The sequence below is a fragment of the Rhipicephalus microplus genome, chromosome 5 (assembly GCF_043290135.1).
Source record: "Rhipicephalus microplus isolate Deutch F79 chromosome 5, USDA_Rmic, whole genome shotgun sequence".
Taxonomy (NCBI): domain Eukaryota; kingdom Metazoa; phylum Arthropoda; class Arachnida; order Ixodida; family Ixodidae; genus Rhipicephalus; species Rhipicephalus microplus.
The window spans coordinates 78,134,864-78,377,447 of record NC_134704.1 but is presented as its reverse complement, the minus strand read 5'-3'; the positions used below and the strand labels follow the sequence as shown (position 1 = coordinate 78,377,447).

General features: G+C 45.7%; 5 protein-coding genes across 13 annotated transcripts; 2 read left to right on the top strand and 3 right to left on the bottom strand.

The window, feature by feature from the left end:
- Positions 1-6,418: 6,418 nt before the first annotated feature.
- qin (tudor domain-containing protein qin) lies at positions 6,419-141,100 on the bottom strand. Of its 2 annotated transcripts, none has more exons than XM_075895705.1 (34): positions 140,887-141,100; positions 140,412-140,524; positions 140,157-140,257; positions 136,168-136,253; positions 131,264-131,349; positions 131,102-131,163; positions 121,427-121,565; positions 98,701-98,781; positions 97,158-97,258; positions 83,363-83,429; positions 83,219-83,267; positions 81,863-81,989; positions 81,588-81,659; positions 80,547-80,611; positions 77,009-77,116; positions 76,254-76,415; positions 75,249-75,423; positions 56,946-57,027; positions 56,311-56,382; positions 55,668-55,812; positions 44,520-44,638; positions 42,809-42,911; positions 41,299-41,531; positions 38,853-38,910; positions 38,631-38,751; positions 35,152-36,866; positions 30,237-30,409; positions 29,834-29,953; positions 29,138-29,224; positions 27,558-27,689; positions 18,304-18,547; positions 8,268-8,397; positions 7,983-8,139; positions 6,419-6,827 (listed from the first exon to the last, which is right to left on the bottom strand). In XM_075895705.1, the coding sequence occupies exons 1-34, from the start codon at positions 140,954-140,956 to the stop codon at positions 6,720-6,722; spliced, it is 5,463 nt and encodes a 1,820-aa protein (XP_075751820.1). In that variant the 5' UTR covers positions 140,957-141,100; the 3' UTR covers positions 6,419-6,719. The 2 variants fall into 2 exon arrangements, with proteins under 2 accessions (XP_075751820.1, XP_037281155.2); XM_037425258.2 differs by having other exon boundaries at positions 136,168-136,250.
- A 77-nt stretch (positions 141,101-141,177) lies between these two features.
- On the top strand, positions 141,178-150,933 carry Sap47 (Synapse-associated protein 47kD). Of its 2 annotated transcripts, XM_037425261.2 has the most exons (8): positions 141,178-141,869; positions 142,359-142,441; positions 142,563-142,697; positions 145,644-145,783; positions 146,534-146,631; positions 147,658-147,726; positions 148,167-148,307; positions 150,573-150,933. In XM_037425261.2, the coding sequence occupies exons 1-8, from the start codon at positions 141,530-141,532 to the stop codon at positions 150,707-150,709; spliced, it is 1,143 nt and encodes a 380-aa protein (XP_037281158.2). In that variant the 5' UTR covers positions 141,178-141,529; the 3' UTR covers positions 150,710-150,933. The 2 variants fall into 2 exon arrangements, with proteins under 2 accessions (XP_037281158.2, XP_075751821.1); XM_075895706.1 differs by lacking the exon at positions 142,359-142,441 and having other exon boundaries at positions 141,265-141,869.
- Positions 150,934-162,825: 11,892 nt separating this feature from the next.
- Positions 162,826-165,385, top strand: LOC119174380 (uncharacterized). Its single transcript, XM_037425255.2, has one exon. The coding sequence runs from the start codon at positions 163,483-163,485 to the stop codon at positions 165,358-165,360; it is 1,878 nt and encodes a 625-aa protein (XP_037281152.2). The 5' UTR covers positions 162,826-163,482; the 3' UTR covers positions 165,361-165,385.
- Positions 165,386-166,867: 1,482 nt separating this feature from the next.
- LOC119174383 (uncharacterized) lies at positions 166,868-200,388 on the bottom strand. Of its 4 annotated transcripts, none has more exons than XM_037425256.2 (8): positions 200,237-200,388; positions 198,090-198,221; positions 196,217-196,597; positions 194,016-194,136; positions 186,943-187,091; positions 185,917-186,151; positions 177,221-177,367; positions 166,868-167,213 (listed from the first exon to the last, which is right to left on the bottom strand). In XM_037425256.2, exons 2-8 carry the CDS (start codon positions 198,192-198,194, stop codon positions 167,206-167,208), a joined length of 1,146 nt encoding a protein of 381 aa, XP_037281153.2. In that variant the 5' UTR covers positions 198,195-198,221; positions 200,237-200,388; the 3' UTR covers positions 166,868-167,205. The 4 variants fall into 4 exon arrangements, with proteins under 4 accessions (XP_037281153.2, XP_075751818.1, XP_075751819.1 ...); XM_075895703.1 differs by having other exon boundaries at positions 200,158-200,298; XM_075895704.1 differs by having other exon boundaries at positions 198,090-198,291; positions 200,237-200,297.
- A 1,865-nt stretch (positions 200,389-202,253) lies between these two features.
- Positions 202,254-242,333, bottom strand: Zmynd8 (Zinc finger MYND-type containing 8). Of its 4 annotated transcripts, none has more exons than XM_075895699.1 (19): positions 242,125-242,333; positions 241,601-241,640; positions 241,211-241,287; positions 235,417-235,671; positions 233,426-233,518; positions 233,230-233,317; positions 231,772-231,902; positions 230,894-231,040; positions 229,007-229,066; positions 223,374-223,429; positions 220,765-221,011; positions 219,432-219,492; positions 217,937-218,376; positions 214,838-215,083; positions 211,316-211,673; positions 209,250-209,353; positions 206,194-206,305; positions 203,164-203,288; positions 202,254-202,541 (listed from the first exon to the last, which is right to left on the bottom strand). In XM_075895699.1, the coding sequence occupies exons 2-19, from the start codon at positions 241,629-241,631 to the stop codon at positions 202,269-202,271; spliced, it is 2,904 nt and encodes a 967-aa protein (XP_075751814.1). In that variant the 5' UTR covers positions 241,632-241,640; positions 242,125-242,333; the 3' UTR covers positions 202,254-202,268. The 4 variants fall into 4 exon arrangements, with proteins under 4 accessions (XP_075751814.1, XP_075751815.1, XP_075751817.1 ...); XM_075895700.1 differs by having other exon boundaries at positions 241,211-241,272; XM_075895702.1 differs by lacking the exon at positions 214,838-215,083.
- Positions 242,334-242,584: the final 251 nt, after the last annotated feature.

Here is a 242,584-nt window from a genome sequence, read left to right as displayed (position 1 = left end):
CCGGCAGTGCAAGTGAGTGCGCCTTCTAGTTTCGCTTCCACGAGCCACACCCAAATAAGATTATGAAGCACTCCGTTGTAGTCACGTGTTTCCGGTTTATATCGCCTCCAGTTTGACACAACCAGTTAAGACTTGTAGCAACGCAATCTTGAACAAATTTACACTTGACTTCGCGGTGCGAATGCGATTAATCAATGACGAGACACTGAAGGTCAAATTTTTAATTTTCGAATTTCGCGCCTTAACGGAGGTTGACAGGTAGTCGTGACGTCATGAATTTTAAAGTAACCTTTCGCGCTTAGGGCGTCGCGGCTGCGCCGAAGTTATCGAAACTTGCCAAGCTCAGTTTCAACTCCTCTTGAAGTACTATGCACCACTGCTGCTTTTTTTTTTTGATACAGTAGACTCCATCAAAAATGCGACCTCGCCACGCCCCTTTTCTTGTTGAGCATTCTTCTCACACACTTTTGCCTTAGAAGTACCTAACTTTGGCGACAAGAGTCCGCTTTCCATTTTAGAAAAAAATGACCTGCTGTTGCGCTAAAAGCGCTTTTTTTTCTTTTTTGCAATTTCTCCCACGTTGCGAAATGTGACCGCCACCGCAGCCAGTAATCGAGCTCGCAACGTAGACGCTCCATGGCAGGTGGTGTTGTGAGGTCATGTTGTTGTACATCATATACGAAAAAAAGGCCTTTAGGTCAGAAGATATATTGTCTCCCCGTCTTAACTTCAGACATTACTAAATAACGCAAAAAACAACTAACAAAGTGAAGACAACAGAAAGGACAGAGTGCATTATGCACTCCATCCTGTCTTCACTTTTTTTACTTTTTTGTTGCTGTTTCTAACTAATTAGCTATGTCCATAGGTCGACAAAAAAAAAAAAAACAAGTGAAATTACTCAGACTCGCTCAATAACTACATCTTGCACTTTTAATTTACTCAGACTCACCAAAATTTTCCAGAACCAGACTGACTTGCACTCACAGAAATTTCAACCAGACTCTCAGCTCGATCAGTAGACTCACGAGCGAGTTCACCAACCTACGGCCATGTCTGAAGCTAATATGCACCAACTGGCTTGACTCGCTTCTCTAATATTGTTTTTGTGGTTGTTGAACCATACATCAGTGTATCATATCGAGAACCAAACCTGAACTGGAGCATTGTTCTGCTCTTTGTCTTATTTCATTTCAACATATGCCGTAGTAGCACAAATACGACGGGACACAAGGACAAGAAGAAACACGACACTCCCTTTAAGTGTCCTTGTGTCCCATCGTATTTGCTCTACTACGCCATATATTAAATGATATATCACCAACTAGCCCAGCTCTCAACCCAATTTCTGTTTTGCTATAGCGAACAAAATAAAAGGACGATTTCACAGTCTTGGTTTGCCCCTTCACTTGGAGCATTTTACCAAGGCATCTCCTGCCACTGCATCGTAACCACGCTACTTTTACATGCAACTAAGTCATTACTGTGCATTTCACAGCGATAAACCGACAGAGGGTACTTTGGCCCAGTTTCTAGAACAGCTAAAATCTCTCTTTAGAGTAGCACAACAGCCTTTGGTAGCATTTAACTAACGCAAATATTTGTCGATAAGCTTTATCAGTTGTAGTACATGTTCACCAAAATCAATATATGCACAAACACATGCATCTATCTTCAATAAGAATACCCCGAAAGATGAAATTATGTTACTGCTTGCTGTTTTTCTGCACACATCCATAAGTTTATTCGGCGCAGTGACTTCAGGCCACCCAGCATTTTCCCAGAATTCCCCATATTTGTGAACAAGTATGACTTTCTTTGACACTTTCAGTTACAGTACTGGAAGCACAGTCTGTGACAAATTTTTATACACTCTGCTTACTATCTGGAAAGGCTATTCTGATGATGTTCATACTGCTAAATGTAAGCGGCCGAAATGCATATTGTCGACGCAAGTGTGCGCCCGACGAACAGGACAAAGATCGCTTGCTGCTCGAACTTGGTTCCGGACTGGCCAGCGCTGCAAACGCTCTTGCAAATGTATTTTGCGAATAGCCTGCAGTGCAAGTGACTCGTTACTCACGCAGCATATTTGGTGGAGGTGTAACATTCCCTGTCCTCATCAAGCAGCTCCGTAGTGGCCGCATCCTTCAGCTTCCCACCATGGCTTCCACTGACAACCTGCCCCCTTCTCCATCTGTGGCTTCTACGACAACCTTTGCCACGATCCCTCAGAGCAACCTATCAATACTATCAATTTTATCACAGCAACCCAGGTATTCTTTGCGTGGTGAAGTGCCTGCTTTTACAGCGAAAGCTATTATAAGATCACAACAAGGGTCGCGTGTGCCATTGTTGTCCGCTGCCGCTGCCAGTGTGAAACCCTCAACTTTTTCTTGAGCATGAATGAAGTCAGTCGAAAGGATCAAAAGCCACTGCCATTTATGCAGAACTCCTGACATTACATAGACTTCCGATTCCACCACGTGCCGCTCCGCAACAAACATGAAGCGCCCGCCGAATATGCACTGCATGCTTTAAGCATCGCGCACCATAAGCAATGTGTTCACACAAACAAAGTGCTCAACGTATGAAGCGCTGTTTCATGTTTTGGAAAACAAAACGAAAGGAATGCCAGTCACACAGCGAAGCGGCAGTGCCCCGGTCGTAGACCTAAATGTTCACATAGCCCACAGCCACCACAAAGCAACACTTGTTGCACGTATTGAAACACTCGTTTTGTGTTCCCTGATTATGCACAGACACAGAGCAGTCACCAATCACCACGTATGAAAACTGAGCCATGTGATGGTGAACTCGCCATGAACCACGCATAAAGCATCGATGTGCCTGTTAATGTCGTTTAAATCGATATGAATGCTCAGAAGCATGCATTACCAGCGCTCAACGCATTTTGTCACCACGAGTCTGCAAATCATGTAAGTTCCATGGCGCGCACTAGACAATGAGTCTACTCTCGCAACCCCCAACACCCAACGTACGAATGCGCGCCGTGCAGTGGTTTCCTTTAATGCAAAATGAAACGCAATGCAAATTTGCTTGTTTAAATAAATAAATAAGTTGCCAATGCCGACAAAAAGGGAGAGAGTTGCATTCATTCTGACTGCACACGGAACTGTAAAATGTCCTTCACAGAACTCCTGCGTTTCGCGGACACCAGTTTAAGAACCCATGCTCGAAATAAAATCATAAATGTAAAGAGATACTAGGCACGCTGCAGTAGTAGGATACAAAAATGTCATGATCGAACTTTATAAGGTGCCCCTTGTTGTTCTAGAAGTGCCAGTTACACAGGTCATCGTGGCACGAGTCTCCATTGAAATACGTTACATATCCAAAGGTGAGATCTCTCACCCGACATGTTAGAACTACCCAATTCCTTTTGTGTGCTTCATTGCCAAAATGTTAAAAGCCCCATGCCTGTGACAGCACAGTCACAGTGAAAGCTGGAAGAGCGGCACTTCTATAGCCACAAACCCTCTTGAAACTACGAATACAAGTACCTTTGCAAGATATCCAGTATATGCCAAAAATACATTTTTTAGAATTTGCCAAACACTTAGTACACTATTATTTGTCAACTAGTACACTATTGTCATTCTGCAAATGGCGAGGCACCCCCAACATACTTGCAAGGCATTATGGGCCCGTTGTTAATGCTCTGGCTAATGACAAAGAAGAATTATGGCTGAGCCTCTTGTAATGGGTTGAAAGCATTGTACGACCCACTCGTGACGCAACTGCGTCATTGTTATTTTACTCTTCTATCACCCTATATTACACATGTTAACGTCATTCCTTTCAGAGATGAAGCCTGTATAGGATCTCTTTGCAAAGAATATTGAAGCACCAGCCACAGACAGGGCCCAGGTTCTAACAACATCTTATCCTGAATATTTATTCCTATTTCGTTTCGTTTTTTTAATATCGTGCGATAACTGTTACACACACCAACAGACAACCATGGCATCAAAAACAGCTGTTATGATCTCACAACAGCTTTCGCTGTAAAATGTAATATGTAAAATGTAATATGTGGGAGCCAAATGAAAGACGAAAAGACTGGTCAACTTTGAGCACTAAGGTTCTTTGAACAATTATTTGCAGAAATCTAAACGTCCAGCTGTTATTTTATAACTGAATTTCGTTTCTGCTGGAATGTATGACACACGCACGATTACAGAATGACATAGTGGTGTTCCTGTACTTGATGTTTCAGATACCGTGCCAAGTGTGGTAGCTGTTGGTAGGAGAGATTTAAAAGTACATTTTGAAATCTGCTTTGTTTAATACAACTATATCACTAACATCCACCATACAGATTAAAATAAATCAGAATTTGTTGGGCAACCACAAGACAGCTGGCAGCTCCCTTATCGAGTCACCACACTTCTCTGCCCAAAATCTAACGTGCTTGCATTGTACCAATTGAAAATCGTTTACTTGAAATCTGCATGTTTAAAACTGAAATGTAAAACAGTTTTGCTATGCCCTACCATGGCTGAACTCAACCAATATTAGCTCAGACTGCTTGCGCAGCTAGCAAAAATAATGAAGTACTACAAACAGCCTACAATGTAACATCAGTTGCTACTTATTGCCTCACCGTCCAGACAGAATGTAAATTCTAGTGATTGTAACGTTCAGAGCCGAACACAAGCTGTTACACGTTGCACTTATCACTCTGCTGGCTGCCTTCGCTGTCGCCAGCTAGCATGTTCACGCAAGCACACGTATACATGACACGCATCATGGCCAATAAATGTGTGTAGCGAAGTGGGTGGATTAAGGTTACGAATAAATCTGCACATTTTTCGAGCCTGTTTCGCATAGACAACGCCAGCAGATAGGGGAGTGTACCAAGCCAACTTTTTCAAGACCTATCGACTTCTAAAAATTGCCGGAGTTGGGGGTTAGACCCCATCTCGTGACAACGCTGGCATTGTGAGCGACCAAAAGGCCTCGCCAACCGTGCTCAACAGTTTCATCTTGAATGAATGAACAGCGCGACAGGAACCAAAGACGAGAAGCGAGGACGAAAGACTGTAAAATGCAAGAAAATGGTTGCGGATTGTCAAACTGATGTAGCAAATATATATACATATATAAAATCCCATGTTCTTGCAATAATTCTTACATTGGGCAACCTAGACGCTGCGTAAATATTGGAATACAAGAGCACATGCAAAGTGTTAAAATTTAAATGGCACAGGATTTCATTTGGCCATTCACTAGTGCAAAAGTGCTTGCAACCCAAGTCTTCATGAAATGAAGATCTTTAACTGCCGCAGAAACCAACGCATACGGAAAACAATGAAGGCATTTTACATGTCACCGGACAGCCAATATTGTATCAGTCAGCCTTCGTTCGCATTATCAAATGCAGAAGTGTAAAATCTTGTGGAATGTTTGAATAATGTTTTTGTTTTATCAGCCACACGGCACTTTTTTTAATACTTTTTGTCACCTTGTGTATGCGTGATGGTTGTTTGTTCTCATATTTTTTTCCAGATGCTATTTATTCTGCTTCACCTTAAAATTAAATTTCAGTTGCAAGCCAGCGCTGTTTGCCTTTGCTCTTCTAGTATGTTTTCTGTCACAATGTTTATTCGTTCAAGATGGAAGCACACCAACTTGCCCCGGTTAACCATTCTGTTGCACTACAATTTTACTAGTTTCGTTAATGCATAGTGCTCCTCAAGCCTTGCTCAATCACAGAACTCACTGTAAGCACAGCTAAAACAAAAAATGCTGCATCCATATGGAGCTGGGTTGCTTTCAAGCAGCACTCTAGGAATTTAGGTCAGGAGCCATAGCACCACCTACTAAGCAGTAAAAGGCAGCAACATTATGACGTCATTCTCTCCCGCTTAAGGAACGACAACTTGAATGGCACAAGGGATACGTGAACCCTCCAGACATGATTTACTGTTAAATTAAGCACAATGTAGAAAATTCTGCACAATTTCTGTATAATTCAAGTTAACACATTGTATTCACCTTTAGAGTCCCCTCAAAAACGATTCATCAGTTGTGCGCGGCATTCGAAACTTTTGTCATGATAGAAGTAATTGATTTCACTTGCAGGTTAAGCAGAGAATTCTGCCATAGGTGACAAGACTTTCTATACAGGAATGCATAGGGCCAATCACGAATGAGTTACACACCAAAAATTAATAAGCTGTCCAGCCTTTAACACGAATTCCAGTGTTTAATTCATTCAAAACCACAACAAGAAGGCATTAGACATAGAACTTCCAGTATAGGAGCCGCAAATACGCTGCAAGCCTTCATTCGTGCAAGCACATGCACGCTCATGTGCTAGCGCACAACAGAATGGGAGAGAGATAAAGAATCATTCACTGGTGAAGGCATTTTTTAAACACACAAGCACAAGTGAAGCATGAAAATAAACCACCTTTAATTACATATCACAGCAATGGGAAATGAACAATGTCAAATGTACAGCCATGACATCAGCTGAAGAAAAAAAAACAAGCTATAAATGGGAAAAGAGACTCAAATTTTACAAGGGATGTCTTATCTCTTGCACGTGTGAAATTGTGCTGAAAGGAACATTCAATCACAAACCAGTGTCAAGCAAAAAGCTTCCCACTGTAATGTTGTTGCCTGAGCAGTGCAAAACAAGGCACCATCAATGAAGCTGACTTGCTTGGGACTCTGCCCTTCGGAATACTTCAAGTTTCTTTGTCGATTGTGATGCATCCGTCATCAGCCAGAGGTTGGTAGATGAGCTCCAGGGCATTATTCATGAGGTCTATTTCGATGGGGTCACTGTCCTTGTTCTGCGGCGAAACACAAAACACAACAGTGACGGAGCATAAACTGATGAACATGCACGTTTTGCAAGAATTGCCCAATCGGAGTTGCACCGAGGGGAGGTTGTAAACCCCACTCGAACAGTCGAGAAATGTGTTATTTGGTCTACTTGAGTTTCAGTGCTACATATATAGCTACAACTCGCTTAAAATCTAGAACAATGGCACCGTCGTGTGAAACACTTTATGGCCTACATATGTTCCTATTGTGAACACTTTGAAACTTGTTATTGAAAAATGTTAACTAAGGAGTTCAGCGAAAAACACTATACACTGTGGAACTTCCGGTAGGCAGCCAGTGTCATCCTATTGTCACAACATGCTTCATGCCTACACGTGCTACACAATCAACTTTGAGGCTCCTTTTCTTGAGCACACAGAATCATCTTTGCGGCATTGTCAGTAATAAATCTAGTGATGATATGTTAAGCTGTGACATCGTGTACGTGTTACGGGCTTTCCTTGTACAATTGACACCATGACGTATGTGTCTGACCCACTCCACGATGCTTTAAGAGTTGGAATGAGACTGCCAAGCATCGCATCTGTATAAACCTGGCTCCTAAATGCACAATCATGAATAGTGACTACGCCGTTTTGAAGGCCCACAGCAAAAACGAGTGTTTGTCACAGCTTTGACCCAGTCGCTATCGAGGCAATCATAGATAGTGGCAGCGCCATGCAAAGTCGAAAATGAAACAAGTCTGCCGCAGTTGCTGAAGCCTTGATCACTAACAGTATGATGGTGATAAAACTGTGGATGGCAACCACAATATCCTGAAGGCCCACAGTTGTTTCGGTTGCTTGAAAATGCAGTTTTCTCTCCTTTGCATACCACATTCGTGGCACCTCGTGCTTGACACACTCAAAATATCGTTTTAAGTAACTGGTCTGTGGCCAAATATGACTAAATTAAGGAAATAAAAGCTTTCAGAGACCATACAACACATTTGATTATCCTCTAAATAAACCGGGGTCATATGAACCAGCTTTCACTGTAAAGGCTGCTTTGCTAAAATGAGGCATGAAATATCAGCATGGCCTTTGTTAAGGCCGTTATCTTTGGATGACACTACTTAATTTTCTAGGAACATCAAGTAACGATGAAGAATTTACACTGACCTTTATTCTGGCAAGACACCCAACTTTCTCATCAAACAGAACGTCCGACATCATCAGCCTTGCCTTGCTTTTGTCACCAACAATGCGGACGCCGTGGAAGCGACAGGCCCTTGCTTGCATGGGAACCTCCAGAAACTTTGATGGCAGCACGCGCAAGCTGTAAAGAGGCAGCGGCAATGACAGGCACAAATTGAAAAGAGAACAGCAGGGGAATTAACGGCCGGCATTAGCCAACACTTCAATATGCAACGAGTAAACAACAATTAAGGCCAAAAGGAACCATACTTTTCTGTTGCGATGGATTCGCTGTTCCCATAGTCGACGTAGTAGACTGTCACCTTATTCTTTTTAACACCAGTCACAATGCCACGATACCACAGTTTGTCGTAGCCGTACTTGCCAATGCAGGCTGTGCCTAGAAGGAATATAAACAAAGGGAGGAGTCATGTGAATAACACAGACATGCACATACACACAAACACACACTTGACTGTAAAAAAAAAGTAATCACAGCATAGAACCCAAGCTGCAGTGAAACCACCTTTACAAGGAGGTTATACACGCTCAAGCGTCTTTAAATACCGAGCTCGCACGCTTACCCGAGCAAGCATCCTTCCCCTCTCACCGTTTTCACTCTTTTGAAACAGTGAATGCATGCATACTCAATAGAGCCCTTCATTAAAGCCATGGGTGTGCATTTTTGAAAAAAATTCTTAGTGTCTTCGTCCACCATAATAAATTTTCATCCAAACTGAGCAAGCCCCAACCCCCGCCTCCAAATTTTGTCAGATTTATCTTTTACCAAAGGAAATGCGGATTCACTCGTGATTTCACAATATACATATATTAATTCCTTTCGAACAATTCGAAATTTCGAATACGGTAATATTTATATGAAAAGGTCTTTTTTAATGAATACTCGAAGTGCCTGAATATTTTGCCCATCCCTAGTTTTTACACCGTTGGCCTTTCCTCATAAGGCCTTCTCACTCTGTACCAAGTTAATGCCCCAGACTTATCACTAATCTCTGATCATAAACACAAGGCCAGATGCGTTTTCTGAAACACAAACACCTTTTATTATTCTGCACAGCACTCATTCAAATAGTATTATATAATTGTTAGGGCTTAACGTCCCAAAACCACCACACTATAGTGGAGACCTCCAGAAATTTCTATTACCAGGGGTTCTTCAACCTGCACCTAAATGTAAGTACGCAGGCCTTGAGCATTTTCTCATCCATTGAAACTCATTTAAATAGCCACCAGCCCATTGACCCAGTTTCCACTTTCAATTACAGTCGACGACCGACTTTTCAGACCCTCAAGAGACCGCGAAAATGTTCGAAAAGTCAAGCAGTCCGAAAAAGCAAATGTGGCCCCAAAATGCTTGTGTGCGATAAAAGTGATTGATCGTCTTCTGGACTATGCTTCGCTTCTGTGTGAGCATGTCGGCCCGCATTTCGGCTAGAATGAGACATCTGAGGGAATCTTGACGCCCGCATGGCAAAGGTCGTTGATGAGCTCCTTGCTTCCGGACACCTGGTCGACCACGCCGTCCTCGTCCGATGCGGCCAACTTGCCATTGAACACAAATCCCGCATAGCGGAAACGATGGCGCAGCATTGTTGATGCCATCGACTTCCACGCATTGGCAAGCATGCTAAAGTGCTCCAAGCAAATCGACCGAGTACGCTTTTCCACTGTCGTGGCACACATCCTCCCGCGTAGGCATGTGACTGATAGTTCACTTTGAAAGTACGTATGACACCCTAGTCCATGGACTGTAGGACACTTGTCGTGTTTAATGGCAGGAACTCCACGCGCTTTCAAGTTGTGAATGTGCCCGTGTGCAATGCAGTTGTCCACAAATACCGTAGTTACTCGAATCTAACGCTCACCTTTTTTCCGGTTAAGCGAGTTCATAAATCACATGCACGTTAGAATCGAGTACGAAAGAAAAATGAACACGGTCAGTCTAGTGCCATCGACATTTTCAAAATGGCCACCCCCTACGTGCGTCGGCATGGCGCATCGGCCATTTCTGCCTATGTGTTTCTTATGTGCGGCACTTCGTACGTGTACTGAGGAGTTCGTCATCTTGTAGTGCATTAGCATCGACGGCATGGAAGGGCCGACACCAAAAACTCGAGTGCACCACGATGCCGCTTTTAAAAGAAAAAAGAAAAGTCATCGCGTGTGCAGAAACAGACTGAAATCATGCCACATCGCAGTCATTCGGAGTTCCTGAAACGTGCGTGCGGTACTGGCGGAAACAAAAGCAGAAGATTGTCGACAGCAAAGCTTCACGCAAAGGCTTCAGTGGATCACAGCAGGGTCGGTTTCAGCAAATTGAAGAACTGCTCGGCGAGTATGTGCTTGAGCAGCGAGCGGCACAGCGGCCCGTGACGACAGAACTGCTCCAAGTGCGGGCTATGCAATTAGCCTTAGAAAAAGGTCTAACGCGGAGCCAGTTTAAAGCGAGCAGGTGCTGGCTAACCAACTTTATGAAGCGGAAAGGCATTTCCCTCCGAAGGTGAACGGGCATATGCAAAAAGTTTTGCGGAGGAGTACGATGAAAAGCTTCACAGTTTTCAGAGGTTCGTCTTAAACTTGTGGCACAACAACGGCTACCAGCTTCGGCAAATCGGGAATGCCGATCAGACGCCTCTTTACTTCGACATGCTTGGCACCACAACCGTCGAGAAGAAGGGGGCGAAGCAAGTTTGCGTGCTGACATCGGTCCACGGTAAAACTACAGTGACGGCAATGTTCAGTTACACGTCAGATGGGCGCAAGCTTTCCCCGTACTTCCTATTTAAATGGAAGACGCTCCTGAAAGGAGTTGTTTTTTCGAGTGGTGTGATCATGCGGGCCAGCGAGAAAAATGGGTGCGCGTTACAATCGAGGGCGCGGTAGAATCGAGTAAATACGGTAACAAAATTTGTGGTCGTCTAAATCAAGTTTGCGATCTAGTCTTCTCCCTATGCTTAGCACCTTTGAAGCATATCAGCGCATTCGATTTGCCAGTATGAGCATCAGCAGTTCTTCCCTGCCGGACATATCGCTACCGATTAGTACAGTAACTGGCTCTTTACTGTGCTTGCCACCATGACAAAGGTCGCCAGCAAAGGCAAGAGTTTTTTTTGGCATCAGCTTGGAAAAAAGTCTGGTCTTGTCACAGCTAAAGGTGTTGTCTGGCAAGTACCCCAATAAAATGGACTGCAGCTTTTGAGAATTATAGTTCGCAGCAGCGCAAAGATTGACAGCTGCACTTTCACCGCACAGATTTTAAAACAGAGGTCGAAACGCGTTTTGAAGTTTCTTTCAGCTTTTTGCTTTTCATTTCAGCTTTTTGCTTTTTGTTTGAAGAGGCCCCCAGAGACTGGAATCTTGCTGGCCACTGTCGACTTCAGCCATATGAGAAAGGCCTCCAAGAGCTTTGCGCAGGTGCCTTGGCTTACATTTTTTTGGCGACATCCAGTAGACTTTTCCCCTGCCTCCAAAATCTTCTGCTTGTTTTTCATGTAGTCCAAAAAAGTCTTTTGGAATTATGAAACTTTTTCGCAACTTCTGCCTGCGATCGGCCACTTTCAACGAGCTTGACGATGGCAGTTTTCTTCGCCATTGACATGGTGACATACTTTTCTCACTTCATCGGAGCTCTCGAGGGTGCAGTGACATCGACGATCGCTTATCCATTATGAAGTGCATTTAGCTAGGCGACACATGTGGAACAAATGACACACACTGTTACGTTTGGCTCGGGTTCGTCTTAGCAGACGCCATTGTCCGTGAGCCGGTCTGCGAGAAGGCTTTCACCCCAATTTCGGCGCCCGGTCGGAAGCGAAAAGCACGACGCTGTCCTGCAGGTGGACCAGACAGTTAGCTGTGGCCGCGTTACGAGGAACTCGACAAAAGCTTTGCGAACTTCATTGAGTGGGGTCGAACAGCATGAGACGGCGTCACTGTTGCAGTTCTCATGAAGTCAACCTTTCCAGACAGCCATTGTCACCTACGCGAGGTCGTGACAAAGAATCAACAGTTCGGAAGCATGGGAAGGCGTCGCAGTTCTCAGTGATCCAGCACCTTGCCTGCTGAGTTCTGGAAACACCGTAGCAGAACACAACCATGGATCGCTGCCGACATTCGTGTGAGCGGCCATCTTCTGAACCCCAGAGTAGCTAGACTTCTCACCGGTCTCTACCCCCTCGCCCTGCGAAGTCTTCAAGGCGTGGGCCGGGTACATCACTGTGTGGTGCGCTCGTATTACATATTGGACATTTGCGTCCGTGTTCCTCATCAGCTGATTGGGCCAATATCAGCACCCCTTCTGGTGGATGGATCACTGAGACTTAACGTCACCTGATTCATGGCAACAGCGCCTTCTTCGGACTGTCATGCAAGGAATCGACGGGCTATAAAAGCCGAAGACATTTGTAAATAATTGCTGAATCTCTGCTGAATCACTGTACAGTTCTATCTTTCTCATTATGTAAATAAACCTTTGTTCAGTCTCTTAAAAACGTGTCTCCACACTGGTGAGCATCCGCTATGCGGACGATGGCAGGGAGCCAGCTACTGTAAAGAAACCTGTTGTACCTGCCATGGACCTCGTACCCCTTACAACTGGTGGCAGCGGTGGAAGGCCATTAACCCTCAATCCTTTACAACGCACAGGCAAACAGTCCATCGAGGTGGTTCGATACGTTTAACGGTCACAGCAGACAAGAAAAACTTCGCGACAGCAACGCTGATGTGGAAACAGCCTCGATCGAGCAGTTAGAGGTGTTCGAGGTAGCCACCCTAGCGGAGGAAAGCAGAGGTATAAGCCACGCACAAGGCCAGCACTGGTTCGAGGCTATTGGAAGAAAACGTAAACAAGACGGCGGCATGAAAAGCGGTGGTAGTCAGCTTGACTGACGCTTGGAAAGTTTGAAATATCGAACAGCCCGCCCTTAAGTGTCCAAAATATTGAGCTGTGAAATATATTGAATTTACAGGGTATGTACTGATGCTGGACAAAAGTCCAAATTATCAAGCATGTCCGAAAAATTGGGCGTCTAAAATATCGGTCGTCGACTCTATTATTTTTCTTCTCGTTTTTATTTATGCTCATTCACTGCAATAAACCTGCCTGGTTATTTGAGATATGCCTCGCCCATGTCATCCTTTTAAGATGCATTGCAAGGGCTCCAGTTATTTTTTACCTCAATATTTTTTTTCTGTGTTTATCCCCTGCTGCTAATACCATACAATACAGCATGTTTCATTGTATTCCTTTTTCTTTTTATGTGAATAAAGCGACATGAATCTGCATGTTATGTAACCCAGTCTTTCCTGCCATACTTGAGGAATCTGCAATAATAACTCACGGGATTGAACGTACCAAGATCACAACACTATTACCACATTTTTTCTCACATATAATTTTGATTGATTGATTGTGGGGTTTAACATCCCAAAACTACCATATGATTATGAGAGACACCATAGTGGAGGGCTCCGGAAATTTTGACCGCCTGAAGTTCTTTAACGTGCACCCAAATCTGAGCACACGGGCCTACATCATTTCCGCCTCCATCGGAATGCAGCCGCCGCAGCCGTGATTCGATCCCGCGACCTGCGGGTCAGCAGCCGAGTACTTTGGCCACTAGACCCCCGCAGCGGGGGGCTCGCATATAATTTAAAACTGCATATGAACTGCACCCCTAACTACAAACTGTATTAAAAAGAAATAGAAGATTAAAATCCCTACCCGCTGCCGCGAATCTGCCTCTCTGCATCACCATGAACCAGTGCCACATAGCCAACTTGCCAACCAAAATGTACTAACAACCCACACCCCAACCCCAGCTCAGCATTTTCAATCTTTGGGTGGATTACATACTAGAAAATATAGTATGATGCACGCTGTAGTGGCAGGTCAGACAATATGTCAAATAAGTAGGTAAGTAAATCAACGTACAAACAACAAGCAAACATGAAAACTTGAGGCGACAACGGTTGAACAGTACAGCTGAACCCCATTCATCGGAGAGCAATTTTTGTTTTTTATGTGAGGTGTCTCTTATAAGCAGAGTACCACATATGCGTTTTCTTAACACCTATTTTGGTGCGAGCACACAGCTGTCTTTTATACCCATTGGTCTCTTACATCAGTGTCTCTTATATAGGGGTTTGACTGCACTAGCTTTATTCCCTTCAGCGGTTGAGTGTAAACTGTACATATCAACTTTGAAGGTGCGTAACATAATGTGCATTTCTTTAAGTGGCTTGAAAGATGGTGTGCACATTCGCGAAGGCTTCCGAGCGGACAACTAGCAGTCACTGAACTTCATTGGGCTGCGTATTGGCGCAGAAGACCACTTTGCTGGAGACACTATCATGCCGAACAACTGTTCGACGTGCCGCATGCTATGACCAACACCAAGAATACATCTTTTCCTCTGCTTCAAACAACTAATAAAAAAAAACAACTGTGAATGCATTTGCGGTCTAATATGGTTCTTCTTATTCAGAAATTGAAGCTGACTGATTGCAGAATAATGACTGAGCGATAATGACGGAGAGGGCAGATGCTCTGGCCTTGAAAATGGGGCACACGAACTTCAGTTGCAGCAGTGACTGGTTTGACCGTTACAAAAAAGGAACAGTGTGGTGTCCAAGTCCGTGCACGGCGAGAGTGGCACTGTCGACGCAGCCACTGCAGACAATTGGCTGCAGCAGCCGGATCGCCGACTTGCAGGAGAGTTATGCTGACAGCGACATTTTCAACCTTGACGAGGCAGAACTTTCTTATAAAATGTTGCCGAGCCATACCTTCACCCCGAACAATGGAGCGTGTCCAGGAGTGAAACAACGAAGGGCAGGGTCACTGTCTTTTTTGGGGCAAATGCCACAGGTGAAGAGAAGCTGCCGTTACTCAAAATTAGCAAAGCTCTTAAAGGGCCACTCACCAGGCCCCATACAGAATTTTAGTTAGACAGTGGAAGTTGTTGGGTGTTCGATAACGAACGTTTTGCCACAAAAATTTCTCGAATCGGTTCATTACGAGCGGAGAAAACAGGTCTTTTGAAGCGGCGCGAAACGAGGGTGAGAGGAGACGAGTTCGAAACCCTTGCCGCTCCTCCGCGTAGCCTTCGCAAGCCAAACCTCTTCCCCACACTCTCTGGCATCCGACCAAGAGGTGACGTTCGCATGGCGTGCCCGAACAAGCTCAGCCCCGTGCACGCGAGCGGCGTTGCTTTGTTGACCATCGTTATTTTGTGGTCTTCTGCCTGTTTCTGCGGGATTGTTTGGAAACTCTGGCTTAGACGCGGTAGAGTAGATGAGCACAACGAGTGCGCGAACGCATAGGAGCGTTCCACGGCGGTCGTCTGCTCAATGCGCTTACCATGGGAACCCGAACACATGTGAAACGCTGGTACATTATCCCCGCATTTCGTAGTATTTCACGGGAAAAAAAATGTAAGAAAAACGTGCACAAATTTTTATTGCGTCTCATTATTTATTTCAAGTTTTACTCATCTCTTAAAGCAACTAATACATAAACTACGCATGTTGTGTAAAATCATTTTTGCCATGTGACGTGGTATACTGTTGACGTCAGAGCAGAGTCGTCTACGTAGAGGACCAACGTGACCGCAGTGCTGTGTACGTAGGGCCACTCCAACGCCCACGTCATGCCCTCATTCTCTACGCGTGCACAGGTAGAGGGGAGGGCGAGCAGCTTTCATCTTAAAATTTGACCCATTTCCGCGGCGCGTAGCATTGCAAATTTTGGCAGACGTGATCATGAACGCCTCGTCTACGCATTGCGCTTGTCAGCTCAAAATTGTCAAACCTAGTGAGTGGCCCTTTAAGCCTAGGTAATTTATAAATGCATGACTGCCAAATAGAGTTATTTATAGCACGAATAGAGAAGCGTGTATGACAGCTACAATTTTCGAAGAATATGTTCGTGCTATAGATAACAACATGGCCAAGTAAAACATAAACGTCCAGTTCATTGTCGACAACTGCCCAGGCCACAGCAAAATAGAGAGTTTGGAGGCAGTGACAGTTGAGTTTCCGCCTGCAAATACGATGTCTGTGCTGCAACCGATGAACCAAAGTATCATCAAAGGGGCCCCAAAAATCTACCGAAAGAGCTTTCTCCACAAAATTTTGTTGTCTTATGAAAACGGCGAAGGCTATAACATTGACCTGCGGGAGGCAGTACACCTTTTCAGCAGCGCTTGATAGCAAGTTCGCACAGCAGCTATCGCCAATGGCTTTGCACACGCTGGGTTTTCACATGCCACCAGTTAGCCAGAAGCAGAAATGGCAGAGACATAACTTCACAGAGTATGAGGAACTTTGTCAAGACACCGTCAAGCTTACAGGTAACGGTGCCGCCGAAAATGATGAGACATTTCTGGAGTAAGCGCTACAGTCGAACCTCGATATATCGAACGGCGCGGCGATCGCGAAATAGTTCTATATATCCAGAATTCGATACAAAAAAAATCACGAAAAAAATGCGTCAACAGCTTGCTGAAAACAATCAACGAACGTTCAAGCGTGGTGCAGTAGATACTCACTTGAACGTTCAAGCACATTGTGTTGGTTTAAAATATTGAAGAAGAGTAGCCTGCTTTTTGTTGGCCATGGCGTGTTTGACGACTGCGTCCTCAATACAGTCCGGGCGATCCATAAGTCATAGGCCGGTGCCTTCAATCGCGCCACAGTGGCGGCGCACAAGGGCCAAGGCAGCTACGACCTCAGCTGATGTCGGGAGCGGGGCACCATCAGAGCTTGCGGGATCCACCTCGGCAGAGTCTTCATTTGGCTGCTCAACAGTAGCTTCGGCGAAAATCTCCACATCCGTGACCTCCGCCGTTTGGAGTTAGGCCTGTCGCGCACCACAGCGCGCGACAGGCCTAACTCCGAACGCACGAACACTGCGAGCACAACGACTGATGCCTGCCGATGCTACGAGGGAGGAGCTTGCAACAAGTGCGCAGTGTGCCGTTGACACCATAGAGACTGCAACGACTGCAAGCTGCAAGGCTGCGACGCGAGTCCGGGTGTAAAGCGCGCACATGGCGCGCCCATGTCGGCTCGCCTGACTGCTTTCGCTTTCCCGGCGGCAGTGCGGGCCGCGTCCGATACAGTCGTCTGCGTCCTTTCCCTCCTATATTTTCTTCCTCAATCTTTACCTCCCACTCCCCCTTCCCCCGCGTGAAGCCGTGTCGGTGCCTTTGTATTGAAAGAAAATAACAGCTCCGCCCCTTTCTCTTCACTTTCCTCATTCAAGAATCTCTACCGCAAGGCTGCGGCGCGCATACGCCGCTACGTTAAAGTGGCGCTCTCGGCGCCATCGATCTGTGCAGCATTCGTAAACGCCCGCCGCTCTACCGCTACTTTCGAGAGTTGCAGGAAAGCTCGCCGCCTGTCAATGGAGCACGGGCGGTTTGGGGTGGCTGAGTTCGATACATCCATTATATGTCAAAATTTGTTCGAAATAAAAAATCAATAATGTATGCGATTTCCCGCGTGATATAGGAACCGTTCTATATAGGCAATAATTTGATATATCCGTGTTCCATATATTGAGGTTTGACTGTATGTGAGCAGGATGTGTTGGTGACAGGAGAAATGATGGACGCCGAAATCGTTCAAATGGCCACTGACGCAGGGGACGGCAGAGACGACAGCAATGACAGCAATGACGAACAGCTTCCAGATGGGCCGACATTTTCTGAGACGAGAAACTTCTGCGCTTGCTTCTAAATAAGGTCAAGTGCAGCGGCAGAGCAACTGATGCGATGTGTCAACAAGCCGGAGGACGCCTTCCGAAGCCCCAGTACGACCGCAAAGCAGACGAGCATTAGGCAGTTTTACGCTGTTAAATAAAATGGCAGTGCGGCAAAACCCAGCCAATCAGTCTCTTGTACATTAATTTTTTTTTTCTTTTAAGCCTGCACCAGAAAAACATTAGTAACTGCCACTGAAGAGCTGGTAAGTAGTAGTGATTTTCTTACAAAGGGCTCATTTTTCCCGGCAATTAGTGCGACTTTGCTTATCTTAAAAATCTATCAATCTCAACATTTTGCCTCGTTTTTATAACTTCGAGTTAACGTAGTATTACTGTATACTACTATCAATCTCGACATTTTGCCTCGTTTTTATAACTTCGAGTTAACGTAGTATTACTGTATACTACTATTAACATCAATACGATAGTGCTCTATCAAATCACCATAGCTTCAAATTTGATCTGAACCTAGAATTTACTATTCGCGCAAGCCTACCACTCACAATTTACTGCACTCACCCAAACTGGTGTCCAGCAAGTGGGGGCAGTCATCGGCCACTTTTTGCAAGGCCTCCGCCATGACATTGAAGGCATCAATGGATGCGTTGATGGCTGCTTGCTCGTCATTCGATGGATTGGCATACTTTGCAAGCTGTATACTGCCCAGGTCGGCATCGTCCAGGTTTGTCACTATGACGGGAAACACACCTTTCTCGGGAAATTTCAAGGCCTGATAGGGACAGGGGATGAGATCGTCGTCCGCCTGGGTTGAGAAATGCGAGAGAAAGGAGGAAGCCTTTACAACATGTTAAACGTATTATACATATACAAGGTACGTTATAAAAGTAATGCACAAACTTTTATTTTGAAGTTGCCATTCACGGCAACACAGTAAAACTGGTTGGACAATGCGCTGGAGAATCAATGCAGTAGTTGACCAGTGTCTTCAAAATAGTGTGGGTGGAAATATGTGCCTCCATGTAGAACTTTTTTAGCTTTGTAACACGGCGCAACAGAGCTTTCACTTTAATGGCAATACGCAATCAAGTTTTGGTGAAGCTTGGAAAGAATGCATCTGAAACATTCTAGGTGCTTCAAGAGAATCACTGCATTACAAGGTGACAGTCCGGCAGACGGTAAAAGGCTAAGAGAAAATGCTACTCGAAGACACTTTTTTTTTTAATATTCATCCTAGAGCAATGAAACTTGAGCTGTTTATGGAACTTTTTATGCGATTTCAAATATATAGTTAGCTTTCTTGCAAGTTGCTTACTTTTAGCTCTGCTGAATGACAAAGTGAAAACCTTAACTCTTTTGCCCCCCCCCCCCCTCTTTTCATCCCTAAAATTCCGCAATTTTTTACCATTCATAGCTCATAATGTTTCAAATAAAGTGTAGAATCAAAATCACTAATTAGAAAGCACATACAAAATACGTAACAGGCATGAAAAATAATAAATGTAAAAAAGTCCGTATTTCACCTACGTCAATAAAGGTTTACATACAACATTTTAGTATAAAATAAAATATTCAAATTTATAACTAGATAATTGTATTTGTCATACTTTAGGAAAGATTTGGGCAAAATTTCATGCAGATCCGAGCATTAGAAGTGCCCGAAAAAAAAATGGGCACCTTGAAAAAAAATGGCGAAATTTGAATTTTGAGAAAAACGAGTTTTAATGTTAAAATTGAGTTTTTATTTATGAAAGATGACTAAATATGCCATGAAATTTGCACATCAAAAAGAACAATCCTACTAGTAGTGGCCACTGCTGCTAAAATACGCCCGCACCATGACTTAGTCTTTATCGGCTTTTTTTTTTAGCCGACTCCTCATGGACAACAAGGCCATGAAACGCTTATCAAACTTCTTCCGCTCCATCTGGCAGAGCTTTGTGCCGACTGCAAGCTAGGAAGAAGTTCAACAGGACTGCGAAATCTAAACTAAGTCCAGTGTCAAGGGACACAAAACAGTGCCGATGCCATTTAGCGGCCACGTTTGTGCCACATCCAGTCGTACATAATGGCAATGCCATCCCCGCTAAGCTTCCTCACTGTGAGCTCCTTCGACCTTGCAAGATTGGCACTGACATCATCCATTGCCCCATCACGAATCTTCCGGCTTATGGGTGTTAATGACTTAAGATGCATTGGCTTTTGCAAGCCAACAACTGCCGCAAATCGGACCAGCTGCTCGTAGCCTATTCCTACAAAGCGCTGCGCCACAATGGCTTTCACACCCGAGCAATGGCTTTTTTCATTCATAACGGAGAAAAATACAAGTGAAAAGCATTGTTCAGCAGCGCTGCTCAACAAGACATGAACCTTGCAAGTAGGCTTCACTGCACATCCAGGCGCGCAGCGGCCAATGGGGGTCCCCGGTCCGTGCCACGCGATAAGCCAGTCGCGGCACTAGAAAACGCACAAAAGCATGCTTCTTTTTATTATTTCTTGCGCCGCATCAGCGAGGGAAACTGTCGTTATTTGAAGAATGAGGCTCGACTCTTCGCCTCATGCGGTCGACAATGGCGAGCGGCGGCGCATTATCGACGGCAAGATGCTCCAAGGCTGCACACTTTGGGCCTTTTAACAGGCACCTTGTGTTCTTTAGAAGCAATTTTAAAGCCTTTCCAGTTAAGTCCCGAAATGTATTTTATTTTTCAGAACAGTAGAGGTACAAATCTTATCAAAATAGGCGAAAATAAAAAAATCGGCAATTTTGAAGAAAACTAGTTTTTCGACCCGCATCTCCTAGGAGGAGGTTGCCGACAAACCCCTTTCTGGATACTCAACTATGACCCGAAACAATCAAAATGTGGATCGCGTGCCCGGAGTTTTGCTTCCCGAGCATTCAGCAAACTAGTTTTGTGCCGCAGAAAGAAACTGTCAATGCTGCCTTTTACTGGAGGTGGTCAAGAGATTGAAATGCTAGGTTGTGCTCATGATGGCTGACCTCAAAGACATGCTCAAACTCCGCCATAACAAAACCCACAGCCATAAGTCCTTCATCGTTACAAACTTTCTGACCTGGACCAACACCTCAGTGTTCCCCAATTCTGCTTATATTCCTGACTTGGCTTTGTGCGCAACTTTTTTTTCTTTCCCCGACTGATGAGGGAGCTGAAACGGAAGCATTCGTGAGAGCATGAAAACATCAAAAAGCATGTTACAATGTTCCCGAGAAGCATTCCCATTCATGACTTTCATGGCGCCTTTCAGACGTGGCAGACACATCTCCATAAGTCTACTGATGCAGGAGAACAGTATTTCGAAGAATTTTATTCAGTTGTACAGGTCCTATCAATAATCTATTTTAGATGCGAAGCAGCTTAGTGTCGATCTCAATCCGGTGTGCTGCGTGACCGCCCTTACTGAGCGTGTGTCTGCTCTTTGTTGGTCTGCTCCCCTTCTCTCTTTTCTCCTACACTCCTCCCTCTCTAGCCTCGCAACACTGACACAGGGAGCATGTGCTAGACTTTCCTGAGTGAAAAAACTGACTGCTCGAGCTGCACAACCGTTCACTCGCCACTCCGTATATATATATATATATATATATATATATATATATAGGCACTGCATCTTGACCTCCAAGGTAGTGCCAATGGGAGATTTCTCCTGTTCTTGTTGAAAAACAAACATTCGCAGTGTGTGCGTTAACTAAAAGCGGACTGTGGATCTCCGTGTCCAATCAGAATCTTCTGTCTCTTGTTGCCCACTAGCAGCAATTGGCGTAGAATTTTCTACTTTCTTAAAATTAACTACAGGGGAATCGGCGCTGCGATCGTTCAGCGACCATGAGAATGATGGGTATTACACAGATTTGCTTAGTCTTCGTGCTTGCGGGACTCGAACGCACTTGTCGCTTCGTTTACTGCTCTGTTTTGGTTTTGTATGAAAGAACGGACGGTTATAAACTTCGTTAACTGATTTGAAATGGAGGGCCTAAAAGGTTAAAGCAGTGAAGTGCAACTGCTGAACATTTGCCGACTGTCGTTTCATTAAGCAACTTTAAGCCATGCGAAGCAACCGGAGCCGAAAGTATGAAAATGACAAATCTGTGTACTACCCATCATTCCCATGCTCGCTGAAGTGCCATGCATTGCAGCCCCCATGGACACTAGCGCTAGAGTTCCCTCTCGTGCATTTATAGGAAACTCTATGCTGATTGGCATGTTCCAGTAGGAAACACCGGTCCATCACTGTGTGCTTTTGCACCTCCCCAGGTTTCTTTCCCGCACTACGTCGCGATGAACGCCAGCGTCAATGCTGCCGCCAGTGTAAGCACCAGCGCCCCCTGCTTCGCATCTGCACATGGTTCCCTTTAGCAGAAGATGGTGTAATTTTTTTCCCCAGAATATGCTTTTATAATGAATCCTGCATTAGTAAAAATATAATAGCATTATGCTTTTTACAACCTCTAACCACAACATGGCTATTTTGACTACTTGAGGTTCTTTAAGCTAAGTATAAACACATCAGCCCCTTGCATTTCTATCCAATGAAACGTAGCCGCAGCGGTAGGGTTTTGATCCCAAGACCTTCGGATCAGTAGTACCGCCTCATAAATACCCAGACCACCGAGGCAGGTACAAAAACTTTGAAGTACAGATTGAAGCAGATAGCTTTCGTGCCTTCACTGCTTGTTAGAAAAAACGAGGAAGGGAGGGGGCAACTATGGCAAATCGGCATGCAAAGTGAGAGACGAGTACAGACTAAATGCATTATGAAGTTATGAGTGAAAAAGGTAAGCTAGACTCAATGGCATGTTCATGAGAACAGAAGTATCCGACATCTTCATATGCAACATAACCCGTGCATAATGTGATAGAAGTAAATTTCTTATTAAACCAAATGAAAGAAAAGTACGATAAAAAAGATATCATAGTGCAGTCAGATACTGTATTGATCGAGCAATGCTTGTAAGCCATGCACGACCGTCAACGAAACTAATCTTAGATGATGACCACACGTGGTTATCAGCTGCATACTATATATACGCATTCCTTGTTTGAATAAACTTCTTTTGTTACTGGCTTCCACTCGTCACAGATCTGATACATGGTGTCAGAAGTGGGGTGCGTCGCTCCGCGGCGTAGATGAAATCGGCCCACAAGCTGCAAGCAGTAACCGGCCTATGCAATTAGAAGCCACGACGGCCCAGCAAAATTGAGCATTAGCAATGGAACTTCTCAAGGCACCAGAACCCTTGCTGCTATCCGGAAACACGGCAAAGAACTGGGAGAGATTCAAGCAGAAGTTTGAGCTGTTCTTGGAAGCGACATCACCAGCGAAGGAACCCAGGGCTCCAGCTGTCAAGACTGCACTCCTGCTGAGCTTTGCGGAAGATGAAGCACTCGATGTATTCAACAATTTCTATTTTTCTGAGAGTGAAAGCAAGCAAGTTTACGAGACGGTTGTGAAGAAGTTCGATGAATATTGCAAAGAGCAGCAAAATGAGGTTTTTGAGAGATATCTGTTCCGCATTAGGTCACAAGCAGAAGGTGAACCCTTTGAGCATTTTCTACATGACCTCAAGAGACAGGCACGCAGCTGCAACTTCGATTCCTCGACAGAATCTTTGATAAGGGACCAGATAGTCTTCGGCACAAACAACGCCAAGCTGCGCGAAAAAATGCTCAAGGAGAAGGACTTGACGCTCGACAAAGCAGGGCAAATATGTCGAGCTGCGGAAGTATCCGCCCAACAGAATGAAGCTTGGTCCCATGCATACAAGCAGATAGACGTGGTTAAAAAATCGCAACAGCACCTTTGTGCCAAATGCAGTCGCTCTCACACGCGTGCTAGGTGTCCAGCCTTTGGAAAAACTTGCTTCGTGTGTAAAGGAAGAAATCACTTCGCTAGGTGCTGCACGAAACGTCAAGTAGACGAGGTTAACAAAGAAAGCGATGACTTCAGCGTTTTGGATGTAAAAATTTGCAACGTCAACAGCAGGGAAGATTGGACAGTCAAAACGCAGGTTGCGGGTGAAAAGGTGGTGCTTAAGGTTGACACAGGCTCTCGGGCAAATCTAATGCCTTACTCTATCTGCCGAAGGTGCAAGGGGGACCTGAAGCTTTACCCAAGCTGAGCCGTACTTCGGTCCTACAGCGGAGGTGTTATCAAACATGTCGGCGTGGCAACACTGCAAGTTGAGAGGAATGATCGGTCCTGTAGCATCCCCTTTTTCGTTGTGAAAAAGAGAAGCCTCGCTATTCTGGGATTAGCCGCAAGTGAAACTCTGGGTCTGGTGTTGCGCAACGTAAACATGGTCAGAAAAAATGGCACCAGTGACATTGTCAAAGAATACCCGGATTTATTTCAGGGAACTGGCTGCTTGCATCAACAGTACCACATGGTTTTGAGCAAGGATTCAGCACCAGTAGTAATGCCAGCGCGGCACGTACCATTGGCACTGTGAGGACCACTACGAGATGAGCTCGACCGAATGGAAAGAGGCGGTATCATAGAGAAGGTCAATGCGCCAACAGACTGGGTGAGCCCTCTAGTAATCGTAAGAAAGAAAAACCGAAAGCTGCGTTTATGTATGGATCCTAGGAACATCAATGAGTGTCTAAAGCGAGAACATTATCAAATGCCAAAGCGAGAAGATATTAAGGCTGACTTAGCAGGGGCCAAATATTTCTCACGCCTTGATGCAAACTCCGGCTTTCACCAAATCCCTTTAGACAATGCAACGTCCAATATCTGCACGTTCAGCACCCCGTTCGGGCGCTACCGTTTTCTCAGGCTCCCATTCGGTACAGCTTCCGCTCCAGAAGTTTTCCAGAAGGCGATGAGCGAAATCTTCGACCGCGCAGCAGGAGTGCACGTGTATATTGACGATGTCCTAATATATGGAACTACTAAAGATGGACACGATGCGCGCCTCCGTCATGCTTTGCAATTAGCCAGACAGGCTGGTTTGACGTTCAATGCTGATAAATGCAAGTTCGGGCTGACTGAAATTCATTTCTTGGGTGACGTCATATCTAAAGAGGGAATAAAATCAAACCCTTTGTTGAGCGCATCACTGGGCGATTTACCTCACCCGGTCGACAAGGCAGCCGGATGCTAGGCGTGGCTAATTTGGCAACTTCATACCCAACCTGGCCGATAAGACGAACCTGCTGCGCAGCCTTTTAAAGAAACACACCATTTTTGAATGGACAAAGAACCATGCGCGTGAGTGGGCAGTTATTTGCGAGAATCTTATCAAACCACCACTGCTCGCCATCTTTGACGCGTCTAGAGAAACTGAAATATCTGCAGATGCTTCGAAATGCGGGCTAGGAGCAGCTCTTCTACAGCATTACGGTGACACTTGGCGGCCAGTTGCCTATGCATCTCGCGCTATGAGCGATGCAGAACAAAGATATTCTCAGATCGAAAAAGAGGCGATGGCAATTACCTATGGATGTGAAAAGTTTCACCAGTTTGTTTACGGACGCAAGATTGTGATTGAAACTGACCATCGTCCGTTGATTGCCATTGCTACAAAACCTATTGGTGACATGCCTCCACGACTTCAGCGTTTCTTTCTGCGTTTGTTCACCTATGACTTTGATCTTTACTTCGTGCCAGGCAAGCAGCTGCTCCTGGCGGACATGCTGTCCAGGGCGTCACCAAGTGCCGCAGGAGACGTTGGATTCAACGAGGACATGGAAGTCCACGCAACGAGAATCGTGTCCGAGTTGGTAAGCAAAAAGACCATGGATCGCCTAGCAAAGGAAACTGCAGTTGATCCCGAGTTTCGAGCTGTTATCGACTACTAAAAGCTGAGCACCATTTTTGCTAGATATGACATCCCAGTAGAAGTTTGCAGCGATAATGGTCCTCAGTTCTCATCCTATGAATTTACACGTTTTGCCTCCAGATACGACTTCCAGCGTGTGACATCTAGTCCCGGATTCCCTCAGTCCTACCGCCTCACTGAGAAAGGCGTTCAAATTGTCAAACGAATCATGAAGAAGACTGCAGAAACAAAACAGGACTTCTGGCTTGGGCTGTTGAGCTATCGTTCGTCACCCCTCGAAGATGGTCGTTCCCCTGGTGAACTCCTCCAAGGCAGACGGCTACGCACGAGACTTCCAGACTTCAGCCACCACTCAAGCATTCCCATGACTAAGCACAAACAGTCCGATGATCGGGGCAGATGCTTGCCAGCGCTCAAGAAAAGCGAAGTTGTACGCGTAAAAGACAAGGCATGGACCAGAAAGGGGCAAGTGCTAAAACGAGTCACACCGAGATCTTACGAGGTGGCCACGGAGGACGGCAGAAGGTTTCGATGTAACCGGCGCCACCTACTGAGGACAGGTGAGCAGTATCGGGAAGATTTTAAAAGTGAGTCCTCATCGAGCGATGAACGTGATGGCCTCGACGAGCCAGGACCTCGGCATGAGCACAGTGACGAACATCGAAGACCCGGTAACAGATCATCCGAGCAGCCGCCCGCACAAGTTTCAGTTTCTCAGCAAGGCGTACTTCCTCCCCTACGCAGGTCTGCTCGGGAGACACGACCACCGGATCGACTACGCTATGATAGTAACTTTAATCAAGTTACTTAAGTTGTTTTGTTTTCCCGCGGGAAGATGTATCGATCGAGCAATGCTTGTAAGCCATGCCCATGCATGCACCACCGTCAACGAAACTAATCTTAGATAATGACCACACGTGGTTATGGTTATCATGCTGCATACCATATATACGCATTCCTTGTTTGAATAAACTTCTTTTGTTACTGGCTTCCACCAGTCGCAGATTTGATACAGATGCAGCAATTAGTATGTCTCTGACAATAAACTGTGCAATTCTGCCACCCGAACGGCAGAAAAAAATTCCATTAGGTAAATCTCGTAGTTAATTTCAACTGTTTATCTCCTCAACTTCAATGGCAAACAGCGCACATAAGTCAAATCTCGTTTTTGAAGAGCGCACATCATAGGGTCACATTTTCCAATGACTTAATATGAATAGAATTGTTTGCCAGAACTTTTCTTTAATAATATGAAAAAATCACTATGCTACATTGCATCATTTATTTACTAAAAACAAAAGTGCTGTGTTTAGAATCGGAATGCATTAAACAATTATCAAACGAATTGCATGATAACTGCTCTACCTGATGCTTGCTACAGACATGCCACTTTCCCCTTGTTTTCATTTCGTGGCAAATACAACCAGATTAATTCTTACATGATAGCAACTCTAATATGTTTGTCACGGCAGGTTCGGAAAAACTTCAAATGCAGTTATATTATGCCCAATAAACTGACACTTCCAGGTTGTTAACAGAGTAATCATAAGTTAAAACGTACAATAGTGTTTGTACAAAGTTATGGGGGCCATTATCAAGACCACCATAACTCCACAGCTGGCTTGAAGTGGCTACCATACTCGCTGTGAGAACACACACCCAGTTTGTTCCCTGGCTTGTTCTGCCCGTCTTTGACCTCTTCATGTTACTCCTATTTTTCCTGGCACGCACACACATTCCTCACAAACATTTTTACGTGTTGTTAAACATGTAGCCTCAAGAAATGAGACATTCCTGTCCTGATCTATTCTGTTTCATCCCAATCATCATCACCCCCAATTCCCCTATCACAGTTATCAACCGTCGTAAGAAACCCTAGCAAACAAACCATATGGTCTTTCTGTCCCCCCATTTTAGAGTCACACTAGCAACGCATACGAGTAACCCCGGGCATGGGTACTCGCGGGAGTCTTTCACGGGAACCAAACCACATCTGAGCTCACTACTAAGCACTCGCCTCATCACTGTCGGGCAGGGGCTCTTCTACACTTTTGCAGGCCAATCCAGCCTCCAGCATAAACTCGTAGAGCGACACTCCATCGGGCAAGAAGAGGAGCACTTTGGCACGCGACTTCTTGGTAGGCCTCGTCTGAAATGAAAAGACGTAATTCTGTGACGAGATGGAAGACTGAAATGAAAGGGGCAGAATAAATGACAAATAATAATGTCGCACATCGTTTGCATTCAAAATAAATATGTCCGAACAGGGTAGCGCTAAGAAAATTCTGAAAAAGATAGACACTAATGTCCACTGAGGGGAAACACTGATTTTGCTGCTAGTGAAATACAACAACGCACAAGGACGCGAACACACCCATGTCAACGTGTTCTGGGTCTTTCTTGTGTCTATTGTCTTTACCAGCAGCAATATTTCATACAGTAAGCAGTAATATCTAGTACCATCTAGGCCTAGAAGCAGTTCTCAACTAAAGAGGGAGAAACTATTAGTTTGGAATAACAGAAATACAGTAGGACTTTTTTTGTCTTGTGCTGACCGATGAGTTAATAGAGAAAATTAAGTGAACGGCTGCAGTTTCTGGGTTTTGTGCTGGTGCTGGAAGCCCAGCACTTGTGCATCAGTGTAACACCCAAACATACAAATAATAATAATAATAATAATGATAATAATAATAATAATAATAATAATAATAATAATAATAATAATAATAATAAAATGATTGTGGCCAAGTAACACCTTTTGCAGCTCGCATAGCAGATTGAGGTTCACACACACAAAAAAAGACATAGGTTTGTAGCTTTGAGCTATGAACTGGTTGACAACAAATTTTGCCTTTGCTGAACTCAAGGTGGTGCTGCCATCAGTCAGTTTTTTTTTTTTTTGATCCTTCTTCTGGCATACAACACATTTTTATGTAGGCTGCTTGCTAGCTGCTTTCATTTCAGTTTCTATGAGGACTGCTTTTCAAGGCCACCTTTACTCGCATAGTAATCAACATTCAACTTAACAAAGCAAAGAATAAAAAAAATATGGGCTGCTGCCGCAAACACAAGTGACCTTCAGTAACACCCTTCGAGACTTGCCCCCACTTTCAGTTTTTACTTTTGTAAATTATTTAGGACAAATACAAATGAAAATATGAAACAAGAAAGCAAGAAATGAATAAAATAAGTATAGTGCCACGGCTTCAGAAATACTTGACAAATGCCGGATTGTTCATTGTTGTACCTTGAACCGACTATCGACTTAACTAAAATTTCATATTAGTACATTCTGGTGCTTTGCAATCTGCCCCCTACTGCCTTCACTAAGCAAACTGGTTTAGCACTTTTCATTGCACCTCTCCTGCTTGCACCTTTGTGCCAGCTGTACAAAATAAACGAAATGAAGAAAAAGAGTGATCGGTCACCCCCAACCCCACCCCCTTCTTTAGCTTTTGTATCACAGAGTTACAACAGTTCCCCACTACAATAACAGATCCCACATTTCCTTTCGCTTCCAGTCAGATATTTCCCTCAAGTGTCTCAGGCTCGACAAAGCCACTAAGTAGTCCCGACAGCAAGGAGACCAGGCCGCACCTTCACAACCATGGAACAGCTTTGTTCCACCATCATGTAGTGCACAGTGTCCAAAACTTTCAGTGGCCAGCCCCCGGTGGTAGAGAACTGCGAAGAAAAACATCATACAGCAGGACTCATTAGTAAACTCCTCCATAAATCATTCTTTGATTACCGAGCTTCCGATTTACCAAGTCCACGAGAGAAACTTGCTTGTTGGGTCTTATTCAACATGGAAACGTAAAAGACCAAACCACGAGTACAGGGGGCAACATCGACTTCTATGTGACAAAAATCGATGGTGCAAGGATGTTCTTTAATGTCACGTCAGGCAATGATCGTGAAAATTGCCTGCAGATGACAGATTTTATGTCAAATTATGTTGACTCATCTCATTAATCGTACAGAAACCAGATGCACATTTGCAGTAAGTACCAGAAACTTTGTTAAGTCAAAACTACACTTTGTTAAATAAAAAGAACACAGGTTTCAATGAAGCTAATGTTGGGAAATTAATGTAGCTCTTTAGGTCACAGATTCCTTCAAGTGAACCTCACTTTATCAAGATTTGACTGAACCAACAACAGCAATTGCCCCTCTGGTGGGATCAATCATATTACTGGATTAGACACACACACACATGCAAAAAAAAACAGAGAGAGAGGAAGAGAAAGAGAAAAAAGAAAACGATAAGAAGAAAGACTGCTTTAAACTCACCGGCCTCAACCCATAGAACTCCACTTCCAGACACAGCACAGGCACATCCTCAAACATCAGGTCAGTGAAAATGCAATCGGGGCTCACGTACTCAGATGTGCCGTAGTCAATGAACCGGACCTAAAAACAAATGTAGGTGACTAAAGAGAGCATGACATTTTTACATGACAGAGAGACCATAACAGTGACAACATGTGTGTCGGCTATAAATGCTAAAAACAAGCACATATACCACCATACATGGCTAGCATTTTATGAGTCACTTATCAATATTGTATACCGCATTTACTCCCTGATGAACGCACTCGCATAATAAATGCCCCCCCCCCCCCCCCAAATTCAGTTTCACACTTATTACTCAAACTCAATGACTAAAATGTCAGTGGTGAATAAGAGAACAAACCTCTATGCCTTTCTCCCCCGAATTCAGGATGACTGCCCGATAAAACAGCTTGTCCAGCGAGTAGCGTGCAATGCAGGCCTGCCCAATGCGCAGGGTGCGATGCAGTGGCTTCGGTCGATCGCAGTACGCCTCCTTCAGTTTCTCTTTTATAACCTTGTAGGTCTCAAGGTCTTCTGTAAATGGGGAAGGAGGGGCAGAGTAAACGCACAGGCATTTCATTGGTAGAAGAGGCCACGGTGCAAGAATACTTCAGGTGAGCGAACGCCGTGAAGAGAGCGCTTGACGAAGAGGGACCAATTATGTTCTCGTTTGCAGCATTCTGATAAGATGGCTCGCCAAACTGAGGACCGTGGCGGGCTGCAGGCGAATTACGCAAAGCACATCTGGAACGCGTGCGATGATTTCTAAATCTGAGAAAACTGGGTTATCACGCGATATCAACCGCGCGACATGCATTGGGCGATGCCGCGAAAGAGGGCGTGATGAGGGAGGAGGTTGCCGGCGCGGCAAGGGCGTTGTGGCAACGGTAAAAGAGCGCCGCTACTTTCCTACGTCACTGGGCTTTCCTACAACGATGAGGGGGAGGGAAGCCTGCACATAAACCAGGGCGAAGTTCGTAGCGCCATATCTCGGGCTTTTTGTAATGCAAAACATTATCAGACAGCGGATAGTCCCGGCGTTCACTCTCCTAAAGTATTCTTGCACCGTGGAAGAGGCCAACCCCTTCAGACGCCGTGTATATAATCGTACCATTCAATCTCGATGGTGCATCATACACAGTGTTACTTTAAATGACTCAAAACGCATTTTGCACATTCTTGAAGGCCTTCCGAGTGGACAACTAATGCTCGTTTAACGTAACCGTGCTGCACATTGCTGCAGAGAATTTCAGAACCCACGTCGAGAGCTTTTTTTTTTGCTAGAAACCGGTACAGTCAAAAAGCAAACTGATTTGTGGGGTTTAACGTCCCAAAACCACCATATGATTATGAGAGATGCCAAAAAGCAAACTGTGCATGCATTTTGGGCCTAATATTTGGTTCTTTTTATGCTACAACTGAAGCTTACAGACTACATAATTAAATGTTTAATTACATGCTAATTAACATTGATTACTGAAAGCCAGACAAAACAGCACATACCTTCATTTTCTTTCCATAAGTATAATACTGAGTGCCTTGGAATCGTGTCATGAGAATTGAACGCACTTCCACACAGTGCATCATTATTCGTGCCAGAAGAGGCTAAATATCAAAGTTGTGCACCAGAGGAGATTGGCCAAAAACAGCTTGTGGAAGAGCATAAGCTTGCAAGAAACAATTGATGGTATGTGCACTTAGGAGGAAAGGAAAATTGATTCAACTGAAGTTTTATGTTCAGTAACACTGAAAGTTGGAAAGTCGGCATAGGTTCACGATTAAAAAGGATGCAAGAACACCCAAGAACATCGTTGTATGTTCGTTTTGTCTCGTGTTCTTTCGTAGCTTTGAATCACTGGGAAGTGCCTTTAGGTTGATATTGGCCACATAATTTTCTTTGATGTGCCCCTTTGCATTTCGAGCATCAAAACTTAAACACTGTGGACAGATATCAAAACCATTCCCTCGTGCTTAGCAGCACAATACCATAATTGTTAAACCACATCAAGAGTGCTACACAAAATAGGCTTGACATCCAATATTTTGCATAAATAGACATAGCATATTTACAACTGTTGTAGGCTCGAAAAGAAAAGTCACAGTTTCACCGAGAAGGTGAAACAATGAATACGACAGCAACCAAATTAAATGTTATACAAGTAAATGTTAGAGGCTTGCTATTCTAGGAAATGGCGTCGCTGCAGCTAGCAAGGTAATCTGTCTATAGGGAAGACCCGCTCAAGTTTGCTTGCTGACGCCAGCGCTTGCCATTCCCCTGCTGTAAAAAGTGTACAATTGTGCAGCGTTACGACACCTCCACTTCCTTAGGTTCCCACGCATTTGTGAAGCTCGCGCTGCACGTGAAACACCTCTCCTTCCGTAATTTCACCTCGACAAAGGGGAGGAAATTACTGAGACATCTACAACGATAATAAAGGCCATGCAAACACGAAGGGGTCAACTCCATCAGTGCAATTCTGATGATTTCCCAACAGATTGTACGAAAAAAAGCTGAAATGAATCAAAGCAGTGCGCCAAAAAAAGTAAAACTTTCGATAAAAATGAACACGTTCATGAAGCATTGAACTACAGCTCCTTTAATCTATCAGGTTATAGGGACATATTAGCCTGTTTCTTAAAAGCACAATTTACCACAATACTTTTAGCTTCCATCTTTTGAGAACTGTTGAAAAATTGTGAAGAAACATGTTTATGGTGCTACTATTATTCGATACTATTGGGGACATAATGTTGAAGTTTTGTACACATGGGGTATTATGTGAGGTTATATATATTTTATATCCAGCACTGATGGAAGTGTGTGGTTGCCAAAAGCTTCAAGAATGGTATGTAGCACACATTTTGTGGGAAACTACAAAGATGACTCAAGCCAGCACCCATATTATTGATTCTTGAATTCACGCTCAGCAAAAATTTCGTTTCACGTATGCATAATTATCAAGTAAAGCAAGAATAGAAGGGTAGTAATCAAATTTGACACTTTCCCACCACCATATTTGAAAATATGTAGCACATAAAACTAGAAAAGCAAGAGATGCACTAGAAAAAACTAGGATAAAAACTAGAAAGATGCGCTGTTACATATGGTGAAATGAACCACTAGCCCAGCAAGCAACCGTCCTTCACGTGTTAAGGGTAAGATTGGAACATGTTTAGTAACAAGTACATTTGTCTATGTCTTCTTTTATTGCAGTGTGGTCGCAATTTTGGGTTGATACTGACTACTGAATTGAGACATGCATGCGTACAAACAAGCGCATTACTCTTTGGATACCTTTCATTGAAAGTAATATTGATTCAATCATCGAAGCACGCAAATAAATAACTTCTCATGCGTAGCTATCTCCGTGCAGTTCTTATATGAAATATTTATGAGGACACCAGATGGTCACAATTGCTAGTTTTTTTTTAAATGAGGCATTTGGCCATCGCACACTGACCTTTCACCAAATTGCTGCCACGAAAAAAATCTTAAGTTGCAGTGATCTTCTTGTACGCAGACCCAGAAGCGTATACATCCTAACGCGCGACGCGAAACCCTCAGTTATACAGAGGATTGTTTTTGCATCATTAAGACGTCTGAAGTTGAAAACTTCAGACAACACCTGAATTCCGTGCGCCCAGCCCTACAAATCACAACCAAGAGTGAAAGCGACCACTGCCTGCCCTTTCTCGACTTCCAGGTGGCAAGAAAGCGCAACGGCCTGGAGTTCTCCGTTCATAGGAAGCCAACGCACACTGGCCGCTACCTTTAATTCGATTCTTCCCACCCCGCCTGCCACAAGGCCTCGGTTGTGACCAGGCTACTCGAGAGAGCCAGGAACTTATGGTCTAATGACACAGAGCGAAAGAAAGAAGAGGCCTGCGTAATTGCTGACCTCAGAAAAAACGGATACCCAAGAAACTACATTCGAGCCGCCACCCGCCGCGCAGAGCAACAGAAGATACAGAAACCCCAATCAACCTTAATTGGCAGCCCCCCAAAACGCGTACCGGTTCCATACGTTCACGGAACCAGCGAGATGTTGGCGCGGATCTTCGAGAAGGAAGGGGTTCGCATCGCGCACGTGCCTTTGTGTACGCTGGGCTGCCTCCTCCCCCGCCCGAAAAACCGGCCAACAATGAACGGGAGCCCGGTGTCATTTACAAAATTCCATGCGCCGAGTGCCCCGCGTCGTGTATCGGCAAAACGAAATACCTACAGGAACGGCTGAAGCAACACGCCAACGATGGGCGGAAGTTCTACAAAGAGCGCAGCACAGTCGCCGAACATGCTGAGACATTAGACCACCAGATAAATTTCGAAGCGATGGCCATCCTCGAAAGCGAGCCGAACTGGAGGAGGAGGTTGTTACTCGAGTCGTAGCACATACAGAGAACAGCCCATAACATAAACCGCTCTCTCAGAACCCTTCCCCCAGTGTACACACACGGACTGCGCTCCACGGCAAAACAAGAGAGAGAAAGGAGAGAAAGGTCATTAGCCACCCCTCGAGTGCTTTGAAGACGCTGCTGCTATGTAGCCTACTCAGTCACCCCTTAGGAAGGAACCAAGGCGATTCCGAAACGTCGGGTTTCTTCAAATTTTTTGGTTGGAGTCTATATCATCTCCCAACCCTAAAACGTAGGCAGAACGCGTGCAGCCTGCAAGCAAAGTAACGCGTTTTTCAGCCAGTTGGAAGGAGACAGCGGAGAGGCGAACACTCGAGTAATGAGTTTTCACCTAACATTCACCAGCAGCGCCCGGAACTGCAGCGCCCTCCACGGTGTGGGTCTCCTCTATGGTTACAACAGTAGCTTGTAATCAGAGCACAACAGGTACAAAAGCATGGTTTGCCTGCCAATTCCTCCTTAAGGTACAGCGGCAGGTGTTCGCAGGCAACTATGCCTTATAGCACAAAGCACCCATTTCCTGCTGGGCTGCCGAGTGGCAGCGCTTTTCTCTTGCCAATTCTGATGTTTTGCAAGATACTAGGCTTGACAGTGACATCCGCTTCCTGAACAATTGCTTGCAAGATAAATGAAGGCTCATCACACCTACAGCTACCGCCTCTACCACTACTCATGCCCGTTACCCGACACACAGCGATAAGAAAAACACCATGTTGGGCACAAATGCACAAACAATATCCTAGTCCCAACTTTCAAATTTTGTGCAATGGTGTCCAGAACCTCCAAAACAACTCAAAGCTTTCTATATCACACACTTTACAAAAACAAGGTTTGTAATGCCTTTACAGATGCTATTTACATACCATTGTTGAGTATCTGCACATAGACCACTGCATCTTCGTCAATGTGGGATGGCATAACCATCAGCTGTTTTTCCTTGGGGAAGGATCTAGGCCGCCACTGGAACTGTGGCTGATCATCGTGGATCACCATAAAATCTGTTTCCTCCTGTGTATCGTCGGTTGTGCATGAAGATGGAGACGAATCTGTTACGCTTTTATCGTCTCCTGCATCCTTGCCCTTTTCAAGGGGTGCAGCCTCCACCGCTGCACCATCCAACTGCGTAGCAACTGCTTCAGTATTGCATGATGATGGAGAACTGACAGCCAATTCATCAGAGCTTTTCGAAGCTGCTGCATCCGACTGTTCATTGCTTTCTTCAACTGCCGAAGCTGGTTTAGTGGATTCCCCTTCAACATTTGTAGAGGCCTTAGTGGTATTCTTTTCAGCACTTGTACAGGCCTTAGTGGATTTCTCTTCAACATTTGTTGAGGCTTTGAGAGAAACGTCTTCAACTTTCGTAGGGGACGGGGTCGAATCAGACGCTTCGCTGCTCCCAGATGAAGCTTCAGAAACCGTCTCCCAGGAATGAGAAAGCTCATCAGGTATACTTTCCACATTTATGGGCTGCTGTTCCGAGTCTTTACTCTGTGTAGGCGTAATGTCTTCTGCGACAGTCTCAGACACCACAGGTTCTTTCTGTGCGTCAGCATGGCCATTTCCAGCGGTCTCCGCCTCATTTGAAGGAGCAGCCTTCATGTCACCGGCAGCCTTTAATTTGCTTGAAGGAGCGGCTCCTGCCGATTTTGCAGCCGGCTCTGTGTTCAAGCGACTTTTCTTTTTGGAAATCTCTTTAGATATGAAGCCATAGCCCATCTCTTTCAGTGCCTCCCTCACACTGTTGTACTCCTTGCGCATAGGCTCCAAGGCGCCAGCTTCGTGCACTTCCTCCATCATGATGTCGACAGGAAGAGAGCCGTCCAGCTCCTCCCCAAGCTTCACCATGAAGTTCCTGTTAGGCCTGGACAGGAGGCAGGCAAATGCCTCTTCCGCAGTCTTGGACCAAGTCTTGCTGCCTCCCGCTGGAATCATGTCCGCCAGGTGGCACACATGCGCAAACGGCGGTGGCTGAGCCAGAGCCTCAGGCAGCGAGAAGCCTTCGTCCCTCGGCACGACGACCTGCCTGCCGCTGTCGACGAGAAACACTCGCAGTTGCTCCTGCTCCACAACTAAGACCTTGGCACGCATCCAGTGTTGACCAGAGCCTTTAGTTGCACACCACTGGCCGACCTCCCAATCCTCCTTGATTTCTTTCTTGTCGTTGCAAGCACTATGAAGACTGGAAGAAAGAGCTTTGAAATCCTTCTCCTCCTCCGTAAGTCGCACGTAGAAGCGCTGTGGAGACTCTGGGTACGTGACGTGCACCGGCACGTAGTCCTTCTTCGGGCGTTCCCCAGCCGCGAGTTCCTTGGGAGGCTCGGCCATGTGCATCTCGAGAGCAGCCAGCAGAGCCATTGCTGGCCTTTGGGTCGTGGAACTGTGGGATGGCTGCCGTGGCTTGCGTGACCGAAGCCGAGGAAGCATGTCTATGGGTGGAGGGGCTTGGCCTGACATCGTGGGGGCAGTCCGCTTCTTTCGCCTGCCACCCACCTTTGACTCGTCGTAAGTCTGAACAATGGAATGCTTCGGCCGGGCGATCAAATGCGCTTTCATGGTTGGCACGTCTTCCACAAGAGACCTGCACAGAGATAGGGCGTCAGATGCACTGCTGACATTTGTAACAAAACAGCACTTGATAACATTTGTGGAAAAAAGAAGAAAGACAAAGGAGAAAAAGAACAATTATACAATAATGTGAAACAAAATGTTAAAAATACAGATGCTACACAACTTGTAAGGTGTTTATAATATGAACACACAAACAGCATTTGAGAGCACTGCTGCAAAGCACATCGGTGACATAAAGGCAGCTCAGCATAGATGCGAAGTAACAGAGTGCGTAATGAAAGGAGAAAAAACACAAAGGTTTGCTATTATGCACAGGTATTCATCTGTGTGCATGTGTTGTGGAGGTGGAGACGGAAACATCAAACATGAAGTTTCCTCCCATCTGCTTGACCCCCCAACTATTTCAAGCATAATGTGATACACGACCTGTGAAAATATGGCTTGTGCATAAGAATAAAAAAAACTTGGAATACACATCAGTGCACAGTTGGATGAACCTTAGGATGGCCGTAGTATAAGAAAAATACCAAATAATAAAAATAACAATTGTTGGAATATAACATCCCAAAACCACCACATGATCATGAGAGACACCGTTAGTAGGAGGATCCAAAAATTTCGACCACCTGGTTTTCTTTACCATGCATCTAAATCTAAGCACACAAGCTTCAAGCACTTCTGTCTCCTTCGGAAATGCGGCCGTCGACCAAATAAGCATCAAATCCTTGCCTACAACAGCACTTGCAAGTCCAACGCAGAACTACGCTTTGATGTTTTTCTTAAAATTAAGATGACAAAAAAAACTGAGGCAAAATGAACACGCAGCCCATTATAATCCACTACTTTCCTGAAAAATGGGTCCAAGGGAGCTAAAAAATGGGTCCAAGGGAGCTATTCATGAACGTGACCATGAACATGCGAATTTCATTTGTGGAAGCAATTCATTCCAGCTATCCACCGATACGGCTTTTTACTTTTCCTTGGCACTCTACCGTATTCAAAAAAACTTCAAGTGCCCTTGGAGTTAAAATTATCCAGGTATTAGTGTACACTCACACCTCATTATAGCAAAGTTGCATCTTACACGAAAATAAGTTCAATATAACTGACAATTCGTTAAAAAAAGTTAATTTCCACCACTATAGCTATTGCAAGACTATTTTTAATTTACTTCATTATAACTGTAGTGAAGAGGAATGCCCACTACTGCAGCGACATCGACACGTTGGCGCGAGGCACGAGCTAAGACTGCCTGGTTGCTGCTGCGACGCTGCCCGTACATCCGGCTAGCTCTTGCTGCTTTTGTACTGACGCTGATACCGCTTGTGACCTTGCAATTACATTATATTTTGGTGGAGGTGCTGCGGTCTTCCCCAGTTCTGGGACTGCGTAGCCGAAAGCTGCCGTCCGTCATGCCTGACGACACTGTCTTCACACCCCCACCGGCTTCGCCACGCAGGAGCTGTCCCGGTGCCCAGCTCTTGTGAGAACCCGACATCTTCAGCGGCACCGACGAGAAAGACGTTGAGGATTGGCTGGAATCTTATGAACGAGCCAGCGCTACTAACAAATGGGACGATCCCACAAAGCTTGGTACCGTGATGTTTTATTTAACGGATGTTGCCAAGCTGTGGTACAGAAACCATAATATTTCGTTATATCCAGTTTTATTACGTTGAGTTTTATTGTACTTGGGAATCGGCACAAGTCATCCGGTTCACCGTGCAACTACAAGCAACATTGAAAAAAAGATAACGTAAACAAAATTGCTTACAGCGGTCCCGTGCTAGCTGCAAGGTTTTCTTTGACTAGTACAGCATTCACACACACGTCTGTGTCATCCTTGCCCGGAATGTAAAGTGACACTTTTGTGCGCTGGAATCCTTCGCTGTTTGCTGAAAGAGTAGAGGCAAAAAAAAAAAAAAAAAAGCAATTGACGGATGGCTGCGCGACTGACTGCCAATCGCAAAGGATCAGGCGGAAGGGTGATGCTTACCGTGAACTTTCATCAGCAGATGTTTGCTCAAGGTCAGTTGTGACAGCCTTTTTGTGACCTTCAAGAAAAAACATTATTTAGAACTCGACTCTTCCAAGAGAACAGAATCTGAAGCGCTTCTCTATCAAGGTTTGTGTGCCCAAACATGTTCTACACTAAATAGTTTCTTAGATACAGCGCACTGCTTTCTTTTTTTCTGGAAGTTGCCCATGGTGTACTGCAGCAACTCTATCTCACCATGTTACGTGATTCATAATTTACTGTCACAAATTTATTATTGCCAACAACCAGCTTTGTTTTAACATACAACTGCTATTCTAACTGCGGAAAGAAGAATACATTGAACAAAAACACACAGGAAGGCAAAGTGAAAAGAGTGGTTGAATAATCGCATAAAGAACTGCAAAACAGTACTTCAAACATTATATATATATTGCATATCATTGACAGATTTTGTGAGAGAATTGCACAAAAGTGTAAATGGCTGCAATCAGCAAGCCAAATCATATGCAGAGCCAGAGACTGCATGTGAGCACTAGTTTAAAATAAACTGTTATAGAGCTTATAAGTAAGATTATGCAACACGATTACATGGTCCATAACCTCAATATTTGTGGTCTTGCTAACAATTAAGAAATTGCATTTCAGATTACTGTAGTACTCTTGCACTACCTTGACCTACCGTAGTTACTCGAATCTAACGCTCACCTTTTTTCCGGTTAAGCAAGTTCATAAATCACATGCACCTTAGAATCGAGTACGAAAGAAAAATGAATACGGTCAATCTAGTGCCATCAGCATTTTCAAAATGGCCGCCTCCTACGTGCGTCGGCCATTTCTGCCTATGTGTTTCCTATGTGCGGCACTTCGTACGTGTACTGAGGAGTTCGTCATCTTGTAGTGCATTAGCATCGACGGCATGGAAGGGCCGACTCCAAAAACTCGAGTGCGCCACGATGCCGCTTTTAAAAGAAAAGTCAGCGCGTGTGCAGAAACGGACGGAAATCGGGCCACATCGCAGTCGTTCGGAGTTCCCGAAACGTGCATGTAGGACTGGCGGAAACAAAAGCAGAAGATTGTCGACAGCAAAGCTTCACGCAAAAGCTTCAGTGGACCACAGCAGGGTCGTTTTCCGCAAATTGAAGAGCTGCTCGGCGAGTATGTGCTTGAGCAGCGAGCGGCACAGCAGCCCGTGACGACAGAACTGCTCCAAGTGCGGGCTCTGCAGTTAGCTTTAGAAAAAGGGCTGATGCGGAGCCAGTTTAAAGCGAGCAGGTGCTAGCTAACCAACTTTATGAAGACGAAATGCTTTTCCCTCAGAAGGTGAACGGGCATACGCGAAAAGTTTTGCGGAGGAGTACGATAAAAAGCTTCACAGTTTTCAGAGGTTCGTCCTAAACTTGTGGCACAACGGCTACCTGCTTGGGCAAATCGGGAATGCCGATCAGACGCCTCTTTACTTCGACATGCTTGGCACCACAACCGTCGAGAAGAAGGGGGCGAAGCAAGTTTGCGTGCTGACATCGGTCCACGGTAAAACTACAGTGACGGCAATGCTCTGTTACACGTCAGTTGAGCACAAGCTTACCCTGTACCTACCCCTATACCGTACCATATTTAAATGAAAGACGCTCCCGAAAGGAGTCGTTTTTCGAGTGGTGTGATCGTGCGGGCCAACGAGAAAAATGAGTGCGCGTTGCAATCGAGGGCGTGGTAGAATCGAGTAAATACGGTATTAAGACACAAAACTTCAAACACAATTTGGCTGTTAGGTAACACTAATTGAAACATAGAGGTGCCGACGGTACAATGCCAGCCCCAAACACAGCTAGCTTCTTGTGGAGATAAACAGAAATTATCTCTACCATCAGCGCATCACACAATCGGTGGCAATGCCGATGGGCAAAACCCTTTACTCGTTTAAGTTTAGCCATGTTATTGCAACGGAGGTGCGCAAAACCTGACTTTTAGCTCAATCCGCACTTGGTTGCCGGGGCGCTAGAAGTTGATTTTTATTTGTGCTGCTCTTGGCTTATTTATAACCAAGGTATTCTTGTTCTCCTTAATTATTGAGTTTACTCTGCCGAAGACAGCCACATGCAAAGATGCCGCGAGTTTGCCTGCACAGCTCGTCAATGCAAGAAAAGTACAGGCACATGTTTTACGAGTCCTGACTGCCGACTACATGCAATGTGCGCACTTCAGGGAATACCAAGCTCTGAAATACCATTGAAAACTATGTACCTCTGAGTTATACCGACACTAAAATATTGTTTCTGAATTCTTTTATAACTTTTTCTAGACATTTACACATTTCGTACACTCAAAAACTGTGATTAAGTAATTCGACTATCTGTGTAAGTTTTAGAAATACTCAACACTCAAAGGGTTGAGACACTGTAAAGGATGGTCCCCGTTTCCCAGAGTGGCGAAGTAAATGACGCACCTCGTCAGTCCAATCATTAGAGAGAGGGCCCACGTCAGCAAGTGTCACCGGAATTGCTTGGATGGGAAGGTACATGAACTTGTCGGGAATGCGGCGGACCCACATGATGGGCACCCGCTCCTGGTTCCCATAGTCGACAAACAACACCTCCACATCGGTCTTCCTCACAAGACTGATTATTTTGCCTCGATACCACAAATGGTCGTGAGGAAACTTTGCCAAGCAAACCATACCTGGACGTCGAAAGAAGGCAAGGGAACAGACAAAACGTGAGGACTCTTACAAGGCCACGTAAACTCGCGCAACAGATACAAGGCGCTAGCCGCTGATGAAACGTTTTGATGAATGCATGATGCCTTTACTACAGAAAACGAGTCAGCACATGGCCTGCGCTCCACTTTAGGCTGACTTCACAAGCAGGGGCTAAGGAAAAGTTTCGCTACTACAGTAGGTGAATGGCAGACAATATAATTAGTACAAATTTAGGTGTGCAAGGAGCGAAGATGACGGTAATGGCTGTTTTAGAGAGTGGGTGTGAAGGAGTTTGCAAATTTCATCTCGTAGATTTTATTAATTTACAGATATGAAGATGAAGAGTTTCAAAAATTCAAATCACATTTGCATTTTTTTCATTGCGGATGTAAGTTGAATGCACACTTCACTAAGCTAAAACCACAGTTAGCTCTTTATTTTTCATTTTGTCATGAGCTTTCAAAGCAGTGGGGATGGTTCGAGAATCAGTGTTGGCCTGCAACTATAAACAGTAGGTCATGGCCTCATTGGTGTAAATAAAGCTCAAATAGACGACAACAGCAGCAACTATAAACAGTAGGTCATGGCCTCATTGGTGTAAATAAAGCTCAAATAGACGACAACAGCAATGCAAAAAATCTGTCCCCATACTCTGCTCATATGCGCACCACCGTTGACTCTCATTAAACGGAACCTGAAGGGACATGTTTAACAGGAGTTCTGTTGGCTGAGAAAAGAAAGAGGGTGAAGAATGCGAAAACAAAACCAATCTTGTTGGAAGCACTTGTTCCATTTGCGCAGCAGTTCCATTTAACAGATTTTTTTATTTACTAGAGTCTACTCTATAATGAACCACTACGGCCATTAGCATGTCAATTGTAAATAGCACACAGAGCCATGTACTTCAAAGAATAATATGAACACAAAGCAACGGTACACAAACATACACACAGTTGTGGCTGCTTTGATAAAACCACTGCTAGTCAACAATTTACACAGTTCATTTCTTGACAGGCATAGCGCCTAAACGCATGTCTTTCATAAAAAACGCCAGCCACACGTAGCAACGAGGCTCAGGTAACCACAGGTAGCAAGCAACCAGCCTTGCCATGACAGCTCCGACACTGTACCCGACAACTGATGTACACCTCAAGGTCATACAAACACCATAGAGCTAAAACATGCGCAATGCAGTCTTTTGCACAAAGTCACCTACAATGAACCAATCAATAAGAGCAGAGAAATGCACAGCGCTCACCGACTTGAGGCTCAAACAGTATGTCTAGCTCGGTGCTTTCACTGTTGCAGTAGTGCTGCAACTCTCCAAGCATTGTCTGCATGCCTTCCACAGAAGAGCCCAACTGTGAGATACAAAAAGAAGGAAAGTGTTACTTTGATGTGTATGTATGTACACACATAAGAAAACATAAAGAGCATGAGGGGGGAGGGGATTTAAGGAGAAGAGAGGCTCCAGGATATCACAAAGTGCCCACCAATCCAGACCAACTCGGGATATCATAAACTAAATCTGATAACGCCCACCTTCCCGAGCCCCCCCTCGATTGCAGCAGAAATTTCTCGAACCACCAGGAACGAGTAAAGTTACAGAGACTTGTTGCACCCTTTAACCCTTCAAAGCGCCACCCATAAAAAACTGTAAATATGTCACATTAACACATTATTTCAAGGCACTCAGTATTTTGCTGCAAAAAAAGAACATATTATATGTCAATTTATGCATTTAAGTTGCAAATAAATGTCTATTATGAAGTCATTCACGCTCTATTTTGGCATAAATAAAACGTTATCTCAGAGTAAATATACAGTGCAAATTTATTTTTGGATATGTTCACTTCGAGAAAAAAGGAAGTATACTTTGCACATGGCTCGAAGGAAAGTGACACGTCGAACGTGGCAGTACCTTCAGCAAAGGGATCGTACGCCACAGAACACTACAACATGAAGTAAAATGAAGACAAACTTATCATGCAGGACGTTTAGTATATCGAAAGATTGATATATCTTGCTCTTTCTCAGGTGCTAGTTGATACAAATAACAAAATCAAGTGGTGTACATAGCACCTCGAAGGGTTAAGCACTTAACAACAAGAATGCTGGACACTAAGCAGGGAGGTATGCTATAAAAGAAATAAGCTACGTTAGCATGTGTCTCATGACTAGGCTTGGGGGAACATTCGGGCACTTCAAATATTTCAAATTCGCTTCAAAACGAATTGCTGAATTTCAATGTACTTGAAATGAACAAATACCCACACATAAACTGCATAAACATTCCTTCGGAGCTGTTTTCCCTGCAATAAAGGACTGTTACACCATGAATACACTTTTCCAGGGGCAATCCATGCTGCCGCAAAGCCCCACTTCAAAGTTAAATGAGCATATTACCCTCGCACCGAGCAGTAATTTTTTATTGCCATAGAAATTATATGGGCACACTCGTCTGATTTTTGTCATTGCCATCACCGCCATGACCCGAATATGTTTATTATGTATGTATATGTATAATATAAAAGGCAAAAAATAATAATAATAGAAATTGATTTATATCAGCGCTAATAGTCACTACAGGCTATGTGCTCTTTGACGTCAAAGACCAGATGCTGGTGGCATTGAAGAGAGGGGGCACAGGCCTCTGCGCAAACAAAAACCCAGAGAACAGAAACTTTGCGCTGTACTTATGAACTCTCCTTGCCACCAATTACAGCAACATTTGGCAGCGCCTTTCATAGCAGTGTCTGCTCTCTGAGAGATGTGTTTTTTTCACCAGGCAGAATAAGTGGTTTATGACCCGTTTAAAGAAGAAGAAGAAAAGCAAGTCACTTGCATCCGGCACTAACCTCATTCACTTGCGTTCAGCACTAACTTGCATCAGTCACTTCCTCAGGCACTAACTATGCAAATAGGCACTACAAGTACTCCCATTTACTTGGAAGGCAGAACGCACTTACCTCTTGGACAAACATCTTTTGTGGACTGAGTATGCAACTGACAACGACGTTGACAACCTGGCCAGCACAGAGATCAGTGGGCGAATAATACTGACGACGAGTGGCTGCTTGAGGTTTCTCTGAAATAAACATAATGCAATCCTCATTGAGATTGCAAAATGACGACTATGCAACGCAGGCGAACACTCGTTTCAGGTGTGTTGAAGAGACCCTGCCACACTTTCTCAAGGACTGCACGGAATGTGCTTGCTATTAAAGGCATTAATAGAGCCTTTCCCAGCAATCAAATCGAACCTCTGTGACACTTTAAACCTACTAACGGTTAAAACGCTGTTGCGACAAACCCCCAATTAAGTCTCATAGAGCCTAATGCCTTCGCTGACTGCTTCAGCCCTAGTGGTTTGTCCTATGTCTATCAGTTAGTACGCATCCTACGTATTACGGTAACATTTTGCGCCACGAACATTCACTGCACCACTGAACTTGCCACCACCTTAATGTGCCGCAAAAAGCCTTCAGTCTTTTTTCCGGAAGTGCAGAAATCAATCGATCAATCATTCTGACCTTCACGCAATTATGGCGACGTTATCGTGCCTCATCATGGGGAAAGAATGTCGGTGAGACGGCAACTGCTAACCAACACGCCAGGTATGACTTACTGCCCACAACACTGACACGAAAAATTCATTGAAGCTTGCACTGAGTCGTGCAAGGCTCGGTCACAGCAAAGCAGTGAGCACCTAGATGGCCCGAGCTTTGAACCTCTCACCTCAGATTCCCACCCCTTCCTATGCTGTACTGCAGATCGCTATGCTTGCTCTTTCTCTGTCTGTTTTTCTCATTCTCTGCCTATTCCTATCTTTGTCTTTCCACGTCTCTCTCTACTTTTTTTCTCCCTATCTGTTGCTCTTTCAATCTCTTCCTCAACACTCATTTTGCCTCCTCCTTTCCCTGCTCCCCCTCCCTTCTCCTTCCGACCCCTTGCTATGCTTCACTATACCGTCGAGCCCACATATAATGGCCCCATTTAAAAAAAACTTTCAATTAACACGAACAATATCCGCGTGACCGTGAAAATATACATTGGTTCGATGGCACAAAATCGCACTTACAACGAACATCTCCAACACCGCTGATCGGTTACAGCGAACGGAGTCAGCGGTCTGCTGACTTCCCGGGAAACCGATTTCGACCACCGATCAGGCATCGGCGAGGTGCCCATACATTCCTATTGTTAAACACCGACCCTCCCTCTGCAACCCTCTAGTTGCCGCTCTCCCCGACCCATGGAGGAACGAAAGCTGTTTCTCTCCTCCATGCCCCGACTGCTTTTTGTTACGCACCCCTCCATCCTTTGTCCCCCCACTACTCTAAGCACCCCGCATTGCTACACGAGGCCCGCGTCTTCACACTGCCATTGATCTTTCGAAGAATGGTCGGCCATCTGCCCTGTTTTTGATCGCTGGTACTGTTGTTGGCGTCGTCGACCTAGAGTGACCAGACCATTTGCCAACATCGTCGGCCACCGACTGCATACGATAGTCTGCGTCTAGTGCATGCACGTACGCTACCCCACTGACTCCAATAATTTGCGATTAATTTCGGGTTTAGGACCTGTTCTCGCTCACTTTGCATTCAACTCAGCATGCTTACCGCGCGCGTGCAGAAGCACGAAAACGGCTGTTAATTTGTGTGGAACGAATAGCAAAATATCGAAGTTCGTGAGGCCACGCAAACCTGCCAGCGCAACAAAACAATTTTTTTGACCACAGCCGCCGATTCTTCGAACACCGCCGCGCGCACCGATCTAGGTGGCCGTGCCTTGACCTCTGTGCACGCAGGAACTCTTTCAAGTTTTACTACATGCGAGTTTTGCGGACCTTCCAAGCAAGCTACCCAACCTGCCTCCTTCCCGTGTGTGTTGGTTTTCAAGGTCGCCCTCCCACCGCATCCTCTTCTGCTCTCCTCTCTTGATCACAACCCCTTTGCCAGTCTCCACCGCTCCGCAACGCCAGCCACGCTGACTTGAATTAGTTTCGTTTTCTGACTGGAAACAGACCCAGTACTATTCCACGTGTTCTGGCATGTGTGTCGCGTGAGCGCGTCTTGCTCGCTCTTGGTGTGCGTGTGTGGTCATGCTGGCAGACGGGAGGACTAGCATGCTTTTTCCTGCCGCTCAATGAAACGTCAAAAGCATGACCGCTTGGCTTGAGCGTAATCTGGGCTTTAGGCGCTTAATTGCGGAGTGCTTGCTCAAATCTATTGACCACCTGGCAGCGAACTTGCCCCTTCGGGGGTCTCGGTATTCAGCTGTGGAGATGGTGAATATTTCGTGGGCGGCGGTGACAGCTACATGCACGCGAAACTATTTTCGCGAGGCCGACTTTGTCAACGACAGGCCCGATGCAGAGCCTGAAGCTCCTGAACAGGACTACTGTGGCGGCGATTTGTGGCAGCGCGTTGTTGACTCTAACCTGGGATAGCGGGTGAAGCATCTGTTGCGATGGTTCAATTATGGCTGATGATGATGCTGACACTGCGGAACCGTGCACGGATTGGGGCATTGTGAAAGAAGTACATGGCGTGAGCAATTTGGAGGAATCGGATTGCGAGAACGACAAAACTTTGGAGCCAGTGCCTCATGCAGCTTATGACACGGGCCTCAGGGAAAGAGGCCCGTGGCATAAGCACCCTGCCGTTTTAAATGAACACATGAACTGGAGATCGCCCTTATCTTCTGCTCTTCGAAACATGTGCATCACGGACATTTTGGGGCAAAAAAAGTTTGTGTTTTCACTCTGAACTTTTTTTAAAAGCTGTTTTTCATTTACTACGAACTTCGGGATACAGCAAACGGATGCCGCGTCAGGCTCATGTTCGTTATAAGCGGGCTCGACTATACAAGGCTACAATAATGTGCTCTGATACTACAATAGTGTGCACAATAGTGTGCACCTGGATAGTAGCGTGCTTACGATGCTCGCCTTTGGATCCCGATGAGTACGCAGGTTCAAACATCGCCTTGCCAAAAATGTTTATTTCTTTTTTTTTTTTTTTTGCCAAGGATATCTGTATATCTAAACTTGTTCTCCCACCCATCAAGGCTATCTATCGTATCTCACGCTGGACCACCAGGTAGGTGCATGTATTATTGGAGCAAAGTGGAAGAGAAAGAAGAGGATGAATAGAGCGCGCACCAGTACATGGTAATTTTATACTTACAGCTCACAGCGAACCTCAAGAATAACAATTCTGCTTTAATAAGTACCGTATGTATTCGAATCAAGGCCGATATTTTTTTCTAATTTCATAGTATAAAACTCCAGGGTCGGCTTAAATTTGAGGATTTTGATTGATTGATTGATATGTGGGGTTTAACGTCCCAAAACCACTATATGATTATGAGAGACGCCGTAGTGGAGGGCTCCGGAAATTTAGACCACCTGGGGTTCTTTAACGTGCACCCAAATCTGAGCACACGGGTCAACAACATTTCCGCCTCCATCGGAAATGCAGCCGCCGCAGCCGGGATTCGAACCCGCGCCCTGCGGGTCAGCAGCCGAGTGCCTTAGCCACTAGACCACCGCGGCGGGGCAAATTTGAGGATTTTGAAAAAAATTTCATTTTTCATTGAGAAAAAGTAGTGCACAACTAGCGCCACCTCGACTGTACTGCAGACGTTAGTAGCCGAGCCAACACCTGGCTTAAAAGAAGCACACATGAGGGCGCCATTTTCATCTTTGCGGAGAGTGTTGCGGCAAGCCGTTCCTTAATTCAAGTTGCGCTGGTCTACGTGTGGTGTAGCTCAATGGCGCCAAACAGGCGGTGTCAGTATAGTGCCACTTATAAAAGAAAAGCTGTCCTAGCAGTGGAGTCGTCGTTCAATGTTCAAGCCGTGCGAGACTTGCGAGTGGACGAAAACAATGTGTGTCGCCGGAGAGGCGACAACCCGGGGACTGATTGTGCGCTCTTTTAAGAAGTACAGAATATCCAATGTACTTGATGGCACCGAGGATTGCGCACTGTTTGAAGACAGCAACAAAGAAGTCAGCGACGAGGGAAGCAGCGACAAGTACACACAGAACAGGACTAGTGGCTGGCTGCATGTTTCACGAGTTATTTGCATCATAAACCACCTGCTTTGTTTTTATCTTTATATTCAATAAATGTTATCCCCCTGTGAACGATGTTTCGTTCGGCCTACATTTAAGCTGGTTTTTTTTTTCTTTTTATTTTTTTCCTTCGGCTTTGTGCTTTTGGAGGGTTAGCGTAGAATCATGGTCGGCCTAAACTGGGGTAAAGACGGTACACCTTCAGCTGTCACTTTAGCCGACAGAAATAGGCAGCAAAGGATTAGTAAGTCCCATCTTTCCAAAAGTGGTACACGCCAAAGTACAGTTGCACGTTAATAGTGTTCACATGGCTTGCTTGCGTTTCCTCCCTGGGAGAGAGTGCGCTCGCATTCCCCAGTCAGCCATGCTATGGCCAGACGGTTGCTTACATGTCACTCATTACCTGGAAGCACCGAACGTGCCTCACTGTAGCAAGAAAAGGCACGCAAGGTAGGCGAAATATTATTGTTTAGTGACAGACACATGCCCAAAAGGGTGCAAATGTTACAGAGGTTAGCACTAACAAAAATGTTGATGCTCTTATCGAGGCACCGCAACACTTTCTTTCAAGCAATAATTGAATGGCTTCATTAGAAACGCTATTGCCTCGCGAATCGATAGCCACAAAAATTCTTGGAATCTGCGAAGTACAAGCAGAGTTGCAGGGATTTGTCATACGTTCCAAGACTTTCTCTCTCCTTTGGTGCCAGCGAGTGTACTGAAAGCTACACGGGAAAAAGGATGACAAGAGGATGGTTCCCTTCGCGCATCACGACCTCGAACATCTTTTCTTTGAACATGCGGCTTCCTTTCAGTGTCATCGCAAGCGTGCGCGCACACACCTGGTGGAATTTTGCACCTATCAGGCGACTGTGGAGGTCACAATGCTGAAATCATCATGCTTGGATGTATACAGTAAAAGCTCGTTGATTCAAACTGCAAGAGGAAGCCTCAGTTCGAATTAACGAAAGTTCAAACTAACGAAAAGTGAAGAACAACAATAGTACACTGCGAGTAGGGCATAACAATTTATTTTTGAAAAAATCTGTGATTGCGGTCTGCCTTCTTCCCTTGAAGGCGACAGCCAGCACTTTTTGCTCTAACGAGCGAACTTGGCGGAAGGCCTCTTCTCCGCCTTCTTCAAAACTTAAGAAAAGACGGGCGGCATTCAATCCGGCCATGACTTCCACAGCAGAGGGCCGCACTGGTGCTTTGTCCTCCTCCTCATCATTGTCACTGGCAGTGACAGGTTCTGCACTTCTCACCTGACTTATTATGTCGCCAACCGTGAGTGCACCACGCACCACTGCACTTGAGTCCACATTGACGTAGTCCGCAAAGTAGACGTCTTCCAAAACGTCCGCCATGGGGGCGATGACGCCATGTTCGAGCACTGGTGGCTCGTCAGCTTGCAGAGCTTCGGTGCTGAAGCCACAGTGGCGAAAGCCATTTGCTATCATAAGTGCTGTCACATGCTCTCAAGCACACACAAGCATGTGTAATGCACCTAGGAGCGTCACTTGGTATTTATTGCACAAAATAATTTGTTCAAACATATGACACCGATAAAATGATTTTAAATTTCTAATTATACCCTGGTCCATGGGCTGCAGTACCACTGTCGTGTTTGCTGGAAGGAAGACCAGCTCAATGGCCTTCGTCTAAACGTTGACTTTATGAGCAAAACAGTTGTCTACAAGAAGCAGGACTTTGTGGCCACAGCGTTCGAACTTCTTGTCAAGCTTCCCCAGCCACTGCACGAACGATTCCCCCTTCATCCAGGCCTTTTTGTTGGCCGCGTAGTCTGATGGGAGGGACCAGATGTTCTTGATGCAACGAGGACTTCTCGATTAGCCTATCACAAACAGAGGCAACTTCTCATGTTCGCAGCAACCATCACAGTTATCCGTTCTTTACCTTTCTTCCCTCTCGTGCACTTGTCGCCTTTTTATGTGATAGTTTCGACGGGCATCAATTTGAAAAATAAGGCAGGTTCACCCGCATTAAATATGTCCTGCGGAGAATACTCCATGTAGCCCTGAAGCATTTGGGAGCCCCAACCTTGACACGTTTCCATGTTGACGGCGTTCATTTCACCCGACACAGCACGGAAGACGAGGTCATAGCACTCGTGAAAACTGTGCAACCACCCGTCTGAAGCAGCGAAGTCGTCGCAATCTAGCTGCAGAGCGAAGTCCGCTGCCTTTGCCAGTTTTTTCTCGGACTGTCCGAGAGAAAAAAAAAAAGAAAAAAAAACTACGATGACGCCCGCAGGCTGCCACGCAAGCACACTGCGGCCGGATGAAAAAAGTCGGGAAACCGAGGAACCGAGTTCGTTCCTCCGCAAGTTCTAGCACACATCCGCGCTGCCACCACAGGGCCTCTTCATTTTTTCGACACGCTGTCGGCCATAGCTAGCCAGAGCCATCGTTGTCCAGAGCCAGCCGGAGCGCATTCGTTTTGCTTAGTCGCATTGCACGGCACACTTCCATTGAGACTTTTTTTTTTTTTTTTTCTGCCTTCTTTTGGGTGGTTTTCTAGTGACAGCTGTGAGCAGGTAACATGGCAGATAATTTCGAGCTCGCTTTCTAGTATGCGATAACTTTCACTAGATTTCGCGTGGTTGTACCGGACGTGTTGAACGGCGATTGTTGAGCCTAACTACGTTTGGGACAGCCGCGGGAACCGGAACTAGCTGCTGTCTAGCTACCAGAGGGCTGGGGAGTTTTAGCCCCTCGCGATTGGTCGAAGCTTGCGCAGACGTATGCGCTTGCAAAAATCGAATGGGCCCACTGCCTTGTTGCCTTTCAGCCATTCCTTCACATGTTTGCCTCATCGGTGGGTTGTGCGCCGCAGCTGCTGCGTCTACGTGCAAAATTTTCAGTATTCGGACATTGGTGTGCGAGGAAGCTTTCGAATTCTTGGTTGCGAGTGCTGCGTCTCGCAATGTCGCGGAACCTAAAACCGCTGACGCTTGGAGAAAAGCTTCGCATAATCGAGGAGGCGGAGAAGCGGAGCGGAGCAACAAAGGCCAGCATTGCCCGCGACCTGAACATTCCCGAGTCGTCGCTGAAAACGATCCTCGTAAAGGACAGCAACCTACTAAATGCGGCAAAGTTCAGCCTGAACAGGAAGGCCGCGAAAGATGGCAAGTATGCTGCCATGGAGACGGCCCTCGTTGAGTGGTTGCGCCAGGCCCGCAAGTTCAGGAATTGCCGTGGATGGCGCAACTTTGAAGGAGAAGGCGGAGACAGTTGCATTGCGTTGCGGCATTGATGACTTTAAAGCCTCCAATGGCTGGTTGGATAGCTTTAAAGAACGCAGTGGAGTTGTGTACAGCCGCTGCTGTGGAGAGAGCTCGTCAGTCAGCTTCGACACTGTCGAAAAGTGGACTGCATTGCTGCCGGAATTGATACGGCAATACAAGCCTTCCGACGTGTTCAATGCGGACGAAAGTGAATTATGTTATACAGTCGCCGACCGCTTATTCGGATGCCGAAAATTCGGACATGCCCGTTTATTCGGACATCTTCGTGGCACCGCCACTCGCCCCATTGAACCTAATGTAAACTCACGACCGAAAATTCGGACGCCCCGCTGTACGCCGTTGGATTATTCGGACTCCGTTTGACTGACCGGATGCGTCGCCATACGCCATGACACGCTGACAGGGACGTTAACAATACGTTTGCTAGGTTGCCAGCACTGATATGCTGCACTAGCTATGGATAGACGTCGGGCCAGTGTCAAAATGCACGCAGAAATCGCCATTGCCGATCTCGAAGGCTATGTTTGGCGACACGTTTTTTTCGGTTTTAGCCAGTCGAGCGGCCAAGCCAAGCCACTTACAGAGTCTGTTCGCTGTGGCGTTTGGCGTGGTTTGACGTTTGTGTCAGCGTGTCAGTGGTGTCAGTCAGTTGCTCCTGCGGGTAGGCCTGGTTCGTCTTGTTCTCTGTGTTCTCGCTCTCTCGTGTGTTCCGTGGCGTGCTGAAATGGCTCCGACGCCACCCGTTGCTGCGCCGTCGGGAGTGAAGAAACGCGGCCAAAGTGGGAGCTACAAGACGCTCACGATGGCGAAGAAAGCGGAGATAATTCGCCAGGTAGAAGGCGGCCGACCTCAGTCTGAAGTTGCTCGGGAATTTTCCATTTCCAAGCAAACTGTCTCGGACTACCTCAAGCAGAAGGCTAAGATCCTGGAGGCAGCTGAGAAAGCGTCTGCGGGTACGCAGAAAAATTTCCGGGACGGCAGCCACCCGCAGCTTGAAGAAGCGCTGCACATGTGGTTGAGTGCCACGGTGGCTAGGAAAATACCCGTGTCTGGCGATCTGCTGAGACAGAAAGCAGAGACGCTCGCCCTGCGCATGGGTATTACCGGCTGCAAGTTCAGTGACGGGTGGTTGCGCAACTTTAAGAAAAGGTACGACCTAGCCTTCAAGCGAATGTGCGGCCAGAGTGGTTCCGTCGAACAAACGCTCGTGACCAACTACCGCGCCGACAAGCTGTGCGCACTGCTGCGCCAGTATCCACCAGAAAACGTCTTTAATTGTGACGAGACTGGACTTTTCTATAAGATGCTTCCCGACAAGACGCTAGCTTTGTCTGGCGAACCCTGTCATGGGGGGAAGCATAGCAAGGAGCGACTGACAGTTGTTGTAGGAGGCAACATGACGGGGACGGAGAAACTTCCGCTCCTTGTGATAGGGAAATCGAAAAATCCAAGATGTTTTAAAGCCGTCAAATCACTCCCTGTGTGGTATGAAGCAAATTCGAAGGCGTGGATTACGCAAAACCTCTTCGAACAGTACCTTCGCAAGCTCAACCGCCGGTACGAACAGCAAAATCGCAAGGTGCTGATGTTCGTCGACAACTGCGGTGCCCATGGGCATATCGACAACTTGAAGGCTATGACAGTGGAGTTTTTGCCGCCTAACACGACAAGCGTGTTGCAGCCCATGGACCAGGGCGTGATCAAAAACTTGAAAGTTCATTACCAGTCGCGCCTCCTGAATCGTGTGCTGTTATGCGTCGACAGTAACAAAAACTACGTCGTGGATGTTCTGACGGCCATCAGCATGTTGTCCGATGCCTGGAAGTCAGTGACTCAGGAAACGATCCACAACTGCTTCCGCCACGCAGGATTTATTACGGGGATTGAGGAGGACAGTGCCACAGGCCAGAACCCCGCGGTTGAGAGTCCGCCTACCGCAGCAGCGGACATTTTGGACGACCTTCGTGCTAGCGGGGTCGATGTGGGGGCGGGTACGTTTGAAGAGTTCGCCAACTTCGACAGTGCCGTTTTGCCTTGCGCAGAGTTGGACGATGACGAGATCGTCCGTCAGGTCTGCGAGCCGGCGCTGGCGGACAGCGACTCCGACGATGACGCGCCGCCCGCACCACAGCCATCAAATGCGGACTTAGCGCAGGCCATATCGATGCTGTTGTCTGTCTACAGCGACGGCCAGACACTCGCAGAGGTACAGGCCGACGTGGTCGCGCGTAAGCGTGCGTGTGTGCAGACGCGCATAGACAGTTTTTTCGGGCGATCGGGCCAATAAAAGTGCTTTTTTTCGAGTGAATCCGTTTTTTCGGACTCCCGATTATTCGGACTTTTCGGCGGTTCCCGTCGAGTCCAAATAAACGGTCGAGGACTGTAATATGCAGCCAGAGCAGACATTGACATTCAAAGGAGAGAGCTGTCACGGGGGTAAGCGAAGCAAAAAGCGTCTTACTGTATTGCTTTGCACTAATGAAGACGGCTCAGAAAAGCTTCTTGCACTCGTGATCGGCAAGTTTGCGAAGCCGCGATGCTTCAAGAATTTGAAAAGGCTGCCGTGCCAGTACATGTTTAACCTGAAAGCCTGGATGACAGCTGCTATGTTTTCAACATATCTGCAGCAGCTGGACTCAAAAATGGGGGCTAAAAACAGAAAGATTCTTCTTCTGCTTGACAATGCGCCATGCCATCCATTAGATACGTCGCATTTGAGAAATGTGAAAGTTACATTTCTGCCCCCCAACTGCACTAGCCAGCTGCAGCCACTTGACGCCGGCGTCATCAAGTGCATGAAGCAGAAATATCTGAAGTTTCTGGTGCAGCGTCGGCTGGCGGGCATGGAACGCAAGCGGTTGGATAAGAAGCTTTCTGTGCTTAATGCAATGCACTACATTGCTAGGGCATGGGACGCATGCACGCCAGAAACCATTGTGAACTGCCTTAGGCACTGCGGCTTTAATAGAAGTGGTGCTTGTTCTACCAGTGAAGCTGCAGTGCCTGTTGACGACGAACTAGAGTTCGGCAACCTGGAGCTGCCTGGATCCTCTGCGGACTATGTTGGTGCCGACGAGGACGTTGCAGTGTGCAGTGCAGTGTCGCTGGATGACATTATCGAAACTGTGCGTTCTGACACTGCGGGAACTTCCGACGAGAAAGAGATGGATGACACTGCAGAGGCTAGTGCGTCCGTTCCGCCGTACGCGGACGTGTTGTGCTACGTCGACAACATTCGGCGACTTGCTTGCGCACGCGACGAGAACGACGACTTGCTGCCAGATGTCGCAGCTCACGAAAGAAAGCTGATGCATCGTGACTGGGCAAACTCGCAGAAAAAAATCATAGATTTTTTTTAAAAGGTGAGAATAAAGATTTGTTCATACCTCCGATAAAATGCGTGGTTGTCATTCTTTCAAGTAATTTAATCTACCTTCATCGGAGCAGCGTAGATTTGTGCCATGGACTTGCTTACGCATTATGTGACAACTGTTGTGGGGCAACAACGACCATCAGTGCCTATATTCTTGGTTTTTCGATTATACGACGCCCAAATTATATGACGATTTTGCGTATTCCCCTGAAAGTCGTATTATCGAAATTCCACTGTATAGTGAATTCCAGGTTGCGTGCTACACCATAATGCCTGTTTTCAGGAGCCTAGACAACGAATTGGCAGCATTTTCGAGTCATCCTGAAAAAAAGTGTTACAGGGCCCCTTTAACGTGAGGCAAGGTTGAAGGTCACTTATAGAGTGAAGAGTGTCACCTGGAACCCGGTTCTCGGGCAGATGGTAGGATGCAGCTTCCAAAAACACTAGTGCATCTGTGATGGAGGCACGGACTTCCCCACAGCCGCCTTCACCGTCATCCACCAGGTCCACAAGGAGGGTGTCGGCCTGCCGTTCCACCTCCTGCAAGGAGGCGTCACCAACATTCACAAGAACCCCAAAAATTGTGTTTTAGCATTTCAATGAGCCAAAGCTCATTGAAATGCTTTCCAAACACACTGAATCGCTTTCGAAACGCATTGTAGTAGAGAGACCTAGATGAGTGCACAAAATTTGTTAATACTGTAAAGTAGTATAGGCTGATTAAAGATTATTATTGAATTGGTGTGTTAACCAGGGTGCTGGAAGCTACATGATTAGGAGGACCTGTCAAAACTCCTTGCATTGTCAAAACTCAAGACCCTGTCAAAAGCCTAATTTGGTATCGATGCAGTGAAAGAAGGATAATGGATTAAAAGCTTATTTTCCTTGTTAGATGCAGCCTATTGAAACTGACAGTCAAAACTGACAAAGAGCGCTACAGTATTGCAAAACTTCATCGAACATGTTGGTGACTACTTTTTTCTTAAGCATACAGACACAAAGATGCAAAAAGATCTGCTGCAATATTAAGAAACGTACCCTGAGAATCAATTTCCTGTTTAGTGTAAGCTTCCCAAATAAAGCATTGTTTTCCTTTTTCCAGCGTACATCCTGAAAAAGAGGGGAAAAAATGTAAATGCAACAACCTAATAATTACCAAAAAGCATTCCTGTGACCCAGCGATGAACACGAACATTTTATCGCCCATGAAGATGTGCAGTCATTAGAAAACAAACTAACCAGGCAACATCAGAAAAAAAAAAAAAAAACGTGGCTGGCTCTCAGCTTCTGCATTGAATGAAAGCAACAAAGAATAACAAGGTTGGTTGCAAGGAAGAAAGGTGCTGCTCGCTTCGTTGACACTTGGGTTTATTTTAAGCCATGATAAATGGGTCCTTGCACTTTTCGGACATTGTCTCAGCTGTGACTTTTAAAAAGCGATATAGAAGTTACGGGCATGAAAGAACTTTCATTCAATGCAAATGCAATTGAAAAGTTTATTAAAATATACAGCACCTGCTTCAGATCTGCACCTCTGCCTTCGATTCCCAGAAATCCGAAGCCATCTTTTCCTTGCTCATTAATTATTTGTGAGCATAAAGTTTATAAAGAATTATGATGAGACAAGGGGTACTCTAAACGTCCTCCACAGCTTAGCAGAGTAGGATACTCACGGCTCTAGGCACTACGTTGTAGAGAGAGCACTTGATAGCCAAGTGGCCCAGCCTCTCAAAACGAGGGGACATGCGCCGTAGCCTGGAATGAATAATAGAATGTCGCAAGCAACGACAAAAGTTACAAATCAATAGTGGCAATACCATCAGTTGTTACCCCTTAATCATTGGTCTCCCTGCCCTAAATCTCTGCAAATGGCATGCCACATATGACAAAACGCAGCTCCCGTGCAATAATTCGAGAGTGGTGTTCACGTTCAGATTATTGCATTAAACTGGAAACTCCTTTGGAAATTTATTTTTTTCCTTTGAAATCTAGAATTGTACCATGGCAACACCCAAAAGCTGCCATGACAGTGTTTTTTTTTTCTGGCAACCAGTGCCTGCAGGTCCGAAAAGTAAGCCATGGCTTGTGGGAAAAAAATTGTGGGCATTACAGGCTGCGACAGGTGTCAACTACCATAAGTATACGCTCAAACCTAGATATAACGAATCCAGATATAAACAAATATCGGTTAGAACGAAGTAAATGAGGTGTACTTTTGCAATAGACAGATATACATTTATATTAATTTTCAGTTATTATAACAAACTTATTTTCGTGTAAAATGCAATTTCGTTTTAATGAGGTTTGAGTGTATGCTATGCGGCCACCTTCCTATCCACCACAATATGGCTGACATTGGCTTCACTGTTTCTTATGGGTAGGCATAAGCGGCTTCCACTGCAGAAATTTTTTATAACCTCCTTACCTATATCTTGTATTCAAACATAAAGAACAAGCACGAAGAGCCAACTGCAACCAAGACAAAGATCAGAGGTACCGCCACGCTCGCTTCTAGGTAACGAGCAAATTTTTTTTTTCTTTCTGGTTTTATGAATGCGACACGACGGCGACGAATTGCCCTTTGCGACAGCTAATTCTGTCATCGTTGCTGAAAAATTGCATTCAACTTGTTATTATTCTGTGTATTGGGGCCTTAAAGGGGCCCTAATACACTTTTTCAAGTAAAAATGAAATAATTTCGCTGGAAGAGCTTATTGCCTCACGAATTCAACGTCGCAAAAATTTGAAGAATCCGTCCAGTGCGAGCAGAGTTATAAAGGTTTGTTGCATGCTACAATTGCATTCTCTCTTCTCTCGTCTTGATGAAAGCGCTGGAAGTTAAGCAGGGAGAAATGGCAGGGCCACAGAAAAACGTCGCGCGCGTTTCGCGACCTTGAGCACTTTTTAAATTTTTTTTCTTCGAATGCACAACTTTTTCAGTGTGATCAGGCGCGCACACGTGGACAAGCAGCGGCCTCCCGCGGCTATCTCTGTAACGAGCGAGCACGCCATGTTCAAATCAGCCAATGGCTTATAGGTTGATTCTTGACGTGTGATTTTTGGATACATGACGTGATTTGTCAAGAGAAGAGAAAGCAATATTTAGCTGACCGACAACTTATTTTGAACTTCAGGGTGCGTGCTGTGCTATAATATTTGGCTTGCATGTTGTCGGGAGCCTCAACTACCAATCGGCAGCATTTTCTGACCACGCTCAAAAAGTGTTCCAGGGCCCCCTTTTAAAGTTTTGTTTTTGCAGGAAGCGACCGCTGGTTGGCGCAGGCAGTTTTGCGACCTTCTCTCGCTATGTGCTTGTGAGCCACAATGTCTTGCACTGCCGTCAATCGTGAATCCCACTGTGGCACAGGAATAATTAAAGACAATGAAACATGCTGCACACTGGTAGAAAGAAGAACAAAGAACAGGGCAGGGTGGCAGGCAAAGAGGAGAAGCAAGGAGCACACCGAGGGGGATCGTCATATTAAAGAAAGAGAACTCTAGCAACGAGCACGTAGGCGCCCTGTGTCGTCCGTGTCGGTTCGCAGGACTGCAACGGAAAAACCTAGGGGGTGCGTTTATAACATGGTGGGGATCAAATTTTGACGACTGGAGCTGGGAGCGCATTTATTATTGCGATAGGAATTATATGGACACTCTCGGCTAAATTTTGCCGCCGGCATTGGCGTTGACGTAGGCATCGATGTCATCCACCGTACATGTATTCGTATATATATATAATATGAAGTCTTGGTAGTCTTGGCTGCGACAGCGTTTAATTGAGGAAAGACCTCGCAAAACGAACGGGCAGAGCCAGTACACAGACGATGACGATGATGACCCAGAGTGGCAATGAGGACAAAGAGACAAGCGGATGATGGTGATTGTGATCATGCAGGGATGAGGACGATGTAAGTAACAAATGCCCACACTCATTCCCCCCACTTGGAAGCGGACACCCTGGCCGCAGTAAGTCAAAGTGACGGGGAACGTCGCGTGAAAGGTTTCATGCGACAAACGTGGACAATCTCTGTGCTGCGGTAGCGGCGGTCTGTTGGGGGCAACGAGTGGTGTCACGCGATAATTAACCGGCGAAGTCTGTTCTAAAACAATGTATGGCCCGATTAAGCGTGGTTGGAATTTGTCACAGAGACCAGGAGTGCGAATAGGTGTCAAAAGCAGCCTCTCGTCACCAGGTTGGAAAAACACAATGCGGTGGGATTCGTCATAGATGATCTTCCGCTCGTGCTGCCTCGCTTCAGTATTGATGCGAGCCTGATGGCGAGACTGGGCCAGGCGTGAAATGTATTCTTCGCTAGAATACTGACATGAATTCCCATGGCTGCTAAAGAAGCAGACGTCAAGAAAGGTAGTCGGGGTGCGTCCGTACACGAGGTAAAACGGTGAGTAGCAAGTTGTTCGCTGAACGGCGGTGTTGTAAGCGAATGTCAGGAATGGTAAAAGAGTATCCCAGTTTTTGTGGTCGGGTTGGACGTAAACGGCTATCATGTCTGCAAGGGTTCGGTGAAATCTTTCTGTGAGACCATTTGTCTGAGGGTGGTAGCTTGAAGCTGTCTTGTGAGTAGTTCCAGAAGCGCGCAGTACTTCATTTACCATTTGTGACAGGAACACTTTGCCGCGATCACTAAGCAGTACACGAGGAGCCCCATGATGCAGGATTATGGCGTGAAGAATAAAGTCTGCAACTTCCACAGCTGAGCCTGTAATAACAGAGGAAGTCTCAGCGTAGCGTGTCAGGTGGTCAACGGCGGTCACTATCCATCGTTTGCCAGCAGATGTGACGTGGAGAGGCCCGTAAAGGTCAACACCTACAACCTCGAAAGGCATTGAAGGGCACGGAAGTGGCTGTAGAGGTCCAGCAGGTGCAGACGTGGGGAGTTTACGACGCTGGCATGGGTAACAGAAACCGACGTACCGAGCTACACTAGAAGAAAGGCCAGGCCAGTAATAACGACATCGAATGCGGTCAAGAGTTTTTCTAAAACCAAGATGACCAGCAGTCAAGTCGTCGTGGAAGGCTTCGAGCACCTGAAGTCCAAGAGAGTGTGGCAGTACAGGAACCCAGCGCTGACCGTCAGGGTGGTAGACGTGGCGGTAGAGAACCCCATTGTCCAGCTTAAAGTGCAGGAATTGACGATGGAGTCGCGCGTTTGGTGGATGAGAAACTCCCGAAAGGTGGTCTATCATGCGTCTGCAGTATGAATCGGACCGCTGGTGGGAGATAAATGTTGGCTCGTCATCCGAAAAGGGTTGCGTTATTGATGCGAGCGTATGAACTTTGGTAGATGTGGCGGTTGAGTTCTCACCAACGCTCATATGTGTAGTTGGAAGCGGGCAACGAGATAAAGCATCGGCGTCTTGATGTTTTCTGCCTGACTTGTAAGTTATGTCAAAGTCGTACTCCTGCAAGCGTAGTATCCACCGACCCAAGCGTCCGGACAAGTTCTTCAGTGTAGAAAGCCAGCATAAGGCATGGTGGTCCGTAACAATTGTGAAGTGACGGCCGTGGAGATAGGGACGGAACTTCTGGACCGACCAAACCACAGCCAAGCACTCTTGCTCAGTTATAGTCTAGTTTTTTTCAGCAGGGGTGAGTACGCGACTGGCATATGCAACCACTTTCTCTAGAGAAGACTTGTCGCGTTGTAGAAGAACGGCTCCTATACCAAGGCCGCTAGCATCGGTATGAAGGATAGTCGGTGCTGCTTCGTCAAAGTGGCAGAGCAGAGGTTCAGACGTGAGTGCCCGCTTCAACAGCTCGAATGCCGTGTGACATTCTTGAGACCACAGAAAGGGGACGTTCGAAGCGAGTAGCTGGTGTAATGGAGCAGCAATAGAAGTTCTGAATAAACCGGCGAAAATACGAGGCGAGGCCAAGGAAACTGCGAAGCTCCTTTGGTTTTTCGGGACGCGGAAAGTGAAGGACTGCAGAAATCTTGTCAGGGTCGGGCCGGATGCCATCTTTGCTAACGACATGTCCTAAGACCTTGATATATTTGCTAGCAAAAGAGCACTTCTTAGTGTTTATTTGAAGCCCGGTGCCGGCAAGGCACGTCAGAACTTGATCCAGTCGTTCTAGGTGCTCAGGAAACGTTCACGAAAAGATAATGATGTCGTCCAGGTAGCAAAGGCAACTTTTCCATTTTAGGCCGCGCAGCATGGTATCTATCATGCGCTCAAAAGTCGCGGGTGCGTTGCAGAGCCCGAAAGGCATCACGTTGAATTCATATAGCCCATCGGGGGTGGCAAACGCCATTTTCTCCTTATCGTCTTCATGCATGGAGATCTGCCAGTACCCAGAACGCAAGTCGATGCTTGAAAAAAATTCCGCACCTTGTAGGGAATCAAGGGCGTCGTCAATGCGTGGCATAGGGTACACGTCCTTGCGTGTAATCGTATTGAGCGCCCGGTAGTCCACGCAAAAACGCACAGAGCCATCCTTTTTGCGGACCAAAACAATAGGAGACGACCAAGGGCTAGATGAGGGACGGATGATTTCCCGTTTAAGCATGTCCACAACGTTTCCTTCTATAATTTTTCTTTCAGCTAGAGACACGCGGTAGGGTCGGCGGTGTACGATAGATGTCCCAACAGTTTGAATTCGATGTGCTGTAGTATTAGTGCGGCCCAGCTTAGACGAGCAAAAATCGAAAGAATTTGCATGTTTCTGTAACAATGCGAGCAGCTGCTGCCTCTGTGAATATGTCAATTCGCTGCTGATAGCGGTGGTAGAGGCAGAGGAAGAAACATGCTCACCGAGGGAAGGTTCTTGGATGCGATGGCCTGAAGTGGCGTGACAAATACAGGCTCGAAGTCGGCAACACGGGCCACAGTAGTCCCTTGTGGCAGTAAGATCTTCTCCGGTGTAGAGTTGACGGCGGTGACAAGTGCAGAGCCATTGCAAAAACGAACGACACCGGACGGAAGAACTATACCTTTACGAACGCAAAGTGGTGACGGTGAGACCAATACATCACCGTGATAGATGTCATTGGACGTAATGCTGACAATTTGCTCTTGTAGTGGAGGCAGTTCGATGTCTTTCGCAGCGACCAGACGAAGTGGCTTGTGATTGTCATCGTCAAGCATGTAGTCGGTGTCAGCAAGGTGAACGACGCGTTGTCCACAACAAATCGCCGCGGAAGCGGATGATAGAAAATCCCACCCTAAAATTAGTTGGTGAGAGCAGCGGGACAGGACAGCAAACTGGACATGATGGCGGATGCCGTCGATGAAAACACGCACAGTAGAAAACGCGGAAGGGCGAATGACGTTCCCCGTGGGCAGCAACTAACGTGGGGCCATCGTAAGGCGTCATTACTTTCCTTAAATGTTCACACAAATCAGCACGCATCACAGACAATGTCGCACCTGTGTCCACCAAAGCATCGACTCGCACTCCTTCCACTTCCACAGAAAGCGTGTTACACGGGCCTGATAGAGGAATTAGTTCTAATTCCGAATGCAGTTTTTCCTCCACAAACTGCATCACTTAGTTTCCCGAATGAATATCAGATGAGAATGAGGCGGGACGAAGTGGAGAAGTGGAACGGGGGAGGGCGAAGGCGAGCGGCGTCTCGTGTTTCGGCTGTTTCGTGGTGCAGTCTGGCTGTTTCGTGGAGATGAATAACGCCAACCTTGATAAAACGCCCCAGTGTACGAATCCCATTCGCGCACGTCGTTCCGACGCTCATCTTGCTGGCGCTTTCGGCAGAAACGAGATATGTGGCCGCGATAGCCACAGTAGTAGCATACAGGGCGAGACGAGCGCCACTGTGGGGAATAGAAGGAATTCGGGGCAGCTGAAGATAGTGCGGTCAGGTGGGCTGGGGGGTCAGGGAGCACGGAATGGTAGTTTACCGGGGGAGCAGCAGCAACTGATGCGCGTGGGTGCAGCAGCAATCTCGCGTGGGTGTCGCTGGGAGGCACGGCAGCAACTTCAGGGTACGTGGGTATGGGGCGTGAAGCAGGTGGCTGTACGGGTGCAACGCCGGTCAGCGATGTAAGTTCCTCCCTGACGATGTCACGCAAGGGCACTCCCAAGACTGTGTAGGACGTGGTGCAGGAGGTGTGAAGCCCATAGACCGCAATTCTTCACGTATAATGTCCCAGATGAGGTCACGCAGGTGGCCGTGAGACGTAGAGTGGTGGTCGTCAATGTCCGGTTGGAGGCGAACAGAGTCCAGCATATCAAGGCGCTGGCATGTCGTCACGACATCAGTGATGGTAGCTGGGTTTTGCACAGCAAGTGCATTAAAGGCAATAGGCCCAATGCCTTTCAATATGTGGTGCACTTTGTCCGATTCCGGCATGGATTGATTGACACGCCGGCACAGTGCGAGGAAATCCTCGATGTATGAAGTGTATGATTTACCGGGATGTTGTCGGCGAGTGTCAAGTGTTTTCTTCGCGACGGCGGATCGAATGCCCGGGGTCCCAAAAACGTGTGGCAGCTGCTGCTGAAAGGTAGCCCAGTCGGGTAGGTCAATGACATGGTTAAAATACCATGTCTTTGCCACTCCGGTCAGATAAAAAGGGACGTAACGCAGTTTGGCGGCCTCGTCCCACCGATTGGTGACACTTACGCGGTCGTAGTCCTCGAGCCAGTCTTCTACGTCTTCTCCACGAAGACCAGCGAAGAGCGGGGGTTCCCGCTGAAGTCCATGTATGTAAATAGGAGGGGCAGCTTGCGTCGGTGCGTGGTTGATGACATCAGCTGCGGTAGGCTCAGTCTGGGACATGCTGGCTGACAGTGGGCGCAATCGGCAACCTGAACGAAGCTCCAGCGGGTAGAGCGGGCTGCGGGAGGTAAGAGGACCGAAAATCCACCTCCACCACGTATGAAATCTTGGTAGTCTTGGCTGCGACAGCGTTTAATTGAGGAAAGACCTCGCAAAATGAACGGGCAGAGCCAGTACACAGACGATGACGATGACCCAGAGTGGCAATGAGGACAAAGAGACGAGCAGATGATGGTTATTGTGATCATGCAGGGATGAGGACGATGTAACAAATGCCCACAATATATATATATATATATATATATATATATATATGAAAAGGCAAGAAACGAAAAATCCAGAAAGAAGACTTCGGGGCGTGGAATCGAACGTGGGACTTCCACGTTGTGAATGCGGGGCGTTAACCATTGAGCCCCCAAGCGGCACCTCCAACGTTCATACGGCAAGCTATTTATACCTACCACTTACTGCGGTTGGCGGGCATCTCATGAGGGGGGAGAGAACTATCAGCAAGATGGCGCAATGAGCACGTGGCGGCTCTCTCGCATGCCCTTATCTCCCGGTGGGGAAGATTATAAGTCTTGGCTTTGATTGATTGATATGTGGGGTTTAACGTCCGGAAACCACCATATGATTATGAGAGACGCCGTGGTAGAGGGCTCCGGAAATTTCAACGACCTGGGGTTCTTCAACGTACACCCAAATCTGAGCACACGGGCCTACAAGATTTCCGCCTCCATCTGAAATGCAGCCGCCGCAGCCGGGATTCGATCCCGCGACCTGCGGGTCAGCAGCCAAGTGCCTTAGCCACTAGACCACCACAGCGGGGCTATAAGTCTTGGCTGGCGTTGAACTTGTAATGGAACGATTCTTTTATAGTTACGGGGCGCACAAAGGTCACCGCTATCATTGCACAACCTCCGTTTGCGAGAAAGGCGCCCTCTTCAAACACAACAAAGGAACAAAAGAGGCTTATTCGCATTTATCTGTACCTGTGAGTATGTTGCGTGAGAAACGCGGGGCACGTTCCGATCTGCTTGCCATTCTGTGCGTGACCTTCCAATTTGTTGCTATCGCGTTCAATGCTTCGCCTTTGCGGCAAAGCCGTGACTTTTAACGCAAGTGTGTTCATTACACAAGTGATTACGGCATTCGGCCTTTTCAGTGCTCCAAGGTCGACGGTATTTGAAGCGCTTCACACAAGCCTACTTCTGTTGTCTTCTCTAACAATTTAATTATTAATGTGAAACTCTTGAAAGGACAGTAGGGTTTTCAAAAATACCTCAGAGCCTAACCTCAATTACCATATCTCACTAAAGCAAAGCATCCCAATTAATTTGTTTGTTAAATATTACCATGTTTGTTAGCCATAACAATGATGCTTTCACATATATATGAATGGAAACAAACCAGTCATATTGAGCTGACTGAAGCTGATCGTTCCAATTTTTATTTGCAAGGCACTCCGCATAATTTTACAGTAGCAAGGCAAACAAAAGCACCATACACTCGTACGTCTATATAACAAAAACGGATATAACTAAATATTTGTTATAAAAAAGTACCATATTTATTCCCTTAATCCTCACACTTTTTTCCCAGAAAAACCGTTAGAAAGTTGGGGGTGCGATACTTATGTGGGGATAATTTTCCACGAAAACGTACAGCGCAAGAAAAAAAAAAAGACGGCCACCAATCGCAGTTTTTCCGCCAGAAACTAAAAGCTTCAAGAAGTGGTGATACAAGGCTTACCTTTACAATGAAACTACATGTTCAACCCACATTAAGGTTTATCTTCAGACTAAATCCACTAGCTAATAAGTTTCTTGGGCGAACTACTCGGAGCCTGAGTCAAGACTGCCATCTACGTCACTCATTGCAGCGCCATCGGAGTTATCGCCAGCTTCAGCATGGTCTCCCTCGTCGTTTTCATGGACCACGTCATCTTCCGTTCCTTCCAAGGCATTGGAGATCCCAGTCTTCTTAAGCTGCGGGCGATAATTTCAAGCGAAATCATGAACCATGCCTTGATTACCAAGAACAAAGGAGCTCCACCGACGGCTTCTTTATCTTGCACCCGGGGGTCATGGCATGGTACCCTTCGGCCATCAATTCTGAATACAGCCTCTGAACATTATCCTTGAACAGCTTGTTCAAGGATACGTCTAGAGGCTGCAACATCGAAGTCAGACCGCCTGGAAAGACAGTGAGGTCAGTCCGCAGCCCCCTAAGCTTCGGCCGAACGAAGTCGACCAGGCAACTGCGGAAGCTGTCGACTACCAGCAGCGACGGGTAAAGAAGCGCTCCAGGGCGGCGTCCCCAAACAGTTTTTACCCAGTCGACCATAAGGTCAGCGGTCATCCACCCTTTTTCCTGCACACGTACGTACCTGTATTCCAGGGGGAAACTTGGCCTCCGGGAGGGTCTTCCGCTTAAAAAATAATAAATGGGGGCAGCTTCCGCCTGTCCTCTGTTACGGCGATAAGACGGTGCACCTCTGATTCTCGGCACCCATTGTAATATGCACACTCCGCACACCCTTCTGCTCCACAGTTGTGCTCTGCGGCATGTCAAAGTTGAGCGAAGTTTGATCCGCATTTCCGATTTGCAAGAGCAGGAAGTTCTTTTGCTCCCGCATCCTAATGACATATCAATGAAAATCGATGATCTTCTCTTCGTACACCGAAGGTAACCGTTGACACAGAGTCGTCCGTCTCCTGAGTAAGAGTTCACTTCGGTGCATGAACCGTGTGGCCCACCCGTTGCTCGCGCCGCAATCTCCCGCCGAGATGCCTTCCTTCAGGCATGCGCGTCTGATTTCTTAGCAGCTCGATCACAACGGCACACCCGTCCGCACGTAGACTTGATGTAGTCCAGTAGTGCCGCCTCAACTAGTGGGTATCTTCCAGTCTTAGGCCCACGGAAGGCGTTACGTGACTTGTTTGTGGCTTTGACCTGCTCGTGCTGCCGTCGCCAGTAGCGCACACAGAACTCATCCACGCTGAAGTGCCAGCCGGCAACCCTGTTGCCATGTTCCAGATCATGGTCGATAACCTTTACTTGAAAGCAGCTGTTGTGGGGAGCAGGTGCGCCCAGCCTCCCTTTCCCTTTTAGGGCAGCGCACGCGCCTGGTTGCGGGGACCCCTTCCCCCACGGCCGGCGCGTGCGATTCCCCCCCCTTTCCCGGCGCCAGGAACAGGTTCCCCTCTCCCTCAGCGAGGAAAGGTACCATTCTCGTCAGGGAGAGGGAAATCGGGTCGGGGAACAAAACGAGCGGGCAAACGGGCGCTCGCGCTCTGACACCAGCGACCATCCCAGGAGGACGAACCCGCAACCCCTCCTGCGAGCCGAGGACGTCCACGACCGAGGTGTAAGCGTCAACACCTTTGTTATCTGTAGTATCTCCCCGCGACAGTGACGCGCGATTGCTAACGCTTAGCAATAAAGTGTTTGTTGTTGATCTGGCCAGTTGCCTTATTCGCCCGAACCCGTAGTAGTAGCTGCAATGAGGCAAGCTACGGTTGGGGGACGTTAACCGTGCACGGAACGACTGTGTGCGGCTGAAACATTAGCTATAGGCTTCTGCGTCAGCCGTACATAGGACGGTCCCCCAACATCTGGCGCCCAACGTAACGAATTTGGCAACGCGGCTAGTTCTGTGGACGCGAGCAAGTGCCAGGGCGCTCTTCCACACGTAGGATAATAGGCATGTCGGAATTCCAAGATTTGTCAATGTTGTCGGATGTCGCGTCGCAGAGTGGCGATCCTTTGGCTAACGCGGGGGTACTGTTAGGACTTTCCGACAGCGTAGAGCTTGGTCGTTTCACGCGGGATGATCAGGAGGGTGCAGAGACCGCGTTAGCAGAGAGTAGGCCTACGACGGAGAGCGGCCCGCATGGCGCTCCGGCATCTCGCGACGCGAACAGAGAGGCGCCGCCACAAGTTACGACACGCGCCTCAACTATAGGCGAGTCTTCGGGCAACAGTTTGCCCTCGAGCGAGGTACTCTTACAGAATGCGCTGTCAGTTATGCAAAGCCTCGCGAGCGCCCTGCAGAACACAGCGCAGGCCCCCGTGCAAAATGTGCGACCACGTGTCAAGGTAGACGTTCCGACCTACACGGGTTACCACGACTGCAAGAGCGCCAACGAGTATCTCGACCGGTTGCTCCATTATCAGCAGGCGACGGGTCTTTCTGATGCCGAACTTCTCGAGCGCGTGGTCCCGGTGTCGCTCACGGAGCAAGCGGCTCGGTGGTTCCGACTAACCGGACATCGCGCCCGTACGGTAGAAGAGTTCCGCGAAAGCTTTCGCGGCGAATTCCTACCGGCTAATTATGAGTGGCGTTTGCGGAGGGAGTTGGAGCTGCGCACCCAGCATCCGGACGAATCCTTGCTGGAATACGTACGGGCGATGGACGAATTGTATCGTCTCGCGAACCCTCACGCCACCAACGCGGAAAAGGTCGAGCGTGTTACCCGACAGGCGCACCCGACTTTCGCGGCGCACTTCAGGGGATGCAGGTTCGCAGACCTCGAAGAGCTCGCCACCGAGGCGAAGCGCATACAAGGGGACATCCTCGCAGCGCGTTCGTATCGCCCCCCTCCGCCCGCCGCGCAGTCAATCGAGCCTCGCTGTGCATGGAACGGCGGCGCAGTGACTTCAGAAGCGTTTAGGGGTAACGCATCAGCATCGTACGCTGATGAGCACGTGTCACGCGGTTGGGAGCTGTCAAACCGCGCTTTAGACCCCTACGCTTACGCGCTCCGTACGGCACACGCCGCCCCTGCGCGTGACATTCCAAGGCAGGAGCACGTGGTTGACGCGAGGCCTAACGAGCGGCGCAATCCAGAGCGAGGACCACCTGATCGAGGCGAGTTACGAGCGAACCGGCGTGGTGTCCGCGGTCCTTGCTATCGGTGCGGCGCGCCAGGGCACATCGCTCGCGAGTGCGACCGCACGCCGGGTCAGGAGCAAACGCGCGGTTCGGGAAACGGACGGCGCCGCCGGTGATTCACATGGGACCCCGCGCGGCGATTAGTAATCCTACCGATGCGTTCGGATCACTTGCACCGTCGGTCTGTCGCGCAGGTGATGCCGTAGACTCGCCCGCGCCGCTAATCGAGTTAACGATAGCTCGGAAAAAGTTCGTAGCACTTTTGGATACTGGGGCAAGCGCTTCTTTATTCGGTGACGATGTGTTGCACCATCTCCGCGAGAACAACATCCGCTTGAGGCAAAGCAACACCATCTTCCGTCTAGCTACGGGCACAGCACAATCGAGCGGCGCGGCTAGGCTAGTGATCCGCTGGGACAGACGCGTGAGGCGACAACGTTTCGTGCATCTTCCAGGGCTGTCAATGTCTCTAATCCTGGGTCGAGACTTCCTCGCTAAGTCGGGTATTGTCATTGACATTGCAAACGGTGGTTACCGAGAGCGCGACGGAGACGCGCTGAAGCTTTTCTCGAAGGCCTCCGCATTGACAAAAGCATGCCAATCGCAGGGAGAGGCGCGAGTACGCGAGGAGGAAAGCGCGCCGAGAAAGCGAGTAAACGCCCCGCCGGAGCAATGTGCTGCGCTGCAGGAAAGGGCAGTGCACCCGCTTTTGGTACAGGCACAGAGCCTACTAGAGGGGGAACGAGCGCAGCTGTCGTCGCTGTTGTACGAATATGACGCGATGTTTACTGACTGTCCCGGCCGCACTACGCTGGTTAAGCATAGAATTGACACGGGTGATGCACGCCCTTGGAAATGCAATCCCCGACCAATCAGCTTAGCTAAGCGGAAAGCACTAGACGCCGCCTTGGACGAACTCATCGAAACAGGCGTAGTTGAGAGGTCAAACAGCCCATGGGGTTTCCCGGTAGTTCTAGTTCCAAAGAAAGATGATACGTATCGCCTTTGTGTAGACTACCGCAGGCTGAATGAAATTACGAAGAAGGACGCGTATCCTCTTCCCTCCATTTCATCGTTAGTATCCAATCTAGGCGGGGCGAAGTACTTCACAACGCTCGATGCTAGCCGCGGATATTTTCAGGTTGAGATGGACGAGCGGGATAAAGAGAAGTCAGCTTTCACGTGCCACAGAGGACTTTTCCAATTCAGGAGAATGTCGTTTGGCTTGGTGGGCGCTCCCGCTACGTATCAGAGGCTAATGGACCGTGTTTTGGGAGATGCAAAGTGGCAGCACGCACTCGCATATCTAGACGACATAGTGGTTTACTCGAAAACGTTCGAAGAGCACGTGCGCCACTTGAGAGACGTTCTAGAACGGCTGAGGTCTGCGGGCATCACTTTGAACCCAAACAAAGCTCAGATAGCGGCGACCCGAATAACATTATTGGGATTTACGCTTGACGAGGGTCGCATTTTGCCGGATAAGGGTAAGCTTGAAGCGATAGTGAGCTATCCATCGCCGAACAATGTCGGTGAGCTGAGGCGCTTTTTGGGGATGGTGAATTTTTATCGCCAATTCATTCCAGATTGCGCGGCAGTGCAGGCGCCTTTAACGAAGCTCTTGAGGAATGGTGAGCGTTGGGCTTGGAGCCAAGAGCAAGAGGCCGCACTGCGTCGCCTCACGAAGTTGCTGGCCAACACGGCTCAGCTGCAGCTACCCGATTTGAACAGGGAGTTTGTTATTCACACCGATGCAAGCGACCTGGGCTTAGGAGCAATTTTGCTTCAGGAGCATGGAGGTTCCCTCCGACCGATTGCGTTCGCGAGCCGTACGTTGACACCGGCGGAGAGGAACTACTCAGTAACCGAGAAAGAGTGTCTGGCGATAGTTTTTGCTCTCCGTAAGTTTGACTTTTACATAGACGGAGTTGCGTTTGTGATTGAAACGGACCACATGGCGCTCACGTGGTTGAGGCGTTTGAACGAACCAAGTGGCCGATTGGCGCGTTGGGCATTGTTGCTGCAGCGTTATGACTTCACCGTCCGCTACCGCAAGGGTAAGAACAATGCCGCGGCCGACGCACTATCGCGTGCTCCAGTTCGACACGAGGCAAGTCACGCGACTAATTCGGAACGAACTGAGAGCGAGACACTCGCGCTAACGCAAACAGCGGAGCAAACGTTAGTTCGAGCTAAGAGCGTGAACCACGTAGAGGCTGTCGTTAGCGCAGGGATTGTTTTCAGCAGAAGGGAGCTGTTAGAAGCTCAGCAGAAAGATCCATTTTGTCGAAAGGTGTTCGACGGGCTCCGGGAGCCGGGTGGTAGTGAGGCCACCGCGCACAAGGGGGCAGCTGGTATTGCTGTCGGTGCGGAGCGCTCGGCAACAGCTGGTAGTGCTGTGAGCGCGCTGGATTCATATCTGCTAGATTCTGACGGCGTCCTGCTGAGGTACATTCCATCCGACGATGACACAAGTGAGTCATTTAAAGTCGTGATACCGCGCGCGTTGAGAGGAGCGCTTCTTCGCTACTTTCATGACTCGTGCATTGGTGGGCATGCGAGCGGCCCTAAGACTTACGCTAAGTTGTGTCGCCTCGCTACCTGGCCAGGTATGAAGCGGGATGTGATTCGCTACGCCCGTTCATGTCGTGTGTGCCAAAGCGTCAAGCCGCGAGGAGGACGTCCGCCCGGCCTCATGCAACCGATTAACAGTCAGACTCCCTGGCAAATCGCAGCGTGTGACGTAATGGGCCCGTACCCCTCAACTCCTAGCAGAAATAAGTTCTTGCTGGTGATCACGGATCACTTCACTAAATGGGTAGAACTTTTTCCCCTTAGGAAGCTGACGGCTCGAGTGATTTTAGAGAAGTTGATGGAGGTTTTTACCAGGTTCGGGTTCCCCGAGCAGTTGATTACAGACAACGCGTCTTATTTCACTGCGAAGGTGTTTGTTGACACGTGCGCCGCGTTGGGCATTAAGCACAAGAAAACAACCACCTACCATGCTCAGTCGAACCCCACGGAGCGAGTCAATCGCAACATCAAGCACATGCTTGTCGCGTTCTCTGAAAGACATAAGGACTGGGATACCTATCTTCCAGAGATCGGTTTTGCATTACGATCGACCGTAAACCGATCGACTGGGTATGCGCCTTCTTCTCTGAACTTGGGGAGAGAACTGCCGAATCCGATGGAGACCGTACTCGCGGACCGCAGTGGAGTGCCAGTGGCGACATCAGCACGCGCTGAATACGCAACGCAGCTGCGCGAGAAGCTAGCGGAAGCTTTACATAAAGCTCGACATAATCTCAGCACTGCTAGGGCACAGCAGAAGGCGCAGTATGACCGCACGCGTAGGAACGTACACTACGAAGTGGGCGATCTGGTGATGCGGCGCCATCATGTTCTCAGTAATGCTAGCAAACAGTTTGCTGCCTCGCTGGCACCGAAATGGTCCGGGCCGTACCGAGTGCGAGAGAAAGTTTCTTCGCTCGTTTATCGACTCGCGAACATGAAAGGCAAACCGAGCGGCGGACCGGTGCATGTATGTGACTTGAAACGCTACATAGCACGGGAGGCGCATGAGGACTACGGTCAGTCCCCCTCCAAGCCGCGCGCGGCGGGTGAGATGGTTCGACACCGGGTCAGGAGCCCAGAACCGCGCTACTTCCTGCGTAACAGTCGGAGGCAACTATGCACGGTAGGCCGCGTTTGATATGTTCGACGCGGGGTGCAAGGGTTAGCGCGCAACACATGTGCGATTGTTAACCTGTCGTTCTTTATCTGTATCACTCTCACCGAACAGATGGAGCGCCATTGGGAACAGCACCGCCGGAACAGCAAGGAGAGGAGACCACCTCCTTACGGCCAGCCCCCACCCCCACCAACGTCCACATGGCAGCCCTACCCCACTGCGGCCCGGCCGCGAACGCCGAGGCAGAGCCACTCGAGCCGCCGCCACCGAGGGGGTCCGCGCGCGCTGCCGCCTGGTCACCAACTCTCGGCTTCGCCGTCACCATCACGACCCGCCGGTTCACAGGGAACGAGACCAGGGTCCCAACGCGGCGAGCCGACCGCATCGCCTCACGGCCGCAACCACCGAGACGTGGCAACCTGGACCAGCCAGGATGGAGGCGACCCTCCGGTGTCTTACGTCTCCTCGAGGCCCTGGCGCCGGCAGGAAAGGGCCCGAGTTGGGGTCGCCCCAGCGCACCTGTATCGCCCTTTTCAGGGGCGCACGGTAGAGGACGCGGACCGGAGGGCTAACGGGGCTTGCCTTCCAGTGCCCGCAGGGACGCGGTTCTGCGAGTGCGGCGCCGTGGTGATCCATAACTCCCACGAATTGGGGAAATTACACCGGCACCGCACCCAGGCTACCCAACCATCCAGCCGCGAATCATCCCAGGAGCGCTCCGGCGCCGCGGTTCGGGCCATGCTGGCGCGGGCGGCCCAGGAGGCGGACTTCGCGCAGTGGCTGCTGAGAGTTGCCTCAGGCCACGCGTCCAGCGAGAGTCCGCCTGCGCCGCTATCAATAACGGCTACCGTAGAGCGGGGGGCGGCGGGGCCGGGAGAGACATTGGTGGCGGCTGCATTGACACCGGAGGTGGCGTCAATGACCTTGGAGGCGGGTGAGAGAGCGGTGGGGGCTCCGGCGGTGCCCGCGGCAGACACCGAACGGTCCGAGGGCATGGACGTAGACCAGGCCCTTCTGGCCTATCTAGAGGACGAATAAAACGAATTATTCCCTCTTTGCAGTCTCTGTCGTTCGGGGGCCTTCTTAAGGGGGGAGGAGATGTGGGGAGCAGGTGCGCCCAGCCTCCCTTTCCCTTTTAGGGCAGCGCACGCGCCTGGTTGCGGGGACCCCTTCCCCCACGGCCGGCGCGTGCGATTCCCCCCCCTTTCCCGGCGCCAGGAACAGGTTCCCCTCTCCCTCAGCGAGGAAAGGTACCATTCTCGTCAGGGAGAGGGAAATCGGGTCGGGGAACAAAACGAGCGGGCAAACGGGCGCTCGCGCTCTGACACCAGCGACCATCCCAGGAGGACGAACCCGCAACCCCTCCTGCGAGCCGAGGACGTCCACGACCGAGGTGTAAGCGTCAACACCTTTGTTATCTGTAGTATCTCCCCGCGACAGTGACGCGCGATTGCTAACGCTTAGCAATAAAGTGTTTGTTGTTGATCTGGCCAGTTGCCTTATTCGCCCGAACCCGTAGTAGTAGCTGCAATGAGGCAAGCTACGGTTGGGGGACGTTAACCGTGCACGGAACGACTGTGTGCGGCTGAAACATTAGCTATAGGCTTCTGCGTCAGCCGTACATAGGACGGTCCCCCAACACTGTATAGCTCCTGTATCAGCTCATTACGCAGCCGCTGAAAGGACGATGCTACACACGGATCACTACAGCGCTACCACAGAACACTGAACTAGTAACACTAAAAACGCACGCCATGCCACAAGGGCTACTACGCAACTTGTGGCTTGGTTTGGATTGAATTAGGGCTCCGTTCTAGCAAGTTAGTAATTGTTCCTCTTCCCTTTTGACACAGGGCAGGCATTTCATGTGCCGCAGGAATAAAAATAAATAACAAATAAATAAATAATTGGTCTGTTTGTCTAATGGCCAGGCGTCAGAGTTTCCTCAATGCGCGTACACACACTAAAACATGCACACACACAAGCAACCGCTCAATAGTTTAGTGAAAGTCGAGCCGAGCCAAGGCAAGCCGTGTTCCGCACCTGCTCTTTGAAAGAAGTAATACCATGACCTGCTCCAGTCACGTGGTTTAAACTTGGATGTTTACATGTTGGGTCACTTTAGTTTGCCACCAACTCATCGGAACCGGGTGACGGGTTGCCGGTGTGCGGGGTTGAAAAGAGGAGGGTGTGTGGGGCGTTTCCCTGGCCGCTGTGTTTTCGGCCCCTCTGTTAAGCCGGTCCCAGCGTAGCAGGAGAGTCTTTGTGGAAATTACCCGGTCGCAATGGGTGTCATCAGCATGCATAATGCGTAAGAGGCGGCTCTAGGCTAATGGGTGCTATCATCATCATTGGCTAAAAGTAGCAGACGACATCTGCTGCTGCGATTTTTGTGATGCGATAATTACACAAGGGAAAAACGCATTTTTGTTGGCTAATGCTGGGGGTGCGAGAACCACGTGAATGCGAGAATTATGAGAGTAAATACAATAGATGAAAAACAGTTTTGCAACTGATACAATGCTACAAATAACCTTTATAACAAATATTTGGGTATAACGAACTTATTTTCTTGCAAAGATGCAACTTTGTTATAATGAGGTCTGAGTGTATATGTTTGAATTACCTAGTCATAGGCACCACCTCAGAGTTTCCATAGTCCACATAAAACACCTCCACGTTGGCGCAGCTCTGTCTGAAGCTCGTCCCGTCAACGACGCTGATGTCACTATAGGCCCTGCGCTGCACTCGGCAACGGTACCAGTTGTTGTCCATAAGGAATTGTGCCAAATACATGCCGCCTGCAAAGAGGCATGGCCCCGTAAGACAATGCACAAATTGCTGGCACACAATAAGATTTTTTCATATTATGATAAAGCAGGAACTGGAGAATTAAGACAATAACAGCATTATCTATAGTTAGATTGTAATCATTTTAACACCAAGCACAGTCTTCAGCAAGAAAGACACTCAACCAATCTGCGTGACCACATTGCAAAATTCACTCAGGAGCCATCTTTCCGATGGCACCGTCTTCATTTCGTGCATGTCATGAATCATTTGACGACTGGCTTAACACAAACTTTGTCAGAATAATTATGTTAAAAGAGCCTTCAGAACGATCAAGAAAGTCTATGGCTTCATTTAATTTTCTCCCTAATTTTACTTTGCTTTATGTGCAATTCAACCTTTTTTTTTCTTACTGCTATATGTTTTTACTTGACTGCAAGCAATCATTGCCAGCATTTTACACCACAGTACCCAAAAGTGTGCTGACATAAACCGTGTTACTCGAACGTGGCAAGCATTAGCAATGGTCTATAGTGAGCACCATCCAGTCACCACCTTGAACATGAGCTGTGCTGCCAAAACCAATGTGCTGCATTATGACTGCACAGCGTGCACTATACCATAAATAAAGCTTGCCGCTGTTTGGGTCTCATTCGACGCCAATAGTACTTACGTATCTTAGCTTATAACTCTACCTGTCATTGCATTCGTTTCATCATGTAACCCCTTTTAACACCATGCTCCAACCAGGAGCTTGTAAGTTCTGGCAAAATCAATGAGAAACCACCAAAAAGCGTTCACGAAGACCATGCATGAGTCCCCATGACAATGCGGTTCTCACCGACTTCGATCTCATCTTCTGACTGTAACTTAGAGTCTTGCGTCATGCAATAATTGTTGATTTCATTTTGCAATCGCTGCAGCTTGGTGGCAGAGGCACACAGCTGCACGTAGAAGTTGGCAGGATCACGAATGTGTGACACCATGACTCGCTTGTTGTCCACTGAAAAAAGAAGGTGGGGGGAGGAAAAGGGGGCAAAAAAAATTTAAACACGCGAGCTACCACTTTGTACATACAGAAGCCCTCACTCCGAACCGTTTACACCATCAAGCAGCTTTCAGCACAGTTTCCCATTTCATAAGCATGCATCTGCCATAAAAACAAGCCATCCATTGATAGGGCCTCGTCTCTGAAGCTGTAAAGAAGACATGATGCGAGCGTACTAGAAGGATATGCAACTTGCCCACAGTGCACCTTATTCGGTTACGCAAATATAACTTCTGCCACAACATGCAAAACAACAAAAGTTACAAGTTATCAGGCAGAGAGCAACACAGCCTAAACATCAAAACATGGGCAAGCCCAATACAGCTATAAATATTAAACGTGCCACGTAAGTACCGAGCTAAACATGAAATGTAACAAGTAGATAAGTGCTGCATTCAACATAACGACTTGAAATCCACTATTATGTTTAAAAAAGAGTTTGTGCCGGTCGCAAACTCCATTTCACATAATGAAGCCACGTCAGGCCGAATGACCTTTAGCTTTGCTTTGTTTTTCTGTAACTTTCCAGAAATAAAAAAAAAGCATACATGGTTCAGCTACAGGTCTTTTCTGAAGCAGCTCGTCACTGGAGGTGCTTGGTACTGGTGACTGCTCTTCCAAAGGCTGCCTCTCATTTGTGAATTCCGACTCAAGATCTGTTCATGATAGATCAAAATAAATTTGAGGACACAAGATACAGTTGAAAGCCGCAAATGACAAAATCGACAAGGAAAGCAAAAAAAAATCACTCGAGAGAATTTCGTAGGCATGAGAGTGTGACAGTAGAGACATGGAATCGACTAAAAACACATTTTACTGCCAAAAGTCAACCTGTTTACTTTGCCAAGCCTTTCCTGCTATTCTCAGAACCATGTGAACACCACTTTGTTCGTAAAAGTAGCAGTCGTCGCAGTTTGTTTCTTGCTCTCACACCGTTCTCAAGCACACCTAGATAATCATGAATAGCAAGCTGCACGCAATGCCGAATTTGTCGACTAGCCCATTTTTTTTTCTGCCCTTTCCCACGTCAGTGATAATAGCCATAGAGTTTCCTAAATATACACTAGAAGGAACTCTGATGCTAGTGTCTACGAGAGCTGCAACGCATGGCAATCCAGCGAGCAAGAGAATGATGGGTAGTACACGGATTTGTCTAATCTTTGTACTTCTGGCTGCGTGTGTTCGTGTGGCTTGGAGCAGTTTACTCACGAAACAAAAATCAACAAATGTTCAGCGGTTGTGCTTCACCACTTTATTCTTTTGGGCTTACATTTCCAAATCGGGTCACGAAGTTTAAAAGTGGTTCGTTCTTTCCTTCAAAACAAAACCTAAACACAGCAATAAACGAAGCCACAAGTGCAATTCGCCACCCCCAAGTACGAAACTAAGCAAATCCGTGTAGTACCCATCATTTCCATGGTCACTGAACGGTCGTGGCGCCAGAGTCCCCTCTAGTTAATTTCAGGAAACTATGACAATAGCAGCCCTTATCGACCAGTGTGATGAACTTTTACTATTCCGCTGGAGGCGGCACTTTGCGGGCAGACAAATCAGACTGTAATATTGCTACACGCAGTTCACGTAGCACCAAGCACACACAGCGACTTCTACCACTCCACGCACACGACCACATGAGGCAACAACAGGTACGAAAAGCCGACAAAGCCAGCAAACCGCAGCAAACGAAGCTCCATGTTGCTGTGGACCTGGCTACCTAGTCCTCGATTACGAGTCGGCACAGTTTCCCTGCCAGCCTATTAAATATTAAACATGCCCACTGCAAAGTCAGCTCTTGTGGTTTGTTTTTAAAGATGTAGTTACTGTTAACTAAATGAACTTTATGTTGGGACACAGCAGTCACATGTACCGATGAGAAAACCATCTTCATCGTTATGATGACCAGCATTTTCTTTTGTAAACAATGATGGTGGCAGCTGATCAAGTGCGCTGTGACAATGGTTTTGTGCAATTTAAGTGCACCACAAACGCACATGAGTAGTTTAATGTTCCGAGAATGAACTATTTACGCACTCTCGTTGCAAAAATTTTATTAAAAAGGACTGCGGTTAATTAAAATACGTTTTGTAGGTGCGAGTTACGAAATGCACCGACTCTTATGGGCATTCGCCGATGCTCCAAAAATATTTCGTTGTGGGCAGAATTTTGTTCCCTCGAAATTTCGTTATCGTAGGTTTAGACTGTACAGAAACCCAAGGAATGCACGTACCGATACACTTGACGTGCGGTGTATACAGGAGCAAACCAGATACACAGTATTTCAGTCACGAAGGACGCAACATATATACAAAAAGAATATTGACGAAGTCCCAACAATCGGGACGTGGTGTTTCAGACCAGCATTTCCAGTGCACATAAATGAAGAAATAATGTTGTCTTTGTTATACAATGCTAAGCATGTGCTAGTAATAAATTTTAGGTTTGAAGTGAACTCAAAGCGAATAGTGACTGGGTCAAATAGTAACTAAACTAAAATAGTATAAATCATGTCATGACCCAATTAACCCGCAGAATATTTTTTTAAGTGAAAACAAGGCAATGCGAATTTCTCCAAGATAGGTGTAGTCATGGTAGAGCACTCTTTCAATGCAGTTAAACAACCAACCTTTACAGAGGGGGTTACAAAGAGACAATATACACCGATTTGTCGACTTTGAATACTTCAAAATTTCCAATAATTTAAATTCAAACGCTGTAGTATTCATTCAAATATTTCGAATGCTAAAATATTTTCTAAAACATAGTGTATACTAGTTCGTATGGTAATGAGTTCATCTGCCTCATGTCTGCAACTGTCGTCTGTCAATAACAATGGTGAGATAAGCTTCCGCTCAATTTTTTGGCCTGGAACACTTGTTATGGGTGCCTACAGCGTCCACTTTGTAGATAATTAGTTAAAGAGACACTAAAGAGAAAAAAGATTTTTTGCTTATTAGCAAAGTAAAATTCCACAATACCGAAAACACCACTCTTTCCACGACAAGAGCTTAGTAAGCAGGAAAACACCTGAAAAGAAAATGCCAGTAGCAATGCCGCCTTAAGATTCCCGCACCAAAAACCGTGACGTAAGAAATTTTAAAGGCATCTACCGAGTTTGACAAAGCTTTCAATGAATAAAAATGGAGCAAATTGTAATCTGTGGGCGTCGTAGACAGCATATGAAGTTTCAGAAATTTTCATCGAGCCAATTCCACGAAAATGCCGAAATGCATTCTGTAGTTTCTTAAGTCAGGCGCGGGAAATTTTGGCGCGCGACGCTTAGTAAGCAGGAAAACACCTGAAAAGAAAATGCCAGTAGCAACGCCGCCTTAAGATTTCCGCACCAAAAATCGTGACGTAAGAAATTTTAAAGGCGTCTACCGAGTTTGACAAAGCTTTCAATGAATAAAAATGGAGCAAATTGTAATCTGTGGGTGTCGTAGACAGCATATGAAGTTTCAGAAATTTTCATCGAGCCAATTCCACGAAAATGCCGAAATGGATTCTGTAGTTTCTTAAGTCAGGCGCGGGAAATTTTGGCGCAAGATTTAAGGATGAAACTTATACCTCGATTTTCTCCCTAAGAATGAACTTATGACAGTGAAACATATGGCATTCTCAGAGTGCAGTTTGTTAATCTAAACGAAGTCATTGTTCCTGTTTAGTTCGTGTCCATCTTGTCTCTGTGTTGTCGTTTTGTTCTCGCGCTATAACTATCATCGTCCTGTTTAGTGTCCCTTTAAGCTGTGCGAGGCTGTCCGCAGGCCTGATAAGATGCACTGGCACAGAAACACCAGTAAGTATAGGAGACATGCTAAGAGGAGTTCCTTGATTCAGACAGGTCTTACATGAAAGAATGGCCCTGTGCTAGAACATTTTATTTGCATCTTAGATGTATAGTGTTAGATGTAAAAAAAAAGCCTTCCTTCGAGTCAACAACACACGGAAGCACAGATAAATAACCCCGCGAAAAGAGGAAGTGCCAGCGGAAACAGACACCAACAAGGAATGACACGCGCACACTCTCTTGTATTGACCGACAAACTATTGATTAAGAAATAACCACCCAACCCAAGAAATAACTATTACCTGTATCATCCAGATCATCCTCCTCGTACCCCTCAGGCAGGTCTTTCACTGTCAAAAGGGATAAACTGCAAAGCAAGGAAAAAAAAGATTAATCTGCAGGGCAAAGAACAAAAAGAATAATCCGCATAACAAAAATCACTTCACCCATATATGCCAAAATTCAGAGGGCTTAAAACGTTGCCTTTCCTGTGCCCTAATTGCCACAAAATCAGAAGCTGCTGCTGCTATTGGCACCATTACTGCAGTCACTCTTAGGATCAGAGGCATGTAAGACGACCAACCATGTTTGAATTGTCTGGTCAAAGCTATTTTCAGCATCAGAGCAGCCAAGCTTAGGTCCTATAGAAATGTACGGGTTGCTGCCTGTGACCATCGAGACAGATTTGACCGAAAAAGAGCATTAACCGAAGTAAAATGAATTCAAGACTATTGTACTGCAAATGTTATACTCTCAAGCCAATTCAAACTTTCGCATGAAGCTGCCACGGGACAAAAATATCTTCATTACTTTCATTACATTATATGCCTAAACACACTAATATTGACAAAAAGAAATCATGTGGCCTGCAAAATCAAAGTATGCTGCTTTAGACGAGCCAGTAAAGAGTAGTATCTATGAACCCTAGTGCTCAAATATTCCAGTGCTCAAAATAGGTAAATATTGCAGAACATTCAATGCTGCATATACAATGAGCTCAGGTATGAACATTGGTTTATCGAGCATTTCAAAACAACTTCTGTAACGGGAACATATCAGATGAACAAACTTGATCTGCACACCCAAGCTTACTTTTCAAAAATTGAGTTTCGCGCTCCGCAGCATGGGCACAACCAACGCGTGCCACCCCCAAATTGCCTCGCCCATTTTTCAGCAGCGGTGCAACACCGTTTTTGCATGCAAACCCGCCAAGGCTAAGCAGTTGTGCAGGAAAGAAACATTATATAGCAGCCAGTACAAGAAGGAGTAAAATCTAGGTTACATTGTAAGAAAGAAAGACAAAAAGTCTGCATGCACATCCAAAAAATCAAATGTCTACATACTTTTCTGTAGGCGTCAACTTCAAGTTGCCATGAGATTTCAACGACTCCTTCAGTGACGAACCGTAAGTGACCCTGGAAAAATTAAAGCGTGTGAATATTATCAAGAAACTCATTTGTGAATAGCGGCCTTTATTACACAGAAAGAGCTTTACCAGAGCACAACTTTGCAGTGATAAAATTTTTAAACGAACCCCCTACAATGGATGCCCGAAATTTAAAAAAAATACAGAGATGGCAAAATTCAAAGTATCACACTAAATGGCGAAAGAACTCACTCTATCTCAAGCTTGTGCTCTGGCAGATCGTCCAAGAGGAAGCAGGGAAAGTTGCTAAAGGAATCCAGCCGCTCTAGAAGGAGCATGCTGTGAGGATGCGTTTTGGTAGCTACTGCCGATGAAACTTCTGAAAGAGCAGAATGATTGAAGAAAACAACCTCAAATAAAATTGCAACTCGGGTCACATCAGGAAAAAAGAAAACTTTCTTGGGATTATGGGAGCTTCTGAACGACTAGCACAGTTTCAGAAACATGCTGAATATGTGTAAGGCTGAGAAGCTTCCCGCCACCTTTCCGCAAAAGTTCACAGATTAGTGAATGCACTACACTAACCTTAACTAAAAAAAAAAAAGACTTCGGCCACAGCTTTGTGGTCTTGTCTACAGCTGCAACACCGTACCATAGAAGAAGCCAAACCACGGAACTATAAAAAGCGCATTTGTGATTTGTTTGAACTTCAGTATTTCTTAATTTACCCATTAATAGTGACATGGTCACAGGCAGCTTCTCCTAGCAGTTTTGTGGTACCAGCACCCACAGCTTTGTTTTCTTATCTACAGCTGCAACTCCGTACCATAGAAGAAGCCAAACCACGGAACTATAAAAAGCACATTTGTGATTTATTTGAACTTCAGTATTTCTTAATTTACCCATTATTAGTGACGTGGTCACAGGCAGCTTCTCCTAGCAGTTTTGTGGTACCAGCGCTAATCGCGGTACTCACACAGACAAAGCTGCGACCATGCCAATGCAGTCAGAGTCGCCTGCCACAACAGTCACCGAGAAAATTCCCTGCGAAGCTGCCTCAAGCCACCAAACATCGACCACCACAAAGCTGCCCGCTCCCTCCACTAGAGAAAATTGAGACAGCTTCCCTTGCAATGTGGAAGCGCAGCCGAAGCCGTGGACAACCGCGACACAGTCACTGTCATCTTCCAAACTCATCATCAGCAAAGGTTCTAGCCAAGCTTCAGCGTCTACGACATAGCCAATGCCAGCTGCCAGAAACAACTTGGACATATTTCTAAATGGATTTTCCGCATGCCATGGCCAAGTCCGGCCACTCTCGAACAACCAGTGCCGTCTACCTAGAGGCATTGTCGACAGGCGCGCGCAATCATGGCCGAGTGTCATGAGGAAAAACTACAGCAGGGCTTAGGTGCGCGGCAAGCGGAAGCAAAGCAGAGGAAGACGAGGTAGAGAATAGAACAGCTTGCCCGACGAACAGGTGCTGTATCAGTCTCGCTCATGACAGTAGGCACGGTTTTGACAATGACAAACTTGTAGACACATGCATCAGCTTTCCAAATGAATAGTACAGGTGCTACTCCTGCAAAATGAGGTAGGGCTGCTAACCTTTCTGCAAAGCCTTGAATTCTTCCATTTTGGATCTCAGCTGCTTCAGCTGCAAGAGCAAATGAATGTCAAAATATGCTGCTCTTCCTGAAAACCTTTTTGATTATTTGTCTTACCGACCAATTAGTGTGGTCTTTCTCTCACCTGCTCTTGCACACCCTGCATGTGTTGTTCACTGGCCTTCTTGAGGTCCGCTAACAACTGGTTTGAGCTGCACAAAGGGTACAAAACAATTCTGAGCAAGACTGTTATCCAAAAGAAAATGAAGCAAGAAAACTGTCGCTCAGTTTCAGATTCATTGATGATTTCTCATAGAAAGCAAGAGTATACTAGTATTCTGCAGCGAAAGCAGAATGTCTTCCATTTTGATCTTTTTCAAATTCCCTGAATTTTCCAGGTTGTCCATGACGATTAAAAGCAAATTCCATGACTGTCACGTCTGCTTGGAAAACGCTGTGCACAGGAAACAAACCCTCAAGTTAAAAAAGTTGAAAACTAAGGCGCTCATATAGAATAAGTAAACATAATTACCGTACATGCTCAGAATGTTCAGAGTGTGTGCGGTACATATGAAAAAGTACATCTGGCCAAAATGAAACAACTGAGCCAGGCAGTGAGCAAGTTGGCTGTTCGATCTTCGGAAAAACCAGGAAGCAAACTCACGAGTTAAAATTAACCACCACTGAAAGTTTGAAGGAGCTCGTAATAGTCTGACAACGCAGCCAAAACTGCTACGAAACGTATAAATTGTGCCTTCTCACGGCATTCGTGTAAAAGAAGGATACGGGAGCCCAGCCGGTTCCGCCACTGGAGTATATTCTAGTTCAACATATTGGCTGCAGCCCAGGCCGCTCAGGATGTAGACTGGATTGGATTAGATTGACGTGGACTGCTGTATACACTATTGATATGCATTCCCACCTAATTTGCACACATAGAAAATATACTTTTCAGCCAAAAAAAAAAACAGCTACTAATGTATTCTGTACCCCTCGCCTTGACAACTAAAGACAATGTCGCAAAAACAAAGCTGTACTGCAAATTTTTTTTTTTCCCTCAACGGGCAAATGCGTGTTGGTGTTTTATTTCTCTGAACTTCGACGCTTGGAGCACAATGGAAGTTCTCAGATGCCTACAATGAAAACTGGGGGTAGCGCTTAAAGAGCTGACATTTGAAAAATATGACAGCAAGAAGAAATCTGTCAGGTCGGAACAGCCACCTTATTACATGGAGGAATCATGAATGCCAGTGTGTAACCTTAGTTTACATACTCTTATATGGACATGATGCTAAGAAATAAACATAGATTTAAAAAAAACACTTTCAAGAAACTGAAATGAGAAATATAGCTGAAAATGCCCAATGATACCCTTGAAACGCAAGCTACTAGTAATAGGAGTGTAGCTGAGGACGTTTGCCATTGCATCGCCACTCATAAAAAAAGTACCGTAATTACTCGAATCTAACGCGCACCTTTTTTCCGGTTAAGCGAGTTCATAAATCGCATGCGCGTTAGAATCGAGTACGAACGAAAAAATTACGGTAAATCTATTGCCATCGGCAAATCCAAAATGACCGCCCCCTACGTGCGTCGGCATGGCGCGTGGGCCATTTCTGCCTATGTGTTTCCCATGTGCGGCACTTCGTACGTGTGTTGAGGAGTTCGTCATCTAGTAGTGCATTAGCATCGACGGCGTAGAAGGGCCGACTCCAAAAACTCGAGTGCACCACGATGCCGCTTTTAAAAGAAACGTCATCGCGTATGCAGAAACGGATGGAAATCGGGCCGCATCGCGGTCGTTCGGAGTTCCCGAAACGTGCGTGCGGGACCGGCGGAAACAAAAGCAGAAGATTGTCGACAGCAAAGCTTCACGCAAAGGCTTCAGTGGACCACAGCAGGGTCGGTTTCCGCAAATTAAAGAGCTGCTCGGCGAGTATGTGCTTGAGCAGCGAGCGGCACAGCGGCCCGTGACGACAGAACTGCTCCAAGTGCGGGCTATGCAATTAGTCTTAGAAAAAGGTCTAATGCGGAGCCAGTTTAAGCGAGCAGGTGCTGGCTTTTCTGCTTTATGAACTAGCTTTATGAAGAGGAACGGCTTTTCCCTCCGAAGGGGAACATGCATATGCGAAAAGTTTTGCGGAGGAGTACGATCAAAAGCTTCACAGTTTTCAGAGGTTCGTCCTAAATTTGCGGCACAACAACGGCTACCTGCTTGGGCAAATCGGGAATGCCGATCAGACGCCTCTTTACTTCGACATGCCTGGCACCACAACCGTCGAGAAGGGGGCGAAGCAAGTTCGCGTGCTGACATCGGTCCACGGTAAAACTACAGTGACGGCAATGCTCTGTTACACGTCAGATGGGCACAAGCTTCGCCCGTACCTCATATTTAAATGGAAGACGCTCCCGAAAGGAGTCGTTTTTTCGAGTGGTGTGATCGTGCGGGCCAACGTGAAAAATGGGTGCGCGTTGCAATCGATGTCTTACTTTTTTTTTTTTTTCGCTGTGGAAATCGGGTGCGCGTTACAATCGAGGGCGCGGTAGAATCGAGTAAATACGGTAACAGACAGTTACAGTATACCAAGCTTAGCAGGATTGTGGGCTTGCTGTGATAGCGGAATTCAAGTGCACATTTGCAGATACGTACAGTAGCCGTATGTTAATCGTACGCACGCTATTTTTCAGATGCCCGCTCCGAAGTGATTTGAGCCTATTTGTCGAAATATTCTCTTCAATAGTAGCAAAGGACTGTTTAAAATAGCTTCGCTTGCTTTCAGTTCGCTTTCATGACCGAGTATTAAAGATAAGCTAGTAAAATTTTTGAGATAGCTTGTAGTGTACAGGTATCCCGAAGGATTACGGCCACTAGCGTGGGTTCGGTCCTAGCGAGCCGCAGGGCACGCGTTAACCGTCGCCATGGCGAGAACACAGTACTGCTCAAGGCCGCAACACTTTATTGCCTGCGGCAACACCAAAACACAGTACAGAGCCTGTTGCAAAGGCGCGGCGGGAAAGCAAATGGGCTTATCCACACCACGAGCGAGCAGTACTACACAGGGGTGCCGCGAGCACGTCTCCATGGTAAAAGTGATTCACGGAGACACCGGGACAGAGGCCCAGTTGCTCGAGCGAGGGCAAAGGCGCTCGCGTTGGCTTCGGAGAGATACGGGTCCGGCGCAGCCTGGCCACGCACTAGGACACCGCACCGCTTTTCAGCCTAGCGTTCGCAAGGGGCAATAAAAGGTGAGCGTTCGCCGTTGGCGAAGTCCGACGAGCCCCAAACAATAGGAGTCGACGGAGGGAAAAGAGAATGCGTGCTCACCGTCAGCTGTCCCGAGAGACTTTGCGCACGACATCATTGTCGACATCCGCTACCGGGTGAGAGGAGTTAAACGTCACTCTGCGCTCCCCCAGCACAGCAGACAACGGAGGAGGGGAGTCATGTCGGGACATGAGAACGGCAGAAAGAGATGGCAAAGCCCGCGCAAAGGCGGCGGGCTAGCCTCGATTCCCACAAGCTTCTTATTTCAAATGCTTCTAAGCCTAATTAGAAGATCGATGTAAACAAATCGGGGGCATAAATGTCTTTGCATTTGGTGTGCGGTTCATATTTTTTACTTTTATTATTACTAAAATAAACTTTTAACAAATGCTTTGCGCAGTGACACAGGCAAACATTGCCGTTTTCCTTTTCACTGTTCTTCAAGTTATCAATCCTCTGATAGATGGCACCACCATCCCAGCTGGGGCACGTAAAATGCAAAAACGCTATCCCGCTAAACTATAAGACGCCGTCCGCAACGTAACACCATTCCCTCAACCTCCGCTATCACACTAACTGTAAACTATACCTATCTAATAACAGTAATGGCACGACATACTTGGCAAGTTACTGCTAATGGGAGTTCTAGCCTAAACAGAAGGCCTTCAAGCTAACCTGAAATTGTGGCCAAAATAAACAAGCACAAATTTAGCTACCCGAGTAATGTTGAGGTTCGAAAGTCATATAAGCTGTGTGATGCAACAGATATCTAAATAGTTCATGTAGCAATATGGAAGCTAAGAAATGCTATAGTCAATGTGAAGGACGAGTTGCTGAGCCGAAATCTCCCCGGTCTTGTTTACGTCATAGGCTCCCGTGATTGTGACAATCAGTACAACAATGAAACCAGTGATATCGAGAAGAGTTAAACAACATGAACATGATATCACGAAGCTATGCTTGGCCTCGAATACCTTTGCTAAAGACGTGAAATCTAAAAGCCGTCAAATTGACTAGTCAAGCGCCCAGTCACGCACTGCACCACGTGGGTCTCTAGTGGTGAGTCAAATCGGCGCCACCGCCTTCGCATTCTTATGTTTGTTGTTATGTTAATTGATTGTAGTGGAATATTGGGTAAGGTTGTTTTAGCTTGTTGAGTGATGCATGTTAATTCGACTGAAGATGTCGTCGTTGCGAATGCAATTCAATAAATGTGTTGTTTGGATCGGTCCGACTGCATCTACTGTGTCTGTGCTCTCCGAGAGCGCATACTTCTTTCGAGATCCCTCAGAGGCAGGAGAAACAATGTAAAGCAAGGAAACAGGTCAGACCTATTGCATAGTGTTGAATTCAGAAGTAACTTATACGGTACTGTACTTGAATAGCGCAGCAATCCACAACATCCTGGATTTTCTGTCACGGTGTAGCTGAGATGAGCAGTTTTACAATTGAATTACAACCTCAGGACAACTGCTGATCTAAGTATGTGCCCCAAGAACGGCAACATGAAATGGTTTTCTTTATATGCAGCAGAATCTCTGTGGTATTGATCTCAAGGGGAAGCCCAAATATCACGCCCAAAATTTCTAATCATCCGAAAAAAACTAGCAAACATTTTTTTCAAAACATAATGTGTACAGAAACATTACACTCTACCTAAGGAACTCGTGTAAGTCTTTCTAAGACACACAAACGAACCCATAATGGATGACGCAGCTGGGTGCCGCAAACGTGAATGTCAGTCATAAGTTAACAACGGGAACACCAAAATGATTCATGCCTTTTACAACTTCATTGCCTTCTACCGCTGTATACCTTTGGAGCTACACAGGAACTATTAATGATCGCATAAATAGTGACAGCAGTTTCATGCATAGCAGCTATGGCAAACCATAGTCCAGTTTTCCATCCATATGCTGAACTGTGTGCTGAAAACAACATACAGTTGAGTCTCGATAATTCAAACGCGAAGGGGCCGGAAAATTTGTTCGAATTAAAAGAAGTTCAAATTAATGAAAGCTAAATAAATGAAGTGCTGTCTATGCAGTGGCGCATGTGCGTTGAGCTAACACACAAGGGGGAAGATTCAGAAGATTTACATTTATTCACAAATCACAGGACATTGGTTATTAATTGAAGTAATCCGTGATGCCCGCCTGCACACGTTTGCCGTGCAGCGAGTCAATCAATTTCACACACAGCTTGCAAAGCATTTCTACTTTGGCTTCAGCATTCTCCTGGCAAGAGAAGTTGCACGCGGAAACGTCCAGCGCCGACACTTTCTGAAGATGACAACGACGACTGCGTAGAAAAGCCTCCCGCTCTCCGCTACACAGCTGCAGCATGGCCAGCACGTGACGAGAAAGAAGGAGCGTCTCCGCGCGAAGAGAAGCAGATCGGCATTTGAGAGAAAAACAACACTCCATGGAAGCAATTTTTTTTTTTTGCTTTTTTTGCATGCGTTGGTGAAAGAAGAAGTGTTACGAAGCAAGGACGGAAAAAGAAGAAGCATAGCACCAACGCGTGAGAGACACTCCCCCCCCCCCCCCCCCCTCCAGGCGCAGAGCCGTGCTCTCGCAAGGGGCAAGGGCTGCAGAAGATAGTGCCTTTTTCCTTTCCTTCAACCACACATTCATTAAACACAGCGACAGCTTCTTTTTTTTCCCTCTCTCTCTTCGCGCACAGCGTTGAAAGGAGAAGGGTCTTTACATGGCAAGGACGGACAAGGGGAAGCATGACATGGGCCCGTCGCAGATCGGCATTTGAGAGAGAGCAAACATTCCACTGCAGCCTTTTCTTTCCTTTTCATTTCCATCGCGCGCAGCGTTCAGGTGTCGCAGGTGCCGCCGCGGGACTGGGCGGGGTGCTGAGAGCATTTTCGGAGCGCGGAATGTTCGAATTAACCGTCGCAAGTGCTTGTGTGTTCGAATTACTGGGCGTTTTCGCCCATTAGAATACACATAGCTTTGACGGGACCTCATCATGAGTTCGAATTAACCGTGTTCGAATTAAGGAGATTCGACTGTAGTTAGTTGTTATCGATAATCACATATGTCGCTGCTAAGCGGAAGTGCCGTGGCGAGAAGAATTATATGCAAATGTCACGTATGGAAAAGCAAGGCCCCAGTCAGAGTGCTTGGAAGAAACATACTTTGCAAGCGTGTCTATCAGAGTTCGATTCAGACGCTCCGTGAGTGAGCTTGTGCCTCGTTTCACATGACTGTAGGATATCGGCTATGACCTTTGATGTAAAGGTGCGGCCACGGTCTGTAAGGAGCTGGCGTAGAGCTCTATGTTGCAAAATCACGTCATGTAGGAGGAAGTCGGCGACATCTGTAGCACAGCTCGTTGAAAGTGCTATGATGGCGTAGGGCATGGCGTAGTTTGTGGCTACAGCTATCCAGCTGTTGCCAGAAGAAGACAAGTAAAAAGGACCCAGGAGGTCTAAGCCAATGCGGAAGAAAGGTTATGAAAGGTCAAGTGGTTGAAGATGTCCGGCAGGAAGTGTCGGTGGTGTTTTGCGGTGCTGACATTTATCACAAGCCACAACGTATCTTCTGACTCAGTGTGAAAGCCCTGGCCAAAAGAAGCGTCAGCGAATCTGGTCGTAAGTGATTGATACACCAAGGTGACCGGCAGTTGGAAGGTCATTAAGTTCGTAGAGAACTACCGAGCAAAGGTGTTTCGGAATGATGAGCAGCTGGGTTGGTCCATCTGGGTAGAAGTTCTGGTTGTACAGGACGCCATCATAAAGGACGAATGAGCGATGGGACCTGTCGGATAATGGTGATTCAAGACGTTCAATTATAACACGCAAGGATGCATCCCGGCGTAGCTGATCACCAATGCGGGTCAGTTGTGAAACGGAAAAGACACAAGTATTGGTGTCTGCGTTAGAGATGGTGCTCAATTCATCGACTGGGTAGCGGGACAGGCAGTCTGCGTCCTGATGTAGGCGTCTTGACTTGTACATGACTGTATAGGTATATTCTTGCATTCGCAGAGCCCAGCACCCAAGCCGACCAGTAGGATCCTTCAGTGACGAAAGCCAACAAAGTGCATGGTGGTCCGTTATTACAGAAAAATTCGTGCCATATAAATATAGGCGGAACTTTGTGACTGCCCAAAGAAAAGCAAGACATTCATGCTATGCAATTGAATAGTTGCGCTCGGCAGCTGTGAGAAGGTGGCTAGCGTAGGCGATAACTCGGTCGTGTCCTCACTGGCATTGGGCTAGGACGGCTTCAGTCTTGTGACCACTCGCATGGCTTTTGACTTCTGTCGGAGCAGACGGGTCAAAGTGGGCCAATATAGGTGGAGTCGTAGTCAATAGTCGTAGTCAATATAGGTGAGAAAAAGCGGCAGCTTAAGCGGAACCCCACATAAAAATTACATCTTTCTTCGGAAGGTCGGCGAGTGATCGAGAATTTGTTGCAAAATCTTTCACGAACTTTCTAAAATAGAAACGAAGTCCCACAAAACTCCCGACGTCCTTGACAGAATGGGGTACAGGAAAGCTCGTGATGGCGAGAATTTTCTCCTGGTCAGGCTGCACACCTGATGCGTCGACAAGGTGGCCCAACATCGTAATCTGCTGGCGGCCGAAGTGACATTGCGACGAGTTTAGTTGAATGCCAGCAGTGCGGAAGATCTCGAGAACCACTGACAAATGCTGAAGGTGTGTCTCAAACATAGGCGAATATACAAGGGCGTTATCCAGGTAGCAGACATGTTGACCACTTGAACCCTTGCAATAGCAAGTCCATTATATGCTCGAACGTGACTGGGGCGTCGCATAGCTCAAACGGCATCACCTTGAACTGGTATAGGCCGGCTGGAGTTACAAACGCAGCCTTTTCTTGGTCTTCCTTGTCCACCGCAATCTTCCTATAGCCAGAACGTAAGTCAATTGAAGAAAAGTATCGCGCACCGTGAAGACAATCGAGGGTGTCATCAATGCAAGGCAAAGCGTAAACATCCTTTCTCGTGATTCGACTAAGATGGCGGTAATCAACGCAGAAGCACCTTGTGTAATTTTTTCTTAATGAGCACAACAAGAGATGCCCAAGGGCTCGAGAAGGGTTCAATAATTGTTTGGCTAGCTTCTTCTTGACTTGTTCTTGAATTACCTTACGCTCCGTGGCAAACACCCGGTATGGTCGGGGATGAATGGGAGGAGAATCAGCTATATTAATGCGGAGCTGACAATCGGGAGACATGTCCGGTTAGAGGCCATGGTTACAACGGAGTGTGGTACAGTGATAATGCGTGCCAGGAGAGCATCAGGAATAGGCGTGCCGACATAATCACTGTCAATAACAGGGCAACTTGTATCCGATTCAATGAATTTGAGGGCTTTTGGTGGTATGCGACTGAAGTCTGTGGTACAGAGGCTTTTCGGCAGATCTGGGCGAGAATCTGGAAGAAGCAGCTTTAAACAGAGAGTGCTGGTGGAATAGTTGATCAGGGCAGAATGCATTGATAAGAAGTCCTTCCCGAAGAAGAGGTCATGAGGGCAATTGTCGAGCACGGTAAATAAAACAGGAACGTGGCAGCCGGCAAGGCTAATACAAGCGGTACATATTCTAATGACGGCCACAGTTCCCCCATCGGCGACAGGAAAGGCTTGTGTTGCGGCAGGCGTGAGTACTTTTTTTGAGGCAGCGACAGACGCAAGCACTCATTATAGACACCTGAGCTCCAGTGTCAAATAAAGACGTCAAAGAAAGACCATCCACATTGTAGTGTACGCGTATCCCGAAGGATTACGGCTACTAGCAAGAGTTCAGTGCTAGCGAGCTGCAGGGAACGCATTAACCATCGACGTGGCGAGAACACGGTACTGCTCAAGGTCGCAACACTTTATTCCCTGCAGCAACACCAAACTGCAGTAGAGAGCCCATCGCAACAGGGGCAGCAGGAAAGCAAATGGGCTTATCCATGCCCCGGGCAAGTACTACACAGGGTGCCGCAAGCACGTCTCTGTGGGCAAAGGTCCGAATGAGCCCCAAACAAAGGGAGCCAACGGACATAAAAGAAATGTCGTCTCGAAGAGGTTCTCTCTAACTCCCGACGCATGCATCCAAAACGTCCCGAGAGGCTTCGCGCACAGCGCCACAGTCGACATCCGCAACCAAGGGAGAGGGGTTAAACGGCACTCCTCGCTCTCCCAAGGCGACAGACCACAAAAGAGGGGAGTCTTGTCAAGACACGAGAGCGAAAAAAGAGGTGGCAAAGCCCACGCAAAGGCGGCAGGCTAGCCTAGATTCCCACAACATGCACTTCCAGCTAGTTATTAGTAGGGAGCGTCAACGGAGGATTTGGGTCAGTCGCACTTGATGCAGCACTACCTCCAGGAGCTGCATGATCTAGTTTTCTATCCGGGAGAATCCATAGTTAGTCGACGATGAATATCGGCGGGGTTGGGGCGACAGAACGGCGGCGTTGCAGTGACGGTGAACGAGCGGTAGAGCGGCTGTTAGGTGCGTCGGAAGCAGTATATTCACGGCTGGGCAAATACTAACGGGTGTCTATGTATGGGTGAGGAGAAGAAAATTGGCTCCAGAGGGGGGGGGGTCCAAGCGCTGCGGCAGTAGCAGAAGTCGCACACGAAGGCATTCTATGCAATCTCATGGTCAGTCCTTATGTGATAGCAATGACACCACGTCTGACTTTCCTTATGAGACGCTATTGGCAACGCAGTTTCGGTTTCAGTTGTGATAGCGATGACACTGCGTCTGACTTTTCTGATGGAAGGCTATTGGCAACGCAGTTTCAGTTTCAGTTTCACGCGCAATCAATTTTTTAACTCTGTTCTTCGGGAGAAAGATGCGAGTTGCATTCAATTTTTTAAAGTTGAAAATAAAGATTCGTCTGCACCTGCTTAAAGTAAGTAATGCTGCCATTGGCAAGCATAACTGAATCTACCTTTTTAGCAGAAGCACAAGGTCGTGACGTGGGCTTGTTCAGGCGGTCTGCACCAGTTCTATTGGGCAAGGCTGAATGACACGACCTCCTTAGTTTTTCGATTACGCGATGCTTAGATTATATAATTGTCTTATGTGGTGCCCTGAAGGTCCTATGATCGGGGTTCCACTATATACAAAATGGCCAGAAACACTGTCATGTGTGTCTAATTTAGCTGTAGAGCCAAGTTACCAGCTAAGAGCATACGGCAAGCTCATTTTCTTAAAAGTACTTCATTTCATTTCATTTTATTAGCTTAAAGACCCCATTGAAGGGGTATTACATAAGGGGTGGGTACACATATGAAAACATGAAAGCCATTTTTTTTTTTTACAATGCAAGGTAATTTGTTACGGTGTTCAAAAAGGTGGTAGGACAGGTTATGGCGGTGATTTCGTTAGAAAGGCCGTTCTAGTCCGTAGCTGCACGAAAAAAGAATGAGGACGAAAAAGTGACGGTGCGCGTACGCGGCCGCTCAACTTGTTGCGGGTGACCAGTGCGATGGGAGATGTGTGCCGGAGGAAGAATGTATGGTGGCCTGCCGAGCGAGCTGTAAAAAAATTTGTGAAAAAGGGAAAGACTAGAAATGCGGCGACGAGATGCAAGCAATGATAGGCCAGATTCTGTTTTCAGTGCTGATATGCTGACGTCGTAAGAGTACGTAGAATGAATAAATCGTGTGGCTCGATTTTGAAGTGACTCGAGTTGATTGATGAGATATGCTTGATGCGGGCTCCAAATGGCTGATGCGTATTCTATCTTCGTCCTTACGAGAGATTGATAAGCTAGTAATTTGACATTATTAGGAGCGTGACGCAAATGGCGTTTTAAGAACCCGAGTGTTTTGTTAGCAGATGCAATGATGTTCGTAATGTGCGTTGCCCAGGTTAAATCGCTACAAAGGGTTACTCCGAGATATTTATAGGAAGGAACTAATTCAAGGTTTGTGTCAGCAATTTGGTACGGGAATACTATCGGATTTCGACGGCGGTGAAAGTAAACAGTTTTACATTTGTTAGGGTTGAGTTCCATTAGCCAAAGGTTACACCATTCCTGTAAGCTTAGTAAGTCAGTTTGAAGAGACGTGTTATCCGAAATGTTGTTTATTTTACGATAAATAATGCAGTCATCTGCAAACATGCGTATGTTAGAAGATACATGTAATGGTAGGTCATTAATGTAAATCAAAAACAGAAGCGGGCCTAGGACAGACCCTTGAGGGACACCTGAGGTTACCGGGGTAGTGTTAGACATTTGATTGTTGACGGAAACTGATTGCGAACGATTAGTTAAGAATTCTTTAATCCTAATCACATTGAACGCGCACATCGCCTAGGATGCATGCAGGAGGCCATAATCGGCCACTCATTGTAAAATTCAATCAATTCAAAACTAAAGAATCTCTACTTTCTAATGGCCCCAAATTTAAGGGAAGCAATTTCAGTGTTGGTGAAGATTTCTCTCATCCCGTCAGAGTTGCTCGTAAAAAACTGATCGCCTTCGCTAAATCAAAATCTACTTCCTACTCGTTGCGGTTCAAAACATTGCACATTGATACCAAACGCTACGTGTATGACCACTCCACAAATTCTGTTCAGGAAATGTTGTAGCAATTGCCCCATCATCAAAATAGGCCTCACCGCCCTCGATCCGCCCCTTGATCCGCCCCTTGATCAAACTTATTGCTCTCTGCTATCTTTACTAACATACGCAGCTTTATTCCAAAAGGTGACATTATTTCTAATCTGGTGTTATCATCTGATAGCAACCTTCTGATACTAACGGAAACATGGCTTACTAGTGACGTGACTGACGGCGAGGTATTCGCTGACCTACCCAATTTTAGAGTGTTTCGAAACAATCGCAGCGGCATGAGAGGAGGAGGAGTACTCGTCGCTGTCAGTCACAACATATCCTGTTCGTCTATAAACATTGTGTCCGACCTTGAAATCTTGTGGCTTAAATGCCATGCCGCACCGCACTCAGTTTTACTAGGCGTTTGCTATAGGCCCCCTCACAGTACTCCCGATTTTTCTTCTAAGCTCAATAATATCCTAAGCGAAATAACGACCAAACACCCTAACATGCATGTAATTCTGTTTGGCGATTTTAATTTTCCTAATATCGATTGGGCAAGCCAGCCTGCACCAGCGGCTACGTCAAGGGAATCGAACGACTTCCTTGATGTATGCCTTAACTTTAACATATCTCAAGTTCTTACAGAACCAACCCGCGTTACCGATAACTGCCAAAACAATCTGGATCTTATATTAACCAGCCATCCCGAGTGCGTGTCCTCCATTGCATACCTGCCTGAAATCAGTGACCATAAAGTCATTCATGCTGACTTCGTGATTAAGCCCGCTTTAGCCCCTACCATAAAAAAAACTATCCGTTTGTATGATAAAGGAAATTACGAAGCAATTAACTCTGAACTAACGAATTTTTACTCCACTTTTGACACTGCCTTTTCTCATCATAATGTAACCGAAAACTGGTTGATTTTCAGAGATAAGCTAAACGAAATGGTTGATAAATACATTCCCCAAATTAACATCAATCCTAATGCCGCCCAACCCTGGTTCAATAAAGCACTGAAGTGATTAGAAAACAAGAAAAAATGCTCCTTCCGCGCAGCCAAGTCCCGTAACACCCCTGATGCATGGAACAAGTACAAAGCCGCCGAATCTGCTTATCTGCAAGCCATACGTCACGCCAAACACTCATTCTTCCATTCGGACGTACCGAACATGCTTAAGAACAACCCCCAAAAATTCTGGCAAGTCATAAACCCACAGGACACGTGCAATATTACACTATGTAATGAGTTAGGGGATGCCCTAAGTGACACGGAATGTGCACGCGTGTTTAACGCCGCCTTCGCATCCGTTTTCACCCAAGAAACTGAGTTGTCATTTGCCATCCCTCATGCGAACTTTGAATGTACCATGCCACCAATTACGTTTTTTTCCAGCGGTATTTCATCACTAATAGACAAAATCAAACTTTCCTCTTCAGCTGGTGTAGACAACATTACTTCCAAACTCCTGAAAAATACTAAACATATCTGTGCAGCGTATCTGTGTCTACTATTTTCACAATCAGTTTCAACAGGAATGCTGCCTCCAGATTGGAAGCACGGAAAGGTCGTTCCAGTCCACAAATCAGGTAACAAACAATCACCATTAAATTATCTTCCCATTTCATTAACCAGCGTACCCTGCAAACTCCTCGAGCATATCATCTACACACATATCATGGACTTCCTTGATTCCAATAATTTTTTTCATCCTGCGCAGCATGGCTTTAGGAAAGGGTATTCGTGTGAAACGCAGCTAGCTATGTTTGTTCACGACTTGCATGTTAACCTCGACTCTAACCTTCAGACTCACGCCATCTTCATCGATTTCGCAAAGGCATTTGACAAAGTTCCTCACGAGCGCCTACTACTAAAGCTTGTCGCGTTGAATTTAAATGATGACGTATTACTATGGATTAAAGTTAAGACTGCTCTTCACTAAGCGCTGGTTACATTTGTTTGCACAATCTAGGGGAGTGGTTGAAAAAAGTCTGGAGTCTCCAGGACGTTGTGAAAGGACAGGAAAACATGACAGACATCCACTTGAATAATTACATAACAGACATTTTCACAGCAGGAATTCACAAATGCATTGCAGGTTTGGTTATCGAATGAGACAGCTCAGCGTACCGAAGCTGCAGGAGGGAGTGCAAATGCTGAAATTCAGACTGAATGTTCTCCGCCAATTGGTTGTAGTGGTTGTCAGAGCTCCTGCAGATGGCCTCAAGTTTCTGCAAATAAATAAACACAGACATTTAAGATTGGCAAAAGCATATTGCAACAAACTCCACAGGGGTCTTGCATGTCTAAAGCAATTACGATTATCAAGGACATCATGACGACAATCTCAAGATTAATTCTGACTGCCTGCGATTTTTAAGCACGCAGCTAAATTTAAAGCATGCCACAGCCTTACTATATGCTCACCCTACCAAAAAAAAGTAAGGCTGCAAAAACAAAGAGCCAGTATGCAATTTTGACTCAAAAGGCTCTGCACAAAATTCTTGAACAGCAAAACCTCTACAAAGTCTGTGAAAGGTGACCATCAAAAAGCCAAGTTACAAGAAGTTTTGTTGAACAAGGCACACTGCTAAACATTTTCATTTATTCTGCATGCAATACCCGAGCAATTTCATGCAACTGTAAAAACAACAAAAAAGCATGAGTACAACTACACCATTAAGATAAAAATGTGCACCACATGCAAGAGACACAGCGGCACACCGCCTCAGAGCACCTATGGCTAGCCTGGCACAACATGTAATACGGTATAGACCACTTATAACAAATATGGCTGGAGTTGCGAATATCTGCACTATAACCAAAGAACCTTTTTGAAAGGCTACAAAACATGTTGCACCAGCAGCCGCGCTTGTTCAAGAATCGAGGCATGCAACACGGGCTGCTTACTACAATTTCAGTATTTGAATGTCCAAAAATTAGGATCCGAAGACCTACGTAGCCAACAAAATAAAAGAAGAAAACACATGCACACACATAAAAATTAAAAAAACTGACAAAAGAAAGTGCCATTATTTGAATGTCCAAAAATTAGGATCCGAAGACCTACGTAGCCAACAAAATAAAAGAAGAAAACACATGCACACACATAAAAATTTAAAAAACTGACAAAAGAAAGCGCCATCTAGGAAATTCACCAACTCAATTATAAGCATTGCACAGGAACTTTGTTGAATCGCGACCAAAATTCGGCATGCTGAATGGTACTTCTTGCTTTTTTTTTTTTTCCTCACGCCTTCAAATAGGCACCCATCGGCGCTGCCGGCAGTGTGTTTCGCTTGCCTCCATGCCGGCCTCTAAATGGCGGAAAAACACGAGCACGGCATCCACTGCCGCTCACGAGAACAACAAAAAGTGTGTGCATGCCTAAAACAACCACGAAGATATTTGTGTTATTAGTAAACAGAACTTTATGAAGCCTGCGAAAACCGCACGCAGTTTCATTTTTCGACTTTCACCGGCACCAACTAATGTTGTGGGCAAGGCTAGACACTTGACATGATACGCTTTTTATTGCGACACAAAACAGGAGAGCAATGAAGGACTGTAGAGAGTCCCTTTAATCTATGCTACTGTAAATACTGCTTGTAGTACTGTAAGTACTGCTTGAAAAACTACAACGAAACTCAATAAGTGAAACGACCTTGCATACCTTGACAGTTCTTCTGATGCCATTGTAAGGTCTCATAGCTTTGTCCAGGGCTGGTTGCAGCTGCAAGATGGATGTCTTGTTCTGGAAAAACAAACGGCACATTACAACTCTCAATAAATTATCAATATACAAGCAAACTTGAATAATCGTAAGAAAGCTGCTTTTGTTGTACCCCAATCGAAACGGCCACTGTTTAATTCTATGAAGGTATTGTTGGCAGCAACTAGAAACATTTACAGCTATTTTTAAACAACATTTTCAAAAAAGGCAATGCAAGACATTGTTGCGACATAAACCTGAATATTGTCACACCGTCGTGACATAGAGGAATGCAGCAGCAGACCTTCAAGGTGAAACTTTATTTGACCGAACTAGGGGCCATGTAACAGAAAGTCAAGTTACAGCTACCAATGCACACTGCACACTGATATCTGCGCAGAGTGAATCTGTCGCCGATAAATTATCCTCGTTGGAACACACCGTCCTTTACACGTCATATGTCGAACTTTCCAGCCTTATCACTTGTGGTCGCGCAAGCTCTGAAATAATCTTGAGTGTTCGCGTTTTGTGCACTACCTTAAAATGATCTACAGTCAAACTTCGCTACAGCCAATTCACAGGGATTGCGAAAAATTCCATTGTAGCAGAAATTTCTTTATCGTGGAAAAAGTAGTAAATAAAGGGAAAGAGATATGCACAACACTCAGGAAGCAGTTTACTTTCAAAACAAAAAAAAAAATCACTTATTTTTGACTGCTTGTGCTTTCACACGAGCAGCGGCAGAATGCGCTGCTCCCATTCTGTGAGGAGCTTCATGGCGACATCATCGTCATGGGCACCAAGGAAATGACGCAGGATGTCCAAGGAGTTCATGACCTGCGACGCGGTCACTGGTGTCGGCGCCGCAGAAACACCATGCGCAGCTTCGTCGTCGTCGAATGAAGTGGCGGTGGCGGTAGACGTGTGATTCCTCCCGAGGATCTTGGCATCACTCAGCTCCTCGCACAATCACATCGGCGTTGGCATTAACATAATCGCTCAGGGCAACACTCTTGACAATGCTGGCATCGTCGAGAGCTGCCCATGCTGCGGAAAACAGTTCTTAACATCACACTGTGCCAATATCCATGCGGTGGCCAACTTTTGCACAGCCACCAACAAGTAGATTTTCATGTTGCGGCCATACTCCGTGTTCAACAGATTTCATCGAAATAGCCTCGATCAGTATGGGTGCTTTAAGCTGTTGATGATGCCTTGATCTAAAGGCTGAATCAACAACGTGCAGTTTGGCAGAAGAAACTTTGCCGCAACGTTCGTCATTGCTGTCCAGGCAATGTGCTGAGCAATTATCCAGCAGCAAGCAAACACTGCAGTCTTGCTTTTTCATGTCATTGTCGAACGCAACGACCCAGTCAGTGAAAATGGCCCTCGTCATCCATGAACGGCCGTTGGCAACGTACTTCACTGGCAGGTTTTTCGTGCCCTTGAAGCATCGCGGTTTGGCGCTCTTGTCAATAAAGAGAAGGGGCCATTGGTCGGACCCGCCCACAAAGCATCACACAGGGGTGAAAGCGGCCTTCAGCCTTATGGAGCAGCTTTGGTTTGGTTTGGAAAAACTTTATTGACAAGTCCGAAGGCGTGCGCCCTAGCACACGGCGGGCCGCTCCCACGATGGGACAGTAAGGCCGAGCCCTAGCGCCGCATCGTGGGCCCTCTGGACAGCCCAAAGTTGCGATGTTATGTCTGGACTCCGGAGAGCGGAGTCCCACTTTCTGGACGATGCTGTATCGGTGATGGAGCAGCTTTGACAGCAGGAATAACATGGTTTTGGAGCAACTTTGGAGCAGTAAAAGGGGTGTTTCAGAGCAGCTCTTGAGCACCAAAAGGCATGTTTTGGAGCATCAAAATTGAGTTTTGGAGCAGATTTCTTGGGTCACACACCACTGTTAATTAGAATTTTCATTTTTTCCTTGCTTTCTCATCAAAAAAGAAAAAATTTGTAGTTTTTACTAACAAGCATTTAATGCTGATCAAGTGACCAGATTTACCCCAAATTGATATATATTTTAAACCTTACAACATTAAAGCTAAAAGCATAGGAACTAGAAAAAAAATAACATAAGCAGCACTCTGGACAGCTACTCAGAGGAATAAAAGAATTTATGTTAAAATGTTGCAATGCTCAAAATGTGATTCGAGTCGAACACCGCATCTAAGATGAACAGCAACTGAAGGCTAGAGATGAACTAATATAATAAAAGTTATTTTCATACTAAACCAATAGGGCTCTATAAAAATAAATGTAAAAAGCTTGTGTTGTGGTCATTGAAGTGCCACAGCCGGGAACAGCGAAGAAATTTAGACATGCAAGTAAACCTCTACTCCCCGACCACTCAGCGCATTCAAAACTAGTGAACACAGGGATTGCCAAGCTTTGCTCTAAGAGTGCCTTGAAGAAGTCGTGCCACCATATGGTACAATTCAATTTTTGCCAGCAACGAGGGAGGCTGCTGGATACACGGTTTCCTCAGCTTTTTGCTAGTTTCCGTAGCTGAATGTATCTTGAAGGACTGCAAAAATGAAGCCCTTCCTGTTGCAAGAACAATTGAGCAAGGGAATCGCACAAGGGTAATACCTTGCGTACACGTGGCTTCCCAGGGCCGTACCCAGGAATTTTTTTCGGGGGGGTTGCGTGTAGAACGGCTGCCATTTTTTAAGATTTATACTGGCTTATTTTCGTGAATAAAACAAGTACATCGTTTACTTGCAATAATTCGATGGTACTTTTCAATTCTTTGTACCCAAATAAAGAAATTTGTATGTCAACCTCAAATTCTGGTTAAAGCAAGAAATAAGTTTGGACAATAGCACCACCAAAGCCGGGGACACCGCGACAAACTGCTCCTGATGAAGTAACACAATGTAACCGCGGTACAAAAACAGTATGTATGTGTTACAAGCTGCCACTCTAGCATCGCCAGCGCGAAGTCGGCGACGAGAATGGTGTTATATTCAGTTTCGATTTTTACTTTGTGTTCTTTCACCCCCAGGGGTCGCGTCTGTCTTTTATGTATATATTCGATGTGTTGCGTACAATAAACGTCTTTATGTACGGTGGTGCTGCCGGTGCTTCTTACGTCTTTCGCAAACACCACATTGGCGACGAAGATGGGATAAACACGTCAAGCTACCTTCAGCATCGAGTGTCGTCCGGGTCAGCCCCGCCATGAGTTTCTCCGGCCTTGCTCCACCGCCGCCGTTCCTCCCGACGCCCGGCCGGCCGTCACTTCCATGGGAGGACTGGGAGCAGACCTTAACAGTCTACCTTCTAGCGTCCGGAGCAGCTGAGTTCCCACCAGCGCGACGCAAGGCCATTCTTCTGCATTGTTTGGGGGCGGAAGGGCAGCGTGTTTACCGGACTTTACCTGCAAGGTCAAATGCCGCAGCACCAGCAAGCGCCGCAGCACTGTAAGTAAGAGAGAAGCCTCCCGCGGCCGCTACCGACGAGTACGAGGCTGCACTCAGCACCTTACGGCAGCAGTTTTCCGCGTCGGGTAACGTCGTCGTCGAGCGTCATCGTTTCCACCGCCGCAGCCAAAACGCAGGCGAGTCCGTTCATGACTTTGTTGCGGCTTTACGAGAGCTCGTTTCGCATTGATCGTTCGTTTCACAAGATGATGCTCTGCGGGACCGATTTGTTGCCGGCGTTGTTTCCAACCGCGTACGTGAACGATTGCTGCTCGAGGGTTCCTCCCTTTCGCTCGAGAGCGCAGTGCGGATCGCTCTTCAGTTTGAGCAAGCAGCTGAAGAGCTGAAGAAATTTTCTGCTTCGGTCGAGCCTGTTTCTGTACGGCGTCGTTCCCAGAATTCGCATTCTTCGCGAAAATTCAATTTCCAGCCAAAAGCGCATTTTCAGCAAAACTCTCCAAGCGCTAGCGGTTCGCGTGCGCCGCAGGGGCCCCGCCCCCCTCGGCAAGACAGAGATAGCCGGTCCGTTTCACCACACTGTTTCCGATGCGGCTCGCGAAATCACTGCGCATCAGCGTCACAGTGCCCTGCGCAGGAAAAGGTGTTTGTTTTGCGGTATCAAGGGCCACTTTCAGAAAGTATGCAACCGCAAGCGTCAAATGCAAGGCAGGATTCGTGAAGTTGGCATCGATGACGATGCTTTGTCAGGGGGAAGTTCTGAGCAAGTTTTGACTGTGCAGCATCCCGCTCGCAGTGCAATTTACATACAAGTACGCGTAGCGGATGTCAAGTTGTCATTCCTTGTTGACTCAGGGTCGTCTGTTTCAATTCTATCAGAGCAAGAATTTCACCAACATTTTCAAAGCAGTTTGCTCCTCCCAGCCTCGCATGTCACTTTGTTTGACTATTCGAAGCGGCCAATTTCCGTGCTAGGCTGTTTCCAGGCAGACGTTCAGTTTAAAGGGCGCTCTGCACCACTTCTTTTCTACATCGTTCGCCAAGGAACTTGTCTGATAGGCCTTGACGGCATTAAGGCCCTAAATCTTCGAATACAGGGCTCCACTCTTGAGTGCCTGCACACGTCCGTTGCCCCGCCGCCGCGTGTTAATGACCCGACACCTTGTCACATTCCGATGCAGTCAATAGAGCAACCCAGGCAAGCAAACCTTCCGCCAGCCTTGGAACACGACTTCGGTTCACTTTTCAGTCCCGAGTTGGGTCTTGCTAAGCGGTTCACGCATCGTGTCAAGATTCGGCAAGGCGTGCAGCCGGTATCTTCGAAGCTGCGCCGTCTTCCATATTCACTTCAAGAACCAGTGTCAAATGAACTTCACAGGTTGCTGAGCCTTGACATCATCGAACGCATCGATGCTTCTGAATGGGTTTCGCCCATTGTTGTCGTTGACAAGAAAGACGGCACCATCAGAATTTGTGTTGACCTCCGGGAGCCTAACAAGGCTATTGTACCAGACAGCTTTCCGTTGCCTCATACAGAGGAACTCCTTCATGCCTTGGTAGGTGCGACACACTTCTCAAAACTTGACTTGGCTTCTGCCTACCATCAGGTTCTTTTGCACCCCGACAGCAGAGACCTGACAGCCTTCATCACGCATGAAGGACTTTTTCGGTTCAAGAAAGTTTGCTTTGGGTTAGCTTCTGCCCCAGCGGCTTTTCAGAAGATGATGGCCACAATTCTGGATGGCTGCCCTGGTGTGTTGTTCTACATTGATGACGTGATAGTCTTTGGGAAAAGTGCAGAAGGACATCTTTTGAACCTAACAAAGGTCTTGCAGAAAATCAAGTCCGCAGGCCTGAAATTGAACGACAAATGCCTCTTCGACGTTCCAGAACTTTCTTTCCTAGGGCATAAGGTCACTGCACAAGGTATCTCGCCGCTTCCAGAGAAAGTAGACTCGGTAGTTAACACTCCAGTGCCAACAGATGTTGCCCTCCGTTCATTTCTGGATCTTGTAGAATACTATTCCAAGTTTGTTCACCGCTTGGCCCAGGTGGTCGAGCCTATGCGCATTCTGCTTCGTAAGAATGAGCCATTCATCTGGTCAGCCGAAGCAGACAGCAGTTTCCGGAGGGTCAAGGGAATGCTTTCTTCAAGTACAGTTCTCCACATGTTCGATCCATCACTTCCAGTCATCGTGTCGACCGACGCTTCTGACTGTGGGCTGGGAGCCGTTCTGCAGCAGCAAAATGGCCATGAGCTCCGCACAGTGGCTTTCGCGTCTCGTACCTTGTCACCAGCGGAAAGAAAGTACTCGGTCGGCGACCGCGAAGCGTTGGCATACATTTGGGCGTGCGAACGATGGCACACTTACCTTTGGGGTCGCCATTTCAAGATTCGAACGGACCATCAGGCGTTGGTATCGTTGCTGTCTTCGCAAGGACGTGGCAGAAGGCCACTTCGAATTGCACACTGGAATGCGCGACTCCTATGCTACAATTTCACTGTGGAGTACTGCAAGGGGTCCACCAACACGGTGGCAGATGCTCTTTCTCGGCTGCCAGCTCCTGCCGCGCAGGCACAGCTGGCCAAGGATGAAGAAATTGTGTCGTTGGTCGAGTCGGCTTGCGTGACGAAGAAAGAATTCAAGCAAGCCGTCCTCAATGATGGTTGTCTGCAAACGGTCAAGTCGTTCGTGCTCAGTTCTTGGCCACCACAAAAGTCCATACCAGAGGAGGCAAAACCTTTCTACTCCGTGCGCGAAGAACTTTCTGTTGTTGATGACCTTCTACTGCGCGCAGAACGCCTCGTTGTTCCGTCCTCACTCACGGCTCAGTTCATCGCCGTTGCCCACGAGGCACATCCAGGCATCACGCGCACAAAGGCGCGACTTCGTGAGCTATTCTGGTGGCCACGGATGGACAAGCAAGCTGAATCTGCCGTGAAAAACTGTCACATCTGCCTGGAGGCAGATAAGTCTGCCAAAACATCGCCAGCGCCACGGCAGCCTATTGACTAGCCTGAAAGGCCATGACAGAAACTGGGCCTAGACATTGTTGGCCCATTGGAACATGCACCTCACAATAGCCAATTTGCTATAACACTGGTCGATTACCGTTCCAAATGGCCAGAGACATATTTCTGCAGCGAAGTGGCCACAAGCACCGTGAAAGACTTCTTAACCAGTGTTTTTGCCCGTGAAGGATACCCGGAAGAGATTGTTTGCGACAATGGGCCACAGTTCACTTTACGTGAATTTATAACCTTTCTTCAAAACCGAGCCATCAAGCTGTCTCATTCGTCTGTATATTACCCCCAGGCGAATGGGCAAGTCGAGAGGTTCAATCAAACTCTGAAGAACTTCATCCAGGTTTCACTCCTCGAAAGGAGACCTATCCGACAAGCAGTTACGGACTACCTCTCTATTTACCGCTGTACTCCACAGGCTACCACTGGAGTTGCCCCAGCAGTTCTGCTGCATGGGCGAATGCCCCGAACCAGATTGGATGTTGTGGGGTTTTCGGCACCAGCGTTTGCAAAAGACCCAGCAAAGGAACTGGCGCGACTGCGCCAGAGGGTCCGGCTTCAACAGCGAAGCAGTAAGGAGTACACGGACCGCAGGAGAGCTGCTAAGGAGCCAAAGATAACTGTGGGTGATTTCAATCGTATCAAGAAGCCATCCGTTCGCTTCAAGGGGGATCGCTTTTTTTCCTCGCCAACTGAGGTGTTGGGGAAAAGGGGACCTGCCTCTTTCCGACTTGCAGACGGCCGCACATGGAACGCCTCCAAGGTTTCCCGGGTTCCTGAGAGGGGCACGAGTCCACCATACCAACGTTCGGAGCTACCTGCGCCACAGCTTCCGGTTCAAGTGCCGCAGCCTGCCCTGCCACCGCCGCCTTCGCCCGGGTCGCAGCCGCTGCCTCCTGGCGTACTGCAGTCTGCCGTACCGCAGTCGCCTGCTCCTGATCTGCAGCTGCCTGTACCGGAGCCTGCCATGCTGCAGCCGCCTTCTCCTGGGCCGCAATCGCGGTCTCCTGGCGTACTACAGAGCTCTACAAGCTCATTACCATCTCCGGCCGTGCAGCATCCCCATCGGCCGTCCCGAGAGCGCCGGCCACCGGTCTGGATCAAGGACTATCAGACCCACTAGTTGCCTGTGTGTATAGCACAGTGTGTATGTAGTGTAAATATGTATGTGTATACAGCATGTAAAATGTACAGTGCATGCATAGGGGTTTCTTACTAACACTTACTAACAACTAATCACTACATATAAGGGAGGGAGTATATATTCAGTTTCGGTTTTTACTTTGTGTTCTTTCAACCCCAGGGGGCGCGTCTGTCTATGTATATATTCGAAGTGTTGCGTACAATAAACGTCTTTATGTACGGTGGTGCTGCCAGTGCTTCTTACGTCTTTCGCAAACACCACAAATGGCAGCAGGTTAGGTCGTTCCGTACGTAAGCAGAGACAGTGAAGAGATCAGAGACGTATGTGAGGAAAAACAAAACTCTAGTGATATTGCAGCACTGCAGAGGAATCTAGGAATATTGCAGAGGAATCTAGTACAACACTTAATACCAACTAACAAAATACATATAAAATCAATAAATCAGCTTACAAGAGAGAAGTATTACAAACTACACAAAACTAACCAACAATAAAACTATAGATGAGAAAGTCCGAAGGTATAAACAGGTGAAGGGATACCTGTGATGACCGGCAGCGTTGAGTTCACGACGATCGGATGCGAGAAGTCAGAGAGAGTTCTGGCACAATGCGATGTCGGCGGTGTTGCAGCGCTGGTGTTTCCGGGAGGCTAGTGCTTGAGCTTACTCGAGACTCAAGTACCGATGCCTACGTTACAGACGTTAATTTCGCTTCACAACTAGACGAATGGCTAAGTTTAGGTGGCCAGCCGACACGGAGCCACAACCACTTAAGAAATACTTCTTGATCTCCTTCTACACCATGTTGGTCAGCAACTAGACTGCTTAGCAAGGCGAAATCCTGCTCTTAAATTGACCTCCGTGTCCCCCGATTCTCGTCCTGGGGGAAAATTCTTATATCGGGGAACTCGTTTATAGAGGTTCATTATAAGCAGGTTTAACTGTATAACCCTTTATATTTATAGAAAATATAAATAAAATGGTGATACATCGGTATGCAGCGGGCTTGGTCTTGCATATTGAGGGTGCCGACCACCCACATCGGTGCTACGAGTGGTCTCTTTGTAACACTGCACAATGAGCTTGGCCGGACGGTCCTCAGTCGATACGTCAGATGCCCATCCACTGTTCCGAGGAGCCAGTGGGCGACATCATTCATTGCTTGCGACAAAGCACATTTCGGCTGCTTCCCTTCTGCATGTCCGCCAGCACAATGTTCTTGTCCACAAAGATCAGATTCGTCTTGTACATTGCAGCACCACGAGCAGAGTAGGCCTAGCCACACCTCCGAAAAGTAAGCTCGATCGCACTGTGCATGGCCACGGTGAGCCCATTTCAAAGTACGCACATCACGCTCTACCGAGAGTGCAAAGAGTCGTTTTGCAAGAGTCTTCCTCACGAAGTCCAAGGACGTGAGAAGCAGTACCACTAACCAAAAGTTGGTTGGAGACACATGTCGGCTACTTTCGCAACAAGCACAGCACGATGCCAGATTTAAAGCGTAATTATTTTCTAAATAATCATCAACCCCTGAACACAAAACAAGTGGGAATGCGTCCTTAAAGGGACCCTCTAACACTACTCGACCCTCTAACACTACTCAACCCCCCCTTTTTTTCACTCGTGGCTTGTGTAGGCTGAAATACAGAAAGATCAGCGCAGCGAAATGGCAGCAAGAGCTGTATGCAGTATAAAGTTATTAGATTTAGAATATAAAAAATGCAAGAAAAAAAAAGCCTACACAACTTGATTTCTGCAGGGTCAAATGTCTACATTTCACTGTAACAAACAGCGCCAAAAAGAGCATATATTACAAGAGATATTGGGGTTAAAAAGCATTGACACCATGGTTGAACAAGCTAACTCTAGACTAAAACACACGAGTCGATGAACTCTGACTCGCACAGACTTTGATCGAGCTGTGAATCTGAGCGTACTCAGGTGAGTAATATTCTCGTGAGTTGAGTCCAAGCGAGTCCAGTTGAAGAAAATTTTCACGTGTGTGAGTCTAAGAGTTTGGCTCAGAAAAATTCGGAGTGTTCGAGTCTGAGTGATTCGAAAACGCGAACTATATTTCACGAGCTGAGTGAGCTCCCCAATTTTTGACGACCTATACTAGGGATATGCAAAAGGAAAATTCGAGAGCTGAAGCAAATACTGATTTGAATAAATAATTTCGATTCCAATGGGAATAATAATACAGTATTTTTGTGCGTATCAACCGCACCAAGAACCCGATTATTTCAGTAGCCAAGTGAGGGTACGAATAATGCGAGGTTTTAGGGATCTTCTTAAAAGAAGATGCGGGTCTTAAAAGTGCAGTATTCCGAAGTTCAAACACTTTAATAATCTCCCGGCAAAATCTGAAAGCTGTGTTTAATCTAGAATTATTTTTTAAAAAACAGCGTCTTAAATGTCTAGGTGCAGGCGAAATGATGAAAAATTGGCTAATTATGTTTGAAGTTTGCACGCTCGCAACTTCTGAACGCGGCGACCAGGCGCCGCCATCTTGGTGTCATTTTGAAGCTGCTTTCTTTGTGCGTCTATTCCATATCTTCAAAATGGCGCCGGTGCAACGAGAGTGACTCTACCACTCCTTTCCCTAAGGTCACTTGCGCACACGTGATTGGTCAAAGCATGTGCTTGCCCTGCGCGCTGGCCCCCTATTGGTCTGCCGCATTTGTTTTGCTTTTTTTTTACAACCTTGCGTTGTGATTGCACACTCGCTCAGGTCGGGATTTCGGCTGCTCTGCGACATTCATGTTCGCAAATTTACTACCCCATTTGAACTACTGCGATTATTGAGCTGCTCAATGTCTGAAGACATTCGTCTGAGGTAAACTACACGCCACATATTCGGCAAGAAATGACGGCGACCATGGAATGCCCGACAAATTTAGGTGAGGCATATCCCGCAATAGCCGTTGGACGGATTGAACACGCAGCTGCATCCAGCATGGACGCCTCGAATGCCAGCACGGAACTCATCATAATTGCGGAATTGCCCACTGACACATCAAATACAGCGCCGCAGCCCACTAAATCGAGCGCGAGCGCCTCGAGTGCTGCCGCAGAACGCATCGGGGATCGTTGGTTGGCGGTTTGTGTACAAAAACGCAACTTAGCACGTGTAGTGTATATATTTTATCTGCCCAGGCCTCGAGTGTTATCAGAAAACGCGTCGATACCATTTTCTTATCGGCTGAAGAAAATAGCCGGCGTGCAGCAAGTGCGGCCGACGTGAAAAAGCACTTGGCGTCAAGTCGGAAACTGAACGAAAATTTAACTGCTCGGCGTCGACACGGAACAGGGGAACTTTAGTGACAGTAGAATGGAATTCTCAATCTTACATTTTAGCGTGTTTAATTACCTTCTCGGACTTGTGATTTGCGCCAACTGCGGCGACAGAGTCTAAGGAGCAAAGGTAAAAGGAGCTGTGCGAAACTCATGATTGTATGCTAAGCGCAGCATGCACGATGAGCGATTTTCTTCAGAGGGTGACTGGAGATTCATCAATAACGTCATAATCAAGACTATGCAGCCAGGAATGTCACGAAGAACAAGCTTATGAATAGGCACAAGCCAACAGTAAACACTGCCTACAGTCCTGGCCAGCTGTAAGTGTATATTCAAGCCCTTGTCATTGTGAGAATAAAATATTAATTTTTCCACTTTCTTTATTTATGTGACCCTGACCAAGGTGCAAATAGCGACAGCACAGACCACATAAGCATGTCATTTTTGGGCACAGTGTACACATACAAGCTCAAATACAACGGTGAAGTGTTTGGTAGCAGCTTTCTCGCACTATTTACAAAGAATATGCATGCTAATACAGCAAATTTTTCATGGTTCCTGTGATGTTGTAACATATATCATCATCATCATCATCATCAGCCTGACTACGTCGACTACAGGACAAAGGCCTCTCCCATGTTCCGCCAGTTAACCCGGTCCTGTGCTTGCTGCTGCCAATTTATATTCGCAAACTTCCTAATCTCATCTGCCCACCTAACCTTCTGTCTCCCCCTAACCCGCTTCCCTTCTCTGGGAATCCAGTTAGTTACCCTTAATGACCAGCGGTTATCCTGTCTACGTGCTACATGCCCGGCCCATGTTCATTTCCTCTTCTTGATTTCAACTGTGATATCCCTAACCCCCGTTTGTTCCCTAATCCACTCGGCTCTCTTATTGTCTCTTAAGGATACACCTACCATTTTTCTTTCCATTTCGCTGCGTCGTCCTCAATTTAAGCTGAACCCTCTTTGTAAGTCTCAAGGTTTCTGCTCGGTAGCTAAGTCTCATCATGGTCAATCTCATGGTTCGCCTCGGCGGTTATTACCTGCCCTAAGTAGGCATACTCGTTTACAACTTGAAGTGCACTATTACCTATCTCGAAGCGCTGCTTCTTTCCGGGGTTGTTGTACATTACTTTCGTTTTCTGCAGATTAATTTTGAGACCCACCTTTCTGCTCTCCTTGTCTAACTCCGTAATCACGAGTTGCAATTCGTCCCCTGAGTTACTCAGCAATGCAATGTCATCGGCGAAGCGCAAGTTACTAAGGTATTCTCCATTAACTCTTATCCCTAACTGTTCTCATTTTAGGCTTCTGAAAACCTCCTGTAAGCACGCGGTAAATAGCATTGGGGAGATTGTGCCCCCCTGCCTTACACCCTTCTTGATTGGTATTCTGTTGCTTTCTTTACGAAGCACTATGGTAGCAGTTGATCCCCTGTAGATTTCTTCCAGAATGTTTATATATACTTCATCTACGCCCTGATTCCGCAGTGTCTGCATGACGGCTGATATTTCTACTGAATCAAACGCCTTCTCGTAATCTATGAAGGCTATGTATAGTGGTTGGTTATACTCTGAGCATTTCTCTATTACCTGATTGATAGTATGAATGTGGTCAATTGTTGAGTAGCCTGTTCGAAATCGTGCTTGTTCCTTTGGTTGATTGAATTCTAATGTTTTCATTACTCCGCGATCAATTACCTTTGTAAATAGCTTGTATACTACAGAGAGCAAGCTGATCGGCCTGTAATTCTTCAAGTCCTTGTCATCTCCTTTCTTATGTATTAAGATTATGTTAGCGTTCTTCCAAGACTTTGGGACCCTTCCCGTCAGGAGACACCTCGTAAACAGGGTGGCTAGTTTTTCTAACACAATCTGTCCTCCATCATTCAGCAGGTCTGATGTAACCTGATCCTCACCAGCAGCTTTGCCTCTTTGCATGCTCTCCAAAGCTTTTCTGACTTCTATCATTACTGGTGGGGTGTCACCTGGGTTACTGCTAGTTCTAATAGTATTGATGCAACATATATGGAATTACCTTGTTCCTAAAAGGCAAAGCTACATCATGATGCTATTTATGCAGTTATGTTGCAATTCCTAACCAATCTGTGGAAAACGGAAATTTCAAATCTTAGTTTCATTATTTTAGATGTAACATGTAGCCTAACGGAGCATTCTGACATGTTTTTATTGACTCACAATAACATGTTTGATACCAAAGCATTCATATTGAATAGATCTAACCCGTGATGCTATTTATTTTTTAGAGGCGAAGCTCCTTATAGCGGCACCCGTTCGTCCCTCGTAGCCATTGTAGCCATTGTAGTGTGTAACAAGTACAACATTGTGACCTTCGAGGTGGTGTCGGTGAGAGATTTCTTCTGTGCGTTGTTGAACAATAAAAGATAGCGCTCAATGTACATGCCAATGGCTGCTAAGGGGGAATGAGAGACAGGAGCATTCGGCTTTTAGTTAACGCGCACGCAGCGATCCCCATTAGCAGCCATTGGCATGTACATTGAGCACTATCTGACAAGAAAGGGTTGCTACGTTATATTCGTTGGGTGTAACCTCCTTAGCTTTAGAAAGGTTTTGCGAGCGTTGAGCCGCAGTGGCATGAATACAATGAACTAGTATATACCATGAACTCGAGATGGTTAAAGGTGGGAAGTAGATACTAAGCGCAAGCCGTAAGAAAGTAAAAGCCGAATTCTCCTGTCTCTCATTTCCCATCAGCAGCCATTGGCATGTACATTGTGCACTATCTGACAGGAAAAGGTTGCTACGCTATACTCGCTGGGCATAACCTCCTTGGTTTTAGAAAGGTTTAGCGAGCATTGGGCCGCAGTGCCATGAATACAGTGAACTAGTATATACCATGAACTCAAGGTGGTTGAAGGTGGGAAGTAGAAGTGCAAGCCGTAAGAACGTGTGCGTGTGCCACCTCTCGTTTAGTCCTTGGAATGTCCGCTGGCTGGCGGTGCTTCTTTATGGGGAATATATGATGAAATGATGCGAGATGGTGGTACTTGGAGTGTGGAATAGATGGACGAACGGACACACAGATAGATGCATGGATGGATGCATGAACGGACGCAGGGGCAGATGCATGGACGAACGCAGGGATGGACGCACGAACAGACGCACGCACAGACGGCCGGATGGACGGTCACACAGACGGACGCATGGACGGACGGAAGCAAGAACGAATGAACGGACGAATGCTTCGCCCCACTTTCCATCATTCACTCCGTGGATATGCTGCCATTTTTTTTTCTATATGTTATTCCCCAAACTGTGATTCATGATTAATGTAAACAATATAAGAAAAATTTTTCACTCACGTTTGTATTCATTTACTTTACATTTTATTACGGGGCCAAAAAGCCCCGTAAGAAATATGTTAATTGTGTATTATAAAAATTTAGTATCTTCTGTTCTGATGCAACTATCGCAATTCTACATAGAGATTTGGAATGTGCAGAAGAAACTGAATAAGTGTATTTATGTATTTCAGTTTCATTCAATTCAGACGAATAATAAAAAAATAATTTTTCAAGACCCACGTCTCCCCTTAAGGCGTGGGTCTGTCCATCTTCCATTATCGTATGTAGCCACGGGTGGCACATACTTGCTCTAGAGCGGGTATGTGCCACAAGGGATGCGAGGTGGTGGTACTTGGAGTGTTTACTAGATGGACACAGGAAAGGACGTAGGAACAGAGAGACTAGCCGACCGCTGGATACGCGCAGAGCGGTATGTGCTACAGGGGATGCAAGATGCGAGATGGCTGCACTTGGAGTGTTCACTATATGGACGCACGGACGGACGGACTAATGGACGGATGCACGAACTATGTACAGATGGACGCATGAACGGACAAGAAGATGGATAGATGGACTCACAGATGGACGAAAGCAAGAACGGATGGACGAACGGACGGGGCTGATGTACGCCTCGCCCCACTTATCATCATTCGCTCCGTGGATATACTGAGATTTTTTTTTATTGTCAGCTTCACAGCAATGCTGTGTTCTGCCGTGAAGGCTCTTAACAGCGTAGCAAAGGCTAGAGCCGGTTCTCGCAAATACGTGTTGCACCGCAAGTAGTACGGCAGCTTGCGGCCAATTTTGGGTCTCCTTCTTTGCATCATTGAAGCGTTTGATTGTTCGTTGTAAACCTCACTGTCACATTATAAGTATGCTTTTGGACATTACCGGTTGCACAGTGACCCTCCCACCACCCTCCTAGTGCCCCTACGTCACTGACGCCATGTTTGTCTTGAAAAAGAGCTTGCGGAAAAGGTGGTGCTGGCTAAGAAATAGAAAGGAAAGGAAGGCATTTATTTTTGCAGAGTGAACAATACTTGTACTTGACCTACGACTTTTCACAACCGTTTGAGTTTGAAAATAAATAAAGCAGTATTTCAGCAAGGCAAACGAGATATTAGTAAATTTAGGTAATATTTTGGCGCGGTAGCACGCATGCATTTCGGTTCTGTTGCTTTCACAGTGCTGTCGAGAAAAGTTATAACCGAGTGTGAGCTCTTTTTATCTCGCTAATATCACTAGTTCTCCACATCTTGACCCGTTCGCCAAGCCCGCTCAATCTGTTCTGTCACCATGAGTAGCGTCAAACGGCAATCCTTCACCCCAAAGCAAAAGCTAAAAGGGCCAGTAAACAGCCCTGAGATCCCAAAATTCTTAAAAATATATATATATGTAGTTTGTCTATGCGAACATGCTGCCGCAATTTTGCGAATACGTGCTATATTAAGGAAGTTACAGGGGTTAGAACATCGGTCTAAGCTGCTTTCAAATTTTCGCGCAGCTTCGCCCCCCTTCTCCCCTTCATGAAGGGGAAGGCTTAGCCCATCGTCGTGACTCCGCCCACTTCGGCAACGTGAGGTCAGCGATTGACGTCATTGGCAAACTCGACAAGTCACCACGCACTTCCGCTTGCCGCGAAGCATGGTTGTTCGTTTACCGTTTGTCGCACCAGCCGCAGGTCAACCGTGCAAGTGTCAGTTGCGAAGTGTCGACCACAAACGATCAGGTCCCCGACGTGCGTCGCTGGATGGCTGATTCGCTTCAGCCATGCAGCGAGCGCGCAGGGCCCCATCGTGAGGCACCTAGTGCCGATGCTTCTCCGCTGCCTAGTCGTTCGATTTGCAGCCGACGACGTGAGCAACGCTTATTGTTTGTGTTGCTCATGTCAAGGTTGAAGTATGTTAATATGTGCGCACGGGCTCTGTAGTTGAGCGAGGAGTGTACACATGCCCGCGACAACTACGGGGCTGGTTATTTCCCCGCAGTGCCAAGAAACAAGGGGCACTTTCGTAGCTGTGTGTGGGAACAGGAACTGACGTTGCCTTCACTACTGTTTTTTCACACCCGATTTAGACCAATCAACTAGCTGCGTGCTACGTCACTGCACGTGCAAGGGGGTCACAGTCAGGCGTAGAAAAGATGTGCGGGAATTGTTTTTCGAAATAGAGGCTCTGCGCGGGGTGCAGCGCTGTAATATTCAGAAAACGTGATCGCTGTGGTCTATCATACAAATTGCCGAGCTTGTATGGAGGGTGTAAAAAAAAAGTCGCAATTTGTTTACTGGCTATTTAAGATCCTCGTCATCGCTGAGGAATTCGAGTATTGCGTGGGAAGGCGGCACGATAAGGAAGAAAGCCTACAAGCCGCACACCGTGACCGTAGGTCCTTCCGTGGCCCCAAGACCCCAAGCCGGAGGTTCAGCTAGGAAAGTTCATTGAAGATGTGAGAAGCAGGGGTCATGCCGTATTGACCGAGATGGCCCAAATGGAGGTGCGGCAATTGTCAAGGGAGCCAGGCCTACCTCACGGATTCCGGAGCTGCGGATGGCTGCACCACTTTGTGAAGTGACAAGGGCTCTCCACTGCTTGAGCAGTAGATTTTGTACAGCCTTTTCTGTATATCAAATGTGCAAGCAATACGCGAGGATTTTATTTTTTTTTTTTCTCGCCGAGCGGGAAGTGTGGGTGCGGATTATATGCAGGGGCAGGTGGTATGCGAGAAAATACAGTAATATGTAGAGCTTTACGTCCCAAAACGACATATCAAATACAGTCGACTCCTCTTAAACTGAACTTGAAGGGGATCCATAAAACTGTTCCATTTATCAGAAGTTTCATTTAAGGGGGGACGCGGCACTTCGGGAGCGAAAATCAGCCAAAAAATCGAGTTTTCGCGGACCTTCTTTTCGCGTTCCCGACATCATTGCGCACCTATTTACAAAATTTCATAGCCGAATACCATCAACTTTTATCGTTATTCAACTTTAAAAAACCGAAAACGGGCGTTCTGCCCTTTAAATTGAGGGCGAATAGCGCAGGTTTCGGCTCTACAATACGCGGGAACTACGCGCTCGATCGGCGCCATTTTGGTCTTGTTTGAAAGAACGCGTTTTCAGCTGTTTTTTTTTATTCAGTAAGCAACATTGAGCGTTTCCCCGGCTCGAAAAACGGGGCCTCAAAGACGAAGAGCCGCGCTCACTGCCATTGGCTAAACGGCGCACGTGACTGAAATGGCGCTTTCCGGTTGGCTGGAAGCTCGTGGCTTGCGCCTGCATACGCGACCCGACGCCATTTTGAAAGGGTTACCGCTGTGACGTTTCGAAATCGGCAGAGCACTCTGAAGCTTCTGATCGTATCGCCATGCCTGGAAACGCAAAAAAGTATCGGACCGTGCACGCATTTGGTCGCAGGAAACGCAAAGGTCGTGGGAGAAAGTCTACGAAGTCATCAGAGCCCTTGGTTGACTCCGACGAACGATGTGTCGACGCTCCGCGGCCGTTCAGCGATGGTGCGACCGAGCGCGTTGCCTCCGACGACGATGACGGTGAAGCGAACTCCGGACGACTACGAATCGACGCCAAGGTGGTGACAAACGCCGAAGTTGAAGAAAATCATGCCCGGGAGAAAGCGACGCTCGACCGGCTTTCATCGGCGCCAGCAACTGCACGGAAAATTGACTTTTTCACCGCGAGTTGTAGCGAGGCAACCGCACAGGACTCGGACCACGCTGCTCCTTATCTGCTTATGCATCTAGATATCCTAAACGCGATAATGGGTGCCTTGTGTTGCAAAGCCTGCCACGGACCGGCTACGATCGTCAGAGGGGATCGGGACTACGGACTTGCCGTGAAAGTGCTAGTGCAGTGTGAAAGGTGCGGCGAGATCGCGAATGAATGGACTTCGCCCCGCGCGAACGGCACGAAAACGTGCAATCCGTTTGAAGTAAATCTTCTCGCTTCGAGGGCGATGGTGGCTACCGGCAACGGCCAAACGAAAATGAACGATATTTTCGCAACAATGGGCATCTCACACCGCGGTAAGCACCACAAGACGTTTCAGCGGCATTTGAAGAACACGCTGGCACCCGCTGCAACGCGAGCGGCTGAGTCCGCTATGAGCGAATGTGCGGAAAAGGTTAGAACAATTTATGATGACTTGTGCTTCGGCCACCGGGGCAATATTGCCGTTAGCTACGACGGCACGTGGAAGACGCGAGGCCATTCTTCCCACATCGGCGTGGGCACAGTTATCGAATTATTTAGTGGCTACGTGTTGGACTACGTCGTTCTTTCCAACTTTTGCCTAGGCTGCGAGGTGGGCCCAAAGCCTAGTAGTGAGGGCTATCAAGAATGGAAGGCTAACCACAAATGCCAAAAAAATACGAACAGCAAAGCGGGGCAAATGGAAGTGGAGGCGGCTCTAATTCTATTTCAGAGGTCGCTTGAACGCCATGGCCTGCGCTACACAACTATGCTGTCTGATGGAGACTCTAGGACATTTTGCGCCATACAAGACGCCAAGGTGTATGGTTACATTGACGTGCAGAAGGAAGACTGTATTAATCATGTACAGAAACGGATGGGCACCGCATTGAGAAACCTGGTGCAGAAACAAAAGTGCGATGGGAAAAGAGGCCTTGGTGGGAAAGGCAGGCTCACAGGTGAGCTGATCACCAGGCTGAGCACATATTATCGCCGGGCTCTGAAATCGCATGAAGGTGACGTGGGCGAGATGCAAAAGGCTGTGATGGCCACATACCGCCACGTCACCTCCACTGATGAATGCTCGGACCACAGTCTGTGCCCAGCTGGTGAAACTTCATGGTGTCGGCACAATGCCGCAAAAGCAAAGGGTGAGCCCGACCCCAGGCATGCCTACAATCTACCGAAAGACGTGGCAGAGGCATTACTACCGGTTTATACCCGGCTTTCGGAAAGAGCCCTGCTTCAGAGGTGCGAACGCGGCAAAACGCAGAACTCCAACGAGAGCCTACATTCTGTAATCTGGAGTTTGGCCCCCAAGGAGCACCATGCGTCCCTGTTCGCTGTTGAAGCAGCTGTTGCAGAAGCAGTGCTGCGCTTCAACACGGGCAATTTGAATTCTGCAACGGCAATCTTAGGTGAAATGGACATGAATGCGACAAGTACTGGTGCCAGGAGAGCGAGAGAAAAAGACCACCGTCGCAGCATTGTCTCCAACAAGAAAAGAACAGCCTCATTGGAACTCCGGAAGCTAGTGAAGAGGAGGCATGAGCACAGAATGCATTCAGACTATGCTTCTGGTGCGTTTTGAGGTTGTCTTGTTGCATCTTCTGCAATAAAAATGTGTGCCCACGTTTTTTCTCGATTTCTCAAAACGACAATTTTCATGTGCTTCCCATTATGCCGGAGCAATATCTCTTGTTCTATCTGGGTTATCATTAGGATTTCTTTTTTGTTTCGAAGATAAATGCAGGGGATGTGTCGTAAAGTAAGTTTTATTGTAATAATTTTTGAAGAAAATTCTCTAAATGGATCTTTTGTTTCAAGTGTAGATGGGGAAATTTTTCATGTCATATTCAACATCCCACAACTTCGCTTCGAAATAGCCCAGAACAATGATTTATACTTTATTGCACACTGTGAACATACCGAATTGGTTCTATAGGTTGCACATCAATATCCAAGTTACAGTTAATTAGCTAATTAGAGCTTAATTAAAAAATTCGCAGTTCATTATATCTTTAAAACTAATTGTCAGAGCTAAAAAAGAATTAGATTTTTGAAATCAGCAGTAAAATCTACATAGGCTCTCCAAATTTGACGGAGGTACTCGCAAAAATAAAAGAGTTTTTGGAAGGTGTAGCATCCCCCCTTAAGCAAAGTACACTTATTTAGTGAACGAAGACTTTCATTTAAATTACACAAACCTCACCTTACTCATGAGGATGAGTAGGAGAAAAAAAGGAGTGAAGAGTGGTTTGTTTGGGAAGCTTGAGTTGTTTTTTCACAAGGTACGCACCCATGCCTGACAAACTAGCCAGAAATTCTGGACAAGCCTCATGCTCAAAATAGCGCTGCAAAAGTTCAACAACCTCTTTAGCTGATCGGTCTGGTGGCACCATTGCACTGGCAGTATTGTCATCACATTCATCGCTGAAGGGTTGATCCTCATCGTGCACTTGAGCAATCATTTCCTCAACAGCCTTTTCATGACAGGTACGAACATTTTCATCAATTGATTCAAAGTCCTGCAGCATGAAAGGGGCAGAGGGTACGACCTGACTGAATACTGTCCCAATGTCAGCATTGGCAGGGCTTTCTTCTTCAAGTACTGCTTTCTTTCACTTAAGAGCCAGCATGGTGAAAGCATCCGTGTATTGTTGTTGCCTTAACTTGATCCCAGACACAAGCCAAAACATTGATGGCTGTCAATAAATATATGCTGTAGCATTTCCCGCTGCGTGCTCTACGCATTTGATGGAGCAATTGTCTGCAGTAACTAACTTTAATGTTCTGAATAACCCCTTGATCCACTAGCAGATCACTGCTGTTGCATTGGCTGGCAAGAACTGCAGTGTGATGGCTTGGAGTACTTGAACCTGACTGTAGGCTGGGCAATTATCCAGTATGAAGACAACCTTCCTGCTTTGCCTCGTAAATCTTGCATCTTTCTCTCGAAGCCAGTTTTCGAAAATGGCCATGGTCATCCACGCTTTTCCGTTTCCATGGTACGCAACAGGAAGATGTCGAACGCCTTTGAAACAACGTGGGCGCCTTGATTTTCCTGTTACCGACAGCTTCAATTTCTCATTCCCTGCCATGTTTGCACCCACCAGCACAGTGATGCGATCTTTACTGCGTTTTCCTCCACTACAGGCTTCGCCTTTGAAGGTAAGAGTCTGATGGAAGCGCTTTATAACAAAGACCCATCTTGTCGACAGTGAAGACGTCTCGTGGCTCAAAGCACATCCAGATTTCCTTAAACCGCCCCTGTTGCCAGTCGGTGCAAATGTCCCTGTTGACTGCACCACTCTCACCTGAGATTGCTTTGAAGACTAGGCCATGGCGTGTTTTGAAGCGGCTGAGCCATCCGTCACTTAGGACGAAGTTTTTAACACCCATTTGCATGGCGATCTCTCGAGCTTTCTGCTCGAGAATTGGTCCGCTTATGGGCAAATTGGAACTCCGTGCACGCTTGAACCACAGAAAAGAACTTTTGTAGTTGTTTATAAGGCATCGTCTACATCCGCATCCGTTTAGATGTAAAGGTCCCGTTCTTAACAGTGCCTTCATTCTTTTCTCCGTCTTTCCAGATCCGCGACAGCGTGGATTTCGGGCTGTATTTTTCCGCCACCTCCATCTTGGGCAGGCCGCTTCCATCGAGCTCCTGAAGAATTTTCAGCTTTTTTTCAAGCGAGAGTGTATGGTGCGGCCGCTTCCTTTCCATCAGGCTGAAATAACATCGTGATCCACTGCACTTTGCCGTACAAATAGGCCTAACGCACAACTGACTCGCCTACTTCGCTCCCACAGCCACAAGCGAGAATGGCTACTGGATTGGCTTGTCTCGATCTCAAGGTGTTGCCATGGTTGTGAGACTACCTTTGGCATGAGCGAGTCTATGCTGTGTTTAGAGTTTGTGCCATTTAACCTTGGTGACCAATAAGCACTGTATCGATTAACCGATGAATTTTACTGCGCAACACATATAAATCCAGCCATATGAGCCCGTTTAGTTCCATTAATGAGGCATTTTCGTTTAAGCGAGTTTTGTTTATTGGGAGCCCACTGTATTTCAAATGGCATATGTCACATTGTAAAAAGAACTTATGACCCATTAGCGTCTTAAAATGGGCTGGTTGGTACATACTGACAAAAAAAGGAGTAACAGCACTGGAACAGGATGGAGATGAGAAGACACAAACACGGCGCTCATGACCCAACTAACCAGCACAATATATTTTTTGATTGCAGCAACACATGTACAAATGTCATTCTTTTTTGTTCAAGTGAAGTGGAAGCAGCTGTGAAATAGTAACAGGATTTGAATTTTAGTAATATGCAAGTGATAACTGGTGAAATATATTATGCTTTAAAAATTACTAAAGTTGCAGCATATAGACCTGAATGACATGCTGTTAAACCTCAAACATGATTTATGAATATGATGGTAAGTTTGTTTAATCGATTTCCAAATAGGACTTCTTGAAAGTGCCAATTTTGCCTGGATACATGTTTTCATAGCATAGCACCTCTACAATGCAGTGAAACCATCTTTACTAAATGAACTACAGGTGGTTTAACGTGTTCATATCCATTCATTCTGAAAACATTGAAATTGTAATAATTTAAATTTGTGTCGAAGCAAATTTTAATCCAGCAACATTTATTGGAGCATCTGAACGGCTCAAACATTTGCGCATGCATAGATGCTTTTTCTGTACACTCTTTTTTTCTCTTGCAATTGCAATGACTGCTCCTTCGCGCTATTTTTTGAAATCAAGTCAAACAGAGAAAAAGCTCACTTGCTCTGCTGCAGGTATTGCATCATGGTTCTTGTGCTCGCCCACGACAACACAGAAGGTGCAGATGAACTCACCATCAACGGTGCAATAAAATTCCCGCAGGCGCTTGTGCACACCACACAGGGCATACTCCATAGCACTAGAGGATACGAGAGGTTCAAAACAATGACAATGTTAAGCCCCCTTTTTTTTACAATGGTACTGCTATCAAATTAGCCCAAACAACTCTTAAGAGGGGACATGGTTCTTAGGGCTCTCTCATTTATTTTTGAACCAAGTGTGACAAAAGTTGGCATGCTTACTTAGTTTGTACTCCGGATTCTAAAAATGTAGTTATTTTTTCTGTAGCTTCATTAGTTAATTAAATAATCATGATAACAATTTCTATTGTTCTTACCATAATAGAAAAATAACCACCTGTCAAAAATTTATAAATAACATAGAGGTTGACAGTAGAAAGGATAAGACATGCAAAATATGAAGCACTTTTTTGAATGGGTCATTATTTCTTACTTTACAGTACACTAAACTTCACAGCCCTGAATGTGGCCATTGTGTGGTCACACAGACTAGTTTGAAAAACTTGCATAAAGAGAAATCAAAATCTGCTTCCTATGTTGTGTGCTCCAAACATATAGCTTCATGCTGCAAAATAAAATATTCTGCTATCTGTAATACTTTCAGATATATTGCAGTAATTTTCATGCAGGGTGTACAAAATTGCCATTTTGAGAAAATGAAGAAAACAAAGAATTTTAACATTTTTAACTGTAAAAATGTATGCACTTATAATTACATAGCCATTCACATATAAATGAATGCTAGAAAGCCTAAGGAGTGCAATGCTGCAAGCTGATCGAAAATTGAACGAGTACTTCTCAAATTACAGCACAGTAAAGTTCACTGCATGTGACCAAATATAGAAATTTTTATAATAAAATAAAAAAATGAAGCTGCCCAATAAGAATAGGCTCCCAGCATTGTTTTTTGCGCACATTTAGCTACATTGTGCAAAAACAATTACAGCTCTGGCTGCCCTAGGTCCACTTTTACCGAACAAGCAAAAGAAAGTGGTCAAAATCTGTGCTTCGAGAATAATGCTGTTAAAACTCAATTTCGCCGTTCCGAGGAAAAAATATCATGGCACACATACTTTTAGTCAGTTAATATGCACCGGGGATGTAATAGGACTGATTGTTTGTACGAGCGTGTCATTTCTTGTAGTCCTGTGGCAAGTTGTCGCTGTGTGCTCATCTGCCGGGAGGCCGCTTATCAGTTCGGTGACTGTACTGACGGCGATGTGCGACAAATGTGTGTGCGTCATCCACGATCCGTCGATTAACGCGGCGATGTTTTCCGGCTTGTCCAGAATACGTTACCCATAAGTGTCGCGAACCGAAGTTGCTCCCTTGCACATCAATTTTGAGGCTACATGAGTGCCGAGGTGTTAGTTTCCTTTTCACGTAAGACTGCCGCATTTTCGAGCGGAGATCGCGACAACGTTGCGAACATATCGTTAAAAGCAGTCTACCTGTTGCCAGTAGCCTCCATTGCGAGGGCCGCGAGCATATTCACTGCGAACGGATTGACTTTCTGTTGTTGGTCGACGCGCGGCGTACTCCACTCTGACGACCCGTCGCGCAGTTCAAGGTCCTTTCGTCAGGCGGGGGGAACCACAACATCAGCGGGTTTAGCGATAAGACTGCACTTCCGTTCCGTCACTACAAAAATTGATATCTCTGGTAGCTTCACTTCTGCTTTTTACTTGCCGTTCTCCAACTGATGAGGCTGCAAAACACAGCCGTTCTCAGTAACGTTGTCGGCAACCAACGGGCTCGTACGTGAGTTAGGCCTATACCGGTGACTCGGCGACCGCCCTTGACCGCATCGAGTTCGTTATCTTCGTTGTCCTGAGCCATAGCGGGGATCTTTCTGAACTTCACAGCGAACGAACCACCGCCACACCCGCTTCACAAATTACTGTAGCACGGAACTTCTTTACTGGGCGCATGTCTGTATGAGGCTGCAAAACACAGCCGTTCTCAGTAACATTGTCGGCAACCAATGGGCTCGTACGTGAGTTAGGCCTATACCGGTGACTCGGCGACCGCCCTTGACCGCATCGAGTTCGTTATCCTCGTTGTCCTGAGCCATAGCGGGGATCTTTCTGAACTTCACAGCGAACGAATCACCGCCACACCCGCTTCACAAATTACTGTAGCACGGAACTTCTTTACTGAGCGCATGTCTGTGCGCGTCACGATGGTGAAGCAGACGCCAAAAGGATTCCTAAATTTGGAATCCGAAAGGATTCCTAAATCGGATTCCTAAATTTGGTCACGTGCCCCAAGCAGCCAATTGAATCGCGCGCTAGTGCTTCTCGATGACGCATTTTTGCTAAAAAACCAATGAGCAAGGTGAGCCAGCCGTAGCGAGAAATTGAAGATTAAGAACGACCCTTCCAAACGAGACCAAGATGAACACGATAGCTCGTCTGTAACGGCAACAGCTTGGCGCGAAAAAAGCGCAATTTTAGCGTCGATTTGCGCTCACATTCATCACACAGGAATGTTATAATTTGATTTTGCGCCAGACATAATGACGCGAGAAGCTAGAAACTTCTTAGATAAGTGCAAAAATAGGCGCAGATTTCAAAAATGTCAGCTTCAAAAAGTCGATATTTTTGCGATTTTTGGCCTTCTAAGACCCGTGTCCCCGCTTAATTATTTTGCTGTGGTGGCTTCAGCAGTTTTGTTCTCTCTTTTATATCAGCTTAATCGACTAAAATCTGTACACAATGTTAGCTGACATGATGCATCAGGGATATGAACGCGTAGGAACTAAGAGCCAAATTACATGCATACAAGTTTTCCAATTTTGTGCCTTTTTACTACACCTACTTTAACACCTAAATTGCAACCATTTGAAAATGTCAAGCTATGTTTGAAAATACACATTCAATGCATGACTAGCATACAATGTTGAAGCCAGATATTCCAATGTTCTTGAAACCAATGAAGTCCAAATAGTAGGTGTACAGTGCAGACCACTCGAAACGTAACCGCTTTTTGCGCGAGACCGGTTATAAGGTAAGTTTTTTTGACCACCGATATGTCGCCCATAGAACTCAATGTATAGGCCGACCGTTTATTGCGTAGGCGCACGAAGGAGAATACCGGTTATAGCGCGGAGTTTTTAGGCGCGCGACCATAAAATCGGCGAACGGAGACGGTCGGCACGGTTTCCCGGCAGCGTTCCCGGCGCGCCGGAAAATTGGGAGTGTGAGACCGCCGCGAAAAGTCAAACATTGCGGAGGAGAAGAGAGGGCGCAGTAGGGAGGGAGTCGGGGAGACCTTGGAAGGAGGGAGAGTGTTTTCGTCACCGTGGCGACCGTGGCAGCGTCCAATCCGGGTGCACGCTGCGCAGAGTGGGGGAGAGAAGCGGTAGCACGCTTTTTTTTTTTTTTCTCAACCTCCTCCTTTTGCCTCTTTCGATTTGCTGTGTGCGCTTCGCCGTGTCGTTGCCGTCTAAGAGCCCAGAGCACGTGTGTTGCGTTGCTCCTGTCGCCATGGTGTCGGCGGCGTCTTCAAGCAGTGTGAAAATACGCCGTGCCTTATCGCTGGAGATTAAGGAATGCGTCATAAGGGACATTGAGAGTGGCCTGAAGAAGGCGTCGGTGGCGGCGAAATACAATGTTTCTGACACGACCGTGTCAACCATCAACAAAAACAAAGACAAACTGCGGCAGCAACTGCAGCAAGATTCGTCTTCGCTGTCACGGAAGAGAGTACGTACGTCGAAATACGAAGACGTGGACGCAGCGCTGTTCAGGTGGTTCCAACACTACAGCAAAAAGTCAACCTCTCGACCAGGGTGTCATCGCAACCGTAAAGGCGCTGTACAAAAAGCGCATTTGTGAGAGAGTTTTGCTGAGCATGCAGCAGCAGCAGCCTCTTAAAGTGAACTTAAGAGGCGCAATTGACATGGTGGTCACTTCATGGTGGCAGGTAAAGGCCGATACCATAAGCGTTTCAAGAGGGTAGGCTTCGTGCGCAATGCAGAGGCTCTGGAAGACGATGAGCAGAGCGACACGTCGCTCGCCGATGAGACCCTCAACACCGACTACGTGTGGTCCTGCCTCGTTAACAGCAACATTGTAACCGCCACCGACACTTTCCAAGAATTTGTCGATGCCGGGGAGTAGGAGCTTTCCGTCTGCGAGGAAGCGAGCACAGATGACGCGATCGTCGCAGCGGTGCGCGGTAGTGCGGAGGTTGCAACGGACGACGAGTCGGACGGCGAAGACGATGTCAACCCGCCGCCAGAACCAGATTTCCCGTGCAAAGACGCATTGGAATACCTCGCTAAAGTGAAAACATACTGCGCGAAAAACAGTTTGAGCGAGAAATCGCTTCAATGCTTAAGCTTTGTGGAGGACGAAATTGTTCGCAGCGCTGTTCGCAAGCATCGCCGGACGAAAATAACGGCGTTCTTCCGCTGATGCCGGACTTGAAAACTTTGTTTCTGTGCGGTGTTGTGATTGTGTTGAATGTGTCTGCGAGTGAAAAGTATAGTAAATTGCTTTTGAAAGGTGGGTTGCCCTTTTGACATAGGCAAAGGCCGAAAAAATCATGCTTTGGTTATAACGCAGTACCGCTTACAGCGCGGATTTTTACAACTCCCGTGACTTACATTATAAGCGGTCTACACTGTATATACACATCTAACAATACACTCCGTAGGCTGAATAATTAAGATGTAAACCCTGTACTGTGTTTCAGCTTAGCTCTGTCACATGTTTGGCACTGTTACATAGAAATCGCAGTCGTTTCCAAGGCACATTCAAGCCTGGACAGCTACAATGCTGATCATGTCCAATTGAAGAAATTGTCTTGTGACGACATTTCACACCCCCACATGCCAAGCAAATTGAATAATTAAAATGACACACCACCGAAAACAAGTGGTTATTAATCTAGCTGTATAACAGAGGTATACCTATGCAGTGGCTGTGAGAATACACAGAAACCTGTAGCAACACAGTATGCGACGCCTTATTGCAGATGCACAAAGGTTAACTTTCAATGCAACCTGCCAAGTCGTAAATATTAAGATTTGGGAGTGTTCCCTAACAGGGAAAAGGGATGCAGGGGTAAAGGCAACGCATACATACTTTTTTTTTAATATGTGCTCAAAGCACATGCCTGTTAAGCGTCGCGAACAAACTTATATTGATTACAACCTGACACGCAGCTCACACATAGCAGGAAAACCTTAAAGGGCAGGGAATGCCAGCCCCACTGTGTTCTTTTTAAGCTACACTGATGTCCTTAACGACATGCGTCAGGAGGAAAGTTTCAAAATAAACGTCTGAGTCCCCTGCAACTTCGCTCAACAACGCCGCAAAGCAAGCATTCACAAATGATCATTTTGATCTAATCAACTGCTTTGGCTCATTCGCACACTGCATACCTGCCAAGTTCAAGGATACTGAAATCGTAAGATTTCCGCAACAGAATGGAGAGAGGGGTTGTTTGACACACTCGATTATTTCCCCAGTGTTTTGGCACGAAAAAAACAAACAAGAACAAAAGACATTGAGCAACAACAAGAGACAAGAGGAAGGGGGGAGTCCAATTGAAAATGCCAACATCGGCGTTGCGATCTTATAATGACTCGGAGTGCTGAACACACGAACTAGGTTTCCCACTAAGGTGAGAGTCTCAAAGGGGAGCACAAAATACTCCCAAATTTCGCGTCAACGATGCTGGGGTTCCGTCATAACCTTTCCACGCAGGACGTTATGCTTCAACTCAAGCACGATATCGTAGACAATCCCACACGATCCACCAAAGCGATACTCGGGCTCGGCCTCAAAAAGGCGTTCGACAACGTTAGCCATGCTGCGATACTTGAAAGTATACGAGCGTTGGGACTGGGCGAGAGAACGTACCACTACGTACGAGATTTTCTTACGGGCCGCCGGGCCCGATTAGCGATCAGCGGTTTAGAATCGCAGGACATATACATGGGTTGTACGGGCACACCGCAGGGCTCTGTAATCTCGCCCATGCTCTTTAACCTCGTGCTTGTCGGATTACCACGAAAACTCGCTAAGAAGGCCTCCACCATAGCTTGTACGCCGATGATATCACCCTCTGGGTTGCCGAGGGAAATGACGGCCACGTAGAGCAAACGCTGCAGGAAGCCGTCGACGTGGTGCAGGACTACCTTCGCGACACTGGCCTCGAATGTTCCGCCGCTAAATCGGAGCTCCTGCTCTATAGACCATCGCGCAGGGGCCGTAAACCCAAGAACGCCGATTACGCATTCGAGTGCGCATATAGAGAAATTAATGTACGCACATCAGACAGCGCTGTCATCCCACAAGTTAACACCATTAGGGTACTGGGCTTGCGCCTGTCCGCCAACGGCCACAACGACGAAACCGTTCGCAGACTAGAGGGCGCGGTCAATGAAACAATCCGGTTGCTGAAACGAATAACAAATCGGCATAGCGGAATGAAGGAAAGCAATACCATTCGCCTGGTACATGCTTTCGCTATGAACCATATAACGTACGTCGCCTCCTACCTCAAGTGGCAGGTGACTGAACGCACCAAACTAGATTGTCTCATCCGCAAGGCGTACAAACGCGCAATCGGATTACCGGCCAATACCAGCTCGGAAAAATTTCTCGAGCTGGGGTTGCACAATACTCTAGATGAGATAATCGAAGCACACAACATCGCCCAGTACGAACGTCTGGCGAAGACCAGAACTGGTCGACACATCCTCGAGACACTGGGTATCAACTACCATACGCAGCGCGGCGAAAAGGTCGGGATACCCAGACGTATTCGCGAGCGCATCGTCGTTATGCCGTTGCCTAAGAACATGCACCCGACACATCACATCGGTCGGCGCAACAGGCGCGCCCAAGACCTTGAAAAGAAATTCGGCAATAGCAAAGACACAGTTTACGTGGACGCGGCCCGTTACGACTGCCACCGCGGCTTCGCGGTCGCGATCACGGATCATGTAGGAACTTGCGTCACGAGTGCGACGATAGGCACGGAAGAGACGGAGGCGGCCCAAGAAGCTGCCATAGCCCTCGCGATAGCCACCACGGACGCCGAGGTGATAATAGGCGACTCGCAGGCGGCGATACGCAACTACGCCAGCGGCCGGATCTCCCGCGAAGCGACCCGCATTCTCCAAATTCACGAACGCAACATCTGCCGCAAGAACGACAGTTTCCTCGTATGGACCCCCGCCCACACGGACCCTCCGCTTGCGGGCAACGCGACTGCCCATGCCGCGGCTCGAGGACTTACACGCCGAGCTGCGACGCCTACCGATAGTCCCGATGTCTCGCACACTTCGACAGCGATGCGGGAATGGACGTGGGGGGATCGCATGACCACTTTCAGAGACATCACGCAACACTACAGACTCAACAGATGCAAATATCCACCACCCCACGCCAAACTAAACAAGAAACAGCAGGTTGTCTGGAGAACACTACAGACACACACGTACCCGAATCCGGTGATCCTTCGCCTCTGCTACCCAGGCATTTATACGTCCGACGCGTGTAAGGCGTGCGGAGCCAAGGCAACGCTGCAGCACATGCTGTGGAAGTGTAGCGGTAACGCGCAGCAGTCCCCTACGAACCCGGTAGACATGGCAGTCTCGAACCGCGAGGCGCGATGGGATGCGGCTCTGCTCAGCCACGACCTTGCCGATCAACTGTGGGCCGTCCGGCAAGCCCAGGATGCCGCCCGGGACCAAGGACTCGAGGCTGTCACCTAGGCCGGGGTGCTTGTAGCCCCACCCCGCTCAATGACACCGGACATGTTCAATAAAGTTTTTACTCACTCACTCACTCAAAACAACTAGCAAAATCTATTTCCGTCAAAGCAACTCACGTATGTTTTTCTGGGAGACAAGGACGGACAGGACGGCGTAGCTGGCTGCCGTGAAAGCGCGGCTCAAAGCTCTGGCTTTGCTCGCTTTTATATTCTTTGGACAGGAACGCCCAAACGATTCTAGCCTTTTTTTTTTACGTCTTTACTGCATTTAATCTACTTCTGCATTAGCCCCTTGCCCTCGGAGCCCGTAGATCCCTATCGCGTCGCCGCAAACGCGGTGTTGAGCGAAGAGGTTGCAGCAAACTGTAGTTCCAATATCAATCCGCGTGTGTTGGCAGTGCAAGCGCCTTCAAAACTAAGTTGTTTTATGCTATGATCACATCTGCCGCGGTCTTGTCTACAGAGTTTGCGGAAAGCAGCATTGCTTTGACTAGTCGAGCGTTGAACGCCCACACACTTTCAGAGAACTGTCAGTAACGACGTCGCCATACATGATCGTGTCAAGAACGATCGCGGTGGCAACCACACACACTGTCGAAGACGGTGAGGAGTGCACTGGTCCCACGCGTACTTCTGAAGCTTCGAGCACACGCTGCTCTCGATCGGCCTTTGTTCAATGGTTTCGGTACTAAAGTCCATATCACACGCCGCGATTTAGAAAAGTGTTGGGAAAATTCGAATTGTGGCCCAATGAACACAGTGGAATTCGGCTGGGTAATTTCACGAATTCGTATCACTGAGACTACTGTGCGTTTAGATGAACACTCCCTAAATTCGTTTATAATAAAATGAGGTGAGTCCGCTAAAAGCCTGGAGCGGACTGACCTGCATTTCTGTCAATGCGGCCAGATCACGCACGAAAAATTTCGATTTCCGGGAGATTTTCCACAACAACCGTACAAATGGAAGAAACGGTGAAAATACGGGTGTCTCCAGGACTATCAGAGAGACATGGCAGGTATGCGCTGCTCAATTTTCCACTTGTTCAAATGCAGTCAAGCTTCTGAACCAATCAGATGTGCAGGAACGAGATGAAGTGTAAAGAGACACAAAATTCAGTGCTACGATGGGCATTGATCGCACACGCAGGTATGAACACTGGCGACCCCCGAATCCCTTTTCGGTCACCAGTCACAAACGATCGTGGGACAAGTGCTAGTAGCAAGTGTGAATAAGCTTTAAGCTTTCTCGCAGCAAGTACACTCCTCCTGCACAGGACACTTTCTGCTGACACAAAACACTTTCTGCTGACACAAGACACTTTCTGCTGACACAAGACACTTTCTGCTGACACAAGACAATAATGCAGGTAGTAATTCTTTTTTTTTTTCTCGTTTTTTTTTTTAATATGTGGGGTTTTACGTGTCAAAACCACGATACGATTATGAGCGAGACGCTGGAGTGGAGGGCTCTGAAAGTTCTGACCATCTGGTGTTCTTTAACTTGCACTAACATTGCACAGTACACAGCCCTCTACCACTTCGCCTGCATCGAAATGCAGCCGGGATGGAACCTGCGTCCTTCGGGTCATCAGCTGAGCACCCGAGCCACTAATCCACCGAGGCAGACGTAATGCCGCTAGCAACATCGCAATTTCTTTCTCATATGCTTTTTCTTTTTCGCTATATCTCGTAATGCCCTACCTCTCAAAGCTCTTAGTATTACCGCAAACAAAATTTACATTGCATAAGCCTTAATTCAACACTTGCAAAAGCACAGTTGGCCCAAATTTATAAAAATTTTCAAAGGAAATCTGGATTAGATTGACTGATAGGCTTTGAATTGAGAAAACTGCACTCACATTGATGGTGCACTCAAGCTTCTGGGCTGATGCTTGCGCATTGTTTTTGCAATTCTGTGGAGCTGCAAAAGAAATGCAAAACCATATTTGCATGATCAGCAAAGATATTTCAAAGAAAAAATTTTGTGGAGAGCTCATGTGCTTTTTTTGTTTCGCCCTTACCTGGTCAAAGCAGGGCTTGCAGAAGTTTGAAGGACACGTGTCGCATCTGCAGGTGGCTGGACTGCTACCACATTCATCGCAGATAACTGCAGTAGACAAGCAAAACATAAGCACAACTCCATGTCTCGTATAAAAATGCTTAAAGCCTATCGATCTCCTACAGTACATGTGCAGTAACAAAATACCACTCTCACTGTGCAGTCAGCTCCCTTAGGGAGAGACACGGGTCTCAAGTGTTTTTTTTAATAGTTGGGCAAACAAAAAGAAATAGTTTTTCTGCCGATTCTAAACCTGAGCTGTCCCCTCCCTTCCGCACCTCGTTCCCCAGCTAGCGCGAGTACTTGCCCCGGGGTCGTGCACCAGGAACCAGCCGTTGATTGATTGATTGATTTGTGGGGTTTAACGTCCCAAAACCACCATTTGATTATGAGAGACGCCGTAGTGGAGGGCTCCGGAAATTTTGACCACCTGGGGTTCTTTAACGTGCACCCAAATCAGGAACCAGCCGTTAATCGGAAACATGGCGCTTCACACACACGCACACACACAAACACATATATGCAGCAAGAGTGCCAGAAAAGTGGTGTAGCAGATCAGGATATTCAATTGCTTGCATTGTTGTTTGGAAAATTATAATTCTTGATAATTATACAGTCTATGAAGCGAATTTTTTTTATCCATATCTGCATCAGCTTACTTTGCATTCAAAATTTAACAAAATTAAATTAGCATCATCGAGGTATTAGCATCATGCTAATACATCATCGAGGTATTAGCATCATTGAGGTATTATAAATAAATAAATCGGATAGACCAGCTCTGGCAGTCTTGCTGCACACACCGTTTTCGTGTTTGACAAAGCAGAGCTGCCAAAAGCACCATAAGAAATACACTCTCGGAACTTGCAGATATTTCAGTCTAAGGCAGGTCATAAAAATTTACTTGAAGATTTTGAATCCGCAGAAAGAAACTGCAGAAGTTTGTTGAACATCAACAAAACCCAACTAATAAAGAAAGTCTCAAGACATGTTTCCCCTAAAGCCAAACTGCCTTATATTTCTACCATATATACAGGTGATTGTGCTTTTTGGATGCTTCCCTTCATTAGAACTTTGCAATATTTGTGCTACAACTCCCTGGAAAGAAATTGGCTCCGTATGTGCATGTTACACTGCAAATGTCGTCGAAAGACGATAGTCTTGCATCTGGAGAGAGTGAACAAAACATCCATTCGATGTTCTGCGCAAGAAAATCGGTGACTGGTATTCTGGAGGTGCTGCGTTAGGGTGCCTCGAGTGTGCAGTGGAGGCGAACGAGCGCAAGTCATGTCACACGCGAGACATGAGCGCTATCTGGCAGTTATCCTGGAAAACGAAGCGCGCAGCGTGTGCGCCCGTCTCTGAGCTGATGAGGTGTAGAACGCAAGGCGACGGGTAGGTGCCACCACAGTGTCGTCTTAGCAAAGCGTCTGAAACACTTGTCTTTAGTGCAAGCGTTGCATGGTCAGCGCAGCGTGATAAACGCTACGGTCCTTAGAATGACTCAAGTATGCCTTTTCTAGTAAAAAATACACATACATAATATTGAGTTGTTATGGTGCTTCAGATATGTGCAATAATTGCTTTTTAATTGACAATCACACAAGTATGAACGCTGAACCTTTAGCAATATCAGTGGGCGCTGTGGATCGGGTCGGCCGTTTGGAGTATCGTTTGGCCACTTTGGTGCCGTGATTAGTTACCGTTAAGGGCGGAAAAACAGACAAATGTGCACACCGACTGACCAAAATTTTTGCGTCAAAGGTCCCCAAGAAAGACTATTGTCTTTAAAATTTATGTAGTTTCAACAGCATGAGATCTTGTGCTTGCCAGAGAGATAAAAGCATTCCAACCTCTAGCAAGTGCGCAGTGGGGATAGACGCTAAATCCTATGGCACATGCTAAGAGGTAATCAACACACATCTCTTCAGGGGCATCTCTCGAGGCCTATTGGGGGAAATGGCTTATTTTAACAGCTACAGAACACTAATTGATTGATGTGTGGGGTTTAATGCCCCAAAACCACCATATGATTATGAGAGACGCCTTAGTGGAGGGCTCCAGAAATTTCGACCACCTGGGGTTCTTTAACATGCACTCAAATCTGAGTACACGGGCCTACAACATTTCCGCCTCCATTAGAAATGCAGCCGGGATTCGATCCCGCGACATGCGGGTCAGCAACAGAGTACCTTAGCCACTAGACCACCGCGGCGGGGCGCTACAGAAGACTGCCTATGCTGATCTGACCTTGGTATAATATAAAACTGGGCTAGTGCCAATAGTGATTAGAGGTTTGAAGCTAATAGTGATTTTGGCTGAATAAGTTCTAATCTAATTCGAATACTATATCTCACATATTTAAAGAACAATGGGCATATTTGTCATGACCTAACAAATCTACGCAATATTTTTTTTAATTGAAACAAAGCCGGTGCAATTTTCTTCTCGAAGAAAGTGGAAACAACTTTGAATAGTAGCAGGATTTGACTTTTGGGAGAATGCAAGTGATAGCCTGTAAAATATGTTACATTTTAAAATGTACTATACTTTGAGCATATAAGCCTGTATAACAACCTTTTGAACTTGAAAAATGATGAAACCATGTGAGGGTAGCACGTTCTTTAATCTTACAGTGGGGCTTCGCAGCAGCCGAATTTCTCCTGGGTATGTGCTGGCGCTTTCATGGCTTAGCACACCTCCACAACCTTTGCAGGGACTATATATTGGCTAATATACATCTATTTATTGATCTCAAATACTTCAAAATTTTCAATAACTCAAGTCAGAATCAAAGCGAATTCGAATACTGAACTAGTTCAAATATTTGTAGCATTGCAATATTGACCCAAGCCTATTTAAAACTAATGAGTAGCCAAATTTACTGCTTATCTGCCGCCATCATGACCGGAAACATTTTAATACTGGCAAATTATCATGAAAAGTGATCAGCCAGAGCATTATGTTTTGCAATCGCAGTAATCTATGGGAGCTTTTGCAGATGATGAGTTCACCGATAACCTATAAATTGTGAAGTGGTTCATGGCGCTGAGGCAGAAACAATGGCATAAAGAATGCCTCGTCTCTCTACCGCCGAAGACAGGATTAAAAATCTGGTGCACCCATGAACATTCCGTGCACTTCATACACGTCAAATTACAGCGTAATGGTTTGGACCCAGGCCCATAACCCAATAAAGGTGCAAGGCATGTGGAACTTATTAACAACCACTTCTGGATGTCTAGCTGCACACGCAAGTCAATGTGAGGCAAAAGTTGCCTACAAAAGGCCCGTAAACAACCTTGCGACCCCAAATTTATGAGGGCGAGATAAGTGCGCACTTGTAGGATGTCAACACGCTGAAGCGAGAATTTCGTAAATAAGTGCTGCAATAAAGAATTTAGAGGGCACAGGACAACCAGCTTCCACTGGTTTCTTGCTCGGCTTTCCCACCCTTCTTGGCAGCCCAGAGGGGTAGGCATAGCCCCTTTTTGCAACTACACCCACTTCAGCAGTGTAACAAGACGTCGGCAATTACGTCATCGGCGAGCAGTAAAGACTCAGCAAGGTTTCCCTCCGCGTGCTAACACAGCAGGACGGAAAGGAAGCATGGAATGAGGATGCAAGTGGGAGGTGAGCCAAGCATATGCCACAGCATAAGTGCCCCCTCCTTGATGGTGAAGCCAAGAGTCTTGATCTCAGAGGCCCTCATTCTTGTGACATCGCTTGTGCCAGTAAGTCTCCGCTTTAACAAAACAGCACAGGAAAATGAAGATGCGGACAGTGTGGGCAAAACTGCAGGACAACAGGGCCCTGGCACTATCTCGTAACGCAAAGGAGCAATCGATGACATCAGTACTACATAACACTGCCCATTGGCAAGATTACGTTACCGAGCGTGTGAAAAGGATTGTGGCGCAGGCAGGGGCTCGGGAACTTTTTGCTGAAAGAGAACATTAGCGCAACAAGCAGCATCGCAGTATTTGCAAAATATGTTCTCCGTGATGCCTTCTGCACAAACTAGCGGACATAAAGAACAATTTTCATCCCCTTCTTGAACCATTGGCTAAAAAGGTGTGCTTCATTTGACCACAAAATAACGTCGAGTCACACACAAAAGCTGACGAAGAACACTGTCAGGTGTGTCATATTAACCCTTTAATGCCTGAATCGGGAACAAAATAAAAATTGTTATTTTCCAAAAAAGCTACCGCTAAATGATTCTGCAGTTAAATTACCTCAAATGCAACTTTAACACTTACTTTTATGTACGCCGCGAATTCTCCATATGCCACAGAAGCGAGGACCTTGCCACGAACAACAGACTTCAGAACTATGTAATAAGCTGTGTGCCACCTCCTGGCTGCTTACACACTAAACAAAAGAAAATGATTGAAGATTGAACTTGCATCACCCAGGTGAGAAAGAACGAAGTGAGAGCTCTAGCTTGTAAAACTAGAAACATGAAAAAGAGGGGAGGAAAGAGACAGATTGGCACCTGTCTTTTCCTTCCAGTCCCTAGTACAGCACCAGTTACGAAACGTTCAGCAAACTAAGGCACCAACACGCCCAAAAGCAAGTTTTCAACATTGAGAGCTGCTGCACGCTCTTCGCACTCTCCGCCATCAGCGACAAAACATTTGGTTCAATCATAAGATACCCTAGACGAGATGGCGCTAATTTTTCTTGCGGAAAGCTACATGCCCCATGAGTACTTGAGAGCCGGCATTAACGGTGGCACGCATTTCGCGGCTTGCTTGCTCAAAGTTTTTCGGTATGTCACGAATTTGCGACACTTGGCATTAAAGGGTTAAATGAATCCCTGAGCCAGTAATCAGTAAACAATCAATGTTGCGGTGATCTTACCAGTAGGGCCCTTTGCAGCTGCCTCCTCTTTCTGAATGGTACTCTTCATTGTTAGATTAAATAATTCCATGTTTGGTCCTAGTCTGCTATGAAGGAAAATAAAAAAGAGTCAATGACTCTTTTATCAGTTTCTAGCAGGACGAGTCAAAACTTTTATTCAACAAAGGACCCACAAATGTCTGCAGCTTATTACAAAATACTGGAAAGTTCTTTTTCATGACAGTGAATGCATACACAGAAAACAGCACATAGTGCTAGGCTTGCGTCAATTCACAGCCCATCTCGTCTATATCTGTGACAGTTGCATTTACAGCCATTTCTTCTGTCAAGGTAGAATAATCAAGGTAGAACGATTGTTCTCACGTTTCAACAGATTACAGGACATAGATAAAGACTAGTAAAAATATACAAATATTAGAAAATTTTGAATAACGAATCAAATAATGCTATTTGAATTGGTACAAGAATCAAATAGGGCATATCCGGAATACCGAAGACTCTTACTATTGCGCACTGATGGGTAAATACCAAAGGAACGAAACGTTGATACAGCGAGGGGATCTATAATCTCTTTTCGAGGATTGTGCTTGGCATCAGTCCATTCTTATCTTTACTTTGTAATAACTGAGGAAAGGCAGCACACCTGTACTATGCTTCATAAGCGCAATTTCTGCACACGTGTACATGATTAGCAACGGAGGAAAGTTTGGAATCTGTGAAAATTGTTCCTGCATGTGCAATATTCTGCACTGGTGGTTAGATGCTTTTGGCAAAAAGCACATGCCGTGATGAATGGGTTATCCCTCCCATTACATATTCAACTACATTTGAGGTGCCAGTTCAAAATTTTATTTTCATCTCTCAGTTTTGTTCAAAAGAAGTTGTAGGTGAAATAGCACTATTCGTAGCACAATACATGCTTATCTCTGTTTTCATAACTGTGGTATATTTTATTGATCAAAAGTAGTCGTAATGTTCCTTTGTTAAAGTTATGAATGGTTATTCAAGATATGAAATTGTGAGGCTCTTTTAGAATGGTTGATCAATATTTGAAAACTATTCGAATAGTACTCAAGTAGTATACCATTTGGTGTCACTGTCGCTCGATTCGTTTTGAAAATTCAGTATTCATACAATTCTAGAGAATAGCACTACGAGTGAGTGAGTGAGGGAAGAAGACTTTATTTGGTGATCCGGCGGACGACGAGTATCCCATACTGGGTCTGAGCTCAACATTCAAATAAGTCGAACCACTATCGTGAAGCTTTCCAAATGAATCACTTTCTCGCAACTTGCCTAAATATCCTTACTCTGTCGATTTGTTTCAGGTTTCTCTAAGACTACACGACAAATTACATCCACCTATAAAATCTGGAGGATTGACTGCAGGGACAATTATTCTAAAAAATTGTTAGAATTACAGAAGTACCGCGTGAGTACACCAATAAATGCACAGTGCAAAGTAGCTCGAGGCAAGAAATCACGTTATACAAAGCTTTTCCAAGTAATTGTTTAATGGCTTTATTCATAGTTTTTAACTTCACAAATAGACTAGTACAAAAACATTTCGAATGAGAGAATATTTAGAGTTAGAGGTACTTTTTTTTTTCTCCCACACTTCAAGTGCTTTTTCTCTTCTTTCATATGTGCTGAAACCTGTACAGGGAGGAGGATGACAAGGAGGCAGGAAGATGTACCCCTTTGTAACCATGTCTTATGACCTTGATCTTTTGCCACCTTCATGCATGTGTGTGTGTGTGTGTGTGTATATACATACACACACACACACACGCACGCACAGGGAAGGATGCGCTAGTTTCCTCTTTCTGTGGAACAAACATCGCCTTTCCGGCCAGGGTCGTCTGCCCACGCACTCATCTTGTGAGCGAACGGGGGGGGGGGGGGGGGGGGGGCTTATGGTGGCGATGCTATCCCTGCAATTATCAGCGTGCGGCTCTTGCCACCACAGCAGGTGGGAGCTTATACGGGTGCACTCTCAACACGAAAAAAACGGTGCCAAAAGTGTACTTGGAGCAGCCGTCCACATATAGATGCGCTCTACACATAAGCTGCCACCAGCGGCGACATATGACGCATAGCCCTAAGTACCAGCATTCGCTGCCCCCGGGAGGCGCTCCTCATCAATGCCGTCACTACACACGAACCTTGTTGGGGTCATCTACTGCGCCCGTGTCGCAGAAAACTTGGTTACTCAGCAAGCGCATGTTTAATACAACTAATATTGCTCCTAAAAATGCTAGCCTTAATTTGTAAAACATTCAAATATGTTGCTACCGCATTCCTTGCTTCATGCATTTGGCGAAACTGACTTTTTTTTTTCAAACGTGTGGCTTACTTCCAATTTGAACGCAAGCAGGTGTGCGAGCATGTGGCAGATTTCAGGGTGCCGCGGTACCTACCACATACCTACAAAGTTCAAGTATTCTAAATCCGGGACATTTCCAAAACAGGGGGGGGGCCCTCAGGGGGAGGAGAATTTTTTTTCATCTCAATCTATATTGATAAACATTTTTGCCTTTCACCCTTATGAGAAGAATGTGACAAGCACCGAGTTTAAAGGGACAGATGATACGTGGGGTTTCCAAAACCAACGTCCCAAAACTAACTTATGATTATGAGAGACGTTGTAGTGGAGAGATCCGGAAATTTCAACCCCCTAGGGCTCTTTAATGTGCACCCAAATCTAAGCACACAGGCCTACAATGCAGCCGCCGCAGCTGGATTTGATCCCGCGACCTGCTGGTCAACAGCCGAGTACCTTAGCGACTAGAGCACCACGGCAGGGTGAGTTTAAAGGGACACTAAAGTCAAATAACAATTTACATCAGAGTGAAAGCTCAATGTATAACATCTAAAATGACAATATTATCAATAGCAATGCCCTACTTACCGAGAAATTAAGGTAAACGCACAAAAATACATGCACCACAGCAGGACATTCTCAAAATGATCCCGATGACGTCAGACGAACTGCTTACAATTAATCACTAGTAATCCATTGAGCTGCCCTACATGAAGCTTTCGTGCATCAGAAAACACAATAAAATGCTGCTTGTTAGTTTCCGTTTGATTCATGAAAAAACAATGCCAGACTTTACTATGTAGAATGGCACGAATGGTTCAAAAATTCAATTTTCGTGCGGTTAAACTGGACAGGTTGTGCCATCTAGCGGAGCGCAGTTTAACCAAAACACGTCTACCATCTCGAAGCGAATGGCAGGAAATTGATCAATGGCAGTTAATGCTGCTGTGGCTCCCGCTGCTTTCGTTCTGTCTACTAGTGTCGGCAACTGCACAGTAAAGCCGGGCAACTTTGCGCACGGCAACAGTGACACAAGCCGGTCCGTTTCTTGCGGCTGGAAATCTGAAGTGCGCTAACCAGATGCGGGCCACTAAAACACGATTTTACTTCATAATAAGCCCTTTGCTGGCACAAAAGTAACACTACGAGGCTTCTGGACCGCTATTTCAACAATCAACGTTGACTTAATAGTTGCCTTTAGTGTCTCTGAGACAGTAGAAGTTGAAAACTGGATGTACATTTCTTGCAATCAAGCTGTTTGCACGTTGAACTGCTGCTACTTTGATTATAAGAGAGGCATCTTTCTAGAAAACAAACTTAAATACTTAAATCGAGAAACAACAGACAGACTGGCCAGCTTTAACCATATAAACCAAAAGATCACAGGCACGTTTGGACACTAGCACACAATTAGATTTTCCCCTAGTTGCTCTGTCTACATATTCAAATTGTCATGTATCAAACTTTAGTTGCAACTTAGTATTTGTCTGTATTTTTTTGTTGATGTTGTTCAAGTGTCATCCCTATGAAGTTCTGGGGTAAAAGCAATAAATTATCAACTAGCTAGGACACCTTGTGCAGTTACTGCTAATTGTGCTCTATTACAACCCGGGCATCCTTGGCAGCTCGCAACACAACTATAGTGAAAAGGAAGCTCTTAGCTTACGGCATTTGCTGCTGCCGGCTGCAAGCATACCCAACGCCCAGAACATATGAATCGAGCAGCAGCTTTTGGATGCTGCTGGTGCTTGCAAAACTTTGTTGGTCCTGAAAAAGAAAAAAAACGATAAATTATAGCAAAAAAGTGCACGAACAACGTTAGCACATCAGTGCAACGCAGCTCGCGCCCCCCTTTGATACCACACACACACACACAAAAACTTTACTTTTCTGAACTTTATGAAAGCATTAAGCAACCAACCTTGCAAACAGGGCACTCGCACACGTGGCTCGCTGACGCACGGCTTCTTATACAAGCTTCGCAGCACGTGTGACCACACTTTAAAATTCGGGGTAGCCGAGTTCCTCGCTGCTCTGAAAACGAACACAATGAGCTCGTGTCAGTACACAGCTCGGAATACCATCAGCTTGTACCACATGTAGCAACCAGTTTTCACTCCTCCTCCATAATTTACCATTAAAGCTCACTTCTCAACGAAGAAGCACAAGTACTGTTCGCCAACCACGTTTTTTGAAGCCGGACACATCTTTTTTGCACGGACGCCAGATACAATGGAGCCAATGAGCAACAACCCCGAGAAAGCACGAACGCTTCAGTGAATATAGCGAAAACTTTTTTTTTTTCACAACGCATTATCGTGCACGAGCGAGAGTCGCGGCAATTTGCGCGTGCTTAGCACGCGAAACCACGAAAAGACACGTGCGCGGTATTTTACCTTTTGTCGTGTAGGGCAAAGCGCACGACGGGCACTTGAAAGAAGAAAGAAAAGTTCCCATTTGAGCCATGGCGAGCAGCGTTATGAATTATGTCAGTTAGATCAAGCTTAGCATGACAGAACAAGAACGCGGTTAAGCATGACACCTTCCTGCGCGCTAAAACATCTCGATTTCCTATATAACGACAGAACTTCCTTCGACGAGAGCAGCGTGACACCAGCGGCAACGGTCGGTTTTAGCTTGATCACGTGAACTTTTTATTTCAAAAACAGTGTGGCCAACCGGAAGTCTTGTGTTTCTGTCGGTTTCTGTCGTGGTTTCTGTTTAGCAAGAATCCTTACGTCTATTTCAGCAATTCTGTAGCTAAGGGCCGACTTTCTGAGATGGTAACGTTTACTTGAGTCTGCAGTTAGTGCGTGGTCACGATAACGCCTCCGCCGCCTCCGCTTCAGACTTTTTTTTGTTCCGAATAACTGTTTATTTACAGCGCAGCGGAAGTGTCAACTGTGTCGTCAAGCTGCGGCAAGATATCTCTCTCTTGTAGGCTCGTATTGCGTTGGTGACTGCCTCTACTGCAGTCCTGCGGACGGCAGTTCGAGCGATTCCTCACGCTCCTTTCAAGGCTGGGGCTCAACAGGAGACATGGATTTCATTTCTAACATCTGGAAGAACACGACGAAAGGAGCCGAACCGCAAGCGAAGGCTCCGGAGTCGACCGAGGCTGGCGATGCGCCCGACAGCAAACCCACCAACGAAGCTGCTTCTAATGAGCCGCAAGCACCGTCCAAGGAAAGCGGTGGTGGGGGAAGCGACTCGGGCTCGACATCGGGGCCCGACACAGACGCTCCTCCGACGCCAGAAACACCGAAACCAGCGGCCAATGCTGCGCCTTCGAACGACAAGGGATCCCTGGGTGCGGGCATCTCTATTCCGCTCGAAAATGTGTCACAAAAGGCGATGGAGTCGGCGAAGTCGTTCGGAAGTGAGTACGCGGCGTTCACAGCGTTTCATTTCTCTAAAATATTCCGATTATAAGCTTTGATCTAGCTACGCATCTAGCGATGCGAAAAAAGCTGTCGATGCCCACTAAATAGCTGCTGCGTTGCCGTGTAGCGACGTGTTGCTGGTGTGTTTACCGTGCATAGCTCGTGCGTATGCGAGCTTGAGCAGCTGCGATTCATTTCTTTCTTTGTTCGCGTCGCGCTGAGTTCTCAGCGTCAGGAGCCGTAGTTTTCTCACTTCATTGCCGACCCGAACGTCGTAAGGATCGAATTCCTGCCGCGGCGCCCGGATCTTTCGTAGGACGCCAAAATGCTTTTGGCGTCCTTAGATAAATGCTTAGATAAATGTGCACGTTGAAGAACCCTTAATGATCAATCTCCACAGCTTTTCCGCTATGGCCTCTCTCAATTAGTCATACCTTCTCATTTGGACGTCAAACCCCAACAATTGGATCTCTCGCTTCCTTTAGGTTTCCTCTATTCCGTGGCGAACAAGGCTGGAAAAACTGTGCAGGAGACGGCCAAGCAAATCAAAACAACAGTCGAGGAAAATGTGAGAACTTCTTTGCCTCCGAATCGTGCGCGCATTGATGCATTCTTTATTCTTGTGCATGCATACATACTGCACTTACTAAGACATGCCATTTATTCTTCTTTCGTTGTTTTGCTTTCAGAGCATTCTTGCAGATTTTAACCGTGAACAGGAGACCTTTGTTAAGGGCAAGCAGAGGTGCGACGCCGGGATCTTACCCTGGGTTGGATGCGAAGACGAAGAAAATGTGAAGCAGCAAATACTGTCCCTCTCGGCTGTAAGCTTCACACCATGTCAACAAAATTTTCATTGCGTTCCTTGCAAGTGGCCTTGTAGATATTTTTTGCTTGTACAAGCGAGCACCTGTGGCTTTTCTTATATCTTTGAAAGAGCTTGTACAACAGAATACATTCAACACAATCATTTGCTGCATTAAAGCAATCATAAGGATGCTAGGCAAATGCATTAGACACTTCCAAAAAGTCATTTTGCTTGTATGTCCAACACTTTATGATAGCCCCTGATCATCATCATTAGCCTGGCTACGTCCACTGCAGGACAAAGGCCTCTCCTATGTTCCATCATTCAACTCGGTCGTGTGCTTGCTGCTGCAACTTCAACCCGCAAACATAGTTCCCTGATATGCTAAATCCTTTTCCTTAAAAGTACCGTGCAATGGAGGTATCATTGGGCACACCGCTCTGCAATTTAAACACACTCCTCTGAGTGTAGTTTTGCCAGTGCTTATTGCACACTACGAAAACTGATCCAAGCATTGTGGCATATAACATAAGCAGGAGCCTTTTTGATAGTGGCTACGGTGTGGTACTGCAAAGCATAAGGCCAGGCGTTTTACTCCCAGCAATAGTGGGCACATTTTCATGGGTATTAAATGCAAAAAATGCCAGTGTACATTGATTCAAACGCACCTAAACTACTCAAAATGAACTGAGGCAATATAAAGCCTCCCACTGGATTGTTCCTCATAATTGTTTGAGATCCTGGCATCAAAAACCTTTTATTTATTTATTTTTTAAGTTTCTATGATGGTGTGTGACTTATCTTGCAGCATTTTCCAATGGTGCAAATGACCATGACCTCCCACTATGTTTGATTATCGCATCAAATGTCACACCATACATGTTTATGTCTGTACACACTAAAAAATGCTGACAGGTAAATTTAAGTATGGTTGTCCATTCTTTTAAGGGTAGCAAACTTTCATAATTCTGTCAAGGCACTGCAACACGATAGCCTCGCTAATTCACCGTAATATCTTGCAATTTGTTTTTATCCTTTGTATTTTCTGAGTGATTAGTGCTAGATTAAGTTGAATCTAAAAAAATATTATCAGTGTGCCTGCTGTTACTATGATTAAACCACTCATTGCTTTCAGTTCTATGTGTTTAGGCATTTGATGTGCTAAAATGTAATTTCAAAAATTTTTCAATGGTATGTGAGAGCCAGTCATTGAGCGATAAAATCTTTTAGAGGATCAGCTGACTATGTGAACTAGTTTCTGAGTAATTGCTAAAGTCTATGTAGTAAATGCCAATTCTTTGTAGAGCTAGTATGTCTTGGGATTTTTAAGAGAACCTAGTTAGGACGTCCTTCTTAATAAGACAAAGCATTTTTGCTTTGTTAAAAAATATGTGATCAGCATAGTTCTTCCTAGAAAGGTCTAAAGAAATGGAAAAGAAGCAGACTACTGATCTGCAAACACGGTTTCTACCAGACACAAAGTTTGCTCGAGTAAATTTGAATGTTCACTGCATGTAATTAGTACGACAAGTGTGCCGTGGTAAGCATGTAGTTGTATTGCGTTTTCAACATAGCGGGATTTCTGTACAGTGAACATTTATTTGTTTTCATTAGAATGAAGGAAACAACCTCCTCTCCGGTAAAGGACGGACAGGCACAGCACAAAATGGCAAGCCGTCTTGCAAGGCTTTCGACAAATATATTTACTAGCAAATTTTTGTGCCGTGCTCAAATACGTGCTCAGTCCTTTATTTGCCTCTAGAATACCTGCCAACTCTCCCGAATAGTCCAGGAGGCTTCAGAAGTTTGACCTCATCTTTCTATTATACAAATGCTATTTAGAATCTCCCGAAAACTGGCCGCCGTAGCTGATGCGCTTTGTTTTTATAATCACGTGTGTACGTCAGCCTTTACAGCTGCGACAGTTGCGGTGCTGCGGAAGAGCACTCTTCAACACACTCGTATGGTTTATTGCCGTTTGTAACCATATCGTAAATTGTAGGCACTGTATAGTGCTGCGCACCTGGGCGAAGGCCCGCAGCCGCGAGATGCGCTCATAACCCGTGCCGAAGGGGATAAGGTACTGCAACTCTTGCATCTGTGTCTCTGCCCCGACATTCCACATGCTAGGCCTACGCCACTTGCCTAGGCATCAGTTGTGTTTGTTACGTGGTTGGGGGGGTTGCATGTTTCCCCCCTGGAAGGTGGATGGCGGCGCCAAAAGAAAGGAAGTATTTACAACTGTTTCTGGACTCGTACACAGCGGAGTTTTCGTGTTTCGTGACTTCGCGGGCCATGTGCGCCTGTAATGCAAGCATTTTGCAAGGCGGCAAGGCTGAGATATTAAAAGTGCACATCGCTTCACAGAAGCATCAGAACTATGTTAGTGCTATGAAAGGGCAGCGTAACATGGGGAGCTTCTTTAAAGGGATCTGCGAAAACGGCGTGATTCGTGCAGAATGCCTATATATTAATGGGATTTCTCGGGGAGCATAACTTGCTGCTAAGCGTCAATCCGTGAGCATGCAGGACCGTTGTTTTGGAAAATGTTCCCGAAGTGAGAGGACGCGAAGAGGTGCTGGTGCGGGCGTACGAGAGCAACTGCCATCATCGGGAAAATGGCTGCAGATGCCGAAAACACAAAATGATGGAGGCTCTGAAACATTGTGGAAACCGTGAAACATTTCCAGCGCTGTGGATGAAACCGACAACAGGGGATTGCAAATGTCTGTCTCAATAATAAACTTTTCCCCTCCTCCCTCCCCCTACTCTGCAGTCTCCTGAATTTTCATGCTATTAGGTTGGCACGTATGAACTTGCCTCTTGACGCTTTGTCTTTTTCTCAGCAAAAGTATTTGCTACAGTGCACGAACTACACCGAGTGCGTGTGTTTCATATCTTTAAATCCATGTTATGTGTAGCTTTCACATTTTTATTTGTCCTTTTTATTTAACAACTGTAGGACAAAAGAAACTTTGTTCGAAGTCCACCAGTTGGAATTATGTTTGAGTTTGACATGGACACCATGTCGCCCGTAGCCATGGCCTTGCTTCAAGAGGACAGCGACCTTGAGAAAATGAGATTCGAGCTTGTCCCAAAATGGTGAGTCAACTTCGGCCCACTTTTGTAATGCAGCGGCCTTTTGATCGAGCTTGGAATAGTATTCATACGAAAAGAGATGGCCAGTAAATTGAGCGAGAGGCTCCAACATACGATTTTAGTGCTTCATTTTCTTGCCCGTCCTGTCACACATTCTTTTTGCGTTATGCAGCTCTTACCAACTGATACCAACAGTAATGCTGATTCACTAGCATGTCTGCAAATGATGAAGAGTGATGATAAAAAATCAAATGGATTGATACAAAGTATGGCAACATTTGCGTGACTGTAATTAAATGGCTTTGGGGTTTAGCGACATAATTTCTTCATACTAATGTGCAAATATATGTCGTATTACATCGTTAACGAGCGGCCGTTGTTTAGAGGACCAACATTGTGCCTGCATTTGTTGCATGAAACAATGAAACCACCAGGCAAGGTTTCTTGGATGCATTACAGGATCCCGTTTATCATGCATCTAAATCTATAAATGACAAGAATCTTTGTCATAACTCGTAACTGGGCTGTGACACCAGCGGTTAATCCTATGACCATGCCCGACAGCAAAATGCCACAGCCTAAACCACCGAGAGAGTCAGCAGCCTCCCAATATGTGTGTCCAGTATTTTGACTTCACAATTTGTGCATGAACTAATTTTTAATCTCTCATAACATTTGCCCATTTTTGTTTGACGTAGTGCATAAAGTTTGTTCCACACTGAAAGTCCGGCCTTCTCTTTGCTTTCACATCAGGATTCCTGAAACTGACTTTTGGAGGAACTATTTTTACCGTGTCTCACTCATCAAGCAGTCGACGCAGCTAAGTGCACTCGGTCACGGCAAAGGTGCTGGTACGTTGCACTTCCATAATTTCACCTCCAAGAATATAGGCTGTGGCATGTAACAAATATTCGGTATTTTTGGTTACAGTTTTAAAGATTAACGCTGCCAAAGCTGATCTTAAGTGAAATGTGTTAATAAAAATCATTCATGGATTTTCAGATCTACCCAGTACTGCTGGCACGTCTTCAATATTGCTGACTGCAAAATAGTAGTTGAAACGGTAATAAAGCAAGGGAATATGCAGAAGGAGCAATTTATTGAGCTTGCATCGCTTAATATATATTATACTTCTTTGCAATATTTCAATCTACGTTTGCCTGTGCACGTCTGTTTGCTGTCACAAAAGCTCGCATCCTGTATAGCTTGCTTGAAACTTCTTTAGTGTTGTTGTGTTGGAGAATACCATTAACCTGGGGACAGCTTAGTTGTAATGAGTTATTTTGAACCAGCCTGTCTATGGACGTAGCTGTATTGCTAAAGGCTGCCAGTTTGACAAAAATGGCAACCATCTGGTCGAGCACCAAGTACATTCTTTGCCACATGCAGTTGGTGTTGAAAAAGGCCAGTAGTTGTCTTAGTTGCAAATTCCGTTTCATTTAGGATGAAACCAAAATGCCAGATGCCTTATGCAATACATTCAAAGCTATTCCTTATCTTGTTCCTGCATTTTTTTTTTTTGCATTTAGGAAAGCAGCACAGTACTGATTTTCATAGTTAGGTCATTAGCTCATGTACTTCTTTATTCCTTCATTTTTAGCAGATATGTAGCTACATTTAGAGCCCTGCTGCCTGGCAGCTTGTTGAAATGTTGCCTTATTAGTGTTTCCATCCACAAGTATTTGCTTCGCGCTTTTGTCCCACAGTAAGAAATTATAATGGTGTATTTTACACTAATGGAAGATACCACTTTTAAATGACAGCTTTAACATTGAAGGAGATGCTAACAGCACAATAGACTGACATCTTTTCCTGTCATAGTTGAGAATACGTACTGTAGATATATTTACCTACGTGTTGAATACCTCATTTTACAGGGAGCAGCAGCAGTGGCGACACCTCGTCAGTCTCTTCACAGCAGAGTCCATCAGATGAAAGCAACAAACGTACGTCAACATTGGTTCCAGCACTGCCACAGTCCACTGCAGACACCCGTGCACTTGCTTTTTTTATGAATTTTAAGGCGTGCCTCAAGCACTTTCCAGCACAAAAAGTTGGCTCTCGCTTCCATTTCACTACCAATATGTCTTTGTTATACATACTGACTAGCACCAATGTGTGCTTATGCTCGATAGTACTCGCTGAAGTGTCCACTAGCACCCAATCGTACAAGCACCAGTTGATGGCACCAGTTGATGACCACTTACATACATACCCACATCTACTGATGCACACAATCATAGATTTTCGTACTCTCAACACAAAATGCACCTTGTGTGGGGAGTTGATGCGCGCAGCTCAAGCACTATGGCCTTAAGCACTTTGTGTTTAGCTTGTGGGAAATACACATGTGGTTGGTACAGTTGCTGTGTCTGTGCTTATCCAGAGAATTTGGCGGCCGGAGACGATGACGAAGCGCTGGACAGCCCAACCCATGAATTTGTGTCTGACACCTTCCAAGGCACAAAGATTTCTGAGGAGGAAGTTAAGCTGGGCATGAAACAACTTGGCATGGGAGACAAAGCAGGTAACGTCGCAGTGATTGCCCCCTGCTTTACCTTCTGGTTGAAATGCAGTCTAGAACGTTGCAGTACTGGGCTACTTGTGAAAAGCAGAGTGTTTAATTGGTTGTGGAAACTGCAGTTTATTCCTATTGTGTGGGTTCAGTATATGGAATATAAGCACATAACATCTTTTTGTCGTGTACTTTCCATAATTGTTGTGCACACACAAAATATAAGCTGTACTTTGCATTTGGCTTACTTGCATTGTGTATTCTATTGCTACCTGTCAACCAAGGCAAGCCCTTAGCCAGACTACTCTCCTGTATGCAAATAGTGGAGCACATGTTAGAAAAAAAATAAATAAAAGCTCTCAAAGCCACTAAAACTCTTACTCGTACCAGGTAAACTTATGGCGAATTCCACTCGTCGAGCTGGAGCAAGTTTTTTTGCTCCAAAGCTGACAATCCACGTTTCGCTGGTAGATTTGGAGCAAGTTCGCATTTCCCACTGGTAAATTCGGAGCGATCCACTCCGCGAAGGATCGTTCCGCCTGCTCCATCTTGCAAAGACGGATTTCGCCGTAACTCCGAGAATGCGTTGCTGTCATTTCCGGTACAGTCGGGCAGCTGGGTTGCCCCCAGGGTTTTTTGAGGTGGTCTAGTAACCCTGTGCTCTTGTTTACATTCCTAAAATTGGAAAGCAGTAGCCCTGCTTTCTGCGAGACTGCATGGTCGAAGTGCGTGCTTCGCAGTGGCGACACAGTTGTCATTGAAACGTCGAGGCAGAAAAGAAAATCGTTTCCAGTACCGGTTTAGTAACGTATGCGTAAAAAAACTTCCGGAGAGACCTCACGCGGGGCATTCACGTGTTCCACTCGCAGATCACGTTTGTCACTCTCCGAGTGCTCGCTCCAAGATTTTGGCGGCCACTCCGAATCTAGCTGTGGCATTCATCATTAGCGGGTCATTATTACAACAGGCGACATAGAAGTGATTATCCAAATTGTCACTTGGAAGCTCTGAGCACTTGAGACGTGCAAGCTGAAGGATTGTGGAAATGAAATAAAACCAGTTGGGCAGTGAAAGTATCGACAGTGTCGTCAAAGTTGTTGGACCATGTGATGCTGCTTATGGTATACTTTAACTCAAGAGGCATCACTGTGTACTACATGAAGTGGTGGTCTTTAAAGCAGTTTCAGGACATACTAAATGCGCCATGCACTCATGTTAACAACCCACACTGTAGAAAGGTTGCACGGTGAATGCAGTTCTGTAGTAAAATTGGCAGTATGCTTTGTTACAGCATCCTATATGTTATAAACGTAACCTCAAAGAACTGCGAAAATGTGTTCTGGTCAACATTTTTGTTTGCTGAGAGTGACATGCATTGGAGTGCAGTACAATCTGTCATAGAGCATCTCAATTATGTTAATCATGTTAGGTACACAAGAAGCGAGTGCACAAGTGCCTAGCATGTCCTGTTTTCTTAAGCACTTTATCCAGTTTGGTGTGTCAGTTAATTTGTTGTGCTGTGTAGACATGGATAAGGCCTATTAGACAGACTAGGTTTTGCTAGCTTTTGTCTCGGTGAAGTGCCGGTGACGTATCTGAAAAATGTCTCATGAAGGTCCAATCAATGGTTGAGTAGCACGCACTTGTGCGTAGACATTCTTTGTTACAGTTCATATAACTGTTTATTAGAGATTGATGAAGAGACAGATTACAGAAAAACAATTCAGATGGTTCCCCTTCTAGAAAGAAATTTTTTTAAGGGTTCGCTTCTGCGGTTACATTTGCAGGGTTGTGAGAACTTTGTTTTCTACCAGTGAAGTTTTCTTTTAGTAATATTATCAAAGTATAACACTAAGAATTTCAAAGACTGCTGTTTTATATTTAAGTGATTCATTTATTGAGATTCTAAAATGCAATTTTATTATACATTGAAATTGAACTTTTCGTACAAGGTATAAATGCCAATAAATTATATTTTACTTGGTAGGGGCTGCAAAAAGTGTCTGAATAATAGTGCACTCCACGAAAAAAAAGAAAAAGTTTATCACCTCTGTGTTCTTTCACGGCAGTTGTGAAAATTCGTTGTACTGAAGGTTGTGGGAAATCCACTTCACTACATTGAGGCTAAAAATACAAGCACGATAGTGTTGTTTAGATGTTACTATACTTTGTTATGTAAAGAATTTTGTTGGGTTGTGTATTATCATAGTTGTTGCAGTTAACTGAAGTAGTTGATAGACTTGCTGCAAGCCTTATAAACCGTATTGTTTCCATCAGCGGCAGAGGACGACTGGGAGAAGGAGCTTCAGCAAGAGCTGCAGGACTTCGAAGTGGTGGCAACCAATTCGGCCGCACAGGGCGATGATCCTGAGTGGGAGAACGAAATACAGGAGATGCTGGCGGCCCACAAATAGAGTCGCCGGATGCTGCCTTCTTCCTCCAACCACATTTTATCCGGGAAACACATTCTGGGCCACAGCCGCTACGGCCCCTCCACCAAACGGCACAAGGGCGGGTAATTCAGGGTGCCCCAACTGTCTGCTGCTACGCTAGTCTCATTTATGTTGTGCGCGCATCTTTTAAGCTTGTGAGTGTGTGTGTATGTGTGTCTGCAGAGCTGCACTGCTTCATTTGGACCTAGGACACATTGCTGCTGCTTAAGCGGCAACCACTTGAATGCACTCCCGATGTATTGTCGGGCCAGTGTTGAGTCATTGGGATATTGACGTGTGACAACAGAACTGTTGTGCCAGCAGCAGTGTACATTAAGCTGGCTAAAAATAATAACCCGTGGCATGCAGTACAATCTTGATAACCGAGCGGTTATCTCACAACGTGCAGTAGCCATCCTGACCCAAACGCACGTCGCATCGTAGAAGCGCCTGGAACATGCTTTGTGCAGTCGCCGTTTTACGTTTGCAATTATCGGAGAGACTTGGTAATTAGTCACAAGCGTGCTACGTTCTCTGTAGCCTCGTCTTTTGCCGTGAGGTGGCTCAGATATTGGAACTTCACGTGAATGTATTTGTCAGCGTGGTTGCCACGGTACCTTGCACTGAAGAATACCACAAGATTTTAAGACCTTGGTATGGCCTGGTGCCATGAAGGGGGGTACCACCTCTTGAGTGTGAACTAGGTTCTAAATTTCTGGCAGTCGCACTCTTCTTTCTTGCCTTCTCTCCGTGAACTGTGTTGTGGGCACAAAACACGAAGACTGTCTTCCAGTCGATCATTAAGAAAAATAAAACAATGTCTTTAGGAGCAAAGCTTTAGCAGAGAGTTTAGAGAGAACAGCAAAGCAGCTTGTCGTAGAAGCTCGTGTAGTGAATGGAGAGGTTCTGTGTCTAGAGACTTTGGTTCATATGGAAGCAACTATGTTTATGCTGCTGTGAACTTGAGCTTGATTGGAATAATTTGTTGTCTTTTGTGTGTTGTTTGATCCTTTATGCTATGTACCCAGAGCTTTTGTCATGTCCATTTACCTGGAGAAAGAACTATATAAAGCGCCTGTGATGCACAGATGTGAGTGTATGTATGTTAGAGTTGTTAATGGATTCCTCAGTGGTTATTTCCTGTTTTTTATTATATATTATATATAAATATATCACAAATTTCTTTAATCAAGACAGCCTTCATTTTGACACCGTCTGTTCAGTGTCGTTTTCATCCTATGTCACATAGTCAGCTGAATAAAGCTTTCTTTTTTTTTTATCACGTATGGCACATGTTATAATCCAGCACTACCAAGGGCCTAGCCGCATAGCTTGCAGGAAACTAACACTGAAGCACACCTGAATCGATTTTGCTGCATATCGCATCTGTTGAGCTTGAAAGCACCCACAAGTGAAACTATTTTGGGGAACTCTGGTTTCTTAGCGATGCAACAGGCTTTATACATCTTGGAAACTGAACTGTAAAGATTCTTATTTGGTTCGTTTTTTTTTTTTTTTTTCACTTATGTCCTAAAGAAACCCTGTTAAGATAAACGTGTGGAATGTGTCTGGTGTTAAAGAAAATCACCCAGCATATGTTTTTCTGGCTAGAGTGTTCAGCTGTCAAACGCTACTCGTAGCATACCTTCATAACCTTCCCCCTTCTCGGTGTTGCAAGATTGGAAGCTGTGCCAATCTAGAGCGATTCTCCAGCCAACGTAGCTGTCAAAATTGCTTTCAAGATTGTATGTCGTAACGTCCTATCTCGGAGATTATAGTTTAACCATGGCCAAATGATCATGGGGTGCTTGTTTTGGATGCTGGCCGGAGGCACTGCCCAGTTTTGAAGTCTCAAGAAATCTGACCTCAGCCATAGCATTTGTTGCTGTGTTAGTGCAAACACAGAAAGTAGTAAGGGTGAGAGAGAGTGCATTTTCAGAACTGTTTAGGCGGCACACTTATAGTGCAGGGGTTTAACTTGGCTAAAGTGCTAAATTCGTTTGTTTAATACGTTTGTTAATACGTTTGTTCAAAGGTTAAAGAAAGCTTTTCTTTCTCTGTGCATATAGCATGTTTGTACGGTACCAAATTGATGTCAATTTTCTTACAGCTTGTGGAAAGCTTAACACGAGATGCTCTGCTCAGGACAGCTAATTTTTGTTAATATAATGTATTAACACTTGCAGCCGACTACACTAGCATTTTTCGTATTAGTGTTTGGCATGCTAAATCACTAGGCATGTAAGCCGCTGGTGAAGGAGAAATCAATCAATGCATTAGCAAAAAGGACAGGTTTGTAGGCAAGGGGTCAATGGTATGTGATGACAGAGTGGTTTTTATCATTCCATCTTCTACTGCGCCACAAAGCTTTAATGGATGTCGATATCTGCGCAGGTTGGTGTGTTGTGCTAACCTGACAGGCTCATTTTTGTCGCAATTGTAGTAATTGAATTTCTGTACCCGTATGAAGTTAGATGCATCTACTGCAGTGGCCTACCTGCACAAATGTTTCAGTGCTTGTATTGGCCTTCATTGTACAGAAAGCTGTGTTTGAAATGACTTGGCTAAAAGAGGTAGCCAGGCCAGCTTCTGCCTAAAATGACTGAGGAGAATAGACGTGGAAAGATCTGTTGAAACGTAAACGGGTGCACCTTTCTTCTTTTTTTCGTGTCACGTTACAGCGACATTTGTGTCGAGAGGAGACTCTTTGCAGTGTGAGAACGTGGTTGTGGTATTATCAGCCATCCTGCAGTGCAGGTTACTCGTTTTTCTGTCTAGAGGACATACAGATTGTTGTTGATTGTTGTCTGCACGGCGTGAGAGGAGGAGACTGCCAAGTTTAAAAGGTCTGGCTTTGGGCCATGATATAAATAACGCACCTGTGTGAAGGGTTGATCAATGCAGCTTTTGCTTCATAATTTGCAGAAAAGCGGGGCTCATGGTGTGACAGTTTGTGCATGAACTTAAATATTTGCTGATGGCAGTGTATGTCTCTTCAAGGTATACTTGTTCAAAATGACTACATGGTACCTTCCATCGGATGTTAAATGCTTAGTGTCGATCTGCAAGCGCTAATGCCTTGAAACGTGGCACCTTCTCTTAGCATTCATGTATATTGCCTGTACATTTAAATGTTCTAAACAGATATCAAGTTGAAGCCTGTATACTGCGGAAAACCTAGGCTTGGCTTGTTTTTGCTTCGCTTAGTCGGTTAATCCTCGTAGTGTCTGTGGGATCTTTCTTCATTTGTAACATTTGCTTGGCCACAAAATATTTTACTTTGGCGTACATTTAAAGAGTTGATAACGCACCATGTAAATATATATGCTGCGAGATTCGCAAAACTACTGTTTTTTTTTCTTCCCAATTCAAAGAAGCTGCAAAATCTTCAAGCATGAATTTCATCATAGGAATCCAGTGAAGCGTAGAACTATATGTAATACAATCCAAGAATAAAAAACAGTTCTGGGGGTATTCGCTTGAGGCTGCTCGCCATGGCTATGCCTCAAGAAGCAACAATTTCTATGAGTATTGGCCAAACGCCAACATAGCTTGAATAGCTGTGAAATATCAGCAAGCATCACATGACAATTAATCTCTAACAAAAAGGTTAACTGCCTACCTTTAATGCATCTGCTCTATACTGGTAGGAAAATTGTGTTTAAACATTCCTGCTTGATTTGTAGGTTTGTAACGTTTGACTGGATGTGTATATGCTGCTGTTAGACATTGTGCAATGAATGTAACAATGTTTATAAATGGGATTATTACAGGTGGCCCTATAAAAGAGTGTCCCTGTTTGCCTGTCTGCCGATTCTTGCATGCCTCACGCTTCGCAGGTGTGGGACGTGAGGCAATGAACCACATTACATGCATGTCGAAAACCTATTCGCTTTTGAAACATACTGAAGCCAGTTTGGCTGTCGTGGACGTAATTTGCCAGAGGTGCTGGATTTCCTTCTTTGCACACCTGGTGGCTACAAATAGATGCAGTGACTTTGCACGACCTTTGTACATAAACAAAAGTTTATGAGTTATTGTTTATGTAAGGATTTAAAATAAAATGGGCAATAAGTTGCCATTGTTGTGAGTTAGGCTATTACCTATTGAAGAAAGTCCAGCACGTTAATATGGTGTTTTGTGTTATCATTCAATGATGTCGAACCATAGTTCACTTTGAAGACATTTTGTTGGCCTTTCCATACCAATTCTTCTTTCTCTGGGAGCACTGGAATGGTGCTTGAAGTTATGTCACTCGACACAAATGTGACGGTCACTGCTCATGCCTTTTACAGCGAAAACTGTTACGAGATCACAATAACGGTCGCGAGCTCCATAGTTGCCCGCCGCCGGTGTTTGTATCCATTTTGGTGCGAAATAAGAAAATAACTTGGAGACGATCGGATTCAAGCCCATGTCTCCTGCGTTTCAGCCCAGTATTCCACTGCTGAGTCACGCTGGTGCTTGGAAATCCGTTGCAAACTGGGCTTGGGCAGGATTTATGTCGGGAAAAGAATCTCATTTATATGAGTAATGTAGCATCTTAGAACAAAAAAAGAACATTCAGGTGACGCACAATGCGTATTGAGTACTGAGTGGGTCGTCAAATCTCCAACCCATTACAAAAGCTTCAGGCATAATTCTTTGTCGCCAGCCACAGCATCCAAAAATTGTACGAATTTGCTTGCTAGTGTGTTGCGAATACCACGTTTTCTGAATGCCGAAAGATGGCATAGTGAATGCCTCCCTACTAGACAAAAATTGTGATTAATAGAGTAGTGGGTTCCCTGCAAGTGATCTCATAGCAGTTACCCAGATAGTGTTTCAAAAACGCCCTGAAATGCCGCTCTTCCAGCTTTCGCTGTCACTATTCTGCACGTTCTGCGCAGTCCTGGCGGTCTTCTTTACAATGTGTTGACCTCCATTTCGTTTCGTGCTGAGCGCTCTAGATACCTCAATTTCAGTTATATCCATGTAAAAGTATTGCCAAAACTGTAACACCAAGTAACAGCTTGTGTTCCTTCAAGTTCACCACCCTCCCCTTCCCCAATTTGTCACAAGTATTCACAGTTTCACAAGAATTCATCTGAAAAGGCATACTCTGAGCTTAGATGCACATACTATGCAATAGGCCCACGAATTGAAAACTGAACATTCGGTATGAGTGAGTGAAGCAACTTTATTGTTGTTCCGGCATGAAGGGGAAGAGTGTGCTCAAACATCCCGGAGCAGCGACCTACTCGTGTCAAACCCATGGGGGTGCCGCAGCAGTCACACTTTGAATAGACACTAATGTCAAATAACAATTTACATTAAAATGAAAGCTCAATGTATGACAACATCTAAAATGACAATATTATCAACAACAGTGCCCTATTTACTGAAAAATTAAGGTAAATGCACAAGAACACCAGTGCCACAGTAGGGCATTTTCAAAATGATCCCAATGACATCAGACGGACCGCCCACAATTATTCACTAGTGATCGATCTAACTGCACTAAATAATGAACCTTCGGTGCATCAAGGGACACAATAAAATGCTGCTTGTTCGTTTCTGCTTGGTTCATTGTAAATTAAGGTAAATGCACAAGAACACCAGTGCCACAGTAGGACATTTTCAAAATGATCCCAATGACATCAGACGGACCGCCTACAATTATTCACTAGTAATCGATTTAACTGCACTAAATAATGAACCTTCGGTGCATAAAGAGACGCAATAAAATGCTGCTTGTTCGTTTTTGTTTGATTCATTGAAAAAAGAACCGCTGGACGTTACTGTGGGGAATGGCGCGAGTGGTTCAAAAATTTCATTTTCGCGTAGTTACACTGCACAGGTGGGGCCATCTAGCGGGGACCAGTTGAAACAAAAGCGTCTGCAATCTCGAAGCCAATGGCGGGAAATCGATCGATGGCCGTTGTTTTGCTGTGGCTCCCGCTGCTTTCGGGCTGCCGCTACAAGCACAGTAAAGCCGGGCAACGTTGTGCATGGCAACAGTGTGCCACGTGATTTGGTCCGCTTCTTGAGACGGGTAGTTTGAAGTGCGCTAACCCGATGCGGAGCACTAAAACGTGATTTTATTTCAAAATAGGACCCTCTTTGGTACAAAAGTTACACTAAAAGGTTTCTGGACCGCTATTTCAACAATCAACTTCGACCTAATAGTTGACTTTAGTGTCCCTTTAAGTAGTCACACTAAGCAGCCGCACTATGGCAGTTGCTAGTATATTCGGTATGAAATGTGTGCTGTAGCCCTCGACGTGAAAGCTGTATGACGCGCGGAGTAGTGATTCGCTTGCGCTTTCGGCGACGCTGGCGTTTGCAAACGTACAGCCTGCTCGGCGTACGTGGCTGTGAATTAAACCTTAATTTTTTATGTGTCCGTTCGTGCGTCCGTGCTTCCGTCTGTCCTTAGTTGCTTTTGTCCATCCGTGCGTCAGTCGATCCGTCCTTCCGCGCTTCTGTTCGTGCTTCCGTCCGGCGGACGGATGCACAGAAGGATGGACACACGGACGAATGGAAGCTTCGCCTCACTCACCATCATTCACTCCGTGGATATGCTGCGATTTTTTAGATGCGAAGCATCTCTTTTGCCTAGCCCGTGTAGCGCTATCCGTCCGTGTCTCCGTGCCAACGCGCACGAAACAATGCCGAGTATTACTTAAGTCATGTCGTAGCTGCGCGTTGGCGTCACTCTCACCCGCAGCAGCTGCCTGGAGGAGCAACACCTAAGTGGTGTGGTGGTACTGGTTAGAAGATGAGAAAAGGCACCTAATTTCTGCAACCCGGTCGGGAGCACGGCGCAGTGCCTAGGTGGTGTTGCTCCTCCACCCGCTCGCAACACACTTCTCTATTGCTTCACCCTCTCCAACGCCTGACCACACGTCGAGTGGAAACATTCTTTCGGCTCGTTTATCTGCGATGAAACTTACACGAAACCCAACCCGCCTCCCGTGTCTTTGCGTTTTAAAGAAACGTTTGCTCGAGTAAAGGCTACACCGAGTTTCGCTTCAAACCGTTCTTCCAGCACCCGCGTTGACGCTCGTTTCAGCCGGGTCAACGGCGTGCGCACCGCTGCTGCTTCGCATCCCATCAGGGTTCCCTTCTTCTTCTTCTTTTTCTCCTATTCTCATGGCAGGGGATTGGCCGAGTGTTAGGTGAATTTGTGTGCGTGTGTGTTTCTTCGCATTACTACTCGTATATGCTAGGGATAGGTACCACAACAAATAATTACTGAACATTAATATTTAAATGTTTAAAAGGGTGAAAAATTAAGCTCGATATTAGTTTAGTCTGACTTATAAATTCCTCTATGGCGTAGTAAACATCCCTGTGACTGTAGCCTAGAGTAGAGGCGCCAAATGATAGAACAACTAATTCGGGTATTTCAGACCCAAGTTTCGAAAAGGTGGTGCTATGAATCTTCTCCTCAATGTTGTATACCGGCGACAGGACAGAAAGTAATGACTGATTGTTTCCTCCTCTTTACACAAGAAACACGGAGGAGACAACGCTTGACTTACTCTATGCAGGTAAAAGTTGAGGGAGGTAACCCGGCAGCGTAGCTTGGTTATGGCCACTTCCATTATTCTCGACCGCGATAACTCACTTCCAGGGAAACAATAGGTGCCTATAATCTGGAGAAGCTGTCAAGACAGCGTCTGATAAGTATTCTGTGAAAGTTAGGGTGCGGAATCGTGCAATTGTAATGTATGTTGTCAGTGGGAAAACCGCGAATGATTGGCATCAAAAGCGCCGCCTTTGCTATAGAATCAGCGTCCCTTGTATCCTGGTACCCAAATTAAGTGGAGACATTGTAGGTGCGTGGGAACTAGTATTTTGAAAAGCTTTAGAAGAGGTGTTTCACCAGATGCAGATAGAGAACACACATTGCTACTACTGTATTTAAACTGGGTACCTTTTGGAGAGCTAATATTATGGCCATAAATTCAGCTATAAAAACTGGGATAAAATCCGGCAGTCGTAAAGAAAAATACCAGTCAAGTTGGGGGCAGAAAATTTTTATGCCAGCTTTTTCCTCCGTTTGCGATGCGCCTGTTGCAATAACCACGATCGTTGGCAGATTATCTAGATGCTCTTGTAATAGTCCATTTAAAATTCCATGAGGTAATAATTTCGCGTGGTTCGGAAAAATATCGTCGTAGACAATGTCTGTGAATTTAGGTTGCATGGTCAAAAAACGCACATAACGAATTCGTACATTCAGGAATCGAGTAATTTTTGTACAAATATGATTTGTAGCTTGCGGAATCTAGACCAGTGCTCGGAGAAAAATATATCGGGACTGTAGATGAAAATTTTTTGAGTATGGTTAGACAGTGTTTTGTGCAACCGTAAGAAAGTCGGCACCGTAAGTAGGTTAAATCGGCTTAACTGGGGCGATGTTCTCGATCGCTTCCAGGTATAATACACGTACTGCATTCGCCACGTATTTTAGAAGGCCTAAGCACAGCCCTAATTAAAGCCTCTCGCTCTAATACGACTAGTGCCCGAAGCTGGTATGCTGGCACACCGAAAAAAATAACACAGCCGAATTCCAATACCGGTCGTACGTACATTTTGTAGACCATCAAAAGTGCTTTTCTTCTCATACCCGATCTGCGGCTGCCTGCGCAATACACATTGCCCATGCTCCTTTTGTTGCGATATATTAAACATGAGCTTGTCAGTTTAGTTGTTCGTTATATATGACTCCGAGCATAGGCGCATCATCCCGGGAGGGGGGGGGGGGGGTGGCAAGAGGGGCGCGAGCCCCCCACTGAGAAAAGTTAAGAGGCTGAGCCCCCCCCCCCCCCCCCCCTTCTTTTGATAGTGGTCACTGTTGCTGTACGCTGGGGAAATCAACAAACATGGTGAAGTTTTCTGTCACAACAGTAATCACTCAATCATGTTCTTATGGGAGCATTAAGATGTTACGAGGCAATGTTACAACAGAGTGAAATTTTGCCAACATTCCCTCTGTGATGATTTTCCTAGTCGGCTCTTTGTGGTGCGGGTCACCTATGCGACGCCTTTGCGTCTTGTGCAACAGTATTGAAGAGCAGGCAAGCGCTGAGCAGGGAACCTATAATATTACATCACTTGTTCATGCTTTCGTACTGCTGTAACTTAATGATGAAGTTAGGAATGAGAACGAGCAAACTTTTCAAAGACAGGTCAAAGCACTTGCTGCTTCCGAAAATAATTTGCTTCAAAAAGGATATATCGTCATCGACGCTCTGTCGAAACTGTTGCGAGCCGATGAGTGTGACGAATAGTTTGGACGCGGAAATCGGGCTGAAGGCACCATTCTTCCGTCTGTTTCCGGCAGACGAGTGAGATAGGTTTGCCCCCCCCCCCCCCCTCACTCGCGAAAAAGTCGGTATACGTGCCACTGACTTCGAGGTATTTCAATGATTTCACTTGCGGGATCATCCTGCAGCTTGTAAGTTGTATTCTCACCGGATCGTTAACCGGAAAAACCAGAATAGCACAAGACTTAACTGCAGTCCATCTAGCCATGCACTTATCGAGTTCACTCAAGTACGACTGTAAAGTTTCGTGTGGGCGATGCATGTGAAAAGCAGTGTCGTCCGCATAAACACAAGTCTGCACCCCTGATAGAATAGGAATAGTACAGATGAAGATGGTGAATAATGCTGGTGAAAGTACTGATCCCTGGGACGCACGCCTCGCGTCTGCTTGTGCTTGCAGGAAGAAAAAGCATCTTCAACGCAGTAAAACTCTCTTTTAAAATTCTGTCATCCATGCTACGATATAAGAAGGGAGTCCATGGCACCGTGAACGATTCATTAATACAGACTGTTCGACACTATCGTATGCTTTACTGATGGCTATGAGACGTCCCTCGCTACGCCACCGATTACCAAAGAGAGGGAAGACCACTCCACCCCTTGTCTATCCGGTTCTCTCTTGGCTATGTCTCAATCACTTCTCACATACAGGGATTCGTGGTGGGGCCGGGAAGTGAGAGACGCTACGACCTGTTTCTGTTTACTGATTATTACCAACTGCAAACATCGTATACCCACGTACATCAAACTACACAAAATTATAACACATGATTTACACACTCGCGACGTGCGACGCAGGATACATAAGGGAAATAGCCTTGACAATATAATGGTGCGACGATACAAAGTAAACGCAGGACGACACAAATGATAAAGTCATTAATTAATAAAACCGCGCAATGTCTCAATATGCCGCATCCCTTCCCGCAAAGCTCGTTTAAGTAAAGGAGGTGAAGTTCGTCTCACAGAATGTCCATGTAGTCGGGGCCTCGGAGTTGGCTGCTCGAATCGGGGCCGAAGGTTGGTTCTTGGCGTCGAGGTCTGATCTGTCCAATTCGTCGGCGTCTTCATCGTCTTCGTCATCGCCTACGTCGTACCTCTCAATGATTTCCATCTTAGCCCTCTTTCGTAAAGCTCCATTCACTCGCCTCCTATCCCTAACTTTCATTCCTCATCGTACCGTCCTTGCCCCAGTCATCATCTCATCGCCTCTCATCGCTATCTCTTCGCACCGTTATCTTCCTTTTCCATTCGGTCTCTCTACCATCTCGAGCTCATCGCATCGTATTTCTGGCTCTCCGTGCAGAGTCTCGTAGTCCCTTTTCGTAGGACCCGACTCCGCCCCTCCGTGGCACCTAACCAATTGCCACTGTTGACACGACACATTTCTCTGTCAGTCGGTGTGTGTGTCATCTTCGACGGCCGTCCCCGCGGCCCGCACCAGTGGAAAACCCTCTCCCAAGCAAAGCCGAGCAAGTAACTATGTACAAACTCAAGCCTCAGAGAGAGATAGGCGAGTTGTCCGAGGACACGTGAACTACGGGCGAACAATAGTCTCAATGCTCCCGACAAAGTACGTCGTCTGTAATGGCCAACGTCCGGAGTTTGCAGTGTTGTGCCAAAATGCTTTCGGCCGAACCAATTACACCTGTTTCTGGTACTTGATGAGCCGATGTCCAGAACGAGTCTCGACGTCTCCATGCAGCTCGGTGTCTCCCGCGAAATTCTCCGAAGCCGCCACTTCCTCGTCATTCAACGCCGCGGGTGGTCATCCGCGCAGAACGCAGTAATGAGCCCTGGAGCCACGGAGGCTGACGGAAAGTCAGGCCGGACCCGGCACAAGCGCTGCGGCAGGGTCGCATTCCCCGAACCAACAAAAGGTGCTCTGCTGCTCCCCCATGCCACAAATCTCAAGGGTGCGCGCGGATTATTTCCACCGTACACTGTCACACTGTCTGTAGACAACAAGGCGCCGCCCGGTCCTCGTGTTTGCACGGGGGGGGGGGGGAGGGGGGGGGGCGTGAGAACGGTAGAAATAATTCTTCCAGGTACTCCACTGCGGAATGCCCATTCGTTACATCGAAGGTTTTCTTTTCCCTTTTCTTTTGTTGTTTTAAAAAACGAGCGAAAACATCTTGAAAAAACCGGGGTTCAGTCCGTGTTTGCGGGGACGTCACAGCTATAAGGTAACTAACGCAGCGTACTGTTTTTTTTTTTTTTTAGTGCTGAGCAATGTGAGCCCGGCTTTCGAGGTCTACGTGTGCATTCGAGATTGAATGTCCAGATTTAAAGCCAATTTGGCTGGGGCTCAACAGCTGTTGGTCATTTACAAATGTTATAGTCCATGAAGGCCGGGTATACCCTTTCAAAAAGTTTCATTACATGATGTTAATGCTATTGGTCTTATATTGTCGATATTATATCCAGCCCCCAGTTTGTTAAGCAGTGGTATGATTTCAGCAATCTTGCATAATTTTTCGTCTTCGTTCATTGTCTGTTACACCGACGCCGCTCACAGCAGGAACGGGTGCAGCCAGGCTCCAAAACACGAACTGCAAGGCGTAAACAGGCAACTTCACAGCTAAGAAAAAGCGCCCAGCTGCAGAGCACTCGTAACTGGAAAATGCTATAAATGGAGAGACGACTGACAAGGCAGCTTCACGTTAGGAGTGCCAAAATCCTGCAGTACCTGAAGGTAAGTGCAGAAGTGGGCAGCCATCTTTGCTTATTTTCGGTTTTCCTTTTCTCTTTACTTTTATTTATCTCATTCATTCTCAATTTCTGAACCTGTTCCATTTTCCCCTTTCGCTCTTGCTTTCTCCTATTTTCGATTTCTATAAGCGGATCAGCCTGCGTTACGCCAAGCGCGCTCGAAGAACAGGAGAAATTCCTCTCCTTGGCGCGAGCGCGCGCAACGACAGCATGCTACAGCCCAGCCCCTTAAATTGCTGCGCTCTTAAAACTCCGATTGATTGATATGTGGGGTTTAACGTACCAAAACCCCCATACGATTACGAGAGACGCCGTAGTGGAGGGCTCCAGAAATTTCGACCACCTGGGGCACTTAAAAATATATCTGCAAGTCATGAACAGGCGGCTTCACTCCGAAGCCTGAGTGATCTGAGGCGGAGTACTCACAGCCGAAGTTTTCGTTTTAACAGCGAAGCAGTTTGACTTGAATAAAGCTTAATAAGAAGGGCACCAATTATTTACTTCGGTCGCTAGTTGATCTACTGAAAGACTGATAATAAAGCAACAATAAGAAAAAAGGCCGTTAACGTAGAATGTTTGACTCACGCGCCTAAAACGATTAGTTTAAGCGCGGCTGTATTCGCTGCGCCGGAGCCTTGTCTGTGTGTCAAAGCGGCATGGTCGTTACACAACGGTACACCGAGTTGCCTTATTAACGTCGGCGGAACGTTTCGCGCAGATTGGGAAATGGGGCATCCACAACAGTGCGCAGAGGTGATGCTGCTAAATAACGTGCACTGCTCTACTTTCCGCAGACCGACGGCATGTGCCACTGCGCGACGTTATAAGGCAGGCAAGAAGCTTCTGACCTACGAACACTCGCATAAAAAGATGTATACGCGCAACCTACACCGCGCCTCGTTGGCAGGCGGTCTGCGACGCCGGACGAGTGGCGTGCGCAGATCGCGCATACCGCGGCACAAAATAACGTTTCCTAGGCAACCGCGCAACGGCCGGGCAACAACAGACAGCACGCACGAGCGAGGCCGCCGCACGCACGTGTATATTATGTGGATGGTAGCTGCGAAGCATAAGAAGTGCGCGGGCCCGATCGACTCCTACGACAGCCTCAATGACGAGCACCTCCGGCCCCACTTCCACAAGAGCCTGGTCAGGCAACGATTGGCCCGCGTCGGCTTGGTGCGGCGCCTCCGACACGACGGTAACCCTAACGTCGACGATCCCGATTCGCGTTGTTGCACCTGCTCCCTCTCCGGCTCACGGGTAAGCCCGGACACCACGAGTACTAGTTCCGGGGACAGTGGAGTCGTCGTAAGCGCGAGAAATGCGGACCTCACCTGCGCGGCCTGCCGAGGTGGGTCCTCGACTTCTGTTGCTCCTCCTCCTAAGGCACTTATCAGCGAGCCCGTGTCGCCTTACCTGCTTCCCGTGAACCCTTCGTCAAAGCGCAAGCTCGTGATGCCGCGACCTAGCCAGCCGGCAGCGGGTTCTCGAAGCACACTCCGGAGGGCGAGCATAACACCATCGACGCCGACCAGTTTGAGAGAAGAGTTGGGGATCACAAAAAACCACTTTCCCAAGAAGTCAGACTGCAGGGTCTCGCTTCTGTTCCGAGGGTCTGGGTCGAGGATCGCCGAAGCGCGCCAGTCGGTGATCAGGGTAACTCAGCAGCACTGTGGAGGCACGTCTTTAACCGTCTTCGCCGGTCAGGTGACTCCGGGCGAGACGTTCACGTTCGCGTCCCGGAGGCACTGCGGCTACCCGTTCAGCATTGTCATCTTCCTCAACGACATCAGAGACGTCCAGCTCAGCAGCTGTTGCGAGTACAGGTACAACGTGGGCACGAGACTGGGAGGCTCCCAAGGTCGCTTCTCGCTTGCAAAGCTTGAAGGCGGAAACCCCTGCTACCGGTGCATGCTTGAGAAGAGGCTTAAAGAACTGCCGACGGAGGAACACACACCATTTCCTGGAAGTACGCCAAAGGAATCAAGTGGCCTCAGCAGCCCCATTACTAGTAGTTCTGAAACTGTGGACGGATTTGAACAAAGTGTAGATGACGGTGGTACGAACTCCGTTGTATCTAGCGAAGAAGAGCACAGCATCAGTGATGACGAAAGGCGCAGCCCAAGTCGAGAATCTAGCGAACCTACGCAAGACGAGATTGCGGATGCTGCCGAAAAAGAACTTTATTCGAATGAGACAAATTATAGCTCGGAAACATTTGATGCACAATCTCAACTTCCTACTTCAGAGTCGGAATATGTTGGCGAACAAATAGAAGGCGACGCTGCTTCCAGTAGTCATGACTCGACGCAAGTAAGCAACGAAAGGCACGAGAGTGGCACCATTTCTAACAGCTTTGAATCTTATAGTAGCACAGATAACTCTGGCGACAAATCTGCACACAGCGAAACAGGGTCACATGTCGCGGATGAAGTTGATTACAACATACGTCACAATGCCGCTCAACCATCAGTCTATTTCGTGCAAGACAAAAAGAAGCAGTGGGGTTCCGACGAATGTCGTGGTGAAAGCTTTTCCTCGGATGATGACGCTCAGACCGTTACACTCACTGTTAAAGCAGAAGTGCACTCTACCCAATAAATATACCTCAGGTTGTGTTTATGTATCAATTGTGAAAGGGTCTTCTCTGCATTGTTTACTATGCATGTTTTTAATGGGCACCAACTAGGTTTGAGCATTCCGAAATGTGGTGAGGGGCACCAAACAAGGCGAGGCTGTTTGGAGTGCCGCAACATTAGAAGTTGGGATATTTCTAATTTGCAACGCTACATTTGGAAGTGTTCTATAAAGTAAAATAGTAAAACACAAGAAAACACCTTGTTTATTACCCCTGAAAGTGTTTGCCAACTCCTTTAGTTCATGCATTACGTACACCTTGTGCTTCTGTTTGATCACTGCGAATCTTCCCGGAATATGAGGGGGCCAGGTTGCCCCTGCTCCATGCAGTGGAAGGACAGCTTCTTGGCGCTGGTGTGGACGAGGACAATAGGACGAGACGCTAGGCACATGGGCACTATTCGCTATTGTGGCGAGTAGCACCGATGTGTCCAGTGCCTCTATTTGTCCTTTTCCACACCAGCGTTAAAAAACTACCTTTCAATCATGCACCAACAAGCCCACATCACTACACTCGTAGACTATATTGATCAGTGTAGTTTTTCTGCCTGGTCATACTCATAATTTTGTTGCAGAATCAATTCAATTTAATTTAAAGGCGAGGCTCGTCGCAAAAATGCACGGCTTATATGTAATCGACTGTGGTACACATGAGAAAGGAAAGAACAAGACTTGCGGAGGCAAACATGGTTGTTTTTGTTGGCAGTGAAGCCTTCCTCCAAGCAGTAAATTCTCTAATGAGAGCAAATTTCAGACATTCTTAAAGTGGCCCCACAACAATTTTCGAGCATGGTCAGAAAACGCTGCCAATCGGTAGTCAAGCCTCTTGAGAACACGCGACCTTAATATTATAGCACAGCACGCAGCCAGAAATTCACAATCAATTCTCAAATTCAGCTAAAAATTGCTTTCTCTCCTCTTGACGAATGATGCTACCAGCTAAAAAGTCACTTATCACCGCCATTGTGTCAGCTGATTTGAGCATCGCTCGCTTGGTCCTTATTCGAGCCGTAGCAAAAGGCTGTGCTTGTCCACACACACGTACGGGATTGCACTGAAAAGCTGCGTATTTGAAGCAAATAAAAAAAAATGCTCAAAGTCAAGAGGTGCAAGTGACATTTTTTTCTTTCTCCATCCATCCCTCACTGCTTAACTTCCAGCACTTTTGTCGGGATGAGAGAAGCGTGCGACAAATCTTTGTATTTTCATTTGTACTGGGCAAATTTTAAAAATGTTTGTGCTGGTGAATTCGTGAGGCAATAAGCTCCTTTAGTGAATCCATTTGATGGGTACTTAAAAAAGTGTTGCAGGGCCCCTCTACGTAAAACTATGCAGTAGATATCAGGTGCATTACAACTTGCAGTGCCCAACCAGTAGTATGTGCAATGAGACCTGTTCAGGGGTTCTCTCGTTCCACCTTGAGAATTGGAGGCTCGATGAAAAACATTGCTCTAGCATTACTACAAAAGGATTCAATGCAGTAATGTTTATTTATCATACACGTGTAACAAGGACAAATACATTACATCAAGAACAGAGAATCAAGTCGCTACAAACGTATGGAATGCACGAACCTCACAGTTATCTCTTCAGACTTTATAACTTAAGCTTCACGGGATCATCTTTCACCAAAACATCACTGGCATGTCTTAAACAATATGTACAAAAAGCTCAACAGTTCAACTGTACAATGCTTTTCCGCAAGATGCGCACCACCAGTGACAAGAAGCGGGGCACTGTAATTTGTGCGAACGCCCTGGATGTCTACTGTCTTCTGGCAATGAATACTTGAGGTGGGATCGTTACTGGTCACACATCTGTTAAAAGAAACAGGAAAGAAAAACATCAATAACTATATTCCACACAGCATAATGAGAATCAAGCGATCCCTATAGTATTAATACAGATTTTGCCATTTTGTCTCACATTTGGAGTGTCACGGACAATGCTGGATTTCAAAAGTAACTCTCGCGTTTTACAGATGCAGTGAGCTTCTCTCAAGACATAAATAAGACGGTCATTGAACAAGTGGTACTTACACCTTCTGCCTTATGTTTGCTCAGCATGTTTCAGGAGAAACAGGAAAATGACAAGAATGTTACAAGAGTTGAAAATGTAGCACAACATGCAGCACTGATACAGACAGCAATACTGTTTTGCGGTGGCATGAGCGAAGGCTGCCCAGCTGAGGCAGTAAATCCAAACTTCATGAACAGGTAACAGAATGCTGGGTATACATTAGCTTCCTCAGATCACCAAAGCAAAGAGTGCATCTATTCTTCAGAAATGATATTTGTATCTTCAAAGTTAATCAACGTGTTGCACATGCTAAGTCACTTTTGGCTGGTTATATACTGAAGCAGGGGCTGGCAACCTTTTGGGGTGGTGGCCTGAGTAGTATGAAACTGACATGGTGGTAGTGGGGGGTGGGGGGCAGACAACAAATTTGAGGGGGTGGGGCTTGCAGACAAAGAGAAAAAAAAAATTGGTGAATCAATAATAATGCACACTAGAATATAAATCATGTTTTTATTTTCAGCACGCATGTCACAGGGGTGCAATTTAAGAAGAGGCTTTACCAATACAGTTTGTTGCCAACGCCTGAGCTAGGGAAACCAAGGAGTGGACATTACAGCTTATTTTTTTTCCATACTCCTTCTCCGAACTTCACTATGTATACAACAACTATTGAAATTCTGACTTCAGTTTTTTGCTTTCCCTCCGCCTCCTTCAGAGGAATAATGATCAAGTTCGCAGTTTCATTATTAATCAACAGGCTTTTTTGTAGGCTTTGCCCTGTTTGTACTGGAACACTAAGAGTGTGATGAGCATGACAGCGAAAGATCTAAAAACAAAAGAAACGGTATGATGGTGTTAGAAGCCACTACGGGACTCTTTTATATAAAATAAGGCAGGTGATTATTCATGGGTAATGCTGAGACAAATATTCATACTTGTAGGAAGTAAATATGCCCATCACGTGCAAATAAAAGGTAATACCCGTGCCACACGGGCAGAAAAAATGGCATTTACCCCCGAATGCCTTCAGATTTATTGCCATTCGCGCGGTGCCACACGGGCGAACAAAATGGCATTCATCCGAATGCCATTCGAATGCCATTCGCCGCCAACTGCCTTCGCCAAAACTCAGTTGACTGAGAAATGCCTACTCTCGACGACACAGCTCGCGAAGTGCAATTTACCTGAAACTATATAAAACAAATCATATTGAGCCAAAAATGAAATTTCCCGTCTTTTATTTGCACTAAAGTCTTAAAAAGATGCTTTGAACGTTATACGAAGAAAATAAAGTATTGATAATGAAACGCTTGTCAATTTTAGTGTCTATTTACGCTGTGGATGTGACTAGTGTTGGCTTAGGTTGCTACGGTCGGCTGCAACGTTGTAAAACAAAGCAAGAAACTAAAACTTAGGACAGCGTAATACGCTTATTTCTTCATTTGATGATTATCTGATGTGTATGAAGCTTGTAAATGCTTCTTAATTTTTTTATTGCTATTCACTCAATGCTCACTTGGAAGGTGCTGTGATCGACATCATCAAGTCAAATGTCATTCGCTTTGGACGTGTAGCAGCGCCGGCGAAACGAATGTCATTCGGGAACTGAAGGCCTTCGCCACCAAATGTCATTTTCTATGCCCGTGTGGCACGGGTATAACAGAAATAATAAAGATTTCAAAACGTCAAACACTATAATCACGTTGAATAGAGTCTCAATAGACCAGGAAAATGTGTTGAATTTAGCAAAAGTTTTGGCTACAGTGTAAGATGTGCAGCAGTGTAGCACTGCGTGTCACACAATCTTGACGTTTTTAGAATGGGCTACTTGGTGAAAAGTAAATCCTGAAATGGAAAGGAACGAAAAAACATTATTTCAGTCCTGCAGGACGCGCTTAGCAGGCGTCTCCCACGTAGGGACCTACAGGGAGTATCTGGCGGCCGCTTTGTGGGCCTGCTGGATGGCCCATTGCTGGTCGGCAAGAAGTGAGCTCCTGAGGGACCTCCCCCACTTGTTTGAAGTAGAGTCTGGAGGAGTTGTTCTACACTCCCAGAGCATGTGTGCGAGTGTCGCCGTGTGTCCACATGATGGGCATGTCTCGCTGGGGCATGCATGAGGATAATAAACGTGAAGTGCGGCAAGGTTTGGGTACGTGTGTGTCTGCAATAGTCGTAGGGGTAATGCCTGTGGTCTGTTAAGTTTCGGATGTAGGGGTGGAAAAATGCGGCGTTCAAGGTAAAAGTGCTTTGTTATGTCATTGTACGTAATGGGTGGATCCCGATTGGTCACTCAGCAAGATGGGGTTGGTGACTGAAAATACGTTATTCACTCTTTGCAAGTGTTTTTGTAAGCATGGTGCTCCGTCGTAAGAAAGAAGCATGGAGATTCTTTTCTCAAATTTGTTCTTTCCATGAAAGAAATGATCTAGTTTGTACAACAAAATAGTGCTTCTCGAGGAGCATCAACAACGCCAGCGGTCCATTCACAGATAGATGCATAGATTTTGATTGCAATTGATAAATGTTTTTTTTTACAATGCCAGTTGTCTATTACAGACAGATGCATAAATTTTGATTGTAATTGATAAAGGTTCTTTTTCTCTTGCATTTACCAAATACAAAACAAACTAACTTAGGGACTGTGCTTTATTGAAATTACAATTATGCACATTATTTTACATTTGCCCAGATGCTATTACACTTAAATTTGACACTAAAAATGTCTCAATATCAGGCTTGGCATCATCAACATTATCGAAATGCTATGGACAAGTCACATTTTCTGACATTGTGCAACTATTAGGAAGGTGGTACATAAAAAAAAAAGAACGAATGCACAGCCCACGCTTCTGACTAAAGCCTGTGTGCGAACGATCACAGTGACTACAAAAATGGATGAAATGCATGACATTCCCCCTAATAAACAAAACTGAGAGTGTTTTGTAGAAACAGGTGCATCATACATAATAAATTATTCAGGTACTCAAGCAATAACCAGTATTCCTTCTTGAAGATTCGAGTGAGTGGACTTGCACTGAACACTAAAATGTTTTCCTATAAATACAAGTGCAGCCAAAGACTGCTTACTAAAACTTTACTCTGACTTGTTGCCCCAGAAAATTATGTAGTGGCCCTCAAAAATCAATACTGAGCTGGCGTATAAAGTATTACACTATGGAAGTGTAAGACTTGAACAATCGCTAAAGCAACCCTGAAGTTGTTTTTTCTGGGGGCTAATACACAACACTGCTAAGTGCAACTAGCAGCTGCATATTCAGAAGTCAACATTTACCATCACAAACTGCGTGATAGACAGATAAATACCATTGAAATCGATATGCATTACAAGTGCCATCATTGTGCAACACCCCTACTCTAATAGGTACCTGGTAATTGTACGCACGTCCTAGCTCACTTTCAAGATTTCTAAAATCTGACCGGAGTATTGTGAAAACAATTATAAATGTACATTTGTGCCTTGTAACACATACAATTTTTTTTTCTTTCTTTTGGCAATGCAGCACACTGCTATGGCAACAGAGGCCCGGTCCAAGCTTCGAAACAAAGTTGTAAAACTGCCTTCAGGTACAAGATTCAACTTAAGATTGAGCCACTGTACCAATTAATTGAAACTACTGTAAATCATTCACAAATCAGCCAGAATACTAACACTAGCTACCAAGGCAAGCTTCAAGAAGTACTAATAAATTGACTTCAGGTACAAAAACTTAATCTATTCCAAAATGTTATGTGCAAACTGCTGAGTCAATTTATTAGTGTAAGTCATAGCCAGAGTCAACCAGTATTTAAAGAGCGACAGCTGGCTAGCAACTGTGCCGGGTGACATGACGGGAAGCACTGCTCAAAACTCTGCAACCGTATCTTGCGTTAGTGACAAAATTAACACACAGATGCCAACAATGAACATGTGTATACAGATCACGTGTTTTGTTGCATGAACACTAACATCCAGACTGCCTTGAACATGGGCATTGGTAAAAGGGCCAGTAACCAGTTTCAGACTTCTTTTTTTTTCTTTTGCACCTCTCAGACAAGCTTGCCAATTCTTGCAGAATGCCGCGGTGATTACGTTTTGTGAATACATATTCCAGTGCTGCAGCCCGGCAAGCAGGCTCCCATTTCAAGAACTCCCGTGCCCCACTCCTGTGCCTGACCAAGTCCTTTTCACCCACACAGTGATGTAACCTTGCCCATAGACAACATTACCTAGCTCTGACTTTGCAGATTGGTCCTCTGCACTTTGAAATGGCCCTTTGGCCCTGCATTGAGGCAGTTTTAAGATGTGCAGGCTGCATTTTTCTGTGCTGCCCTCTGCCATTTTGGTAGACCAAGGACCACTGATTGATTGATTGATATGTGGGGTTTAACGTCCCAAAACCACCATATGATTATGAGAGACGCCGTAGTGGAGGGCTCCGGAAATTTCGACCACCTGGGGTTCTTTAATGTGCACCCAAATCTGAGCACACTGTCTTACAGCATTTTCGTCTCCATCAAAACGCAGCCGCCACAGCCTGGATTCGGTCCCGCGTCCTCTGGGTCAGCAGCCGAGCACCTTAGCCATTAGACCACTGCGGTGGGGCGACTAAAGACCACTGGAACAAGTGGTATCGCCAGAACGGAAGCCTTCAAGATCAAGAGGCATCTTGTAACATTACCACTAGGGGAAGGGAATATATGCTGTGGCATGTCGTTTGCCCAGGCAGCACTTCGCATCCGTCGTCCTGCACTGCCTCACTGTGCCGCTCTGACATGAGTAACAGGTACAGGAAGCCGCGCTCAGACCTTGGCTACGCTCCAATGACATAATCCCTGACAACATGTTACATCGTGGAATAATAATATTTGGGGTTTTACGTCCCAAAACCACAATATGATTACGAGACGCCAGAGTGAAGGGCTTCGTATATTTCGACCATCTGGCGTTCTTTAACGTGCACTGACGTCGCACAGTACACGAACCTCTACCATTTTTCCTCAACCTAAACGCCGTGGCTGGTATCGAACCTGCTACCTTCAGGTTGCAGCCAAACACCATAAACACTGCTCCACCGAAGTGGACGTTACGTCATTGAGGTAGGCTTAGTCACGACAAAGAGCCTTCACAACAGCAGACAAAGAGCGGTTGAAGCCTACCACTTTTTGCTGCCAATAAAAATGGGAAGGTGGTGCAAAGAACTAAAATGAGCCGATGCAGGTTTTTCTGCACCCCGGAGCTGCCTTATCATAGCACTTACCTTGTAAATTCTTACGGCCACATGTTCATATTATACTGTGCGCAGTTATCTTTCAATCAAAAATTTTGGACCGCGAGGTTGTTTACTGGCCCTAGAGGGTCAATGAACGTTTCTGCAGTCCAAAATTTGTGATGAAGCAATTTTAGATAGAGCAACTTGTGCAATATGAATATGCTGCCACAAGAATTTTGACAATAAGTGGTGTGGTAACAAAGTTACAGGGGTTAAAGTAACCATTTCATTTGGTCAGGTTACTCGCAGCACTGAGGGTAGGTGCAGCTCGTCGTCGTAACTACACTCCCATCGGCAACGTAACACGACATTAGCAATCATGTCATAGGAACGAAGCAAACGGCCGAGCAAGGCTTCTTCCATGTGCCGCTTGTCTCAAGTCACTTGCAGGTGGCATGGCGAGGAAGTGCAATGTGAGGCAATGATGCGGCAAACAGACACACACAACACACGAGACAGCTGTGTGGCCAAAGCCACATCACCGCGGGGCCAGGGCGCATTCTGATAAACGGGAAGAGCCCATCGACGGGGTCGGTACTACTGAACAGTGCCCGTGGGCAACATCAAATCTCTCGGGTGGGCAAAGAAGATTAATCAGGCATGGGAGAAAGGTGCGACAATTTTTTCTTTTGAAATACAGCTTCTACATGGTTAAAAAGTGCTGTGATATCTACAAAACGCAATTGCTGCGGCACTTTTTGCAAATGAAAGAGCGTTGTGGAAGGTGCATAAAAATAAAGTATGGGCCAGTTCACTGGCCCTTTAGGATTGATGCCCTGATAACCTGAATAGTTCATTGACCTTTATAAACAACAATTTTTATGAGAAACGAAAAGCATGTGCAATGAGCAAACATGTAATTTAATGAAAACAACGTCCTGAATGCGAAATATGCCTTAACACTGGTGTGGACATTGTAAGGGCCTGGGTAAACTTGTGCTTTCGAGCTCCTTCTATTACTATAAATATTCTCAAAAATGAGTACTCTTTGTGCGCACAGCAAACACAAACATGCCCTAGAAGAACACAACTCTAGCTAATGTGCCGGTTTCTACTGAATTGTCTTCCCAGCAAAACTTATTTACACACATCGGGCAACGCAACTACTTGGACCTCGAAATAAATTCAAAGATCCATCAAAATCGCAGTCACTTGCTATGTACAAAGAAACAACGTTACCCTGCAAGTCTACATTTATATAAGCGGCTACTACTCTAGTTCGACATTCACAACAATGTGGGGCTTGATAGAGATTGCTGTAAGGACAGGTTTGCACCGTTGCCTGCAACTGCTAATATGGCACAACCGAGTAGCATGAGGATGGTGGGAAGTACAAGCTTCATTATGAAGGCCGTTCCGAATGTACATGTGTCGTACCGTATTTACTCAAATCAGACGTTCATCTAATTTTCATGGGTTCAAAATAAAAGTGCACCTGAAAGCATCGCTAGCACATTTTTAAACTAGGACATAGCACAACGTTGCCAACCACAAATAAATAGAAGATTGAGGCAGGCCGAAGCACATTGTGCCTTCATAGAATGAAAAATTTATTCCCTTTATAATTTTTTTTTTAGGGTCTAGTTTTTCTTTGATATTAATTCTTGGTATGTCTCGATCGTGAGCAACTAATCTACTTTGACAAGCTAGTTTAACACAAAGTTAACATACAAGTTGCTCTTCGAGGTCCAGATAATTTTCTAATTTTCAGCCCATAGCAACATCTCCTGGTCAACATGCAGATCTTCCTCTGTTTATGCCACTATCGTACACAGGCCTCACTCAGGGCACACAGGGAACACTCACCACCGCCATCTTCAGTGTGAAAAATCAATTTTGTTTGACGTGAGCTTTCAATAAAGAAAGCAAAACATCACCCCTCGCACTTCACAGGAAACAGATAGGATGCGCAAAGGCTGCAGTCAAGCATTAAATGAACCTACGCGAACCTAGAACGATATATGCCCAGTCACCATTTTGCGACACCGACAATGCTACATCCGACCCCCGTACCTCCCAAACTGGGAGGCTGCTACTAGCACCACAAATGTGGAGCAAGTTTTTTACTTTATTGCAATGCATGGGAAATTTTCGAACTTGTTTTGGTAGAAAGATGATGCATGTTGAAATCGAGTAAATAGAGTGAAACCTCGTTATAATGAAGTGAACTATAACAAACTAATAGATATAACAAAGCAATTGTAATTCCCCTTGAAATTCCCATAGACGCAGATGTACTTAAAACCTCATTTTAACGAAGCAAAAATTTTCTCACAATAGATATAATGAACCATTCTTTGTTCGCAATGAGCATTTACTGATCATTTTGGTATACGTCAATTCGATATCTTATAACATGGGACGGTTTACGTCTCATGACGGCAACGGTAATTCAAAACTCGCGCCTTGCGCTCCCCGGGTGTCGCCTGCCAACACGCATGTTGTCTCCTTTTGTCTCTCTGCCTTCCCTTTCTAACCCTGTGCAGCAACTCGCACGAACGTGCACGTCAGCCGGCCTTTCGTCTCCTGCAGAAATGGTTGACTATCCCGCGCATCTGACCTCCTTCTCTCCTTCAAATCTGCGCCGGGGCTTCGCGCCCTGCCGGGGCAGCGGAGAGTGTGGCTTTGTTCCTTGTCGTTCGCCGTGGAAGAGCAACACTACCTCTATCAGTTCTTGCCGCTAGACACGAGATGGACAACAGCAGCGGCAAACGTAAGCGCAAAACTATTACATTCGAGCAGAAGTCGATAATGTTGAAAGCCGTTGAGTCTGGCTAAAGAAAAAAAGTGGCCGAAGATTACGGCGGTGTCACTAGTGGGTACCGTAAGCGGCCAGGCCCAGACGCCGTGGGACGCTCTCCTCGATACCGGCATTGTGCCTGACTGCAACACATTCTGCATGTACGTCGGTGCCAATGCTGACGCGGTGAAAACCGAAGATTTACAGAAATTGCGCCCGCGGTGACGGGCGTGCATGACGACAGTGACGAATGTCTCGACACCCCGGAGCTTAATGTTCGCGAACCCGACATACCGACTCCTGCGCAAGCGCTGAATGCAACAGACTTGCTGTGCCGCTTCTTTGGTGCTCACGATGATGGCGAGGACGGACTCTAAATAGCTGTTGAAGCTGAAAAATCATTCACCCACATGAGGAAAAGTCGGCTAACATCTATTAAGGGCTATTTTTCTTAGAAATGATCTGCCAGCTGGTGTGCTGAATTTGGTGAAAAAAAAAATGCATTGTTCTTTGTTATTTTGCTATTTTTTGCCTTCCAATGGCAGTCTTTCTCTGCGTGGCGGGCTGCTGTGATATTCGTTGGTGTGCACGTTCTCTCTTGCTGGCTATTGTCGGTAGAAATGAATATTGGCTATAGCGAACTAATGATTATAATGAAGTAATTACAACTCCCCCTTCAACTTCGTTATAACGAGGTTTGACTGCATTGTTATAGCTTAGTTTGACCTCCATCCTTTCAAATTCTTCGAAGGACCTCAAACATAGCAGGTAGCTTTAAGAGACATACAAAAAGTTTATATTTGAATAAGCACCTCAAACATAGCAGGTAGCTTTAAGAGGCATACAAAAAGTTTATATTCGATTAAGCAACAACAATGTAATGAGATATAGTATACTCGTGATGATTCAAACTATAATTCAGATTTTCCCTTAATTCAAACAAAATTCAATTTTTTTGGTTGGCCCTATATTTCTTAAATGTGTTTAATTGAATTTAATTAAAGGCCTTTTAAGCAACTGGTTAATTCATACTTTTTGCCATTCCATACCAGAAAAACTGGCTGCTTTCCTGCTACTATTTGAAAATTTGCATGCTTATATAAACCTAAATGCCTAAAGATGAAAAATAAGTGCCTCAGGCCTTTAAGGAAAAAAGGCTTTGGTAGTAAACAAATGTTTGAGACGAAACACATGCATGATAAACTGTGGTACTTCTCAAAGTATAGAGAGCTTTGTGCTGAAGGCACATACCTATAGCAAAGAAACAGTTGGCAATTAATGATTTCTTTTAAAGGTCTGATCAGCAGTAAATAACCAATAAACTTGTGGACCTTATACCTCTGCCTTCTGTTCATTGCATGCAGTTAAAGTTCAAAAACGCTTAAAAACTTTTAAATGTGATAAAATCAATGCCTAATCATAATGTCTAGTATCACCTAGCCTAGATTCATATATCTGAACTTCTGATAATTCAAACAAAATTCAGAGGCCCCTTCGAGTTTGAATTAATGAGAGTCAACTTAAACAAAAAGACAAACGTGACTTCTGTCCGGTTCATTAGAGCCCATGCAGTTCCTGCACATCTCACAGTCAAGTGGCTGCAGTGATTACTAAACTCCACTGAAACGTGCATGAACTCAACTCAACTACTGCAGTAAAAGTACGTCCGTCTAAGGTGTTCTCCACTGCGTCACACTCGAGCAGGGCCTTGTAGCTCATCACGCGCGCTGAAGATGCATGTGGCAATAGCAGCGCTGATCGGGCGACAGATTCAGGTACCGCAGACCCCAGTTACCTGACGAGGGTGCTTTGGGCATCTCGCAAAGCTCGCAGGCCTCCAGGGCCGGGTGATTGAGAAAAGTGCACTTCGAGCACTTCCACCGGTTGTCCTCTTGGTTCTCCTCGTCCTCCGAGAGAATGCTGTTCGTTCGCGGCGACGGTGCTGCAAGGGGCGGAAGGGAGTGCATGACAGCATAAGACAACGAAATGCAGATGAAGCAGAAGACAAAACACCTTAAAAAAGCCACAAAAGAGAAATGCAATTTTAGTTGTACAGTGAAACCTCGTTAATAAGTGCCTGCCCGGGATGCCAGTATAACTACGCAATAACCACCAGCTTCAAGTTCGCATCTCCTGTAACCACCAGCTTCAAGTTCGCATCTCCTGACGTGCACCATCGTCGCCAATGAAGAAATAACTACTGTACCAAATCAGATATTGCCCAAGTTCCCACCACAAAGTCATTTCTCCTTTCCAATGTGCAGAAAAGAGTGTCACTTTCGCACAACCGTCTGATAGCACACGGCAGCGACGACAAGGTGCATTTTTAAACTACATGCGGGGTCCGGAATACGCAGCGTGGCATTCCGACACAACGGACATAACCCGCTGTCCGTGACACGTGTTCCGTGGTCTGCTTTTAAGTGAAAAATGGCACAGAGACAAATCCTCTACTGGCTAGCTGCATGCAGCGCTTAACCTTCTCACTGCACGCCGTGACTGCCGATCTACTTGCTGTAGAATATGCACACTCCACTTCAGACCGTGCACAGGTGCGGCAAGTAGCCTGTTCTTTTAAGGGGGCAGACTGGTCAGTCATTTTTTGTTTATTTCTTCAGTGATCTCGATCAAACAGCACAGCATTATGCAGTTTTTCTGCTGATTTGGAATATTTAATTAGTTTTCCTGTAACTCATCTTGTTCCTGAAATAACTTAAGTTCACTCCCAGGATTATACAGTTTTTCTGCTGATTTCAAATATTTAATTAGTTTTCCTGTAACTCATCTTGTTCCTGAGATAACTTAAGTTCACCCCCTACTGTTACCCTGACACTTTATACACGCATGGTTACCCTAACACGTTATAAAACAGCACTTATGGTCCATTCTAGTATTAACACCAACTATCCAGTTTGCCCATCACATTTCTCATGTTCTAGTTATGAAAGCCACAATGAAATACAGTCGCCGACCGATTTTTCGGACCTGGCGGGGACCGAAAAAAAGAACGAAAAATCGAACAGTCCGAAAAATTCGTTTTCGCCAAAAATCTGAAGTTTATTGCATCAGGCAGGTTTAAAAAAAGTCCTTGATGCTGCCTAGCCCCAAACTACGCTTGGAGGCAATTTGGTTTGCCCGTATTTGCGCCAAGGTGAAATCGTCGCCGTAAACGCTCGACAAAATTGTCACCGCGTTGGCGATCTCCGCCGCCGACGGCTGCGGGCGGTCGTCGTTGTCGTCATCCGAGCCGCTCTCCGGCTCCGGGACAACCCGGCGAAGAATTTTGTCGTCAGTGGCCTCCGCGCACGAAACAATGTCGTCGTCCGCACGAGTGAAGTGGTGGTGGTAGTGGTTAGAATGAAGAGGAAAAAGGCACCTAATTTCTGTCTGCCTTCAGGCGACACGGCGCAGTGCCTTATAGGGGTGGGGGGAAGGAGGGATAAAAAGAATAGAAGGAAAATAGACGGAGAAGAAGACAGCCAAGCGAGAGAAAAAGAAGGAGATAGGAAAGTGGGGATCCGGTTGAAGCAGTCCAAGGGCGGGGTGCCACAATGCGAGAGCTGCACGGCGTCAGGAGACCGCGGAGGGCGAACCAGTCGGCGGGAGCTACGCTGATGTCGGAGATCGCGAGGGCACAACCGTCCAGCTTGAAATCCTGCGAGCGAATCCGAGTGAAGTCTTTAAATGTCATTGTGGCAGGTAGAGAATCCTTCTTTCGCCTCCTCCCCGTGCGATGTGATGACGATAGTGCTGACCGAAGACGAAAAAACGCCATCACCGCGTCTTTTAAAAAGCAAACACGGCCTCCGAAACTTAAAATATGGCGTGCGCATTCCAACCTCGGAGGCAGGAAAGGCATCTGAAGACCAAGCTTAGCCAAGCCGACGAAAAATCCAACATGGCGGCGTTCACAATGGCTTGAGGCGTGGCACAAAACGAGCGATTTAGTCCGAAAAATCGAACTTTCAGGGGCAAATTCGCCCAAAAAATCGGTCGAAACAATGCATTAGCTCTATGGGATCCCTGACGGTGCATTTATGAAGTCCGGAATATCCAACAAGTCCAAATTTTTGGAGTCCGGAAAATCGGTCGGCGACTGTAAAAGGAAGCGATCTCACACAGCAAATATAGTAACAGAAAACTTACAGCTAATGGAGTATTCTTACACAAGAAATAAAACAGAACAAGAATTTCCCTCTTGAACTGAAAAAAATATTTAATAAAGGGGCTCTGCGACACTTTTTGAGCATGGTCAGAAAACGCTGCCAATCGGTAGTAGAGGCTCCCAACAACACGCGAGCCAGATATAATAGTGCAGCATGTGGCCTAGAATTCACAATAAATTATCAAAGTCAGCTAAAAATCGCTTTCTCTTCTCCCGACAAATGACAGAAGACGCTAAAAAACCACACGTAGCAAGCCCATCTATCAGCCATTGGCTGATTTGAACATGGCGCGTTTGGTCATTACAAAGATTGCCGCAAAAGGCCGCGACTTGTCCACGCGTGCGCGCGGGACACTGCAAAAGCTGCGCATTCGAAAAAAAAAAAAAGAAAAAAAAGAAAAAGTGCTCAAGGCCGCGAAGCGCGCGTGACGTTTTTTGTGGCCCTGCCATCCCTGCCTGCTTAACTTCCAGCACTTCTGTCGGGACGAAAGAAGAAAGAATGCAATTGCAGCATGCAACAAATCTTTGTAACTCTACTCGTACTGAACAAATTCTTAAAATTTTTGCAGCGTTGAATTCGTAAGGCAATAAGTTCTTCCAGTAAATTCATTCGATGGTTATTTGAAAAAGTGTTTCAGGGTCCCTTTAATGTTTCAATGCTAGAAAAAGCCCTACTAAATTCATTTATAAATAAAGTTATGTTGCATGCTATTACAAATAATCTTTTTGTCTTCACACAGTATTGTTATGTTTCTTAGTCACATACATCACGATTCAATTTCATCATGTCCCAATGTCATCAATTTTTTTTCTTATGTTCATTTATCACTTTGTCGTTTGATATGCACTTCTCAAGCGATGTCTTACACATCTGTTTCTTTTCCCTTTTTTGTTTTCCTGCCCGTATCTGTGATCATTCACCAAGCTTTGTAAATATGCCATGTTATAATCAGTTTTCTGTGTGTTATAACTTTAGTAAAATATTTGTGTTTGTACTCAATTTTTTGTTGGCAAATGACATGCCTTTTTCAAGATAATTTTTTGAATGAATCCCAACTAGCCCTTGGCTAGAGATTCAGATGAATTTCTGACACTGTTGTATTCTGTAAACTATTCTTACGTCAATAAAAATTCAATACAATTCAATTGCTTGCTGTACCGTGCGCTTGTTAGCGTCAATACCGGAAGGTTTCTGGGTGCCCGCGACCCAGTATGCTTAACTCCGCGACAGTGAGCTGCTTGCGTTTCTGCAAAGTGGTGCGCGGTTGAACACGATCCCGCACAATGAGGCGGCAGGGAATACATCGGCCCAGCGTGTTCAGGTCGCCTAGCTCAAAGTGGTGCTATGAGAGATGCGTGCCTGAGCAAATAGCTGGTATGATAAGGATTGTCGTCGGCAACAAGTCATAGCGGCACATTTGTCGGTGGGTGCCATCCTGCCTTCACTTTTTACCATGATAATCCGCAAAGGCATCCCCACGCGGAGCTCTTGACTTCTTAAACGGCCGATCTTTCCACGTATCAAAATGACGGAAAACCGTTTGCAACATATTGTGGTGTCTGCAAGTGCAGCGGCGCAGTAAACATTTACAGCGTGAAATTTTATCACAATACGCCGTTGGTAAGCGCTAACCGATAAGCGTAACAAGAACTACTACGACTTAAGCGGTTGGCGAATGCATTAGTCTTGATGAGACACGGTCGGTGATTCGTCGCAACTACGTTTTAACCGTTATTAGGTTTAAAGGGGGTACATACTAACGAGGTTTGACTGTATGAGTATTCCACGCTTTACTACAGTTGGACCCCTTTTCAAGAGGCACTAATGCAACAGACAATTGGTTCTGTGTGCCCACATCGACACAGGGGCTAATCAGAAAAATAAGAGCCTGGTACCCTGCTTACCGAAGATGTCACATACAATGAACAAAAACTGCTCCTCGGTGCGTACCTATAACAAAGGGGTTCAACCGTAGCAGCCGCCCTGAATTGCACTCCTGAATTACAGAACTGAAATTTGATTTTTTTTTTCTTCCTTTCTTCCCTCACAACGATCACACACAACCAAAGCTTACCATCCCTACAGCGGTGGCTCTAGCCGCTGCTGTGAAATCACATGTTCATAGCCTTGCGAGGTGGCATAGCAGCACAATGGCACCTTTCTTTGCACTATTGTGCCATGAACGGAGTATGAAAGCATGTTGCTGAAGGCAAGTGAGCATGTGCTCGAGCATGGCACTGTCCCCAACATCGTTCTAATGGTGAACTTAGTTCGAGTAAATTTTTACAAGACAGAGTTGAAGAGCTCGATTCGCAGAAACTCCGGCGTCAGTGTCAGTGTCGATTGCGAGCGAAAAAGCATCATCTTATGCATGACCGACAAATTGAAAATGATGCAAATAAGATAAATAACTGATGAAAAATCCTGGAGCAGAGTGGGAACCGAACCAGTGTTGTTGGGAGTCTGCATGAGGATCGAACCCGGGTCGTTTGCATGGCAAGCGGATGTTCTACCACACGGCCACGCCTCTGCTTGTGAAAACAGTGAAAAGAACTTCCTTTGCTTGGAAATTCAGTGAAAGTAGCTTTCATGCTTCACAAACACACGCGTCCTATATACATGCTTCACAATGCAACATGAAGTATTGCAGTAATAATGCATGGTACAAGCGTCCATTGCAAACGAGGTCAAAATATATCATTATCACAATGGCTCCGTGGTTGAAAGCCGGTACCCCGCTACAAATGGCACACTCGCTACTGCGCGTATTCCCTTAAGGTCACATAGTGGGTGCATAGCAAATTCAAAAGGTTTAACCGTTTGATGCCCAAAATTTTGTTTCAATGAACAATACCAAGAAAACTCTGGTATGCATAAGGAAATTATGAAATATGCCAATATTGTTTTCAGAAAAAATTATGATTATTTATAGGTGAGTAGTGAGTTGTTGCTCCTGAGCAACATTGGGCACCTATGGTACTACTTCTCATGTAATGCCTTCCAGCACTAGCGACCTGGAATAAGGTGTACAGATGCACGTTGCATCATCCAAGATTGAGATTTAAATGTACACATCCTTAAGTTTTGGTTTACACCTGCCCTGGGGGACTGGGCTTAAATCGGGTAGCCTTGAAAAAACATTACAAAGCTAGAAAACAGAAAATATAGTGTCGTTTTATACAATGAAAACGATCTTTTTAGATTTATCGTGTAAATAAAAGGGCCACCGCACCATGCAGACATTTTTGTAGAAATAAAGTTCCTTCCTTATCATATGCTGGACTGATCGGGACACTTGTACTGGGAGTGACGCAGACGAGGAAGAAAAGGATGAAAGGAGCACTAACCGGTTTTTAATGATGATAGATTTATTTCTCTCCAACACTTAAAACGTTGAATTCAACAGCTTCGCCCATGGAAAATATTACAATCACGTCTACCCATTTTTGCTTGTACACTCGAAGGTCCTTACAACGAAACTGATGGGACGCATAAAAAATTTCGTTGAAGCGGTTATTTCGTTGTGGCGCAATCTGCCCCAATACACTGCTACATTTGACTACACCCTTCACAAACATTGTTTATTTTCAGAAAAAGACTGTTACCTTCGTTTGCCGCCTTCCTTTGCACATCAGCGCAACGGTTCAACACTCGCACATGATCAGCAAGTGCATCGCGAGGTCGTAAATGCAGGCGCCAGTGAAAGTGCGAATGATATCGAATGCGTTCAGTCCATTACCTTCAATGAATACATCGCCGTTGAGGCAGACATTATCGCTCATGATGAGCTAACTGACTGAAGGTGGCACCGATGTGTGTTGTGCATCACTTTCATGTCCGACGACGCGGTGTTATGGCGAACCTGTAATGCGTAGTCAGTTAGCTCATGATGAGCGATAACGTATGCGTCAACTGCAATGTAATTGTTCGTGCTCACGTCTGTGTGAACCTTTACCGTGCCCAGACCGCCGTAGCGCGCACGAGTGCACAAGCACAAATAAAAGGTTTCGGCGCTTTAAAAGATGCTTTAGTGCTTTTGTTGCGCTGAAATGCTGCGAACACGCAATCTAGACTGAATGCGGATTGGCTCTTGTGGCTCCACCATAGCAAAGCGAGCCTGCTCCTTGGCGCATTGCCATCACCACCGAACAACGGTGCTCTCCTATGAGCGAGCAATGGGCGCATAATTTTGTGGAAACAAGGCGCAGTTTATGTTAGAAAAGTTTCGTGGTTGACGACACGCTCAAATTATCGTAAGACAAATTTTCAAGTCAAGCTCCAGTGAGCGAAAATTTCTTTGAAGCGAAAACAAGCCCGAAAAACGGTTCGTTGTGGCGAGAACTTTGACGCATTGACTTCTATGGCAAGCTGATGGGGAATAAAAAAGTCTTCGTTGAAGCAAAAAGTTGGTTGAAGCTAACCTTTGTTGTAGCGTAGTCTGACTGTACTTCCCTATGAAAATACAATGCCCATATGGCAGTGTACATACTACGAACACTGTCCTTGTTGCTCATGATGCCGATCTTGTAGTTTCTTTATTGTTGCACCTTTGAGTTTTTCAATTCGTGGCAGTGGTGTTGCCAATATCCGTAGCCCAGTTCCCAAGCATTTCGCAACATGATTAGTGCACTCTTCTTTGTGAACGTGTGTGTCACAATACACATTTGCTTCGCAGAATGCAGTGAAGGCCTTGTCGTCACCATCACTTAGGAAGCTGGGGAATGGCAGTGCAGTTTCATGAGACGAGGTCCTCTGCCATATATTTACAGATGCTGCAGGTTCCATTTTTTTTTTTTTGCAAACTGGAAGATGGAAAGCTCGCCATACCTCTTCATCCTCCCCAAGGTCCCTGTGGATACTGCAAGCATGGCAGTAGTTCGAAAGAACTTCAAAATCAAGGCAGAGCCCAAGGACATGACTGTGCTTACTCCATTGCAGCTTTTATGACCTCTTTTCTGCCAGGTGCCATCAAACATGACTGGCCCATCTCTACCGCTGACTGCACCCTTCGTGATGTTTCTTGCCTAGTCCAAGTTTTTGCTCACTGTCGTCATCGCCACACAATGTAGGTTCTTGTAAATGCCGTTGAATGTTCTGTAATGCATTGGGTTTGGAAGACCGAGAATCGCACAAAATCATGAAAGTTGGTCATGGCCTGCGCCTATAGTGTGTGCAGCCAGAACTGCCTTCATGTTTACAGCATAGATGTCACGTGAGCTGTCGCTGTCGAAACGAGCGCTCATCGCGTGATTCCCGGATGAAGTAGTACGCCACGACGTGTGCGTGAACGAAAGTGCAGATTCAGGGCAATTGAGATTTTCACAGCACAGCTGGAGGAATGCCGAAAGCCCTTTGAACTTTCCAGCTGCCTCTCGGACGCCAAGCTTCCGTTCGCGGCAGCTTGGGCAATGCACACCCGCCACAAGTGCCGTCAGCGCATCAATTTCGCAAAGCAGCGTGTTGGCAGTAGCAGCAACTAATGGTCTATTTCACTTTTGAATAATCCAATCTTCCTTTGGGATGCACTGATGATTCTACCGCAGCGGCTATTTCACAATTACTGTCGCGGTCTTCGGTGTTAGGCCTATCCGAAGTAGGAGCCTCAGGGCGTTGGTCGGGGGGTGACATCGTCGTTTGCTGTTGCTTTAGGAAGCGTCAGACACCGTTTCCCTAAATACTTGTGGAGAGTTCTGAACTTTCAATTATCTAGACTGCACTTATTGGGGCTTGCCATGACACAAAAATGTAGAGAAACACAGAACAACTCTACCGCGACGTGCGAGGCTTCACTCTTTTGCCGGAGAGATAGGAGGGGGACGGTGTGGAGTGCACCGACGTCCAATGGCGGCCTCGTGCTGTTTGTCGCGATATGACGTACACATTGTTTTTCTTGTTTTTCAGTTTATTCTGCGTGAAGCTACGAGACTGGCTACTAATGGATTGTGAACGGGACAGCTTTCGCAGCATGCGTGCACGATTGCAAATGGCGGCCAACGCGTTGTATTTGAGACAGGACGACACGAACTATGCCATTTTTGGCGACTTTCCGGCATTTCTCACGTCACCACTGCCCACTTAGAAGCATTATTAGACAATCACACAAATTTCAGCTTGATATTTTTGGAAGTAAAAAGTTATAATCCAAGGATGCCAATACAACCTAGAAAAAAAAAAAAGCAAGAACTTCCTGCAAAACCGCGACCTTCAAACCCACGTCTTCCCTTAAATGAACACAGTAACTGTACCTGCTGTGCCTGAGCCTAAAAAAAGAGTCAGGACTAAGAGCTGCTGCATATCACAAGTGACATCCTGTACGGCGACTTACTGTTAGACTGGAACACTCGGGGTGGCGACAGGATAGGTCTATAAGAAGGAGGTGGCACTGGGTGATGCACCGTCTGGGGCACTGTCTGGCCTGGGTTCAGCCTCTGGTAGAAGTGATCGTCCGTGGCCCCCACGGGCACCTCCCCACGTGCGTACAGGTCCACTTCACTCAGTAGACAATGGCACTCGACGTTTAACGCCCGGTTCCGCCTCTGCAGAGTCTTTAGTTCTTCCAGCTAAAAAAGGCCAAGAAGAGTGTTAACTCTTAGCGTTATTTTGCAGTCTGGTATGCAGCCTCTAACTCTGAACTCATGCAGTGTTTACCACTGCACAAAACTAACACTACAAGGTTTTTGGAATGCTATTTGAACAATCAACGTCGACTTAATATTTGCCTTTAGTGTCTCCCTAAGCACCAGATATTGTCTCAAGACAAATCGCTATATAGGTCAAATGTAGCAGAGCTTAAATGTAACATGGAGTAGACTAGCAGCAGTAGTATTCTTTAGTAAAACAAGTGGCACTGTACATAAAACCATTTCTATCATTTTATCTTAGAGTCAAAGTGTGCACTTCACATTGAGTGGGTAAGACAAAAAAGCATCAAGGCGAAACTAGAGTGCATCTACACAATGGCACACTAATGCATTAGCAGGAAAATAACAGTTACAGTGAAGTTAATAAGTTTCCCGTTCACCTCACTCATTCCTCTGCCACGACACTGCATTGCTTTACTCTCTCCCTTCCTCCTCCCAACTCTGCTATCCTCCTTTCCCTCCCAACTCTGCTATTATGGCCTTTCACTCTCACCTATGCTTGGCTTATGCTATGCTTTCCCCCTGAGCGCGCACTAGCCCTCTTTCCTGGATTGGCTATGCTGCGAATGACATCACTGCGGATGGACGTAGCTTTGACTCTGACAGCTCCACTGCAAAGTCATCAAGCCTCACTGATCCCGCTTGAAAAAGACAGAAGAGCAGCAAGTGAGTGTGCACTGCACTAAACAGAGGAAGTGACCCAGACTTACCTGCGATGGGGTGACGTCAGCCAGCCGCTTGCTCATCAGACTGACCTCTTTGGATTCCACTTGTGTTCGAAGCTGTTGGAGCAGCTGCATTTGCTGGGCGTACATTCGCTGCAGCAGCTCGAACCTTTGGCGCTGGTGGGTGAGGAGAGCTGCACCACAGCAAGGGGGGTTCAGGAGCTTCTACCATCCCCCTTGCCCCATAATTCGTTAACACGGGGGCAAGGCAATTTGGTAAGCGTTAAGTAGCGTGCCAGTACAGTCCAACCCCTTTATAACAGACACATTCACATTTTACACTTTACAAGAGACAAATGTGTATAAGAAATACCAACGTTGATGAAAATAGGGGTTGATGAGAAAACACACGTGGTACCTTGCTTACAAGAGACACCCGATATAAAAGACAAGAATCTCTCACTGGTGCTAGTCTCTTGTAAAGGGCTTCAAATGCACGTGGGGAGCAGGGATGCACGAATGCTAGCAATGCTTCACCTTTAGCCATGAAAAACGATTTCGGGAGAGGAATATGTCGGCTTGTGGTAGCATGAGTAAATGGCATGGTGGCATTACAGACGGACGAGAAGTAAAAGCAGAGTAGGTCCCTTTATGACAGACCACAAATTTTGTGTGCACATTATTCACATGCTCTGCTATGAATGCAAGAACAAAAAATTACGATACTATCCTTTTTTTTTATCTGATAATGTCAGGAAATGGCAGTGGTGTACATTTTAGCAGCAGTAATTACTGAGTATTTGTACCACAAATGCTCATAATTTCAGAAAATCGAATAACTCGGAATGTATTCTTTGGTCCCACCAAGCATATGCATTGTTTGTCGTAGGCTTGTGCGAATTGTGAATTTTAGGTTTGAAGCGAATAGTTTACATGCGGACTAATATATAAACTTATTCGTTCATAGCAAATACTTTGAAATTTTAAGTAACTTAATTCGAACTGAAGCCAACTCAAATACTCCACTATTCATTGTGGGGTGTTGTTGTGGAGAGCACCGCTCTTGGAGTGAACGGACGCAGTAGACACGGTCGGAACAAACCAAACAACACAAATTTTTTAACTATTTTAGAACGACGATATCGTCAGCCAAATTAATATACACCAATTGCAATCAACATGCTAAAACAACCTTACACAAAATTACACAGCACCTAACAACACAACAAACGCAAGGGCACACAAAAGGCGGCGGCGCCAACGCTTGACTCGCCACGTGGACCCACCGCTGGAGGCAACTGTTCGCGGCAATTGCCACCTGCAACAAAGACTCACTTCTTTCTTCTGCGCCGCCACCCAGGCTTGCCACCAGGCATTACCACCAGCGCTGCCAATCTAACAACTATGATGATGATGATAGTGGCGATGATAACTGTAAGGGTGCTTACATCGCCTGTAAAGTTGTTTGCGCCGCATGGCGCACGTGTCTTGCCGAAAAGCCGCAATTCGAGTTACAACCACCGGGCAATAGATGGCCCGGTTGTGTTCACGTTGAGCCCCACTATCATCATCAGTGATAGCGCCAGCGGTGACCCCTGGCGAAAAACAAGCCTTGGTGGCAGGCGAGAGTTGAGCAAGTCTCTTCTGCGCGTGGCAGTTGACGCGAACGGTTATCTCTAGCGTAGGTCCCCCATACGTGGCACCGCGGGCTGCGCGCCGGGGGGTCTTCGTATTAAGTCAAGCGTTGGCGCCGCCACCTTGGGCGTGTTATTGTGTTTTTCATGGCGTGTGTGGTAATATTGTGTGCGGATGTCCTAGTGTATTCATTACAATTGATGTATCGATTCGGCAGACGATATCGTCGTTCAAAAGTAGTTAAGGGGAGATGCTACTCGAAAAACGATTTTCTTTAATAAGAGCCTGAATTTAACACAAATTGGCATGCTAATAGAGTTTTTTCTCCTCTTTTCAAATATGTCATTTATTTTCATGTAGATTGCTTGGTTTTTTTTCTGAAGGTCAGATACTGCAAAATTATGGCCATTGTTATGCAACAATTCTGACCTATAAAAATTTTAGATAAAGCATGCAGATATAGCTGACTATGATCCTTTGGAACTGTAGAGTGCAAAAAAACTATATAAATTTTGTGTGTAAAAAGGTGAAATACAATAATAATATAGAAAAATTTACTATGGCTCAAGTTGCCAAGGGCTTTCAATGTTATGTAACTTTTGAAAAACATAATCAAGCAGCACTGACAATCTGAATAGATAATTGCACTCTATGGGCCTTCATCATGCTATGTGCAAAATTTCATAGAGGTATGACAATTCTAAGTATACGAACTAGTGTGTATAAGAAGCACAGATCACACAAAACTGCAAAAGGAGAAAAACGCATTTGAAAGTTTGAAACCTTTTTTTTTTTATCACAGAGTTGTTAGAAATGCATAATCTTTGGCCATAATGTTCAACAGAACTTTGAAAAGCACTGCCAGTTACTAGAACTGTCCTGCAGCATAGGTTGTGCCCTCACGGTCCTTGCGAGCACTCTCTTCTAGCCGGGCCCTTTTCACTCCACGACGACGGTGGGCCCTTGCTTCTGCTGTCAGACGCTCGGACATTCTCTTGATGCGCCTCGCGTCGCAGGAATCACTGAAAGTAACTAGATCTCTAGATGGCAGTATGTTGAGCTCTTCCAGGATGTGCTCGAAAGTAGCATGGCCCTTGTTGAACCACAGGATTGCTATAGCTGCGGCAGTCTCGACAACCGTTCGGGAGACAAACTTAGTCTTGGGGCAAAGTAGCCAAATTTTGCTGTTCAGGGATTCCGATGCGTTCTGGGTTTTCCCTTTGATGCATCGAGCAAGGAGCTTCTCATCCGTTAGCCGCTTATAAATGGGCAAAACAGCCAATCCCTGTGCTTTTGTCAGGAGAGGTGTGTGGCGTGGTGCAGGTTCACCAAGTGCTTCAGCGCGTTGATGTTCCTGCAGGGCAAAACTTGTGGCTGCCAGCATTGTCAGTAGAGCATGAGTGGAAGTACGAAGCCCATACTGCAGTGTACATATCCCGTACACTCCCCCTGTTGCTTGTTATGGCAATCTGATAGTATGTTTGGAGCTTCTGAATGGCTGGCTCTTTCATTTTCTGCCCTCGTGGTAATGGCACATGCAGCTTCCGTAGCGCGGTGCCAAGTCTCTTGGCCACATGATTAGTGCAGTCTTCTTTTTCTATATTGACAGCACCATAGACTTTTGACTCTGCAACTGCACTATATGCTTTGCTGTCACTGTCACTCAAGAATGTCATGAAATGCAGTGGGGTGTCATAAGTCAATGTTCTCTACCAAATGCGCATTGCAGCCTCCGTTTCCATGGCATGGGAGGAACAGTCTGCATTTTTTTCACAGACTGGGCCATGGAATGCCTGCCACACTTCCTCGTCTGGGCCCATATCCTTGTGCCTACTGCATGTCAGGCAGTAATTTGATATGACCTCGAAGTCTAAGCAGAGGCCAGTATCTAAGGAGATAACTGCGCCATCTCGTTGTGGCTTTTGTGGCCCCTCTTCTGCCAAGTGCCGTCGAACATAACAGCCACATCAGTTTCGCCTGCTACTTCTTTCGTCAACTCTCTGGATCGGCGCAAGTTTTCACTCACAACTGCCATGGCAGCGGTGTGCACCTTCTTTGCTATCGAAAAAAATCCTCGGTGGTGCATTGACTTTGGGAGTCCAATAATGGAGCAAAATCTCGACAATTGCTCATGCCCAATGCCGACAGCGCGTGCAGCCACCACCGCCTTCACATTTACAGCGAAACTATCTCGGGAGCTCCCACTGTCGTACCGTTGGCTCACTCGGCTGCTGCCGTCCGCCGTAACACGCAGTGACGTATAGAAGCACGAAAGAACAGTCGCTGAGCATTCGCTGTTTTCGCAATGAAGTTCGAGGAGCGACGAAAGTCCCTTGCGCTTTTCTGCCGGCTCCCGAACGGCAAGTTTTCGAATACCGCAAGCAGGGCATGCCGCACCTGCCACAAGTGCCGTCAGCAAGAGGTTGTTGCACAAAACTGTCGTTGCACAAACCTCATCGCGCTGTCTTTCGTCTTTTTCGAAGAAGCCGAGCTTCTTTTCCGAAGCACTGACGAAAGAAAGCGCAGCGTCAATCCCTTCATCGCAGCCACTGTCGCTCGCGCACTCGTCGATGCCGCCGTCAGGCCTAGCACACCGTAGACGCATTCTCGTTCGTCGCCGTCGTTCGGGGCGCTTTACGCCGCCTTCCCTTGAACTTGTGCTTCGTTCAAACTTCTGCGGTCTCAAGTTGCACTTTTTCGGGCTTGTCATCGCGAAAATATGCGTAGACGCGCAGAAAAGCAGACGGACCAAATGCCGATGGCCGCCACCAACACAGCTGACAATGACTCGGTAGCCAATGGCGATGCGGCTTAGGGTGCCGCGCGTTTCAAGCCACTCAAACCACGTGATAAAAAGGCCTCGTTTTTTTTTTTTTTTTTGCCCACGTACGAAACTGGCGGGCGTCGGAGCTGTACGAAGAAGGCCGGACGCAACTTTCCCAACCGATCGCGATGGCGGGCGGCACTGCGACGGGGAGCAGCGCGCAGTCAAAGATGGCCAATATCGGCGCAAATTCACGAAATTTTGAGCCACCACGATGCCTTCGTACACATTTTTTTGCATTTTGCGGTTCGAATTTAGTTTTGAAATTTTCACAGATGAAAGAAGAAGGTTTGAAGATTGCAATGCAATAAAAATCGGAAATACGAGAAATTTCGCTAAAAACGCGATTTTTCGACTCGCATCTCCCCTTAAATAAATATGTGTGTATTTTTTGGTTTGTACCAACCGTGTCAACTGTGTCCGTTCTCTCCAAGAGCGTGGCGCTCTCTCACCTCTGCGAGATCCCATAACAAATGCTCGCGAGCACAACGCCACCTACTGCTCGGTAGTTGCGAGCCCGAAATGCGGCTTATGCGCGAAACACGTGCGCCACGCGGCGCAAACATTTTCACAGGGGGTGTCAGCACCGCCACATCGTTCAAATGTTCGAAGCATTCAAATATTCGCACAACCCTAGTTTAATGACATCAAACTCCAGTTGATTTGATTGTATTTCGCCTTGTTAATTCGGAAAATCCTCAGAGTGCTGAGCGCAGCCTCAAAATTGATGTGCAAATGAACGGAAATGCCTTTTGTAGACAGCCGAAAAGGCTGCGGGCTTTCCCGAAGGCATGGTCGCTAAGCACAATTGCACAAACAATACAATTCACATAATTAATTATCTCAGGAAATATTTGACCTCAGTAGAATATATTTCAATACTTTAAATAAACTGCATAAACTTGACAAAGCTCTCCAGCTTAATCTCACTTGTTCAAAAAATAATTAGCATTATTTTTAAAAACCATGTCCTCTTTAATAAGGTGTGGGTTCAGAGCACGTTTCGGATTAAGGCACGAGGATCTTGAGCCATGTTCACATCAAGAATGAAGTTGCAAATGACGAAATATGCGGCTTTTGCACTGCTTTTATGCAAAATAATTACTGGATTCATGTAAAGTCAAATCTAGATAATTCGAACTCGAAGGGGCCCAAAAATTTGTTCGAATTAAAAGTTATAATTAATGAAAGCTAAATAAATGGAGGGCTCTCCATGCAGTGGCACATGTGCATTGAGCTAACACACGCAGGGGAAGTCTAAGAAGACTTACATTTATTCACAAATCACAGGACATCCGTTATTAATTGAAGTAATCGGTTATGTGCGTCTGCCCCCGTTTGCCTTGCTGTGAGTCAATCAATTTCGCACGCAGCTCGCAAAGCATTTCTACTTCGGCTTCAACATTCTCCTGGCAAGAGAGTTGCGCGCAAAAATGTCCAGCGCCGACACTTTCTAAAGACGACGACGACTGCTGCGCAGCAGAGCTTCCCGCTCTCCGCCACGCAGCCGCAGCATGGCCAGCACGTGACAAGAAAGGAGGAGCATCTCCACGCGGAGAGAAGCAGATTGGTATTTGAGAAAAAACCAACACTCCACGGCAGCTTTTAAAGAAATTTTTTTTTGCTCTGTTCGCGTGCGTCGTCGAATGGAGAAGGCTTACGTGGCAGGGAAGGGAAAGGGGAAGCCTGGCACCGGTGAATGGGAGATCCCCCCCCCTCAAGGCTCCTGCCATGAGGGGGGGGGGTCTCCTGCGTGCTCCTGCAAGGGGCAAGGGCTACGAAAATAGTGCCTTTATCCTTTCCTTCAACCACACAATCATTAAACTTAGCGATGGCTTTCTTTTTTTTCCCTCTCTTTGTGCGCAGCATTGGAAGGAGGAGGGTCTATACGTTACAGGGACAGATAAGGGAGAAGTGTGACATGAGCGCACCGCAGATCGGCATTTGAGATGGAGCAAAGATTCCACCACAGCCTTTTCTTTCCTTTTCAATTCTTTCGCGGGCAGCGTTGAAGTGTCGCAGGTAACGCGGCGGAATTGGGCGGGGCGCTGAGAACATTTTTGGAACGCCGTATGCTCGAATTAACCATTGGAAGTGCTTGGGCGTTCGAATTACCGGGCGTTTTTGCCCATTGGAATACACATAGCTTTGACAGGACCTCATCGTGAGTTCGAATTAAGCATGTTCGAAATAATGAGATTCGACTGTATTTCTAAAAAAATGAAATTGCAATGTGATACACATTTCTTTATTTTGTTGTTTTTTTATACTTTATATAATTCAGCATTTGGTTAATTTGGACCGTTTTTCTGGTCTTGTGAAATCTGAATTTACAAGCTTTTACTGTAGTAAAACAACACCAGCAGAAGCGAGGAACCACACGACGAGGAACGACAGCTACACAGGGCGCACAATAAGCTCTGTTGAAACAGCCATTCTTTTCGTTGGAGCCAATTTACTGCAAGCATAAACTAATTAGTGCAAAAGATGAATTTCGACTGAATAACATTGAAGTGGTGAGCATCTGCACAGTGTAAATGCCTCGCAAAATATTTTTGCTCCATGCCTCTGCCGCAACCAGTGGATTACCCACGAGGAGAACTAAAGGTACAATTCACACACATTTGTCTTTCTATTCTTCAGCCCCTAGTGGCCTCACCTTGGATCATGTCATCAAGAACAGGAGGAGAGTGGTGGAGTCGGTTCATAGGGGAGTCAATAGCACCTGGCTGTGGCCAGGCGGGTCCATATAGAGATGTTGCAGACATACCTGCGGGAAACTGAAGGCCAAACATAATTTAGGAGAGGGTACAGTATAAAAAATGAGAGAGAGAGTGAGAGAATGTAATGCAAGCCCGGCCTCTCTTTTTCTGTTCTACAGAAAAAGAGGCAAACAACCAAAATACCGTCAAATGCCTTTACCAACAAAGTGCCCGGGATGTTCAAGATGCTTTGTTATACAGTGCAACTTATTGTGAATGTAGCACACTATGAGGCTACCAATATAGCCCTTATTTCAAAAAATCCTTCGTCACAAAATCATTTGCTTGTAAGTTTTTCTTCACAGAAGAGGCATATGACTGACCTGTAGATAACTTCGAAAGCTTTGTTGTGACTGCCTATTCTCAGCCTGCAAACAGTGAACCCGTCACCATTTATAATCTGTTTCTGGTCTGTCGACATCCAGCGACATAAATACCGTGTTTGCTCTCATAATAGGAGCGCCGCAAGTACAGTCACGAGAATAGGCGCACCTCGAACTTGGCCGTGATCAGTAGTTCTGTACCGTAACTGCGCAATTGCAATTAGAGGCCCTCTTACGTTAACTGAAGCGAGGAAAATAATAATAAAAAAAGACTATGGCATAGCTACGCCAGCTGCGCGGGCTCGCCGACTAAGGATGAGCGGCGGTTGCCTGGGTATCAGAGCGGCCAGAGTAACCTTTGCGCCAGCGTGGCACAGGCCAAGCGTTGTCGTTATGGCGTTTGCTACCTCGTCCACAAATTTAAGAGCTTTTCAAATTTCAAACGCGACCTTTCGCGTTTGCTACCACTACGCGAACTTGCACAAGCTCGGCGGACTTTTGTCTCAGTTAATTTCCCGGCCGCAAACCTAAACATTGTACAACGTGCACTGCTTCTAGATTAGTGCTTAAGTGTGACACTTTCGGCGATCTATCTTCATGTTGTCTTACTTCGCACAACAACACGCCGAATTGTAATCTAGACCGAATTGGCGTTGATTGCTTCTTGATGGTGGTCACACATGATCAAAGTTGCAGTTTTGTACACAATCAACAAACTTTTTGTCGTGGCTCTACTTGAAGGAAATGGGGAATGGGTAGCGCTTGTAACACTCAAATGGTGTTTCGCGGTTTGATTGCAATGTCTTCTGATATTGGCGCGAGCCCGTGAAATCGAACGATCGGTACCAATCAGCGCACAAAATTTCCGTGAAGGCTTGATACGCAAACAGTGCATTTCCGCAATAGTACTTTCTCTTCTTAGTTTTTTTTCTATTCGCATTCATTTTTGTCAACGCAGATATTTCGATGTTAATTTTTGGAAATTGGAATGCTTGTAAGCACACCGCGTTGCATGCCTTCATTCTCGGAGGCGCGAGACTGCGTGCTCAACACCTTTTGCGCTAGTGCAGACTACGAAGAAGGTCGTTTCGGCTGTGGTGCAGTTATTCCCGACTTCAGTTATTAGCGGTCCATGCAGCAGTCGGAAATTTCAACCCGCGCAATAGGGACACCCTAAACTTTGCACCGAATTTTCTGGGAAAAAATTGCACCTATTATGTGAGTAAGTACCGTACGGTGTGTATGGCATGAAACACATTCCTAAGAAAACTAAATGTATGACAAGGCACCTGTAAATCACTAATGCATGCCGTTCGCCTCACTATACCACGCCTCGAAACCACACCTAGCCGCTTTACTGTTCTTCAGCAGTGAAGAGCATCTAGATATGATTATTAGTAGCAGTGGTTGCTCTGAAACAAAGTAAAGGCAACAGAATGACCACTATGCAAATCTAATAAGAGATTATAAATTGAACTCTGGGGTTTAAAGAGTATGGATTGTGTAACACACCACATTGTGGAACATTGAAATCGTCATTGAAACCCCACTTTGAGTTCTTTAGCATGATTCTTATTCAAAATACAAACAGGGTTCGTACTTTGAAACCATTAAATTACCTCAAGTTAAGCAATGCAACACTACCGCCACTAAGCTGCCCAACAGGAGAATACAAATGCTAGTCCCACATTTCACTTGTGTTGCTTCCACGCAGTACGAACTAGACTTGCCACATGACCAGAATGGGCAGCACGCACTAAGTACAAGACGCGCACCTGCGACCTGTAGTCCATGCGTGCTGGAGGCTGACCCGGTCGCGGAGGTGGGAAGTATGGCGGTGTCTGCTGGGTTGCCTGAGGAGAACGATGGTGCTGCTGCAGACTGGGTGATGGCGAGTGCGGCGTGCGCAGCGAATGGGGCGAGTGAGGTGAGGTTGGTGTAGTAGGCGTGACAGGTGTCAGAACGCCGGGGTACGGAGGTGGCAGGTCCCGATCCACAGGGAATGGAGGCTCGAGGAGCTCGAACACTCGCGAGGCCGGCAAACGCGCTCCCTCCCGATTTATGGAGAGCTCCTCCTCCGGGTCAAACTGGCTGTAAAGCTGGTCCTGGCTGGCTCGAGTGAGGTGTTCAATGCACTCTGCTCTGTTACGGGGATACTGAATAAAATAGAGTAGACAATGGATGCTTATTTCATAAACCATACATATCATGAGGAGTGCCACAAAAAAGCTGCTTTTAGGCAGCTTGACAGGGCTCTCACACCATGCACTTTAAACATGGGCTCGCATTTACCAACAAGTCTACTATCACCACTAAACATCAATACAGTTCATACATGCAAAAACTGAAAGCCATGAAAGAAATGCACGCAAATAAAGAACAGAAATCTTTAAATATTATGAGTTTTGTTTTCATTTGGCAAGCACTGCGGCTGAAGCTACTAAAGTAGTCTGTCTGTCACTAGAACTGAATTACTATGCATGTTTCGTGAGTAATGAGTGTACTACAACAATTGTCTTCTCCGTGTGGGTGTGCAACATGTTCATGCTGTGTGCATGAAATGCCTTTACTACAAACCAACCGAGAGGAAAGCCTATTATTACAGCTGATCTGATGCATCATATAGTATCATCATATAAATTGGCAGCAGCAGTTAACTGGCTGAACGTGGGAGAGGCCTTTGTCCTGCAGTGGACGTAGCCAGGCTGATGATGATGATGATAGTATCTGAACATCAGGAATACTAGAAGCACAAAACTATTTCGTAATTAATGAGTGGGTCACGATGGTTAAGTAAGGTCATGAAAATGTGCTTTACACAGAAAGAGACAAAAAAACCATAAAACAGTAGAGATAACTTTAGACAGCTCTAACTCTCGTCTCAAAATTTGCTATATATAACACAAATATGAGGATACAAAGAGCGAGTTAGAGAATGATAGACAGCATGAAATCCAATTAAACAATGGGTGAATTATTTAGCCTTCTGACGAAAAGAATGTTTGCTTGAAAGCTAAATAAGATAACCAGTCAATGATCTCTCATTAAGCTGTAAAATAATGCTTTACTGATAACTTTGCAATGGTCTAGAGCATTCGTTAATTAACAAGATGGTTGTTATACAATTATGCTCTTTTTTACAATAAGCGGCTCTGAAAAGTTTCTTTCCTATACCCATAATCTGGCCGACCTTTACCAAAGTTAACATTAACACAGTTATCGCTAAACACAAATAGCGCACTTACACGTCACACCAAAAGGAGGTGAGAATGGTAACAATTAACCTTTAAGCAAGCCAGGTAACCTCTTTTTAGAGCATTTGATTTCATGAAATATGGAGAGCAGACGCTACTTACTTTCCGCATTTTTTCACAGAACTCTACCATATGTGTTCGAGAGTGCACCAACTAGCCAAAACAAGAGCTTTACTGCTAGCCTTTGTAACTTTGGCAGGATGTGGTAGGCATTAACTGCAGTTGCAACAGTCAAACCACTGTGTAATGTTAACTGTGAACCAGCTGTAACGCAGGTGTGAAACGGGATGTGTGTGACATTTTGTGCTTGCCTTCGCACACCTTGCGAAGGTTATTATTTCCGAGAACTGAGTACAGAGCAACTGATGAGATACGAAGAGGAGTGGCTACTTACAAGCTGGACATACGACTGAATCACAGTATCCGGCAGTTCCGGAAACTGTGCCCTCATGTCGTTGTAGAGGTCCTGATGCACAGGCGGCACCGAACACATCGCCATGCTGGTAGCGTTGACCTAGCACAGCGTCTGCATCCCATTTGTAACGAACATGGCTGTCAGACAGCACACATCACCACAGAATGATGGCTTGTCCTTTCTGGCACGTTACCAACAAAAAAGCAAGTAACCGTGTTACAATCAGAGTTTTACAGCCAATCCAGTAATGACTGTTTCCCGATACTATCACTGCCTTTCCGTGAGACATATAAATTATATTTATCAACCTCTACATTTTTTTTTCTTCCGTTGATTAAACGTCATTGTTTGTTATAAGGAAGCATACCAAGAGAAATTAAATATTGCTGCTATTACTATGCAAAAAAGTAATGAGCTACAGTTAGAAGTTACTTAAAAAAAAACCTGTTTACCTGGGCCACATTACTAGTTAGTTACTGCCCAGGTCTGCTTCTGTGTATTTCTTCAATAGAGTACAATGTAAGAACAGTGTTCAGTAGATATTTTTTCTGGTTGCCTTCATTTAGGTTGTTGTGAGTGGTACTAGCGCTAATAAAAGAATTAGTATACACATTCGCTTCCACAATGGTGGCTGAATAACAGGAAGGCAGCATTTAGTATAAATGCACTGTTGCCAACTCCTGTGTTGCGCTTGAGGTCAAATCACCACTGAGGGTGTGCTGTGTTGTGTAGCATGCAATTCAGAAAGCAAAGCATTACACTTTCAAATGTTGAGGCATTGCCTTTGTTTGCACTGTAAGAAAATGAAAGGCCCGGTGACAAATATGCTTAAGGAGGTGTCGTCTTAGAAGAGCGGTTTTGTAAAGGCTAGCAGCTGTGAAAAAAAAAAAGAACAATGTGCTGTCCAGAGCCTTGCCAAGACTACCAAGCTTGTAGTTGTAATAGTCAGTCGGTGACACTTATAACTGATGGAAATAACAGTAACGAATTTTGTCACGAGAGTTCCAGACCTGTTCAAAACAAACCTTTTCAATACGCGGTGTTCACTATACACGACTTGACCTTCATGCTGCTAGCAATGAGGTTTCCCAATAGCGTGAACTTGAAGCATGTGGGTGCTAGAGCATACAGAATGTGATTTAAGCGCTTAATAACACTTTTAAAGCTTGTACGAGTGTACAGCCCGACGGTGTCACCTGCTAGGTGCTTTGTAGTTTTAACACTCTAGCTCCATAGTCAAGTTCGCGACACAGAAAACTAAAAAAAAAAAAAAAAAAAAGGCGCGAGAGATGTGTCGTCGCACGTCGTCCGCGCAAGAGAAAAAGACTCAAAAGAAAACAAGGAGCAGGTGTTCAAAGCGCGGTTTGAGCACCGCTCTAACTTCTAAACAAGCACCACTGACTCGGAAGCCGCTGTTTAACCGGTTTCACCGTGAATGAGCCCGCGTTACTTAACGCTGTAGGCACAAATATGGATCTTCATTAACGAGCGGCTTCGTCAACACGAGCCATTCATTGTTCAAATACAATGAGGCGGCCCCATGATGTCGAATTGCACGGTATGCGGAAACAAATCAGCAACCACCCAATCTCGGAGAAATATTTGAAAGCGGATCACAAACGCCGGATCAAAATAACGCGTTTCTAAATGACTTCCACAACACGACAACCACCTAACATGACCCCGCATTTGCCGACGACTTCGTTGCGACAGACTGACCACAATGATCTGCAGGAAAACGGGGAAGGACACTGCACACAGCAAACATGACAACAGTCGGCGCGGCAAGAGCGGGTTTAGGTTGCAACGGCATTCAAAATAGTTTCCGTCACGACGTCTAATCAAAGCTTTCCGGCCACACTTCCAGCAACAAACATCACTAACTAGCTTTCAGACCCAAAGATAACTCCTAGATAACTCCTCGTTGAAAACAAATATTAAATTGGTCCTTCGAAACCCGACTCCTATAGGCCTAAACGATAAAATATCAGCACGGTGCGAACCACAGCACTGGAAGACATGACAAGCGAATATAATGTATCCGCACATTGACGGCCATCACCAGTGTTGACTCCTTCACTTGTGAGAAAGCATAACGAGTTCAAAACACGTAAATGAGCTCTCACCATCTCAGCATTTTGCTGCAGAAAATTACGTCACATCAGCGCGTCCTGACTTCGGCAATCACCTGTTTACATTGCTTTGTTGCCAGCACCAATTGTTCGGCCCGACTGTTGCCGCCGTCGAAACAAGACGGAACCAAAATTTCTAAAAGCACTACTCTAAATTGAAGTAAAAGTGCTACCAGCTCTTTGAAATGGAAGAGAGGGTGTATAAAGTATCCGTTCTAATTGACAAATGATCATGAATTAGAGCGGGGGCTTTAACCGTCCCTTATGTTCACTGTTTACATTTCATTTCATGTCAGTCTGTTCACTTTCGTTTGATACAGTATACCTTTTAATTCGGCGGTTACGGTTAATTTCGTTATAAAAAAAGCTGTCCCTGCGCGCCGCCATAATTCCGCCCGTGTTGTGGTGAATACACGTGGCATACACGTGTTGAACGAAAAATGTAATTCTTTCATAGGTATTGGTGCAGTTAGTTCTAAATCCCACGCTAAATCCTGCGCTAATGACGTTATTGTGCAGGCCCAAGTGTAGTTCTAAGAAGTGTGGCAGCTTGGGCTAGTTGGTATGGCATGACGATAGTTAAAGCGCGAGAACAAAACGACGACACAGAGACAAGAAGAACACGTGTCGTGTCCTTCTTGTCTCTGTGTCGTCGTTTTGTTCTCGCGATATAACTATCATTGCAGTTCTAAATCCTGCGCTCCACTGACGTGCGGAGCGTGGGCAACCAAGCAATTCAACTTACAATCACGCGCTTGCAGAGGTGGTGACGCCCTCTGTTGCACAGCACGGGTAATAGCCGAGAATTTAGGTATTGTTTCTCGCTAGTTTAAGCAAACTACTGCAATTAATTTATGATTATATCTCTAGCTTAAATTATTTCAGAACTTGTAAGTTTAATTGGGCTTGTTCGGAGCACTGCAAGCCGCGTTTTAGGCATGTATTGAGCACAGCGTAACCAACAGGTTCTGTTTCTCGCTAGTTTAGGTAAACTATTGCAATTAATTCACGATTGTATCTGTAGCCTGTATTATTTTAGGCCTTGTCAGATTATTTTCAGTTGGTTTGGAGCACTGTCAGCCGTGTTTCAGGCCTGTATGTTTAGGCATGTTTAGGCCTGACCACAGTGTGACCAACAGGTTCTATGAACACTGGGCTTGACCACGCGACATACGACAACAGATGGACTACAAGCCGGGCCCCTAAACTGCTTTGCACCTGAAATGCACTGCCGAGGCTGCTATGTCAGTTTTCGCGCTCCCTTGCAGCAGTCCAGAAAGGAGGCACACCCTTTCAGTTTAAAAGGCCTATAGTTACTTTATGTGTGTTTTATTCGGTGGCACTTTTACCTTGTCACTTAATTCTCAATCATTAGCTGCACACCACGTTACAATGAGGAAAAGCCCGAAATTCAGTCACTGAAATGTAACATGAAGATCAACAGAGAGAGAAAAAAAAAAACAATTCTGCAGGTGCAGAATACTTGGTTGATAAGAATTTCCAAGACAATCCAAGGTGTTTTCAGCAAGTTAAGTTAAAAGCAATAAAATTTTAATGCAAGTGAAAGCAGTTCAGTCTATCCTATTGCCGTAGCTACTGCTTACAGTGGGAGAACTCAAGTACAGCATTGTGATAGTAGAATAAAAATAAAATAAATGAATTTTATAAATGGTTAAGGATCAAAGGGTTCCCACCAATCTAATTTATTTACTATGCATCTGTGCGTCACCACTGCAATCACCCACGAACTGCCGCCATAAACATGAACTCACTAACAAGTATTCTTGCACTCGCCGAATGTATACTCGGTCCAGCTCGCTCATCTTAGAGCCTAGGTTTGCCAACCCATACAACCATCCAATGAATTAAGTTGTTCCAAACACTAAACAATGTCTTTTGGCAAGTCCCATAAGTTCTGTCACTGACGTTTGACATAAAATTACCAGAGACCAACGAAAAGCATGCTACAGTGTTCTATAAGGCATTAATGTCAAGAATGACAAACAGAGTGTACCGAAAAAGACGTTTATTCAACGGGGTCAAACGGAAGGCCTCCCATAGTATGGGTAGAGGCAGGGAAGCCGCCCGCAGGCATCAATATGGAAGTGGTTCCTTTGGCGGCAGCGAGAGTGACCTCTCCGGGGGCAGGACCATTGTTCACGACAGTTTGCTGATTTGCACTACTGGCCTGGGTACAGCTTGATATGTGCTTCGGCCAGTGAGCTTGCTGGCAGGGGTAGTCGCAATAGCAGGTGTTCCAACAACAGTACAACACGGCTTCTTTCCAGCAGTTGGCACACTGAGGGGAAGGGGGGTGGGGGTGGAAAGCAATTGAGAACTACACTAAGTTTCCAGCACAGGTTTTATATTAATCCCCCAGATTTCAGCATGCTATAACTCATTTATGGCAATACAGAGGCACAGTCCACATTGGTGTTGTAACACCAACTTGCTGCCCCCAATAAAGTGCAGGCCAAATTTTTGTAACATATCCCCGATTTCAGCCGTTGCTTTTTCTCGGGCGCACAGTTGATCTTGGAAAATACATCACGTTATGTCTTACGCATGTCAACAGCACCCATGACTGGCTCAATTTCGACCATTACAGGTTACCTTACTGTAGAACTTACTGCTTCTTGCCACATTTTAAGTCATATTCTTAAAATGTGGCGAGCCAGAAATGATGTCCATTGTGCACAAGGCGGAGAACGCTGATTTCTTTAGGAATTCAAGGAGTGCATCTATATTCAAAGTGTATCAGAGGTCTTTGAACTCCTCATATTCCAGGGTTATCAGCAATTTTATGGCGCTGTGCAAACCCTGTTATGAACATTATTGACAGTGGCAAGAGAGAGAGAGATAAAAGCATGCTTGCCAAGAATAATTTGCATTGTCAATGTCAAGAAAAAAGTTTTCCTTACCCACTGTTTTCGCTTTGTCTCTGCTATAGCAGCAGCCATGTCTACTGTATGTTTCTCAGTAAGAGATGCCCTTGTTTTCTTATGCTCGAGATCCAAGCATATTCTCATTTCCTTTAAGGTCAGTGCTAGAAAAAAAGTAAAGAAGTGGTTTTTAATTACCGAGAGCAAAATGACGTGCTCTCTTCTGCAGCTTATAGAAGAGCCGAAATCAGTGCCACAGGGAATGAGGAAATGAATGTATAGGAGAGGAGAATAATGATGTTGACGCAATGTGCCATTATCTGTGACCTCTGTTGACCAAGTGACAAAAGAAGATAGAAGCACTACTACAGGTGTGATACCTCTTGCAGGGAGCTAGGCAGAACTGAAACCGATAAACTCGCCTCCCCCCCCCCCCCCCCCCGAGAAGAAAATCTGCCACGTCTTCTCTTTCTCAGATTTAACTGCGCCAATTTCTGAAACAGTTAAATTCGAGAAACTGCCAAAAAAGAAACTTGAACCGACCGAGAAAATAACCAAGAACTGTGAGTGAGAGTACGAACTCTTGAAACAAAAAGAGCCATGTCATCTCTTTCTCAGATTTAACTGCGTCAATACCTGAAACAGCTGCCCATTTTGGATTATAATTGTCCTCTAAGAATCTGGCTGTGAGCAAGAAACTTATGGAACAATAAGAACATATTAAGAGATGAAAAGAAAAAAATGGCAGCAGCTTCATTTGAGACATGGAAACGGTAGTGAGGGTTAGGGAGTATAAGGGTGTGGGCAATATTCCATTCGACATTAAAGGGACACTAAAGAGCAAAACGATTTTTCACGTATAAGTAAAGCGCGATTTCACAATTCCGAAAACACCACTCTTACAGCAACACGACGTTTGGTAAGCGAGAAAACGAGCAAAAAAAAGTGGGTGGAGACGTTATCTTGAGATTCCCACACGAAGCACAGTGATGTCACAGATTTTGAAGACGTCTACTGGGCCCTAAGTAGCTTCGAATCAATAAAAATCAGGTACGTTGTCATCTCTGCTTGCCATAGACCTAACACACAGAGTTTCACACAATTTCATCGAGTTGATGTCACAAAAATAGCGAAAATACATTTTGAAATTTCTGACCTTGTGTGTGAAGATTTCGGTGCGAAACTTGAAAATGCAACTGCAATATTGGTTTTCAGCGTTGATAATGAACTTATAATAGTGAAACATATGGCATTAGAGTTCTCAGAGTGTAGTTTGTCATTCCAAAGTAAATCATTGTTTCTCTTTAGCGCCCCTTTAGGAACTGTAGCTAGGCAGATGATGCAATGTCTAGGGCTGGTGGTCTGTCGAGTTGCAGCACGCTGCCAAAAGAAAGTAAGAGCATTTGAGAACGGCAGAAGAGAAGGTATAATGAAAATGGGAGATTTGCATTAACTTGAAATGAGCTAGCACAAGACAAGGACAACTAGGTGTTGCTGGGAGGAGGCCTTTGTCCTGTTAGCATAAGAATAGGCTCCAGCTGCTGGTGGCACAGATGAAAACACAACAAGCACACGTAAAACCTTAGTGTTTGAAATAAATACTCCAAAACCCTGAGCAAGCACCCCCCCCCCCCTTATTTTTCAGAAAATGTGAAATATGCCCCACCCCCCCCCTCTCCTTCTTCCGCCTTACCACATTTTCAGTGTTAGATTCACTGTTTGTCTCTGTCTTCAAAGCTGACAAAAAGATAGTAAGTGGCAAGGAAGCAATCCAGTTTTTTTTTCCCACTTTTAACTATACTCTTGTTTCTGCTATAAATGGTCCCCCTAGGCCAGCATGACACTAAATTTCCATGTTTTTCCACTGCATATGTAAGAACTAACGATAAAGATGTGCAATGCAAATGAAGTATGTTTATCACCTATCTATTCCATGTCGCATTTGCGATCGTGTGTCTGCTATTTTCTATGTTAAACATATACCCTAATCTAGCCCAGCTTAGAGATCACAAGACGTACACAGGCTGTCAGGCACTTGTAGCGCGAGAAAAAAAAAGTGAATTTAATTCCTGAAGAAAACTTAGTGACAAGAGTCCTCTACTAAACTAGCAAACACCAATCTGCCAAATTAGAGAATTCTGTCATAGCTTTGCCAACACTACTATATTTGAAACAATAAAACAGTGTTTTAAAGGGACAGTAAAGAAAGAATGATTTTTTTCAGATGAGCAAATTACTCTTTCGCAATACGAAACACACCTCCTTTGGCCTGAGAAGACGCTTGGTAATCTACAAAACATGAAAAAAAAAAAAAAAGCGGGTGGTGCCACTGCCTTGAAGTTCCTGCACTTATTGGCTGTGACGTCTGGATTTTGATGGCATCTGCTAGGGCTCATGTAACCACTCATGTGTAAAAAATGTAGTACATTATCTTCTGAGGGAGCCACAGACTTGACACAGAAAGTTTTAGAAAATTTAGTGAGCTGTTGTGGCCAAAATATGGTGAAAAAAAAATAATAATGCATTTTGAAATCTGTGACGTCACACTGAGAGATCTCGGTAGAAAACTTAAAAGTGAAACTTGCAACTTTAATTTCTTATCTATTAATAAAACTATGGTGGTTTTAACAACACTAATGTTTTTAGGCTAAGATGTGTCAGCCTAAAGTAACTTACTGTTTCCCTTTAGTGCACCTTCCATTTTGCACTGCTTCGACAGCTCCCATAACTCTGCGCCTAAGTAAGGCATGAAAAGATTAAAGGTACTGGGGCCACTTTTGATACTCTGCAGTGCCAGGGACAGTATACAAAAAATTGCTCCAATGCCAACACAGATATGGTTACGAGAGTTATAAGCTAAATTTTTTATATGGTAGTGTCACAGTATAAAGCGAACGGTTCCTGCTGGTAGGAAGCACTTGCTTTTGTGAATGCTACAAATGCTACTTGACACGGCGAACTCATTTTCTTCAGTAACTGCTGTAACCTTGCCTATATATAGCTGCATAAAATCAGTAGTGCAAACTCAGCAGTGTCGTTGGGCCACGGCTAATGGCATTTCTCCCTTACCAAGAATGTGGTGGTATTCCTTCATCTCTTTCTCGCATTCTTCTCTAATGCGCCTAATGTTTTCGGCAGTTTTCTGTACAATGTCGGATGCCTGCTCTGTACACGACTCCCCCTGAAAATGACACAGACAATGGCATCCATTTAGTATTACAAAAAAAAGAAGCAAACCGCCTTTCAATCACTATTTACTAAGTGCTGCTTCGGGCTCCAAACAAGCATCCCCACAGGCCAATCTGTGGTGGACAGTCAAAACGACGTGCCAGCAGGTTAGTGGCAGAGTGAAACGTACAAAGCACTTTTTAATCTCTTTATGTGTCTTCTGACTCATACTTTTACATCTCAACAGTGACTGCTTTTAAATTGTCTTTCGCATGCTCACAGTAACAGACTTTTTGTTCACTCAAAGTGCATGAGAAACCTCATAAACAAAAATTGCTCCAAAAGAATGTAACATAGGTGTGTAATTACTCAAAATCAGCAAAAGCCTCTGTACTGTGGACAAGAGAGAATTTTCCAATTGTAAATCAAGGCTTTCTGCGATGCAGTTAGCCCAACTAGTAGCGGCTAGTCGCTTGAAGAAACGGCGTGCTTAAGCGCAATTTGCTTGTGCTATGACGCGGGAAGGGCAGACTCGGCTCCGTTTATACAGACAAGCAAAAATGAACAAGCCCGATAACATGTAACCATTGACCTCACTGTCACTTGAAGCACGACATGTGCCGCCATTAGTTGGGAGAATAAGCAGCACCTGGAAGCACACTTGTGGGTTATGAAAAGGGTCTATTTTGCATGAAAAGCATCATATGAAACGGAGGATATATGACAGAATATGTGAAAAGTTCGGCAGGAACTTTTTGGGAGATGTAGCCACTCTGCCACCAAGGCCTCTTGCAAAGAAGGTTTTAGAGTAGCCCAGAACTTTTTCCTTCATTTTTTTTCATGCCATAGAATACACACATAGACATGTTTGTTCGTTCCTTAGAACACATGCAGTTTGCGTTACTACTGGCCTTCACTTGAAAACTATAGCGCTAAACTTTGATAGAAACGCGACACCCTGCATCGATTACAATAATGGGGCACTAAAGGCAAATATTAAGTCGATGTTGATCGCGGAAATAGTGGTCCAGAAACCTCCTACTGCCACTTTTGTGCCAAGAAAGTGGTCATTTTTAAATAAAGTCACGTTTTAGTGGTGCGCATCGCTTTAGCGCACTTCAAAGTACCGGCCTCAAAGTGGACACTTTCATGTCACAGTTGCCATGCACAACGTCGCCCTGCTTTATTGCGCGGTGGCCGACACTAGTAGCAGCAGAGCGAAAGTAGCGGGAGCCACAGCAGCAACAACGGTCATCAAACAATTTTCTGCCATGGCCTCCAAAATGGCAGGCACGCTTGGTTCAACCGGGCCCTGCCAAATGGCACGACCTGTCCAGTTTGACCAGGCGAAAATGGAGCTTTTGAGTCACTCCTGCCATTCCCCATAGTAACGTCCCATGGTTCTTTTTTTTTTTTTAAATCTAACAAAAATGGACAAGCAGCATTTTATGACATCTCTTGCCACATGGACAGTTCTTTTATTGCAGCTAGTTTGATTACTAGTGATCAATTGTAGTTGGTCTCTCTCACCACATCAAGATAATTTCCAAACTATACCACTCATGGGGCCTGTCATGTGGTATATTCTACTTGATTTCTTGTTAAGTAGGGCACTGCTAGTGATAATACAGTAAAAGCTCGTTAATTTGAATTCCACGGGAATGCTGAGCAATTTCGAATTAAACAAAATTCGAAATAATGAAAGTGAGCAAAAATGGGTGGATATCGGGGGTGGGGGCACAAAAAATATTTATTGGCCAAAAAAGTCGGTGATGACCATCTACTTCTTTTCTCTGAATGCCACAGCTGCGGCTCCCTGTTCCAGCGCGCGGACGCGGCGCAGGGAATCCTCTTCACCCTCTTCAAAGATGAAGAAGAGACGCGCCACATTAAGTGCCTCCATCACCGCAGAAGCTGACGGGCGCAAAGGCGCTTCGTCATTTTCGTCTTCCTCACCTTCTGGCTCTTCAGCATCAGGCTGCGCACCGGCTACTTGAGCGATAATGTCCTCATCAGTCAGGGCACCACACACCGATGCACCGGTGTCAACTTCAACATAATCGGCAAAACGTACGCCCCGAAGAGAGTCGCGCAATGCCACTGGCATGAGCTCCTCAGCCCCATCCACGTCGACGTCACAACTATCCTGCGCACTTCCAGCTGCAAATCCATTGTGGCGGAAACAGATTGCAATTGTGGTCGCGGTCACCTGTTCCCATGCGCGCACCAACATGTGCATGACAGTGAGCAGCGTAATGCCGAAGTCCTTCCTGCCGCCCGTGCACAAAATCATTCGTGAACGAACAACGTGCTTGAGGAACAAAGTGACGCTGCCGGGAGCGGCCTAGGACTGCTAGGACTACTCCGCCGACTCCTTAGCGTCCCGTGGGTCCCGCGTACAAGTGGCGCCAGGCGCTGAGATAGCGGGAGGGCTACGAAAAAAAATAAAAAAATAAAAAATGCTCTCTGGATTTTGGAGGCCATACTTTGCTCGCCCTTTGCTCGGAGGCCACTTGAAGCTCGAAAAAACTAGTCGTGCCACCTATCGTTCGACCGTAAAAGCTTCCACTAGTGTTTGACGATGATGACGCTCGGCGGCGCGCGCTTCGAATTATCCATAGAGGCAGCAATTTCTGTTCGAATTAACGAATCGTTTTACACATGGTCTCCTATGCACTGCGGACCGGACTGCGGCGACCATTTCGAATTATCCAAAATTTCGAATTAATGAGGTGTGAATAAGCGAGCTTTCACTGTATTGCCGTTCTAGACGTCATACATTGCGCTTTCACTCTGACATGACTTGTTATTTGCCTTTCGTGTCCCTTTAAACAAGCCTACAAGAACTCTGCAGATAAGCACTAAACTTTGAAACTTTCATGCTGCGGTTTTTGACAGGAACCCAATACCCTGTGCCGCTTATGTTAAACAAGACAGCAAGGACTTTGTATACGTACGGTTGGCGTGGTAGTTCCACTTGAAGGGGGCTGTGATGACGGAGTGTCTATGTCACTTCGTTTGGTAGTGAATTTCATCTTGGCACGTCCTATCGTTTTCGACGCTGCCAAATGAATGCGAGAAAGACTGTCAGCCAAGAAAGGAAACAGTCCAAAAGCCATTTGTGCAAGCATGCTCAGGTACGCTACAAGATGCTTGAATTCAACCCAAGCAAAAGGTTTAGAAACTTGCACCATAGTAGTAGTAGTAGCAGTAAAATATTAATTCTTGACTATACTATCAGAAAGTTTAAACTGGCACAATACATAATTTCATTATCAGGTTTTCAAGTGAAAAATTCAAGGACTTTTCAAGGACCTTTCAAAAAATTTAAGAAGCATGATTGTAGTTCGTGGTAAACTTTATTGCACAAAACAAAGGATGTTCAATTTGCTTATTGCACAGTTTCACTAGACTACAAGTTCTGAAGCACAAGGCAGGTCTTTCATGAAGTCTTTTGCGTCTTCATGCTATCAAGTTCATCAATCTTGACCATCACTGTCTTTCACAGGCTGTTGGACGGTGCCATGAAGGCTCGTGGCTAAGGCTAGTGAGTGTGATGTATCGTTTTGTTTTAGCAGTTTCCTGAAAGATACCACTAAAAGCGAAGCCAAAAGAAGACATTTCAAACATTAGTAGTAGTTTACTGCAATAAGTGCATTCGCACAACTTTTCTTCCATAGGGCTCAAAATTTACGTTTTTGAAACTTTGCAGTACTGCACGTTAGTACTAGTATTGTACGTGGTCGTTTCATATTCATATCAATTCATTCAAGTATTACTTACTGCTGAACGTTATAACTACACTCAGTGGGGGATGCCTTTCTGGTTTAAAATCTTTCAAAAAGATGACAGATTTGTTACTATATTTTGTTTATTGCTCCCTGGTACACGACTATGCCTGTTTCCATGCAGGTGCTGACCGACAAAAATGATGCCGCCGTGAATACATTTCCTCTTTTGGAGATTCCATTTCATTGGCGATAGCATGAATGATTATTATATGTTTTGGGCTTGCTTTTGCTTTCCAGACATGCTCACGACTACGCAACTTTTTTTTGGTGTGCTCACCTGCGCAGTTTGCATGGGCTGTGGATGTGCACACTGGCTGCAAAAGTGAGTCTAGCGGTGATTCCTCCGAATAACTGCATGACTGGCGAACCCGAACCTGATTCAGCAAATGTCAGCCCGCCATACAATGCGTTACTCACGAGTCAAGATTCAGATGATGATGAGTGAGTGACACCTCAAAAGCGCGTGCTGTGAGATTAGGCCTACTGGATGAAAAGGGGCTTTTCTCCCTCCGTATTTCCACTTGACGGCACTTCGTATACCTATTTTCGCACATCTGTGAACTACACAGACGTTTATTGCAACGCATAATTTTGTACCGAACGCATAGCTTTTTTTTTTAGTAAATTTATATTGCCGTTAGTCGTGAAAAAAGCAAAAACAAAGTGCACGTAACAACACAAAAGATTTGTTTGTCACTTTCCGGTCACCAAAAAAAATTTAGACAATTTTTTGCTTAAATTGATCCGCCTGAAGAATATTTCAGCAATAAAATAAAAATAAAAACACATTGTTGTGATGCATTTAGCAAAAAACATCGACCCTAGAGGGGTAAGGTTGTCCGCAATTAACACACAGCTGGTAGGCAAAAAATTTTTACATGCAGTAATACAGTTTTTATTATACCGTATATTGCTTGATTTCATTAGCTGATCTTAATGAGTAATTTACCTAGGTAAGAACAGAATTATGCCAGGTCTACCTTTTTGTTTGAAATCAAGCCTACAATAATGCTAAGTCTAATCACGTACAAGTCTGCATTTTTAGATGCCATGAACGGTTACCAAAACTAAAGAAATTTCCACGTATATATGTAGCATCTAAAATATACTGCAGAAAATGTGGCACTGACCTTAAAATCAAAAGCCCCATCCCTCCATACTCCGTAACTAGCTGAATTACATGCCACACATAGCTATCGCTCCTGATAAAGAGTTGTATTCCCCTACAGTACCTTTCACAGTCTCCTCTTCCTTGTCTACAGTGTCCGCGGATGGAACAAGTTTTTCTGACTGCTTCGCAAGGCTCGATTTTTCTTCCGCAGTAGCGGCTGCTTTCAGCGGCTTCAGCGGCGACTTTCTGCCTTCGGGCTCGGCTACGCCCTTCTCTGCCTGCTGAGGTTCTTGCGGAGAAGAGTTGTCAGGGCTTTTCTCCTTGGTTTGCCTGGTGTCCACTGCCTTTTCTTCCGCCGCTGCTCCTTCCTCCTCTTCGTCTTCCTCGTCATCTGCCTCCTCATCCACTTCATCCTCCTCTTCTTCCATATCTTCGTCCTCATCAGCTGGCTCCTCTAGTAGTGTGGTGGCGCCTCCAACCTGAAACCCACAGTGTCTTACAAGAATGCCATGCTTGACCAGCTAATAGGCAAGATAAAAATCGGTTCACAGACAATGTTCCATTGCTCGTTTCTCGTTAATTCGCCTCAGTTGAAGTATGAATATTTTTTCAACTACGTAAGAAAGATACAGAAAGAGAAAAAAAAAAAAGGAATAAATGATCTGCCAGCTCAAGAAAAAGTTTTCAGTCCATGATGTAAAATGCACTCAGTAGGCAGCTGTACCAGGGTATCTGTGCTGTGGTTCCAAAGGTGATCAGAAAAACATCTCCATGCATGGCTACTACAGGTTTTCCATTCGAATCCTGCAATGTGATTAAACCATAATTACCATGACTTCAACCTCTCGCAAATCACTACCAACACACACTTCATTTTTTTGAAAATTGAAGTGGCCAGCGAATTTGGCAGCAATGGTGCATCTCACCATGTCACATCAAGATGCCGCATCAAGGCATTCACAATCGCGCGTAAAATGCCCGCTGCATGGTCATCTCCAACGCCTGCTCAAGCACGAAGCCAACTATCTAAGTTCCTTAGTTGCATGCCATCACCCCTCTGGCACTGGCTCAACGCTCAACAAAGGTCATAGACATCCTCCATCCTTGTGAGCCATTTAATCAGTGCTTACAGCAGAACAAGTGCTTTACTATTTAAAGCATGACTGTGCTTTCCTTTTTTCATAACTATATATATTACTGCTTGGCAAAATACACGCCTCCATGTGTTGAAACCTTTAGGAATTTTCTAGGTCAGGGGTTGGATCATGCGACCTCTGGCACAGTGTCAAAAACCCAACCCCTTAACTAACCTATGAATGTCTCCAGATTAAGTGATGAATCTATGACTTTCTGCATCTGTCAGTGAGAAACCTTGATGCAGATGTTTGTTTGTAAGTTGGCTAAGAATATGTCCAGCATTAAATGAATTTGAGAGTCGCATTGAGAGTTTCTTTTTTTTTTTTGTTGCATTTAACCTAAGTTTGTAAACTTCAACCTTGTGACGAGCATGCTGAAAATAAGTACGATTTACATTCCAGTTTTGTATATTATGACTGTCAATTCACCAAAATTTCCTCTATGCAATGGCTCCCCCCTCTCCCGGAATGGGTGCATACCAATGATTACTATGCAATGTACACTGACACATATACTATTAGACAGCTGATAGGATTGACCCATAATTCAAGATACAGTGATCGATTACTGCACTTTGCCTTTAAAATGGCATTTGAGTGTTGCTTACATTGTCCAGCTTCACCAAACAGTGATTTCAATCCTTATGTAACACTCTGAATGTTTTCTTAATTGGATATAAATTCTAATTTAGATGCTAGTTTCTAGTTCCTGTTGTATAATTAGACTTTCCGTGACACTCCTTGGGAAAGGATTGTACGTTTAAACTGCTTGGGGTCATGTATGCTTTATAGAAAGGACTTCAACTGCTAGGTAATCGTGAAACACAAAGTTGCAACAGAAGGTTTAAGTTCAACACTATGCGGAAGCACCCACTTCTGAAGCAAGGGCTATTGAAAAATTTTGGCCTCTCTTTCGATGACTAGAACCAACTCCTTCCTAAATACTTTACACTCGACATCCTTATAAAAAAATATCTCACCACGCCAATTCCTGTTTTCAGCTACCGAGGGGGCAATTTGGCTATACCACGTTCCATGTTTAAAGAGACTATTCTCCACTTCTGCATCAATTCACAACATTCGTAACTCATGTGTGCCATTGTGTTCAATGCATTCACCTACATCAACCTTGTATTAGCATATAACTCGATGGTTACGTCAGTGCCAACTTGGCTGCGACTTAAGCTCTGGCACTTATGTCTCTTACAAATGTCGCATGGATAGCCTTCCATCATTAATGATAGCAGAGCGGGGCTTTTATAGTCATTCTGAAGAAAATATTCTGGCGTGAACTTTTTTTCGTTAACACTCTTCAGCACTTCGCTCACATTTCTTGAGCTCACATTTCTCGACATGCATGCATGCATGCATGTCGAGATTCTCGCTACTAGACTTGTTAACTGCCAATGCTCCTGCCTAGCCTTGCTCACAATACTTCAACACCGGGCTATGTAGCTAAGTAATGTCAATAGATCATTTTTTTATCTGAGCTCCTTACTCGTGATAACTTTTGCCACCGCCGTACTCTAGTTTGCCCAGCATACCTGCTCTGTTTAATAAAATCCACTTGAGACTATTACTTTAATGACAACACTAATAACACAGCTATTGTTTGATTAACTGGCATTTTACAATATGTTATATATGGGACAGAAACTAACAATATAATAAGGAAGTTTGAGAAGAAGACACTAAGGACAAGAACTATATAAATAACAACACAAATATGAGTAGCTGATAGTTCAGTGTGGATCAAGATAAGAAATAGAAACAGGCCCCTCATGCAATAATATGTACAGTGAAGTCTTGAGCAGTACGAAAGACAACGCTGAAATTACCTTCAAAAGGCCACAGTGGCTAAACGCCTTTCAAAGGCACAAGAGTGTTCATGATGCTTGCACACAAATTCGGTCGATCCTTATGCACTCCTCATGTGTAGTCGTTGCTTAAGCACAAATTCAGTGCTGACTTTCATATTGCCCACAACTGTACACAAAACTGTTGCTCTATTTGAGCTTCAGGCTATGTACCAACAGAAGAAAAATGCAGTGGAGGGTGACAGAATATCAAGCAGTATGATGAAATTACAAGACCTGCAGGCATGGGACAGAGCCAGACAAAGCAAGACAACGGTGAATGGTAGCTTCCGATAGAGGTTTTCATTCGCAGTGGACAGTAATTACACCGATGTCAGTCTTAAACTCAACTACGTTGAAACAAAGCCCTAAAGCGTTTCATACCACAATGTGTTCCACGCAGTTTTAAAGAAAGCTTTGTTAAGCTCAGTGCTATCAATAAGCTGCAAAGTTCAAGAAGTTCTGTACATTGCTCTTGCATTAAAAAGAAAAGAAAAGATTATAACTTGAAATATGTCACTTATGCACACTGGATGTTAAGGAATTTCGCGGACTAGCACTATGAAGCTGCCAAAAAGCACATGCCTTCAATGGCAAACGTGTGGAACGAAGGAAGCACGGCTCCGATTAATAGCCAGAGGAGTCACCCACCTTCTCCTTGATAGAAAGGATGGTCTTTTTAAGCTTCTCTTGGAAATCATCAGCCGGAGCTAAAGGATGCTCTTCGGCGGAGGGCACCTCTTTCGCGGCAAACTGGCTGGACGGCACCTCACCCTGGTCTGTCGTGACGGTCGTGCTCGAGACCTCGCACGACGACGGGCTCTGACCGCTCTTTGGGATGCCGCCGGTTGCCGAAGCCACGATTCGATCGGCACCGCTCTTCTCGTTTTCGGCAACCTTCGAACAATAAATGAAGCCCGAGCTTCAAGCTCTGCGGTAAAACAAGCATGCCCTGAACGTGGAATCACTAAACGCAATGCTAGGCAATGCTTTGAATATAAAATAACGGTCCTGGGGTTATTCAATGTAAAACAAATTTGCATATCACAGGTGTATTCTAATAGAGTATGCCAAATCACACACCTCCATGAACGTTAACACGGTACAAACTGTATTTGCTGAAGGCACTGACTGTTATTGCGATAGTATGAAAAATAGCAAGTGCGCTAGAGCAGAATGTATTGCTCTGACAGGTGCACCATGGCAGCAGTGCTGCATATGACACTTACTAATGCATTGGTTCAGGCACAATATTTTATTCCAATTGTATTTGCTGAGTGATGTGTTCGCTTACTTATGTCACTGCTTGTGATGTGCAGTTACCAACGTATATAAACCTAACCTCATTAAGTATATGTCGACGAGACCTGAAAGTACTAAGGAAAACAGTTTACTGTGGCTTTCTTCAAAGCCTACGTAATGGAGCCAGAATGAAGTATACTTTAGAAGATTCACATTTCAAGCTGTAATCCAACTATAAAGGTTAATTCAAAATTATGGTGTACAAAGTCATATGTCCTACCTACTTTGGAGTTACCAGTGAGCTCATGACCAGCTAAGGATTCTTAAGGCTTGACGGCCAAGATGCTTTTTGCCAAAACATTAGAGTAGGGCGACGAAAACTGATGCTTTCAACACTAAGTCAGCACTACAGTGTGCTTCACGAAAAAAAAAAAAAAGAAAACAACTTCAGGAGAAAAAAAAAAGAAGAAGAAGAAAACAACTTCACGTTGGTGATGGTCTGGCATGAGTGCTGAATGCAACAGATAGAAAAGTGCAAATTTTAAGAAAGATTTCTTTGTTCTAAACATGCTCAATGAAAAGTCTGAAAATTTCAATGATGCGTTCCTTCACCTTTGTTGAGGAAGATTGTGATAAGAATCAATTTACCTGGTAGTGCAATATAGTCATACCTGTTGGAGGTGATATACTTTCGTCACGCTTATGACATGATAAAGAGTAGCCAAGTGAAGCAAAAGGCTTGATAATGAGTGACAACAATAAGAAAGATTAAGGCAGTCCAGAGCATAAATGTGATCATAAATGCAGCGATAGTGATGGAGTATGTCCACTGCCAGATTTTAAAGTACAGATATGAGAGGGCCCCTGACCGAGTGTACTCGCACGAACACTAAGAGCTGAGAATGTTCAACTGCATTATTCAGACACATGTGGTAGCCACAAACACATACACCTGCATCAATGCTAAGTCCGTACAGATCTCGATTACTTACACACAATGTGCATTCACGACCGTGTTGTTTCTCCCAGCATAGACAAAAGCTTCTCATTGACTGAGCCCCTTGTATGAATTGAGTGGCTTCAATATGCTGCGAAAACACAGTCAACCAAATGAGACTAGAATGTTTACTTGAATGAGTGATGTAGCCCGTCACCATACCGAACCAGGAGTTTGGCATATAAAACACCGAGGCGTGTAAGTATGCCACAACCACTCTTGAACAGTTTGGTTGAAGCAGAGACAGGAGCGAGCGAAACTTTGCAAGTGATTTCGCAAGACGATGGGCTACCCTTCCAGAAGGTTTCCTCTCATTATGATGGTTTCCTCTCATTGGTGGTAATGGTTTCCTCTCATTACGTCGACGAGTGCCTAGACTTGAACCTGCTTCCCTCCGCGGGGTAAAGGTCTCCTCCATCGTCGTCTATGACGCTGTCTCACCGTTAATTAAGGACAGACTCAACATCTGGTCGTGGGAAGCGAGACTCTTCGAACCGAACCTGGGAAGCCAAGTGACGACCCTTGACTAGGCCTGGCAAGCTGCAATAGCCAGTGAAGCACTGGACAATGGGCTCCCCTTAAAGTAACCAAGATGCCTTACCTTATCAACGTTGTTTCTCTCTGAATCTTATATGCCACTCTATTTTCTGGCTATTTGGTGTATTTATTTTCAGTAACATTCCTTTCTTGCACTCTGCAATTCACTAGAATGTCACAGTTGTTTACGTTGCTGCAGGCTATTTCTGCATTGCGTGCAACTGTGCTTCAAAGGCGGCAGCTAGAACAACCATCTCTTCTGACTGGGAGGGCTGCTCCTAAAGGGGTGCACATAATTTCCCTCTGACAGCAGACACCGACTGTTGCCACTCTAGATATCTATGTGCAACACTTAACGCTTTAAAAAGCCTGGATTTGGTAAGAGGTCCCATTAACTAAACTTTCATGGTCATTAGTTATAACCATTGTTATAAGGATTGATTGATTGATATGTGGGGTTTAACGTTCCAAAACCACTATATGATTATGAGAGACGCCGTAGTGGAGGGCTCCGGAAATTTAGACCACCTGGGGTTCTTTAACGTGCACCCAAATCCGAGCACACGGGCCTACAACATTTCCGCCTCCATCGGAAATGCAGCCGCCGCAGCCGGGATACGAACCCGCGCTCTCATTGTTATAAGGAAGCAAGCAGACTTGTATGCCCGTAAATCTAAGTCATGAAGAAAATTACTGATACTGAATGTTTTTTGAAGCAAGGAAACCGAAACCAGAACTTTCTTATTTCAATAAGGTCAAATTGGATGGTGGTTCACCAAAATGAAAATTAAAGCCAGCCAAAGTGGGACACAACAAAGAAATAGGTGCTCAATGTGGTCCTTCTTTGGGCCAAAGAACTTGTATTCCATAGGTTGGACTGACGTTCTCGTAAGTGTGGTGCTAAACAGGTGTAGCTATCAACAACTTTCGAATGATCTCTGCAACAAGGAGGACAATCGGCGGCACTCACTCACCGGCGTGGAACCACTGCCATCTGTGCTGATGGAGCGCTCGATCTTCTTCACTGCACTGTTCAAGATTTCGAACTTGCGATTGAGCTTCTTTGGAATGTCCTCCATGTCCTCTTTGGAGACTTTCATCTGCAGCTCTCCGGGCAGCTCGGAACTGACCTCGAAGATTCCCTGCGGTGCACCATCAGGAAGCGGCGGTAGTGCCCCCTTCTCCTTTTTCGACCCCTCCTTCTTGCTCGTTAGCAGCGGCGTTATGAGCTCGCTCTCCTTCCTGAATTCTACCCTCGAAGGAGTTGAACTCGCTGAACTGGTCACGGACTTGTACCTCGACGAGTTTGGCGTGCTGCTCAGAGAGTCCTTCGCCGGACTAGCGGCGGACTTGTCTTTCAATGAGCTGTTCGTGTCGCTTTGCAAGTCCTTCTCAGGAGGATCCAATGATGGAGCTGAGGGAAACAAATATCTGTTTTGTTTACATTCCGAGGTCTGATGACAGCTCTCCAAATAAATGGACACAGTGTGCACCGTAGGGTAACAAACACATGGACATTTATTCACAGCAATTCGATAACCATGGGCCTGTCAGCTGAATCTTACATATAACTAGTTCAGTAATGCCCGATAACTCAATAGAATGCCGATACAGCCCCCACAAACCACCTAACACACAGAATGTACCACACATGCGCCATCACGAACGTTCGACACACCACAAGTCTGTGAGACTGAACTGCATAACAGTTCCCGCGGATTTCCCGCTTCAGATGACCGCTTATGACCGTGCCAAGTTTCTAAAAAAGAGTTGTCTCCATTCCCCATGTGTGTGCCTAACCTCAGGGACAGGGCAACATTACTGCAGGAGCAGCACCGTACCTTGCATGGCGGTGGGTACGCTAGCTACACCAACTCGCGAGATGCACGTGTGCCATAAGGAAAAAATGACATTAAAGGCAGGGATAGTACCCTCACAATATCAAGAAGAAGGAGCTTTTTTTACGAAACTATGCTCTTTTTTTTTTTCTTTTAATATAGTCTTATATTCCTGTTTCAAAACTTTGTCTAAATATAACACTGGCCTGAGCCCATCATTAGGCCAAAACAAAAACGTCTGGAACAACCTAATCCTGTCCCGTGAAATGGGGAGGCTATGAAATCTTCACTCAATCAGGGATTCTTTGACGATGTGTAATACAGAAACATGAACAGAGCTCCATGACAGGCCTTCTACAACTTTAATGGTCATCTGCTTCTCTATGACTATTTCTCAAGTTGCTCTGCGACTTCTGTCATCATGTTTTGCAGGGACATTACGCTTCCCAACAACAGCACCACACAGTGCCTTGGAGGGCTGGAACCAACAGTAAGATGATGCAAAACACAAGCTGCTTTAAAAAAACACACTAGGTACAGCAGTTCTAAAATGATAAAATAACATAAGTACCAAAGGGCAAAAGTCACTGATACACAGTTCTAACAAGCATAGCACAAGCAACACGCTCACCTGAACTAAGCTCACTGTCCTCTGCCATTTTCGGAGACTTGCTTGATGTTTCACTCTCCTTCTAGAATGATAGTAATAATAATAATAGAAAACCAAATGTCAGTACAGCCCTCACTATACCCTGATCAACAAAGTGACGAAACGCCAAGGCTTGGCATGATACCACCGGGAACCTACAAAAAAAAGGTCAAGCAAAAAAGATTGCAAAGCTAACGGCTCCCCCTTTTCCTAATTTAAGCTGTGTTAGCGCATAGATATCCCTCATTAGGGGCATATAATTATGCGAATTATGGATAAGTGCGAACTGGCAAGCGCTTCAAGTGTATACCGTAAAATGCCCAGCAAGCGCCCCCTCGGCAGAGAAGGATAACCCGACCAGATTTGGGAGTGGCGTGCATTCTCAGTCCCGGACCGGTCATTGACACTCCCGAAAAGGGGAGGGGGGCGCTTGCTCCAGTGGGTGCGCTTGCTCGATATTTTACGGAACACACAAATTCTTGCTCACAAAATAGTCACGATGTTGAGCAATGCTTTTCAGAAAATTGAGCGAGATGCTAAATTTATCACAGATTGCATCATGCATGACATAAGAATGAGTCATCTATGCATACTAAGCATACAGTGATAGTGTACCAAAAGTGCAAGGCTAATGTGGCTGCCAACATTTATGAAATAATAGTATTATATGTTATTACAGGTGGTTTTAGCAACCAACCCTCTCTGCAAACTGAAGTGAAAGTTGTCTCACATTATCAGAGATAAAAAAACCCTGTTTGACATTTTTGCATCTTGAACATAATATGCATATAAGAGAACTGGGTGTAAGGCTATTGCATAACTCATCTTAGTAAAGTAATCAAAGTGCACTTCAGTTCACTGCGGAGCTTGCAAAAAAGGACTAAACACGAATAAGAAACACCATTACCATTTGGCCCAGCTTACCGTGCTTCTGCACAATTTGGCACAAACACAATTATGTGTGTGCATGCAAGCAAGAAAGCAAGCATGCACACATGCACACACACACGCATGCCCACACACTACCATGGCAATGGAAAGGCCTGTAAGTCTTTTGATTGGTTGTGTGAGTACCAGATCACACTCAAATTACTTAGTAGAACATGATAGCCAAGTTTCAAATTGCCAAAAACACGATGCGTCCAGCCAACTTCAAGCAATGCGTGTAAGCTTTGCTATGGCACCGATACATTATAGCCAAGTTTCAAATTGCCAAAAGCACGATGCGTCCAGCCAACTTCAAGCAATGCGTGTAAGCTTTGCTATGGCACCGATACATTAAACACGTTGAAAAGCAGCGACAGTGAGTACATGCCTCCTTCTGTTGATCCTGTTGCTGCTGCTGTTTCATTGGCGGGGGTGATGCCTGAGAGCATTGAAAGTCTTCAGCCGTCAGTGGTGTTCGGGGCGCGCTGTAGCGATACTCGCCAAACTTCTCGCGATACTTCCGAATGTAGATTTCCAGCTCCTCAACGGCATTGTGGAGGCCCTTCTTTCGATTCTTGATGTCCGTCGGGGACTCCTTGGAGAGCAGAAAGCACTGGGCCATGGGGACCCATGCCCTGTAAGCGGCAAAGGTGTCTTCTTTATGATACATGCTTGTGTAGACAGTGGCCTACGAATAGCACCATGTTCATTCTTAGCCCCGCCAGCATGTCTAAAACTGTCTTGACGAAAATGCAGCAGGGCTAGGGCTAGAAAACGAAATTAAAAGGACATGACAACTTCGACAACCCGGTGCTGTGACGGCACAACGCTCCTGCCATGTGCTTCTTTCCCTCTCCACTGCAGCACCCTCAGTGCATTAGTTTACTATGCGGAATAAACACGGTTTCATTATTCATTCATGCTGTCCTTCAGTTTGATTTTGTCTGCTTTGCCAACTAAGACGAAATAGTTTGGCCTGAGTTTAGGTTTTAGTGCTGCCAGAATTTGAAAAATTGGGTCTAAATTATTGAAATCGCCAAGCATTTTAGTTAAAATGTTGAAAAAACAAGGGTGCCTTTAAAGGCTCTTGCACAAGAGTAAACTGAATAGCACGGCTGGACAAGTGGATGAAAGCGGATAGCAGCAGCTGAAGCCAACAACAGTGCCACTGTTCGCTTTTGCGTGCTGCTGGTCTTTCAATCACTATCAGGAAGCTTCCAAAGAAACATTGGAGAGTGCAGAGCGAAACCTTTTTGTAAATAGAATTTGTTTCCCATGAAACTTAAGACAACATTCGCGAGAGTAGGAGAGTTAACAGGTATGTATTAGACCACTGCATGTGTAGGCCTAGTTTCTCTGCACAGCAACTATTGGCAGTATTCAGCATGCCATATCTGTTTTATTTCACCCTCCTTAATGCATGCCACAATGTACAACTTCCACATTCATCTGAAAAAAAAAAAAAAAAAACCCAGCCAAAGAAACATCCCCTGAGGAAAGGTGCAGACTGCCAACAAAGCTTTCATTATGCATGCACAAATGTATAGCTTAGGCAGAGGGGGGAGGGGTTGTAAAGGAAGATAGTGCAGCTGCATGCCATACCGATGATAAAAGCAGAAGGATGAATCGTTACGATAGCTGTAGGAAACTGTATTCCTCGTCTGAAAAGAGGAGTGATAGGGCACTGACACACATCAAGTCCCTGCGCATCATTGTGAGTGCAATTATCCTTGTACTTTTGCACTGTCCTTGTTCGTGTTTGAATTAGCACCATTCTTTCAGATGGATCTGTACCAATAATATCGATCCATTCACTTCTAAGTCCACTCATCTTTTCTTGCATCATCACTGCAAAACTTCTTCACAGCCACTCTAAAAAATCTTGAAATACTTACTCATGAAGTCACGGGCTATGACCTTTTTTCTCACTGCAGTGTTGACAGCCCTGGGAGCTACGCCAAGCATGAGGACACTTAAAACTCCATCACTAATACATAAAATTAACTACATCTTCCTGAAAGAAACCCTGATGGGACATGAAACAGCAGCGTTGCGCACAAACGCGATCGGCAGTTTTGACTCACGCCTCGTCGGTGCCATTGGTCTTCCGCTGCCGACGGTTGTGTTCGGCTTCTCTAACTCGCGCCTAGGCGGTGTTGCAGGCGCGACTTCGCTAATCGTGAACACAATTGGCTCTGCTAACCCTCGCAACGTCGGCGAACGGCTGGGTTGGGCCAAATTGCTTTGGCGCATGTTTCGGCACGCGAAGGAGCTTCACTTTTCGGCATCCTCTCCATCACAGATAAGCGAGCCGAAAGAGTGTTCACTGGATGTGCCCTCGAACGTTGCTAGCGGTAGAAAGGGTGAAGCGAGAGAAATGTGACACACGGCGAGCGCGCGACAGGCGAGGGAGAGTGATGTTACCGCGCACTGCGAGGGAAGGTGTGACCTACTTGGCACCGGCCCAAAACCTGCGGCAAAGGAAGCGCGGTGCGGGGTGTTGACCCGGAGACACGGACAAACAGCGTTACACAGGCTAGTCAAAGAGCTGGTTCGCATCTAATAACAAACATAATAGCCTACAACTCGTCACACAAAATCATGCAAGTTTCAAGGAAATGTATTTTAATGCGGGACTTCCAATAAATGAAGGACTTTGTGAGTTGACAGGCTCTGCAGCGAGTTTACACATAGAGTCACATAAGTACTCTACACAATACATAATATCTACACATAAAGAGTCTTGAAATGTGTCAAAAAATGCTACCTAAATCAAATGCAGTGAATTAAATAGCAGCCTAAAAGTATTCATGTCTTTGATAACACTGACACGTATCCACTACAGCCAATTATCAAACCCAAAAACTGGGGATTAACACAGCTTCTGAATCGGGGTGTTACTGAAGTATATATATATTGGCTGTAAAAGCAGCCTTGCTTCTCTCAAAGTTCTCACAGAACTCTAGCAGGTATCAAAGAGTGAGAGTGAGTACTCACCTATCATGGGCACCAAAAAACCTTGCATCAACATTACCATCTTGAAGGCGCATTACCTGAAATTAATACACTGACAATTTATATACAAGGATAGTTAACATGGTACAAGGCTAGCAAAACTATCGGCACTTAAAAAACTTCATTTAAACATGGTTATAACAAAAACAGAATATAAAAACAGAAGGAAAAGAAGTTCCCTTTGAAGCTTCAAACATAAAACTGTCTAGTCAATAAAAGTATAACTTGAATTCGCCTGTTAGAATATATATATATATATATTGTTGAGACGTTTATTGGCGGACGGTTGTCGACGATGCTTGACAGTGACAGTCAATGCGGGTACCGACTCTCTGCACGAGCTGCTCTTCTTCTTGCTAAAAAGGGCAACCCACTAGAAGGCGCTGGAGAGTACGACCCACTGTTCGAAGGCTTCACCACAACTACCCCGGGTACGAAGAGGGAGCCGCCTGGCGACCTAGCAGCTGGTTACTATGAGCGGGTCGTGGTAGGCTTTGAGGCGCTCCACGTTGACAATGTCGCGCCCTCGACGGCGCATGTCCGAAGATGGTTCGATGGGTTCGATCAAGTAATTTACAGGGGAAGTGCGTTCGACGACACGGTAGGGGCCTTCGTATTTGGGCAATAGTTTTGAATATAGGCCAGTTGAAGTGGTAGGGATCGAGAGCCAGACGAGCGCTCCAGGGAGGAACATGGGCGCAGTTGTGCTGGTGTCAGCGCGAATGCCTTTTTGCCGCTCTTGATCATGCGCTGTAAAGGTCCTTGCGAGCTCTCGACACTCTTCAGCAAGCTTGGCTGTAGCAGAAATAGGCGCCCACTCTGACGGATCTGGCTTGTACGGAAGTATAGTGTCGATGGTGTGCGACGGGTGCCTTCCATATAATAAAAAGAAAGGTGAAAAGCCAGTAGTGCTCTGAGGGGCGGTGTTATATGCGTAGGTGACGAAGGGTAGAATGGAATCCCAATTTGTGTGATCGGCGGCGACGTACTTGGAGAGCATGTCGCCGAGCGTACGGTTGAAGCGTTCAGTAAGGCCATTCGTCTGCGGGTGGTAAGCAGCAGTTTTGCGGTGAACAACGTTGCACTCTTTGAGAATGGCTTCGACGACTTCAGACAGGAAGACGCAGCCTCGATCACTGAGCAGTTCCTGAGGTGGACCGTGTCGCAGCATGAATCGTTGGAGCAGGAAGGAGGCCACATCGCTCGCTGTAGCCGCGGGGAGAGCGGCAGTTTCGGCGTATCGCGTGAGCTGGTCCACAGCAACAATGGCCCAGCGGTTACCGGCCGACGTTAGTGGAAGTGGCCCATACAAATCAATGCCAACGCGCCCAAACGGCCTGGCAGGGCAGGGTAGAGGTTGCAGACCTACCGGCGACAGGTGCGTTGAAGTTTTGCGGCGCTGACATTCTATGCAGGAGCGAACGAATTTCTGCACATAGCGGTACATGCCGCGCCAAAAGTACCGTTGGCGAATGCGCTGGTAAGTCTTCGATACGCCGGAGTGCGCACATTGCGGATCAGTATGAAAGAATTCGCATATGTCAGAGCGCAGACTGCGGGGTACGACTAGTAGCCACTGGCGGCCGTCACCGCTGTAATTGCGTCGGTGGAGAAGGTCATCGCGAACGGCGAAATGGTGGGCTTGACGACGCAACGCGCGAGTGGATGGAGTGGATGGATCAGTCAGCAAGTCTATCAGTGAGGCAATCCATTGATCTTTGCGCTGTTCAGTAGCAACGGCATGAATGCTGATGGAAGAAACGGCAAGGTGAGACGCTGAGTCGTGGGCATTGTCGTCAGGCAAGGGAGAGCGCGACAGGGCGTCGGCGTCAGCATGTTGCCTTCCGTTGCGGTACAGCACGCGGATGTCGTAGTCTTGCAGGCGAAGTGCCCACCGGGCGAGACGGCCTGAGGGATCTTTCAATGAGGACAACCAGCATAGTGCGTGATGGTCGGTGACTACATCAAATGGGCGACCATATAAATAAGGTCGGAACTTGGTAAGGGCCCACACGATTGCCAGACATTCTTTCTCAGTGACGGTGTAATTAGTCTCGGCTTTTGTAAGCGTACGGCTTGCATACGCCACGACATATTCCGGGAACCCTGGTTTGCGCTGCGCAAGAACAGCGCCGAGACCTACACCACTGGCGTCCGTGTGTACCTCTGTAGGGGCAGTAGGGTCGTAGTGGCGGAGTATGGGAGGCGACGTCAGTAAACGACGGAGCGTTGTGAATGCGTCGTCACACTGTGATGACCACGAATGGAGAGGCCCGTTACTACCGAGGAGTTTTGTCAGCGGCGATGCGATAGACGCGAAGTTTCGGATGAAGCGCCGAAAGTAGGAACACAGTCCTAAGAAACTGCGCAGTTCCTTGATGGATGTCGGCTTGGGGAACTCGGTCACGGCCCGAAGCTTGGCTGGATCGGGGAGAATTCCGTCCTTGGACACGACGTAGCCGAGTATTGTCAACTGCCGAGCTGCAAATCGGCACTTCTTCAGGTTCAGTTGCAGACTGGCGTCACTCAGGCGCGTTAAAACATGCCGCAGGCGTTGAAGGTGCGTTGAGAAGTCCGGAGCGAAAACGACGACGTCATCGAGGTAGCACAGGCACGTGTGCCATTTCAGGTCACGCAGGACGGTATCCATCATGCGCTCAAAGGTGGCAGGCGCATTGCACAGCCCAAACGGCATGACGTTAAATTCGTACAAACCGTCGGGAGTGACGAAAGCGGTCTTCGGTCGAGCGTCCTCAGCCATAGGTACTTGCCAGTACTCTGAGCGCAAATCTAGAGATGAAAAAAAATTCGGCTCCTTGCAGGCTGTCCATCGCGTCATCCACACGCGGTAGTGGGTACACGTCCTTACGAGTGATCTTGTTGAGACGTCGGTAGTCCACACAGAACCGCACAGAACCGTCCTTCTTCGCGACGAGAATGACAGGAGATGCCCAGGGGCTGTTAGAGGGTCGAATAACATCGCGGCGTAGCATGTCGTCCACTTGCTCGTTGATTACACGCCGTTCTGTGGGAGATACGCGATATGGACGTTGCCGTAGTGGTGGTTGTGCGCCTGTGTCAATGCGATGCGTAACAGTGGATGTGCGGCCGAGAGAAGGTTGAGAGACATCGAAAGAAGAGCGGAATTCTTCCAACAGGGCCAGAAGCTGGGAGCGCTGGACCGGCGTAAGGTTGTCAGCAATGGAAGGACCAAATACATCAGCGGATGATGAAACAGATGTAGAAACAGCACTAAGCGTATTGGAACTTCGGCAGTGCGTGTCATCAGGTTGATCCATGACTTGTGCGTCTTCGATGGGTTCCACGCTGCCGAGACATTCCCCTCGCACCAACGTAACACTGTACGGGGATGAGTTCAGAACAAAAATAGTGGTGCTGCCGCGAGTTACTTGCACGGTCGCGAAAGGAACCAGCAAACCTTTTCTGGTGAAAACACGATGAAATGGTGAGAGGAGTGCAGCGGTGTCTGAAAGACTTGCACAGTATGCCGACACCGCCGTGGACGAGTTTGCAGGCACTTGCGTGTCGTCCCTGATGTGTAATTTGCTTGCAGTAGATGGACTGTCGGCCGGCGTCAAAGAAGAGAATGGTGTTAGCTCTATTTCTGCTGGTGCGCAATGAATGACGGCGTCGTGGCGGGAGAGAAAATCCCATCCTTGGATGACGTCGTGAGAGCATGAAGGAATTATGATGAATTCAACGGCATACATCACGTCCTGAATCATGAGGCGGGCTGTACACATTGCTGTAGGGTGAATGCTTTGGGCGCTGGCTGTACGGAGGGAGAGCCCGGAAAGTGGCGTGGTCACTTTGCGCAGTAATCGGCTAAGCTTTGCGTCCATCACGGATACGGCGGCTCCCGTATCTACAAGGGCAGATGCACGAACACCATCCACAAGCACGTCTATCACGTTCGATGGTCTTTCCTGAGGGCTTCCGCAGTTCGACAGCGTCGCAGTTCTTGCCTCGTGGACTGCGACGACTAGTTTTCCTGGTCACCCTCTAGTTCACCCTCTAGAGGAAGCGTTTGCTGTGCGGCGTCTTGGTGCATGGTAGAAGGCACGGTGCGGGATCGTAGCTCCAGGGGCATCAAATGCTAACTGAAGGTGTTAGAAGGACCCAGCACTCTCCACCAAATTGTTGAGACGTTTATTGGCGGATGGTTGTCGACGATGCTTGACAGTGACAGTCAATGCGGGTACCGACTCTCTGCACGAGCTGCTCTTCTTCTTGCTAAAAAGGGCAACCCACTAGAAGGCGCTGGAGAGTACGACCCACTGTTCGAAGGCTTCACCACAATATATATATATATATATATATATATATATATATATATATATATATACACACACACACACACACACACATACATACATACACCTTATTTATTTGAATCCAGGCCGATAGTTCTTTTTAAATTTCTTTGCATCAACCTCCAGGGTTGGCTTAGATTCGAAGATTTTGAAAAATGTGGCATTTTTCATTGGGAAAAGTGGTGCAGAACTAGCACCACCTAGATGGTATTATAGCGGTCAGTAGCCAAGCCAACACACCTGGCTAAAGTAGATACGTGAAGCCGCCATTTGATCTGCTATTCAGGTGAGCCGTCTGTCATTTTGCGACGCACTTTGAGTGGTCTGTATGAAGTGTAGCTTAGTGGTGCCATACAGGTGGTGTCCATATAGTGCCACTTATAAAAGGTAAGTTGTCCAAGCAGCATAGTCGTCCGATGCTCAAGCCGTGCGGGACCTTGGAGTGGACGAAAAAAATGTGCGTCGCAGGAAGAGCTGCAGCGTGAGGCCACAACCCGGGAACTTGGATTGTACGCTCTTTTAAGATTGGCATATTCAATGCGCTTGATGGCGCCAAGGATTGCGCAATGTTTGAAGACAGCGAAAAATAAGTTGGCGACGAGGGAAGCAGTGACGGCGACTCGCAATGAGTGCAGCATCTTATGATGCAAAGAACTAGAAGCAGTGCGAAAAAAACAATGACAAAGAAAACACGTGCAACAGGATAATCTAGTGGCTGTACGCTTTTAGTGCTATTTGCATCATGAACCAACTGCTTTGTTTCTCATCTTGTTGAAAAAATGTTTTCTGTTTGTAAAGGATGTCTTCACTGTTTCGTTCAGCCTACATTCGAAGTAAGTTTTTTTTTTTCTTCTGGGCTTTGGACTTTTGGGGGTTGGCTTGGGTCGGGGGTCAGCCTAGATTCAAATAAATACTGTATATATATTTCTCAACTTTGCATCAAGTACAGTACAATAGATTCAAACGAACATAGATTTTTTAGTATAAAAACTGCGATGCGTAAGTGCTCGATATAACCATGCCATGTCGCAGCGTATCTGGGATTGGCAATGACAACTGCTTGTTCTATAGTATGAGTATTTCGCGGTTTCAACATAGCAATGCTGCAGTCACAGCTATTGAACCTCTCAGGAAAGAACCTAAAATAAGACAATGCACACAATTCAGAAACGGTAACAATATCTAGCATCACAACAAAGCTTGAGAAAAAAAAAAAGGCTCTGTTTGTGCTCTCAACCTTAGACAAAATCAAACTAAATACTAGCCACATGCGGTACGTACCTTTGCTGGCCAATAGGGAAATCCTTTCAATTTTGCCCAAACCAGAACATGAGGTCTTCTCTGAATATGAGATGAAGAAAAATTGAGTATAATCTCCAGAGGTTAATTAGATGAGCTGTCAGTTTTTGTGAGTCGCATTCAATAAAAAAATAGAATTACTTGACCCCGGGCCGCACTTGGTTAACGGTCGCTCCCCCCAACTTGGCAGTGCGAGAGGGAAAAAAATACAAACAGCAGCGTAGTCGCGTATTGCATACGGCACATTTTGTGGGAGCCACCAGATGGCAATAGCTGGCATGAGGTGTCCACGGACATTACTGTAAGAAGTTTTATGGTCAAAAGGATTTCCAATCGGCACTGAGGATGATTGGACACGTTAACGTGCAGATGACCCGAGCAGCGGCAACAAGCCAAGCCTGAACAGCAATACCGATGATGACATCTAACCAAGATGTCCGCAGCTAGATGCCAGATATCTAATCACTGGGTACACACGGCAAGATTCAATACGTTTTTCCATACATGGTTCGAAAATTGCACAATGATTTCTCCCTTTTGTGGAAGGGCCGCACCCGACAAATATCTTGGAAAAAAAAAGTGTGGTGGTAAAACGAATGCACAAATGTGCTACTTGAGCGTACAAAGCACACAAGTGCATATGGTAATGATTTGTGCGGTCAAGTAGCACATTCGTGCATTCATATTCCCCGCACCTCCACCAATAAAATATCGCATTCTAAACAAAGGCAACGTCTATAAAGCTCAACTCGGGAAGTCCTTCCGGACGGCAGCCAACCACCACGATGCCCACAGCCACGGCCCGAGATTGCGCACACGGTTAAAACCGTACCACACATTGCGACACTCATGCTTTTCCGGACATCGGGTTTTCGTTTGTTTACTTCAAGCACATCGTTTCGCATCGAGGCGATGCTCTTTCGGGAGGAGAGGCAATGCCACGCGCTTCATCTGCCAGCATGAAAGAGGCAGACGAAGACGCAGTACTTCTCGTACACGTGCCTTTGTTTTGGCTGTTCTGTGCCGAACACTCTTGGAACGACTTGGACCTTGTGTAGCCGCATATGACCTCACACGAATATTGTTCATATGAGGTATCAGGCGAGTAAAGTCTGTCTACAAAAATAAGGAAACCAGCCAAGTGTGAAAACCACACGAATTGTGATAGGCAATTTCTTACCTGCGTATACAGCAACAAGAGCAAATAACCAAATGAAGAGATAAAAACTTAAAGCAGCTTCGCACTAGTGGGGCCAAGCCCGAAGAAGGTGCGAAACAGGGCAGTCTTCTTCGGTTCTCTCTTTCTTTTCTTTCTGTCTTGTTCTCGTTTGCAATGTTTTGTGTTTTCTAATTTCTTTTCCCCTTTCTCTGTTTTTATTTCTCGCTTGCTTTCTCTTTTCCAACTTTTATAAGTGGTTCTGCTTGCATTACACTGAGCGACGGCAGCACAGGTGCCTAAAGTGCTCCACACTTGATATCATCATCAAGGCACTCGAAGAACAAGAGGAAGAGGACTTTTCATTGGCCCGAGCGCACGCTCAACATGCTACAGATGGCTATGCTACATGTGGTTTTTCCGGCGTTACGTCAAGCAACGACAACGACATACGACAGCCTGGCCCCCTAAAAAAAAAAAAAAAAAGAAGGGGAGGCCACCACTTTTCACTTTTATGTTCACTTATTGTTCCTACTTGCAGGCTATTAATCCACCTCATGTTCATACTTTTGCCCTCTTAATTTACTTTGTGTTCAAGTTCCAGTCTCCCAACTTGAAAAACAAGATAGCCGCTTCGGAAAGACTAATGATGATGAAAACATTAATTATTCAAATGCAAAAAAAAAAAGGGAAATGTCACCAATCCAGGATACCTGTGGCAAAGTATGCAGCTCATTTAGTTCAATCTTGATCCATGATAGAATTGTTTGTAAATTTTTAAAGTAGAATTTATCTATCCATTTATTTATTTCTGCCAGCTTGCTTTGCAATCCATTAGCAGGAGTGGGTTGTACAAAAAGCTAAAAGAGACAAAAGTAACAAACTGTGAATACCCATTGTAGAAAAAGGAAAAACAAAATTAAGAGATCTGTCTTGAACAGTATTTACAGCATGTGAAGTACTGGAAACAGTACAATACAAAAAACACAAAGTATTGCAGGTGAAAATGCCGATGAGCAAATACATGGATAAAAAAAAGAAAACAAAAGAAACAAACCGTGGCACTGAAAGAAAAACAAGAGAGGAATGAAAAAAAGAAAAAATCATGACAAGAATGCTCAAAACAGCACTTGCTTACTGAGCACTCAGCTCAGCAACAAAAAGAATATGCTTATGGTGGAACACCTTGTGTCATAGGTCAGCAAGAGCGTGGACGAACGACGATATGCTCGTTTGTCCACGGAATGGAATTAATAATAATAATTGCTCAAGTTCTCTATCCCAAAACCTTATCATTATGACTGACGTAGGCGTGCACAGGCTTCCCCTTCAGGAAGAGACAAGATCCCCTGCTGAGTTCCAGCACCCACTTCCCTACTATGTCAGTGTGTAGGGCTGACTGTGCCTGCCCCTCTTAGGTCACTGGAGGGGAGGCCACATCCCCAGCCCTCCTTGTGCACACGTCTATGATGACAGATGCTGTGGGGAAGGGCACTAGAAACTGTGACCACTTAGAAAATTTTTTATTTTTCTTGCTGCAGTTGAAGCTACATCTTCTTCATTATAATAATTGAAACAAATAAACACTTACACATGGTTCTGTGAACCACGACTCCTGAGTATTGACGCTCCTGTAGCAGTCTGGACACAGTTCAATCTCTTCCATCTCCTGCTTACACACCTTCATCAGTGTCTTGGCACTCATGGAAAGCCTATGGTTATCTGAAAAGTGAAGCATGACCGTGTGTCCATCTCTAAAGACGAATGCTTTTGACAGTTTGCTAAACTTGCCGGAATACATTCATCCAGGCTTTAGCATCACTACGTGTCTCTTACACATCTAGTGAGGCCGAGCTTCGATAGATATCAGAATGACTTGGCCTGTCCTATGCTCTTCATTTACACTTAGACAGTAATAGCAGGTGAGAATCATTTGCCACTAAAATATTGAAAAAAGCAAAAAAAAAAGCTGCATACGATTATGTCAACTACCTATAATTGAGTGTTTTTGCTTATATGAATTCGGCTACCACAGAACACACACACCAAAAAAGGCACCAGTTGCTTTTAGCATGCCTTCGATAGTCCTGCATGACAGATAAATTTTTTTTTTGTGTGGTTTTGTCAGTAGATGCAAATTGTTGATTGGTTGGTCCACCCCTCTCATCTCTTGCAGTTATCCTCTGATAAAGTCATTGGCACGTGTTTACATAGTACAGGTAATGCTTTTTAGATATGCATTTTTCTGCTAATAAAGTTAGTGGTTAGAGAGTATTGGAGTGTGTGCCTCTTTTTTGCCACTGTCTTCGTTCCATTTCATACTGAAGCCACTCAACATGTTCACGATTTCTCTCTCTTTCTTTCGCAAATACACTCAACAAAAGCTTGACTTTCTCGGTTTCACACACGAAAACCATGATATTGTCATGCGTGTTACTTTGATGTGCTCAGCTTAAACCCACAAACACCGTGCGCAATACTTGGCGCATGTTGCGCTTCAGTGTTCGAGGAGCTTCTCGTTCGTAGTAGATCATTTTGTTGAGACTGTGCGACACAGGACGCCACAAACAGTCTAGATTATTCCAGGGCCTGCGCAACCACCAGTGACAAGGCTGGAAAGCTCGACACATGTGTATAAAACACGGCGCGTCTCAACGATGATAAATTGATCAACGGCTGACACTCAGTTCGCCGCTATCAGTGTCAGTGCGTACAGCTGTAATCTGATTTTCGGTTCACTGGCCACAAGTTCAGTCAAATAAAGAGTTTAATCTTGGAAACACTGACCACTGTCTTCGTCAACGTCCCAATTATGTGACGATATACATAAACATGAACAACCCATACTGGGTGACTTCAGATAAATTTTTACGACCTGGGGTTTCTTATTTGCAACTCCATCTGACTACACTGGTGCTCTTGCATTGAAGTGTGGTCGCTGTGACGAAGAACTTAACTTGCGCTCTCAACCTTAGCAGCACAACACTTCACCTAAAAAGCTGCTGTACGGTGGGAGGAAGGAAAGAGGAAAACGAAATGTGCAACTTACATCCGTTAAATACAATACAGTTGTGATAAATCCATCGGGCGTCGCTGAGAAAGGCTTCTGTACAGCCATAATGCTTCCACCTCACATTCTGCAAGTTACAAGAGTTCAAAAATAGTTTTAAATAATGAAACAGAAAGGACAGACAGCCCCGAATGAGAAGAATATTGCTACTGCTCAATGCAGCAGCTGCGCTCACCTTTTCAAGTATGCTGAGGTCAAAGGGGTTACTGACATAATCCGTGTACGCTGTGTACGTCTTTGTGCAGACAGGCTTCAAGAATGCTTCGTGCTGCAACAACAAAAACACGTTTCTAAACTGCTCGAACCTTAGAAAACATGGATTGAAACGAGGGGGTTAGGCTTGCGGCTTTCTAAGCATTCGTTCGCCAACGGACGCTCGAAACTTTCCGAGCCCCACAATAGAATGGTCGGGCATTCTTCAAAGAACATGGTGCGACCAGGTAGCTCTCAACTTTAGATGCTTGCCTGAGCACACAGATTTTTCCAATAACAAATCCTCTTTTGCTGTAATGCCCAACCGTTTCAAAGAAACTGTCTGCAACATTGGAGCCCTTCAATTTTACGGCGTGTATGTATGTATGTGTGTGTGTGTGTATGTATGTATGTATGTATGTATGTATGTCCCTCCATTAAGCTCTTTAAAGCTGCCTAAAATCATAATGGCATCTCAAAACAGTTGCAGGCATATGCACAGTGCATATACCTGCAACTGTTTGCAGTGTCCCTAGCTGACATCACAAATAAGACAAAAGCTTGATCTTCAGAGCTGAACTGATCAGTGCACACAATCCAAATATACAGCAAGCAGTTGCTGTACATCCTTATTACCTATTCTCACTCCTGTATTCAGAAACGCTCCTTGTCTTGAATTCGGCTTGAAACCGCCTTATATGCAGCGCGTTTGAAATACATCTGTGCATTTGTGCTGCCTTGGCACCCCCTAAAGACAGTGCATTCCAAACGCGTTTGTGCTGCATTGAAGTCGGTGGAAAGTCAAGTTCAAGTCGAGCAGTGTTTCTGAATACAGGGGTCATAGTATGAGTAAACTTAGGCCAAGTGAATTGGAGCACACATGTTTCTGTGACCCCCGCTTTGTGTAAGATCAGTGTGCCTGTGGCATTAATGCTTGTGCAGATTGGCGTTCAAAATACTTCATCGAGCAGATGTGTAGCAGCATAACATTGCACTTTTGAGATATGAGGGTGCTCTAATTGAATATTTCTCAGTCACATTTCATTCAATGAGTGCAGAACAGGCACGCCCCATGTTTTTAAAGTTTCAGTATCTCCCTCGAACAGCTTTGGCTTCTTGAAATATCTGGCAGATAATTAAACTTATCACAGGTCAATAAGAGCAAAGTTTGGTCTTGGTAGCCATTCTAATCTTTTTTTTTTTTCTTCTACAGTGGTACAACAAACAACAACAAAGAATCTTGAGAACTTCATAAAGCTACCATGCTAAATTAGGTTGTTGAATTGTAACCCTTTAAAAATTTATTCATGCGCATAGTAAGCTATGGCACTCACATATTGAAACACAACAACTTAGGCCCAAGTAATGCACATACTTTCATTTTCACCACATTCTGTCCCAGTGGTATTATTTTGGCTCGAGCCCATACAGCTAAGTCAACATAATTTCTAGTGGCCATTATTCGTAACAACACGACGCGGATACCTTGCGCAACATTCAGATGTTGACATTCAATGCAGGAGCACTATACCTTGCCAATAAGCCATTTGTTTCACTGCTTTTTGCTGGTATCTGTAATTACTACGCTCCATACAATGTTCCAACCACATGTAATAGGCTATATACACACTAGTGAAGATACGGTCATTTGTACCGGCGCAAAGAGGTGAAGTGTTTAAACGCTAAAGAAATAGGTAATTTCTTTTCACTCGTGTTAACACCTAACGTGCAGCAACAGGTGCTGCTTGCTAAGGCCAATGTTCCCATGCAAAAGCCACCGCTAGCCGTCAGAGCACTTAAATGACAGCTTATGAGCTCCAAATAGCTACGGATTTTGGTTTTCCAAGGTTAACCGAGGTGCATGACAGAAATATAAGGGTGAATTCTATGCTAAAGCAAGCCGCAACTTTTCTTCAGTTGTCTAAGCTAACAAATTGTCCTGTCAATCACGTCTGCATCGATGTAACTACTTACAGTGTGCTTCTTAAGTCTCTGAACGGCAAACTGAAGCAGGCTGCAGAACTCGTCCACTGTGAGGAAGGAGAGAGAAGGAGAGCGCGTGTCCACGTTCTCGGCCGCCATGATGCGCACACATTCGGGGCAGACCCAGTCGGTAAGGTTCTTGAATTTGAGGTTGACGCACGAGGCGTGGTAGCTGCGCGGACACGTGACGCACCACAGCGTCGACGGTTCTCGGTGGCATATCCAGCAGAAGCGGTCCCCCCCCTCCTGTCACAGAGTTGGACCAGTTTCAATATTAGGCACAGATAGAATCACGCTAATGAAAACCCAACAGGAAATGAAGCCAAGGAAGGTGGAGGAGATGTTAATTGTACTGTTTTAACAGTGCTACCGTAGCGAGTGAGCTATGGCTACGGTTGTTCTTTTGTCGGTTGTCCTTTTGTCCTCGGGCTTATGTGAAAGCAAACCTTAAAGTGTCAGGCAGTGCCATTTTTTCCCAGGCTTGAATGCTTGTCAAGGCAATGACCACTGCTGCAAATCTTTTGGTGAAGCATCGGGCTTGTTATCCAAAAGTTGCACATTCTGTCCCTGCTGGTGCCAAGTTGTCTTTTTGCCATTTTACTTTCTTGACATTTATACCTTAATCACTACAATACAATTTAAACAGTACAGTTGACAGCCTCTATACTTCGCTTGGCTACATCAAGCAAAGAACCGAGCCCTTAAAATTCCCATCTTTTGTTCTTAGAAAGGGTTACGTGTCACGAAGCTGCAGGGTGGACCATAGGTCGGCAAAACTTGTGGAGTTCACTGAGACACACTCAAGAAATATATTTTGCGCTTTATACTCACTCGGACTCAGACTCACTGAAATTTTCCTGAGCAGCACTCGCTCGTACTAACACTCACGGAAATTTTCTCCAACCGGACTCACGGCTTGATCTGAGTCTGACAGTGGGTCAACTCATGAGTCTGTCAGCCAGCAATTCACTTCTTCAACCGTGGTGTCAATGCTCTTTAATGCCAATGTCTCACGTAATCGGTGCTCTTCTTGGGGCCGTTTGACATAGTATATTCAAAAACGAGTTCTGAGTGCTTCCAAACCAGTAAAATTATTTTTTTTTGGAAGATATGACAGCATAAGATATCTAATAATCAAGATATATTCCCTGGAGGAGTTGGAGGAAGGGGGGGGGGGGGAGAGATCAAGACACCTCCCTACATAATTCACGTCTCTAATCGATAACTATTGAAACAGTGTATGAACAACACTGCTTTGAATACCAGTGAGTAGACTTGAGTATAAACGTGAATCTCAGTAAGGCTGATAGTAACACTGAAGGTGACTACAGGGTTCAAACAGGTTTCCAAAGCAAAAATTCAAGAATATTCAAGGACTTTCCAGCACCTGTTCACAGGTATTTCAAGGTCTAAAAGCAGCATGTAATACTGAAATATTTTACTTTAAAATTTTCAAATTTGACTCATTTTTATTACACTTATATAGTACATGAATATTGCAATTATAACAAACATTATTTTAGTCTGCACTTATGCTCACTATTGCTTCATTGCTTGCACAATAGGGAAGGAGCCAGCACTGAAGAGCATTACGAATCTCTCTCTTTTTTTTGTTTGTGGTTTGATGCAGTAAAACTATTCCCGATGCAGTTATGAAAAATAAAACCATATCAACTCATGCCAAGTTACTGTTTCGTAAATGGGGAGGTTGTCATGTCGATGCCAATCCATACCTGACAAGTTCAAGTATTCTGAATCTGAGATATTTTTGCAACAATAAGATGGAAGGGGGGTGTCGAGCTGATTTATTTGCCCCCCTTTCTTTTTCTGTACCAAAAGACATAGCGAGAAAAAACAAAAAAAACAAGGGGGTAGGGGGGGTCGGTAAACATTGCCATAGCGAAGTCTCATGCCGACTTGGAGTGGCTGAACACCCGAGGGTCCGGTTCCCCAACTACAGTAAAAGGCGCAAGTCTCAAAGGGAAGTGAAAATACTTGCATCTCTCAAAATCTTGTGTCTTCAAAACAACTAGCAAAAGGTATTCCAAAAGGACTTGTTTTTGGGCAAGTTGGTGCTTACTTAGTGCAGATGACTGAGGTGCAAAAAGACATTTGGTGAAACGAGAGGAGCAGGAGAGAAGAAAGAGCAGCGCCAACTACCAAATGTTTAATAACAGTCTAAGAAACATCCAGGAAAGAAGAAGACATTTCCGAGCGTGCGTGCACAGCCAACCAATGATGTACAGCGACATGGTCAAGGTAATATGCTATCGAAAAAACGCATTTCTGTCGAATACCTTATATATGTCTCGGTGATACAATTAGACCCTTTATTTTTGATAAAAAGAATCCTTTCAAGAGCTCTCTAGCTGTTTGTTTGCTACTCTTACTGAGAATCACTGCTTGCCAAAACCATGGTTCCCATCCGCAGGCGTTAAAGTGCGCAGGAAGATGAGCGTGATCTCTTTTGCCTAAGCTATTAGCCCGCTTCCTCAATATATCATAGACGCAACTTCCCGTTTGTTCGATGTAGAACTTGCCACAGCTTAGGGTTATCTCATATACCACCCCTTGTGTGCAGCGCCTAAAAGGGTTTTATGTGCTGCTTCTGGCAGCCCCTTGTCTTGTCGCATATGATACGCGGGCACACATTGAGCCAGCTCGTTGTGTTTTTATGAGAAGGCATAGCCTCTGTGAAGGGTATTAAAGGTGAGAAAGGAATCACTCTCTCGTCTTTGAACTCGTCGTGGTGAGAATGGCGGATCCAAAAGGTAGGGACGATCCCCCCTCCCAAGTGTCTGACAGCACCTCCCCCCTCACTTCAGTGATTTAGGCCACCTCCTATCCCCAATTAGGGCAAATGAGTGAAACCACTGTGAGCACACATTAACAGTATTTATGCTATGAAGGGGTTTTTCTGCTAGCAGAAACAAAAAGTCATAACCACATCCTCTCTCCAATGTTACTTCAGGCAACCACCTCCCCTAAAATGAGTGGCTGTATCCGGCCCCGTGTTGTTAGAGGCCCTTTAAAACCCAATGTGAGAGCGCTGTGAAAGTCATAATGCTCATTACAGTTTCAAAGCACAACTATTAACTTGTCCTTGACAAACTATGAGCCTTCTAGTAAGAATAGTGGCAAACTTCACACAAATTGTACTAAACATGCACACAACAAAGCGCATCAATTACTGATCGATATAATTACTTATACATTAAGCGTAACAGAGCAACACTACCACCAAGTGATGTAACAGTCGATTAGTCTTGACTGACTATGCCTTGATCAGTCTTGAGTTCTTTAGCTTGCTTGTTATCTAAATGTAACCATACAAGTTGCATGAAATTTAGTCTCAAAAATCTACCCTTAAATGCAGCCACTGCAGTTAGTATCAAACTCTTTTGCAACCTCCTGCTTAACAGCAAGTGGCATGAAATATTTGGTGCCCTTCTATAACTACGAAACTCTAAATAGCGTTTGATGAGTCATTGCATGTTACCACAAAGCATCTCTGAATAAGAACTAACGACTGATTTGTTTAACGAGCTATTCCCAAGTGCACAGTGGATGCAATAGACAACCTGCAATGCAGTTTTAAGAACAGGGCGCACCACCTGGCGGCCCATACAATAAGCTTTAAGGCATTCGCACGCGCAGGCCAGTCTTTGCTGCTCATGTTTAGCGTGGATCTAGCGTGGGCTTTTCGCGCACTTGTCCTTCGCGTCCGAAAGATTTGCGCCTGCTCCTGTAATTGAAGCCCCCATGGCATCATCAGAACCGTCTGGTCGACTCCATATCAAGAAGAAAAGTGGACGCAGGTACTGCTCGGTCAAAGATTGCTACAGTTGCGAAGGGACACTGGGCGTGAGGCTATACAGCTTCCCGACTAAGCCTAGGGAGAAGTCACGAAGGCAAAAGTGAATTATCGCGGTGCGACGAGTCAAGTGAGTGAATTCCCCTTTACGAATTCCTCTTTTGCCGTGTGTTGCTTTCGCTACACACTGCGAAAGCAGCCGAGGATGAGGTTCATCTTTATTTTGAAGCAAATTCGGGTAACAGATTTTTTTGTCTTTACGCGGGTAGTTTCCGGATTGCTTAATGTGAGTTTATTGTATTGTAAATGTCTCACGTTTTGTAGGTTTATTTTTGACCTAAAATTGCAGATATCGTCCTGATGAAATTAAGGACATGCAACACCATGTCTGCGCTAGCTTGCAACGCACCAAGTTGCCGTCCATCAGAACCGTCTGGTCGACTCCATATCAAGAAGAAAAGTGGAGGCAGGTACTGCTCGGTCAAAGATTGCTACAGTTGCGAAGGGACACTGGGCGTGAGTGAGGCTATACAGCTTCCCGACTAAGCCTAGGGAGAAGTCACGAAGGCAAAAGTGAATTATCGCGGTGCGATGAGTCAAGTGAGTGAATTCCCCTTTACGAATTCCTCTTTTGCCGTGTGTTGCTTTCGTTACACACTGCGAAAGCAGCCGAGGATGAGGTTCATCTTTATTTTGAAGCGAATTCGGGTAACAGATTTTTTTGTTTTTACGCGGGTAGTTTACCCGGGGGGTTGCTTAATGTGAGTTCATTGTATTGTAAATGTCTCACTTTTTGTAGGTTGATATTTTTGACCTAAAATTGCGGATATCGTCCCGATGAAATTAGGGACATGCAACAGCATGTCTGCGCTAGCTTGCGACGCACCAAGTTGCCGTCTTACACCATTAGTTTTTTTGTTAATGACGATCGCACTACACTTAGGCAAAAGTGAATTATCGTATGGTTTTTCGCAAGGAAATGGGAAATTGCATGTTCACTGGAAGCCGTTCTCTGTTTTGTTCGCGCTTGATTTTGTTTTGACACCGCATGCTTTATACGGTGTTGTTGTGATTGACGGTGGCGGACAAGAAAGGGCAACGGACCTGCCCTGTCATGCGTGTTTCTTGTCCGCTAATACTTTTGCGCTATTCATTAATGCTATTCATCCCCGACTGTTTTGAAAATGCGAGAAAATTTTGCGCCACTCAAGCAGGAGAGAAAACTTAAGAAATGTGTGAACTTAGGATGACGTAAAACATAATTTTAATGTGCAGTGTGTTTCTTTATTGTTTCAATCATGACCCTTTCATTGATTGACACTGCTACACCAGCTGCAGCTGGTTGATGGGACTTACTCCTATTTTATTCATTTCAGTTTCGGGGACTCTTCAAGCAGTCTCGGCTTGAGTTCGGCAAGTTCGGCAGTCTTGTCAACCTCTCGGACGCCGAACACATGGTTATTGCCCAGCAAGCGGCGTCCTGTCGGCAGTAGCGGCGGCTGAAAATAGTTGTAGAGGCCTTTGACAGGCTCGAAACCTCAATACACAACACGCGACATTGCGCGTAGCTTGAACGCTGTGTGCAGGTGCTGCTGACTGAAGAAGTTCATGAGCAAACGCAGATGATGCTGTTGCGCGCTGCAACTTGGTGGGAGCTGTCACTTTGCAAGAAAACAAGACGTCGGTGACGATCGCATGCATCAGCGGAAAGAAAGACTCGAAGGACGCCGACGCGCGGTAGAGCGCCTGTGTTATTGGCGACATCTCCATTGGTGGCGCGGAGGTCAACGCAACGGTGGCGTCACCCGAAGATTTTTGGTTCCCTATAGCGTGTGAGCATGACAACATTAGGAACAGTTCTCCTACTACAAGTTTTCTTGGGAACTTTCGTGGTTCAAGTACAAAGTTAGCTTGGAGGTTACTGTACAATATATGGTGCACCTATGAGAGACTCGGGCAGATGGCACATACCTTTGCATGCTTTGGCTTCTTGACATCAGGAGCACCGGCTGTTGAACCCGTCCTCTTTTTGGCTGAAATAAGCAAGCCTGTAGCGATCACTGTGGCGGGATTACTGAAGTGACTAAACCATGCCATGCATCTATGGCTCCCCCTGCCGATTCCCATCGGACACACCTCTTGAATTGTTGTACTGATTCACGAAGATCGCAAAGCTAGCACACTAATAGATGAACGAAGTTTATAAATGCACTGGTAAAAAGCAAGTGTTCCTTTTTTTTATAAGCAAAAGAGGTTTGAATATTGCGTGTAAAACGGTTAAGTTAATGAAAGGCGGCACAAATTTAACAAAAAAGCATATTGGCATGTGTAAAGTAAGGACTTTAACAAATAGTCAAATACCTTTGAGACGAGCCTGGTCTTCAGGATTCATCTTGCATTACTGTAATGAGCACAGATGCGATGAAAATAATGCAGTGGGCACAATGCAAGGCGCAGGAAAGGGCACAAGTACTCGAACGATACGCAATCGCCAAATTCGAGCAAGGCAGTGCACCGTGTCGCCTTATGGCCGACAGAAATTAGGTGCCTTTCTTCCTCTCTTCGAACCACTAGCATCACCAGACTACGAGCGCGAGCGGTTCGCCAGGATCGTGCACCACGAGGCTTTTCATAAAGCGATCTGAATGTAAAACACGCGAGAGCAATGGTTGCGCGCACAACAAAAAGCGATGGGAAGTGAGGCACTAAACGTCTCTGTTAACTCTAGTCAAGAAGTCAAACAAGCGAGATCACGCCGCTGCATGCAGAGCCGATGGAAGGACTACATCGTGAAATTAAAACGAGAGCTCGATCACGTTATCATAAGCACGCGGCAGCACAGCGTGAATGGCCAGCGAAAGGATGAGCGGCGCTCGGACACTAACCAGTCCAGATCGAAGCAACCTCGGTGGCTGTTGACCTATGGCACACCACATTGTTGAACTCCTCCGTTTACAAGACGGGCGTCCGCAGCTTCGATTCTAGGCACACGGAGGTACGCATAGTCGATTATTACTCAATTGTTCACAACAACACTAGCACGCTGGTGAAAACAAAACTTCGCACGAAACAAGCAAATAACACACTAGGTGGCGCGAGCTGTGACAAACTTATCAACGGTAGAGTGTACCAGCATTTCCTAAAATTAACTATGACCAGCACCTCCAGAGGAGACGTTCAGTGTTTTGTATGGAGTTGTGTATTGATAAACCGTAAATGTTCAAAGCAATAGTTAGGCAAGTCGTGTTAAAAATAAAATGTTGGCAGGACATTTTTATATGGCGGTGTAAACACTTTGAGCAAGTACTCGTACTCTAAACAATGTCGCAATATTTATGTAGTGTA

What these genes read in the sequence shown, in the direction of transcription:
- qin (XM_075895705.1), bottom strand. Translation starts at nt 140,956, where the DNA reads ATGGCTCAAATGGGAACTTTTCTTTCTTCTTTCAAGTGCCCGTCGTGC. An exon ending in CACTCCCTCCTGCAGCTTCG is followed by an intron (nt 83,430 to 97,157) that starts GTACGCTGAGCT and finishes CCCTTTGTGCAG; the next exon opens with CTCAAACCAGTTGTTAGCGG. An exon ending in ACTGTTTGAGCCTCAAGTCG is followed by an intron (nt 41,532 to 42,808) that starts GTGAGCGCTGTG and finishes TTCGACGTCCAG; the next exon opens with GTATGGTTTGCTTGGCAAAG.
- Sap47 (XM_037425261.2), top strand. Translation starts at nt 141,530, where the DNA reads ATGGATTTCATTTCTAACATCTGGAAGAACACGACGAAAGGAGCCGAA. An exon ending in TTCGAGCTTGTCCCAAAATG is followed by an intron (nt 145,784 to 146,533) that starts GTGAGTCAACTT and finishes CTTTCACATCAG; the next exon opens with GATTCCTGAAACTGACTTTT. An exon ending in TGGCATGGGAGACAAAGCAG is followed by an intron (nt 148,308 to 150,572) that starts GTAACGTCGCAG and finishes TGTTTCCATCAG; the next exon opens with CGGCAGAGGACGACTGGGAG.
- LOC119174380 (XM_037425255.2), top strand. Translation starts at nt 163,483, where the DNA reads ATGGGGCATCCACAACAGTGCGCAGAGGTGATGCTGCTAAATAACGTG.
- LOC119174383 (XM_037425256.2), bottom strand. Translation starts at nt 198,194, where the DNA reads ATGGCGATGTGTTCGGTGCCGCCTGTGCATCAGGACCTCTACAACGAC. An exon ending in TTCAGTCGTATGTCCAGCTT is followed by an intron (nt 196,598 to 198,089) that starts GTAAGTAGCCAC and finishes TATTTTATTCAG; the next exon opens with TATCCCCGTAACAGAGCAGA. An exon ending in TCTTGATGACATGATCCAAG is followed by an intron (nt 187,092 to 194,015) that starts GTGAGGCCACTA and finishes GCTGTGGTGCAG; the next exon opens with CTCTCCTCACCCACCAGCGC.
- Zmynd8 (XM_075895699.1), bottom strand. Translation starts at nt 241,631, where the DNA reads ATGAATCCTGAAGACCAGGCTCGTCTCAAAG. An exon ending in AGAGACTTAAGAAGCACACT is followed by an intron (nt 233,519 to 235,416) that starts GTAAGTAGTTAC and finishes TTGTTGTTGCAG; the next exon opens with CACGAAGCATTCTTGAAGCC. An exon ending in CGTGGTTCACAGAACCATGT is followed by an intron (nt 231,041 to 231,771) that starts GTAAGTGTTTAT and finishes TGTCTCTTTTAG; the next exon opens with CTTTTTGTACAACCCACTCC.